Source organism: Lissotriton vulgaris, chromosome 5 (assembly GCF_964263255.1).
Source record: "Lissotriton vulgaris chromosome 5, aLisVul1.2, whole genome shotgun sequence".
Classification (NCBI taxonomy): domain Eukaryota; kingdom Metazoa; phylum Chordata; class Amphibia; order Caudata; family Salamandridae; genus Lissotriton; species Lissotriton vulgaris.
This window is the reverse complement of record NC_141693.1, coordinates 1,517,196,850-1,517,485,207: the sequence shown is the minus strand read 5'-3', so window position 1 is coordinate 1,517,485,207 and position 288,358 is coordinate 1,517,196,850. Positions and strand designations below refer to the sequence as shown.

Sequence of the window (288,358 nt, the reverse complement as noted above, 5' to 3'; positions counted from 1 at the left end):
CCTGCTTGGTGGAGTCTCCAGTACCTTCTCGCCAGCGATCTCTTTTTGGCCCATGGTTGCTGGCAGGCCCCGCCCCACACGTGCTATGTGTTTCGGATGGGCGGGACCATCGAACTGTTACATTGGAGGACTTCCGGAGTGAGCATAACACGTTTTGTATTTTTCCTATCAGTAAAGTTTGTTTTAGAGAGTTCTACTAGTTATTCTATTTACTGTTGGTTGTGTGTTTTACCGTAATTAAATCCTAAGTTATATAATAGACGCTTGGCTTTCTTGAATCTTTTCTCTAACGGGGGGGTTGTTTACACTGACCTGCAGTTGTGTTTGTTTTTCAGAGTGGGGGAGCAACAGAGAGCAATCAGTCCCAGAACTCTAACATGTCGTTAAAATTGGCCTGACGAAATCTGTGCCACCGAGCATAATCAAACGGGGTGGTCCTGTCTGTTCTGTCTGTACTAGTCTGATTGGTTTTTATCTCACGTCTTTTTCCTTTCTGTCGGTCCGTCCTTTCTGTCAACCCTCCATTCTTACCTATGCTTTGCAGAGTCGGGCATTGGGCTTTCCAGTGTCCAAGACATTTACAGAAAGCACATTGGTTTGGTTTTAAATCTGTCCGTCCTGTGCGTAATGTCGGGGGGTTACCTTTGGGTCGTTGTGTTCCGGGGTTGGCTTGTCGGCACATCCCCTTACACCATTCGCTTTTCATGTCTACTCCTCGGGGCTGTGCCATCGCTGGCCCTTCCCTTTGCCTACTAGACGTTTGGAGGTTTGTCCGTCGTGTCCCTTCACCTTTTCTAAATTCGTCGTTTTCCCTTCGTTGCGTGGCTTCTTTGCGCCACATACCGAGACTATCGAGCATAATAGGTGTTGTTTCATTCCTACGAAGGGCTAGTTCTACTGTTTCTATTTTGTCGAGATCAAAGGATCCTCTCAGTGGCCACTGTCTTTCTCGATCCCTTTTTGTATATTTATGCCACAGCTCACTATAGGCTATAGCGACTAATCCATGCTTTGTGAACATGTCCTTATTAGGGGTGCCTTCCAGCGGAGCCGGATGGTTCATCTCTAATAAGCGGTCCGGGTTAAACAGGCTATTGACCAGTGGGGAGAAGACAGGCATGACGGATCACAATGGGATAATAATCAGCACTACCTATCTTATCACTGCGCGCAAAGACTAGACAGAATATTTCTATTCTACGTTGTTTGCACGTAGTGAATACCTCATGAACCAATTCTGAGCAATCAATCAACGTTAGGTCAAAAATAAAAAATCAATATGGTCAATGGGGAGAATAAGTAGGCTCGCAAAGGTTCGCGTCACCTACCCTTTCACTATCTGTAAAGAGGGGACCTAATCTTCCCTGTTTTCAGACAGAGAATCTCCAGAAAACAATCTATAACCGTTAATCAATGGGGCAAAGGGGCAATTGTTCAGTGGGGGAGAAAAATAGGTCCGACGGGTGCGTACCTATCCTTCGCTGTTTATAAAGGGAGAGCCTGTTGTTTCTCCGTTTGTAGACAGTGAATCTCCAATAAATTAACAAAGAGTAATACTAGTATTTTCACAACAATTATCAATTTCTTTCAATTATCTATCACTTTCGCAATTTGTCGTGTTTACACGACCTTACCCGGACCGCATGGACAGTTTCTCGTCTTCCGAATCCAGCGCCCGATCGTCCTCTTCTCTTCGTACTTCTCGTGGCACTCCTGATGGTTCCCAGTCAGGACCGCAGATCACTCGAGAGAGGTCTGTTCGGAACCAGTGAAGTTCGGATGATCGGCTGTCAGACGAGGGTCTATCGGACAGGGTACCTTCCGATCGTTGCAGTCGTTCACTCTGTCGTCAGGACCTCTCCCACTGGATCCACGAGTCGCTGATGGGCCCCACGTTTGGGACGCCAATTGTTAAAAAGGGTTCCAAAGACAACCGGTAACCAAAGACCCTTTTATGTTGCCCGGCGGTATCGCCTCTATGACCCACCAATATTAATCAACGAAGAAGCAGGCGCTGGAGACTGGAAGGCGGGAAACGAGGATTTTATTCTCTCCGGAGGAGAACACATCAATTCAGACAGCAAGTATCGTCACGAGGTGCTCTAACCACATCTCTGAGGCCGGGCCTCTTATACTAGAGTTTACAACCTTTATTGCACATAACACATTCTCGTAATATTTTAATACTTGAAAGAACATCCTCGGAATCTCCCCTCCAGACCCGTTCCCACATACATTTACAGTTGGATTCCCCACCCCGGTCACAACAGGTGATGGTGGTCGCACAGCAGGGCATTCCGCCGATTCACGGAATGCGTGGGGTTGATCGGATCTCATGGGGTGGGGGCTTTGGTCGGTTCGGGGGTCTTTTGATGGGGAGGGGAAGCTTCCTACTGTACGGGGTAATAAACAGTATCCGCAGGGTCAGGTGGCAGCCTGGGAACGAGGAAGACAAACGGGGACACAGGAAAAGGGGGTTTGCATCAAAAGGGTTTGAGGCCATGAAAGGAATGAAGGGAGGTGTCGCGCTGGGAACAGGATGGGGTCCCGTGGTGAAGCTGCGCTGGAGAGGGGTTATGACCCAAGGCATGAGAGAGCGGGGGGTTGTCAGCGTGCGGGGGAATGCTTGCGAGGTTAAGAGAGAGAGAGAGACGCGCTGGCTATTAGTGAGGGGCAGGGAGGCCATGGTGCTCAAAATGGCTGCCGCTTACGCGCACGAATGGGCTCGAAAAGGGGCAAGATGGCGCAGATAATGTTCACCAAGATTGTATTCATTTTTCACAATATCTTTAGTAAATATTGACTATAATTTTTTTCACAAAGCTTTGGCCTTGAAGTTGGAATCCTATCTTCCTAACTTACTCGGCAGAGAACAATCTGGTTTTGTTAAGGGATCTTCATTACAGATAACACTAATTTATTGACACATTATCCAAAACCTCTCATAAATTTGACTCTATCACTGCAATCGCACTAGATGCAGAAATTCGCCATATTTATAGACCCGGTCATTTGTAGGCTAGAAACCAACCTAGCCATAACACCAATGAGGACTCCCAACGGAGAAACCCAAACCCTGGCATATGCGGATGACATCGCAATAGTCACAACCAACCTAAATGAAGCAGTGAACTTAATGGAAGAAGAAGCAAATAACTTTGGAGAAATCTCTGGTTACAAATTAAATCAAAACAAAACCCAGATCATAACTAACAACCGAAGCAGCTATTGCAATGTTAGGGTAGTTGAAAACACAGTATATTTAGGAGTTAATATCACCTCAAATTTAAATAATTTGGTTACAAATTAAATCAAAACAAAACCCAGATCATAACCAACAACCGAAGCAGCTATTGCAATGTTAGGGTAGTTGAAAACACAGTATAATTAGGAGTTAATATCACCTCAAATTTAAATAATTTGGTTAAACTTAATTTGAGCCCACTTTTGAAACAAACAGAAAAAAGTTTGCAAACAAACAGAGATTGCATAATCTACACTTAACAACCGAAGCAGCTATTGCAATGTTAGGGTAGTTGAAAACACAGTATAATTAGGAGTTAATATCACCTCAAATTTAAATAATTTGGTTAAACTTAATTTGAACCCACTTTTGAAACAAACAGAAAAAAGCTTGCAAACAAACAGAGATTGCATAATCTACACTTAACTATCATCGGAAGATGCAATCTAATCAAAATGCTATATTTTCCAAAATTCTTATACTTTTTCCGAACTATTTGTTTAAATTTTGACCCACAGATCTTCAAAGAAATTGATGGTATTCTTTCTCGTTTTATCTGGGGTATAGCAGATCACGTAGAGCTATTAGATTCATCACGTTACCAAAAGATAGAGGAGGTCTCGCCTTACCTAATTTTAAAGCTTACTGGTGGGCTACAATACTCAAATATAGCAGAGCACTTTTAACTCCAAGCCTGGATTCCGATCAAGAGAGGGGGTCCCAACTCCACAGGAACCTATTCTCGGTAAAGAAACGGGAGAACATCTGTGGCGATTGACTTAGGATTGTCATTTTAAAAAAGTTTGCTTCAAAACCCTTAAAGGAATCTATACTGCATGGAGCCATATACGTAAACTTCTTGGGATTGGAAGGTTCTCCTATTACACGACCCTCCATAGAAACAACAACCTCCCAGAGATTTTTACTGACACATGTATGATGCGGTGGGTTAGGTCGGGTATCACTCAATTTGGTTAATTCTATAATTCAACAGGTTTTAGTTCATTTGAAATTTTAAAAAATAAATTTGGTCTAGAATACCGAGATTTCTTCAAATACCTACAAACTAGAGATTTTATAATGAAAAAGGGGGGTGGCAGCGCCGCTTTCCAGAAGATCCAGATAATCGAAACAATAGTTCAAAATAATAGAGTCAAAATTGGGGGAATTTATAATAACTTATTAGCCAGTTTACCCGATGATCTGGACAAATATACCCATAAATGGCAACCCAACTAGAAATACCAGAGACTTCAGTCCAGAGGGCATTCAAATTTTCCCAATCGTTATTGATGTCAACCAAACTGCAAGCTCAACTTTATAAAACCTTCTTTCAACTGTATTATACCCCCAATAGAATAGCCAAATGGATCACTGGTATGGGGACACAATGTCCTAGATGTGCGATGCCTGAAGTAGATCTAATTCATATGTTCGCCACATGCAGGACACTTAGTAACATCAGACTGGAAATCTCTATCTTTCTTTCAGGAATCCTTGAAACAAGTATAGAGATATCAACTGCTGAAATAATACTGGGGGCAGACGGGGATTCTCGACCGGACATAATGAAGGGACTTCTGTTTGTTTCAATGGTAGTGCTTAGAATATGTCAGCAATTTCAGCAATGGCGAGCACGATTGTTAGCAACATATAGCCTGGAGATTGCTATCTACAGCAGGAAGGGTAGGAGCAAGAAAAAGAAAGGATTGGAAATATGGGACCCCCTCACACAATCGATAGAATATCCTGATTAAATCAAGTCTTTAAAAATGTCCCGATATAATTTCTACTGTATTAAATACGAACCTGTATCTCATTATGTTTGCATCCACCAATGCATGTGTATATCAATTAAAATGTCTGTATGGGAGTGGGGAGGGGGGCGGCGGGGTGGGTTGGTCAAAAATGTACAATTTCAATAAAGAACAGTTTAAAAAAAAAAGATGCAGAAAAAGCGTTTCATAGGGTATATAGGTCTTTTATTTTTCAAACACTCAAATGGTTTGGTTGTGGCACAAAAATTATAAATTTAATTTCTCTTCTTTACTCAAATCCTAGAGCGGCAATTTTTGCTAATGGCCTTACCTCGCCACATTTTAATCTAGGAAGAGGTGTACTACAAGGATGCCCCCGTCTCCTTTTCTTTTTAATTTAGCTTTGGAACCCTTCTTATCTTAAATACATCAGAACTCAGACATTTAAGGTTTTACATCTTATAATATACACATTAAATTGGCAGCTTATGCAGACAATATTCTATTATTTCTCCCGAAACCACACTCCTCCCTTCCTGCAATCCTACAAGAAGTGACTGTGTACTCCTTTGTTTCCGGGTATAAGTTAAACAATGACAAATGCGAGATATTACCGTTAACCAAATTTATGTTTAAGGATGATTTTGCTATATCCAAGTTGCTATGGAATTCTCAACATATAATATGTGGGCTTATATTTTACCTCATCAATTAAAACATCAATTTCCATTAATATACACAAATGTTTATTAAAACTGTCCACTTTAACAGATAAGTGGCATCCTTTTTATCTTTCCTGGTGGGGATGTCTAGATACTATCAAGATGATGTTATCCCCCAAAATGCTTTATACTATCTCCAACACACCAACTACTCTACATCTTAAGTTTCTTAAGAAAATTAATTCTATACTATCTTCCTTTCTCTGGAATAATAAAAGAGCTTGCATGTCAATGTCAAAACTCATATGTCCGAGGAGTTAACGTTCCTGATTTCCCTAGCTATCACAAAGCGTTCCTGTTTTGTCAATCTTCTAAGTGGATTTCAGAGTCTTTATTAGATTCTCCACTTTGAATCAAGCTTGAACAATCTTACCTTCACCCCTTCTCCTTCCAAGAATATTTGTCATTCATTTGAAAACCCCAACATTCATCCACTCCCATTTTTAAACACTCAAGTAAAATATTAGATGCAATTATGCCACGTCTGCCTACACATTTTGAAACATTTCTGAATTCCACTATATGGCATAACAAATGTATACTGCTTAAGGGCAAGCCCGTTTACTGGAAAACATGTAGATAAAAAGGCTTAATTTGGGTAAATCAGTTATTCAATAATAACAAGGTTATACCTTTCTCTCATGCCTGTTCTCCGTTTTGCTTCCCCCTTTCCTTCCAAAACAAATACAAATTATTACAAAACACTTTATGTCTTGCTTTCGCCCAATTTAGTTCAGCCACTCTCTCTTCTCCTACAATTACTAGTCAAACTCGTAATTTCCTTACCACATGTCCTAAAGTTTCCACCATATACTATTACTTGCAAATGTCCAGTATAGCTAGGGATACAACTAATGTAGACCTAACCTGGGAACAAGATGTAGGCGCTGATTGGTCCATTCTTATATGGAACAAAATCTGGACTAAAATCAGGAGAATGTCTAGAGCGGTGAACACAACACAGGCACTTTTTTAAATATATAACAGACTTTTTCTCTCTCCCACAACTTTACATAGGATGAATGTTGATGCATCGGATGCTTGCTGGTCTTGTTCCCTACTACATGCTGACTTAAAATGTTTACTTTTTACCTGTCCTATTGTTCATGAGTTCTGGAAACCTGTTTGTAATCAGATCACCCTAATATTTGACTTTACAAGGCCCTGCTCTATTACCAATATTTTCCTAGGCACTTTATCAGATGACTGGAACAATTGTCTATCAAATGTACGAATTTTGGATTTACTTATACCAATAGTATTTCAACAAATTACTAATCACTGGAAAGACTCGTCTAAGGTATTCTTTCAAGCTTGGTGGTACGCAGTTTGCCATAACCACAGACTTGATACAGCTTAAGTGTATCCTACTTCTCTTGCTACGAAACGTCTACAGTTATGGTCTCCAGTTACACAGTTTATTGACCTTCATGCAAGACATTCTGCTACACATACTCCCATGGAACAAGACATTTTAAAGCCTCCTTGCCATTCCATACTATATACTTATGACTATTTAAGCATGTTAAACAGGAATATATTGATATAATTTTATATATGTTGCCAGAATTTTTACATATCCTTATATATCTTCTTTTTCTCTTCCTTGTTGTTATAACCACAATTTTACGGATTGGTGTCGTTACAACGCAGGCTATTACAACGCCTGCTGTTACAACGCGGTTTTTACATCGCATACCACTACAACGCATAGTGCTTTTAAGCGCTGGATAGTGATTTATTTAATTTACTATTCCAACTCCAGTCCCCGTGGATAGTAGGGAAGGTGTTGGATAGTAAATTAAATATTTTCCCTATCCTAGAGCGCCCCCCAGCGCAATGCGTTGTAATGGTTTGCATTGTAATGGTTGCGTTGTAAAGGTAGTGCGTTGTAATAAATGCGTTGTAAGTGATGTTTCCCCAATTTTATGTATAATATTATGTTACATTGTTTAATAATATCTTAATGTTCTTTTTGAATAAACGTACTTTTTGAAACAAAAATTTTGACTCGTCTCTGTCAGAACTTATTGTGGACTAGTATGAGTGTGAGAGCGAAAGGGTGTGTCCTACAACCGCAATTCCTGAGAGGGTCAGGAGTGTTGTGTTCTGGGGTGTCTAATCACTTGTTCCTCTGTGAGAGAGTAGGAGGGCTATTGAGACACTATTGGCAGTCGGTCTCACGCTTATGGGTACTCAAGTGGTAGGATGACTCAGTCCCTGCCTACTAAGGTTCCTTGATCTCAGGCATAGTTCTGTGACTCTGCAGAATCCCTGCAACATTAGAATTTAGCTGGATGAGAGTGGTTTATATGAACACTCTGGTTATAAAACAGCAGATGGCAGTACAATGCTACGAATTTTAAGCTTGGCTATAATCTTCTGATGTGGGTGAAGTTTTTACACCTGTTCATAATTTATTTCATGTAAGTCCAGAGGTACCCAAGTTTGCAGTACTGTCTGATGCTTGCTCGTGTTGTAGTTTTGTTCTGTGATTTAGAAGAACAGTGATATATGGTCCCAAATCACAGTGTTAATTTGAATGTGCATGTAGTGATTAGCAGGAGTTTAGATATGAACCACTGTTCCTTATTGCCTTGCCTTATCTGTTCTTTCCATATTTTTTGCTATCTTAACTTCCCTTTTTGGAGCATGACCGGCTCCTCGGCTCCTGTATGCAGATGACGCAGTTCTCATCTCTAGAACAGCAAATTTATGTATTTATTTATAAAGTTTTATATAGCGCGAACATGACCACCGAGGGCATCAGAGCGCTTTACAGATTATGCAGCCAGGAGGTTATAGGTAAACATACAGAGTAAAAAAATCGAAAAGTACAACATTTTAAGAAATGGATTACAAACACTGATTCAAGCGTTCGTCTCATACATGGAGCAGAGAGACCTAAAACTAAATCTGACCAAAATGTTTGTGATGGTCTGTGGTCGAAGCAGGGCCAAGAAAAAACAAAATTATGTAAGGAACTAACATTGGTGTAAAGATGGACCAAAGTTTACAAGAGATAAAATTAGGGATTGCTTATCTTTGGAACATACTAACAAAATCCCATGGCTAACATGTATGGATAAACTAATAAAGAATATTGACAAAGAGCTATCGGTTAAAAAAAACCCATACATTTTACAGTTTAGTACTAAAAAAAAATGTATATGGAGAAATTAAGTCAAGAGAGGGCTAGGAGGGTTGAGGAAAAAATAAGCATATCGAGATACATGGGCCATATTGAGTCGACTGGTTTACCCAATTATTTTATAAAAATGGTAAACACTCAGGGTAGATTTTATATGATAAGTCTGCTTCTGGGTACAGTTCATGAATTGGTAGCTTTCCCAAAACATGAACAATGGCAGAAAATTGTTTATAAATGCCCATGTGATCGGAAAGCACATCGGTCCACTACGCACTTTATGTTGTTTTGTAAATTGTACCGCAACATTAGAAAAACGTTTTTACGGCCAACTTTTACTGCACAGAAATTATTTTTTTAATAAGGATGCCACGAAACGTATTTGTACTCTTGAAAATGAACTAGACTATTGCGCCGTTGCTGGTTTTATCAGCAGGGCTGAACATAGAAGGAAATCCCTTGCCCACCTAGACAATCTAGTCTACAAACTTGATTGAAGTATGCCTCTTGATTGAGAAGTAAAATTTAATAGACGGGACAACATGGTGATCTGTTCGAATGAAGTCTTAACAGCAATTTTATCTATATATATATATATATAAAAACGAAAGTATGTCTGTTTGTCCTTTATGCATTTCTACACCATTCATCCGATCGCCATGAAACTTTGGGAAGTTGTTGAGTACACTCCCGCGAAGGTTTCTGGAAAAAAAAACATTAAAAAAATATTTTAAAGTTGTTCAGTACACTCCCGTGAAGGTTTCCGGCAAAAAAAAAAAATAATAATAATTTTTAAATATCGGCCCCCCGGCCCCCCAGGGCCCTCATAATCTTTCCAATACTGAACGTTTACAGTTTCCGATGCGACTCGCTTTTGCAATGACCATCAACAAAGCACAAGGACAATCGCTGCAAGTGTGTTGACTAGATTTGGAGAATCCATGCTTCTCACATGGACAACTGTATGTGGCCAGCTCACGCGTCGGAAAACCTTCTGATTTATTCGTGTATGCACAGACAGAAAAACAAAAAATACCGTGAATCCACAAGCACTCAAATAAATAAACAGAATTAAAACAACACTTTAAAATGTTTTCCATATTAAAATGAATAGGTTTCAATAAAAATGACTCAATGTAAATTGAATGTTACATAACAAGTTTCCTAAAATTTCCTTTCTTCTGAGATCGCAGCAACAGGCGACGGGTAAGCTAGTGTAATATATAACATTTTATTGATAGTGAGTTTTAAATGTATGTACATTTATGGATCAAAAAAAGATTCAAATTAAGTTTTATGATGATGATGACGATGACCAGCAACATTATGCAAATTTGTGTTTATGTAGATTATTAAGTGGTTTGGGAAATCCTGATTTACAATGACTTCTATGAAATTAGATTTTTAGTTTTTCTTCAATATTTGTAAATAAACTCTTATGAATCAAATGTTAGATTCAATATAGGCTGAAGATCAAACAATCTGTTATAAAGGGACTGAGATTCACTTAGCCATATAGGAGATTGATGTTTTCTTTTGGTTTATGACAAGTGGAATATATGTTGTGCAATCAATACAAACATGTGTTGCACTCTTTAAAAGTATTAATAATACCCTATTCCTGGAGAGATGAGGCCTTGTAGATTTTTGATTAACTGAATGTAAATACATTCCATTATAGTACCCCTGAACTGATGGGTCTCCATCAAGTCCTAAGGATGGTCTCCTTCAATCACTAATAAAGGACTGAAACATCAACATTTTTAGAAGGAAGTGGTTCAATTGTCCCACCCAAAAGGAGTCATGAATGGAGTATTAGTCCTCTAAAACGTTGTACTCTATAAAGTATTGAATAATTGAAGTCTTTCTCTCTTTTGTAAGTTGTATTGCATGAAATCCAAAATTAATTGATTTATTTGATGCACAAGGGTAACCCCGGGCGGAGACCTCCGCTCCTCCCGCGGAGTGTGCAGAGATTTGCCTTCTCCGCATTCCGCAGAGAACACGAAGAAGGCAAATCTCGGCAAACTATGCAGGCGGAGTGGAGTTAGCCAGTCCCCGCCTTTACCCCCACTAATAAAAACTAAGTAAACAATAATTAAATTCGCAGTTTTTACAAGGATTACCTATACGGTGAGGAAGAGGAGGAGGGCAGCCTGGGGACGCCGCAGTGCGGAGGTAAGTGGTTTTAAAACTTTTACATTTATTTTTAATTAATGTTTACTTAGTTGTTCATAGGGGATTGGAGGCGGGAGGCGTAGCGGAGCTCCACAGAGTTTGTTTGCAACTTCGTGGACCTCAGCATAGCCCCGCTATGCCCACTACGCCCAGAGTTACACAAGGGGCACTTTTATTGGTTTTGATAGTGTGCTGGTTACCCCAGCACCTTGTGAGGATATCGTTCAGGGTAAAACCCATTGGTGAGCTATGTGTCCTGAAAAGGACAGGTGCTGCCTTTAAAAAATGTTTCCAGGCAAGGTAAACATCAAGTGTTGCAGTTAGTGATGCATGAACCACCTGATGCTATCACCGAAGGTCACCCACGACAATTTCCAAAGGTAATCTGTCTTCTCCTTTGCAAATCATTCACCACCCCAACTCGGGGGGTCAGTAATTGATGAATATAGCAGTTGCAAACAATCAGTACATGACTTTGGGGGGCTCAAATGGAGGGATGCCATTAGATTTTGGATTTGGAAAGAGTAGCAAAAGTCATTGTACAAGTTAGAAAGACGTTTTTGATTCACAAATTAGCATTTGTGTTTCATAAAGGTATTTTGTGGTTGCAAAACCTGTGATTTCACGAATCACAGGCTTTGTGACAGCAAAATATCTTTGCACATCTGGCCTTATATTACATACGCAAGAGCAGACTATCACAAAAACATCTTTGTGAAGTGGCACTAAATAAAAATAAAACCTCAAGAAAGTCCTGACAAAATGTGTATATTTGTATTTGCATTTGCGTTTGTATTTGATATTTGTAAAGCGCAACATTCACCCTGACTAGAGTACTTTGGCACTAATAACCCAAAGCCATTCAATAGTACAGATAGCAACAAAACAGCCAGCAGGCTGAAAACATAACAAGAAATTCAGACTTGAGAAGCAGGAAACAGTCTAGTCTTCAAATGTTTCCTTAATTTCAGCAAATCAGGTTCCTGGCATAGATATAGTGGTAAAGAGTTCCATCTAGTTGCAGCCAAAGCGGAGAAGGACCTACCACCTAAGGTAATCAGATGACATTTTGGAATACCTAAAAGAAACATATTCTTGGATCTTAGCAGGCAGGCTGGAAAGAACCACTTAAATATAGGGTGAAGCGGCAACCTGTCATGGGTGAAGCCTTGTGCACCTAGTGCATGGATATGAACCACACCCACTCTTTTACAGGCAAGCAATGCAAGTAGGCTAAATCTGGGGTATTATGGTCTCTCTGATGTATGCCAAAGGCTAATCCAGCAGCATCATTTTGGCTCAATTACAATGTTTGCATAAAACATGATGGAAAACCGTAATAGCTCGAGTTGCAGTAGTATAGTCAATTCAATTCAATTCAAAGAATCTTTATTCGGTGATTAAAAAACACCATAAAAGCACACACATATATACACAGTAAAAAGTCATTAAACATTGCAAGGTTCTTTGTACAGAAAATTAACAAATCATTCATACAACAAAATAGCTGTGTATGACACTTAAAAAGTTGGTATTAAAAAAGAATTTAATCTTCTCCTCTAGTGAGCCTTAAACGAAGAGCTACCTTAATAAAGTTAATGATGCTACACAATGTTAAGGGTTCTGCAGCTTTCTGTAAAAATACTAGCGCCTCCCTAGCCTGGACCACATTGGCTTTTTTCAAAAGATTTACAAGGTATCTGCGTCTGGGAATTGAATAAAATGGGCAGAGTAAAACAAAATGAAGGGAGTCCTGCGGAGACCTGTTGTCGCAGCCGCAGGGCCCCTTCTGTTCCAGTGATGTAGCAAATCCTGCTGGTGATGCCAATATAAATGGGAGTAGGTTCAATCTGAAGCGACACATCAAGAACCTATCCTGTGCATTGTACATGAGGTACAGGTATGGCTCCATACCCTCCACACTCTTCACTAGGTGGTGGGCCCTCACCGTCTTTTTACAACCTTCAACCTCTTCTCTGCGTAGGTTTTTCCGCTCTAGAAAAATTCTCCCTACTTGCAGTTTGTCCTGGGCTACAATAGTTTCAGGATGAGTAAAGAGGTTCCCAAGACCTAGCTCATCTAGGGTGTTCTTCACATAAAGGAGCCAGGGGATACGCATACACTTGTCCCTCCCTAGGCAGTCTAGTAGGATTTCCCTACTAAGCGTCGCCTCAGGGTTGACCCAAATTTTTATCCAAGCAATGATGGGCCTCAGTTTTATCAGATCTTCTATGTATGGTCTCCCTAACTCCCTATGGGCATTCAAACCAGCAGTGCTTTGGGGTACCCTCAAGAGTGATTTCAAGTGTTTATTTTCCTCTTGTTGGATATTTGTGGTATTAACAAAGCCCCATACTTCTGCCCCATAGATTACTTTGGAGCATGATACAGAGCTGTACAGGTTTATCACCTGTTCCGGGGACCATCTTCCTAGCCTCCTGCCATTGCTGGCGATTGCCCCGTTAGATGCAATCATTTTACCACGACGTTCTTCCACCAGTGTATCAAACCGCAAGGCACCATCAAATGTTACACCAAGGTACGGTAACGTTCTAACCTCTTCTACAATATGACTCCCTATTGTATATGTAAATTTGGAGGTAGGTTTTTTCCCTGCCAGCAGCACATAAGATTTGCTCAGATTAACAGAAAGGTCCAAGGCACCCATGAACCCAACAAATCCATCAATCAGGATTTGTAAACTCCTTGGTGTGCGTGCGATCAGTACCGCATCATCTGCATAAAGCAGGACAGGAATATGACGCGGCCCCACCCTTGGGCAATCTGCCTTCAGACCCAACAAAAACTGCTCCAGGTTATTAATATAGAGGGAAAACAAAAAGGGGGCGAGAATGCAGCCTTGTCGGACTCCACTCATACAGGGAAAAGAGCTAGTCAGCCCCCCCTCCCTATTAAATCGAACCTTGGCAGAAGTTTCACTATGAAGTTCCCTTAAGATGTTAATCAGGCCACTCTCTATCCCCATGCCAGACATCATACCCCACAATTTCTCCCTATTGACGTGGTCGAATGCCGCTGCCAAGTCCATGAAACCCATGTAAACGGATTCATCACTAGCCATGGTATACTTGGCAGTCAGCATATAGAGGTTCAGGCATTGGTCACTAGTGGATCTCCCTGACCTAAAACCGTATTGAGTGTCCGAGAAGATGTTGTTTTCCTCGGTCCACTCAGACAGTCTATTAAGAATTGCCCTCCCCAAAAGTTTTAATGACACGTCAATCAGGGAGATCGGGCGGTAGCACTTTGGGTCATCCCTATTGCCCTTTTTAAAAATCGGCACAATTACCGCCGTGGACCAAGACGGGGGCAAGCCACAGTTAATGGCAGTATTGATAACCCTTGTCATGAGGGGGGCCCAGAGTTCAATGTTACTCAGAAACAGGTCTGGGGGGATTCCGTCAGGCCCGGGAGCTTTGTTTTTGGTCAGGCCCTCCATCCCTGCAGTAATCTCTTTAATAGAAAATTCTACCAATGTTGCCTCACCTGGAATAGCCAATGGCTCTACAATAGAACCAGGCTCGTGATTATAGAGGCTCCTAAAGTGAGTAACCCACTGCTCTGGGAGAATGTTAGCCCCTATATCCGGGGTATCTTTTTCCTGGAAAGTTGGGTTATTAATTATTTTCCAGAAACCGGCTAAATCCTTTCTTTCCCCCGCTTCTCGTAAGTCTGCCCATGCTTCCGCCTGCAAGGCGAGTTTCCTCCTCTTAGTCTCCTTCTTGTAATTGTGTCTGCACACCTTAACTTCATTGGGAACCCGTGGTTTTGTTTTGAGACAATTTTTCAGCTCCCTCAAAGCTTTGGAGCAGTCTTTATCGAACCAACGAGGGTTCCCGTGGTTCTTAAGTGGCACTCTGGTTTTTAATAAACCATCGACCAGATTAGCAATCTGGTCGAAAGCTTCCAATATCCTAGCTCCGTGGACATCTGTATCTAAACAGTCATTAATGGCAGTCCTTCCTGCTTCCACCAGGTCCTTATAGAACTTTTCCCCATCTATTTTAGCCCATTTCAGTCTCCTGCTCTGGACTGTTGCCCTCTCTATAGCGGTACTTTGTGTTCTGATATTTGGGCCCACCCTGTACAACAGCTCCAATACTAGGGGGTTGTGGTCACTAAAGCCACTCCATTCAATCCCTGCACTTATTGTCTTATTTATTAGGGATCTAGAGACCAGTATGTAATCTATGAAGGATGAGCATCCCCTACCCTTAAATGTTGGGGGGAGTGTGCCATCCTTCTGGGTCCCCACCATATTAATGGTGTGTTCAAGGTCATGCTTAAGCCGTAACATTTTGAGAGCCGAACCTAACGGTGTGTGAGAGAAGTGTGGTCCCTCCTCAATGGGGCATCGGGACCAATCTATGTATGTTTGGACCACCGCCGGGCACAGGTGACAATTAAAATCTCCCATGACCACCAACCCATAGGGCTGCCCCTTTTGGTCTACTATAACCTGACCCAGCCTGTTATCTAATTCAGTAACCAGGGAAATATTGGAGCCCCCTATCTCATTGTTATAAATGTTTACGGCAACAAATCTGAGCCCTTTCCCGGAGAACCTGACTGCCTGGATCCTGTTGGAATTACAATCAAGACAAGTGTAGCTTCCTGGGAGACATAGATCTATATAGATAGCTAGACCTCCCATGGCTCTCCCTGATCGTGATTTTTGGGCGGGTACAAAGAAACACTTGTACCCTTGCAGATGAAAATTGTTCTCCTGGGCCCAGGTCTCCTGTAGACAAATAATATGGAACTTCCTGATATAGGCGAGCCACTCTTTATTATTAGATTTTCCGGCCAGGCCAGCTATGTTCCATGAAATGATTCTTAGTACTTCACCCCTCCTTCCTGGGACCCTCCAGGTAGCTCATGCCCTTGTTTCTCCATTTCCGGTCCCTGTGCCCCTCCTATACATACAATATCTGCAGACCTTAATTCGCCCTGCACCTGTATCCTGACACAACTTGAGGATATTTGCTTTGCCTCCAGGCCGTGCTCCCACCATTCCCCATTCAAATCACCTATACCCCTTGCTCCCCATGTACATTTATCTATTTGTCAATCTACCCCCTCTAGACCAGCCAGGCAGTGAAATCGATTTTGTGTGTAGAAAGGTGGGTCTGGGCGGCTAAATAAAGGCCTGGGGTTGAACTCGTGATGGACACCCCTCCGACCCGCCCTTTCCCAGTTGTCATGTGATCGGGTACCGTTTACAGGGACCGGGATGGGAGGAAAGAAAAAGGACTCACGAAGTGTATGAATTGTTGATACCTGTGATCTGTTCTTTCCCTGGCATATGTGAGCGACAGTTCTCACATCCCAGAAGTTGACCAATATGCAATCCCCTAAGATGGATTTACGTGTTCTCCCTACCCAAGGCACCCTTCTAACCATTATGATTTCATTACTTAAGTGTACTGGTAGGGGTCTATTCAAGTTTAACCACTTAATCACCTTGCTTTTTAAGGCACAAAAATCCTCAGCTTCACCCGCCTCTAACGGTGGGACGCCCGCCATGACTACAGTAAAGTCATTCGCCTCTGGTGGTAGATTGGGTCTGCGTGGCCTAGAGGGGGGCTTCATTAGTGGGGTTGATGGAATGCTATCTATGGGTTGTGCTGGGGGAGCAAGGTGTGCCGGGGGAATAGATCCTATGGGGTTAGGCGGCTTGTTTGGGGCAGGATTATTCCTCTGGGTCTGAGTTGGGGCGGCCGCAGTTGCGACCTGTGAGGGAGCTAGATGCGTAGTACTGTTGGGGGGCTGTTTCGGGGCTAATGGGGTGACACTAGGCTGGGCTGCACTTTCATGATAATTGGCCGAATTTTTCATGCTGCCCAGTGTAGCCTCAAGGAGGGTTAATCTAATTTCTACTTTTTTGATGCTTTCAGTAATTGGAAGCAAAAGTGACCTGAGCAGGAATTCCAAATTGCCAAGCGGGGTGACAGAGAGGGGGGCACTAAGAATATTACTGGCAGTCTCTTTGAGCGGGGCAGGGACCGCACCATCCTGCACAACGGGTTTAGGGTGTAAATCAACCACTGGTGGCACGATCGGTATGGAGGGTTTAACTGACTTCCCGAAGTCAGAATGGAGGCTCTTTGGTTTATTTTTTCCCTGGACACACTTTGACTTCCTCCTACGTTTGTTAGGTGGAGGCCCAAATATCCCTTGCGCTGCAGCTGGTTTTGGTTTAGCTTTCCTAGACTTAGATGCTAGGGGAAGTTGGGAGATTAAATCAATCGTCCCCCTGCTTGGGCTTGTGATACTCACTGGGGTTGAGCTCATGGGTAGCCCTGGGGGCGTTTTTGTGCCATCCCTGAGTAGGATCGGGACATCTTCAATTATTGTCAAGTTTTCGCTAGGTGTGGCGGGATTATCGCCTAGGGGTCTACCTTTCAAATTATCTACAGAGCGTCTCCGCTCGGCCCTGAGCCTATTTAGTGTACACTCCTTATCTGAGTCTCCCCCCGCCCGGTGAAAGTAATTCTCTAGGGTCATGTTTTTTGCTCCTCCCTGCCTTATGGGGGTACTTTCCCTTGCCGGGGACGGCATGGTGACTTAAATTGTAGGTACACTGGGGGCCAAATAGCAACCGGCTTAACCAAGAGAGTAGGCCCAGCCCAGCCTACTCCGGCCTATGACGGCCACAGACGGTCCCGCCCTTGTCCCGGGCTTCTCCCGGCGCCCTCCCGCGCAGCGGGATCGTAGTACACTACTAAGGAGGAAAGGGTGGGGTAGGGGGCGTGGCAGTCAGGGAGAGCGACCCAGGTGTTGAGGGTTGACCGCACGCAGGGACTCCTGGTAGTTAGAGTCCCTGCGGGTCCGCTCGCAGCCCTGTGCCTGCCTGTTCTTACTTCCCCAGTCCAAAATCCAGTCTCAGTAACACTGCGCCCCTTTCAGCACACAGCGCCTCGCACCACACGGCGAAGCGGGACCCGCGGAGCGGGTCCGGCGAGGAGCTGCTTTAGCAGGGAAGGGTCCAGGTGCAGAAGAAAGACCACGGCAACAACCGGTCCAACAGGGAATCCCACGACGATCTAGGCGGAGGCTGCTTTCACTGCTGGGGCAGGGGGCGTGGCGGTCAGGGAGAGCGACCCAGGTGTTGAGGGTTGACCGCACGCAGGGACTCCTGGTAGTTAGAGTCCCTGCGGGTCCGCTCGCAGCCCTGTGCCTGCCTGTTCTTACTTCCCCAGTCCAAAATCCAGTCTCAGTAACACTGCGCCCCTTTCAGCACACAGCGCCTCGCACCACACGGCGAGGAGCTGCTTTAGCAGGGAAGGGTCCAGGTGCAGAAGAAAGACCACGGCAACAACCAGTCCAACAGGGAATCCCACGACGATCTAGGCGGAGGCTGCTTTCACTGCTGGGGCAGGGGGCGTGGCGGTCAGGGAGCGCGACCCAGGTGTTGAGGGTTGACCGCACGCAGGGACTCCTGGTAGTTAGAGTCCCTGCGGGTCCGCTCGCAGCCCTGTGCCTGCCTGTTCTTACTTCCCCAGTCCAAAATCCAGTCTCAGTAACACTGCGCCCCTTTCAGCACACAGCGCCTCGCACCACACGGCGAGGAGCTGCTTTAGCAGGGAAGGGTCCAGGTGCAGAAGAAAGACCACGGCAACAACCGGTCCAACAGGGAATCCCACGACGATCTAGGCGGAGGCTGCTTTCACTGCTGGGGCAGGGGGCGTCAGTAGTATAGTCATGTGGATGTACAAATGGGCTAAAAATTTGCATCCTACATGCCTTATCATGCACACCTGAAAGAGGCAGCATTTCATCATGGATGAGACCTGAACGACTAAAGTAAAAGATGAGTGAATCTTAAACACAAGGGGCCTCATTTATGAGAAGTGACGCATCGGTGCGTGAAAGCAGCGATGCGTCACTTCTCAGTGCGCCCTCCTTTCGACATGATTAGTGCGTCATAATTACTGTATGATGCATCATGTCGCATGGAGTTACAGATACGTCAGTATTTCTGACGTATCTGTAGGTGCAAAAGTGATGCATTGCTGGAGTGTGTTATAAAAGTGATGCAACTCCAGCAATGTGTCCTTTCACATTGGGCAAGCCCCATGTGAAAGGGCCTGCGTCAGTCTTACGCCTGCTGTGAGGCAGGCGTAAGATATTGACGCATTTGCGTCCTAGAAGTGCGCAGTGAAATCTCATAGATTTCACTGCGTCACTTCAACGATCCTTTCTTGCGTCAATACGCCCCCCTTGCATACATTATACCTGGCGCAGGTATAATGTGGCGCAGGAGTTTACAAAGTGACGCATCTACCTAGATGCGTCACTTTGTAAATATGGTGCAACAAGGCGCATTGTTTACGCCACTGGTGCATCACAAAAAGTGGCGCAACGGCGGCGCAAAAGTGACGCACAGCCTCAAAAATGAGGCCCAAGATCTTTCACAACTCTTACAGGAGCAGGCACAGGAACTAGGAGCAGCGGCCCATCCTTAAGGGCAAAGGGGCCATGCCCCTCCTCCTTTTTCCAATAATAAAGAGTGTCTGTCAGACGGAGGAAAGTTAAATCTGATAGACACACTTCATGTTGAGGTCAGGTTGCCAGGGGCTGTACATGTGCTAAATGATCAGGCACCTGGCTGCCTGGGCCGAACTTTGCTGTGTTGAAGATGTCACAGCTCTTGGGGTAGTGACTTCTTCAGGCTGGCAAAGTGCCTCAAAGCCTCATGACGAGGGGGGGGCATCCCTAATAGCCTCAGACCTGGGTGCTTAAGTTTTAAACTCAGAAGTGCTCAGAGCCGAGAGTCTATCACTGACATTTCTTCACAGAGTGTGGCGCGGTCAGCAACTTTCACTGATCTCATCCTGTTCTGTCATCAGGTAGGGACTGCCGCCTCCTCTCATTGTAGGTGGCATTCCCTACCCTCTTGGAACCTTTAAGACTTCCCTCCAAGGATGCTGCAGAAGGTAAGTGTTATGTTTTTCTTTAATATTTGGTGGGTGCGCGCGTGCATAAATGTATGAATGTATGAATGTGAGTGTGTGATGTGAATGGGTGTGTGTGTGAAAGCATGCATGTGAGTGTGAATATGTGTGGTGCGCCCTTCCCCCTGACCCCTCTATCCTCTAATTACTGCCTGCTACTGGGAACCAGGGTGTTCGATCAAAACGGTAGCTTCCAAAACATGGATGGTTGCTTGATTGGGCAGACAACTTCTGTTTTCTCACCATTGAGTTGTACATGGTTATTACTCATCCAAAGATGGAAGTTGGAGAAGTAGTCATGCAGGTGGACGTCTCAAAACAGCAGTTCTCCCTCTAGATTTACAATGATATGGACGTCTTCAACAGTCAGAAAGAGATATATGGACTTTTGGGAGATTCATAATGTGAAAGTGAGAACGGGAAAGACCTGTATGAGAGAACATCTGAAAGCTAAGGCCCTTAATCCCTGGATTGGAGAGCCTGAACAGCAGAACGTAATGACTCATGGTATAAAAAGCAACTGAAATATCTAAGACAGTCATAGCATCTGGAAATTAGAACTAAACATGGGATTATTTTTCTAATAAATTCCTCAAAAAATACATTTTGCAAACAGATGTTTCCCAATAAAATTAGATTTTATATACGCCCTCACCCTGGCGTCTTCAACGGTTTTCCTTACAATTTTCTTTTCTACACACACAAGCCAGAACTAGTTCATGCATTCTCTCCCACATCATCCAAAAGTCGTCTTTCTTTCCACCATCAACACACACATCAACACCATTCTAGGTGCTTCTACAGCAGTGCTCCCAGACTGTGGGTCGATTGTAAACCAATTTTTGGTGAGCTGAGAAAGTCCAAACAAGAAATAAACATGCCTTTAAATTCTGCATTTATCTTGTAACATTTGCTGGGCTTCAAAGACAGAGGTCAAATGTCAGGCTATGTCTTCAGACAAAATGCTGCTTCTTTAACAAGGAGATGGGTGTTTAGAAACACTTTGCAGTCAGAAAAATAAAAGTAAAGTGAATTATGTTACAATCCTGCTGGGGTACAGGGAGTGTGAAAGGCAAGGGTGTAGAATGTCATTTTTTTGTAACACATAACAAACTCTAAATACCTGTGAATGAACTCTCACCATTCAGCACTTACTAAAAATGAAGCACTTTTTTGGGTAATTCTGAAGTGTGATTGAGAAAAAGATTTTAATAGAATCAAAATAAGTCGACATTTTACTTGCTGATGTACCAATGATAAATATTCACTGAAACCCGAGTCACACAAATTATCATTTGTGTGCAATACAGTTTTATCAATAAAACTGTATCTCTGATTAGACGTAGTGACCAATCATTTCAATGCAAAATGTGCTGAATGTAAATGACAATGCCCTACGACACAAAGTTTTAGTTTCGAAAAAAAATTGCCCGCCTCATGTCCATTAAAGCTAGGTGGCTCGTAAACGTTTGTCATTCTAAATCTGGTAGATTCTGGGTTCTGGTTTCTCATTCCACTCACCTCATGCTGTCATTCCTCCTGCCAACCCTCTCCCTCTGGGTGTCCGCAGTCAGCCAGGCTATATCCATCAAACCCCTTTAGCTTTTTAATTTGTTTGGTTTCACCTACCTTTAGTTATCATCGTTTGAGTATTTGTCTTCCCTACTTATCTTCCAAGCAGCGGCATCTCCTCCATGGCGGACGATTGTCGCCCCACTACTTTAAAGCAGGGCAGTGGCAAAAATAAAATGATAATATCAAAAGTTGTTATCATTTTATTTTTTGTATTTCTGTTGCTGCCAGGTTAGTGCAGGGCGGGGCTGGGGTCCTGTGACACTGGGGAGGAGGAGTGGCTGCTGCTGCACCTAAAGGGCTCATGACTGTTTGGCCGGCCATCTCAGGACAGCCAAACAGTCATGCACACTTTACATGTTCTCCACCCAGTCTGCATTACAGCCTGGGTGGAGAACATTTCCAGGCTCCCTTTCCCTCTCTGAGTGCAGATCCACAGTACTCAGACCAATCACAACACTGCTATCAACCAGCAGGAGCAGTGCCATGAGGGGAACGGCCTGCCGCTACTCTACCCGTGACAGCCATGAGGGGAACGGCTTGGCTGACCAATCCACGCGCCGTGAGGGGAACGGCTTGAACTAATCTACCCAGCAGGTTTGGGCGCCTGCTGCTGATGCTGCACTACACGCCGGGCAAAGCCCGGGCCAAGGGCGGGCCCGTCCTTGTCAGGGAGAGGCAGGGCAGGGCTACCCCCCTTGAGTTCCTTTTTCCAGGAGGCAGAGGGTCGAGTACCAGGACACTGCTGGTGGAAGCTTAGTGATTGAATCCTCCTCCCTTTGCTCATCTCTAACAGTAACCCTACTTCCTTCCCTTTGGTGGCTAAACACATCTGTTGAACCATGGGGAAGCGCAATTGTGTGGACAGGAGACAAATTGTACCCTCAAAATCGATGCCTAATGCCCAACCTACCTCGATTGACAGAATGTTACAAAGAGCAATAGGGGTAGTGTTAAATGAAATCGAACTGACCGAGAGACGGTTATCGTTAACCCCAAACATGAATTTTCCCCTGATAAACTTTAATGTGATGCAGCGCTCAGGAATTTTGGTCTCAGAAACATCTTTGCCATAGTTAACTGTAGATGACTCTCCCAATGATGACCCGCCAGGGGGGCCGGGTTAACATGGCAAGTTAAAAGGGGAAAGCCCAAACCTACAGTAAAAGCGGAGGTCAAAACGTAAGAAGGGAACGGATGAAGTTACAACATACCAAGCCATGGGAGTAGACGGCACCTAGGTCTCTCAGCTACGGCCCCCGACCAACCAATTTGGATTACAAATTTAGTGGTGGACTTGCAAATACAAGTCAGGAATATTGTAAAAGACGAGCTGGAACAGTTGTCTGAAAGGGTAGAAAAGTTGGGCGTGATGCTTGAGGCCTATATTGGTAACTGTGGGGTAACAAATGGGGTAGCAACAAAGGGCAGAACCCAAGAGGGACAGGCCACACCCAGTTTAACCAAGGATGACCCCCCACCAGTATCGAATGGCCGTATTGTTAGTAATGCTGGGAATCAAGACACTTTATCTACCACTAACATAACTAAGAGAAATTCTACAGTTCCACCAGTGCCCAACATTCGATCAGAACAAGAAATAAGACCTGGGGGGAGGTGGGGTAGTGTAACTTGCGGGGTAGGAAAAGGCAGGAGACGTGTCTTTGTTAGGGCAGGCTTTATTTGATGGTATAACAAGTCAGTACAGGTTTTCCGGGTTACGGCTCTCCGAGGGGATCTGCTCCTTTCATTTCGGCACTTTCGTAGGATACCTTCCTCCTTTCTTCGAGTTGGACTCCTCCTCTGCTTTCCTTCTTCAGACTCTGTAGTGGAACAGGCTCCGCCGGTAGGGAGAAACACAAGAGAGGGGGGTGTCAGTCCACACACTGTACTCAATTATCAGTGATCGGAAGGGGAGTGAGGGAAACTAAAGTGCTCCGGCTTAATAGGGAAGTGAAGGGTAGTGGTTACCAGGGGACTAGGGAGGATTCACGAGTGCCTCTACCCTTCCTTCCAACCCAACCTGAGATACGTTTACGCACCTCTGTTAGCCACACACTTCCTGGCGTGCGGCTGGGTGACCCGTAGTGTCGTTGGCCTCCTGGCTCCTGCGCCTCCAACGGGTCCCTTCTGTCCTCCGCCTCCGATGTTCCTTGCCTCGCCTCAGATGTTCCTCGCGTCTCCTCCGCCTCCGATGTTCCTTGCGTCTCCTCCGCCTCCAGTGATCCTCGCGTTTCCTCCGCCTCCGATGTTCCTCGCGTCTCTTCCACCTCCAGTGATCCTCGAGTTTCCTTCGCCTCCGATATCGTTCTCTCGAGTCCGCCCTTTTCTTCTCTCCTGCTCCACGCCACTCCTCTCCACACGCTGTCCACTCCTCCGGTGTATAAACACACCTGGTCTCTCTCGCTGATGACATTTAAGGCGGGACTGGACTCCTCCTCCTCTGTGCACATGCTTGTCCAATTAAAGGGCCCGGTACCTTCTTCTTCCTCGTCGCAACTGTACTGTTCATCATGTCGTTAATTTCCTGTCGAATATCCCGTCGACGAGATTCTGGTATACGATACGGTCGTATCTTGACTATCTTCCCTGGTCGGGTCTGTATCCGGTGTTCCGTGAGGGTGGTTCTTCCTGGTTGGTCCGAGAAAACCGTGGCGTGTCCCTGTAGGGTTTCCTTTCCAGCAGCTCTTGTTTCTCCTTGGCCAGTAGGTCCTCGTTGATCACGAGCCGGTCAGTGGCGGTCGATGATTCCGGGGACTTGGCTGTTGTAAGATGGACCCCCAGGGGCGGAGGACCCAGACACTTCTTTAACATGTGGATATGATATACTTGGGTCTTTCGGGGGTGGATTTGCAGCTTATCACTGGTGTTACCTATGGTTGAAACTATCCGATCGGGGCCACCCCATTCTGCTTTGAACTTCTGAGTAGAGGAGGGTAGCAGAACTAAGGCCCAATCGTCCTTCTGTAGCCTTCTCCATTTCTTTCCTTTGTCGTATATGGTTTTCTGCTTCCGTTGGCTAAGTTCCAGATTGGTGTATGCCAGGTCTCTCCATTTTCCTAACTTGGATCGTAGGTTCCGGGCATACTCTAGGGTTTTCATGGTTTCTTCCGGTGTCTCGTTCTCCCAGGCTTCTTTTGTCATGTCCAGGAGCGAGCGGGGTTGTCTCCCGTATAACAACTCGAACGGCGAGAAACCTAGGCTCATCTGTTTTTGTCCTCGGATAACATACAATGCCAACGGTAGGACCTGGTCCCATTCGGCTCCGTTAATCTCCAACATCTTCCGGAGAGTGGTCTTTAGGGTCCGATTGTATCTCTCCACGAGTCCATAAGTCTGGGGTGGTATACCGCGGTTCTTATCTGATGGATGTTCAAGAGCTGGCAAACCTCCTTCATCAGCCTTGATACGAATGGGGTTCCCTGGTCCGCGAGGACCTCCTTGGGGAATCCCACCCTGGAAAAGAGCTCCAGCATCTTGTCAGCCACTTGTTTAGTCGTGGAGGTGGTCAACGGAAAGGCCTCTGGAAACCTCGTAGAATAGTCCACGATCACAAGGACGTGTTGGTGCCCTTTTCTGGTCTTCGGTAGGGGTCCAATGAGATCCATCCCTATTCTCTCAAATAGAACCCCAATTATGGGTAGGGGTTGTAGAGGGACAGCTGGGGGTTGGGTCATGTTCCGCTTCTGGCACACCTCACATTCCTGACAGTACGCCATGGTGTCTTTATAGATCCCTGGCCAATAAAAATGCCTCAGGATGTTTTGGGTAGTTTTTTATGCTCCGGTGTGTCCGACTACCAAGTGTGCATGGGAGTAGAAGAGTACTTGTTCACAAAACGGGGCTGGAACCAGGAGCTGTTCCGGATCGTCCTTCTGTCCCTGTCTATAAAGAAGGTCGTTTTTCACGAAGAAGCGTGGGTATAGCTAGGGAACTTGGTCTTGATTCTGCTGCACGCTCTCCCAGGCGTTGAACAGAGTGGCGTCGTTTGCCTGAGAGAAACGGAAATTACGGTGCAATACCCACGGATCAGGGGACACAAAAGCCGGTATCGGCCGGTTGTTCTTACATTCTTTTGCTAGCGTTCTGTTGGGCCCCAGGCTCTGGCTAAACATTTCCAAAAATGCCGGATTATCGGTCCCTATTATGAGGTCCTCAGGGAGAGATGACAGCACCCTTACTCTGATTGTATGTGGGGCTCCCTTCAGAGGGACTATGGGAAGGTCAGCCACCGGATACGGCTTGACGTCTCCGTGTACACACCTGTTATTCACTCTTTCGCGGGGGAGAATTTGGGTGGGCCTCAAGTGTTGGGTTTCTACCACCGACTGTCGGCAGCCTGAGTCTAAGAGGGCTTGGATGGGGGACCCGTTTACCCTTACACTCACTCTGTATGCGTATCCCATTTCAGCTGAATATAAGACAGTCCTTGGAAGGTATCCGACCTCCATCGGTTCTTCGGCCGACTTCCTTCTGGGGCACATCCAGGCTACGTGGCCCCAGTTACCACATTCGAAGCATTGCGGGCCACTGTGTGCAGGGGGTTCAGGTCTCCAAGGCTTGGTTTTTACCGGCTCTAGGGCTTTCAAGGGTTTTTTCTCGGGTTTGCTGGCTGTTCTCTGCCTCTCTGTCTCCCAGGTGGGGGGTCGTGGTTGAACACGGGAGAATGTTGTTGCCATGTCTACTGCTTTTGAGGTGGTGAGATTATGGTGCTGTCTCAGCCACCTTTGTGTAGCAAAAGGAAGGGCCTCCAGGAATTGTTCCAGGTAAACCCGGTCCATTATTTCTTCCTTGGTACATAGGTTAGGGGTTAGCCACTTGTCGGCTGCCATTTTTAGCCTTACGAATAGTGTTTTGGGGGTCTACCCTGGGACGCCTCTTTCTTTTCTGAACCTGAGGCGGTAGGCTTCCTGATCCAGTCCCAGGTGGTCCAGAATGATTCTCTTAATGTCTGCGTAGGAGGTGTCGCCCGTAGGGTTAGCCACTTGATAAGCGGCCTGGGCCTCACCTACAAGTAATGGTGTGAGGAAGAAAGGCCACTCTCAAAATTCAATAGAAAAGAATCGGGGTCCTCCCCAGGCTGATACTTCTGAAGGGAGACCCCGCTGATGCTCTGAGGTGCCCCTCCTACAGTCACAGGCCCACTCACTAGCGGAGGGTCGAGGGTACGAGCTGTCACGGCAGCCTTCATTATCTCCCTGTCTGCCTCTGCCGCTAGGATCTGCTGCTCCATTACCCATTCCAGCCGCTCCTGGCCTTTTACCAATTGTCGCACGACTTCGTCCATCTTTGTCAAGCAGATGGAGGGGTTGCCCGCATTCTCCACCACTGTAACTTGCGGGGTAGGAAAAGGCAGGAGACGTGCCTTTGTTAGGGCAGGCTTTATTTGATGGTAGAACAAGTCAGTACAGGTTTTCCGGGGTACGGCTCTCCGAGGGGATCTGCTCCTTTCAGTTCTGCACTTTCTTAGGATTCCTTCCTCCTTTCTTCGAGTCGGACTCCTCCTCCGCTTTCCTTCTTCAGACTCCGTAGTGGAACAATCTCCGCCGGTAGGGGGAAACACAAGAGAGGGGGTTGTCAGTCCACACACTGTACTCAATTATCAGTGATCAGAAGGGGAGTGAGGGAAACCAAAGTGCTCTGGCTTAACAGGGAGGTGAAGGGTAGTGGTTACCAGGGGACTAGGTAGGATTCACGCTTGCCTCTACCCTTCCTTCCAACCCAACTCGAAATACGTTTACGCACCTCTGTTAGCCACACACCTACTGGCGTGCGGCTGGGTGACCCGTAGTGTCGTTGGCCTCCTGGCTCCTGCGCCTCCAACGGGTCCCTTCTGTCCTCCGCCTCGGATGTCCCTCGCCTCGCCTCAGATGTTCCTCGCGTCTCTTCCGCCTCCGATGTTCCTCGCGTCTCCTCCGCCTTCAGTGATCCTCGCGTTTCCTACGCCTCCGATGTTCCTCGCGTCTCCTCCGCCTCCAGTGATCCTCACGTTTTCTCCGCCTTCGATATCGTTCTCTCGAGTCTGCTCTTTTCTTCTCTCCTGCTCCATGCCGCTCCTCTCCACACGCTGTCCACTCCTCCGGTGTATAGACACACCTGGGGCCTTATTTATGAAGGCCTTGCGCCACCGGTGCGTGTCTTTTTCCCATTTTAAAAGTCACGTAAAAGTGGCGCAAGTCCTTCATAAATAAGGCCCCTGGTCTCTCTCGCTGACGACATTTAAGGCGGGACTGGACTCCTCCTCCTCTGTGCACATGCTTGTCCAATTAAAGGGCCCGGTACCTTCTTCTTCCACGTCGCAACTGTACCGTTCCTCGGGCATGTTCCAAACAGGGGGCATTGGTGGCTGTGGAAACAAGAGGGAGGAGTCACAGGTTGAATGCTCACACCGGGGTTCAGGGTGCGGGGGCAACCCGTCCCCGTTACAGGTAGGTTGTAGCAAGTGCCCAGAAAATAATGCACCCTTGCCATGCATTCATTTACCACCTGCCTCAACACCATATGTCATTGTTCTCTCTGGAGTCAAGGAGTTCGAAGGGGGTGCTCTGAATCGCACCAGGAATTAAAAAACAAATGTATGTTTTGGCTAAATATGCCAAAAGCAATTCCCTTATGAGGAAGCAGGAGAGATCTTAATGAATCAAAGAGTTAACTGGCAGGGCTGGAGACCTAAGGATAGACAGGTGGACTGTATTGTTATACATTTTAGAAACCCACAGGTAGCAAGAGCCATTTTAAACAGAAAAAGCTGGAGACAGGAGGGGCCTATAGTGGCCTTACCGCTAGGCTACTTCTATCCTATAGGGGGTCCTTGTCAAACAAGAAGGTTAAATGGATGGGACGAGGACAAACCTCATCAGTCCAACCAGCCAATTTACCCAGTTCTCAACTGGTTTAGGCATCAACATTACAACTCCCACACAACCCACAGGTTCAGCGTGTTAGAGGGTGTAGATTGACTTGAATCTGCAAATCATAGACTGGAGGAATTACATCACAAGGGCAGGTCACTGCCAGAAAATACTCAAATAAGGGAAGTTCAAAATTGGAGTGTGTGCCCAGTAGGGGATGAGACAAGTATGCAAAAGAATGCAGCTAGGATGGGAGCAACTGATAGGGGAACTAGTGACTCAAACACTAGCCATCTAGGTGATACAACAAAAGAAATCCCACAGTTAATCAATAAGGTTAATAGTGTGACTAGGTATTCGCCCTGACCATACTGGTAGAACCAGCTAACAAACCGGATTCAGTTAGGCTAAGGGTCTTATCATGGAACTTAGCCGGTATAGCCTCTAAGTTAGAGAACCCTGATTGGAGCATTTTTATTGAACAGCATGAGATCTGCATGCTACAAGAAATGCTGCAAGGGAGCATACACTCAAATCTGGATATGCATTGTACAGTTTAGCTGCAACTTCGAGGGGTAAGGGTTGACCCTCAGGGGGGCTCTTTATCTGGGTGGGCATCCATTTGGGTGGGCATCCATATATCAATTGGATACATTATCAAAAGACATCCAAGGTATTCTTCTTATTTTCCCCACAAAGTTTACAATTGCCCTAATTAATGTAGACTCACGACCCGTAAGTCGCAGCCAAGAGTCCAAAACCCTGGATGAGCTTACGACATTCTTAGCTACCATCCCTGACCACTGCACTGTGATCCTTGGAGGGGATTGCCAATACGAGCCTTTAGTCGGCAAGTATGAAGATAGCCCCTGTGAAGAGGATCAACATTGGTCCATCCCCGAGACGTCATGTGCACCAGTACAAGTCTGGACTCCTTTGGTGCTACAAATGAACAGACACTCCATGAGGGCATGCAATGGAAGATCACAGTTGGATACACCGGGTGGACATACCTATACCAGAATCGGGCACTCCTCTATATTAAACTGTATCCTGATAGATACTTAATCTTGGTGCAGTGTAGTGGATTTTAAGATTGAACCGCGCTGTGATAGCGATCACAATGCATTAATTTTAGAACTATCAGTGCCATGCTCGGGGAGTGCACCTGGTCTGGAAGTACCAATTGATGACAGACTAACTCTCACTAGCTGCAGGAGGCGAGTTAGATGGACAGACTTAAGTCAGTCCCAAGAAAAACTAGCACTCCTATACCATACCGCTATTCCCATCCTCGAAAACTCAATGCAATCTGTGCAAGAAGATGGCATAACAATTGACCTTGAGAGGGTCTCCACTAACCATTCCAGTCTGACTTTCACTATGAAAGATTTTATTTTCCCGAACAAAAAATCTAGGGCTAAAGGTGAACCCAAACATCCCTGGAATAGCGGGGAATGTCAAAAATCTAAAACTGACCTGATTGATTGCTATTAAGGCCAAGGATAGATCCATGATTAAAACTAGCAGAGAGGCCTATTGTAAAACCATAGATGAGGCAAAAAAGGGCGGGAGAGTGCAGAGAGGGACACCCTGAGAAGTGGTTTAGGTGCTCATGACATGAGGACTTTTTTGGTCAACAGTTCATACTGGTAGTGCCAATGGTTATTCAGCTGTAGCTCCAAACTTAGGGGCGGATGTGTGGATGGACCATTTTGAGTCCCTCTACTCGAAAGTTGAAACAGAGGTTGGTAGCCAAGATAACGACCATCCCCCCTCACAGGGCAGCACTTCTATTGGTAATATGACACTTCCTGGGGGTAATCGAGACAGTCCAATGATTATCCTTTAAGAGGTAATTGGTGCTCTGAGCAAAATAGCCCCAGCTAAAACCCCTGGGTTAGACAAAATACCCGGGGATCTTTACTGCAGCGAACCAACCATTTGGGCTCCATATTTATGGATTCTATTCAATGCACTATTACAAGGCATGGACATCCCTGCAACATGGGTTGGTGCGGAAATCACTCCTGCCTTCAAAAAAAGTTCTCCACTGTTCCCTTCCAATTACAAGCCAATCAGCCTCATCGATATCAGCCAAATAAATGTGCATGAGTGCTGCTTGGCCGCCTCCAAAGCTGGATGGAGGAGCATAATGTCTTGAGCCCGCTACAAGCAGGGTTTAGGGAAAAAATGTCTACTCTGGATCAGATTCTCAGGCTACAACTATTACACTGGAAGAGCGTGTGTATTGAGGGTGGCAGCCTCTACTTAATATTTGTAGACCTGAGATCTGCATTCGACTTGGTACAGAGAGACAAACTGTGGGGTATCCTTCATGAGTTAGGGGGTTCCGGTATATCTGTGCCAAATGTTGAGGCGGCTACATAAGGGAAACTTTGCCCAAATACGGTTCGGTAAACATGGGGCACTCACCACACCGCTCCCAGTAGCAAAAGGAGTTTGACAGGGATACATGCATCCTAGCCCCATCACGTTTCTGTCTTTTTATAAATGGGTTGCCAGAATTTTTACATTAAGAGCAAGATTTAGATGCACCAAAACTAGTGAATTGTAAAATTCTGGCAATGATGTTTGCCAATGACACCTTGCTAATCTCCAAATCCCCCATGGGCATACAGAGTATTCTCAATCAATTTGTCATTTTCTGTAAGATTAACTCACAAAAGACGAAGTACATGGGGGCATATTTACAATAACTGGTGCATCCCTGCAAATCAGCAGCGATGCACCAGTTATTGTGCGCCACAACTCCGCCATCATGGATGTGCCGCATTTACAATGCGGCTCACCATGGTGCAAAAACGGCACAGATGCGTGACGCATCTGTGCCGTAAAAGTGACGCATTGCTGAAGTTGCGTCGCAAGCGCAACACAGCTCCAGCAATGCTCTGGGGGCCCTATCTAGTTAATGCTGCGTCAATCCTTACGCCTGCTTTAGGCAGGCGCAGGGTTTTGACGCAGCATGGGCCTAAAAGTGACTGAGTGAAATCTTGTAGATTTCACTCAGGCACTTTTAGGAGGCGTTCATGCGCCGGAACGCCCCCGCCCGCACAGGAACGCCTACATGTGGCGCAGGGCATTACAACGTGACGCATCTCCCAGATGCGTCACGTTGTAAGTACCCACGCACCATGTAGCAGTTGCGTCCCAAAAGTGACTAGATTTGGCGGTCAGACCAATTGCAGATGTTGTTGCCCTTAGGCCCCTTTTATTCTGGCATCGTCTTTGGGCCTCCCCAGAACCGGCTAAAGGAGGTGATCAGTCTACCCGGTGCAGGAAAAATACCATGGTTGTCCTCCATTCGAAATATACTTGTATCCATGGGAATAGGTAATATGTGGACTAGTCCAGAAACAAGTTGCCCTATTGTGTCAAAGAAGATGTTAAAGGATCTCTACTGGGAGCATAAATTGACATTGATACAGGGGAGTTATACAAGCGGCAGACTCACTATAGAGTTCCTAGAAATTAAAGACCAGTATAGATTTGAGCCAGCTCTGGATGACATCAAGCCGGCAGTGGCTAGGAAGCAATACTTAGCAATTCAGGCATGCGGTACTCCCCTTGCGTGCCTTTACGTCCAAATGGGCTGGCTCACAATGCACGGACTGCCCAGCATGCAATAATGGAGTTGAAACTGAACAACACGTACTATTTTCCTTCCCTGGGTATAAGAAAGCAAGAAAACAATGGTTTATACAGATCTGCAGAAATCTGGGAACCAGGCATTGCGTAGAGGCTTACAGGATTCTGAAATACAATGCCAGCCTACACATAGTTTTTTAGGTCGCAGGTTTCCTGTTTTCCATGTGGCGCACATAAAGAGTTTATTTAAGATGTCCCCCACTGCATTGTGATAACTAAACAGTCACATTTTAATAAGCAATATATTTTATTCATTTTATGCATTTTTTCTTTTTCTTATTATATAAAGATAATCTGCTGACGTTGTTGTCAGAAATAGGTTGTACAGCATAAGTATGTGCAGGTTAACCCACACGTTGATTCCTTGTTGCCCGGCATATGACAACTCGGCTCGCATGGGTGTAGGTCAATGTGTACAGTTAATGATACACTCTTGCTATCTTTCATTAAACATCCTGAACGGTTGCTATTCATTAAATATGATGGTCCTGCTGTAACTTTATTGGCACATGCACAAAGCACTTTAATACAACTTATGAGTCTTATGTACTGTATTAACTTTATTTGCTGATAGATCTACAATCAACGTGGTTGACTAAAATGTATTTTTAGTGTTTCAATCTGTAGATGAAACTACGAAATAGACGGTGAGACATGTCCGCATTTATGTTTCAAGCAGTCTAGTTGCCTTAGGAGTTTGATGGACTTGGACAGACATAAAATGATCTTGGTTGTTTTTATCTAATGTTCTAATCATGATCGTATCTGTATATCGGGACCTGTATAATTGCTTTTGTGGCCATTTGGCCGAAATAAAGTTTTATTAAAAAGTTAAAAGTTAAAAAAAGTTGTTATCATTTTATCTTTTGTATTTCTGTTGCTGCCAGGTTAGTGCAGGGCGGGGCTGGGATCCCGTGACACTGGGGAGGAGGAGTGGCTGCTGCTGCACCTAAAGTGCTCATGACTGTTTGTATGACTTCATTGACATCCAAACTGTCACATTTGATTATTGCCCTTCTAACCTTCCTTTCTGCCCTCTCAGCCTTCTGTCCTCTTGTCGCTGTATTTTTAACTGTGCCAATTGACATGTCTTCAATATGCCTCTCTATTTGTGAATGTCTCTTCATCTTGTATCTCTATTTGTTCGATTTCTTGCAGTTCTATAATCAATATTCTTGCCGTCAGTTGTTTACATGGCATTGTCCACCCTCTCCCACTGATACGTCCTCGTTCATCCCATGTTATGTTCCTACTTGCAATTCTTGCTATTTTTCTCAAGTCTTCAACTCTTCTTTGTGTCATCTTCATCGTCCTCGATCCCATTGCTGTTCATTTTCTCTGAAAGTTGTAATACAATAAGGCTGGCTTTTTGTATAGCACCTTATGCTGCGTCTACAGGGTGCAAATATCAGGAGCTGCTATTACCCAATACTCAATCTGGCAACCCCAGGCACACACATGGTGATATTTATGTATTTATGTATTCATTTATATGTTTGTTTGTTTGATTATATGTTTATTCATTTATTCATTCATACCTTTATTAGGAAATTCTATAAAGCACTGCGTGTTTCCTTTCAAATACTTCAGAGATCTTTGCAAAGAAATAATGAGATACAGCTGATGATATAAATGGGAAGAGTTTGCGAAGTGGGCATCATGTCCAAGAATCTTCTTTCCCCTCCCCTGTTCCGTGCAGTGTTCTGTTGAAAGCAAATCTTGAGAGTTCAGTTTTCAAGAGTTTCTTAAACCACTGATAGTTTGATTGGCTAATCTCTTTAAACAAAATGTGGTATTGCACTTATTTTTCACAGTTTTGTTACTGTTTGCAGCATTTAAGTGAAATACTAAGCTAATAAAAATTAATTGACATCAGCCATTTTAAATAACACAGTTGCGATCTTAAAGGATAACTGTACTCCTACAAAGTTCATTATAAATGATATGTGTATGTTAAACGTAAATTCCTCTTTGATAATGAAACTTTAAGGCTCCTCCTCGGTGTTCACGAGGAACAAAATCATTTTGCGATGCTAATATTTTGTTGACAAGTGCATGAAGATGTGGAGCATCATCTGATTAGGTAAAATTTAAGATTTACAAGATCATGGCACAATGTATGCTAAGAGTAGAATATCACCCGACAAGTCGTAAAATAAGATATCATTAGAATTCATGGATTGAATTGCTGAGTCTACATTATCCATGTAAAAATTCTGGCCAAATGATTGGTGTCAAATTCTACTAAAGTGGAATTCAGGCTTAGGAGGAGAGAAAAGAGCAGGTAGGTAGAAAGAGGGCTTTAAATGGGCTGGCTCCTGCCAGTGCTGAGCATTGTCAATGCAATAGGTCTCGCATTTGCCAGAGTTTGAGCTATTGGCATTGTAAATGACAATGCTTTTTAGGTCTCGGCCTGCGTAGGCTGCACTTGTGCAGTCTCACAGGGGAGATCTTATGTCTTAGAATGTGGGTCTTGAACCCGCCCCTCTTCTCCATTGGCTGGCTTCCTAAACAGAGGCCAGCCATTGGAGGAGAGGGGCGTCACTCCGTTTAAGCCCCGTCTTTTTTGGATTCGGGGGGGTGTTTTTTTGCTTCTTTCTGTTTTCTTTCTCTCCTCTTCCCATTGGCTGAAATTTTACATTCCAGACAATGGGAAGAGGAGAGAAAGAACATGACGGAACGTTTTGGAGATCCATTTCTTGTCTGCAGGCGGAGAGAGCGGTGCAGAGACTGCTGACTCCGACTTTCCCCGGCTCGTGAACGTCTCTCCACCCTCACATCCCCGGACCCGCCATGGAGCGCTTGCATTTTTTATAATTGACTTCCCTCACCGCTGCCGTCAGCCCCCGAGGCCCGGGACTCGTCCTTGGCCTCTGCAGTGTTGCATGTGTAATGTAGCGCATCCCAGGGCTTTCAGCGCTCCCTCGCCGCCTCTAGACGTGCATGCTTCACCCATTCCTCGGTGCCCGCCGAGAACCCTGCCCGCCCCCTGTGCTCGGCACGCACTGGCTTCAGAGCGGGGGCCACCCGCCCATTGTGCCGCTCCGAGCCGTATTAAGGTCAGCGCTCCCCCCGCCGAGTGCTCCGAGTTGGGGCCGTCAGGGACCAGCGCACACTAGCGGAATCCTGCGGGGGGCGTCTGAGGGCTCCAAACAGAACTGCAGTCATTAAGTGAGCGTTTTCTTTCGTTTTAGTCAGGTTTGCGGTGTCTCCGTGTGCGCTTCATTTTTCTTTCCCCACAGATGGCTCACCTACCCTTATTTTTACCATATTTAGTGCTGTGCTTGTATTGCAGTCATTGGCTTCAAAAAGTTGCCTCCCGCCAGGCCGGTGGTCACCGAGAGACATCGGTCGCAGTATCGGTTGCAGTTACGCCGAAGCTGCCGAGTTACGTGAGCCTTTGGTTTGCCCGAATTATGCATTTTTATTTTGGGATTAAGGACAGGCCTCCTCTGACTGGCGATCGTGTGGTTTGGGGATCCCATACAAGGCACTTAGGTATTATATTTTTGAAGGGGGTGGGGTAATCATCCTATGAAAGTCAATGTGAGCTGTTTATTTACAGGTTGAAGATGAGGCCTAGGAGGATGACCGGTGGGGGATGGCGGGTAAGGTGGAGGAGACGGGTGTCTGAGGGCCAGCTGACTCCGCTGTGTGCGAGGAAAAGCGCTGCTCACCCTAGCACGCCTCCAAGCCGCCCTCCCCTCCACTGGCGCCTGGAGGCGAGAGGCTGCGGGGCTGGAGTGTGCGAGGTGCACCGCAACAACGGGGTCTGTCACAGGCAGGGCTCTGCTGCACTCCCGTGAACACCTGTCTTGCAAGTGACGCGCTTGGACCTAGTGTGGGTGCTGTGCGGAGTTTCCTGTGAGCAGGAGGACAGAGGGGCGCTCTGGATCCGTGACTAGCTCTACCAGGATGCTGCTTGTGTTCAACACCCGGGGGCACCGTCAATAACTTGCGCTCTCTCTTTGCCCAGATCTTCCAATGGCGACAGCTAGAAAACCTCTACTTCAGGGAGATGTTTTCGGTGGAAGTTCATGACTCGCGCAGGTAAGAGGTGCTGGAATTCCCATGCTGTGCGATGTTTGGAGGGCTGGGGGAGGGAGGGATGGGGAGGGGGTGCTGTGAGAGGTGAAGGGGTGCTGTGTGGGGTGAGGGGTGCTGTGTGAGGTGAGGGGGTGCTGTGTGGGGTGAGGTGAGGGGGTGCTGTGTGGGGTGGGGTGAGGTGAGGGGGTGCTGTGTGGGGTGAGGGGGTGCTGTGTGGGGTGGGGTGGGGTGAGGTGAGGGGGTGCTATGTGGGGTGAGGGGGTGCTGTGTGAGGTGAGTCTGTCTGTTTCCTGGTTGATGTGTTCTGCACTGTGCGCTTCTGCGAGAGAGCGTGGAGGACAAACCACCTCCGCCATTCATCCTTCTGGTGAGGATACTGAGTGTAGAGTGGACAGTAATTACATTCCTCAAGTCCATTCTTCCTCGTTAATTCATGGCTGGAAGAATGGAGCGAGGAAGTGAAGTTAGCATTTCCCACTTTTCACGAGCCACTGATGGATGGTCCCACGGCTCCCAGAGCTGGCCAGGCGTCCTGCTGTCTCTTTAGTGGGGCACTATGCTAAAGTGAGGAGAAGGCAGCCTGTCACGAGGGTTCAAACAGTGCTGCATGGTCGGATGTTTACAACGCTGGAGCTGCTGCTGCCCTGCGAGCTGCGTTGAGCCCCTCTCTGCCCCCCCTCTCTCCAAAAGACCCTCTCTTCCTTCTGGCATCACATGTCTCCGGGCATCGCATGTCTCCGTGTCTCGGGTGTCTGTCTCGTGAGGCTGATGAATGGCTGGGCCTTGTCAGCGCCTGAGCGCCGCGGGCTGCTGACACGTCTTCTGACGACCACCCGATGGTTAGCGTCAGGACAAGGAGAGATACAAGGGTTCTTCCAGGCTGGGCTGGCGACATGTGATGTAGTGTTTACTAATAATGGCCATGAGTCATTTCTTTCGCGGTCTGGCATTACAATGATGTATTTTTGTTAACAAAATAAATGAAGATATTTCACTAAAATGGTCACGAAATATGTAATTGCATTGACTAAAGTTACAACAACTTTTCCCAGCGCAGAAACTTCAGAGTGAAGCTGTAGACATGGCCCCAAAAGGGCTTGTGGAAAGTCACTTACTCCTATCTAATAGAAATTGACAGCGCTTAAAAGCAGACTAGTGGGTGCTATGTAGAAAACAAATTAGCGCTTTAGCTCTAATCCTGTAAACCCCTGCAGACTGCAGACATTTCTTGCATCATGTCAGCATCATTGCGAATATGCTTGATATTACCTTGCTTCATCCGAAAGGTGACTCTTTTTTTTTTTCTTGTTCTTGACTCTGTTCCCTGCTGGTCATCGTGTTTTCTTGCCTCTGTTCCCTGGCTGTCCTCGTGTAGATCTTGCCTCTGTTCCCTGGCTGTGCTCGTGTTTTTTTTGCCTCTGTTCCCTGGCTGTGCTCGTGTTTTTCTTGCCTCTGTTTCCTGGCTGTGCTCATGTTTTTCTTGCCTCTGTTCCCTAGCTGTCGTCGTGTTTTTCTTACCTCTGTTCCCTGGCTGTCCTTGTGTTTTTCTTGCCTCTGTTTCCTGGCTGTCCTTGTGTTTTTCTTGCCTCTGTTTCCTGGCTGTCCTCGTGTTTTTCTTGCCTCTGCTCCCTGGTCGTCCTCGTGCTGATCTTGCCTCTGTTCCCTGGCTGTGCTCGTGTTGATCTTGCCTCTGTTCCCTGGCTGTGCTTGTGTTGATCTTGCCTCTGTTCCCAGGCTGTCCTCATGTTTTTCTTGCCTCTGTTCCCTGGTTGTGCTCGTGTTGATCTTGCCTCTGTTCCCTGGCTGTCCTTGTGTTTTTCTTGCTTCTGTTCCCTGACTGTGCTCGTGTTGATCTTGCCTCTGTTAACTGGCTGTTCCCTCGTTTTTCTGCCCTCTGTTCCCTCGGTTTTCTTCCCTCTGTTCCCTTGTTTTTCTGCCCTCTGTTCCCTTGTTTTTCTGCCCTCTGTTCCCTCGTTTTTCTGCTCTCTGTTCCTAGTTTTCTGCCCTCTGTTTCCTGCTTGTGCTCGATTGCCTCTGTTCCCTCGTTGTGATTGTTTTTCTGCCCTCTGGTACCTCGTTTTTCTGCCCTCTGTTCCCTCGTTGTGATGGTTTTCTGCCCTCTGTTCCCTCATTTTTCTGCCCTCTGTTCCCTCGTTGTGATGGTTTTTCTGCCGTCTGTTCCCTAGTTTTTCTGCCGTCTGTTCCCTGCTTGTGCTCGATTGCCTCTGTTCCCTCGTTGCGATTGTTTTTCTGCCTTCTGTTCCCTTGTTGTGATTGTTTTTCTGCCCTCTGTTCCCTTGTTTTTCTGCCCTCTGTTCCCTCGTTGTGATGGTTTTTCCTCCCTCTGTTCCCCCGTTTTTCTGCCCTCTGTTACCTGCTTGTGCTCGATTGCCTCTGTTCCCTCGTTGTGATTGTTTTTCTGCCCTCTGTTCCCTCGTTTTTCTGCTCTCTGTTCCTAGTTTTTCTGCCCTCTGTTTCCTGCTTGTGCTCGATTGCCTCTGTTCCCTCGTTGTGATTGTTTTTCTGCCCTCTGTTCCCTTGTTTTTCTGCCCTCTGTTCCCTCGTTGTGATGTTTTTTCTGCCCTCTGTTCCCTCGTTTTTCTGCCCTCTGTTCCCTCGTTGTGATGGTTTTTCTGCCGTCTGTTCCCTAGTTTTTCTGCCCTCTGTTCCCTGCTTGTGCTCGATTGCCTCTGTTCCCTCGTTGCGATTTTTTTTCTGCCCTCTGTTCCCTCATTTTTCTGCCCTCTGTTCCCTTGTTGTGATTGTTTTTCTGCCCTCTGTTCCCTTGTTTTTCTGCCCTCTGTTACCTGCTTGTGCTCGATTGCCTCTGTTCCCTCGTTGTGATTGTTTTTCTGCCCTCTGTTCCCTTGTTTTTCTGCCCTCTGTTCCCTTGTTTTTCTGCCCACTGTTCCCTTGTTGTGATTGTTTTTCTGTCCTCTGTTGCCTTGTTTTTCTGCCCTCTGTCCCCTCGGTGTGATTGTTCTTCTGACCTCTGTTCCCTCGTTTTTCTGCCCTCTGTTCCCTTGTTTTTCTGCCCTCTGTTCCCTCATTTTCCTGCCCTCTGTTCCCTCATTTTTCTGCCCTCTGTTCTCTCGCTTTTCTTGCCTCTGTGCCCTCGTTTTTCTGCCCTCTGTTCCCTTGTTTTTCTTGCCTCTGTTCCCTCGTTGTGATCTGTTTTTCTGTTCCCTCGTTGTGATCTGTTTTTCTGCCCTCTGTTCCCTCATTGTGATCTGTTTTTCTGTGTCCTCGTTGTGATCTGTTTTTCTGTTCCCTCGTTGTGATCTGTTTTTCTGTTACCTCGTGGGGATCTGTTTTTCTGTTCCCTCACTGTGATCTGTTTTACTGTTACCTCGTGGCGATCTGTTTTTCTGTTACCTCGTGGGGATCTGTTCTCTGTTCCCTCGTTGTGATCTGTTTTTCTGCACGCTGTTCCCTCATTGTGATCTGTTTTTCTGCCCTCTGTTCCCTTGTTTTTCTGCCCTCTGCTCCCTTGTTTTTCTGCCCTCTGTTTCCTAGTTTCTCTGTCCTCTGTTCCCTCATTCTGATCTGTTTTTTTTTTACTCTGTTTCCTCGTTGTGATCTGTTTTTCTTGCCTCTGTTCCCTGTGTGTGTCTCTCTGTGTATGTGTGTGGGGCTGTGTGTGTGTGTGTGTGGCTCTATGTGTGTGTGTGTGTGTGGCTCTGTGTGTGTGGGGGGCTCTGTGTGTGTGTGGCTCTGTGTGTGTGTGTGGCTCTGTGTGTGTGTGGGGGGGGCTCTGTGTGTGTGTGGCTCTGTGTGGGTAGCTTTTTTTGTAAGTGGCTCTACGTGTGGGTGGCTCTGTGTGAGGGTGGCTCTGTGTGTGTGTGTACGTTGCTCTGTGTGGGTGGCTCTGTGTGTGTGTGGGTGGCTCTATGTGAATGACTGTGCGGGTGGCTCTGTGTGGGTGGCTCTGTGTGGGTGGCTCTGAATGTGTGTGGGTGGCTTTGTGTGTATGGCTCTGTGTGTGGGTGCAAATGCAATAGGTCTGGCATTTGCGAGAGATTAAGCGATTGGCATTGTAAATGGCAATGCCATCTATTTATATGTTTTAAAAACAAAAACATAAATAAAAATAATGTCATGAGCAATGCCAATAGCTCTAACTTTAACAATGCCGAGACCATTGCATTGTAAATGCTTGTTATTTATGTGTTGTTTTTCAAAACCGATAAATAAAATAGCATTATTTATAATGCCAATCACTTAAACTCTTGCAAATACGAAACCTATTGCATTGTGGGATTGGAAATTTGCAAAATTAATGTTACTTCAAACATGTAAATAAATAAAACTCATGTCAATGCTAGTTGCTTAAAACATTTTTTTCTAAAGGGTCATATTTTTTCAGCATGGAGTTATTTATTATAGTGAAAGTTACTGTTAGCGCACACTCTTGAGAAAACATTTACTCTTTGTTTTGAACTTCATCTACATGTTAAACCTGAGCACTTGAAATAAATTATTCCACATCTATACGTTGCTATAGCATTTTAACTTTATATATATCTATGCGATCTGGTTCAGGCCACAGCACGCCACAAACCAGATGTTGTTGCAAAAAAAGAAGAAATGAGCAGAGACAAGTACGGATGTGGGTTATACAGAACCAACACCTGCATCGGTTTCACAGCCTAATCTGCTGCCATGAACCCGGAGGAGTATGCAGTGACATGGCTCATTTCTTTGGGAGTCCTGAACTTCTCCCTAAAAAAATATGCGATCCAGAGTAATTCCTGAAGTCATCACTCAGAAACGGAGTAGTGTTGTGCAAGCTCGTCAATAGATAGGTTCCGGGATTGGGGGAAAAGGAAAACAAACGGCAAAGCACAAGTTTTCATTCTAACATGGCTAATCGGGCTGTATAGGGTAGGGGTCGTCTGTCCTGGGGCAGCTCGGGCAGACAGAGATGGACGCTGTTCTAAGTAGATTAACTTTATACCGCTAGCTAAGAAATGAGTGGCTACGTAGGAAACGAGGACGCAAGAGGGCCTCTTCTCGGGGCTGTTTTTTTTTAATATTCCAATATAAGAGCGGTCTGGCTAGGCGTTGAACTTATCAGTTTTCTCAATAAAAAAGCTAGCTAGTTTGTTGATTGTTGTGTTTCTCTGTATTTGCGTGAATGCAGCTTTGCCGAACGCCTGCCCTTAGACATTTTAAACAAGGGAGGAATTCAAAATTTGCAAACATTCGTGACAAGAATTTTCAATTCTATTAAGGACTAGGAGGCGAGGATTATGCTAGTCTCATTTCTTTATTGAAATGCCCAGCAGCCAAGTAAAAAACCACATTACCCAGAAACACTTGGGTGATAACCATAGAGTCTGCACTATAAATAGACATGTAGACAATCCCACTTCCTCTTTCTTTGATGAGGAGTAAATCCAGGAAACAGCAAACAGTTCAAGAAAGTCAATGCAACAGCAAACCCCAGTCCAGGGAAACTGACGGAAAGGTCCAAAACCGTAACAGCCGTAGGCAGAAAACAGGAACCATCTTCAAAGAAGAAAACAGGAGCTTCTACGTCGCACCGTAGGCACATCACTTGGGATCAGAGCCTGAAAAAAAGACACAAAGCCGTAATACACGTCCAGTATATACAGGAACATGTCGAAACAAGGGTGGGAAAGAAGACAAGGCAATAGATACTGTTGCAACAGAATAATGCATAAACATTTGTCAGTAAACACAATGTATAAACCACGGGTGGGATAATCCTCGCCTCTTAGTCCTTAATAGAATTGAAAATTCTTGTCACGAATGTTTGCACATTTTGAATTCTATTTCAGGACAGGAGGCTCCGATTATGCTTGTTTAAAGCTCCTCCAACACCACAGAAGCAACAGTAACAACAGGCCTAAAGTAAAAAGTCTTAAATACAGAATCTGTTGACCAATCAGCAGCTTTCATAATGTCCCCCAAGGTGACTCCCAATGAAAAAGCTTTAGAGGCCATGGCCCCACGTGTAGAATGAGCACCAAATACAGAAACATCAATGCCCGCCTCCCCCATAAGCCACCGTACCCAGCGAGCTAATGTAGCAGGAGTAACGGGGCGGAAGGGCTTTTGCAATGCAATCAACAATTGACCTTGCATATCAGATCGAAGAAGCGAAGTACTCACCTCATAATCTTTAAGGCATTGGACAACACAAAGGTTGGGACGAGCCGGAAAAGAAGGATAAGAAATAATCTCAGTATTAGTTTTGGTGCGCCTGGAAAGGCGAAATGTAACCCCTTCCGGAGTAAAACTGCGTCCGGCAAGGTCTAATGCACGAACATCTGAAATCCGTTTGCAGGAAAGCAAACATAGCAACATAGTAAGTTTGGCCGAGAGTTGTTTACGAGATAACAGAGAATTGACCGGCCAGTCTTCCAAAAAACGTAAGACAACCGAAACGTCCCATAACAAAACATATTTGGGACGTGGAGGAACAGCCATTCGAATACCCTTAAGGATCTTAGACACCAGAGGATGTTCTCCCACAGGTTTTCCATCAATAGGAAGATGGCCCGCCGAAATTGCGGAACGGAAATTGTTGACTGTACGGTACGCCAAACCAGAAGCTGAAGACAAAGAAGCCAAAAAATTGACAATCAAAGAGACATCAGCTGATGTCGGATCAACTTGCCGTTGAGCACACCAATCACTCCAACGTTTCCATGAACCTCTGTAACGTTTGTGAGTAGCTGGGGCCCAGGCGCTGCTGAGGAATCTGGTAGCATCCGCAGAAAGGCCTGACACCGCCCAACGTTCCCCGAAATCCGCCACGCCAGGAGAAGGAGAGAGCCTGACTGAACCAGGGGATGCGGATTCTGAAGTGGATCTACCAGGAGATTCCGTTTCTGAGGCAGAAGAAATGGCAATGCGCAAGCCATTTCCAGGAGAACAGGGAACCACGGTTGAGCCCGCCACAGAGGAGTAATCAGAATTAACTCCGCCTGAAAGTGTGTCGCATAGGACAGAACCCTGGGGATCATCATAAACGGGGGAAACGCATAACATAGGGAGGACGGCCACGGTTGAAGGAAAGCATCCGTTGCCAGAGCCTCCGGATCCGGTCTCCAACTGAAAAACCGGGGAAGTTGGGTGTTGAGGCGGGACGCAAAGAGGTGGATCTGACAAGGGCCCCAAGCCCGGGGAAGTTGTCTAAACACCCGCGGATGGAGTCTCCAGTCGCTGAAATCCCTCAGATACCTGGAGTTCCAATCCGCCACAATATTGCGACAACCCGGAAGGTATTCCGCAATAACTGTGATCTTGTTGTGAAGACAATAATGCCAAAACTCTTTGGCAATCCCCGCCAACAACCTCGAATGAGTCCCTCCCAGCTTGTTGATGTATCGGACTGCTGATACATTGTCCATCCGGAGAAGTATGCAGCAGCGGGACTGAAGAGGAGACAGACACTTGATCGCGAACGATCCCGCCAGTAACTCCAAACAATTTATGTGGAGTGAAAGTTCCTGCGGGGACCATCGTCCCCCTGTCGTGATCGGGCCGCAGCGGGCCCCCCAGCCCCAATGACTGGCATCCGACTCGATCACAATCTCTGGAGAGGATCCGAAAAGAGCCCTGCCGTTCCAGGCCTCCATGTGACCAACCACCACTTCATTTCCGACTTCGCTTCCTCCGATAGAGGAATGTGGTCGGAATAACGAAGGCCCTTCTGAAGATGCTGAATCTTCAGACGCTGCAATGCTCGGTAATGCAGTGGAGCCGGAAATATCGCCTGCAGGGAAGACGCTAAAAGACCGAAAACTCGTGCTAATGATCTCAATGACACTGTCGGACTCGAGATAACGGAATTCAATTCCCGCTTGATGTATCGAATCTTCTGTCGAGGTAACAGAAGTTGGCAAGAGAGGGAATTGATCTGGAACCCCAAGAAATCTATCACCTGAGTAGGATGAAGTACAGATTTGGGAACATTCACTAAAAACCCGAGAGACTGAATAAGGTCGACAGTCCATGACAGATGAGTCATCAGCTTGACCGGACAATCCGCCAGCAGGAGGATGTCGTCCAAATAGATGATCAAGCGTACTCCGCGACTGCGGAGGGACTCCACTACCGGACGTAACAGTTTCGTGAAGCACCATGGTGCTGACGAAAGGCCGAAGGGTAGAACCTGATATTGATACCAAGTCCCCAGCCACTGAAACTGAAGAAAGCGGCAATGGGGCGGAAACATTGGAACAGAGAGGTAAGGATCTTTGAGGTCCAGACGGACCATCCAATCCCGTTCCCTCAGGAGATCCCTCAACAGATGGATGCCCTCCATCTTGAAGTGGTGGTAAACCACTCCCGCATTGAACTCCTTCAGATTGAGAACTAACCTCGATCCCCCTCCCTTCCTCTCCACCAGGAAGACTGAGCTGGCAAAACCCTGAGGGTGGCGCACTGTCGGCACAATTGCCCCCTTCAGTTCCAGAGACCTGAGTTCCTCTGTGATGAACTCTTGACTTTGTTTTGAGAAATGGAGGGGAAAGGGAGGATGGGACTGACGGACAGGCTGATAGAACTCTAGTTTGAAACCCTGAACCGTCTCCAGCACCCATGCATCGCTGGAGATTGATCTCCAGTTCTCTAGAAAAAGGCGAATCCTGCCCCCCAGAACAACACTGCATGCAGGAAGAATTCTCACCTGAAGTGGCGGAATCGTGATATCCGCCGGAGGAGCCACCAGAACGTCCTTTTTTATACTGGCCACGGCCTTTTCTTGATGGATAGAAGTTGGAGCGCTGGGTATAGCCCGAATACTGTTGGCCTCCACGTTGGGACTGATACCCCCTCTGGGAGGGCTGTTGATGACCACGGCCGGAGGAACGTCCCCTACTTCTTCCGGCCCTGTTGAAAAACGGACGAAAGGTCCGGCGCAGAGCTGCTTGGGCCTTATCCAGGCCACTGAAAGTATTGACGAAGTTGGTCAACTCCTTTAAGAATGGGTGTCCGAAAAGCAGACCCTGGGCCGCAGGGCCCAACTCAGATGTCGCCAATTCCGCCAGTTTAGGGTCTAGCTTAAGCAAGATTGAGCGGCGCCGCTCGCTACAGAGCGCACAGTTGGCATTACCCAACTGGCAAATGGCGCGTTGAGCCCATTCAATGAGTTCATCAGGGTCAACCATCCTGTTAGTACTCTTCGCCAGAAAGCCAAGATCTAACATCTTGGTGAGGCGCCCCAAGAGATCTAAAACCTTGTCTTGGCAAGCCCGCCAAGATCTGTCGAGACCCTTTTTCGGATCCTTCGCAAATTTGCGCAAATATGTCGTCATGGTGGGGTCCACCTCAGGAGTCTCTGCCAGGTGGTCTGCCAAATCGGGTCGTGGGCATTCGGAACGGAGGCGGGCACGTACCTCCTTTTCGAATGGCTGACGTATGTGTTGTTGGACGTACTCTGTCACTGCTGGGGACGGTAGCCATGCCGTGGACTGGGAATGGACAATGTCCGCAGGCTCGAAAGTAAGCACCGGAGGGTGTGATGATGCGTCAACAAAATGCTCCTTACATTTTTTCTTCTTTGGAGGGGGTGGAGCGGGGTCCGAGGACGAAGCGGATTGCTGTTCATCGCTCTCGTCATCCTCCACAATAGTGGCAGGCTTGGCAGAGGACAAAGACTGCGCCAACTTCCTGAAGTCCGAAGCATGCGGATTACCAGGAGAAGAGGAAGAAGACTTCTTGGCCGCAGGGACCCAACCCTGCTGTTGGGCATATTTGGTCAAGTGCCGTTTCAGAGGTGTTATAGCACGTACAAGGGCTTTATTCATGGAGTGTTGGACCCCTCGGTCTAAAGCCTCAACAAGATCCTGCTCCATGGTGTCAGGAGTCTCTTCATCAAATTCCCCTTCCTCCTCATAATAGTATTCACTCATGATGCACGAGGTTCGTGAAATTAAGCCCACAAATGAGGAAGGTAAATAAATGTAATGCCAAAGGCAAAATTCACAGGGGAGTGAAAAAACCCTCACAGTAAGCCAAACTGTAGAAAAACCACAGGTGAATAACAATAAAGAGTGGAGGGAGGGCTCACTGCCACACAAAAAACGTCACTCTAGGCAAAGCCTATGCAAATTATTACAGCCAGAGCCTTTTTGCAGAAACTGGCGTCAAAAGGGTCAATCCCGGAGGCTGTGGGCGTTAACGTCGCGAGGGACGTCCTTCTGAGAGGCTCCGGTGAAGGAAGAGACACGGAGCGCCGGAAACAATAAAACGCGCATGCGCGTTAACCGGCCGCCTACCAGGAAGCAGGACAGCTTGCGCGAGCTGGGACAGGCTGCCCGGACCCCTAAACTCCACTCCACGAACTGCAAGGAATACGGGCACAAAGCGCCCGACCTCAGGGTGGAGATGCCTCGCACCCGACCGCGCCGCACCAAAAACGGAGAACGGAGAAAGTAAAGCCGAACGCGGCGAGAAAGCTCAAGCAGAGCGCAATTTAAGGCACAAACAATGCGGCAAGTCAAGCAGCAATACAAGCGCAATATCAACAATAATAACAGTAAGGTAAGAAAACACTTAACTGGCTGCGGAGCAGCAAAGAAAGAGGAAGTGGGATTGTCTACATGTCTATTTATAGTGCAGACTCTATGGTTATCACCCAAGTGTTTCTGGGTAATGTGGTTTTTTACTTGGCTGCTGAGCATTTCCATAAAGAAATGAGACTAGCATAATCGGAGCCTCCTGTCCTGAAATAGAATTTTCTTTTAATAAGTTGCAACAAGGGAATCCCCCCATTAAACGCGGCTACCCCAGTCCGTGCTTAGTCGCCATCTGCTTAAGGTAAACCTGGTGTTTGAGCTGGGAGGGTGGAGGGAGGGCGGAAGCACCGATGACAAAAATGCAACCTTTAAAAACAAGGAGCGAGGGGCGGGTGGTGGTGGGGAGTGACAACACCGAGGAAAGCGGCCATGCAACACTGAGGAAACAACTAAGTAGTCCCTGCATTAAAAGATACCATCCTGCAGCGTAAGTTAACTGTAGTTGGTCGATGCTGCTTCCTCCAGATATGGAAGGGAACGGAAGTGACATCTCGGACCACTAGCCAACAATGTGCAAGATAAGAAAAGCAATGCCAGATTTACCAATTGCAAGCAACAAAACAAAAAGAAACACAATGGGTGGAGTTTCACTAGTAATACTGATGCCCCGGAGAGGCAGCGCATGGCCTACCTATGTGAGAATTAAAAAGGGGCATAGAAACGGGCCCCTATAAGGTTCTGTTTTTATGCCCTTGCATTTTTGTGTTATGCCCTGTCAAATCGTAGTGAGTCACAGTAACACTTTCTCTGCTCAATTTGAGAAATGCAGCAGGAGCCATTTTGGAACCTGCTGCAGCTATCCTGCGTGAATTTGTGTGGATCCGACCTCTCCTGCTATATACCATGACCCAGCCGTGCAACACTCATTGGACTGATCGAGCTACAGCCTTTTCGCCCAACCACTCACCCCAATGCCCACCCCCCCTTCAGTCAGCTGCTTTGTTTGTGCAAAGGGGGTTCCATTCTTTCTCTTTTCAGGTACCCGCTTTTTACTCTCCCTGCTCTGCCAAAGTGATGCTTAATGGGTCCATGGAGGAGGTGTGAAAGCAGAAGCCAGAATTAAAGGTACTGTTGCAAGATTCTGCCCCATCTCCAAATACACAACAGGGGTGCAATAAAATGAAAAATTAATTTGTAGAGCGCATAGAATCCGAGGGTATTTAAGGGTAATGGCCAAAAACAGAGCTCCTAACTCTCAACATTGCAATAAAAGCTACATAATATGTGCCCATCATAGGGCAATTTTGACACAAAAGCCATAATTAAAAGTGCTGTTACAAGATTCTGCCCCATCCCCAAAATACACAACAGGGGTGCAATAAAATGAAAAATGAATTTGTATAGCGCATAGAATCCGAGGGTATTTAAGCGCTATGGCCAAAAAACAGAGCTCCTAACTCTCAACATTGCAATAAAAGCTACATAATATGTCCCCATCATAGGGCAATTTTGACACAGACAGTGATATGCCTGAAGGATAATCCGTTTGGGAAGAAAACCTGCAGGAAATTATAATTGTGCATGACATTAAAACATTAATACTTGCAGTAGTTTGTTTTATTTTTCTTAGTGGTGTGAGGTGAAGTAAAAATATATTCATATATAGCATCCTGACAAAAGGAATCTGGGGTGCTATCTAAATGCAATGAGAAAAAATGCCAAAATATGTATTTTAATATAGATGCTTTTTATCTAGATGTGGTCGAACCAGCACATCAACAGGGAGACTTGAGCTCAGCCAAGGGTGCGGTTTGGCTCTAAGAGCACATGCACAAGCCATGCAAAGAAAATATTTGACATTTAAATTGTGCAGCAAAACATCACACAAAAATATGATCAAGCCGTCCAAAATTCAAAATAGTGCAATTCTTTAAAATGCAGAAATGCATCCGATCATATTACTGCATTGAGTAGTATGTATTGCAGTGATAGTTTTCATGAACAACTTAGAAAACATTCATGGCCCATCCACCCTAACACAATATCATTAGTAAACTAAGAATCAAGATCAGTTGTCATATGCATCCTAAATTTGGCCTAGATTCTTATTATACATGTAGAAGCGTTACAGGCTATTACATCAAATGTGAGATGTTTTGTACAAAACACATTTCGAACTCACATATTTTAAGGTGCTGTCATGTGCAATAATGAAATAAAAGAAGGTATAGTGAAATTAAATATTGCCTAAGATCACACCATTTAGTCAAGAGGGGAAGCCGGGATGGATCTCTGTTCTCTGGTTTCACATTGGAAATTTCAGCCATTAGGTGGCTATCACTTTCTCCAGTTTTACATCACAGGTTAATGCTTTGTTTTAAATTCTTGCTGCATGAGCTTAGATTGTGTGTGGCAGTGGGAACCCCCAAGCGAGCTTTGCTTGTTTTGAGCATTAGAGTCTAAGAGAACCTCAAACTAAGCCACAGGAAGGCAGCTGGCTCGATCCTGGCTTGGACCTTCAGTCTCTCAACCAACTCTACTTTTACAGAAAGCTAAAGCCCACCGCACATGGATTTGAATTTGAATCCAACAAGGGCAGCTTACCATTTCATCCTTTTGGGTTTGATAAAATGGCAAACAACTCAGAACATTTCCAATCCTGCAAAACTATAAAATATTGTGTAGGCTGTTTAAAGTAGAACCCAAATTATCTATTTAAATTGAACAGTTTTCTAGAAATAGTAAGGTTACAAAAACTTGTGTACTTTAGCCCCAATAAATAAGTCTCAAAAGTACAGAAGGGCATCAGTTGTATTGCTTTTTTAAATCACAGCACTTGACAGATATCTTAATTATGTCATGTGCTATGGAGTATTGGTAGTCATTTAGAATTAGTTACGGCTTCAAAAGGACCATCATTGATGCATTTCAAAATCTTTTGAGATATTTTTTGTATGTGTTGCAGGTTGCAGTGCACACCTTTGTATCATGCTTTCAACTTTCAGTTATGTTAACTTAAGTGGTTTGGCCCAATTAATTTCAAACAGTATGGTAACACCTGATATAGCAAATTTCAGAATCGCAAGCCCCACAACCTCAAATGGTTTTCCCAGGGAAATTTCAACAGGTTTCCCTCACCAAAACCTACCTGGGAAAAACGTTTAATGGGGGATAAGGCCCTTGTAAATACCAGGGCATGCAGACTTTGGTGCACAAAGCACTAAAATCTGTATCGTATGTCTATTTTTTAAAATAAATAATAATTGATACTATTTATCACACCTGATACATTCAGTTCTCCTTAGTATCTAATCTAACATGTGAAATAGATATTGCACTCTCCTCCAGGGCATTTGTATTTGGGATCTAATTAAAATTACATAATGCACAGTACAAAATTGTGCAGTCCCAATGAGCATAATTTTCAATGTTTGTTTGGGAAAAGTTACACTTATATGCATGCAATATTGTTTTCCTTGAATGACCATTGCCTCTTCATATCCTGCTCACTTCGTACTTCTTTAGTTTCCCCATACATTTGTGATGCTGTGCCAGTATTTTCCAAAAGTGTATTTTACCTGGAATGGAGATTCACTGATCTAAATGTTTGTTCTTTGATGCAATTGTATTGCCATAGGTTCAAATCACATGGCCGTTCTTTTGAATTGATCTACATTTACCTTTCCTCATGTACATTAGTTTGAGGAAACACATATTCAATTATATTCAGTTTGACAAGTAATGGATACATTGCATTGCATTCTGACACCAAGTGCTTCTTTGTGGACGGTTTCCAAGCTATTCAGTTGGATGTGCTTTGTTGGAAAATTGTTGGCTTATAGTGTGAACTGAATGGATGCTCCTGCTGTGATGCATCTTATATGTATGTGGAGTGAAGCAAAGATCAGTAAGACATCTAGTTGGCAATGCTTATAGATAAAAGTGTTAGGCATTTTGGTGTGGGGCCATGATGGCCAGAGGCTTGCTAAAATACAAGCAAAAATTCAGATGCACTTAAGTTTGGAATGGAGTCAAGCGAAGGGAGGTGTGACTACCTAGGTGACTGACTCAATTTTGTGGGATAGTTGGGCTCTAGGTCTGCTTTGCAGTAGGGGTGTTATCTTTTATCAAATAGCTAAGTCATTAGTGCATCTCTTGATCTAAGATGGTTTTGGATGTTTCTTATATTTGCTGAGAGTGAGTTTTCTTCTGTTTGTGGACAGAGAAGGAGGTTCTATCAGTGTGTATCTTTGTGAAGGAAAGGACAGAGGACTGAAATGCCAGTTTTGAGGCCGGGTTTCTAGTCTGTGTGCATTACTGAAAGTTTGTTTATATTCTCCTGCGGATAACGAAAAGGGCTTTGAAAGAGGTGCATCTGACCAAGTATTTTGAGAGCAGGAGCAAAGTGGTCTCTGAGGTAGAGGTGAAGTAATTCCCTTGCTGTTGTTTTTATGGAGTCTTATGAGTAGTAGAATGGTTCATCCATTTTCTACCTGTAAGTATCTTGGTTTCAAATAAGATTTTTAATTTAATGTATTAGCATTCAATGGTCCACAGCTTATAGGCGATGGTCTGTGACAGGTCTCTCTAGGTCTTCCAGATTGACGATTATCTGGATCTCATCTGTGTAGCTGTAATAGTTTACATTAAATTAAAGGACTTGATTAGGCCTTTTAATGGGCTTAGGTATTCCTTCGAGAGGAGTTGCAAGATTATTGAACCTTGTGGCATTCCAGAGTTAGAGGGGAATACATTTACTGAGTATAGCAGGTGTAAGATTATAGCCTTATAGCCCGCCGTATCGGGCTATACCGGCTATTAAAGGCCCGCTGAGTCGTTAAAGGCCCGAGCCGAAGGCGAGGGACTTTAACAAAACAGCGGGACTTTAATAGCCGTATAGCCCTGCTACGAAGGGCTATAAGGCTATTAGGACATTCTGCCACTAGAGGGCAGAATGTTCTAACAAAATAAACAAAGGTTTTTCAAAGCTCGAGGGGATATAAATCCCCTCAAACTTCGAGAAGCCTTTGTAGAACATTGGAATGTTGCTCTGCGGGCCTTTACCGGCAGTAGAAGCAGTCTGCAATGGAGCTACCAACATTCCAATGTTCTAATATGATTTATCTGCTAGAAAGGTAGGCGGATGTTCAGTTTAAAAGGATTACTTGGAAGATCTCTTAGTCCTTTAGTACAATGGAGCGGCAGACTATACCAAAGATGGCAGATAGGCCCAGTGGCAGTATGTGGCAACTCCATTCATATTAGCCGTGATTTTTTGGTGGATATAGGATTGTGTTGGATTCCCCGTCAAAATGGAAGTCAGTGTGACAATAAGAGAGAGAGGAAGATGGAAATGTAAGTGAAAGCAGCTCTTTCTTCCAGTTTGCACAGTAGTGCATTATTGGAGTTTCATTAGTAGCTGGCTACATCAAGTAGATTAAGGTTCATCTTGTGTATAGTGGGCTTTGTGTTAGAGGTATTAGGAGGAAGATGTCTGAGTTTAGGAGTAATGTTTCAGGCCCGGGTAGGAGTGTTAGTGGAAAGTTGGATGTCTTCTAGAGGTGCACAAGTGCATGATGGGGGAGATATCTGGGTGGCTGGTATTGAGGAGTTCCCAGAACTGGTTGGGGAGGAGTTGTTGTCCACCAGCACAGATGTTCTTGTGCTTTGTGGACTGAGGATGGAGGTTACTGGGTCACTTATGTCTGAGGCATTGTTCCAGGATATTGGTTATCATGACCAGGTCTGCAAGCACATCGCAAAGCTATGGTAGAGCGTGATCTTGGTAACCGTGAAGGCTAGGTTGTGGAATTTGGCATAGAGGTAATTTGGTTTCCTTCAATTCAATATTGTTTTCCTTGTTTTACATTTCTTAAATTTGTACTATGCAGCATTATCTTTAGTTTGTGTTTCAGGAAATGAGTAAACAATTTAACCAAATAAAGAGAAATGTATGAATATATTTAAAAAACGTCCTAAAACCTAAACAAAGAGTCAACTTAAAATCGCGGGAAAAAATATATGAGGCAATAAAAAGAAAAAATCTGCAGTTAGCCTATCATGGTTTTTCTTGCCTGAATAGCTGATTTAAGGAAGACACAGACATAATAATACATTTCAGGTGATCTTAAAAACTGTAAACATAGCAAAGCTACTCTACACCATTGGAATCCTAATTTAAATAACTAGGGTTTCAAAAAGTGCTTACATGGCAAACTGTGCAACATAAAGTGCAATAATGTTTGTGCAGATTGATTGTCACATGGACAAGATGATACTATGTTACCCTCTAAGTCTGGGACACTTTTAAAACACAGAATCATTATTCATTATCTTTGGTGATCCTTGATGATTATTGACATCTGAACCTTTGATTCAGACTGCTTAGAAGGTGTGTATGCCACAAAGAGCTCTTAAAAAGTGACAGGGTCATGAAAAGTGCATTGTGCAATGCAACTACAACTATTAATGCACTGTGTTACTAATCAAATACTTGTATAAATGATGAGTAGGATTACAATTTTCTAAATACTGTGGGTTTATCCTCCTTTGAACTCATACATTTAGACTCCAAATTAACTGCTAATTTGGTTACTACTTTGTTCATCTCATCTTAGAGTGCCTCACATATATTTTTGGGTGTTTGCATTAATTTACTAGTGCCTGAGAAGTAACTGACACAATGACGTGAACCTAGCAGCCGGCATATAAAACTTCCATAATGCCTCTATTTTCTGAAATAAAGGTAGTTTCTGTTTATATAAACTACTGGTGAAATTTGATGCAGTTTGAGAAATTTGTACTTTGAGAAAATGTTACTACAGTTGTGCAGAGGAACTTTATATGATATGCTGTTTATTGGTATTTGTCTAGGTAATCACTGAGAGAGGGGGTCTTGAAAAAGAAAAATGGAGAAAGAAAAGACTGATGAACTGAAGAAGCCTTTTGGAAAGAGCAGGACTTCTTCAGAACACTGGCATCTCAAATTGGCTGTTCAACAATGTTTTTCATATAACCTAACATGGGCATCTCGCCAAAAGCTATAGAGCAAAGGAAAGGTAAGAATCGATAAGAGGAGACAGAATTGGAAGAGGAAAAGAGGTTTATTTTTAAAGTAAAGGATGAAGGTCAGAGGAATGGTTCTTGCACAGTTAGAAAATCAAGGTGGACTGTTCAAGAGAAATATGCTAGAACAAGAAGAGTCCCTTGGAAGCAGGAGCTAGCCTCCAGCAGGAGGAAACGTGGAAGAGAGGGATGGCTTATTTGAGAACAGAGGCCAGCATGGTTAGATATGTCTTGCCTTCAGCAATGGTTTATAAGGTTGAAGGCTATGTTAGCAGGAGGAGCAGTGCTTAAAGTGGTTAATACTAAGGGGAGGAATTTTCTGTCTCTTCTGTAATTGCTTCCTGCTCAGATATGCCAATGTGAGTGCACAGACAAAATATCGAGATTTAAATTTCGATATACAATTATATCGAAGTTTAAATATCGAAGGGATACAATATCGAAGGTAAGTAATATCGACACTCTGAATATCGATATTAGTAATATCGAAGTTTTAAATATCGATGTCAGTAATATCGATGTAAATAATTTCGATCTTACTAATATCGGATTTTTAATCATTCGTGTGTATACTTTATTATATTTGTTATGTATTTTAATTTTTTTCATGTAATTTAATTAAATTGTGTTTTTTAGTACTGTAACGGGTTGTGGGTTTATAGGGGAATAGGGTGGGAAGTAATTTAATTATGTTAAATTATTTATTAATTAGTAGGAATAATTAATTAAATGTAATTAACTAGTAATTATTTATAATAATTTTAATTAATTGATTAATAGATAAATATGTTCTGTAGCGGGTTATGGGTTTATAGGGGAATAAGGTGGGAAGTAATTTAATTATTTAAAACTAATTATTAATTAGTAGTTATTACTAATTTATTTTAAATAATTGGTAATTAAATTTAATTAATTGGTAAATCAATTTAATTAATTGATAAATTGATAATTATGTTCTGTAGTGGGTTATGGGTTTATAGGGGAGTAGGGTATGAAGTAATTTAATTATGTAAAATTAATTATTAATTAGTAGGAATTTTTAAATTAATTATAATTAATTGCTAATTAATTTTAATTAATTGGTAATTAATGTTGATTAAATCATTAATTGATAAATGCGTTCTGTTGTGGGATGTGGGTTTATAGGGGAATATGGTAGGAAGTAATTTAAATGTAATTAAGTAATAATGTATTTAAAAGAATTGATTTGTTAATTATATAATTGTTAATTAATTATTAATTAGTAAATAAATATTTTAAAATGGTATTTTCTAATAATTTTTTTAAGTTGAATATATTTTGCTAATCATGTTTTCAATCATTATGTATATGTATTGTAAATGGTTTATATTTATTTAATAGTTTATATTTTTATTTAAAAAAATAAACATTTATTTATAAGTATATCATTTTAACCTCTACGCTATCCAACAGTTTCCCTACTGTTGCACTCTTTGGAGTTGGAATAGTAATTTTTACCCCTACGCTATCCAACACTTTCCCTACTGTTGCACTCTCTAGAGTTGGAATAGTAATTTTTACCCCTACGCTATCCAAAACTTTCCCTACTGTTGCACTCGTTGGAGTTGGACTAGTAATTGTTACCCCTACGCTAGCCAACACTTTCCCTACTGTTGCACTCTCTGGAGTTGGAATAGTAATTTTTACCCCTACGCTATCCAACACTTTCCCTACTGTTGCACTCTTTGGAGTTGGAATAGTAATTTTTACCCCTACGCTATCCAACACTTTCCCTACTGTTGCACTTGCTGGAGTGGGATAAGTAATTGTTACCCCTACACTATCCAACACTTTCCCTACTGTTGCACTCTCTGGAGTGGGAATAGTAATTGTTACCCCTACGCTATCCAACACTTTCCCTACTGTTGCACTTTCTGGAGTGGGAATATTAATTGTTACTCCTACGCTATCCAACATTTTCCCTACTGTTGCACTCTCTGGAGTGGGAATAGTAATTGTTACCCCTACGCTATCCAACACTATCCCTACTGTTGCACTCTCTGGAGTTGGAATAGTAATTGTTACCCCAACGCTATCCAACACTTTCCCTACTGTTGCAGTCTCTGGAGTTGGAATAGTAATTGTTACCCCTACGCTATCCAACACTTTCCCTACTGTTGCACTCTCTGGAGTGGGAATAGTAATTCTTACCCCTACGCTATCCAACACTTTCCCTACTGTTGTACTCTCTGGAGTTGGAATAGTAATTTTTACCCCTACGCTATCCAACACTTTCCCTAATGTTGCACTCTTTGGAGTTGGAATAGTAATTTTTACCCTTACGGTATCCAACACTTTTCCTACTGTTGCACTTGCTGGAGTGGGAATAGTAATTGTTACCCCTACACTATCCAACACTTTCCCTACTGTTGCACTCTCTGGAGTGGGAATAGTAGTTTTTACTCATACACTATCAAAAATGTATTTATTTATTTTTATTAGTTTTATGTTGTTATTAATTGTTATTTATATTATTATTTTATGTATATAAATGTATTTGTAATTTATTATATATTTATTTATTTATAAGTTATTAAAATATGTAATGTAGAGGTATTTTGTAATGAAAAATATACTATGTATTATATCTTAATTATTATTAATTTGCATTACATTATGTATTATTTTTAAATATAATATAATTTTAAATATATTTATTACATTTATAAGTATTATTTTGTTAATATTACAATTTTATTTTAATAAAACAAAACGATATTTTACAAAAAACGATATTTTTGACATTCTATATTATTTTTTTGATATTTTTGTGCTTACCTTCTTAGGTATAGGATCCCGATATGTTTGCCATCGATATTTTCATTGCGATAATTGTGTATGTCGATATTAGTGTATTCGATATTTTGTCATAGATTCGCCAATGTCGCCAAAATAAGATTTGCATTAGGTTTGCAGGTCCTATCGATTGTGTCTCAATTCCTGCTTGCCACAACAAAGTAGAGACTAGGGGCCCCATTAGGATGACGGGCGGACATTGTCCGCCCGCCACCCTATCGTAGAACGGGACTGCCCGCCATAAGGGCGGGGGTCCCGTGGGGGGAATTAGGATGTGCCCGCCACAGTGGCGGGCACATCCTGTAGTTTTTGCATTGTGGCGGGCGGTGCACTCTGCACCGCCCGCCACAATATAAAAAATGCTGTTTTGCATATGCAAAGCGGCAGGCACCGCGCGGTGCCTGCCGCTTTGCATATGCAAATGTGGGGGGGTACCATAGGTACCCCCCATGTGCCCCCCAGACAATGGCGCCAACCTGGGGGCCCTGCAGGGGGCCCCCGCAGCAATCACTGTATGCCTTTCCGTGGTGGCATTGCTGCCGCGGAAAGGCCTCTGCTTATTGCCATTGTAATATGGCTGGCGGTGTCCAATATTAATCTATTACCACCGCGGTCGCAAGCCGACCGCGGGGGTAAAGTGGCGGACGGTCTTTCCGTCCGCCGCTGTCCCCTCTGCCATCCTAATCAGGCGGAGGGGAACACGAGAGTGGTTGTCAGGCGGATTGCCTCCGCCTGGGTGGCGGTGGCCACGCCACCCAGGCGGAGGCAATCCGCCCGATATCGCAATGGGGCCCTAGATTGTCTGCTGCTCAGTTGTTTTCTCACACTATGATTATTCCTAAATGTTTTTCAAATGTTCTAATTTAGCCCCATAATTCTTATTAGAAAAAAGTCAAATGGATCCAAATTTCTTTCTGGGAATACTTCGTCATTCTTCTTCTAAGCTTCCACCCCAAAAAGTCTTATTTCTTATGTCATTTGCTTCACACAAGTATTCAATGAAAAAATGCAAATATTGTTACCAGCAAACACATTGTGACTCTTAAAGCACTGTTGCAAATTATTTTCAAGAATCTTATTGCTATTTAATAATTTGCTCCCATTTGAGTTCAGGGGTACGTTGCAGGTTTGAATGTCAGCCCTGAGTTGCTGTGGCATTTATTCACAAAAATGTCAGCAACAGTTGAAGTGGCATCACAGGTTGATCACTTAACCCATGCTTAGCGCCACAACTGCAATTTGTTAGCTGCCCAGTGGCCAGGTAGATCAATTGGAATGTAATTTAAAGAAAATAAATAAGACTTTTAAAGCACTGTTTATTTTCTGATCCTTCCACTGAGACATGGGGTACGGAGTGCAGTGTGTTGAGTACCCAATGGAAAACTAGGTCAATATTTCTTACCCTTGGTAATCCCAAATGACTGTGTTTTATATGCTGGATCCCCCCATGCAAGTAATTTTGATTCAGCTCTTATGACGTCTCCTCCTCCACTAATCGACGTGTTAGCCCCCCCCCCTCCACAAATTTTTAGTCTAATTTTGCCCCTGCGTGACCTTCGCATTGCTGCTGGAGGTTGGTCTTGTTGGCAATCAGAGCAGATTCATGCCTTGTGCTGTTACCGCATCAGAATAAGAAGAGCCACTGGTGGCACTTCGCTGAGACTTTGCTAGTATATGAAATGTTTTCACAAATACAAAACCGCCACACCGTGGGCACGGAAAAGTTGTGTGCGTTCTGTAAGCAAAATGGGAAACCCAAGAGCCTGTTCAGCACACATGCCCTGAAGGAGGCATACAAACCTGAGCAAATGAGCAGTGTTCTGTTTGCCACAGTCTGTGTGCCCTCAGTGCCAGGACACTGGAGAGAATGCCAGCCCCCCGGGAGAAGTAAGGTCACAGACCAGTCTTCCCCCGGTTGTTCGCTCAAGGGGCAGAAGGACAAGATGTAGGGGGTCAAGGGGCTGGTCAGTGGGGGGATTAGGGTGTGGATTATAAAGGTGCAGGGGAAGAGGGATCTTCCTCTTCCTGCACATGGCACCATCAGGGAGGGTTTGTCAGAAGTTAGAGGAGAGTCAAGTTAGTGAGGCCTAAGTAGTGGGTTCTGCAGGGAAATGAACAGGTCAGGCGATCCACATTAGAGAGGTCTCCACTTACCGTGCTCGAGTTGCAGAAATGGCGGAGCCCGATATGGAGGCCATCCGGGCCGCGCTGCGGGTACTGGGCCAGGCGGGTTTTGAGGACTTTCTGCGGCCTATCATGCTGGACAAGGTGTGGGTCAGCATGGTCCGTACCCCGCGGTCGTCGTCTGCGGAAGTCGTTGCTGCAGTAGTGGCGTGTCTCGAGGAGCCACCACCGGGTGCAAGAGGTATGTGCGGCAGGGGGCTGGCCAAGTAAAAAAATAGGCGGCGAAGCACAGAGGCCGGCGCCAGAGCCTGCCTGTGCGTCTGACCCCTGAAGTCGCTAGCAGGTTAATGAGCCGAGAGGAGGGGCTGAGCAGGAGCCTCCCGGCCCAGCAACGCCCTGCTGCCAGGGCGAAGCGAGGCATGCGAGTGAGCCAGGATAGGGGGTGGAGTAGTGAGGAGAAGGCCCAGCAACATGCTGATGCCGGTGAGCAGCCCGCTGAGTTTATGCAACAGGGGGGAGGGGGCCCGAGCCGGCCCAGCAGCATAAGGGAGCAGGCACAGGAATGAGGAACCCTGACAATGGGAGGAGACTCCCATGGACCTCACTTGGAGGCCATCTATACATAAAGCAGAGCAGTCAGGTGGCAGTGGGGTCCCCAGCTCCTCATCAATAAAGCGGAAAAGAGGGTGCCCTGGGGGCCATACACCAGCATTGGGAGCAGGTGGGGACAGGGAAAACAGGGATCAAAGCCCCCCGCCCATATTACCTAGATGGGCAGGTTTGGACTTAGAAGCGAAGAGCCGCGACCAACGCCGGGTCATACAGCAGGCAGAACAGAGGTGGGAGGCCATGTGTGCAGCCAGGGAGGGTGTGGAATTAGGACCCCTGGGACGAGGGGCTGCCCACTCCCACATGGTAGGAGGAAGCGAGGGCCGAGCAAGGTGACAGGGTGCGGGGAGGCAAGGGCAAGTGGGTATGGGTAGATGAGGCATGTCCCATTGGAAAAGGGTCTGGGACAGCCGGGACGTCAGAGAGACCTGATGGTGCCAGGGCCTCCTCTGCAGATTGGAGGAGCCTGGGGGGAGTGGCACAAACCGGAGGTGGAGGCCGGTAGAAGCAGGGGGGTGGTGGGGCACAAAACTGCCCAAGACGCTGACAAGAAGCAGCAGGGGGGTCCGCGGCGGCTAACCCTCCATCGAGGGATCGGGCCCCGAAGCTTTGTATGTAGATGGCGGTAGTGTGCCTGTAAAGAAGGGAAAGGGCAGAAGAGAGCAGTGCATGAAGTGATGTGGGCGCCTGCAAAGGTTGAGTCAAAGTTACAACCGGACTATGGGGATAAGAGTGACAAACTTGAAGAAAGGGTGATGATGATGAGCTGGCGTTTGAGGCTACAGGGGCTCTGAGGAAGGCAACAGGAAGTTTGGTGTTTTGCAGGAGCCAAGTGCAGCCAAAGGCAAGACTAAGGCAGGGGGCAGAAAAAGACCTGCAGCAAGGGCAAGGACAAAGAGTGTGGTTCCGTGGTTTCGAATTAGGTTCGATAGTTCCGAACCCGATTTATAAAGATCGTCGGAAATGGACGATTTTGGTGTCAGCAGACCGCAAATGGCGAGTGCAACGTGTCTGAGTGTTTTAGTATGAATCGATATAGGAGAACACTCTATATTCAAGGGTTTAGTCTGAACCTTCGGGCTCCATTTTGTATACGGCAGCCATTTTGTGTGGTTGCCCTAACATAGGCCCGATGACTGCGGCCGAAGAAATCCTTGAGACACGTACGCCTTAGCTGACTTCTGGTTGACCTGGCCGAACTGACTCCTTGCCTGGGGCGAATCCCGCTGAGCCAGTTCCTCGTTCAGCAGCTGGTCTGATAAAGATCAAAGGGCAGGACATGCCCGAGTTTATGGTACACCAATCCCACTTCTCTATCTCCTTTCTATCTGTTTCTGCGTTTCCTTTACGACTTGATCATCGATCTGGGTTGAAGGGTTTACGATGGGTTTGTCCGGTCTGATCAAACAGGAAACCGAGCATGTGCGTGATCGCTTCTGGTGGGCTGGACAACGGAAAATGGGATTGTCTTTGACTGTCGTCATTTGCTACTTTTGAAATGCTACATTGTCATTGGTCAGTTTGTATGCACCAAATGTAAATTGTAATGCTGCCTGAGGCATGATTTTCGGCATAAAAGACTGAGCTCCGTTTATCTAAAGTATCTGGATCTCCCCTTGACCCTTTGCCTCCGAAAATTTGGAAAGCATGTGGACACGAATTATTCCATACTCTCCGGATGATTTGTAATCAATCCCTCAGCTGTGGCTTCGTCCCCACCTCCTGGAAGCAAGCGCTCATCACCCCGCTTCTGAAGAAACCCACGCTCAATCCAGAATGCTTGTCCAATTTCCGCCCCATATCACTTCTGCCATTCCCGGTGAAGGTGCTGGAACGTTGGGTCAGTAACTGCCTCTCAGCCCACCTCGAGCAGCACCACATTCTGGACGAATTCCAATTTGGTTTTCGCCCAGCCCATGGCACCGAAACCGCTGTGCTCACCACCATGGAGGAGCTTCGAATGCGTGCAGACAGGGGCCAAGCTGTGGCCTTGATCCTATTAGACCTGTCTGCCGCATTCGATACTGTCAACCATGGGATTCTGCTCGAGCGGCTGAGAGAGGCAGGGATTGACGGCACGGCCCTGATCTGGTTCCACTCTTACCGCAGTGACAGAAAACAGGCTGTATCCCTTCCCCCTTTCCAATCGGCCTTCTCCCCTGTCCCTCACGGTGTTCCCCAGGGCTCCTCCATCAGCCCGATTTTTTTTAATGTTTACTTGAAACCTCTGGTCACTCTAATCAAATCACACAACATGACCACAGTAAACTACGCGGGCGACACTCAGCTCCTTCTCTCTTGGGAGGGCGAAGATTCCATCCCCTTAGAAGCTTTCCACAACTGTCTAAGAGACACCGCAAGCTGGCTGCACAGAAACTCCCTCCAGTTTAATTCCTCGAAAACCGAGGTTCTGTTCTGCCCTGCGAGCCGTATACCGCGCCCTCTGCCTGCTGAGTTTTGGCCCCCGGAAAACTCTAGCAACCCGCCACCGGTCACTAGTGTTCGCAACCTGGGCGTCATGCTTAACCACCAACTAAGCATGGAAACGCAGGTTTCAAGAACAGTTGCCACCTGCTCAGGCCTTATGCGCTCACTGCGCAAAGTCCTGCCTCTATTACCACCTGCTGCCCGAGCATTGATAGTCAGGTGCACTATTCTTAGTCGCCTAGACTATTGTAATGCGCTGCTGTTTGAATCCCCTGCGACACTATTGGACAGACTCCAACGAGTTCAGTCGGCAGCAGCCAAACTGGCGCTTGGCTGGACCAGGAGATCCTCGGCCACCGCAGCACTGGCCGAGCTGCACTGGCTGCCGTTGAAGCAACGCATTGCCTTTAAAGCCCTCTGCCTGGTCTTTAAGGCACTACACGGTGCCGGACCCAGGCCTCTCCAACGTCTGTTTTCGTGGTATACTCCCACCAGAACACTTAGGTCTACAACTGCTTGCCTTGTGAAAGTGCCCAGATGTAAGAAGGCCAGGACTGGGGGAAGATCGTTCAGAGTAGCTGCTGCCAAGCTGTGGAACAGTCTGCCTGTCGATATTCGCCAAATCCCTCATCTCCTTTCCTTCAGAAAACGAATTAAAACCTGGCTCTTTCCTCCATCCCTTTAAACTCCCAACCATAGTTCATCCCCCGTCTAAGAACCTCTAGGAGTAGCCAACAGCGCCAGGATACCTGCCAGGTGACAGTCGCGCTTTATAAATATTTTAAATAAATAAATAAATAAAAAGTGTGCAGTCTCTGACGAACTACCTGTGTGTACTTCGTAGATCTCTGTCCCTGGTTGCAACCAATAAACTTTGGTCTTTGACGTCATCAAGAAGTATCCTGTGTCTCTGTTTGCCAAGACAGGGGAACCCGAGGTCTTTGGGTGTTGCCCTGACACCGCTGGGTTACCGGAATAGTACCGGTTCTGAAAAACCCAGTACCTCAATTGGCGCCCAACGTGGCGCGACTTCAGCGGTACTGGTCCAAGCCAGAGGTTCGTGAGAAGCTTCGTGTGAAAATTCTGGAGGAAGGCCAGCCACTTCATCGACCCCTGTATGTCGTCGTGGTCCGAAAGTCTTTGCTGCGAGGTTTCCCGCTTTCTGACGGCTACGAAGGACTGCTGCCCTGACTGTCGCCCTGTTTTGGAGCCTTAGACGTTTGTAGAGCGAGACGATTGACGGGTCTTCTGGTGACGCCATCGACAACTCAGTTAAGTATAAACGGAGCGTCTCCTAGTTCTTAGTTTGTTTATATCCTTTAGTGGATAGCTTTGATTTGGTACCTGCAGGCCCCAAAGCCAAGGTATTCGTGTATTCACGAGACTATTGATTTCAGATTCCCCTTGTTGTTTGAAGCTAGACTAGTGTGCAAGATGCCTGGTTTTAGCAGTCTTAGGAAATGGTTTAGTTGTGGTACTTTGAGGGACTCCCGGTTAGAGGATTCGTGTCTGGTTCCTCCGATTGGAACTCCTACCTACGAACTATATGTGAAGCATGGCGTGGGTCCTATTAGTTATAATGAGATTTGGGTTAAATACACGAAGAATGACGGTGTCCTACAGTGGCCCCGTTGCGGTAGTTTTGAGACAGAAATCTTGGATAACCTCGAAGTGAAGTTGTTCAAGAAGAAAGCCCGGCCGGCGATGTTTGACTCTTTCCGCATATGGCGTAAAGAAGCCAAACAGAAAGAAATAAAGTTAGCGAAGAAGAATAAGAAGGGTATGTCTATGGTGCAAGCTGCCATTGCATACAGAGATAATGAAGAAGAGCAGGAAAGCGAACAGATGCTTAGAGTGAGGAAGTTAGTGGTAGACCGATGCTACCCAGTACTGCCGTCTTAAGAGCAGAAAGACGAGAAGGATCTTGCGAAAGATCCCTTAATGTCGCATTTGTTAAATTCACCGCCAACTTATGTGCAGAATGCTACGGCACCACCGCCACCAGTCGTGGCTGTGCAACTGCCAGTTGTTTTGCCTCCTGTAATTCCTCCACAGCCAGCTCCTTCGTTGGCTTCTGTCCCTTTGGCGCTGCCTCCTCAGGGGACGCCAACTTTGTCTCTTCCTGCTACTACTGTCTCTATGCCTGTTCCGACTATGGATTGTCCTACTACTGTCTCGTCTCCTCTTGTCCTTCCGACTACTCCTTCTCCTAGACAGCGGATGACCGCTGCTTTTTCTGGTTTCCTGACTCCTTGGTTGGGACAATTAGGTATGTCTCCTGTGAGTGAGCGTAGACAGCTGCATAGTCAGTTGCCTGATACAGATGAGCGAGTGGTTTTGGATCATATGGCACGTAGATGGGTGACGTACAAGTCCCAGTACGATCTTGAGGGTATTATGGATGTTTTCTGGCAATGGGAAGCACCGAAGCAACGTTATGTTTTCGAGCTTATGTGTGCGTTCCTCCATGAACAATGGACGGACGAAGTGGGTAAAGTGCCTGAAGAATTGTTTCGATTGCGTTCCGACTTTGCAAAAGGAACGATTGTGAGTCTACACGACATCGAGAGAGCGGTGTCGACGTTATTGTTATTTCGAAGCAATGTCCCTACTGAACGGCTGTTTGAGCCAGATTCGTCACTTAGGAGACATGCGCGTCAGTATCCGATGCAAAAGGTTCCTCCGGTTTGGAGGCCTCAAGATGGAGCTGTTGCTGCGCACTTTCAACGAGTGTGGGTACATGTTCCATGGAAGCGTGCAGAAGTCTTAGCGCTTAAGCAGACTTTACCTGATCCGCGGAAGAATCCGGCGGGATATTATAAAGAGCTTACGCAGACTGTGAGTTCGTGCGTCATGAATTTGGCGGACATAGACATGCTGTTTGGGAATGTTGTTCCACAGCCCATCTGGAATGTCATTCGACATACGAATCATGATAATGAATTGGGTGATACGTGGGTGAATCTTGTTGCTGCAAATGATAGACAAGTTGGAGGTGCTAAGCCTGACAATGTTATTACTGAACTTCACGGTAGAATTATTACTTTTATGAAGACTTTGATGCCTGAAGTACGTGTGAATTGGGAGAAGTTGTCTGCGTGTAAGCAGAAAAAAGATGAGTCTGTGTCGGACTTCTTCTCGCGTTTCGAGGAAACTTTTGTTGATCATAGTGGTCAGGATATGGCTACCGAGGGTGGCCAGAGAGTATTCGTTGATAAATTTGTGCACAATCTTCTTCCTGAGTTGTGTACCAAGTTGAAAGATTCCGAGAGTGCTTGGCCTGTCTCTACATCGGCGCAGATTCTAGCTACGGCTCAGTACTATGAGAATAGGCGTAAGGATGAGTTAGAGAAAGAGGATAAGAAGACTAAGGAATTGAAGACTAAAGTTCTTCTACAACAAGCTTATCCACCCCGTGTTAATAATCAGCATGATTATCAACAATCACCACAATATTCGAGGAACTCGCAAAGAGACGAGACTCCTCAACAGCGTATTCCGTATGGGCCTAATCAGTGTGCGTATTGTAGAGAAGAGGGTCATTATAAGAATAGTTGTCCGGTTCTGTTGCAACGTGCAAATAATGCTCCTGGTGTTAGAGGTAGAGGTGCTCAGCAAGCGCCTAGAGGTAGAGGTCGCGGACAGACTGGGCGCCCTTTGCCTCCGCAGAATTCAATGAACAGTTTTGACCAACAGCAGAATTTGTCTGGTAGGACTACACAATACTACGTGGATGATTACTATGTTGAAGGCGACGAAGAACACGGTAATGATTGTTAGGACAGCCATCGACAAAGAGAGGGAGTTGTTTCAGTTCCAGTGGATCAGAGTGGACCCTACGTTGAAGTGATTGCATCAGGTGTGTCAGAGCCTTTTCTGCTAGACACTGGTGCTACGAAGAGTTCTATTATGCGTTCTAAACTCCCTGGCGCACCTTTGTCTGGCTTTAATAATGTTTCTATAGGTTTTTCTGGCGCCCCGTTACGAATCCGATATCCGTTCCATTGCCTCTTTCTGTTGGTCCTCGTAGGTTTGAAGCACCCCTTCTTTTGACTACAGGTTGTAATGAGAACTTGCTAGGTCTGGACTTGTTGAAGAGATTGTATGCGACTTTGTACTGTTCTCCGTCAGGAGTACATCTTACTTTGGGTAAGAATGTGATCTCTCCAATATATATCTCGAAAGATTGTCTTCCATTGGAATTGTCTTCGCTACCTGACTCATTGTGGGCTACAGGTCCAAATGATGTGGGCCTGTTGGAAATTCCCCCATATGTTGTGACACTGAAGGCGAATGCTAAGTTACCGCGCATTCCACAATATTGTATTTCAAGTGATGGTGAACAAGCACTTTTAGCGATCATTTATGATCTGATTGACAAGGGCGTTATTGAAGAGACACGAGGTAATGTGTGTAATAGTCCTGTTTTGCCTGTCTTAAAGAGAACTGATTCTTCACAGCCTCCTGTATATAGGTTTGTTATCGACCTCCCTGAAGTGAACAAGATTGTTGTTCCGCAATTCCCTGTTGTACCTGACATTACTGCATTATTGATGTTGATTCCGGCTTCTGCCACCTGGTTTTCGGTGATTGACTTGAAGAATGCTTTCTTCAGCATTCCGATTGCCATGGAGAGTAGAGATATCTTTGGATTCTCTTTAGGAGGACGAAGTTTCCGCTTTAAGCGTGCTCCTCGAGGCTATTGCGAGAGTCCATCCATTTATAGTCAAGCTCTGAAGACGCAACTTGACTTGTTAGCTTTTCCTGATGGTGCAGCCCTTATTCAGTATGTCGACGATTTGTTGGTCGCTGCTGATACCGAAGACATCTGTAAGGATGCCACTGTGTCCTTGTTGTCCCATTTATCTGATTGCCATCATAAAGTTTCTCTTTCGAAATTGCAATTTTGTCGACAAGAAGTTACCTACCTAGGTCACCTCTTATCGAAGGAGGGAAGGAAACTGACCCCAGAAAGAATTCAAGCAATTGCGAAAATGAGTGTCCCTACGACACAGAGAGAAGTACGTGCGTTTTTGGGTATTACGTCGTACCGTAGACACTGGATCCCTAATTTTTCTAGGACTGACGAATGTCAAAAGAGTTTCTCTGAATTACGAAATGCGTTGTGTTCGGCTCCTGTGTTGGGTACTCCCGACTACAGTAAGCCTTTCACATTGTATGTCCATGAGAGAGAGGGATGTGCATTATCGGTTTTGACTTAGCAGTTTGGCGAGAAGCAACGCCCATGTGCGTACTTTTCGTCAACTTTAGATCCTGTAGCCAGAGCGTTGCCAAGTTGCTTGAGAGCTACAGCGGCAGCGGCTGTTTCGATTCGACAATCTGCGGGTTTGGTTATGGACAATACGTTAGTGGTCATGGTTCCACATGCAGTGGATACCTTGTTAAATCATACGAAGACACAGCACTTAACTAGTGCTCGGTTGTCAGGGTATGAACTTACATTGTTAGCGAGCCATGTGCACATCAAGAGGTGTAATACCTTGAACCCGGCTACGTTGTTGCCGATTTCGCTTGAGACAGATGAGGATAGTGAAGAGCAACACGATTGTTTTCTAAGAACAAAAGAAGAGACGAAAGGGAGAATAGACTTGAGGGACACTCCTCTTCCTGACTGTGATGATGCTTTGTGGGTTGATGGTTCGTGTTTTAAATTACCGAATGGTGATACGACTGCAGCATATGCAGTGAGGACTTTGCATACGGTCGTTGAAGCTGCACATATCCCACATAACTCTGCATAAGCAGCCGAATTGATTGCACTTACGAGAGCGTGTGTGTTAGCGAAAGGGAAACGAGTGAATGTGTATATGGATAGTCAGTATGCGTTTGGTGTGGCTCATAGTTTTGGACGATTGTGGCGTGAACGTGGATTTTTGACATCGCATGGGACGAAGATCCAACATGGACAATTGGTGAATGAACTCCTTGAATCTCTTACGTTACCTTTGCAAGTAGCGATCGTGAAATGCAGTGTAAATAAAAAGGTTACGGATGACGTTGGTCGTGGTAATGCGTTTGCGGATGAAGTTGCGAAAGAAACCGCTAGAAACCTGATGAGTCGAATGTATGTTGCGGGTCCGGCGAGATGGGTTCCAGAGAAGAGTATGTGTGAAGATACCATTGAGAGCATGAAAACTATTCAGAGTGAGGCTACAGAGAAAGAGTTAGATGAATGGAGAGAGAGTATGGGTAGATTGGACTCGAATGGGTGTTGGACTGATCTGTCTGAACATCAGAGATGGTTGCTGCCTAACGCGTATGTGCTTCCAGTTGTTACAATGGCTCATGGAATGGCACACATTAGTGTGAAAGGGATTTGCAAGCTGTTGGCTCCGGTTTGGCAGAATGTAGTAATCCCCAGATGCGCAGAGAATTTAGTTAAGAACTGTATGGTGTGTTTGGTGCATAATCCTGGTAAGGGAACCCCAACACCAGCTGGTCATTTTGCTCCTCCTACGTATCCGTTCGAGGCTTTGCAGCTAGATTTTATCCATATGGAGAGATGCAACAACTTGAAATATGTGTTAGTGGTTGTTTGCTCCTTTTCTAGATGGGTAGAAGCTTAAGGACAATACTGCTTTGTCCACAGCGAAAGTTTTGATAAAAGAATTTCTCCCGAGGTTCGGAATGCCGAGAATTATTTGGAGTGATAACGGAAGTGAATTTGTGGGTCAAGTTATGAAGAGAGTGTGTGAGGGCCTCGGGATTAGGCAGAAGTTCCACGCTGCAAATCACCCCCAATCAGCTGGTTTAGTCGAGTGCTATAATGGCACCCTTAAGTTGAAATTAGCCAAAATTCAAGAAAGCACTGGTTTGCAATGGCCAGATGCCCTGCCATTAGCACTTTTGTCCACCCATATGACTGTGCACTCACGAATGGGTTTGAGTCCGTATGAGGTTGTGTTTGGTCGCCCGGCAAATATTTGGGGCGTACCAAGACCGACGAGGTTTAGTTACCTCGAGTACCCTGTTTTGCTTGATTATTTGCGTGAATTGACAACTAAAATGAGTGTTTTACGCCAACAGGTACATGACAGTCTTCCACAAGCTACAGAGGATCCCGGGCACTCCCTCGAACCTGGTTCCTGGGTCTTTGTCCGGAATTTTCAGCGGGTGAAGAACGAGCAACCCCGCTGGACTGGGCCCTACCAGGTGCTTTTGTCTACAAGATCTGCGGTCCGAGTGCGAGAGAAAAGAAACTGGATCCACGGCTCCCACACCAAAAAGGCACCTTTGCCTTACGACAAGTGGGTCCAGGAAGGTCTTGCAGACTCTGAGACAGAAGTAGTGCCACGATTTTTGCCGTTCAGTGATGCTCGGTTGATTGGAACTAGCTCAGAGGAAGAGAGCGATAAAATTTTACAGGCATCAGTACCTCCTGCAGAGCGATTGGACACTACAGAGCCTCACCTCTTGTTTACTGATCAAGAACAATCTGGAAAAGATCGCTACAATCTGAGATCGAGAATTATGGACAAATAAAATATTAATAAAGTCGATTTTTTTATTGTTTGCAGGTTAACTATCCACCAAGGATCTACTCATTTTTGTTTTTCTTGAACTGCCATCCGGTTCTCGATGCTAGGGTCGCGGTTGCTACCAGTCTTGGGAGTGCAAGCCTGAGACACTAGTTCGAGGGTTCTGTTGGCCCGAGGCAGCCTTCCTGGGTTCAGCAGAGGCACTCTCAAGCAGAATCAACCAACCACCGCGGGCAGCACATTTAGTTTAGGATGGATTTCTTTGAGTTGGAGAGACCTGTACAGACATTGACTTTCAGAAAAAGAATATGCAAAATAATGTCGAAGAAATGCTTTTTGATACCATGTTTGTTTTTGCTATTGAGTTTCGTGATATTCATAGCTGGTTATGTAGCATTTGTTTTTAAAATGACGTCTAATTTCACTGTGCAACCTACACCTTCACCTACTATTTCTTCTCATTCTTTTCATCCTTTGCCCGAATATGAGGTAGTCAGACGTTTGGAATTTTCTAATCATTCCTTCATACAACTTTTGCACCAGCATCAGTTAGTGATTAATACAACGAACTGCTGGATTTGTGGTTTGATGCCTCATACAACCGATAAAGGTATTCCTTATCTAGTTTTGCCCTTCAGTTTAAATGGTTCGATTCGAGCTTACAGAACCATGTTTATCTATGCCCATAGTGTCCACCCCTACGTTCACCGAAAGACAATCCGAAGAATAGTGCTTTAGCTAAAGGCATAGTCGATATGATTAAAGGGACTAATGCAGTTGAGACTATTCCGAAAGGTGAGAGGCAACCATATAGTGGTTGGAACGTCACTGGATATGGAGTTAGTCTGAGTATTAACTAGCGAGCGAAAAGTCCTCTACCGATCTGGATAGTGCCCCATAAGGGCTACTATTGTCTGCAGGGCAACGGTAAGAATCCCAAGGTTCAGTTAGGGAAGAGTGTTTGCGCTGAGACTTACGTGTTTCCGTCTCAGTCTTCCCCAGCGTTCTTAGCTGATAAGGGTACCTACTTTGTTTGCTGTGACAAAGCGTATAAATGGTTGCCCCCTGACTTCTCGGGCACATGTTTTGTTTCCTTTCTGTTACCTCCCACTTTTACAGCTGCGGCAGATTACCACAAGACTAGAGTTGCTAGAGGTGTCTTTAGCCGAGAAGACACTGCAGGACAAGAATTGGGAGATTTCGTTGAGGGATTTCTGCCGTTTTGGGGACCTATGACCAACAGTAGGAATATTCGTCAGCTTACGAGAGTGGTTGAGTCCACCATAGTTGAAACTGCCGGTGCCCTTGGTAACTTGACTGCTGAGCTCCAGTCGGATAGACTTATGACACTTCAGAATAGAGTTGCCCTAGACGTTATTCTAGCAGATCGAGGTGGAGTTTGTAGATTGATTCAAACAAGCTGCTGCGTTTTTATTCCAGACAACGCTCCATTGGGCTTTCAGGCCATTTCCAAATTGAACAAAATCTCCGATTCTGTCCATCTGGACAAAGGAGATTGGTCTTTGATGGGATGGTTATGGGGATCGATATCCACTTGGGGTTGGAAGATTTTGATGGTTATTGGGATGGTCTTAGCAATCCTGTTCATGTTCTGTCTCTGTGTACAGTGTGCTCCTGCTATTTGTGGCCTTTGTGCTACTTTGTGTGTACGGAGACCTGTCCAGAGAGAGAGTAGCACATCGATTACCTGATGAATATAGATCCGGATTCGGATTAAAATGGGTTTGGTTTCGTTGCCTATGATAGGGCAAAAGGAGGGTCTGTGGTTCCGTGGTTTCGAATTAGGTTCGATAGTTACGAACCCGATTTATAAAGATCGTCGGAAATGGACGATTTTGGTGTCAGCAGACCGCAAATGGCGAGTGTAACGTGTCTGAGTGTTTTCGTATGAATCGATATAGGAGAACACTCTATATTCAAGGGTTTAGTCTGAACCTTCGGGTTCCATTTTGTATACGGCAGCCATTTTGTGTGGTTGCCCTAACATAGGCCCGATGACTGCGGCCGAAGAAATCCTTGAGACACGTACGCCTTAGCTGACTTCTGGTTGACCTGGCCGAACTGACTCCTTGCCTGGGGCGAATCCCGCTGAGCCAGTTCCTCGTTCAGCAGCTGGTCTGATAAAGATCAAATGGCAGGACGTACCCGAGTTTATGGTCCAGCGTTCCCACTTCTCTATCTCCTTTCCATCTGTTTCTGCCTTTCCTTTACGACTTGATCATCGATCTGGGTTGAAGGGTTTACGATGGGTTTGTCCGGCCTGATCGAACAGGAAACCGAGCATGTGCGTGATCGCTTCTGGTGGGCTGGACAACAGAAAATGGGATTGTCTTTGACTGTCGTCATTTGCTACTTTTGAAATGCTACATTGTCATTGGTCAGTTTGTATGCACCAAATGTAAATTGTAATGCTGTCTGAGTCATGATTTTCAGCATAAAAGACCGAGCTCCGTTTATCTAAAGTGTGCAGTCTCTGACGAACTACCCGTGTGTACTTCGTAGATCTCTGTCCCTGGTTGCAACCAATAAACTTTGGTCTTTGACGTCATCAAGAAGTATCCCGTGTCTCTGTTTGCCAAGACAGGGGAACCCGAGGTCTTTGGGTGTTGCCCTGACACCGCTGGGTTACCGGATTAGTACCGGTTCTGAAAAACCCAGTACCTCAAGAGGCACAAGCAAGTTTATCAGGTGAGGGTGAATGGTGGGCTGCTTGGGATGATGGTCCAAAAGTGGGACAAAAAAAAGCCTGTAGTTCGGTGGGTGTTGGAGATGGGTGGATAAGGGACATAAAGGTTTCAGCAGGTATTATAGCAGCTCCAGCAGCGGGGGCAGAGGTGAGAGATAAAAATCAAATGGTTGGCGCAAATGTCCACCGGACAAATTGGAGGGGAGTGAAGGGAAGGAAGAAAAAGGGAAGACAAATATCACAAGAAACTTCCATTCATTGGTTTGGTGGTGCCTTTAGGGTCACACTTATCTGATAAAACGAGAAACAGGATATGGAGGTATGAATATGTGGATGTCTTCAAGCTACTGCATAGAAAGATCCAGGCTAAAGAGGGGTCAAAAGAAGAAGAGTGGGAGCTCCCACAGAGCCCCAGGGTGCCCATTCACATGGAGAACTGGACGTCTGCTTTTCTTATTTATGCCAATATTTATTGTGAAAAGGACCTGGACAGGGCTATTGCATTGCTAAAATACAGAGACATCATTCGAAAAGCAAAGATGCATTTTGGAAGGTTTGCTTGGTTGAGCTATGATGAGGAGTTTAGGGTGAGAATTAGCATCAATCATAATATGCCATGGGGTAAGTGGACTAAGAATTGTGAATGCGATGGATATCATCCACCCAGACTTCTGCATCTACACATACGGCTAGCAGCCTGCTGGTGATGTTCCGGTCCTTTCCAGTGCGTCCCGCCCAGGCAGGGGCAGGAGCGGCTCATGTTGATGTAGGAGGTGTGGGTCCACCACCAAAGCAAGGGAGCAACACCACAGGAGCCTGTTGGAATTTCAACAAGGGTTTCTGTTCAAGACACCCCTATAAATTTAAGCACAGGTGTTCCAAGTGCTGGGGCGGCACCCGCTCACGCAGTACTTTAAACTGCCTCAATGGGGGGCCACAAAAGACAAGGGACAGTCTGGGCCAAAGGGCTCATACTCCAGCTAGGATCGAGGCCATGGGCTGGTGGATCTCGATATACCCTGACAGAGATTCACTGGGGATTTACCGAAGGTTTTCGGGTGGGATAGTAAGGTCCCACAGATAGGAGGTGGGCAGAGAACTTTAAGTCAGCCAGAGAGTTGCCAGAAGTAGTAGCAGCAAAATTGAGAAAAGAAGTCAAGGAAGGAAGGATAACGGGCCCATTTGAAGGTTGGCCGGTAGATGACCTGATCATATCACCACTAGGGATGGTTCCTAAGAAAGAACTAGGAGAGTACAGGATGATACATCATTTATCCTGCCCTGAAGGGAGGTCAGTTAATGACTTCATTGTGGAGGAGGACTCGAGGGTGCTGTATGCATCAGTGGACGATACGATCTGCCTAGTGAGGTTTTGTGGGCAGGGAACAGAAATGGCCAAATATGACGTGAAGTCGGCTTTTCGCTTATTGCCTATACATTCCGTGGATTTTTTGTTGCTGGGGATGCTTTTTGAGTGAGCTATCTTTGTAGACAAGGTCTTACCAATGGGCTCTGCACTTTCTTGTGCACTGTTTGAGATGTTCAGCATGTTCCTACAGTGGGTTTTCACGAAGAGTAGTGGTCACCGGGAAGTGTCACATTACCTGGATGACTTTTTATTCATAGGAAAAGGAAACTCCAGGCACTGTGGGAGAGCGTTACAGTGCTTTGGGGTCCCCCTAGCGCAGTGCTTTGGGGTCCCCCTAGCACTGGAGAAAACAGCTGGGCCCAGCTGTAAACTGACCTTCTTGGGTATCGAATTGGACTCTATCCAGTGGGTGGCCAGGTTACCCGCAGAGAAAGTGACGGGTTTTCAGGCTTTCCTGATTTGGCTAATCAGGGAGAAAAGGATTGACTTAAGGATGGTTCAACAACTGATGGGTTTTCAGAATTTTGCGTGCAGGGTGGTGAGAGCTGGGAGAAAATGTTGCTGACGTCTAGGCATGTAGGTAACGTTACAGTGGTTTTGTGGGGGAAAAAACAATTACTTTGCAAATGACAATGAATCTTGTTACCAATATTTTATATGACTCACTGCTTAAGCAATATGCCAAAGCGTAAAAGTGGGCTAAATCACAGCACGCAACAAGGTGAATATAATGGAACACAACAGTACAACAAAAAACTCCAAAATTATTATTATTGGATATTTTTTAGTTTTTCACAAAACATATTGAAAATACATCTTGCAAGAGCTGTCAAGGTGAGGCATAATTTTAAAGTGACAAGTATTTCAAAGTGAGGTTCAAATTTTTTTTTATGATGCAGCAAGGGCCTCAGGGTTTTGAAGTTTTCTGGGATGGGCAGTAGTGCGCAGAGCAATGGCCGGGCCACTGGTTAAAACAAGGGAGGAGCATAGCGTTCCTTGAATTTTTCCCATTGCTGGTGGCATTGGCAGTGTGGGGCCCAGAATTTTGGAATAAGACGGTTCTGTTCCATGTAGACAAAACAACGGTGGTGGAGCTAGTGAATAAACAGAAAGCAAAGGATTTGAGGGTTCTGCATCTGCTGTGGAGTTAGTTTCATGTTATTATGTTTGCATTTGAATGTAGTATTTCGGGCAAAGTAAATTCCAGGGAGCACTAATGACATTGTGGATGCTTTGTCTCGTTTGCAGTGGCGGCGATTTCAACGACTGCCACCTGGAGCAGAGGCATGCAAGGCAGAGCTGCCGGACGGCATCTGGGCCTGGGGGAGTGAGAGTGATAGACCTGGTCTAAAATTAATTAGCGGAATCAACGAGGCGCAGCCACAGGCTAGCGTGTACTAAATTGTGAGCTTTTATGGGATGGACCATAGATGCATGGAACTTGTCAAGACCGGACACTGAACAGGGAGTTATCTGTTTTGTTTTAAGTTGCTTTGGTAAGAATTTCTTACAGACAGCAATAGCGGGGAAGTTGGCAAGGATTTCATTTTACAGTAAATTATATCTACTGTTCTGGTGCTCAGGTGGTGTTGTACCGGTGCTTAGGTGGTGCTGAGTGGTGCTGAATTGATGCTGTGCTGATGCTGAGGTGGTGCTGCGCTGATGTTGAAGTGAAGCTGCGTTGGTGCTGAATTGCTGCTGAGGTGAGGTTGCACTGGTACTGAGGTGGGGCTGCGCTGGTATTGAGGTGGGGCTGCCCTGATAGTGATGCACTGATGCTGAGATGATGTTCAGCTGATCCTGAGATGGTGCTGTGCTGGTGCTGCGATGGTGCTCCACTGATGCTGAGTTGATGCTGAACTGGTGGTGGTGCAGCGATGAGGAGGTGGTGCTGTTGTGATGCTGAGATGGTGCTGATGCTGAGGGGGTGCTGTGATGCTGCTCAGGAGGTGGAAGGGTGGTGCTGAGGTGGTACTATGCTGATGCTGAGGTGATGCTCTGCTGATGCTGTACTGAGGTGGTTCTCCACTGGTGTTGAAGTGGTGTTGACTGATACTGAGGTGGTGCTGTGCTTGTGCAGAGGTTGTGCTCAGGTGTTGCTGAGTGATACTGAGGTGGTGCTGCGTGATGCCGATGTGGTGCTGAGTGATGCGGAAGTGGTGCTGAGGTGGTGCTGTGACAGTGCTGAGGTGGAGCTGTGCTAATGCTGAAGTGGTGCTGTATTGTGCTGCGGTGGTGCTGCACTGGTGCTTAGATGGTGCTGAGATGGTGCTGTGCTAATGCTGTAGTGATGCTGCATTGCTGCTCAGGCAGTGCTGCGCTGGTGCTGAGGTGGTGCACCGCTGAGCCTGAGTTGGTGCTGAACTGGTGGTGGTGCACTGATGAGGAGATGGTGCTGTGGTGGTGCTTGGGAGGTACTGAGGTGGTGCTGCACTGATGCTGAGGTGGTGCTGTGCTGATGCTGTGCTGGTGCTGAGGTGGTGCTCCACTAGTGCTAAGGTGGTTCTATGATGATGGTGTGCTTGTGCATAGGTGGTGCTTAGGTGGTGCTGAGTGATAATGAGGTGGTGCTGAGTGATGCTGAGGTGGTGTTAAGTGATGCTGAGGTGCTGCTCAGGTGGTGCTGTGCTGGTGCTCAGGTGACATTGAGTGATGCTGAGTTAGTACTGCCTTGGTACTGAGGCAAGGCTACGCTGGTACTGAGTTGACGCTGTGCTTTTGGTGGTGCACTGATGCACAGGTGGTGCTGTGCTGATGTCAAGGTGGTGCTGTGATGCTGTTGGGTGGTGCTGAGGTGGTGCTGCACTGATACTGAGGTGGTGCTGTGCTGATGCTGAGGCTGTGCTCCACTGGTGGTAAGGTGGTGCTAAGGTAATGGTGTGCTTGTGCAGAGGAGGTGCTCATGTGGTGCTGAGTAACACTGAGGTGGCCCAAAGTGATGCTGAGGAACTATTTGGTGGTGCTTAGGTAATGCTCTGGTGGTGCTGTGCTGGTGCTCAGGTGACGTTGAGTGATGCTGAGTTAGTGCTGCATTGGTGCTCAGGTGAGCCTGCGCTGGTGTTGAATTAGTGCTGCACTTTTGGTGGTGCACTGATGTGCAGGTGGTGCTGTGCTGGTGGTGCTGTGGTGCTGTAGAGTGATGATGAGTAGATGCTGCACTGGTGCTGAGGTGATGCTAAGTGATGCTGTGGTGAGGCTGAGTGATGCTGTGCTGATGCTCAGTGATGCTGTGGTGATGCTGAGGAGGTCATGCTGCGTTGGTGCTCAGGTGGTGTTGATCCTGTGCCCAGGTGGTGCTGAGTGATGCTGAGTTGGTTCTGTGCTGAGGTGATGCTTTACTGATGCTGAGGGGGTGCTGCCCTGATGCTGAAGTGGTGCTGCATTGGTGCTGAATTGCTGCTGAGGTGGGTTTGTGCTGGTGCTGAGGTGAGGCTGCCCCGGTTGTGGTGCAATGATGTGGAGGTGGTGTTGGGCTGATGCTGAGGTCGTGCTGTGCTGATGTTGCGGAGGTGCTGTGCTGCTGCTGCAGTGCTACCCTGCTGATGCTGAGTTGGTGTGAACTAGTGCTGGGGCACTGATGAGGAGGTGGCGCTGTGCTGATGCTGAGATGGTGCTGTGCTGATGTTGAGGTAGTGCTGTGGTGGTGCTATGCTGAGCTGGTGCTGAGGTGGTGTTGAGGTGGTGGTGTGCTTGTATGTAGATGATGCTCAGGTGGTGCTGAGTGATACTGAGTTGGTGCAGAGTGATGCTGAGGTGGTACTGAATGGTGCTGCATTGGTGCTGAGGTGGTACTGCAGAGGTGCTGAGCTGGTGCTCTGCTGGTGCTGAGTTGGTGCTGAACTGATGGTGGTGCACTGATGAGTGGGTGGTGCTGTGATGATGCTGAGATGGTGCTGTGCTGATACTGAGGTGGTCCTGTGGTGGTGCTCAGGTTGTGCTGTGATGGTGCTCAGTCGGTACTGCTCTGATGCTGAGGTGGTGCTGTGCTGATGCTGAAGTTGTGCTGTACTGGTGATGAGGTGCCACTGTGTGAATTCTGAAGTGGTGTTGCATTGGTGCTGCATCGGTGTTGAGCTGGTGCTCTTCTGATGCTGAGTTGTTGTTGAACTGGTGGTGATGCACTGATGAGGAGGTGGTGCTGTGCTGATGCTGAGATGGTGCTGTACTGGTGCTTAGGTGGTGTTGAGCTGTTGCTGAGGTGGTGTTGACTGATGCTGAGTTGGTTCTGTGCTGAGGTAATGCTTCACTGATGCTGAGGTGGTTGCTGCACTGATGCTGGAGTGGGGCTGCATTTGGTACTGAGTTGCTGCTGAGGTGGGGCTTTGCACGGGCTGAGTTGGTGCTGCACTAGTGGTGGTGCACTGATGTGGAGGTGGTGCTGTGCTAATGCTGAGATGGTGTTGTGCTGATGCTGCGGTGGTGCTGTGGTGGTGCTTGGGTGGTGCTGTGATGGTGCTGAGTTGGTGCTGCCTGATGCTGAGGTGGTTCTGTGCTGATGCTGAAGTAGGGCTGTACTGGTGTTGAGGTGCTAGTGTGTGAATGCTGAAGTGGTGTGCATTGGTGCTGAGGTGGTGCTGCACCAGCGTTGAGATGGTGCTCTACTGATGGTGAGTTGTTGCTGAACTGGTGGTGGTGCACTGATGGGTAGGCGGTGCTATGCTGATGCTGAGATAGTGCTGTGCTGGTACTGAGGTGGTGCACGGGTGGTGTTGTGATGGTGCTCAGTTGGTGCTGCTCTGATGCTGAGGTGGTGCTGTGCTGATGCTGAAGTGGTGCTGGGCTGATGCTGTGCTGGTTCTGAGTTGGGGCTCCATTGGTGCTGAAGGGGTGCTGAGTGATACTGAGGTGGTGGCGTGCATGTGCGAAGGTGGTGCTGATTGAAACTGAGGTGGTGCTGAGTGATGCTGGGGTGGTGCTGAATAATGCTGAGGTGAAGCTCAGCTGGTGCTGTGATGGTGCTCAAGTGGTGCTGAGGGATGCTGAGTTGGTGCTGCATTGGTGCTGACATGATGTTCACTGGTGCTGAGGTTGTGCTGTGTTAATGCTGAAGTGATGTTGCATTGGTGCTTAGGTGATGCTGTGCTGATGTTGAGGTGGTGGTGCGCTGGTGCTGAGATGGTGCTGCACTAGTGGTGGTGAACTAATGCGGAGGTGGGGCTCAGGTCATACTGATGTAGTACTGAGTGATGCTGAGGGAGTGGTAAGGCCCTAGTGCTCGGATGGTGCTGTGCCTGTGCTTAGGTGGGCTTAGGTGGTGCTGAGTGATGCAGAGGTTGTCGTACTGTTCTGGTGCTCGGGTGGTGCTGTACCGGTGCTTAGGTGGTGCTGAGTGATGCTGAGTTGATGCTGTGCTGATGCTGAGGTGGTGCTGCGCAGATGTTGAAGTGAAGCTGCGTTGGTGCTGAATTTCTGCTGAGGTGAGGTTGCACTGGTGCTGAGGTGGGGCTGCGCTGGTATTGAGGTGGCGCTGCCCTGATAGTGGTGCACTGATGCTGAGATGGTGTTGGGCTGATCCTGAGAAGGTGGTGTGCTGGTGCTGCAATGGTGCTCCACTGATGCTGAGTTGATGTTGAACTGGTGGTGGTGCACCGATGAGGAAGTGATGCTGTCTTGATGCTGAGATGGTGCTGTTGCTGAGGTGGTGCTGTGATGCTGCTCAGGAGGTGGTAGGGTGGTGCTGAGGTGGTACTATGCTAATGCTGAGGTGGTGCTCTGCTGGTGCTGTGCTGAGGTGGTTCTCCACTGGTGCTGAGGAGGGTTTGAGTGCTACTGAGAAAGTGTTGAGGTGGTGTTGACTGATACTGAGGTGGTTCTGTGCTTGTGCAGAGGTGGTGCTCAGGTGGTGCTGAGTGACACTGAGGTGGTGCTGTGGGATGCTGATGTGGTGCTGAGTGATGTGGAAGTGGTGCTGAGCTGGTGCTGTGACTTGCTGAGGTGGTGCTGTGCTAATGCTGAAGTGGTGCTGTATTGTGCTGAGGTGGTGCTGCACTGGTGCTGAGATGGTGCTGTGTTAATGCTGTAGTGATGCTGTGTTGCTGCTCAGGTGGTGCTGCACTGGTGTTGAGGTGGTGATTCGCTGAGGCTGAGTTGGTGCTGAACTGGTGGTGGTGCACTGATGAAGAGGTGGTGCTGTGGTGGTGCTTGGGTGGTGCTGAGGTGGTGCTGCACTGATGCTGAGGTGGTGCTCTGCTGATGCTGTGCTGCTGCTGAGGTGGTGCTCTGCTAGTGCTAAGTGGTGCTGAGGTGATGGTGTGCTTGTGCAGAGGTTGTGCTTAGGTGGTGCTGAGTTATACTGAGGTGGTGTTAAGTGATGCTGAGGTGCTGCTCAGGTAGTGCTGTGCTGGTGCTCAGGTGACATTGAGTGATGTTGAGTTAGTGCTGCCTTGGTGCTGAGGCAAGGCTGCGCTGGTGCTGAGTTGATGCTGTGCTTTTGGTGGTGCACTGATGCACAGGTGGTGCTGTGCTGATGTTGAGATGGTGCTGTGATGCTGTTGGGTGGTGCTGAGGTGGTGCTGCACTGATACTGAGGCGGTGCTGTGCTGATGCTGAGGCGGTGCTCCACTGGTGCTAAGGTGGTGCTAAGGTGATGGTGTGCTTGTGCGGAGGAGGTGCTCAGGTGGCTCGGAGTATTACTGAGGTGGTGTAGAGTGATGCTAAGGTGGTGTTTGGTGATGCTGAGGTAGTGCCCAGGTGGTGCTGTGCTGGTGCTCAGGTGATGTTTAGTGATGCTGAGTTAGTGTTGCATTGGTGCGCAGGTGAGGCTGCGCTGGTGTTGAATTGGTGCTGCACTTTTGGTGGTGCACTGATGTGCAGGTGGTGCTGTGCTGATGCTGAGGCGGTGCTGTGGTGCTGTAGAGTGATGCTGAGTAGATGATGCACTGGTGCTGAGGTGATGCTAATGATGCTGTGGTGGGGCTGAGTGATGCTGTGCTGGTGCTCAGTGATGCTGTGGTGATGCTGAGGAGGTCATGCTGCGCTGGTGCTCAGGTGGTGGTGAGCTTGTGCCCAGGTGGTGCTGAGTGATGCTGAGTTGGTTTTGTGCTGAGGTGATGCTTCACTGATGCTGAGGGGGTGCTTCCCTGATGCTGAAGTGGTGCTGCATTGGTGCTGAATTGCTGCTGAGGTTGGGTTGTGCTGGTGCTGAGGTGAGGCTGCGCTGGTGGTGGTGCACTGATGCAGTGGTGGTGTTGGGCTTATGCAAAGATGGCGCTGTGCTGATGTTGTGGAGGTGCTGTGCTGGTGCTGCCCTGCTGATGCTGAGTTGGTGTGAGCTAGTGGTGGGGCACTGATGAGGAGGTGGCTCTGTGCTGATGCTGAGATGGTGCTGTGCTGATGCTGAGATAGTGCTGTGGTGATGCTATGCTGATGCTGTGTTGAGGTGGTGTTGGGGTGGTGGTGTACTTGTATGTAGATGGTGCTCAAGTGGTGCTGAGTGCTACTGAGATGGTGCTGAGTGGTGCTGAGGTGGTACTGAATGGTGCTGCATTGGTGCTGAGGTCTTACTGTGCTGGTGCTGAGCTGGTGCTCTGCTGATGCTACGTTGGTGCTGAACTAGTGGTGGGGCACTGATGAGGGGTGGTGCTTTGGTGGCGCTCAGGTGGTGCTGTGATGGTGCTCAATTGGTACTGCTCTGATGCTGAGGTGGTGCTGTGCTGATGCTGAAGTGGTGCTGTACTGGTGCTGAGGTGCAACTATTTCAATGCTGAAGTGGTGTTGCGTTGGTGCTGCGAGATGGTGATTTACTGGTGCTTAGGTGGTGTTGAGCGGTTGCCGAGGTGGTGTTGAGTGATGCTGAGTTGGTTCTGTGCTGATGTAATGCTTCGCTGATGCTGAGGTGGTTGCTGCGCTGATGCTGGAGTGGGGCTGCATTTGGTACTAAGTTGCTGCTGAGGTGGGGCTTTGCTGGTGCTGAGTTGGTGCTGCACTGGTGGTGGCGCACTGATGTGGAGGTGGTGCTGTGCTAATGCTGAGATTGTACTGATGCTGAGGGGGTGCTGTTGTGATGCTGAGGTGGTGCTGTGCTGATGCTGATTGCTGTGCTTATGCTGAGGTGTTGCTGCGCTGATGCTGAGGTGGTGATGCGCTGATGCTGAGGTGGTACTGCGCTGAGGCTGAGGAGGTGCTGAGTGATACAGAGGTGGTGCTGAGGTGATGGGGTGCTGGTGCTAAGTGGGTGTTCAGCTGATCTTTGAGTGATACTGAGGTGGTGCTGAGGGGGTGCTGAGGGATGATGATGTGGTCTGAGGGATGCTGAGTTGGTGCTGGGTTGGTGCAGAGTTGCTGCTGCACAGGTACTGAGGTGGTCCTGCGCTAATGCTGAACTGGTGTAGCATTGTTGCTGCGATGCTGCTGAGGTGGTGCTGCACTGGTGCTGAGGTGGTGATGCTGTGGTGGGGTTGTGCTGGCGCTGAATTGGTGGTGGACTGGTGGTGGTGCACTGATGTAGAGTTGGTGCTGTGGTAATAATGTGGTAATAATAAGGTGGTGTTGTGATGGTGTTGAGTGATGCTGAGGAGATGCCACACTGGTTCTGAGGTAGTGCTGAGTGAAGCTGTGATGGCGCTGAGTGATGCTGTGCTGGTGCTGGACTGATGCTGAGGTGTGCTCGTAGTGAGGTGGTGCTGCGCTGATACAGAGGTGGTGCTGTGCTGATGCTGAGGTGGCACGCTGGTGTTGCACCTGTGCTGAGGTAGTGGTGCTCTGGGGCTGATTGTTGGTGTGGTGGTGTTGTGGTGGTGCTCAGTTGCTGCTGAGTGATGCTCAGGTGGTGCTGTGGTGGTGCTGCTGAAGTGGTGCTGAGTGACACTGAATGGTGCTGAAGTGATGCTGCGCTGATGCTGAGGTGGTGCTGCGGTGGTCCGGGGTGGTGCTGTCTACTTGCAGAATATATAGTTAAGTAACCTCACATTACATGCCACATTTGATATTGGTTTTATTTCACCAATTGTTGAAACCTTAAAGAAAGCATCAAATGCTGAATGCGCACAACTTAAAGCTGCTTCCATTTTCATACAACAGAGCCATAACAGCAGCTTACCTATTTAGTCCAAATAATCACGCTGTCAAAAGCACAATGTAAATAGGTTGATCCTACTGCCGGTCGGTCCTCTTCTTAAACTGCACTTTCATTTAGTAAAAGATGTGGACATATGAGCTAATGAAACCAAAAATGTTATAGGATGAGAAACAACACCTCCAGCTGAGAAAGCACTTGTGAAACCAAAGACAGTGGAAACAAGATAAGGACATGATTTGCAGTCCTCAGCTCAGCGTGTTCGGAAAGCCAACCAAAACTACCATATATGGCCAATAAGGAAGTGATCCATGTAACAGGGCCAGTCTCCAGGACGTGACCAAAACAGCAAAAGGAGGAACAAATGTAAACTATTCACCAACGAAAACAAAGGAATTTTTAAAGGCACATGAAGGAACGAACGAAAGAGAACGGATGGGCATGTTGAAAGCCCATACAGTAGATACAATATGTCTCGAGAAACAGCGCATGTGCTACCTAGACGAGACCTAAAAATAGCTTATGGGTTTAAAAGCAGCTGCAGATGAATTCCCTGTGTGTCCTGCAGTTTTATGACAACAATAAAAATTTCAAGATAACTCTGATGAATAATGTTCCTGCTGTGTAAAGTTTTGCCTCAGGCCAGTCTGACTCATCATAAAGTAGAGCAGAGGGTTAATGTGCCTGCTGCATAGAACGTATATTATGCAGATCACAGAAACTAGTTTAAGTGAACTATGAGTACACCTATAAAAAATGTATGGGAGTGAGGGGCTATGGGGAGATAAGGGACACTGCTGGGGGTGGTAGTGGGGAATGCTTGAAAAAAAAAGGCAGTTGGATCCCAAAAAAGATTGTCATATCCAAGTGCCACTAGCACTAAAGCCGGGCCTGTCCTCCCTAGTTCAGTACATAGGAATGAGGAGTATTGTGGTACTACTGCATGCTTTATCCCATTAGTGGCTCCAAAGCTCAGAATATTTGTATTTTATCATGCCTAAGTTCTGTTAATATCATGCTGCCCCTTACACAGCAAAAAACACAACAGTGATTTGTCAGGGGGTACTAAGTGCTAAATAATGCAATTACAATACAATATATAACCCACAAGAAAATGAATATCAGAACACTCTGCAGCCGAGCAGTCAATTGAACTTCATACAGGCTGCTAAAAAAATCTCTTTTTTTGCTTGACACTCTGAAGCCAAGATTATCAAAGGTTTAGCATTGGGTTAGAGTTACTTTTTAATGCACAGCCAACCCTAAACCTGTTTGGGGATTAACAACCCAACGCAAATTTGTATTTTCTTTGGTTTGTATATAAAAGTAATGCAAAGAAGCTTAAAACTATGCTTTGCATTACTTTGCGTCAAGGGGGCGTTACATGGGTGGCACATGGTTGTGTCCATGCAATCATCCATGGTTTTAGATGCACTTTATTATCTACTAACATTAGTAAATGTGGTTTAGTGTGAAAAACGTGTGCTGCTGGAAAGCAGGCGTTAAAAGGAGAAATGCTTTCATTTCTCTTTGCTTTTCCGACTTTACATCTGTGCTGCACTGTGCAGCACACATACAAAGTAGGAAAAGCTTAAAGTGTGTCTAAGCATAGCATTTTGGTGACCTTCCAGTACAAAATCTATGGTAGACTCAGGCACGCAACCTAGCACTATGACGCTAATGTGGGTGCCTGGCGCACGGCAGCTAAAATCAGCACCAGTGTTAAGGAGAGGGGAGGAGAGAGCAATATCTCTGTAGATTTGGGGCCAGATGTAGGTCGGTCGGTAACGGCCGAAAATCTGTATTTTCGTCCGTTACCGATCGGTAAATAGGTGATGGGTATGTAGGGGGCATTATTTTACCGAATCGGTAAAATTACTGATTCGGTAATTTTACCGATTCGGTAAAATAAAAAATCGGTAAATTTACCGAATCTGAGCCACCCAGATGTAGGTGGGACTCTTCTGAATCCCAGAGGCCTTACCCAATCGGTATTTTACCATCAAATCCAATTTGATGGTAAAATACCGATTCCGGTGTGTATGCACATGTGTGCATGCACACCTATGCCATGTGACAGGCAGACCTGCCCTTAGGGCATGTATGCCTGCCACATGGCACCCAAGCCTGTTTAGGGGGTGCCAGAGGGTGTCAAAGTGACACCCCCTGCACCCTTGTGAAATTCGGTATTTACCGATTCGGTAAATACCGAATCGCTAATGCCCATTCATTCCTATGGGCTTCAAAGCCCATAGGAATGAATGGGCATTACGGATTCGGTATTTACCGAATCGGTAAATACCGAAATCTTCCGATTCGGTATTCCAGCACATCTGGAATACCTACATCTCCACCCCTTGGATTTACCGATTTTTAATTACCGAATCGGTAAAATTCGGTAATTAAAAATCGGTAAATCTATTCTACCTACATCTGGCCCTTGGTGCTTTCCTGCTCCCTTCCTGTCACGCAATGCAGCCCAGCATTTTTGGCTACTGCGCTGAGTTCATTGATTCTTTTGAGAATCTGGGCCAAATGAAACAAAACTGCTAAGGGTCCTATCCATTATCCAGTACTGTAGCAGTCCACAGCAATAAACCATCCATTACCATATAGACTTTTAAAACACACACAAGAGAGGTGTTTGTACAGCCCACAACCTGAACTTGTGTATTTGTGTGCAAAAGGGAGGCTCGGTAAAATAGAATATATGCTTAGGCTCCAATTGAGCCTAAAGTTAGCCCTCTTTGTAACTCTCTCTTAATTTCATCTAAGGTTATTGTTTTTTCCTTTCGTCTTGAAGGGTGAGATTAGAGTGTGGGTAGGGTAGGATTGGGACGAAAAATAGGCCAGATGCCAGAAATGCAACCCAATAGAGAATCAGCCAGCCAAAAAAGTTGCCCATATTTGCAGATTGGGCAGTTTTGAGCTTGCATGCTATAGGGGTGTTTTCAAAAGTCTGGAAGGCTTCATGGATTTCAACTAGCTGCAGCCGATGTTCATTTAAATATCACAGAACTTAACACTAAAATCAGCCCACCAGACGGCCAAAGGCCATCCCTTGACATGGCCTGGTAGATAGGCGCTCTAGGCCCTTCCTGTAACAGAATTCTAAGTAATGCAAATCATTTTTATATGCTTTTTTAAGTGTTTGTTGTTTTTATTGTTTATGGTATATAAATATAACTTCTTTGTTATGTATTATCTTTTGTTGAATTAGATGTTATGAATTTCTTGAGCACATGATTCTAGTTCTAATGAATTAGGCTACAACCCCAATTGTGTTGGGCATACCCCTTTGCCGGGTTTACCATAACCCTTCCAGTATTTTCATCCCACTGTGTGATGAAAAGAAAGCTAATTATTGACAACACATCTAGACGTCACTGAAAAATATCCCTTTTCAATCTTAACCCTCATGACATGTACATAAGGGTTTGCAGTATTCGCTAATGAGCAAGATTTCTGTTGAAATCAGGAGAAGATTTGAGATTTTATTTATAGAAGTGTTAGGCCATGTTTTACCTCTCTATATATTTTTATTTAATTAAAGGGGATGTGTACGAGTAATTAACCTCAACAGTCAGACAAACCCAGATTTCATTGTTGGTTTTGTTCGTCATTGACAACCTCCTATGATGCCATACAGAGACAGACAGATGCTCGCAAACTATGTGTGGCTCGGCTGCAGTACCAGAGGCACCTAAACGATCAGGAAGAGAATAAAATCACAACTACTGTGCAGGTTGCGTACCAAATGCACGTTGACACACCAGTTTGGTCTCTTTCTAGGCGCCCTAGAGATTAGAAATTTCCAAAAACTGTGCCGAATCCCATAAACAGGAAGATGGCAGGCAAGTAGAGGTTAGTCAGCCTGCACATTCCCTTCCCTCTCCCCAGTGTTGTACAGCTCCAACAGAACCCACAGCACACCTGGAGCACCTACAAAAGGATAAACACCATAGCAAATAGGAGTAGGGATAGGCGGCATGGCCATCAACTTCATACAGGCTGATGCTTTCTGGGACAGACAAAAACATTTAGGCTGATGCAGCGCTACTCCGGAAATGTTTTCTAAAACCATATCACCTTTCCCTGAAGTACCAAATCATACATTACTCATCAGTGGGGCCCATAACACTGTGAGTTAATCACAAAACATTTTCATCCTACTTCATGGATCGGTGTGATTCAAAGGAGAGCTGCTGGATCATAGCGGAGTGTCTAAACCAAAACTAAATATTTATATTATATATACCTGCAATTTAAAGGAATTTTACCATGGTTTTATTAACAAGTCATTTTATTCAGACACACCACCATTATGGTAAAAGGATCTGCTAGTACAAATTAGGCTAAGGAAAATACAAGACCAGCTTAATTCTCCATTTATCTAATTTTTATTCAAAGCAAAGTTTAGCATGTCTAACAGTTTATTCGCTTTATTTATTTCTTTATTCATAAATAACTTTAAAGAGTAAAAGTTGTATCTCAACAGTTATATTCATTTATTTCAGAGATTCAGAAATAGACATTATTATTTAGGTTTCAGGATACAAGTATTAGCAAAAGTCAGATAGTTCCCAAAATGCATCTCTCCTAACTTCCCTAACTAATAAACCTCAAGTAAAACTCAGTTCTCATTCAAAGAAAATAAACATTTATTCAAGAATCTTACACTTCAGGAAAATCAGCATACCGACAGCATCCCAGGAGGAAATCGAAAAGAGAGTTTTTCTTAAGAAAATTCACGTCTTTTTATACCCTATTTCACTAACTTTATCTATCTACAAAAGTAACTATCAGTACAAACTCAAGTCCTGATTGGACAATTTGAGGGTGGATGAGCATCACCTCATTATTCTAATATTCAATTTCTGTAGCAGCAGCGGAAATTAAAGAGTTCATTGTTTGAGAAAGTCTTTAGCCTAGTCACATCCTCAACTAGTTACTACAGGTTCCTTTCCCACGATCAGTAACGCAAATGTTCATTCTGTTGGCAGTCATCTGGACTTCCAGGGCAAACCGTCCTTGAACCGCTCTCGCTCAAGCACAAGGCACAAGCAGCTCAAATTCAATCTCGGTCTTGGGCTGCGCATGCTCAGTTTATCTTCCATTCACAGTTAATAAAGCAGCCATCTTTTTTATACTAGGCCTTACGGGCCATAACGGGAACTATCATAGAATCAAGCACACATAAATGTTAATTATTGAAATATAGCCCTTCTGTTTACCTCCTCCATGCTAAGGTTTTCCCTGTAAGTTGTTACCTAGCAAATAAGCAACACATATGCATGATATACTCACCTAACTCCATGTTTTTGCAACAAAATACATAAACAGAAAGCACATTTATGCCGCTTTTTGATTAATTTAAAGCTTTGCATTGACATTACTAAATTAGTCAGTTATAGTTTTCCATGCAAGCAGATTAATATTCCCACATGTATTTGTGTATTCATTCTATACTACGTTGATTAGTTTTTCAAACCACACAATTAATAAAGGTTACAGTTATGAGGAAATGACTTCACAAGGGGTATACAAAATGTTGTTTCTCCACCTCGACAGGGAGGATGCGGATTCTCTACTGAAGAACCAAATGGTTCTTGAGATGATACATCTAGTCCTCACTAAAAATTACTTTTTGCATGATGGCGGATGGTTTCACCAAAAGAGGGGTACTGCGTTGGGGACAAAATTTGCCCCATCGTATGCATGCCTATTTATGGGACAATTCGAGAAAAGACATGCCTGGAACAGTTATGCCTCCCCCTGGACCAATTCCATCGTTTTCTGGGGGAGGTATATTCATGATATCATATGTCTCTGGTCTGGGACTGAAGAACACCTACTCCAGTACCATAAGTACCTGAATGAAAATGCCTTCAATGTCAAACTCTCATACAGTATAACAAAGAAAAGATCACTTTTTTAGATCTAGAACTCTACATCAAAAATGGACGAATTGAAAGCACTTTGTTTAGAAAAGAAACAGCTTGCAATGCGGTCCTGCATGCGGATAGCGCACATGCCAATGCAACCATCAATAATATCCCCTATGGGGAAATGGTACGCATGAGACTCAATTGCAGTGAGGAGTCACTGTTTAATGCTAATATGGATAACCTCAGGAATAGATTTCTGGCACGAGGTTACAAAGAAGAAACCCTTTCTTTTTCCCTTCTCTACACTACCCCACTTGTACCCCACCTGTACCCTACCCATTCACCTTTCTTGTCTTTTTTGTTTAACTCTGTTTTTCACCTTCTTTTTTCATTTCTGCCTCTTTAGACTCTTACCTAAATTGGCATATGGTACATGGTCCTGGTGTATCTTTTTTAATGAAAATGTCTTTTAATGAAATGATTTTCTTGTGTGATAATTTTTCTATGCGCCGTTTTTTGTCTGTTTAAAATTGTTTAAAATGTTTAAAGTGCACACGATTCAATAAGTTTATGTATAAAAACTGCAACTCATATACATCTCTGTTATGTTTAAATCTCAGCCCTGAGGAAGCTCCCAGTGAGGGAGAGAAACGCGTTGGCTGATGTATATTGATAAATGTGGAATCTTTTGAAAAACAAAAAAAATTTGGAATAAACAAGACACTTTTTTGCATACAAATACTACTTCTTTTGGACTCTTTTCTTATTACGTGCACCCCCAACCAAACTTGAAAATATCTAAGTGATCTGAAGCTCTGTTGTGTCACTCAGCAGCTGACGCAGGGGTTTTGTGCACGAAACTCTCTCACTTATCTTTTGAACTGGGACTAAGGTGCGGCATCTGAAGGCCCGCTGCTGTTCTGTTGCTCTTTGTAGTTCTGATATTACAATTATTGGCAGCGCTGGCAGAGGCAATATGTGGTGCATGTTGCAGTAGCCTCCTGACAAGAGCCATGGAACTGAATTTTTTACAAATTAAGCACTGCCCAACACTCTCTTCTAAGGAATCCTAGGTGGGCTCTGGGGTAAGAAAACTGTTAGATTTGGAGGTCTCTAGTTGGCAGATGTAGGTACCTTTGACCAAATAGGGACCCTTGTGTCTAGTCAGGGTAATGGGGTACACTCCTAAAATAACCGCTGCTCTCCCCCTTGGTAGCTTGGCACAGGCAGACGGGCTTATCTCAGAGGCAGTGTGTAAAGCATTTGTGAACACATACAGTATCCCAGTTACTTACAACACTACAGATGGACACCACACAAGTTGTAGTCTAAAAATAAGTATTTATATATAGACTTAACATAAGACACAAATGACAAAATCCACAATACTGTACTTTAGAATGGTAGAAATAGCTTAGTTCTCTTTAAACGGTAAAGGCAACACTTTATGTTCAATGTACCTTTGGATGCGTAACGCTATACAACAAAAGAGTTGCAGGGAAGGTGATGCATCGATTCCTTACACGCAAGAAGGGTGATGCGTTGGTTACCTACTGCTGCGTTGGGGACGGTGATGCGTCGGTTCTTCTCCACGTGGGGAGGTGATGCATCGGTTTCTTACTGCGCTTCCGTGGCGATGCGACCCGTAACGCCATGATGCAATGAAGATTCGATGCAATGAAACAAAATGGCGTCTTCTTCTTAATGCGACAATGATGAGGCGATGCGTGCACGCCAGTCAGCCGTGCAGCGACTCAGCAAATCTTCTGAGCCGCGCCAGGCCCTACGACACGCTTCTCTGGTGAAGCGATGGCGTCTGCTGCGACTGCGACACTCTTCTCCAGAGATGCGAGGCGCTTTGGAGATGCGATGATGCAGCGGCGACACCCTTCTTCAGTGATGCGACGAAAGGGGGCTGCGGTGGCGACATGCTTCTCCAGTGATGCGATGGCGGCACTCTTCTCCTGTGATGCAAGGCGCTTTGGTGATGCGATGCGGCAGCGGCGACACCCTTCTGCAGTGATGCGATGACAGCAGCTGCGGCGGCATCACGCTTCTTCTCTGTGAGTCGCACTTCCAGCTTCCAGCTCCCTGCGATACGCAGTCTATCAGAAGACCCAGCACAACAGTAGGCACTTCAAATTCCCAGCAAGGGAATTCAGGGGAGCCGGTTGATGAAGTCTGTTGTCCCTGAGACTTCAGCCGGAGGCAAGCTCAATTTCCAAACCCTTGTAGATCCTTTACAAGTTGATGAAAGTAGCACAAATTTCCTTTCTCCATTCTTTGGCGGTCAGGCAACCACTGCAGGCCAATCTCCCAAACAGCACTCAGCTTAGGGATAGTCTCCTCCTTCAGTTTCTCTCTGGTTCCTCTCCTCAGCATGTGTTCTTCTTGTTTCCCAAAAGTGATCTAGCTTTCTGGGGTCTGGGTCCTCCCTTTTATACACCTATTCTCTGTGTCTCTGAAGACAGAGAGTGTCTGTACCTAGTCCAAACCAGTTCTGGTCAGTCCTGGAGCACTTTGTTGACAAGACTCCTTCTTTCCTTTGACAGTGTGGGCCAGGGACATCAGACGCACCACAGGGGGTGGAGCCAGCATTGTGGAAGGCAGGCACAGCCCTATTCAGGTCCCAGGTGCTCCCCTCACTCTACATGCAGATGGGTGTATTCAGCTCTGTGTTGACTCACCCTGTCTCCTGGAATCCCCCAGCCCCTGTCACTCAAACTCCAGACAAGGAATAGACAACCTAGCAGAGGCAGGCTTGGATAGTTAGGCAAGAAAATACCTACTTCCTAAAAGTGGTATTTTCAAACACAGAATGTTAATACCAACTTCACTAAAAGATGTATTTTATCATTCTGAGTTGAGGCATACTAAATTCGAATTTCTACCTAGTTCCCTGAGTCAATTAGGATTATAAGATGTTATAATCAAACTGCCTGTTCTGGCCTATGGGAACAGGTAGCCTTGCAATAGTGAAAACCAAAAATGGCTGTAATTTACTATCAGGACATGCTGCCACACACATCAGGGCATGTCCTACCTTTTACCTACAAAGCACCCTGCCCTTGGGCCTACCTTAAGGGTGACTAATATGCAGAAAAGGGAAGGTTTGGGGACTGGCAAGTGGGTGCACCTGCCCAGTCAACATGGCAGTACCGGACTGCACACAGGCTCTGCAATGGCAGGCCTGAGACACACTTTACAGGTTGCTTCTGTGGGTGGCACAACCAGTGCTGCAAGCCCACTAGCAGCATTTGATTTACAAGCCCAAAGCATCTATAACCAGCAAAAACGGGGAACAGCGTTTACAACGCAACTTTTACCACGCACTACCTTTACCATGCAACTTTTACAACGCAAGTCTTTACAACGACTTGCGCTGGGGGGCGCTGTAGGATATGGAATGGTTTAATTTACTATCCAAAACCTTCCCTACTATCCACGGGGACTGGAGTTGGAATAGTAAATTAAACTATTCACTATCCCGTGCCCCCCAACGCAAGTCGTTATAACGACTTGTGTTGTAAAAGTTGCGTGGTAAAGGCATGCGTTGTAAAAGCATGCGTAGTAACAACATACATCCAGAAAAAACACAAGAGGCAACAGCAAAGAAAATAAAGGGAGACCCACGCCAATGGTGCCAAGCCTAACAAAGACCATGACCTTAGGGAGGTGAATACCTTCCACATGCTAGACTTCGTGGTTAACTGAACAGGGGCACTGACGTGCGTCGAGCAGTTCTCTGCTCGTCTGATCTCTTTAAAGATGGCACATGGGCTATTTACCTATTTGTTCCCTGAGGGTGGTCAGACGTGTTCACCAGCCCGTTTCCATCTGTACCAGAGAACAAATGACGCTCCAGAGGCCCCACAAGCGATGTTGCTCTCGGTCAACACCTAGTGTTAAAGTTTCTGTGCCTTTATATTTTGGTGCATCATTAACCATGTAGAATGTGGTTTTACGGTCGGTTTTACATGAGCACTAAAATTGTGCTATTGCCTTTAAAAGGAATTTCCTATGAGATGTAAACGTGTGTTTTCTTGATTGTTGTTAAATAGGCCTCAATTTGGGCCTGACAGCCATCTTATCCAAAATGGATGCTTCGCTCTGCACATCTCACTGTTCGTTATTTTTGCAACACACAGTTAAGCAGAGTCATGTTTGTTTATTCCCATTGACGTTTTTCTTGTTCCTGTTAATCTCACTAGCTTGGTCACAATATTGTACCTTTCCCAAGGACTTCCCGATAGTTTACTGTACCCTATTTATTCATAGTAGTTTGCTGTTGCTCATGAGACTAGTTTGTCCTGACAACTCTGGACGACACAATCATAAAGTGGGCAGAATCAAAATTCATGTAGTGTGCTAATGCTAAGCGGCTAAGGCAATATAAAGTTTAAAGGACTCGGATTTGCTGAGAATGTAACACTTTTAATCATACCACGATGATTTTGCACTTTTAGTGAATTTATAGATGCTGCTAGGGATTCTATCCATTTCTCTTTTAATTTTGAAAATGTCTGATTTTGCACAACTCTAAAATGCTCTGTTTATTTAGAGTCATTTGGCAATGACTTTATGAACTCACATTTACAAATTCTGTACTGCCATCTTTTATATTCTTGTAATAAAACGTTTAAATGATTCCTGTGATCCCAATCATTGGCGGGCCCTTCCTTAATTTACTATATTTTGAAGTGTTGTGCAGTGCCTTACCTTGGGGACATATTGTCTCATTAAATTTAGGTTTAACACTGTCTCCAACTCATCAACCCGTGGGCGTTCTGTAAAGGTAAAGTTTTGGGGTGTAGAATTTTTAGGGCTCCATGTGCCCAAACCAGCAGTTAGTAGGTTGCCAATGGGGGTTCCTAGTGACCGCATTCTGACCATTGTAACTCTTTTTTGGACGCCACTTCCTCACATGCATCGGGTCCCGTTGCTACTCTCCTGTTTTTCCTCAGGACCTATGTTCCATGTTAAGTGACGTCTCCCAGCCTCTCTGGCACTCCCTACACCTCCCTCTTGATGCCTTGATCAAAGTCTGAAGTGCATTGCGTTTCACCTCAGCGACTGCAACACGACATGGTTTATGGATGATGCATTTATATAATTAGTTAAAAGGTACAGATACTGGAACGCAGTGGAAAAGCAGCTGCTGCCGGAATTCAAGATTGAGGGGACTTAGAAGAGCCCAGCGTGGGAGCATAGGGAAAGCGGAAGTGACGTCAAGGGAGCAATGTACTTGGACGTGGGTAGGGCCTGGGTTTTCTGTGGAACACACATTATCAGAATAGCAGCGCATTGTTTGCGTTTAATGTGCAGGCTGATTACGCAGGATTAAGGCGCTCTGACAAAGTTGTACGAGTGTGAATACTGCAGTATGTATGGTTCCAGCAGCCCCAGGTAGTGGTGCATTAGCAGAGCTGTCCATGGCGCAGTAGTGGTGCATTAGCAGAGCTGTCCATGGCGCAGTACTGGAAGAGTGGGGCTTTCAGGAGGCCAGTCAATCAGGAAAAAATCCCAATTCACACTAAAAAGAAAATATTACTCCACACTCCAAATAAAACTTGTTCAAAGTTGTTCAAACACACAAATTACATTAAGCACGTGATGTGAATCAATATACACTCTGTATAGTCTCTGGGTAAAGTAAGACGATAGTCCTTGATGAAATATATAAACAGTTATTTTATTAATTTTCTTCTCATGCAAAATCCATTCAAATGTAGCCACAGGAGATATCCAAAAACAGAAAGCCAACTCGTTTCATCCCCTTGGGACTTCTTCAGGGCTAAAAAACCATACATAAATACATATTCAAAACATATACATACAGATAAAAGCATTATATACATTATTTAAAAACATAGTCAACCTTAGCTAGCAAAATCGCCAGATAACAAAGAAACATGCCTCATTAAGCACAAAAGTGAGCTCTATTATAGACATAGTATCCCATTTCCATAACAAAGACTTCCAATTTGATGAGCAGTGACAAATGACCCATATGGACCCCATCATGTTTAACTAATCCAAGTACATTTTAAAAGAAAAAAAAGCAAGAATTCTATTCAACCATATAAAAAAACACATGAATCACAAGAACCCAACCCCGCATGTATACCTCATAAATATATTAAAATCTAGGATGAAGACATACCTATAAATTGTGAATAGGAAATTTAGCGACTTTTGAGAAGACCGACGATGAAGCTCATGAGCTCCACCCTGGTCTCTGATGTGCCCCCGGGTGGGTCAGGTCCCGGGCGCTGCACCCAGTTCAAGCAAAGTTGAGAAGTGCCGTTGAGTTCCCTGTGAAGTGGACCCGAAGCAAAGTCCCTGGGCCCCCAAGAAGCAGAGGAAGTCGGGGAGTGCCATCACACTCCCCATGAAGCTTCCTGGGATGAGAGGGGAGGGGAGGAGAGAGAGCAGTGCCCAGTGGTTGAAGTGGGGAAAAAAAAGTAGGGGAACTGTGGGTGGAGAATCAGGGGGAGGGAATAACCAAAGATTGGATCAGTGGGCGGAGTCAGAGGTATGACTAGAAATAGTAAAACATACCATTTTTAGTATGTTTAGCATTTCACTGACCAGTTACAGCTTGTAACGTTATTTAATTCAAACAATGGATAAACATGTTTATTTGAGGTTTAATTCAGGAAAAAGCAAACACTCATAGGGAATACAGGTTTATGTAAAAGCGTGCGAAATATAAGCAGGAACAACATGTTATCTTTATGCTTTTACTCTCATTGTTCAGAAATCCATGAGTATTTTTTGTCTCAAACATTGAGGACATGAATACAGGGCTCCTCATGTACACATGTGTTAAGCAGGGCTCAGAAGAGAAAGGGACTCTTCAGGAGAATCTAGACTCACGGAAACCCACAAAAGCTCCTTCATATTCATGTCAGCCAGCTAGCTGCTCAATCGTAATATAGCAAACAGAACAACTGGTGGACAGAATGCATAACAATGTCACACATTCACCCCAGTACAGAGATCTGGGCCTAAATCCACCCAGCAAAACACACAAGATGATGGACGGAATGTTACACAATGGCAAAACATTCACCCCCAGTCACAGATCCGGGTTTAATCCATCGTTATTTTGCTCACCAAGCCACCCCAGTTCAGACATGGCCATATGCAAATCAGTCTTGACCCTGTGCCTCATGGGAACAGTCCAGCCTGAAATGCCAAGCCATGTCTTTCCTGGACCGGAATCAAGCATCCTATGACCGGTTTCTGGCTATCAGTCACCTTCAGCCAAGATAGCTTAACTCCAGTGGCTTAGGGAGCAAGGGACCCACGTCTGGCATACCCTTCCCACATAGGTTGAACACCAAAACACACAAGATGATTGACGGAATGTTGCACAATGGCAAAACATTGACCCCCAGTCACAGATCTGGGTTTAATCCATCGTTCAAACTGGAATGGCATGGTAAGCAAAAAAACGATGGATTTAGTCCCAGATCTCTGCACTGGGGTAAATGAATGACATTGTTCTGCATTCTGTCCATCAACTGTTGTTTTTGCATTTGTCACCCCGAGTTAGACGGGTATGCTCAGACGTGAGTCCTGTGCTCTCCATGGCACTGGAATCAAGCTATCCAGTCTGATGAGGGCTGAAAGCCCGAAACGGGTCCTTGGAAGCTTGTTTCCAGTCCAGGGAGGACCTTGCTTGGCAGTTCGGGCTGGACGGTTCCCATGGGGCACAGGGTCAAGACTGATTTGCATATGGCTGGGTTCAAACTGGAATTGCATGGTGAGCAAAAAAACAATAGATTTAGGCCCAGATCTCTTCACTCAGGTGAATGTATGACATTGTTCTGCATTCTGTCCATCAACTGTTGTTTTTGCATTTGTCACCCCGAGTGGAAGGGCTATGCTCAAACGTGAGTCCTGTGCTCTCCATGCCACTGGAGTCAAGCTTTCCTGGCTGAAGACAGCTGAGTGCCAGAAACCGGTCCTAGGCAGTGCTTTAAATGGAGAAAAAAAAGTGCAGGTACTCATGAACTGGGGGCGGGGCAAGGAGGCGGGGCTAGAGGCAGGACTATGTGCGGGGCTAATGAAAAACATTCTATGGGCTCAAGAATTTTTTGGGGTGTATATGACAAATTGCTTGAATCTGTAATGTATGTGTGGTGCCATGGCATGTATTATGTCGTACTAGTTGAGTACTAGCCCCTGCTGCAGCACTCTACATCGAGTGGAAGCCTGGAAGGTAGTGCACCGTGGTGAAGCGCTGCATCTGGCCCTGCAGTGCACACAGGCACATTCATTTTTTTTAGGCACAAGGACATTGGGGGGCGTGCAGGGCACTTACCTCCAGAGTGGCAGAAAGTTGCTTGTCTCTGGGTTCTCAATCACACTGGCACTGGAGCTTATGGGAAATCTGCTTTTTGCTCACTGGTGGTATTTTATGGCAGTTTCCCTTTCTCCTGTGCTCGCAAAGAAGAAAAGGAAAGCCAGAGCAAACTGTGCTTTTTAAAGGGCTTCCCTGGCTTCGTCTTTCTTCCCGCTGCACAGTTACCTGAGGGGATGACGTCACACGTTGATCTGCCGTGGGGAGTCACTGTCACCCTCTGTGAAATTAAAATCATGTGAGCATGCCGCAGTGTAGAAATGCAATGCATGCTCACATAACTATTTGCCGCCTTGTTACAGTGAGTACCGGTACTCTCGTTAGTAATGGAGAAGTGCCGGTACTCTAGAGGGGGAAAAAAAGAAGTGCCGGTACTCAGTACCGGTGAGTACCGGCCCATTTAAAGCACTGGTCCTAGGATGCTTGATTCTGGTCCAGGGAAGACATGGCTTGGCAGTTCGAGCTGGACTGTTCCCATGAGGCACAGGGTCAAGACTGATTTGCATATGGCCATGTCTGAACTAGAGTGGCTTGGTGAGCAAAATAAAGATGGATTAAACCCAGATCTATGACTATGGGTGAATGTTTTGCCATTGTGCAACATTCCGTCCATCATCTTGTGTGTTTTGCTTTTAGATATAAACGTCATGGATCACTGTTTTTCTAGTTTAGGGCGCACAGGTACCCCAATCAGTGAAGTCAGTTTGTTAAAATAAACTAGTTTGTGTGCCTCCCTGCACCACAGCATCCTCTACACAGAGGATTTTACTCTCCTTGTTTTGGAATCCACTGCTAATCAAGGGCCGATATTGCATTGTCAACAATCTGCTCTGCTCTGTTGTGTTACCAGTTAATTCACAGTTGTCTGATGGCCCTTACAGTGTTGCTTTGCAGGCCCCTAGATAGAAGGAAAGGGGGGAGGAGGTTGTGGGCACTGCAGAGTAGGGTGGCCAACTGGCATGGGCGCAAATTCAATATGGTGAGTGTAAAATTTCAGGCAAGGAGTCAAAATTCACAACAAGAATTCAGGACAGTAGGCCAAAATTCAGGACAAAAATTCAGGGCAACAGGTATGCTTTGCAGACACATCAGTGGATGTCATGCAATAGTATATAAATAAATAGGCAAGGAACATAAGTACAAATCACTTCTCCTGCCCTATCACTTTCTGCTGCCCGGTCACTTCTCCTACACCATCACTGCTCCTTCTTGTCATTTCCCCTGCCCCGTCACTGCTGCTTCCCATTTGCTGCTCCTACCCCGTCACTGCTCCTGCCCATTCACTACTCCTGCTCGTTCACTACTCCTGCCTGTTATCTGCTCCTGCCCGTTATCTGCTCCTGCCCGTTATCTACTCCTACCTGTTATCTGCTCCTACCCATACACCGCTCCTGCTCATGCCTAATCTTTTCTCCTGCCCGTCACTTCTCCTGCACCCTCACTTCTACCTGCCCGTCACTGCTCCTGCCCTTTCCCTTCTCCTGCCCTTTCACGGCTCCTGTCCAGTCAGTACTCCTGCTCATGCACGATCAACGCTCCTGCCTCGTCAATTCCCCTGCCCCTTTCCTTCTCCTGGCCCGTCACTTCTCCTGCCCTGTTCACTTCGTCTGCCCTGTTCACTTCGCCTGCACTATTCACTTCGCCCGCCCTATTCACGTTGCCTGCCCGGTCACTGCTCCTGCCCGGTCACCGCTCCTGTTCATGGCTAATCACTGCTTCTGCCCCATCCCCTCTCCTGCCCCATCACCACTCCTGCCCCATCCCCACTCCTGCCCGTCTGCCGCTCCTGCCCTGTCGCCTCTCCTGCCCCGTTCACTGCTCCTGCCCCGTTCACTGTTCCTACCCCGTTCACTGCTCCTGCCCCGTTCAGTGCTCCTGTCCATTCACTGCTCCTGCCCAGTTACTGTTCCTGCCTAATCATCGCTCCTGCCCCATCACTTCTCCTGCTTCATCACTTCTAGGGGTGGCTGGTGACATTTGAAAGTGGTGAGGAGTAAAGTTTTGGGGCAAGCACTGTGGCGAGCAAGCACCTTTTTGAAAAAAGAGTGGGTAAATGGTGCATTTTCAAGCAAATTCCAGAAGCAAGAAGGTTAATAATGCAATTGTAAAAGTGCTGTTATTACATTAATAAAGGGATGTCATACACCAACAACATGGTAGCTGCCTATTCAGGATACCCACAGAGCTTCATAGCAGACTTCAAGATACAATGGTGAGAACCTCACAGATTTTTTTAAATTTAAACTGCACACAACTAAACAAATAACTAAACAGGTCACAGATTAGCAACATTCAAGAAGAAATGTTATGCTTAACATAATTGTGATATGGAATCAGTCTCAAAAACATTATATTCAATCAGAAAGGTATTTCTGGGCTGCCAAGAGTTTTTGTACAGCCTAAACGAATCAATCGATCACGAAAACCTGTAAACAAACGTTTTAACACATTAGAGGTGTTGTACTGGATGCACACTTGTGAAGCACAAACCTGGTTACACAAAGCAAAGGAGCACTGTACAGAAGCACTGGGCCTGGGCCTGACTGCACCAGTCTGCGTTCTCGCTCTAAAAAACACTAGCACTCTTTGAAGTGCAGAGTGAGTCACTCTGCACTTCAAAGAGTGTTAGTGTTTATAGAGTGGGAACGCGGCCCAAAGGCAATTGAAGAACTGCTTTTGATGAAGCGAGCGAGTCTGCTTCACTGTGAAGAAAAGAAAGTGCAATAAATCAGACAATTACCGCAAGTCAGTGTAAGCTCATTAACAGCTAAACACAGGCATCATTGAATATGGCTTGTCAGCACGCGACGGAACACTCTTAAAGGCACAGTAGTGCTTCAGTAAGCTTCTGACTCAAGAGTTCCAATGGGTTAATGCATCTGTTGCAAGGCTGTGAGATGCATTCACAAATGTATCTCCATCCATAAATACATTTGGTTTTTCATTGTTCCAGTTGAGCATACACGTGCATGCTCTCTTTGCACTGGCATTTTCTAGCCTGTGATGTTTTATTGATTTTTGGCAAATATATGCTGTAGTCCTTAAAAGTGTAAATGTAATAAGAAGTACTAATGCTGCTGTGTAAAGGAGAGGGGTGCCAATAAAAGACCTCAGATTTGTTGTCTGTAATGTTTCATCTCGGTCTGTGGAGGGAGCTGTCGTTGTCCCTTTTCTATGTCTATGACAGCTGTCAAATAATCCTACTTTTATGTTGATGGTTGCTGCAAACCGTAGTCCTACTTCTATGTCTATGACCTGTCCCCGTTTTTTGTTTTGAGAATCTGGTCACCCTAACTAGGGGGTCATTTTGGAAGCAGTATATAATGGCATTAATGGGAATTGCATTCCGGTGCGGAGAAGGAGGATGTGGGTGAAATCCCTGTACACTGGTAATTATGGAAGACGACGAAGCCTTTACGCCACTGCTGTCGATTTTTCAACAGGCACCCAGGTTGGAGTCACAGCGTTGGGGGCTGAACACCGCGTGTGATTCTGGGCAAATCGCTCAATCTCTCCGTGCCAGAAATAAAAGGAATGCGACCTTATGAGATGTAACTGGTGCTCAGGTAAAGCGCTCTTATTCCTCTGTAACGGGTTCGCGCTACATACAAATAAAAATGTGATAAATGAGTGGGCAAGGAGAGTGCACGCAACGCGAGTAGTTACTCAGTAGTAGTGTAACTTTCGAAACGCCCTCACCCCTACTACTGGCATGGCATGGCATTCGCTAAGCACTGTCTGCTTGGCACGAAGCGCAGGGGCAGGAAGCGCTGTAGAAACACTCGTACCATGCCATAGTTTTTTAAGACAAAGGTTTGTTTTTAAAAAAAACACGATATTCTGAGCTGGGACATTGTGCATACTTATCGGTCAGCGTGCTCACGGGAGGGAGGAGGGGGTGGGGGGCATAGGAAATTAAAAGTTTACCATACCTTACTGCCGGTTACTGAGCTGCCTCTTTCCTGGCTGGCCGGATCGGGTCAGGGTGATGTTGGGGAAGTCGCTTGCCGCCTTCACGATTCCAACGGCACTGGGGAGGAGTTGACTGGCAGGTGGGTGGCACTGGCAACCCCTCTCAGCCTATCATGGCGCTGCCAGCAGCGCCCGGATTGGCTATGGGCATGGTTACTACTCGCCCGCCTGCCCATTAGGAGACCCATGTTTGAGCCTTTGCTCAACCCTCGCTCTCCGAATGGGCATGCGCAAGCAGAGCAGACAGTAGTGCGCATGAGTGAACAGGGTGCCCTCCGTCCCCACTCATGCGCACTTTTGCTGCTGCTTGTTGCTCCTTGTTTGACCATCATGTTAGTCAACATGACGCCGGACCGGTGGGCGGTCCGACGTCATGCTGACTGACATGATCGTCAGTTCGTTCTCCCTCGGGCTGATTCAGTTTACTTACGTTGAAAGACCCCAGCGCTGCGGTGAGGGGGGCGGGGGCTATGCCCCCACGCCCCAATGGATGCACCGCGCCTGGTCACTTCTCCTGCCCCGTCACCTCTCCTGCCCTGTCGCCTTTCCTGTCGCCTCTCCTGTCGCCTCTCCTGCCGCCTCTCCTGCCCTGTCACCTCTCCTGCCCCATCACTGCTCCTGCCCTGTCGCTTCTCCTGCCCCATTACTGCTCCTGCCCATCGCTTGTCCTGCCACGTCGCTTCTCCTGCCTCGTCGCTTCTCCTGCCTCGTCGCTTCTCCTGCCCCATTCACCGCTCCTGCCTGTTCACCGCTCCTGCCCCGTTCCCCGCTCCCGCCCCGTTCACCTCTCCTGTCCCATCACTTCTCCTGTCCCATCACTTCTCCTGCCCCGTTCACTGCTCCTATCCGTTCACTGCCCCTATCCGTTCACTGATCCTGCCCAGTTACCGCTCCTGCTCATGCCTAATCACCGCTCCTGCCCCATCACTCCTCCTGCCCAGTCACCTCTCCTTTCCTATCACCTCTCCTGTCCCGTCACTGCTCCTGACCCGTCACCTCTACTGCCCCATAACTTCCCCTCCCCCATCACTTCTCCTACGCTGTCACTTCTCCTGCCCCGTCACTTCTCCTGCGGTGTCACTTCTCCTGCCCGGTCACTTCTCCCGCCCATTACTTCTTCTGCCCTGTCACCTCTCCTGCCCCATTACCTCTCCATTCCTGTCGCCTCTTCTGTCCCGTCATTGCTCTTGCCCAGTTCACTCTGTGTACAACATTGACAAATTACACAAGGGGGCAAATTTCCCACAGTACTCGGAGTGGGGGGCGGGGGGGGGGGGGAAACTCCTCTGTAATCATTAACACTGATCTCACTGGCAGATGACATGCTAAAGGCAGAGGGTGGGCGCATTGTTATTCGAAAGGTGATAATCAGCCTCAATCGGAATGACAATGGGCCTGCCCACAGCCTGTGTGAGCTCAGGGAGGGGCTGGTACAGCCTCTGGAGTTCAAGAGAAGTGCGAGCAACCCCAGAAGCAGAATGAAAAAGTTATTGTTTTTAAGTTGGACTATTCTTGCCGTCCCGGGACGATTTTTTTTAAGAAAGCTGTAGGGGAACGGACTGAAATAATTTTTAAAAGTAGGGGCACGTCGTGCCCTTCTGATCCCGCCCACTTTTACCACTGGCACTGCCATACTCTACCCAGTGGCCACTGGCCCGATTGTCCGGTGTGCGTCTGTCCGCAGGAGTGGAAAGACCAGAAGAGGAGGCGCTGGCTCATGCGGCAGTACACGGAGAGCTGGTGAGAGCACCACTGTAATTAAGCAACAAACTAATTCAAGTGAAAACCAGAGAAAACATTCTCATCATTGGAATCACCATTCTGAAAATTTACAATCCTGGTGATGCCATTAAGAGTGTTCTGAGCACTTCACAAAGAGTAAAAATAAAACATAATGTATAACATACTCGAAAGAGAAATCGCAGACATAAATCAGAAATAATACACAACTTGGAAGGGAAAGTTTAATCGAATCACAAAAATTATGAAATTCGCTATTTGTATTGAGATTGTTTTTTACTGTCTCAAGTTTCCATATCTATTGTGCTTTTATCTGTTTGAATGACCTCTCCCTGACACCCCGTTCTCTGTTCTTTACATGCTCCAAAGCATGAAACCATATTTTTGAAGTAACAGTATGATGATCTTTAATATTGATAGCTCCTGGATAGATTTCATTAAAAAAAAAAATCTTACATACTCCTGTATTTGTAGTTTCAGTGGGCGGGTGCTGCTACCAAAATAAATCTTTCCACAGTCACATCCTGAGACATATACAGTACTTGTGGTGCAATTAATATAGCCATTTATAACATGGCTCTTGCCGGTATTATAACTGAACCTCTTTGTCTTATTTCTACCCAACTTGCAAACACAGCAAAGCCCACATACATAGAAGACATTAGGGGGTTCAGGTACCCAATTTGTAGTTCCAACAACTGGATCTTTATTCCTCACACAGCTGGAGGCGGCAAAGCGGCATAGCATCATACCTCTACGATATTTAACCTTGGGTTTGCATGGTGCAATTCACTATGGCCTGAAGAGCATGCCAACGCTTCCTTCTGGGCATTCTACATTTCTGTACTCTAGTTTCTATTTTGTGTTAGATCCTCATCCTTCTCCCTTTTCTTTGCCAATCTGTGCGGTGCTTGTCACAGGATATCCTTCTCTGCAAACACTGGGGCATATTATCAAGCACAGCGTTAAAATTATCGCCGGTTTAGCAGCAGAAAACTGCTGCTAAAGCAGTGATAATGGGCTTGATAATATGCCCTGGAGAATTCCAATAGAAGCCCAGGTTCACACCAGAACATGCACTTCCATTGGAATTCTCAAGGGCATATTATCAAGCAAATTATCGCCGCTTTAGCGGCAGTTTCCTGCCGCTAAACTGGCGATAATTTTTAACGCTGTTCTTGATAAAATGCCCCTTAGGCCCTTGCCTCACCTCTTTCAAACAGTGCAGTTTGCGGCTGCTCTAGGACCAGCTCATGATCAGTCGAGGGTGCCCTGTCTCAGGGGTTTGAGTGGGGCGGGTCATATCCTCAGGCACATCTGTAATTGAAAACTAGCCTTCCAACAGCGCTATAGCCAAACCTAACTTTACAGGCAAAACATGGATCGATTTCTAAACGATTACTGTAAAAACCTGTACGGTAATCCATGTCAGGGGCGCAGTCCATATTTACATTTCACTTGTACTTAATCTTGTGTTCCCTATCACTGTTTGCTTCTTACAGGATATTGTGTTTCAGTGTTTTTTTTCATGCAGCGTATTTCCTTTGTTTATTCTGTACTGTGAGCTGATTAGCTTCTAAATGTCTATGTAAGTTCAGGTTGCTTGTAGGTGGCGTTTTATGAGGAGCTTTGTGTTTTTTGAGCAGAGACAAAAAGTGTGTGAGTTTCTCACAGTGCCTCTCAATCGGTCATACAAATGTTCAGAATACATGCTCATCCAATCCTTGGCCTCACTAAACAGCGCACAGAGCAGTTGTCAAGTGTGCCATTTATAAATGTGATCCTGGCCAAAAGTATGTAAAGGACATACACAGCTTTCAAAATATTGATAGGGCGAAAGTAAAAGAAAATGCCTGATTGACAGTCTCCTGTTGTCAGCAAGCTCACAGAGGCATCACAATGCTGGTCGGTGGCATGCTTTGGGCAGCAAAGGATTATAGTTTACATATTTTAAACACCGCCCTTAATTACATAACCGGCATCTCTTGAAAATGATTCTTAGTTAAGCTTCTTAGCCCATGCCTGTTTTAAAAATCCCCTTCCACTTTTGTCATCCTAGTTAAGTCCCTTGTTTGCACCCAATGCACCTAGACAAAGGTCATCGTTGCGCAAACAGGGAGAGTACCCCCTTACTGTATCCAGCCCCTAGTGTTAAGGGTCAGTTCTCACTTGAGTAGTAAATGTGGCTAAACAGCCAGAGCTGCAGACTTTGGACCTAGAGAATCAGAATCGATTCCTGACCTAGCTCAACATCCTGTGATTCTAGGCAAATCGCTTAATCGTCCAGATCATAAAAAGGCAGATTTGTGATGTAATGTGGTGCTCTGGTGTCCTTCGGCTAAGTTCACGCTCTATAAAACTGCAAAGGTACATCCACTTGATCAAAAGCCCCTCGAAGCTTCCTCTCTACGATCGAGTGGCAGTCTAAGTCTTATATGTATAAGTGGAATAAGATAATCGCCATCTCTGCGTCCATGGATCTACGTCATGGAGCGATGACGTAGATCTAGGGGCGCAGAGATGGCGACCAAAGGCTGCAGGGCGTGACCGGCGAGCGCTAATGACAGCAGATAACAGCCAAGGGCCATAAATGCTGGGCAGAGGACCAAAGCACCCGGAACACTGGGATGAAATGCCTCCGGGCTCCCTCCAGGCCTGGCAGGGGGCGGGCCCTCGCGGCTGCCAGGTGAGAGCGGCACGAGGAGGGAGAAGCCTTCGTCATTGGTGGACTTTGGCTCCTCCATGCTTGGCTTCCCTGTTCACATCCCATGGGCTGCGCTTCGAGGAGACGGATCCTCCTGCGAGCAGGACCACACTGAGACCATCCGGAGGGCGGACAGAGGTGAGCAAACCAACCCCGACCCTAGACCCTCAGGGATGACTAACCCAAAGCCCCGGGAGCAAAGGGCCCGGCGGGCTCTACCCACTGACCCTGGGCCCAGGCGCAAGCAAGAGCAATGGCCCATTGGCTGCTGCTGGGACGGTAAAGAACAGCACTGGCCAAGGTTCATTGTGCCGCTCTGTGCTCCGGTGCAGCCGCACCTGCTGCATCAATGGCTACCCCCTGGCTCTGCCATCAGTAGTAACACCCCAGGGAACTGAGGACGGGCCGACTCTACCATCAGTAGTAACCCCGTCGGGTTCGGGTAACTAAGGGCAGGCGGATTCTACCATTTATATAACACGGGGGGAAGTCAGTACCAGGCAGACTCTCACGTCTGGTCTGTAGCAACATCAGAAACAGGCTAGACTCTAAATCTCAATACTAACATAGAGTAACTGAGGGCCAGCTCTAACCCTCCCAGAGAACTGTGGGCCATGCTCTACCCTCAACAGGAAGACTGCCGGCTGCTGAGGCCTGAGGGTAAGACTCAACCCTGAGTACTAACCAGTGTTTAATTTGAGCGGTGGTTTCCGGTGCTCGGCACCAGCACTTAATTGTCAAGGCCGGCACTTGCGAGGGCTGCTAGGTGTTTGTGTAATTTGGAGATGAGTAGGGCAACAGTTGTTGATAACTGAAAATAACTAATACATGACGCCGATAGCATTCTAAGAGGTTTGGGGCCTCTAACAGTCTGAATTGCCTCAGTTGAAGAAGTGTGATGGTTAGCAGGTGTGTAGGTTCCGCCATTGGCAGGTGTTGTGGGTGGTGCGAGCTGCAGCATCCTCCTGACAAGCCCCGGGCACTTATTTTTTACATATTAAGCACTGGTACTAACACCGAGCGACTGAGGACTAGACTCTAACCCTCAATACTAACACCCCGACGGAACTGAGGGCCAGGCTCTCACCCTCAGTACTGATATTCCTGAGAACTGTGGGCCAAGCTCTGCCCTCTGTTCCTCAATGCTCATTATTTATTTATTTATTTATTTAATTGCTTGTATCGCGCAGGAATCGACCAGAAGTTATCTCCGCGCTTTGCTCGCAAAAAGTTCTGAAGTATGTTGTTTCTGTGGAAGCCATATGAAGAATTATGCCATCTGAAACAGGAGAGTTTTTAGGGTCTTCCTAAAACACAGGTGGTTGTCATTCCCAGGAAATGTGGAATCTCAATACTCCCTGGAACTGAGTGACAGACTCCTACCCACAATACTGCTCTCTTTCTCCCAGGAGATGTGGAATCAAATACTCTTACGCAAATGAGAAACGGAGGCCCTTATGCTAGGCCTCAGTACTCACCACGCACCCCCCCCTTGCTTCAAGAAACACAGAACCTAGTTATTGTAACTCTTATGAAGCTGCTAACCCCTACGAAATATGGATTCTACATATTGTCTCACTGTCAGCCTCATACTGAACACCTTCACGCCTCAGAAAACGAGTTCCAAAACTTGACTTATTAAAGCTGACCTCTCCCACCCTCAAGAACTGACCAGCAGTCTCTAAACCTCAATACTGATTCTCCATTGCTCAAGAAAGCAAGGAAAATTGATTTTCCCTGACGGCAAAATTAGAGATTTGTGATCTCCTTACAGTGATCTTTATTACTACCCTTTTGTCGTCCGTCCGTAATTGTGACGGCTATGGTAGTTTGGCTGGTGCAAGGACTTTTGGTTCTTCCACCAGGTATACTGAGTGACATGTTGGTTGTTAGTGCACCTTCAGAATCAGGCGCATCAGTAGAGAGTGACTGTCAGAGAATTAAGAACCATGGGGCTGGTTTGGACATAAAAGCCCGGTGAGTCCAATGGGCGTTGCGCGCCTGCTTGGTCCCATCCCTGCATGTCAGTGTAAACATCACTGCCCTTGAGCTAAAGCTAGCTGTTGCTAAAGGTATATGAGGCCAATTCATCACAGCGGAGATAGTGTGAGTGCAGTCAGTTCTAAATTAAGAAGAGCGTGGAGGCAGTCGAGGCAGGGAGAGGGCAAGTGTTGAGCAAACAGAGAACACAAGAAGCTGAAAGAAAGAAAAGATCACATACAATGTATAACTGTGTAGAGTCTTTATCAAGTGGTATATTCTGAGGAACGAAGGTTGGATGTGTAACACAATGGAATGATGATGCTCTTAAGAAGGGTTTAGTGGACTGAAAAATCAGCATATCTTTTTTTTTGTTGTTGTTGTACAAGCTTTATTCGAGATTATTTCTCATAAAAGCACAGCATAAAATTGAACATTACAGAATAAAAACATAACATTTACAGATATAAATTCATATAGGCATTCTGTGCAGCTCATACAATATTAGCGTAAAAAATTTACATGTGAAAAAGTAGTTTTACATTTTTAGACAATAAAAATAAAAGGAAAACCTGATTAACTGACCCCCCCCCCCCAGAAATCGTCGCCTGATTGCCCAGGCCCATCCCAAGTATTTAGCTACCCCAATAACTATCGATTCCTGAGTTGTTGTACACAAAATTCTTAAAGCCACTGCACTGTCACGTGTCCCCAGGTTTTTGCATACAGGTGTGAGCCATAATCTCCTGGGTGATGAGTAGGCTTTACATACAAATAGAAAGTGGCCTACACTCTCCACAGCATTTTCACAAACTGGGCATAACCTATTGGTCGACCTATGCCAACCTGCCGTTAGTTTTTTTAGGGGAATAGATCCAGATCTTAGCTGGAAGACTAGCTTCCTATCCATTGGTACCGTAATAGTATCCCAATAATTTTCTAGGATAGGAAAAATTTTTGTCTCCAGGAAGCGACCAGCCATAGAGTCAGACCTAACGTCTTTCAGCAGATTACCACCCACCCAATCCCAATATTGTGATTTGAGGGCTTCTTTGCTTGGGAAGTCCTCTTCCACTGGGTTATTCCAAAGATTGGAAAACCCCAGGTTAATTAGCATGGCCCTTAGATTTTTAAGCCATTTTATCTTGTGGAAGATGTCTTCCTTAATTATCCAAAGAAAACCCTCTGCATATTGTCTGATCTCTGGAGTTGTCCAAAGACGTCTCCAGTAGAGAACAGGGCGCAATCGCGCTCTATCGGTAATTGGGCGTCTACCCAGCTCCAGGAACAGTGGTATTAGGGGGGTGCTCTGTGGAAGTCCTGTAATCCCTCTGAGGAACTTGTTCTCAGATGTCTGTAGGGCCGCAAGATTGTCCCAAGCCCATAACTCCGCACCATATAAGGTGGCACCTAAGACCTTTGCATCATACACTATAAGTGCGGGTTTAATCGGTTTTGTCTTGGATTTGCGGTGTTCTCCCCTCAAAGCACCTGAAAGCTGTTGATGTTTTATGGCCACTTTTTCCAAATGATGCGACCAGCCAGCGCCCTCTGCTATCTGTACCCCTAAATATGTGAACTCCTTAACAGTATCTAACTTGCTATTATTTAGGGTTACCTTGGGATAGATTCTACGGCGTGGGGTAAAGGCCATTAGTTTCGTTTTCCCCACGTTTACTTCAAGCCCGTGCTCTGTGCAAAAAATATCAAAAATATTTAATGCACGTTGCAGCCCTGCAGGGGTTTTAGACAAGATAAGGGTATCGTCAGCGAACATCAGGATCGGGACCCTGACGTCCGCTAACGAAGGAGCGTCTACGCTTGCTTCCAACATTCGCTTGACAATCCCATTAATAAATAATGAGAAGAGTAAGGGAGCCATGGAACAGCCTTGTCGGACACCCCTTTCCACGGGGAAGTCCGAAGTTGACTCGCCATTCCCACCCCACTGAACTCTTGCGAAATTGGATTCATGTAGACGCATAATTAGTGTGAGCAAATCAACAGGAATCCCAGCTTTTGCAAGACCAACCATAGCTTAAACCTGGGGACTAGATCAAATGCCGCCCGCAGGTCGACAAACGCGACATACAGGCAGCCTCTTCCTAGTAAAACCGTCTACCACCGCAGTATGGTAAAGCGGAAGACCTGGTCAATGGTGCTGGTTGCTCGCCTAAATCCAGCTTGATATGGGGAAAGGGCGTTGTTGTCGTCGACCCAGTCCATAAACTGGTTTGCAACCATTCTCCCCACTACTTTTTGCATGGTTGCTATTAGGCTTATGAGCCTATAGTTGGCAGGCAGTGAGCGATCTCCCTTCTTGTGAATGGGAATAATAATTGCACCTTTCCAAAGGTCGGGACCACCCCCCCCCCCTTGGCTAGGGCGTTTGCTACTAAAAAGATATACCTCACCCATCTCGTCATATCATACTTGAAGATATCCGGGGGTATCCCATCTAACCCTGGTGCTCTCCCACATTTCACGGAACTAATCGCGATTTCTACTTCTTTGGGGGAGAACAAATTGTCAATAGCATAGACTGGCGTTATGCCCTCACCTACCCCGGGGTGCATGACTTCGGCATATTGTAGTCTGAAGTAGTCAACCCAGGCATCTTCAGCTACATTATTATCAGGCTTTGCTGGGCCACCTCCTCTACCCCACTTAATAATTTTCCAAAAGGTCCTGGAGTCCTGTTTACTAGAAGCCTCTTTTAGCTCGGCCCAGTGGTCTTCGTCCCATTTCCTTTTGGCTTGAAAAATGGCCAATTTGTACAGTTTCCTTGTCTCTTTTATTGCAGCACGGTCCCTGTTCCTAATAGCTTGTCCCAATTCTAGTCGTGCAGATCTACATTGGCGATTGAACCACCTTCCAACATCCTGGGTTTTCCTCCCTTTCTTACTCTTGGTCAAAAAACATGGTTTGAGGAGGGAAAATAACTTGTTGTGGATATCGGTGGTGTCCCTAGCCCCAGGAACTATTGGATCTGCCGCCTCCATTGCGGAAATTGCACTATCAACCTCATGGTTGATATAGGTCATGGTTTCCTCATTAGCCAATACCCTTGGCCATTTTAGCCTACGTTCGTCGTTGCTCATGACTGGAATCTGATCATTCCTTAGGTGCAAGTTTCCCACTCCAACATTCCACCACCTATGGGTCACACAAAGGGGGTTATGATCACTTTCTACTCTAGGCCTAATGGCCATATCAATAACCCCCTGCCACAGCTGGAGACTACATATTATATAATCAATTCTGCTCCTGCTGTTACCGTTGTCAAAGGTACAACTACCCTCCTTATCCCCTGGGGTTCTCCCGTTCAGTGCTCTTAGACCATGTTCCATACAAATAGCATTTAGTAATAGGATGTCTTTTGTCCACCGTGGGACGGGGTTTAAACATAAAGATGGTACTCCCCAAAGATTGTCCTCATCCTTCCCTAAGGGATCATTTGTGCAGTCTAAAGGTTCAAAAGTCCTGTTAAGATCCCCGGCTATTATTACCCTGCTATCTTGGGACTTGGTCTCTAAGGAGGGAGACAACAGCTCTAAGGTGGAAGAATTTGTTGTATTACTGCCTCTTACATAAACGTTGTACAAATCCATTGACAAACCCTTATCTGTGGAGATTCTTAGCAGTTGTAAATCGCTAGTTCCCAGGTCCAACATTTTGATGGTAATGTCCAAGTCCTGTTTTATCCATACAGTAAGGCCTCCCATAGGCCGACCCCTTCCACCTTTCGATGCTGGTATGGAAAAGTTTAAATAACCAAAACAAAAGAGGGGGTCACAAGCCCAGGTTTCTTGGAAACAACAAACATCAAACCCACTGATATATTCCACCCAAGATTGGGAGTCTAACTTACTACCCAACCCTGCAACATTCCAAGATAGAAGCGTACCTAAGCTAGACTCAGTCCCATCATGATTGTTAATGTTGGAGCACACTTGGGAAATCATTGGGCTTTCGATGTTGTTGGCGACCTTCCCAGGATCATCAATGGGGTCAACAATCATGTTAGCTGTTGTTAAGGGTAATTTCACAGCACTAGCATTTATATTTTCCATCCCAGTACCTCCCTCTGCAACAAAACTCCCCTTCTCTGTGTAACCAACAGTTAAGATTGTAACAGTAGTACCAACGTGATCTTCACAGGCCCCCTTAGACTCATTATTGTTCCCTCCATTACTACTGTTCAGCTCTCTGGTGATTTGTCAACATCCCCATCCCGGGTCCTGCCATCCAGCATGAGGATTATAGTTTGTGCATGTGGTATAGTTTTGACCAAATAGTGGAGCTGGTGTGGAAGTGATTGGCCATGGTACAGTGGGGGGGTTTAGGGGTTCATTAAGCAGGCTAGTCAGTACACTGGTTGGGCGGGGGTAAAAAAAGGTAAGATCTACAAATCCAATACCTCCCTTGTTTGTACCCCTTCCCTGCCTAGTTATCCATCCCGCCACCCTTGGATCTTGGAAGTTGACCACAATACAGTCCCCACCCAGACTTTTCGGTGTATACCCTATCCAGTCTATTCTCCTTACCCCTATGATTAACCCATCGATGTCTCCTGGGAGAGGTCGATTCTCCCTTAACCAGTGCATGATCTTATTTTTGAGCATCTGGAAGGTTTCTCTCTGCCCTATAGGTAGTGGTGGAACATTTATAAGGACTGCTACATAGGGGAAGGAATCCGGAGTAAGATTCACTGGGGGTTTTCTGTGTGGTGGCTTTGTCAAGGGAGGTGGGATCGATTTGGAAACTGTAGGAACAGGGCGGGGTGCAGGTTTCAACACCAACTGGTTATTAGTTGGTTGGGTTGGTACTAAAGCTTTAACCGCTGGAGGACATACATTAGCCCCTTTCCCGACCACAGGATTGTTTGGAACTATCTGCTTGTTGGTTACTTTTGTAGGTACTGGAGCTTTACCCGCTGGGGGACATACGGTAACCCCTACACCAGCAACAGGAGATGGATTTTGTGACTGGAGAACCATAGACTGAGGTGGATTTGTAGTGTTAGGCTGAAGTTGAACAGGGCCTGAGTGTACCAAATCAGTAGATTTGGTAGTTGTGTTGACAGTGGTGTTACTTGACTTAGAAGGTAAAGGGGGGTTGTTTTGAGGCCTTCTTCCCTTATCTTGAGTAACAATGTTAATATTGCCCTGGGGCTTTGTACTTACATCCACCCTAGCATTAACTTTAATCAAAGATTTTGTGGAATAAAAGTTATCTAATGTTGCCTGCTCAAAGTGGTTTAACCTATCAGAAAGCTTGGCAATTCTATCCTCTATCGGGGTAAGTATTAGTCTAAGTAATTTTTCTAGCTCAGGGAGCAGATTTGCAAGTGATAACAACTTATCGTTAATTGGTAAGGCAGACTCAGGGCAAATATTCTCTTCAGAGTCTGGGCTATCCAAAGGAGCAAGGTTTGCGTTCGGAACACTTTCTATGCTATGGTTTTCTTCAATAACAGCCTCTCTAATATTCACAGTTTTGTGTAGCTTCCTATGCTTTTGAGGGGGTTTGGCCACAATTTTACATTTTCTCAGTGGGGCTGTTCTTTTCCTTTTGGACCCATGCTTGGGTTGAGCCAGGATAACCTGGGCACCAGAGTCAGGGAGCAATGTAGGGTGAATATAACTCCCACTGGAATTGTTCAATTCTGTAACAATTTCCTTATTTGTTATTTGTGCCTGTCCTTCGGGTTGTTCGTTGGCAACTGGAAGATTTACAGAAGATAATGGAGTTACCAGGGCGGGATACGTTAGAGTTAGGTGCTTGTCCGTAGAATTTTTAAGTAGTTCAATTGATAGTCTGCGCTCTGCGCGCCTCTCGGCCAAGGATAACTCTTTGTCAATTGAAGATGAACGATTAAAAAAGAATTTATCCAAAGTGCCAATTGCCAGTGGACCAGTCTCAACCGGTGGAGTAGTCGAACGGGCGCTGGCAGTACTTGTTGAGGCAGACATTGCCCTACTTCACACCAATAGGATACAGTATATCAGATATCACTTACTGAAGAAGGAACCGTGGAGTACTTGTCAGGGGGATGGCCCAGCCCGGCCTCCTTTGGCCCCTGACGGCCACAGACGGTCCCGCCCTTGTCCCGGGCTTCTCCCGGCGCCCTCCCGCGCAGCGGGAACTATGGTCTGTGTTATACGCTGGAAGTACCTATCATTGGTCGGTGGACAGGGGGGTGTGGCCAGCGGGGAGAGCAGCCCAGGTGTGTGGAATGGGCGCGCAGGGGCTCCTGGAGACTGGAGTCCCTGCCTGTGCTCACAGCCCCGCCGGCTCTTCTTCCTGCCCGCTCCTCCGCTGATAGCTTCACACAACAAACAGCAGCCTTAGGTCTCAAGGCGCTGCGGGACCCGCGAAGCGGGTCCGGCGAGGTCGGAAAAGCCTTTGGAGGTAGAAAGTAAAAACAGAATCCCTCTGGGAGGTCGCACGTCCAGCCAGCGACTCGGAAACAAAACGAGCAGTTCAGGTGATCAGCATATCATTTCTGGATGACTGGGTGTTGTTCTGACTCGCTCTGTCAGCCCACCGCGCAAACTATCACTGAGAGAAGGCCCCCGAGTGAGGGTAAGCCCTCTAGCTGCAGGGTCCTTACTACAGGTGAAGCCGTAAAGACGCCTCTAATGCAGACATCAAAAGATGCCTGCCTTGTCACAGGGGGCCTGACCTATAGGATGGGGACAGGGTGATGGACATGGGAAGCCTGCCAGAGTCAGAGACATTGGATCTGATGGAGGATGGCGAAGAGGCGAGTTTGTACCACACTCTCAAAGAACTGTGCAGTTGTAGCACTTTTGAACCTATGTTGGGGCGCATCATCCATGCTCCCCAAATCCACACGTGAAAGGAGGCATGGGCCCCCCCTGAGGCCTGCCACACCGGAGGCGAGACCCAAGGGAGTAACGCTCTCCACATATAGGACATGAGTCCAGCAGGAAGAATGCTGGACAGGACTTTGGCAACTCTCATGCCTATTTTCATTGACCACAGGATTGATGCCTGTGGGTCTGTGCAGAACTTGCAAGCTGACAGACAGGGACAGTCCAGCAGAGACGAAAAGGTGCCGAGAGGCTTTATGTGAACTTCATAGAGTGAGCCCTGTCGCTTTAGCCATTGTAGTTCCTAAGGCAGGGACAGTTAGCATGCATTTTGTTTACAGACTGTAGTGGCCTGAATGACATAAGTAATTCCAACGTCCACCCCTGCTGCTGGAAATGAAAACAACGTTTTCCACACCACTGAGTTAAAGAACGCCCTTGTCATCTTCCAAAGGTCGATACATAGTGTCATTCTTGTACTGGAAAACTTCTTTGAAGCCTAACCTAACTACATGGTCTATTTATTTATAAAGTGCAACTTACACTTGTGGGCATCATGGTGATAGTATGGCCAGGGACAAAGAAAAGCGAGGAAAAGAGCAGGTTAGCTGAAACAAAAAAGTTGAAACATGGCATCTGAAACAACCTTGCACCATTGCTGTGCAGGTTATTCAAAAGAGAAAGATCCCCCAGGACATTAAAAGATATTCCAACCAACATGTTATCAGCAGTATCCGGAAATGCTCAAAATGGAGCTTTATGAGCGACAGATCTGACTTGAGTCTACTGTGCCACTAACAGCGACATGCGTCCAGGCCCAGGGCATCGGGCATAGCACCTTGAATTGAATTCTCTGTTTTATTGGAAGCCAATGGAGAGGACACAGAGAGTCCCAAACATGGCTGAATTTATGTAGCCCCGTAGCACGTCGGACACCATGTTTTGAATTGGGTGCAGCTCTGCAGTAATACCTTCTGCTAAGCCAAATGTAAAGGCAGGGCCACCAAACCCCAGGGGCCACCACGCCAATATATATCCTTAATATAATAATCCTCTGAGGATGGATACATGTTTGCGTGGCGACCCCTGGCAGGGATTTGGCGGCCTCTGGCTCTGTTCCACTTCCAAACACCCTGACCCCCTATCTACACTGGCCTCCACGCTCCGCCCCGCCTGGACCCCCTCTTCTGGGGCCCCCTACCAACGCTCCCTGCCCAGGGCCACCATGAGCCTAGAGCCGCCCCTGGTAAAGGGCAAGTGAGACCGGACGGTAGCACTACTGACAGGAGACCAGTTGTCTTGCAGAAGATGTGCAAAGATTTCCTTCAAGGTTGAAAGCAAAACCACACAAATGGCCCAGACCTTCTGTATTTGAGTGTTTAGTGGCAGCAGGGCTGGCTGTAGGCGGTGCGACCGGTGCCATCACACCAGCTGCTGACTTCAGGGGGCGCCCTGTTTGCAAGTTTATTTTGGCTTTAAAAGCACCTCCTTCCGCGTTCCTCGCCTCCAGTAGTCTCCAGGCAACAATAAAAATATCAAGATAACTCTGATGATTAATGTTCTTCCTGGAGGTAGATCGGACTTTTGTCTAGTTGAAGTTTTGACTGATCATAAATTAGCACAGAGGATTATTATGCCTGCTGCAAAGAACGTGTCCCATGCAGATCACAAAGTGCATATCATGTAAATAAGTCAGTGGGTTACTGCTTTTCTAAGATACATAATTTTGTTAATTGCAATTTATAAGTTAAAATCATACTATAGAACAGGGAATTATTAACTGTCATAAAAGAACTGCATGCACACTGCAAAGTATTAATTACAGCGTAGCTTAATGTTGCAAAAAGGGTTGATTTGGGTAGAAATCGATTTTTGTTATTAAAGAGAACTCCCTACACAGGTGTTCCATTTTCAATTCTGAGTTTGTGCTTTTCCAGACCAAGCACTTTCAAACCATACTGCCTACCAGTATGGATGACGTGACTCCTACACCTTGTAACATTTCCTGCACCTGATATACACACGTACGATTGTTTGTCTCTGTGTAATCTGTATGTGATACAAAGTGCTCTGTCTGACACCCTACAATGTTATGAGTGGCGCTATATACCTAATTAAATGCATCTGAAAGACTGGTTATGGAGACTCGAGGGGCACTGTTAAAAGGTGGGGTGAGGGAATCCGTGGTGGGGTGGTCACCACCTCCACAATGGATGGGGCGGCGCCAACAAACATTGTCGCACTGGGCGCAACCTGAGTGACAGGTGTTGGTCAAGCAAACAACCTCGGGTTTTCAGGGAGCTGCATGGGGCAGGCATGTCACCTAAAAAGCATTACCCGGAGGAATCTGGCTATACTAGAGAATCACTGTCAAAACCAAAGTTTCAGTCTTGTTTTTGTTGAACATTTTCAGTTCCATTTGGGAAGGCCAGTGGCCACAACCATAGATAGATACTGGTTTCCACAACCCAGTATGTCACTTCTCCTTTGACTTCTAAAATCAATCTCTGGATTTTCATTGATGAAACTGATACAAACTACTGAACCGTGCCTTATTGTGACCATTGAGGTCTTCTTGATACCTAGGACTGTGAATCTGCCCAGCTGTAGCATACTGTGAGCAAGGATAATAAGTGGAATTCCTTGAATGAAAAAGACCAGCCTTTGACTTTGCAAACTAGAACTGAGACCTAAGTGTCAAGGCCTGCTATCAATTAAGAACAGTCTACCCAAAATCCGAGGGTTGTGGACCCACCCACCCAGTGCAACTCTGCAAGAAGAACACTAGCCATTAGTTTCGAGGACACTGTGCGCCCCTCCTCTGTCTGCTTCTACATTCTCCTCTTTCAGTCTAGCGTTTGGCAGACCGTTTGTGTCATGGTGGCATGCAGGCATGTTGCTGGAGCTTGCTTGTATCTGCGTCTTTTAGCATGGACTGTAGGAAACAGGATTCTCTATTTAGTCCCTGGTGACAGGAATATTGTCTGTCTACCTCATAACAGCCACCACGTACCTGATTCTTTTTGGGTGTTATTGTGTGGGTCTGGTTTGCTGTTTTATGGACTGTTGTTTGCACTTGGCTAGCCCTACAGATATACAAGACATCGTGGTTATATATTGCAGTCTCCCCCTAACTCTACAACCTGCCCTGTTAGATCCACTAGCCTATGTCCAAAAACCTTGACCACTAATAATGTATTTATAAATGCAGGTCCCTGATGTTTATAAACATACAGATTTCATTTAAAGCTCTGGCTTTAAAACAACTTTCTCTTCTCCAAATCACTGTGTCGCCTTAGCAGCCACAAAGGATGTACGTTCACTGCTTTCTTTGTGTAGTGGGATTGTTTATGTTATCTGAAGTGTTAACAAACATCAGGCCCCATAGACTCTGGCTCCTAAGCTACCTCCCTGCGTTTTGGCTGGGGACTGGCAGATAACAGTTTTGTTGTAATTCCCATTCACAGTAACAATTGGCAAGAAACCTGATCTCTGTGTTAGAGGTCCCGTGCACTGCGAGTGAAAGCAGATCTGTAAGAAGTCTATGCAGGGCTTGGGCACAAATGTTATGTGCCCCCTACCTTCTGGTTTTCTGGTAGCATAAGCACTTGTTCAAAATAAAAAACAGTGTCTACAGCATAAGACACCTAGTAGCCAGTGCTTAATTTGAGCATGTGGTTTCCAATGCTGGGCACCGGAACGTAATTGTCAACACCAGCACTTATGATGGTGCTGTTTGTCTAATTTAGAGACGATCACACCAAAAGTTGTTTACTAATTCAATATACATTAAAAATAACTAGTATCTTCCACCCAACCCATTCTCACAGCTTTTGGGGCCTGGAATATTCTGAATTCCGACACTTGTATGTGTGTAATTGTTGGTTGTTTTGGTACTGTAATTGGCGGTGCTGGTAGGGGCACGGGGTGGTGCATGCTGCAGTGGCCTCCTGACCAGGGTCCTGGCACTTATTGGTTTACAAATTAAGCATTTTGCCCCGAAAACAGCAAAACCTGGAAGAAACAATCCCTGCTACCTACCTCCTGAGGAATCTATTACAAAAACAAACAAACCCTTTTTTAAGAGTTATAAAATCAATTACCAGTGGTAGCACTTGCTGCCAAAAACAGCAAAAGCAGGGGCAAACAATTGCGATTCTCCTATTACCATGACTAGAGAATCTGGATTTCATTAAAGACACGAAGGCTAACATTATGCATATTTCTTTTAATGCAGTCCAAGCAGCCGCATACATCACAAAGTAAAAATGTTCCAGAACAGAATATTAGGAACAAATAATAGGCATAAGCCAACAACAAACTGCCTCTTTTAAATGTGGAGAAGAGAATAAGTCCACAAATATTAATCTTCTAAACGATTCTCAGATGGTCAACAAGAAGGAGAATGACTAAAAAAGGAGGATTCAAAGGTCAGACACCTCGAAATTATGAAAGGTTACCTGAAAAGAAAGAGAAGTAAATACCTCCAGAAAAGAATTCACACCATAAATCTTAACAAGATATTAAATGAATAATAAGACATTTCAAACAGAGGTAATAGACATGAGCATTAATTCACTGTAAGCCCCAGCCATCCAAGGGGAGGGAAGGGTGGGATAATGTTAGCATCCGTGTCTTTAATGAAATCCAGCTTCTCTAGTCATGGTAATAGGAGAATCGCAATTTCATTACAAGAACGGAGGCTACCATTATGCATGTTGGTAGGTCTGTAAGACTACATCAGACATGTGTTCAATAGGTTTGCAATAGTGTCGTGCAAAAGTGCTAGCATTTGACCAATCAGCCGCTTTGAGAATATCATCCAACTTACCTCCAGACCAGCGAGATTTACTGGCCATAGCACCTCTAAGTGAGTGCGCTTGACATTTTTTTAAGTCCATACCTGCTAAATTCATGACAGTTTTAACCCATTTGGCACTAGAGTTCGAGGTTATACCCTTATGGGGTTTAACAAAGGATATAAGTAACTGGTTCAAACCCTGGGCACGAAGATCAAACATTCTGTGATCATACTCTCTCATGCAATCCACTACACAAAGTTTTGGGCATAAATCAAGACATAGGTAAAAGATTGAATCAGACTCTTGACCCTGCCCTCAGGTTAGGCTGCTCCCTACGCCGCACAGCACCACCTGTGTGTCTGTTCCCCCAGACCCGCTGCCACAGCTGCTGTGAGTTCGCTGCTCCTGTATCAGTGCCTGCTCTCATTTTATAGCTGTTTCTTTTGCTGCATTTCTGTCTAATTTACTGTTTGTCTTACACCATTTCTGTTGTTTTTTCTCCGTTTTTCTTGTATTCTTTCTTTCCACTCTTCCCGCTCCCCTTTTGCATTCTGTCTCCCCGTTTTCCTGTCGCTGCCTCCCTGTGGCCCGCCCCCGCTCGACGATTTGCCGCCCCACTACCGTGGAGAAGTGTGGCTCAATGATTATGAGAGCGGCAGACCTTGATGCAGAGGTCTAGCCCAGGACCAGGGTTCAATTCCCCGCCTCGGCGGGTCTTGGGCTCAAAATTCCACGGACCTGATAATTCTCGTCTCGGTGCCTATTCCAATCATGGAGTCCCACTCTGCAACTCTGGGCAATAGCTCGCTTAATCTCCACAACGGCCCCCACAACGCTAAGGATGCCTGGCCTCCACCTTGGGGGTGCCCAGGAGTGGACGCCTCACAGGGAAAGCCAGGCTGGGTTCCACAGCGGTATTCGTACAAGCGCCTTGAGACCCTTGCGGGTGAGTAGTGCCCTATACAAGTATCAATTTATATTTACATATACATTTACTCCCGCCTCCCAACTGTTCCTCCCTCCCACCGCCCCTTATATGGTGGCCGTTGTGCAGCCACACAGCTGGCACGCCGAAGGCGTGCCTAAGGCAAGTCCGTCTGTGCCCGTCCGTGCCTGGACCGTGCCTAGTGCCAGAACCCCTGGTCCCTGCGTACACACGACAACCGCCTCCGCTGTGATGCCAGCACCCTCCACGCACTCCGCACCGGATGATCACACACCTGCTTCCAGGCCTCCCCGAAGCGTACCTAAGGACCCTTCTCCTGGCGAACTGCAGCTTCACCAGCACCTGTTCCGCCAACCCACCCACCAAGATAGATCGCAACCACCTCAGGATGCATTCTACTCAACACCTGCTCCGGCCGCAAACAAGCCGTCGAACTCTGGGACCTACTTGACTCCACCTCCCCAGACGTCGCCTTCCTGACAGGGACCTGGATGAACCCCTCCTCGGCACCCAAGATCGCCATTGCCATCCCTGATGACTACAAGATCACCCACAGGGTCCGCACCAACGGTACAGGAGGAGGAATCGCCATTGTCCACACGAACATTCTCAGAATCTCAAGCAGCACCGACGACACCCTAAGCACCCCCGAACACCTGCACTTCCTGATCCACACCGATCCCAACACCACCCTTAGAGGAAACCTCATCTATAGACCCCCGGACCCTGGCCACAGTTCAGCGACTCCATTGCCGACTTCGTCAGTACACACGCCCTCACATCCACAGACTACATCCTCCTCAGGGACCTGAACTTCCACCTCGAGAACAACAACAACACCTACTCCACCACCCTGATTGACAACCCCCCAACCTCGGACTCAGACAGCTCATCACAACACCCACCCACTCTGCCGGCCACGCTCTTGACCCCATCTTCTCTGCAAGCTCCCACATCTCCTTTAGCCACACCACTGAATTCCATTGGACCGACCATCGCTGCATCCACTTCACCTTCCGGAAAGCCACCACGCATCACCGCACCCAACAGATCCCTCACCGCTGCTGGAGCAAAGTCACCGAAGACCAGCTGAACCCCACCCTGGCCCGCAGCCCACCCGCCGACCCTACCGACCCTGACACTGCCGCCTGCAACCTCAGACAGTGGATCGACGACTGCGCCAACATTCTCACCCGATCGAGAAACCCTCCAACAGACACACCAACAAGAAAGGACCTCCAGGTCTCCAAGCAAAACTGTCGAAAACTCGAGAAGAAATGGCACCGCGATCAGACACCGGACAGCTACGCAGCCCACAAGAACGCCACCCGCAGACACCATCACCTCATCAGATCCGCCAATAGAGCCTCCTTCAAAGACCGCCTGGACAACAATGCACACAACAGCAAAGAGCTCTTCAACATTGTGAAGGAACTCTCCAACCCCAGCTCCAACACCAGCGACATCCCACCCTCACAAGACCTGTGCGACTCCCTCACCACCTTCTTCTACCGCAAGATCGCAGACATCCACGACAGCTTCAACACCATGACCGCCCAACAATCACCGAGACCTCCGACCTCACGGCCACCATCCACACCGATCCCCTTCTCACCTGGACCAACATAAACGACGACGACACCATCACAATCATGAATACCATCCACTCCAGCTCGTCATCAGACCCATGCCTACACCACATCTTCAACAAAGACAGTGCCACCATCGCACCCAATCTCCGCAAGGCCATCAACATCTCCTTCAAGACCGCAACCTTCCCAGAGAGCTGGAAGCACGCAGAGATTAACGCCCTACTCAAAAAACCCAAGGCTGATCCAAAGGACCTCAAGAACTTCCAACCCATCTCCCTGCTCCCTTTCCCGGCGAAGGTCATTGAGAAGACCGTCAGCAGACAACTGACCCGCTACCTCGAGGAGAACAGCATTTTGGACTCGTCCCAGTCCGGGTTCCGCAGCAACCACAGCACCGAAACTGCGCTCATCGCCGCCACCTGTGACATCAGGGCCCTGCTGGACAACGGCGAAACCACGGCCCTCATCCTCTTAGACCTGTCATCCGCCTTCAACACTGTCTGCCACCGCACCCTACGCACACGCCTCCACGACGCTGGGATCCTAGACATGGCTCTGGAATAGACCACCTCCTTCCTCTCTGCCAGAACCCAAAGCGTCCGCCTACCCCCTTTCCTTTCCCAAGCCACCAAGATCATCTGCGGCATACCCCAGGGGTCATCCCTCAGCCTGACATTGTTTAACATCTACATGACACCGCTCACCCGCGTCGCCCGACTGCACGACCTCAACATCATCTTCTATGCCGATGACACCCAGCTGATCCTCTCCCTCACCAGGGACCCTCTCACTGCCAAAGCCAACCTCCACAAAGGAATGAAAGCCATCGGCGCGTGGATGAAGAACAGCCATCTGAAGCTGAACTCGGACAAGACAGAAGTCCACATCTTCTGCTCCACCCCCTCAGCCTGGGACAACTCCTGGTAGCCGATCGCACTGGGAACTGCACCAACACCCACCGACCATGCACGGAGCCTGGGGTTCAGCCTCAACTCTACTCTCTGCATGACAAAGCAGGTCAACGCTGTCGCGTCCACCTGCTTCTACTCCCTCCACATGCTCCGTAAGATCTGCAGGTGGATCCCCACAGAAACAAGAAGAACAGTCACCCAGGCCCTCGTCAGCAGCTGGCTGGACTACGGAAACACCCTCTACGCAGGAGCCTCGGGCAAACTACCGAAACGACTTCAACGCATACAGAACGCCTCTGCACGCTTGATACTCGACATTCCTTGCCGCAGCCACATCACACCCCACCTGAGAGACCTGCACTGCCTCCCCATCAACAAGAGCATCACCTTCAAGCTCCTCACCCACACACACAATGCACTCCACAACACCGGATCTGCATACCTCAACAGACGTCTCACCTCCTACACCCCCAACTGCCAGCTCCACTCAGCTGACCTCAGCCTCGCCACTGTGCCCTGCATCTGAAAAGCGACCTACGGCAGCAGATCATTCTCCCACATCGCTGCCAAGATCTGGAACACACTCTCCATCCTCCTACGACAGACCCCTTACTCTACTGACCTTCAGGAGACTACTCAAGACCTGGCTGTTCGAGCAGTAGCAGCACCCCCCCCCCCCAGACCCTCACGGGTGAGTAGTGTGCTTTACACATTTTCTGATTGATTGACATTGTCTTAGTTCTTCTATATAACTTGAATTTGACATCAAACATGGTATAGGATCTATTTGTGAATTAAAGGGCTTTGACGTCAGAAGCTCTTCGGCAGAAGATTAGGCAAAGCAGAGTGGCGAGCTTGATGGACATATTTTTTCTATTCAGGGAAGTATTATCCGGCCAGTTAGTAAAAAGATCTAGAATTAACTTAACATACCAGAGACTCTGGTATTTGGATTTAGAAGGCCTTCTTAAACAAAAACCGTTCATTACTTTGCAAACAATGACATTTTTACCTACCGTTTTACCGTTGACAAGGACATGGCCAGCAGAGATAGCCGATCTATAGCAGTTGATAGTTCTATAGCTGAGAACCCTTTCAAACTGTTCAACAAGGAAGCTTACTATGTCAACAATAGATGCCTCTAAGGAATTCAAGTTCCTTTACAGGCACCAATGTACCCAGCTTCTCCATATGTTATTATATATGTAGTGAGTGCCTGGGGCCCATGACTCTTCGGTCTAACAGGAATCTTGAGTTTCAGTCCGCAGAGATGGCGTTTTTCCTGCAAGGTATTCCGCTCTGAGAGCGATCTTGTGTTCCAGAAAGAACATCCACATTTTTTTGTCTAAATTCGAGAGGTCTGCAGATTTGGTACCTCCCAGACGATTTATATAGGCTACCGCGGACATGTTGTCATCTTTAAGATGACTGATCTGCCCTGGAGAGAGTGTCTGAAGCTCATCCAAGCGAAAAGACCAGCTGTAAGTTCCAAGTACTTTATGTGGTGAGAGGACTCCTCTTGCGACCAGATACTACTAAGTGTTCTGATCGAGAAGGCAAGCTCCCCAGCCATGAAGGCTCGCATCTGAGTCTAAAACAAACTCTGGTATTGAACCAAAAATCGCTTTGCCACTCCACACGTCTAGGTTCCTGAGCCACCAGGCTAGTTCCTATCTGGCTTTCTGATCTAGGGAAATGCGATCTCCGTACCAAAGGCCAGATCTTAGGGCTCTCCCTTTTACCCTTTGGATGGCCCGATAGTTTAAGGGGCCCAGGAGGAGGAAAGGAGACCCAGTAGTCTGGCTAGCTCCCTCAGATATAGGTTTTCTTGTTTCAGGACGTGTCTTATTTTCTTCCTGATTTTGGGTATTTTCTTTTAGGGGAGTAAAAGGAGACATCTCGTTGTATCTATGGTGAAGCCTAGGAACACCAGAGTTCTGGAAGGAGTCAAAATCGTTTTTTCTTTGTTTATGATGAACCCTAAGCTTTCTAGAAGGTTCATTACAGTCTTCAGATCTTGGACTGTTTGTGCTTGAAATTGGTATAAGTGGATTTACCAGATGAGTTGGAGAAAGGGTTTGGTGGACTTTGGCCATTGGGATGGTGAAGTAAGCATCTTTTAGGTCCAGTCTGTAGCTAGTCTCCCACTAGTAATAGATCCCTCAGGAGGTGGATGCCCTCCATTTTGAAGTGCCTGTAAACCAAATATTTGTTTAGTTGTCTTAAATTTATCACAGGTCTCCAACCCTTGTCCTTTTTTTTTACGAGAAAGAGTGTGCTTATGAATCGCAAAGCTTCCAGAGGGACCTCTATTATCGCTCCTTCCTGAAGCATAGAGGAGATTTCCTCCTCTACTATTCTCTGTTGATCTAGAGAGAGAGGGATGTCTCTCGAGAAAGAGGTTTGTATAGGAGTTTCTGTAAAGTCTATCATAAATCCCATGATGGTGTTTAATACCCATGGGTCTTGAGTAATTAATTTCCAATTCTGATAGAATAATTTGAATCTGCCGCCCACCTTTTGGGGGAAAGAAGGGGAAGGGAGAGGGGAAGAGTACTCACTTGGTGGGTTGTTGTTGTTGGTGGATCCACGTGATCTAAACCCTCTGTTGTGAGGTCCTCTCCCTCTCTGGGGGTAGAATTGAGGAGGGTTGTTGGAATGATAACCTCTTCCATAGCCTCGGGATCTTGAGTAGGGAGTTTGATTGAAGCGACCGGAAGAGAGGCCCCTTCTTCCGGTCCGGACAAAAAGGTTAGGGTGAGGGGTGGTGTTAAGCCAGGTAAAGTACCTAAAATAGAAAAGTAAAGACAGTTATAAGAAAGTAATAAAGTCAACGTATCTGCTCGGAGCCGCATTTAAAAGAGGCAGATTTGTGGCCATGCCTATTATTTGTTTCTAATGTTCTGTTCTGGAACCTTTCAACTTTGTGATGTATGAAGCTGCTTGGACTGCATTAAAAGAAATATGCATAATGGTAGCCTCAGTTCTTGTAATGAAATCCCAGTTATCCACATCCCCCGCTTGCAACAGCCCTGAGTAAAAACCGTCTAGATAGATAACACCTCAGCAAACCGAGGCAATACTGAGTTCAATATTTCCCATGGTTAACGTGATCCTTAGAGCTAGCTCAACATTTTAACCAGGGTAGTGCCTGAGAGTGGGAATACTATTTTAAAATTGGTCAAGCCTTTCTCAGTCTTAAAAGGTGCTTGGCCCTTCTAGTTTGATTAGTTGATCTTAATTTTATTGTTTGTATTAATCCGTAATGTAAAGAAAAAGCAATATTTTACTAAACAGTAGCAGATCATTTATTGAGGGTTATTTGAATGAATCCTATTGTATTTGAGTTACTAACCCACAACTACCACTAAAATGAAGCCTTCAGCACTCGGCCTCGCTATCCCAAGAGAGCCATGTCACAAATAGGAGCTGCTGGTACTTCTTTGCAAATCAGTAGTGCCTAAGGCACTGAGACACAAGCAGTGTGAACAATAAAATGGCAATGAAAATTATTTCAGTGCCATTTTATCATTCACAAAGAATGCCGAAGGCTTCAGCCTACCCAGGAGCTGGGATGAAGGAGGGGCGTGTCCTCTGCTGCATGGAGGACTGGTGACGAGGCTGGCCGGGCACTGCAAAAGTGTGCAAGTCAGTTTGACAAGCTGTCTTGAGCCAGCCAAAGTGACATCTGAACTTTGAAGGTCTCCACCCAGTTCTCTTGGACAGATGGGTGGAGACCAAGCACAGGCCTACAGGACCTGAATGAGCATCTAGCAAGCCAGCTCCACCCAATCCAGGCGCTGCTCTCATACAGCATGAGAGCAGCCTCTGGACTGGTTAGGGAAGTTTCCTCTTCCACTGGTGCCCGTCAGAGCCATAGAATGCAAGGACACATAGGATGCAGCCCTGGTATGTGCATTTATTCTATTTTTAATGTAATTGTAATGCATGTGTGTGCTTTTATTTTGTATTCTTTTTTAATGTAAATGTGTTTTGGGATGCAGTGGGCACTTCGTTCACCGCTTCGCTTTTATATGTTACAGGTACCAGCAGCTTCTGGTAAAGTAATAAGTATAAAGGAGCAAATTGTTAACCTGGTCGGTGAGTATGAAATGAGAGATTCGCAGGAGGTCTTGTCAGACATAAACCTAACTCGAAATTGGTCAATAGTGCTAGTGATAACTGAATTTGTGTTTCTTTTCTCACTATGTCAGTGGGGAAGGAGGAAAAAATGAACGTTTCCTGCTCTTGCAGACTGTTCTAGGCTTCTGTCCCTTCGCTGCATTCTAGGGAAATTGGGACACTTCCTGTTCCTGTTTTATTTGCCAGTCACTTGAACTCGAGCCTCACTTTCAGTAAAAGCCCATGGGACAGCTGAGCTAACACAAGGGTCTGGAATCAACAAGCTATAGGAAAAGAAAAGGTAGGGATAGTTAAGGCTCACTTAACCAGAAACTACTAATGTGACCACTGATCATCAATGCAGAAGATCAGATGGCGAGAGGTCTGGTGACACACAAAGGTGGGAACTCAGAGGCCATCAGGGAGGGAAAATCTTTTTGACCATAGCTCACCCTCAGTCTGATTTAATCTCCAAACAGCGGCCCTCCGAGCATTGAAAGGCCAACCGATAGACCTGAGATAATACTTCACTATACCTAATATACACCTGCCCCAGAATCAGCTTCATATGCATGTTCTGTTTCCAGGCAGGTCGCTCCCCACGCCGTACAGCTCCACCTGACTGTGCCCGTGTTCCCACTCTTGCTGCTGCCGCGAATTCGTGCCGTCAGTATTCTGTCTCTGCTTTCTCTGTTTCCCTATTTGCCTGTTTTCTACTTGCCTGCTGTTTTTTATTCTATTTGCCTATTTCTGCTCTTTATTTTTCTCTGTAGCTCTCTGTTTTTTACCTTTAGCCTTTTTTGTCACTTCCCCTTCCTGCTGCTGTGTTCCCTGTGGCCCTGCCCCCGTCGCTCACCATTAGTTCCCGCACCTGCCTGCCAGCTGCTCCTCCCTCCCACCTCCCCTTCTAAATGGCGGCCATCTGCGCCAGTCCACGCCTGGACCACACCCAGTTCCAAACCCCCCGGCCCGCGAGCTCACGATGCTAGACACTGATACGACGCCAACATCCTCCACGAACTCAACACTGGCCAATCATCCACCTGCTTCCAGGCCACCCTGAAGCTCACCCATAGACCCTTTGCTGCCGGAGCTGCTGCTTCACCAGCCACCAGACACCTGCACGTCCTGCCACTCCAACCATGGCAGGTCGCAACCATCTCAGATGCATACTGCTCAACACCCACTCCATCCACAAGCATGCCATCGAACTCTGGGACCTACTCGACTCTTCTTTACCGGACAACTCCTTCCTGACGGAGAACTGGATGAACCCCTCCTCGGCATCCGACAGTGCCATAGCCATCCCAGACGGCTACAAGATCACACGCAGGAACCGCACCAACAGACCAGGAGGAGAAATCGCCATCGTCCACAGGAATACCCTCAGAATTTTGACCAGCACCGAAGACACCCTCAGCGCCGCTGAACACCTGCACTTCCAGATCCACATCGAACCAAACATGTCCCTCAGAGGAATCCTTGTCTACAGACCCCCTGACCCTGGCCGCACCGACTCCATCACTGACGTTGTCAGCACGCACGCCCTTGCATCCACAGACTACGTCCTCCTCAGAGACCTGAACTTCCACCTCAAGAACGCCAACAACAATTACTCCACCACCCTGATTGACAACCTTTCCAACCTCGGACTCAAACAACTCATCACGACACCCACCCACTATGCCGGACACACACTCGACCTCATTGTCTCCGCCAGCAACCACGTCACCTTCAGCCACACCACCGAACTCTGGACCGACCACCGCTGCATCCACTTCTCCTTCGAGAAGCACAACCACCCGCAATGGATCCCCCAAAGCAGCTGGAACAAGGTCACTGAAGACCAGCTAATCACCACCCTCGCCCGTGACCCACCAACCGACCCCACAGACACAGACACAGCCACCAGCAACCTCAGGCAATGGAGCAACGACTGTGCCAACACTCTTGCCCGATCAAGAAACCCTTAAACAAACGCACCGTCAGAAAGACCACCTAGTTCACCACCGACCTCCAGGCATCCAAGCAGACTTGCCGTAAACTCGAGAAGAAGTGGCACCACAAACAGACACCGGACTACCACGCATCCCTCAAGAACGCCAGCTGCAAGCACCACCAACTCATTTGAACCGCCATTTTATGACACATAGAGAGATAGTGGTATTGTTATAGGATACTGGTACCCAAAGGGTGTATTCACTAGGTGTATTTTGCCTGGTCTGTATTGGTATGGTGCTACAAGGTGGAGAGAACCACCCACCTCCCCAAGTCCTGTGCCAAAGCTGCAGCTCTAGTACGTTCTGATCCCTAGCAGAAGTTAGATTTAAGTTCAAACAGAAAATGACAGCAATAGCACAGGTATGTCAGCATTAATGTATACACAGATCATAGTAATGTCTTCATTCTTTTATTCATATTTGTAGAATGTTCAAGACAGCCAACACTTGTTTCGTCGCTTCAGTATTATCTATACATGCAACTTTTTCAAGGCTTCACTGTCTTCAATTAGACTTATTGTCGTGTGGAAATAATTCATGGGGAATTTGTAAATTGCAGGGTCCAAAATCACAACGCTCTCTCTTTTCTGCATATGAGTAATTCACTTTCAAATCTTGTGTTCTATGTCCATAGTCCTCACGCCGTCTCCTCGTGTACGCCAAAAGGACCTCCTTCAAGGAACGCATCAACAACAATGTGCACAACAGCAAAGAGCTATTCAACATCTTGAAGAAACTCGCCAACCCCAGCTCCAGCTCTAACAACATCCCACCGTCGCAAGACCTCTGCGACTCCCTCACCGCCTTTTTTCACCACAAGATCATAGACATCCACAACAGCTTCAACACCCAGACCCCCGACAGCCGCCTCAGACTCACCGCCACCCAGCCACACCGGCCTCCTCCTCTCTTGGAATCACGTCAACGATGACAACACCATCAAAATCATCAACACCATCCATTCCGGCTCACAATCCGACCTCTGCCCTCACCACATCTTCAACAAAGCAAGCTCCATCATCGCACCACAACTTTGGTAAATCCTCAACAGCTCCTTCGAAACCGCCACCTTCCCGGAGAGCTGGAAACACGCCCAGATCAACGCCCTACTCTAGAAACCCAAGGCAGTCCCAAAGGACCTCAAGAACTTCCGGACCATCTCCCTGCTCCCGTTCCCGGGCGGAAGTCATCGAAAAGATTGTCAACAGACAACTGACCTACTTCATTTAGGAGAACAACACCCTGGACTCATCCCAATCCAGTTTCCGCAGCAACCACAGAACTGAAACCGCCCTCAGTGCCACCACCGACGACATCAGGACCTGCTTGACAACTGCAAAACCATGGCCCTCATCCTCCTGGACCTCTCAGCTGCCTTTGATGCCATCTGCCACCACACCCTACGCACTCGCCTCCATGACGCAGGAATTTGTGACAAAGCCCTGGACTAGATAACCTCCTTCCTCACCGGCAGAACCCAGAGAATCCTCCTCCCTCCCGATCCGAAGCCACCAAGATCACCTGTGGCATACCCCAAGGATCATCTTTCATCCCGACATTTTTTAACATCTACATGGCACCGCTCTCCAACATCCTCCGATCGCACAACCTCAACATCATCTCATACGCCGACGACACCCAGCTGATCCTTTCCCTCACCGCCAAAACCAACCTCCATGAAGGAATGAAGGCGTCAGCGAATGGATGAAGAACAATCGCCTAAATCTGAACTCGGACAAGACGGAGGTCCTCACCCTCGGCTCCACCCCCTCCGCCTGGGACGACTCCTGGTGGCCGGCCACGCTGGGAGCTGCATGACACCCACCGACCACGCACGCAACCTGGGGTTCATCCAGGACTCATCACTATCAATGACCCAACAAGTCAACGCCGTCTCCTCCTCCTGCCTCAACACTTCAACACCCTCCGCATGCTTCGCAAGATCTTCAGATGGATCCCCACCGGAACCAAAAGGATGGTCACCCAGGCCCTCGTCAGCAGCAGACCGGACTACGGCAACGCCCTCCACGTGGGATCCACTCACTGATAAACTCCAGAAAAGACTTCAAAGCATACAGAACGCCTCCGCACGCCTCATTCTCGACATCCCCTGCCACAGCCACAGCCACAGCCACATCACAGCCCACCTGAGAGACCTGCACTAGCTCCCCATCAACAAGAGGATCACCTTCAAGCTCCTCATCCATGCTCACAAAGCACTCCACAATGCCGTACCAGCATACCTCAACAAACAACTCACCTTCTACACCCCAAACCACCAGCATTGCTCCGCTGACCTCACCCTCGCCACCGTTTCATGCATCCACAGAACAACCACTAGCGGCAGATCATTCTCCCACCTCGCCGCCAAGACATGGAACACCCTCCCCATCCACCTGCGACAGACCCAGGACCTGCTGACCTTCAGGAGACTACTTAAGACCTGGCTATTGGAGCAGTAGCAGCACCATCCACCCCCCTTGAGACCCTCACCGTTGAGTAGTGCACTCTACAAATGCTCTGATTGATTGATTATACAGTCATTCGCCTTGTGTCACGAGATCCCAGGAGGGAAACTGTACAGGATTCAGGGAGACACATAGGAGAATACAGAGCGGAGGTATTCCAGGACGTCTGAGTCCACTACATTGCGAATGAGATCCGTTTCCACATTCCTCACAGAGATATCATGTACCTATACTGTTTTAGGAGATGGCTGCCAGTAAACCAAGTATCAAGCTCAAAAATCTGAAAAATTGTTAAACTGGAAGGGGTCTCTAAAACGTACCCTTGTCACTGCATCCTTTCCACTGACATTTTACTTTAGGTCTCTCTTAAAATGTCTCATTATGACTGAGTATATAAATCCTGGCTGTCAGAAATCAGTCTTTTCTGCATGGTCACCCTGGAGTTTTGGCCTTTTGCTGGATCCTATATTTTTGCTGCCTTTAAAACTCGGTGCTTTTTTCCTGCTTACCAGTAGTAAAGTGCCTGTTCCCCCCCTCATACATGGTTAATTTGGTCCATTCTTCATTGAAACATGTAACTTGCCTATATGTCGCTAGTATATGGAGTAGGAAGTGCACCCTGGACCTGGAAATGACAAGACCCGAAAAGGCATTTTCACTGTTGCAGGGCTACCTGACCTATGTAGAAAATCAAAGTGTAAAATAAATAAAACTAACTGTTGTACTGCTAATTTGGGAAAGGGACTGGCTAGAAAAACAATTAAACAACACATTTTTTATTAGCTATTAAAAATCCTATTCAGTGGTGAAAACAGATTTTTAAAAATAAACATTACGGAAAGGTAACTTTCAAAAAGTTACCCTTTACCTGCCTGAACTGTGCTAAAGCTAATTAGCATAAATGTCTGGAGTTCCCAGCCAGGGATTAGCCTTGAATAGGTGTGAAAATGGTGTTAAATACCTCCTGGAGGAAACAATAGGCTGACCTGAATGGTCAGTGAAGACTTCTCTGAGTTCAACAGAATATGCAGGGTGGGGGCTGTATGGCTCCTTTTCACAAATCCTGCTTGACAGGTCTTTTGAGTCACATGTTGCACTTGGGGTATAGTTGAAAGGGAGAAAACAGGATTCTAAGACAATTTTTGTGTCTTTCCACTCTGGTTGCTGAAAGACCCTGACTTTGGCCTACCAGACTTCTGTCTCTGGGTTTGATGTGAGTACAGTGCCAGCTTCAAACTGGATTTTAGTGTCAGATGTGGGAGGACAATGGAATTACTATAGTACTCTCCCGACTCACACCCCAATCCTCAGAAGCCAAGTTTAGTGTGACCAAAGACCTTCACCATCTTGGATGTGCCCTGACACATTGCATTTTTGGCCTATTTGCAGTAAAGCAAAAAGGAACTGCTGTAAAACAGGTAGGTTAGGGCCTGGGAACTGTTACCCATTTGGTTAGAGAGAGGCTAGGAGACACCTGCACCCACTATCTAGTGGCAGGTATAAATGGGGCACCTGAAGGCATCCATTGCAAAACACTATCTGTACCTGCAGAAGATCAGAAGACAGCTGGACCCACTGCCTGTGACCAGAAAGGAACTACTCTCTCTTGTACCCAGGTCAAAGACGTGGACTTTTATAAGGGGCAGTTGGCTGACCTTTTGTGTGGCTACAGAAAGACAGCAAGCTGCAAGAGGTCTTTACCTGGAAGTGCCCAACCGACCAGTAGCAACTAGACCTGGACTGGACCCTGTTATTGGCCTCTCTGCCTGATAGTCTGTGAATCTCCAAGTGCCTCTCCTGAGGTTCTGGAGGCCTTAGAAGTGCACTCATGTGGTTGGTTGGAACTTAGAAGACTTGGGGCCAAATGTAGGTGTTCCATTACCGGTCGGTAAACCCGAAATTCTGTCAATTTCAGGCTTACCGACCGGTATTGGGTCTTTTCCTATGTAGGGGATGATTTGGTAAATACTGAATCGGTATTTACCGATTCGGTATTTAACGAATCATTTTTTACTGATTCGGTATTTCCCGAATCGGTAACTGGCATGTAGGAAGCACATTTAAGAGTGCTCATGTGCTTTAAGGATTCGTTATTTACCACCAACTATTAGTTGGTGGTAAATAACGAATACCTTTGAAAATGCAAATCTGTGCATTTACAACAGTGCCATGTGGCAGACATACATGCCCTTAGGGCATGTATGTGTGCCACATGTGCACACAAGCACTATTCAGGGGTGCAACAGAGTGTCAACGTGACAACCTGTCACCCTTGAATGTTTCCATATTTTACTTAATCAGTATTTACCGATTCGGTAATTCCCATTCATTCCTATGGGCCTACAGGCCTATAGGAATGAATGGGAATTACCGAATCGCTAAATACCGATTCGGTAAATATCGAACTACATTGCATTTACTGATTCTAAAATACTGAATAGGTAAAATTAGGTATTTTACTTTACCTACATCTAGCCCTAAGTCTGAAGGTGCAATCTTTGACCAGAATGAACTTACTTGGTTATCTGACCTGCGCATCATTGTGGTCGGCCTGAAATCACATTCAACCGCGACCTTTGAGTATTATTAGCACTTTCGATTTTGGTGTTGTTTTTTTACTTAAAAATGTAAAAATTAATGTTTCTGGGTTTATTAAATTGTACTGTATTTTTCTAATTTGGTTTGGGATTTTTATTGTTTCTCCTGCTTTTACTTCATTTCTGTTTTGGTACTGCATTAATACTTTACACCTTGGCTTAAGCATGTCTACCCTCTACCATAGATACCAGGTGGTTAAGCTCAAGTTGATTTAGTGACCTTAATGGTTCACCCTCACAGAGTTGTGATTATTCATTATGGTGGCCATGTGCTCATCCCAAATAATAGTCCAATTTCTTGCACTGGTGTTTTATGGTTGTGGACTATCCATGACAAGTGAATGGCACATTGAAGAGAATATGAAAAAATGGCAGAAACTGCAGTGCGGTTGGGGCGGGTGCTCTAACGCAGGATGTGGGAGGTTCTTTGGGTGAGCGAACTGTACAATCCTGGGGATCTAACGTATGATATTTTCAGTTCCAAGGTATCGAAGAAAATGAATCAGTACGGTAGATACAGAGACAGCACCATGTATGAGTAAGTATACCTCTGAGAGTGTATTACACTAAGCTACCATATGCCAGCTGTTGTATCTGTTGAATGTCATATATGTGTATCTAGCAGGGTATTTATTGAGAGCTCACTGCAAGCTGAGCAGCCTCTGCACATTTTCTCCATGTCTGCTGTTCCACTCCATGACGTCACTGGACAACATGAAGTGCTCCAGTAAGGCAAAGCAGAGTGTCTGCAGTGTTGCATATAAAACATAAGTATTTTACTGTTATTGTCAGAATAGTAAAAGGCTGGTGACAAAATGCAAATAGTGATCAGGGAGTTGCAGCAATGTGACGGCAAAGAAGGGCCTACTCTGGATGTCTAGCGGGCCTGAGTTGCACATTTCAGGCAGTGTGGTGATTGGTATGCATCTGTTTTACCCTGTAAGCAGGAATATTGCTTCCTGTTGGAAACCTTAGGTATCAGAGACTAGCTATTCACATCATCATGTCACCAGCAGGAACCATGATTATGGGGTTATCAGTTCTTAAGTTCTTTTAATGTTTGAGCAAGCATATTGTTGATGTTAGAGTTGATTGCATAATCAAGTCAGGTAATGATTGTGGTAGTTTATTGTAGAACATAGTTGCTGTTACCACATTATCAATATAATCTACTGTTTAACTCCTCCCTCTTGTCACCCTTACATGGCCTCAGCAAGCATCCACATGCTCATTTCCCTCCTGTAAAAGATGCATTGTACAAAGAATGATAGTTACTTAGAGCAAGTGGTTGATTGCTGCTGCTCTTCGAATGATAGTTAGAGCAAGTGGTTGATGGCTGCTGCTCTGCAAATGATAGTTACTTAGAGCAAGTGGTTGATTGCTGCTGTTCTGCGAATGATAGTTAGAGCAAGCGGTTGATTGCTGCTGCTCTTCGAATGATAGTTACTTAGAGCAAGTGGTTGATTGCTGCTGCTCTGTGAATGATAGTTAGAGCAAGCGGTTGATTGCTGCTGCTCTGCGTATGATAGTTACTTAGAGCAAGTGGTTGATTGCTGCTGCTCTTCGAATGATAGTTACTTAGAGCAAGTGGTTGATTGCTGCTGCTCTGTGAATGATAGTTAGAGCAAGCGGTTGATTGCTGCTGCTCTGCGTATGATAGTTACTTAGAGCAAGTGGTTGATTGCTGCTGCTCTTCGAATGATAGTTACTTAGAGCAAGTGGTTGATTGCTGCTGCTCTGTGAATGATAGTTAGAGCAAGTGGTTAATTGCTGCTGCTCTGCAAATGATAGTTACTTAGAGCAAGCGGTTGTCTGGTGCTGCTACTCTGAGAATGATAGGGGGCATATTATCAAGGACAGGCGATACATTATCGCCGCTTTTATCGGCAGGAAACGGCCAATAAAGCGGCGATAATGGCCTTGATAATATGCTCTATGAATTCCAATCGAAGCCCATGTTAGATGTGAACACTTTTAACATGGGCTTCGATTGGAATTCATAGAGCATATTATCAAGGCCATTATTGCAGCATTATCGGCCGTTTCCTGCCGATAAAAGCGGCGATAATGTATCGCCTGTCCTTGATAATATGCCCCCTTAGTTACTTAGAGCAAGTGGTTGACTGGTGCTGCTTTTCTGAGCATGATAGTTACTTAGAGTAAGTGGTTGATTGTGGCTGCTCTGCAAATGAAAGTTAGAGCAAGTGGCTGATTGCTGCTGCTCTGCGAATGATGGTTACTTAGAGCAAGCAGTTGTCTGGTGGTGTTACTCTGAAAATGATAGTTAATTAGAGCAAGTGGTTGACTGGTGCTGCTGTCTGAGAATGATAGTTACTTAGAGCAAGTGGTTGATTGCTGCCGCTCTGGGAGTAATAGTTACTTAAAGCAAGTGGATGATTGCTGCTGCTCTGCGAATTATAGTTACTTAGAGCAATTGGTTGACTGGTGCTGCACTACAAATGATAGTTAGAGCAAGTGGTTGATTGCTGCTGCTTTGCGAATTATAGTTACTTAGAGCAATTAGTTGACTGGTTCTGCATGGAAATGCCCCAATCTCTCCAAGGGCAAAGAGTTCAGGAATCAACGAAATGCTGAAGTAAAGGGAATAGAGCTACCAAGGATGTTTATTTTTATTTTGCTGTTTTAAAGAGCACACACTTTGACCAAAGCGAAAGTAGTATAAGTACGGCTCAGAGCATAGAGACAAGGCCTAGGGCCTGTAGAACCACTCGGGCGATCAGGAACCACCCAAGGTAGGGACGCATGAGACCCACGGGGGATGTGTGCAGTGTCTAAACACAGCCCGAAGCACCATTGACTTCTATGGAGAAGGTTACAGTTAGGTTTTTAAGGAATAAGGACACTTAGGAGTGGACTACGGTAAAACCCCTTCATTACTGGACACTTCGAGAGTCAAGACCCACGGGAGCACCAAAGTACTCATGTTACCTCACCCAGGGAAGCTGGGTGCATAATGTGACTTTTCAGGTCGAGTTTCGTCGCCGTTTCCTATGGAGAGCTGCAAAGAAGTGCTGCAGGCGACCAGGTCAAAAGTGTCCAATTGGATTCAAGGATGGATCGGAGATCTGAAGAACCTGAAAGCAGAGAGGACAGAGTCTGGGTCACTAACCAGTGACCAGGAAGGCGACAATAAGATGCCAGCCGATGTCGGGTGATTTCAGGTGATGTAGGTGAAGCTTGACTCTTCAGCCATGAGGTCCAGGAGGCGCTGATGACAACCAGCAGCTGATTTCAGCTGTCCCATGTCAGGTGTCGAGTGCTGCAGCATCGGTATCCGGATTGGACCCAACAAGCCTTGGCAACAGCAACCCACACAAGATGCAAAGATTGGCTTCAGAGCAGACCAGCAAAGTCTGAGGGACTTACCCTTTGGACGGGAGTCAGGGCACAACCATGGAAGCCCAAGAAACAAAAGAGATTCCTTTGTGGGGACCCACCAGTCGATGGGCCAGGGGTCACAAAGGGGAATCAAGCAGAAATGTCGGAAATGGGCCCACGGAACACTCGTGGAGTGTATGCCCGACAAGCTTTGGTACAAAAGGTGCTCAGGGCTTGAACTACAAGTAGCCCAATGCACAACTTCGTGAAAGCTCAGGAAGTTGATGCACTAGCAAATGTGCTGGATGTCCAGGAGTTCTGGTCCCACGTCTCTCGTGATGGCTACAGGTCTCAGCTTTGCAGGGGACTGGTGTCGGCCTCGGAGATGTCTGGAAGTCTGTGTCCTGTGTCGCAGAGTTTTCAGGATCCAGCGGGAGCCTCGAAAATGCAGACCGGCAAGATGCTACTTTGGTGCCTGTTTGAACAGGGGAGTCACTCCTTGACCCCTAGGGAGATTTCTTCCATCTTCCAGTCGAAATGGAATGTCGAAGGTCCAAGATATATGTTGTAGAGTTTCGTCCAGGGTAATCTAAAGTCCTAGGGACTGGGTTCCTATACTTATACTAAGTTTAGGGGTTGGACTAACTTTAAGGTCCCACCTATGGGAGGACCTGGGGAGAGGGTGGTTACACCCCTTCCCCTATTTCCAGTTTCACACCAGAGCTGGGGCTGAGTGCCCCAACAAGAGGTTTGAACTGGAGTATGTACAGGGACACGCCTGGCAGTGTCTGAAAAGCATTCTGTGAATGCACCCACCCTGCCCCAATACACTAAAGCCTGTCTGGGGAGGTGCTAGCAAGTCCCTGGACAGGAAACCTATTGGTCAGGCCTCCCCTGCCAGAGTTTCGTCCAGCAGCAGAAGGTCAGACTTGTGTCTGTTCCAGCAGCATCCATTTTGTGATATTGGGGCTCCGTTTAACTTTTACTGGTTAGACCAGTGCGTACATGTCTTCTCCCTCTAGAAGGGAGGAATGCTACCTCCACCGCCAGAACTGGTGGGGGTGGTAGTATTCCAAAGTGTTTGACACCAAACACAACATGTTTTGATGCAGCCATTCCAAAGTTGGCATTAACCGCAAGGTTATAATGCACTTCAGAGTATATGGTATGGCTGTAACATAGAACAGCTATAATAAAGGGATTCCGAAAGCTGCAGAGGGGCTCAGCTCATGCTTGGGCACCCTCTCACACAAAACCAAGCACTCTGCCTTCAGGATTGTCTAGGCCTGTCATAGGAGTGACTTATAGGTTTATATGTGTCCATATGTATAGGTAGATATAGGTATAAAATATCTGAGTACGGGATGCTTACACCACCTTGCCCAGGCTGCAAGAGCAGACCTGTGGTGCCATTTTTGAAGGCTTCCTAGGGGTGGCATAGTACATGCTTCAGCCCCTGGTAGGCATCTAGGGTACCTACGCCCTTGGTACCTAAGGTACCATATACTAGGAACTCACAAGGGTAACCCAGTAGCCAATTTGGAGTGTACCTAATATACATGCAATCAGTTTAGAGAGGAAGCAGCTAGGCTGGGGTCCTGGTTAGCAGGGCCCCAGCCAGACTAAAGTCGATAAATCAGTGAAACACAGCAAGAAGTGGGGGTCACCATAGAGGCGGCAGACCCGGAAGCTGAGATCGGCCGTGGACCAGGGTTCGATTCCCCGCCTCGGCGGGTCTCGGGCTCAAAAATTCCATGGAGTCGACAATTCTCGCTCTGGTGCCTACTCGACTCACGGGGTCACACTCTGCGACTCTGGGCAATAGCTTGCTTAATCTCCACTACGGCCCCTCGCGGCGGGATGCCTGGCTTTCGCCTTGTGGATACCTGGCCGGGATATCTCACAGGGGAATACCAGGACGGGTTCCCTAAGCAAGCGCCTTGGGACCCCTGGGTTAAAGTGCGCTATATAAATCGAAACACATTTACATTTACATTTACACATCACAGAAGTTTTTTGGACACCAAATATCCTTACACAAGGTCAGATTTTTAATAAGAGGGACAGAGAGATTTAATGGCTTGCCCAGAATCAAAGGATGTTGAATCGATGAGGTGACTCGAACCTGGTTGCCCATTTTCAGGTTCATTAAGCAGCTTTGTCGTTAGGCCACACCTCCTACTTGAGTGATGCTCAGGCTAATTCCTCACTTTGCATGGGGCAGTGGGAAGCAGGCTGGTAGCAACCACGTCCTGTCGCCCTGGCCCAGGTGCCCTGCTCACTTAATGTTAGTACAGATAAATAGAATAATTAATTGTGATATTAATTTTTGGAAACCAATCTCTGAAAACATGCATGAAAGAAATCAAATATTAGTGTAAAAATAATTCACTCAAATATTTTATTTATATATAAAATATTTTAACCTCAACTTTCCCCAAGTTATCAGAATGTTCAAGTAAAACAACATAGTTCACTCTACAGACAAATCACATGACATCATTCATACATTCAATCATAGGCTGTCATGAATGCGCTCTCTGAATGCTACAAAAGGAAGTTAGCAAAATGCACTACTTCAATTATAAAGCGTTGCTATCTCCATGATTCTTAAGTTCTGCAGGATTTAATGATGCTCAGTGATCTACCAGCAGAAAAAAACTGACATCAACTAATAGTTGTTTCGACTCTCCAAGTGAAGAGTCAAGGAGTAACCTTCATCCGGACGTGTTGAATCTGTGTCACTGAACATTTGTAAATTATCCTGCGCTTCAAGTGGTATTGTTCTATGTAGATGTGCTGTCAACAGGCCACCACCTTCATTTTTGGTCTTTGAGAAGGCAAATATCATCAGAAATTGCAACTTAATTAAAAGTCAAACGTAGTTTTGTGGGCAGACAGTAAGTACGCTAAAAAAGTGCACTAAAATTTTAGAAATGGCTTGCACTTAATGTGCTCTTCATAACGCGAGAGGTTGGTAGTGTTGTCTCTTTTGAGGTGAAGTCATTTTAGCATCTTCTTTTCGAAAGGAATGATGGACATCCATGAGAATACTCACTCTCTGATATCACAACAACCTGCTGAGACTGTACCACGGCATGTACATAATCCATCTGGACAAAGTGATGTTGCAATTATCAGATGTAGCCAAAAAAAGAGTCAATAAGTATCCACGAGGTGCACGAATGGGATCACTGACATAATATCGAGGGACATAATATCGACTATCAAAAATATCGTTGACAAAATATCGACAGACAGAATATCGAGTTTGTATCTACAAACAGGTAACTACAAAAATATTGAGTTAAAAAATCGTTTACAAAAATATAGTTTATAAAAATATCGACTTTATTAAAAACAATGTTAAATTAAATTAATATAAAAATTAATTACTAAAATATACTTAAAAATACTTAAACTAACTTATAATAATCAAATAATTAATGAAAGTTATAAAAAAAATGTTAAATCATATTTGTTAAAACATATATATATATAGTAACTTAATATAATTAAATAATATCCAATATTATTACCGTACAATAGCGGAAGTGTAAAAACTTACTATTCCCACTAAAGAGAGTGCAACAGTAGGGAAAGCGTTGGATAGCGTAGGGGTAAAAATTACTATTCCCACTCCAGTGGGTGCAACAGTAGGGAAAGCATTGGACAGCGTAGGGGTAAAAATTACTATTCCCACTCCAAAGAGTGCAACAGTAGGGAAAGCGTTGGATAGCGTAGGGGTTAAAATTACTATTCCCACTCCAGTGGGTGCAACAGTAGGGAAAGCGTTGGATAGCGTAGGGGTAAAAATTACTATTCCCACTCCAAATAGTGCAACAGTAGGGAAAGCGTTGGATAGCGTAGGGGTAAAAATAACTATTCCCACTCCAAAGAGTGCAACAGTAGGGAAAGCGTTGGATAGCGTAGGGGTAAGAATTACTATTCCCACTCCAGTGGGTGCAACAGTAGGGAAAGCGTTGGACAGCGTAGGGGTAAAAATTACTATTCCAACTCCAGTGAGTGCAACAGTAGGGAAAGCGTTGGATAGCGTAGAGGAAAAAATTACTATTCCCACTCCAGTGAGTGCAACAGTAGGGAAAGCGTTGGATAGCGTAGGGGTAAAAATTACTATTCCCACTCCAGTGAGTGCAAAAGTAGGGAAAGCGTTGGATAGCGTAGGGGTAAAAATTACTATATTCCACTCCAAAGAGTGCAACAGTAGGGAAAGCGTTGGATAGCGTAGGGGTAAAAATTACTATTCGACCTCCGGCTGGGGGGGGCGAAGCATCGGCTATGGCACGGCAAAGCTATGGATTACGTTTCTTATGCATGTCAGGTAAACAAGTTCCTTAGTCTCATTTAGAAAGAGTCTGAAGACATGGCTATTTCTTAATTAATGCAAGAGTTTCTAGGGCTTACTGTAGTTCCTAAGTGCCAAGACACCTCCAGGTATTCGTGCGCTCAATAAGTTATATTAACATAACATAATATAACCCGGATTGTCTGTGCTACTAAGTATATTGTTTTACCTTTATACTCTGATGATACTTGTGATGGAAATTCGGTTCCTTATCATTTATATTTTAATGAAAGATATAGTGTTCTTTAGAAATGAAATATTTGTAGATGAATCTTGAATCAAAATGTATTTTGACTTCTGTTTCGTATGTTTTGTTACACTTGTGCATTAAGGCAAAAAGACAGAAGGTAGTGGACATTTACTTACAGTGGATGCACCCTTACTGGGATCCCAAACAATGTGTGGGCCCCCTTCCCAGTAGAGCTGGGCAAGCAACAGGAACTAAAACAAGTATTTGCAGTTAAGTAGGTCACGCGTTCACGCGAGTTTGAGCTATTGGCATTGTAAATAACAATGCCTTTTATTTAGGTTTTAGGTTTTAAAACATGAATAAAAGGCATTGTCATTTACAATACTAATAGCTTAAACTGTCACAAATGCGAGACCTATTGCATTGCAATAAAGGGCCTTCTCGACCCCTTGCTAGATTGTAAATTTCAGAGGAATAGACCGGCCTGCGACGTCTTAAAAAGTAGTGATGAATAGTGCAGTGAAGATGTGTAAGAGTTGAAAATTACACAGACACAAAAGGGCCTGATTCCGATCCTGGATTTTTTTTCTCATACAAATAGGATTTGTAGTTTTTTTCCATACAAATTGTACAAGTCCCTTCCAAACCGTGTAGTACGATAGTTAGAGCAAGTGGTTGATTGCTGCTGCTTTGCGAATTATAGTTACTTAGAGCAATTAGTTGACTGGTTCTGCATGGAAATGCCCCAAACTCTCCAAGGGCAAAGAGTTCAGGAATCAACGAAATGCTGAAGTAAAGGGAATAGAGCTACCAAGGATGTTTATTTTTATTTTGCTGTTTTAAAGAGCACACACTTTGACCAAAGCGAAAGTAGTATAAGTACGGCTCAGAGCATAGAGACAAGGCCTAGGGCCTGTAGAACCACTCGGGCGATCAGGAACCACCCAAGGTAGGGACGCATGAGACCCACGGGGGATGTGTGCAGTGTCTAAACACAGCCCGAAGCACCATTGACTTCTATGGAGAAGGTTACAGTTAGGTTTTTAAGGAATAAGGACACTTAGGAGTGGACTACGGTAAAACCCCTTCATTACTGGACACTTCGAGAGTCAAGACCCACGGGAGCACCAAAGTACTCATGTTACCTCACCCAGGGAAGCTGGGTGCATAATGTGACTTTTCAGGTCGAGTTTCGTCGTCGTTTCCTATGGAGAGCTGCAAAGAAGTGCTGCAGGCGACCAGGTCAAAAGTGTCCAATTGGATTCAAGGATGGATCGGAGATCTGAAGAACCTGAAAGCAGAGAGGACAGAGTCTGGGTCACTAACCAGTGACCAGGAAGGCGACAAGAAGATGCCAGCCGATGTCGGGTGATATCAGGTGATGTAGGTGAATCTTGACTCTTCAGCCATGAGGACCAGGAGGCGCTGATGACAACCAGCAGCTGATTTCAGCTGTCCCATGTCAGGTGTCGAGTGCTGCAGCATCGGTATCCGGATTGGACCCAACAAGCCTTGGCAACAGCAACCCACACAAGATGCAAAGATTGGCTTCAGAGCAGACCAGCAAAGTCTGAGGGACTTACCCTTTGGACGGGAGTCAGGGCACAACCAGGGAAGCCCAAGAAACAAAAGAGAATCCTTTGTGGGGACCCACCAGTCGATGGGCCAGGGGTCACAAAGCGGAATCAAGCAGAAATGTCGGAAATGGGCCCATGGAACACTCCTGGAGTGTATGCCCGACAAGCTTTGGTACAAAAGGTGCTCAGGGCTTGAACTACAAGGAGCCCAATGCACAACTTCGTGAAAGCTCAGGAAGTTGATGCACTAGCAAATGTGCTGGATGTCCAGGAGTTCTGGTCCCACGTCTCTCGTGATGGCTACAGGTCTCAGCTTTGCAGGGGACTGGTGTCGGCCTCGGAGATGTCTGGAAGTCTGTGTCCTTCTCGCAGAGTTTTCAGGATCCAGCGGGAGCCTCGAAAATGCAGACCGGCAAGATGCTACTTTGGTGCCTGTTTGAACAGGGGAGTCACTCCTTGACCCCTAGGGAGATTTCTTCCATCTTCCAGTCGAAATGGAATGTCGAAGGTCCAAGATATATGTTGCAGAGTTTCGTCCAGGGTAATCTAAAGTCCTAGGGACTGGGTTCCTATACTAATACTAAGTTTAGGGGTTGGACTAACTTTAAGGTCCCACCTATGGGAGGACCTGGGGAGAGGGTGGTTACACCCCTTCCCCTATGTCCAGTTTCACACCAGAGCTGGGGCTGAGTGCCCCAACAAGAGGTTTGAACTGGAGTATGCACAGGGACACGCCAGGCAGTGTCTGAAAAGCATTCTGTGAATGCACCCACCCTGCCCCAATACACTAAAGCCTGTCTGGGGAGGTGCCGGCAAGTCCCTGGGCAGGAAACCTATTGGTCAGGCCTCCCCTGCCAGAGTTTCGTCCAGCAGCAGAAGGTCAGACTTGTGTCTGTTCTAGCAGCATCCATTTTGTGATGCTGGGGCTCTGTTTAACTTTTACTGGTTAGACCAGTGCGTACATGTCTTCTCCCTCTAGAAGGGAGGAATGCTACCTCCACCGCCAGAACTGGTGGGGGTGGTAGTATTCCAAAGTGTTTGACACCAAACACAACATGTTTTGATGCAGCCATTCCAAAGTTGGCATTAACCGCAAGGTTATAATGCACTTAAGAGTATATGGTATGGCTGAAACATAGAACAGCTATTAGGAAGGGATTCCGAAAGCTGCAGAGGGGCTCAGCTCATGCTTGGGCACCCTCTCACACAAAACCAAGCACTCTGCCTTCAGGATTGTCTAGGCCTGTCATAGGAGTGACTTATAGGTTTATATGTGTCCATATGTATAGGTAGATATAGGTATAAAATATCTGAGTACGGGATGCTTACACCACCTTGCCCAGGCTGCAAGAGCAGACCTGTGGTGCCATTTTTGAAGGCTTCCTAGGGGTGGCATAGTACATGCTTCAGCCCCTGGTAGGCATCTAGGGTACCTACGCCCTTGGTACCTAAGGTACCATATACTAGGAACTCACAAGGGTAACCCAGTAGCCAATTTGGAGTGTACCTAATGTACATGCAATCAGTTTAGAGAGGAAGCAGCTAGGCTGGGGTCCTGGTTAGCAGGGCCACAGCCAGACTAAAGTTGATAAATCAGTGAAACACAGCAAGAAGTGGGGGTCACCATAGTAAGCAGATCCTACTCTCCTACACATCACAGAAGTTTTTTTGGACACCACATTTCCTTACACAAGGTCAGATTTTCAATAAGAGGGACAGAGAGATTTAATGGCTTGCCCAGAATCAAAGGATGTTGAATCGATGAGGTGACTCGAACCTGGTTGCCCATATTCAGGTTCAGTAAGCAGCTTTGTCGTTAGGCCACACCTCCTACTTGTGTGATGCTCAGGCTCATTCCTCACTTTGCATGGGGCAGTGGGAAGCAGGCTGGTAGCAACCACGTCCTGTCGCCCTGGCCCAGGTGCCCTGCTCACTTAATGTTAGTACAGATAAATAGAATAATTAATTGTGATATTAATTTTTGGAAACCAATCTCTGAAAACATGCATGAAAGAAATCAAATATTAGTGTAAAAATAATTCACTCAAATATTTTATTTATATATAAAATATTTGAACCTCAACTTTCCCCAAGTTATCAGAATGTTCAAGTAAAACAACATAGTTCACTCTACAGACAAATCACATGACATCATTCATACATTCAATCATAGGCTGTCATGAATGCGCTCTCTGAATGCTACAAAAGGAAATTAGCAAAATGCACTACTTCAATTATAAAGCGTTGCTATCTCCATGATTCTTAAGTTCTGCAGGATGTAATGATGCTCAGTGATCTACCAGCAGAAAAAAACTGACATCAACTAATAGTTGTTTCGACTCTCCAAGTGAAGAGTCAAGGAGTAACCTTCATCCTGACGTGTTGAATCTGTGTCACTGAACATTTGTAAATTATCCTGCGCTTCAAGTGGTATTGTTCTATGTAGATGTGCTGTCAACAGGCCACCACCTTCATTTTTGGACTTTGAGAAGGCAAATATCATCAGAAATTGCAACTTAATTAAAAGTCAAACGTAGTTTTGTGGGCAGACAGTAAGTACGCTAAAAAAGTGCACTAAAATTTTAGAAATGGCTTGCACTTAATGTGCTCTTCATAACGCGAGAGGTTGGTAGTGTTGTCTCTTTTGAGGTGAAGTCTTTGCAGCATCTTCTTTTCGAAAGGAATGATGGACATCCATGAGAATACTCACTCTCTGATATCACAACAACCTGCTGAGACTGTACCACGGCATGTACATAATCCATCTGGACAAAGTGATGTTGCAATTATCAGATGTAGCCAAAAAAAGAGTCAATAAGTATCCACGAGGTGCACGAATGGGATCACTGACATAATATCGAGGGACATAATATCGACTATCAAAAATATCGTTGACAAAATATCGACAGACAGAATATCGAGTTTGTATCTACAAACAGGTAACTACAAAAATATTGAGTTAAAAAATCGTTTACAAAAATATAGTTTATAAAAATATCGACTTTATTAAAAACAATGTTAAATTAAATTAATATAAAAATTAATTACTAAAATATACTTAAAAATACTTAAACTAACTTATAATAATCAAATAATTAATGAAAGTTATAAAAAAATGTTAAATCATATTTGTTAAAACATATATATATATAGTAACTTAATATAATTAAATAATATCCAATATTATTACCGTACAATAGCGGAAGTGTAAAAACTTACTATTCCCACTAAAGAGAGTGCAACAGTAGGGAAAGCGTTGGATAGCGTAGGGGTAAAAATTACTATTCCCACTCCAGTGGGTGCAACAGTAGGGAAAGCATTGGACAGCGTAGGGGTAAAAATTACTATTCCCACTCCAGTGGGTGCAACAGTAGGGAAAGCATTGGACAGCGTAGGGGTAAAAATTACTATTCCCACTCCAAAGAGTGCAACAGTAGGGAAAGCGTTGGATAGCTTAGGGGTTAAAATTACTATTCCCACTCCAGTGGGTGCAACAGTAGGGAAAGCGTTGGATAGCGTAGGGGTAAAAATTACTATTCCCACTCCAAATAGTGCAACAGTAGGGAAAGCGTTGGATAGCGTAGGGGTAAAAATAACTATTCCCACTCCAAAGAGTGCAACAGTAGGGAAAGCGTTGGATAGCGTAGGGGTAAGAATTACTATTCCCACTCCAGTGGGTGCAACAGTAGGGAAAGCGTTGGACAGCGTAGGGGTAAAAATTACTATTCCAACTCCAGTGAGTGCAACAGTAGGGAAAGCGTTGGATAGCGTAGAGGAAAAAATTACTATTCCCACTCCAGTGGGTGCAACAGTAGGGAAAGCGTTGGATAGCGTAGGGGTAAAAATTACTATTCCCACTCCAGTGAGTGCAAAAGTAGGGAAAGCGTTGGATAGCGTAGGGGTAAAAATTACTATATTCCACTCCAAAGAGTGCAACAGTAGAGAAAGCGTTGGATAGCGTAGGGGTAAAAATTACTATTCGACCTCCGGCTGGGGGGGGCGAAGCATCGGCTATGGCACGGCAAAGCTATGGATTACGTTTCTTATGCATGTCAGGTAAACAAGTTCCTTAGTCTCATTTAGAAAGAGTCTGAAGACATGGCTATTTCTTAATTGATGCAAGAGTTTCTAGGGCTTACTGTAGTTCCTAAGTGCGAAGACACCTCCAGGTATTCGTGCGCTCAATAAGTTATATTAACATAACATAATATAACCCGGATTGTCTGTGCTACTAAGTATATTGTTTTACCTTTATACTCTGATGATACTTGTGATGGAAATTCGGTTCCTTATCATTTATATTTTAATGAAAGATATGGTGTTCTTTAGAAATGAAATATTTGTAGATGAATCTTGAATCAAAATGTATTTTGACTTCTGTTTCGTATGTTTTGTTACACTTGTGCATTAAGGCAAAAAGACAGAAGGTAGTGGACATTTACTTACAGTGGATGCACCCTTACTGGGATCCCAAACAATGTGTGGGCCCCCTTCCCAGTAGAGCTGGGCAAGCAACAGGAACTAAAACAAGTATTTGCAGTTAAGTAGGTCACGCGTTCACGCGAGTTTGAGCTATTGGCATTGTAAATAACAATGCCTTTTATTTAGGTTTTAGGTTTTAAAACATGAATAAAAGGCATTGTCATTTACAATACTAATAGCTTAAACTCTCACAAATGCGAGACCTATTGCATTGCAATAAAGGGCCTTCTCGACCCCTTGCTAGATTGTAAATTTCAGAGGAATAGACCGGCCTGCGACGTCTTAAAAAGTAGTGATGAATAGGGCAGTGAAGATGTGTAAGAGTTGAAAATTACACAGACACAAAAGGGCCTGATTCCGATCCTGGATTTTTTTTCTCATACAAATAGGATTTGTAGTTTTTTTCCATACAAATTGTACAAGTCCCTTCCAAACCGTGTAGTACGATAGTTAGAGCAAGTGGTTGATTGCTGCTGCTTTGCGAATTATAGTTACTTAGAGCAATTAGTTGACTGGTTCTGCATGGAAATGCCCCAAACTCTCCAAGGGCAATGAGTTCAGGAATCAACGAAATGCTGAAGTAAAGGGAATAGAGCTACCAAGGATGTTTATTTTTATTTTGCTGTTTTAAAGAGCACAAACTTTGACCAGAGCGAAAGTAGTATAAGTACGGCTCAGAGCATAGAGACAAGGCCTAGGGCCTGTAGAACCACTCGGGCGATCAGGAACCACCCAAGGTAGGGACGCATGAGACCCACGGGGGATGTGTGCAGTGTCTAAACACAGCCCGAAGCACCATTGACTTCTATGGAGAAGGTTACAGTTAGGTTTTTAAGGAATAAGGACACTTAGGAGTGGACTACGGTAAAACCCCTTCATTACTGGACACTTCGAGAGTCAAGACCCACGGGAGCACCAAAGTACTCATGTTACCTCACCCAGGGAAGCTGGGTGCATAATGTGACTTTTCAGGTCGAGTTTCGTCGTCGTTTCCTATGGAGAGCTGCAAAGAAGTGCTGCAGGCGACCAGGTCAAAAGTGTCCAATTGGATTCAAGGATGGATCGGAGATCTGAAGAACCTGAAAGCAGAGAGGACAGAGTCTGGGTCACTAACCAGTGACCAGGAAAGCGACAAGAAGATGCCAGCCGATGTCGGGTGATTTCAGGTGATGTAGGTGAATCTTGACTCTTCAGCCATGAGGACCAGGAGGCGCTGATGACAACCAGCAGCTGATTTCAGCTGTCCCATGTCAGGTGTCGAGTGCTGCAGCATCGGTATCCGGATTGGACCCAACAAGCCTTGGCAACAGCAACCCACACAAGATGCAAAGATTGGCTTCAGAGCAGACCAGCAAAGTCTGAGGGACTTACCCTTTGGACGGGAGTCAGGGCACAACCAGGGAAGCCCAAGAAACAAAAGAGAATCCTTTGTGGGGACCCACCAGTCGATGGGCCAGGGGTCACAAAGCGGAATCAAGCAGAAATGTCGGAAATGGGCCCATGGAACACTCGTGGAGTGTATGCCCGACAAGCTTTGGTACAAAAGGTGCTCAGGGCTTGAACTACAAGTAGCCCAATGCACAACTTCGTGAAAGCTCAGGAAGTTGATGCACTAGCAAATGTGCTGGATGTCCAGGAGTTCTGGTCCCACGTCTCTCGTGATGGCTACAGGTCTCAGCTTTGCAGGGGACTGGTGTCGGCCTCGGAGATGTCTGGAAGTCTGTGTCCTGTGTCGCAGAGTTTTCAGGATCCAGCGGGAGCCTCGAAAATGCAGACCGGCAAGATGCTACTTTGGTGCCTGTTTGAACAGGGGAGTCACTCCTTGACCCCTAGGGAGATTTCTTCCATCTTCCAGTCGAAATGGAATGTCGAAGGTCCAAGATATATGTTGCAGAGTTTCGTCCAGGGTAATCTAAAGTCCTAGGGACTGGGTTCCTATACTTATACTAAGTTTAGGGGTTGGACTAACTTTAAGGTCCCACCTATGGGAGGACCTGGGGAGCGGGTGGTTACACCCCTTCCCCTATGTCCAGTTTCACACCAGAGCTGGGGCTGAGTGCCCCAACAAGAGGTTTGAACTGGAGTATGCACAGGGACACGCCAGGCAGTGTCTGAAAAGCATTCTGTGAATGCACCCACCCTGCCCCAATACACTAAAGCCTGTCTGGGGAGGTGCTGGCAAGTCCCTGGACAGGAAACCTATTGGTCAGGCCTCCCCTGCCAGAGTTTCGTCCAGCAGCAGAAGGTCAGACTTGTGTCTGTTCCAGCAGCATCCATTTTGTGATGCTGGGGCTCTGTTTAACTTTTACTGGTTAGACCAGTGCGTACATGTCTTCTCCCTCTAGAAAGGAGGAATGCTACCTCCACCGCCAGAACTGGTGGGGGTGGTAGTATTCCAAAGTGTTTGACACCAAACACAACATGTTTTGATGCAGCCATTCCAAAGTTGGCATTAACCGCAAGGTTATAATGCACTTCAGAGTATATGGTATGGCTGTAACATAGAACAGCTATAATAAAGGGATTCCGAAAGCTGCAGAGGGGCTCAGCTCATGCTTGGGCACCCTCTCACACAAAACCAAGCACTCTGCCTTCAGGATTGTCTAGGCCTGTCATAGGAGTGACTTATAGGTTTATATGTGTCCATATGTATAGGTAGATATAGGTATAAAATATCTGAGTACGGGATGCTTACACCACCTTGCCCAGGCTGCAAGAGCAGACCTGTGGTGCCATTTTTGAAGGCTTCCTAGGGGTGGCATAGTACATGCTTCAGCCCCTGGTAGGCATCTAGGGTACCTACGCCCTTGGTACCTAAGGTACCATATACTAGGAACTCACAAGGGTAACCCAGTAGCCAATTTGGAGTGTACCTAATGTACATGCAATCAGTTTAGAGAGGAAGCAGCTAGGCTGGGGTCCTGGTTAGCAGGGCCCCAGCCAGACTAAAGTCGATAAATCAGTGAAACACAGCAAGAAGTGGGGGTCACCATAGTAAGCAGATCCTACTCTCCTACACATCACAGAAGTTTTTTTGGACACCACATTTCCTTACACAAGGTCAGATTTTCAATAAGAGGGACAGAGTGATTTAATGGCTTGCCCAGAATCAAAGGATGTTGAATCGATGAGGTGACTCGAACCTGGTTGCCCATATTCAGGTTCAGTAAGCAGCTTTGTCGTTAGGCCACACCTCCTACTTGTGTGATGCTCAGGCTCATTCCTCACTTTGCATGGGGCAGTGGGAAGCAGGCTGGTAGCAACCACGTCCTGTCGCCCTGGCCCAGGTGCCCTGCTCACTTAATGTTAGTACAGATAAATAGAATAATTAATTGTGATATTAATTTTTGGAAACCAATCTCTGAAAACATGCATGAAAGAAATCAAATATTAGTGTAAAAATAATTCACTCAAATATTTTATTTATATATAAAATATTTGAACCTCAACTTTCCCCAAGTTATCAGAATGTTCAAGTAAAACAACATAGTTCACTCTACAGACAAATCACATGACATCATTCATACATTCAATCATAGGCTGTCATGAATGCGCTCTCTGAATGCTACAAAAGGAAATTAGCAAAATGCACTACTTCAATTATAAAGCGTTGCTATCTCCATGATTCTTAAGTTCTGCAGGATGTAATGATGCTCAGTGATCTACCAGCAGAAAAAAACTGACATCAACTAATAGTTGTTTCGACTCTCCAAGTGAAGAGTCAAGGAGTAACCTTCATCCGGACGTGTTGAATCTGTGTCACTGAACATTTGTAAATTATCCTGCGCTTCAAGTGGTATTTTTCTATGTAGATGTGCTGTCAACAGGCCACCACCTTCATTTTTGGACTTTGAGAAGGCAAATATCTTCAGAAATTGCAACTTAATTAAAAGTCAAACGTAGTTTTGTGGGCAGACAGTAAGTACGCTAAAAAAGTGCACTAAAATTTTAGAAATGGCTTGCACTTAATGTGCTCTTCATAACGCGAGAGGTTGGTAGTGTTGTCTCTTTTGAGGTGAAGTCATTGCAGCATCTTCTTTTCGAAAGGAATGATGGACATCCATGAGAATACTCACTCTCTGATATCACAACAACCTGCTGAGACTGTACCACGGCATGTACATAATCCATCTGGACAAAGTGATGTTGCAATTATCAGATGTAGCCAAAAAAAGAGTCAATAAGTATCCACGAGGTGCACGAATGGGATCACTGACATAATATCGAGGGACATAATATCGACTATCAAAAATATCGTTGACAAAATATCGACAGACAGAATATCGCGTTTGTGTCTACAAACAGGTAACTACAAAAATATTGAGTTAAAAATATCGTTTACAAAAATATAGTTTATAAAAATATCGACTTTATTAAAAACAATGTTAAATTAAATTAATATAAAAAATGAATTACTAAAATATACTTAAAAATACTTAAACTAACTTATAATATTTAAATAATTAATGAAAGTTATAAAAAACATTTTTTAAATCATATTTGTTAAAACATATATATATATAGTAACTTAATATAATTAAATAATATCCAATATTATTACCGTACAATAGCAGAAGTGTAAAAACTTACTATTCCCACTAAAGAGAGTGCAACAGTAGGGAAAGCGTTGGATAGCGTAGGGGTAAAAATTACTATTCCCACTCCAGTGGGTGCAACAGTAGGGAAAGCATTGGACAGCGTAGGGGTAAAAATTACTATTCCCACTCCAAAGAGTGCAACAGTAGGGAAAGCGTTGGATAGCGTAGGGGTTAAAATTACTATTCCCACTCCAGTGGGTGCAACAGTAGGGAAAGCGTTGGATAGCGTAGGGGTAAAAATTACTATTCCCACTCCAAATAGTGCAACAGTAGGGAAAGCGTTGGATAGCGTAGGGGTTAAAATAACTATTCCCACTCCAAAGAGTGCAACAGTAGGGAAAGCGTTGGATAGCGTAGGGGTAAAAATTACTATTCCCACTCCAGTGGGTGCAACAGTAGGGAAAGCGTTGGACAGCGTAGGGGTAAAAATTACTATTCCAACTCCAGTGAGTGCAACAGTAGGGAAAGCGTTGGATAGCGTAGAGAAAAAAATTACTATTCCTACTCCAGTGGGTGCAACAGTAGGGAAAGCGTTGGATAGCGTAGGGGTAAAAATTACTATTCCCACTCCAGTGAGTGCAAAAGTAGGGAAAGCATTGGATAGCGTAGGGGTAAAAATTACTATTTCCACTCCAAAGAGTGCAACAGTAGGGAAAGCGTTGGATAGCGTAGGGGTAACAATTACTATTCGACCTCCAGCTGGGGGGGGACGAAGCATCGGCTATGGCACGGCAAAGCTATGGATTACGTTTCTTATGCATGTCAGGTAAACAAGTTCCTTAGTCTCATTTAGAGTCTGAAGACATGGCTATTTCTTAATTAATGCAAGAGTTTCTAGGGCTTACTGTAGTTCCTAAGTGCCAAGACACCTCCAGGTATTCGTGCGCTCAATAAGTTATATTAACATAACATAATATAACCCGGATTGTCTGTGCTACTAAGTATATTGTTTTACCTTTATACTCTGATGATACTTGTGATGGAAATTCGGTTCCTTATCATTTATATTTTAATGAAAGATATGGTGTTCTTTAGAAATGAAATATTTGTAGATGAATCTTGAATCAAAATGTATTTTGACTTCTGTTTCGTATGTTTTGTTACACTTGTGCATTAAGGCAAAAAGACAGAAGGTAGTGGACATTTACTTACAGTGGATGCACCCTTACTGGGATCCCAAACAATGTGTGGGCCCCCTTCCCGGTAGAGCTGGGCAAGCAACAGGAACTAAAACAAGTATTTGCAGTTAAGTAGGTCACGCGTTCACGCGAGTTTGAGCTATTGGCATTGTAAATAACAATGCCTTTTATTTAGGTTTTAGGTTTTAAAACATAAATAAAAGGCATTGTCATTTACAATACTAATAGCTTAAACTCTCACAAATGCGAGACCTATTGCATTGCAATAAAGGGCCTTCTCGACCCCTTGCTAGATTGTAAATTTCAGAGGAATAGACCGGCCTGCGACGTCTTAAAAAGCAGTGATGAATAGTGCAGTGAAGATGTGTAAGAGTTGAAAATTACACAGACACAAAGGGCCTGATTCCGATCCTGGATTTTTTTTCCCATACAAATAGGATTTGTAGTTTTTTTCCATACAAATTGTACAAGTCCCTTCCAAACCGTGTAGTACGATTCGTACGGGAAAAATACATACAGATCGGCCCAATCCTTACAAATCGGATCGGGAAAAGCTGTACTACACAGACTTGTAAAAAAGACCATAAAAATTGTAAAAAGGCTGTCCAACCCGTCCAGTACGATTCGTACCAGTTTGTCAGCATACGATTTGTATGGAAAATGGCCTATATACGGGGAATGACTCGTACCGTGAAACGAAGAGAACCCCTATACGGCTCATACCCTAGTATGACTCGTTCTGGGGGTACGACTCATACCGGGGTACGGGTCGTATAGAGGTATGAGGCGTACAGGGGTCCCCCCACATGCGAGGCATGTGTATGGTGCGTACACCAAAATCGCATATGTGCGCACCGTACCCCAAAATCGCCCGTGTACGCACTGTACCCCAAAATCACATATGTATGCACCGTACCCCAAAATCGCGTATGTATGCACCGTACCCCAAAATCGCCCATGTACGCACCGTACCCCAAAATCGCCTGTGTACGCACTGTACCCCAACATCGCGCATTTACACACCGTACATACGCGATTTTGTGGTACGATGCGTACATACGCGATTTTGGGGTACGGTTCGTACACGGCCGATTTTGGGGTACGGTGCGTACATACGCGATTTTGGGGTACCGTGCGTACACGGCCAATTTTGGGGTACATTGCGTACATACGCGATTTTGGGGTACGGTGCGTACACAGGTGATTTTGGGGTACGGTGCTTGTACGGTGCATACACAACCAGTACCCCTTCATCCCGTATGTACGCACCGTACCCCACTTTCCGTGTCATCCGTACGCACTGTGCATATGCACCATACCCCTGTATTCATGGGGTGTACGACGTGTACATGGGGGGGGACTGTCTCGTACTGTTTTAGGGGTGTACAAGGCTTTTCCCGCACTTTTTGGCTCTTGTAAAAAAAGAGCCGTACCGCATGCCGTTTGTACGAATCCTACTTGCCGGGTTGTAAACTGCTGCCGGGAATACATGGGAACGTCGCGTACAGAGCAATCCGAATCAGAATCGCTTGTATATACGAGTTGTATGGTCTTTTTTACAATTTGTATGGAGTGCGTCTATTTGTACGAATCGTACTTCCTAGGTTGTAGGGGCCTCCTTACAAGTACGAGTTGTATGGAGAAAACGCTCCATACCACGGTTTGTACAGCGTTTTTCCAGGATCGGAATCAGCCCCAAAGTGTGAAGTGAGAGTTACATATGATCCGAGCTATAAACACTAACAAAGCACTCCAACACCTTTCGCTTTATCATTACCCTGTTGCGGCTCAGGGGGAAGAGCGGGAGTGGGGACTACTTCCTGCCCTCTTCGTGATTTGAGTGTGCAGTGTTGCATTGCGTAATGTTATTGCTATCTTTTGCCTAATGAAAAACACTCCAGCTGTAGTAGGGTCCTGGCTTCACCTCCTGGTGCAGGGCAGGCTATGCTGTAAGGCAGGCATGAAGGGAGGGAGGGATGGTCTCGGCTGCAGCACTGGCCTCGTACAGTGCCCTTGCCATTACTAGTGAGCAAGAGGCACTAAGGTGGTATTGGAGGTGGTGGTTTTGGTATAGGTGGTGGTGGTATTCGTGGCAGTGGTATTGGTTGTAGTGGTATTGGTATTGGTGGTTATGGTGGTGGTGGTATTTGTGGTGGTATTTGTGGCGGTGGTGGTGGTATTTTTGGTAGTGGTGGTGGTTTTGGTATTGTTTGTGGTAGTGGGGGTGGTACTGGTATTTGTGTTGGTATTTGTATTGGTGGTTTTGGGGTGGTGGTATTGGTGGTGGTGGTGGTATTGGTGGTTGTGGTGGTATTGGTGTTGGTGGGGGTATTGGTGATATTGGTGGTGGTGGTATTGGTGGTTGAGGTATTGGTGGTGGTGGAAGTGTTGGTGGTGGTGGTGGTATTGGTGGTGGTGGTATTGGTATTGGTGGTGGTATTTGTGTTGGTGGTGATATTGGTGGTGGTATTGGTATTGTTGGTGGTGGTGACGGTATTGGTGGTGGTGGTATTGGTGGTGGTGGTGGTGGTGGTATTGGTGGTGGTGGTATTGGTGGTGGTATTGATGGTGGTATTGATGGTGGTATTGGTGGTGGTATGTGTGGTGGTGGTATTTTTGGTAGTATTGGTGGTTGTGGCTCTGTTGTTGATGGTGAAAATGGTGGTGGTATAAGTGGTGGTGGTATTGGTGGTGGTGGCATTGGTGGTGGTGGCATTGGTGGTGGTGGAGGTATTGGTGGTGGTATTGTTGTTGGTATTGATGGTGGTGGTATTGGTGGGGATACTGGTGGTATTGGTGGTGGTGGTTTTGGTATTGGCGGTGGTATTGGAATTGGTGGTGGTGGTATTAGATTGGTGGTGGTGGTATTGGTGGTGATGGTGGTAATGGTGGTATTGGTGGTGGTATCAGTGGTGATATTATTGGTGTTGCTATTGGTTGGTGTGGTATTGGTGGTGGTGGTATTGGTGGTGGTAGTGGTGGTGGTGGTATTGGTGGAGGCATTGGTGGTGGTGGTGGAATTGGTGGTAGTGGTATTGGTGGTGGAGGCATTGGTGGTGTTGGTATTGGTCGTGGTGAAGGTATTGGTGGTGGCATTGGTGGTGGTGGTAATAATGGTGGTATTAGTGGTGGTGGTATTGGTGGTGGTGGTGGTAATGGTGGCGGTGTTGTTGGTGGTATTGGGGATGGTATTGATGGTGTTGGTGGTATTTGTGGGATTGGTGGTGGTGTCTGGGTGGTGGTGGTGGTGGTATTGGTGGTGGTATTGGTATTGATGGTGGTATTTGTGGTGGTGGTATTGGCATTGATGGTGGTTTTGGTGGTGGTGGTGGTATTGGTGGTAGAATTGGTGGTGGTATTGGTGGTGATATTGGTGGTGGTATTGCTGGTGGTGCTATTGGTGGTGGTGGTATTAGTGGTGGTATTGGTGGTAATATTTGTGGTGGTATTGGTATTGGTATTGGTATTATTGTTGTTGGTGGTGGTGGTGGCGGTGATATTGGTGGTGGTATTTGTCGTGGTGATGGTATTGGTGGTATTGTTGGTGGTGATGGTCTGTGGTGGTGGTGGTATTGGTGGTGGGGGTATTGGTGGTGGTAGTATTGGTGTTGGTGTTGGTGGTATTGGTATTGGTGGTGGTATTGGTGATGGTGATATTGGTGGTGGTGTTATTGGTGGTGGGGATGGTATTGGTGGTGGTGGTGGTATTGGTGGTGGGAGTGGTATTGGTGGTATTGGTGGTGGTGGTATTGGTGGTGGAGGTATTGGTAGTGGTATTGGTATTGATGCTGGTATTGGTATCGGTGGTGGTGGTATTGGTGGTGGTATAGGTGGTGATGGTAGTGGTGGTATTTGTGGTGGTGGTAGTCGTGGTGGTGTTGGTTGTGGTGGTGGTTGTTTTGGTGGTGTTGTTGTTGGTAATAAAACAGGCTTTTGAAAACAACCCTGGCAGGTGGCTTAAGTGCAGATGACATGTAACACAGATGTGCTGTTGTCATCTTCAGTTAAACTAACAACACAACTGCCAGTACTGGGCTAACTTGATTTCTATTGACCAAAGATCTGTTATGACCAAAACATATCAGTCTGTTGTAACTTTCGTTACTGGTTTATTTTAATCATTTTTTATAACTAATCAGCATATTTTTCATTTTTTGAAAGAAAATTCTTATGCATATACAAAATATATACAAAATATGTACAAATAGATACAAATTCTACAATGATAGACAACTTCTATGTGACTATACAACACATCCACACTAAACACACTAACGCTACTCTTAAAGGGAAACACGCCGTTGTGTCGTTTCCCAACCATATTTATGGTCCCGTTAGACGGACCTGTTGTGAATTCGACCGATCGGTGGACAGGGCTACATGATGGTTATCTTAAGTCGGAATGCTTCCATGCTTTGTGAGTGAAGCCTCAGTGTTCTTAAAATGAATGGTCCTATTTACAGGGACTGTTACCCGCGCAAAGCATTATGGTCGTGGTAGTACCCAATTCGTTTTATTGGTTGGATATAACGGTGTTAGTGTACAATGGACGTCGTGTCTTTATACACGCAAATCCCACAGGAACAAGCTTTAGAAACCTTGTTGTTCTTCTTGGACCAAAGGGAGCAACCTACTAGAGTCCCGACTAATTTCATCATAAGACTGGCCAAATTTGTGTTGCAAAAAAATTACTTTCAATTTGATACTGAATTATTTTACCAAATTAAGGGGGTAGCAATGGGCTGCCCCTTCGCACCAGAACTAGCAGTCCTGTTTATGGGTTTATATGAAAATAGATTCATATATTACAACAACCCATTTGCTGAATATATCACAAAATACATGCGATATATTGACGACATATTTTTCATCTGGTCGGGAACACAGGACAGATTAAAAGAATTTGTCACATGGCTCAGTATGAGAACAGAGGACATCAAATTCAGTCACACTGTATCTAACAAGAACATCACTTTTCTGGATGTCCAAGTATATGCAACAAAAGGCACACTGGGCACAACTTTATTTCGGAAGCCAACGGATAGAAACATAGCATTACATTACACCAGTCACCACCCTAGGAGCCTCAAACAAAACTTGCCTTTTGGACAGTTTTTAAGAGCACGGAGAAATTGTTCCAGTAAGGAGGAATATTTCATACATACAAATGGCCTAATGGAACGGTTACTCGAAAGAGGCTACCATAACAATTTTTTAAAACACTCTCTAAGAAGGGCATGGTGGGTACCGAGGGAAACATTGTTATAAAAGAAAACACGACCGGAACTGAAAAGGACCGTCTGTGTCACCACTTTTGGCCCCAACACACACCAACTACGCAGGCTGGTTCTGCAAAATTGTATAGCATATATTAGGTGTGCTATATTTGAAGGAATAGTGTGTCATATGTGTGTCATTTTCTGTCTTCAATGTTTAGACCACTTGAACAACTCCACACCCGTACTTTGAGACGCTTCGCACAAGATTATTAAGGTAGCCGGTGCTAAGCCGGATGGTGGCTGTGTTAAAACGTGAATACGTTCCCAGATAGACTAGGTTTGTAATTTGCTATAATTGTTTTTGTCTTGTAGAAATCGTTTTGGTCCTGAGGAGAACCCCGCAATAGGGGGTTCGAAACGCGTCAAAATCAAAAGAACTTAGTCAAGACATAATACGATCCATTCTGACTGAATTTTGTTTTTTCAAACCTATAAACCATAGAATAAAATGTAGGCTATACCAAATCATTTGGTTTAACAAAATACTTATGTTGACACTGGCCTAAACCTCAGAGGTATATGTTGTTTGTTTCTTGAATGTGAGTTGTACGTATGTAGTGAGAAAGGTTTAGTGTGGATGTGTTGTATAGTCACATAGAATTTGTCTATCATTGTAGAATTTGTATCTATTTCTCTATGGATGTATGACGTTACAACGCGAACTTTTACATCGCATACCATTACAACGCGATTTTTACAACGCAGGATCCATTACAATGCATGCCTTTACAACGCATGTCATTACATAGCAGATGCTATTACAACGCATGCCATTACAACGTAAGTATAGGTAAGTATATTTTTTTAATTTTTTTAATTAATTTAATTTAATTAATTTAATTTAAATAATTTAATATAATTAATTTTTAAATTGTATTTATTTTAATTTAATTAATTTAATTTAATTAATATAATTAAATTAATATAATTTATTTACCCTAAAAATACCCCTGTACCCCATAACCCAAACCTAGCCCTGAACCCTAAAAATACCCCTGTACCCCATAACCCAAACCTAGCCCTGAACCCTAAGAATACCCCTGTACCCCAGATTTAATTTAATTAATTTTTAAATTTGATTTATTTTAATTTAATTAATTTAATTTAATTAATATAATTAAATTAATGTAAATTGTTTATTTACAACGTAAGTATAGGTAAGTATATATATATTTTTAATTGTAATTAATGTAATTTAATTAATTTAATTTAATTAATTAATTTTTAAATGTTATTTCTTTTAATTTAATTAATTTAATTTAATTAATATGATTAAATTATTGTAATTTATTTACCCTAAAAATACCCCTGTTCCCCAAAACCCAAACCTACCCCTGAACCCTAAAATACCCCTGTACCCCTTAACCCAAACCTAGCCCTGAACCCTAAAAATACCCCTGTACCCCATAACCCAAACCTAGCCCTGAACCCTAAAAATACCCCTGTACCCCAAAACACAAACCTAGCCCTGAACCCTAAAAATACCCCTGTACCCCAAAACCCAAACCTAGCCCTGAACCCTAAAAATACCCCTGTACCCCATAACCCAAACCTAGCCCTGAACCCTAAAAATACCCAAACACCTCAAAACATATACCTCAGTACCCCAAAACATATACTCCTATACTCATACTTATTTTTTTAAATTACTTAAATTAATATATTTAATTTATTATTTAAAAATACATAAAATAATATATTTATTTATTTTTAATATTAATTAAATTAATTATATAATGTAAAATAAAATATAAAATAAAATTATATACTTACCTATACTTACGTTGTAATGGCATGCGTTGTAATAGCATCTGCTATGTAATGTCATGCGTTGTAAAGGCATGCATTGTAATGGATCCTGCGTTGTAAAAGTTGCGATGTAATGGTAGTGTGTTGTAAAAGTTGCGTTGTAACGGGTGTTTCCCTCTATGGGTACATATTTTGTATATATTTTGTATATGCACAAGAATTTTCTTTCAAAAAATGAAAAATATGCTGATTAGTTATAAGAAATGATTAAAATAAACCAGTAACGAAAGTTACAACAGACTGATATGTTTTGTTCATAACAGATCTTTGGTCAATAGAAATCAAGTTAGCCCAGTACTGGCAGTTGTGTTGTTAGTTTAGTTGATTTGGCTTAGCCTTGCTGGTTAAGAGTCAAGACCCAGTTTTGTTCTCATCGTTGTCAACTTCAGGCCATTAGCGCACGATTTTGTGCCACCTGTAATTCACATGACTTAATTTGCGAATCATTTCTCAATCCATTTTACTTGTGGGGCTGAAACAGACATAAGATAATGCTGGGTTAGAGTGATTGAAAGCAGGCTTCTGTGTTAAGGGGGCGGCCGTGCTGCTTAAAGAAACACAAGCGGTTTCAGCTGAAGCTGAAGCAGCGCATATCTGGCCTGCAGTAAGAGAAACTCAATAAAGTAAATAGTACTTACAGACTAAATAAAAGGTCCCGTGTAACAACCAATGTAAAGAGGCCAGGAGCCATGGGAGGTTACAAATGAAACAAGGCCGTACTAAGGAGGGACTAACAAGCCTATTAAGGAATCCGAAGGCAGCATTTACGAAAGACAATGACACAAGCAAATGGAAAATATGATCGGAAAGTGCCCGCTGGCTCTCCCATACTCTACTACAGCAGTCTTGCAGAGTGAGCAGCGCATGCGCTCTGCCAATAGGCTCGACCTAAAAATATAAGCAAGCAAACTCAGATAGTAGTGGTGTGTTTGCAGGAGAAACCTCAACTCCTATTAATCCTCCATCCTTTTATAAAATTCTTCAGCGTGGAGTCTCTCCCCACTGGGAAGAGGTCCGCCCCATCCACCTCCGTAGTGGGCTGGTGGGTGGCCAGAGACAAAGGGGGGGGGGCCCTCTTGTTGCATATCTTAAACCTTCAAAGACATCAACATAGACTGTGGTCTCACTGAGACAAAGCAGCACAGAAGATGTGGAGATGTGGAGTAACAGCCAGAGCTGCTGACTTTGGAACTGGGAAACCAGGTTCGAGCCTTGGCTTCGGTTCAACATCCTGTGATTCTGGGCAAATACCTTCGGGTCTGCCTTCAGTGAGGACCCATTGCTTTGTGGTAAATGTAGCACTTCCATTTTTATTTTTTTTCAATCTTTACTTAAGCAGTTAACTACTGATCGACCTTTCATTTAAGCAGGTAGTATACTCCCTTTTCACTGAGAACGTTTCCTTAACATCCTTACATTTCACTTACGTTAAATGTGTCCAGAGGTGCTCCACCCTGTAAGGCTACGTTGACGTTGAACACTGCAGAGCATTTCAAATGGTAAACTACCCGTCACCAGCTCCTAGCCAATGCAGCAGCAGCCACCGTTGCTGACCCCTAACCCCAGAATATTCGAGTCTCAAAATGCCTCATCTTTGGTTGTGTTGAAGATGAGTAAAGAGAGAATATGCGAGAAAGGAGAGGGCGTAGCCTGAGAGGTACCGAGGGAACGGGAGAGAGCCAATGAGGAGAGTGGAGAGTGTAGGGTCTGGATTAAGTGTGCCCTAGAAACTTTGATGCTCTTTATTGCACCCTGTGAATTCCAGCATCTTAGGGTTTGGAATTCACCAGGTGTCATTACTAGATCTAATCGCAGGTGGAACCCTAGAATGGGGCATAACATGCAGATTCTGCGCCAACGTCCGCATGTCCAGTATTTCCTTGGAATTTTTCTCCTGATAGATTTCGTCAGGTTTGTTAGGTCAATTTAAAGAGGGGGAAATCTGAAGAGTTACACATTTTTCATTACTACTTGTAATTGTGACCATTGCGCAAAATGGAGTTTATGTCAGGGCCACAACTTAAGGGGTGCAACTAAGGAAGGCCTAAATGGAAGAATATAGAAGAGGATGAAATCAGGATCAGCTAAAAGAAGGGGGTCATATAATGGGAGGAGGGAAAGAGGGTGGAATAAACGATAACATAATATGCTGTCTTGTTGGTTATTTGTGAGTCACTTGTGTTGCCCTAGGGTTGTTCTGAAGCGCTGAAGGTAGCACACAATGAGAAAGGACAGATCTGGAAAAGGGAGTAGTGAGGGAACTGGCCTGATGAAAGGATGGAATAGGAGTAAGAGAAGTGAAAGATCTGAGTGGCAACAAAATAACAAGAGAGGGGGGAGTGGTAATAAAGGTGAAAAGGCAGGCGAGAACAGGAGTCACGGAAGTAACATGCAAGGGAGTAAAAGGACAGGTGAAGCAAGGAGAGGCCAAGGCAAACAACAAGAGAACAGTGTTGAAGGGATGTGAGTATTTTTTATTTTAGGATTGAGCATCACCCTCAAAGGAGTGAAAAATGACTCTGTACCGGGGGTTCTAAGAGTGGTCTGATGTAAATATTGAAGATGATATTCCCAAATCAAAGATATCATAGTTGAGTTTTACTCTTTGTCTGTTGTTTTCCAAAAATAATGTACATCACATTCTGGTGGGATTAAAAACTATATTAACTGCATCTGTTGATTATGACTGAATGGTCACCATTATTGAAAACCTCTAGAGGACTATCAGACATCACAAAGTGAAAGTGTCTTCTTCAACATTTTCAACTGTGTGCCCCCATATACTTCAGAGGGCATGGGCACAATCCCAAGTGAATCAAGTCAATTAGATTAATACTTCCGTTGTGGTGGTGAAATCAAGTGACTACTGCTTTGCTAAGGACTTTGTCCAATATTTAGTTGATTGGCAATGTTTTGAAATTTTGCTGGATGGCATTTAACCAAATGGCTGCTGGCCATTTCCCCCCCCCCTGTGCTGGAAAATGCCATTTTAGTGGCACCATGACGAGCTCAGCTCGTCATCAGCACACGACACCCGTGGGTGATGACGAGCTGAGCTCGTCATCAGCATCGAAAGGGTTAAATAATAGATGTAGGTTGCAGATGTGTGGATTCCCATATGTATGACTGTTATTGCATGGCTAGGAAAGTGGCAGCACATTGGTGGATCCTATTTCTTAACGGTTGATCTCTGACACAATGTGATCTTTATCCTCTGTGTAGTAGTGGTCTTTCATCTGGAGAAGCTGACTTGAAGACATCACCCAGCATGTCCAGGCCCAGTGGCAAAAGCATATACCGTAAGATTCAAGCTCCACTTTTCTTATATTCACATTCCTCAACACCTCTCACGAAGTTCAGACTATTTACTTTTGCTGTCCATGGTACTTTTGGTTAGACGCTATCTTCTACTATCAGCTCATGGGAATCATGCACGAGCTTGTGGCGGCACTGGAAAAATTGCCATCTGCTTCCTTGCATGTACCCAACCTTCACTGTGCATACTCCCACCCAACATTTTTTGGTTACCTGTGCACCCAACCTTAAGTTCTGAAATTGAAAGCTGCCTCACATGGACTTTAATGTCTACTAAACTTGATCTTAAAGAAATCTGCTGAGTAGCACAACAAAGGAATAAATATGATCAAAGATTGGGATTGAAAATGGGAAAAATGAAAAGAGTACATTTTCCTCAGTAAACACTGTCTCCGTACCTTCCCATCTATTCAGCACAGCTGGCAAAGCAAAACATACTGCAAGGAAGAGGCGCTGTGAGCAACACTGGCCTTCGAGGGTCACAAGTACGCAAGGTTTCCTAGATAAACGCTAACTATCTAAGCGATTCCTATATTGCTTATGTGAAATTATCTCCTACGGCTATCGTATCTTGAGAATCTCTATGAACAAAAAATCATGTCTGCCTCCTTGTGGCGATTGTCAATGACATACCTCTAAGTGCTGGATCAGAAAAAGAAAAATAGAGCTGCAGGTAGCTCTCCACTCTTTCCAGTCATTATTCCACCTTAAGTGTGTCAGGAAATAATTTTCAACAAAGTCAATGTAGAGATGGTAGTTTATGGTACACCAGACCACTATTTGAGGAGACCATCTTTTGAGAAGAACCAAATATATAAAGCACCTTGTTTGGATGTAAAGCGGAATACAAATGGAGATTACCTTTTCACTCCAACGCATCGTGTTTCACTGTACGCCATGCAAGATCGGTTGAATTGGAACACACACCTGTTTCGCCCCTTCTCGACTTCATGTTCATTTTCTAGAGATTATTCCAGAACAGTCTTGGAGAACGTTATGGAGGATACCTTGTGGCTGATAGAAGAAGCAAGATTGTTGGTAAGATCTCAGGTTACTAGATGCAAGGATCCTCACCAAATGATAAACCGCGAGATACAAGAGCTTAGTAAGGAGTAGACCATCTTTTCTGATGGGCCAGACTTATCAGTCTCCAGGTACAGAACTTTCAGCCTCGATTAATTTCGAATATCAAGCTATATACTTCAAATAAGACCCCATGCTTTCGTTGATGTTAGATTGCAATGTCTATTTACATATTTCTGATTCACAGGGAGAGTTGACTTCTGTCAGAACCCCTTTCACAGGGCCCCATAGCCGTTTCAGAGGGCTACAGGGCAAGCACCTTGAAAACCGTGGGGTTTGAGGCATTTTAATCCTGATGTCGGACATCAGGATTAAAATGCCGGACTGGAGCAATTGGGCCAAGTACCCTTTCAGCATTTGACTCTTAGTGATAGCTTCGAGTCGAGCAGTCCAAGGCTTCTCATCGGTAGGTCGATACAGGGGGGGTAAACACAGGCTCACAACTCAAAGTACTTTCAATAGCAGTAATAAGGTTTGTCCAGTTCAGTATAGTCTTTTATGACAAAAGTAGTGTTTATATACGAACACAAATACAGCATTCACAAACAATACACATAGCCCCCTAAGGTCAAGGATCTAGTGCTCAATAGGCAGGTACCTGAGTCCCATTCACCTCTAACTAGCGACAGTGGCTATTCCCCATTCACTATAGGTGACATCTAGGTTAGATCTCACTAGCAGTCCAAGTGTCATTGGATGCCACTCCAACTCTTAGAAAAGTCAAAAGTGTTCCAGTGCCAAAGCGATATCTGGCAAACAAGTTCCCCTTGAGCCTTCTGGCCTTTTGATCAGTTTTAACTGCACGAGCAGGGGATTGCACGACCAGAGTCTATAAGAGCATCTACCTTGCAGCCACAGAGGCTGCAGTGGTGGCCTTTGGTAAGTGAAACTTGCTGCATTGCAGGGGCAGCAGCTGGGTGTTCTCTGCACTCCTCCGGTGTGACAGTATGTTTCCTTTGTTCCTTCCCAAAGATTGAGGAGGGCTTAGACAGCTTCTGCTTCCGATCCTCATTCAGGGCTTGGGCCTGTGGCGGCCTCTCCTCTTGACCATATTATCAACTAGGCTATGATCCTTGCCCTTCCTTCTGGCATTCAGGGTCACTACTCTTATTCTGCATGCAGGCAATGGCCCATTCGGCACAGCAGTAAGTTTCTCTTCATGGCCACACACAATCGTTGGCCAATCAGCATGGCTAACTTCATGGCGGTCCACTCTGGTATATGGGGTCGCTGACTTATACACTGCACACAGGCACTGGCCCGATTGGAACAGTTAGTTTCAGTCAACACAGATAATTTCAAGGTGGCCACTGCTGGTATACAGAGACACAGACTTACACATCGCACACTGGCAATAGTCAGATTGGTACAGCAGTATTCTCTCCTCTCACATCACTAGAGGGGTCCGCTCACCAGGATCCCTTACTGGACCTCGATCCTTCCAGCGATCTCCTTTTCCTCACAGGGCACAATGGTCTTCGCAAGCAGGCAGGCACTGGCTCTCCATGTTCCAGGTGCAGGTGGTCTTGGATTTTCAACCAGTAAGTTAGGCACAAAACCTGCTGGAGCTGACTGGGTGGCAGCATCTCAGACACAGGAAAAATGCTTATTGATGATCAATCACAGACATCGATATTCAGAGTTGTATGCATTTACCATGCATGCCTTTACACCACAATCAGCACCCCTATTGCGACGTTAGCAGACATTACCTTTACCTCTCAAATTGTTTCAACGACTTGCCTTAGGGGGGCACTGGAATTTAGAATAGTATAAATTACTATTACAACTTCATTCAGTGTATCAGTAGGGAAGGTGTTGGACTTAAAATTCAACACTAGTCCAACAACGCTTTCCCTGAAGCAAGTCATTGAATTGCTCGGTAAATGAACGCATGGTAACGTTGCAGTGTGGGAACTCACTTCGTATAAAGGCAGATCATGGTATTGGCGGCGGCGTACATTTCCCATATTCAGTCTTATATGTCAGACCTTTGAGGAGTGTACTAGACCACAAATCGGCTTAAAGTAGAACACACTACGAAAAACTGAAACATGGAAAATTGCCCGGGGCATAGCAAGTTTTCAGTTGTCATATGCTGAAGGAAATGGAGTATATGAAAGGTGAGAAAGATTCAAGCTGGTCAGGGAGAACTTGAGATGAAAGAGTTGCACAGCCCTTGGATTCAAACATTTTGAAACTTGTGAGGAATTGTTTCTGGTCCCTTCATATGTGTTTCTATTGGGAGAAAGCAAGAAATTTGAATACATAGTCTGTTTCTTCCCTTCTCATTGCTTTCTTTCCCTTTCTGCTAAATAAGTGGCCCTTTCTCCTAACATAACCCATCCTTTCTATCTAGGATACTTCACCATGATCCCCATTAATTATTCCAATGTCCCTATATCTTTTACACTTTACTTGTTCATTGTTTATTCTCTTCATGTCTTGCTTTGTCTGCTAATGCGCTTGCTTTATTGTCCCATGTGCCCTTATCTTACTTGTGTTCGACTTTATGTCTCTAAATCATTCACTATCTATAGGCTTACCGATTCTCCCTGCATCCTATTCTGCCACTGGTGGTGCCCAGAGCTCCTCTCCATATTTCTAAAAAGTCTACGAGACCTGCCTTAAACTTCTGCCCTTAACATGTTTCAACTATTTTTACTCAGGGCTCCTCTTCCTATGTCACGTTCTTACACAATTCTTAAACTAGATAACATCCACTCCTTTAGTGCTAAATTTCTTTACCTGTCTCACATTTATTGTTTGTTCCCCCTGCAGAGCATGATTTTGTCTCTTGTGTTCTTCTGTATTACATTTTTTTGTCACATTACACCTGATTTTGCCTTGTTCCCTCAGAGCAGCGGAAGCAGTACTCACAGGCTGTTGGGAGTTTACAGGACAAGTTTCAGCAGCGAGTGGAGGTAAGAAAGGTCCACAGGAATCCTTGCTCATTACTATGATCAGTTTTGTAAGATAAAAAGCCAATAAGAAGTTTGTGTTAATTGTCCATGGTCTTACACTCCCTAACAAATAAGTAGCTCACACTACATGAACCACAACCCCAGAAGATAGAGGACACAATTCACCTCACCAGAAGACAACCACACTCATTACACATCACACCCACCAACAAGAAGCTGGATCCACTCTTAAATCAAAAATCAGTTCATTGTATGGATGCTACCAAAGACACAGAGAAGCCACCAACAATAACACTGTCACAGCATTGCAAGAACCAGATCGCTGGCATTCAGAACACGTTCACAGCCACTGAAAACACAGACCTTTCAACCAACCAGAGTGCAAATCTCTGTCAACTTGTGAGCACTCATGGTCCATGAAGACACAGGCTCCTGTCAACAAGAGCATACTCCTACCTACTCAAGACAGAGAGCTCATTCCAACACGGAATATTCACTTTTCCTGTTGTGACACAGGCTGGTTCTTTTTGCAGGTATGGGATATGAAAACCCGATCTTGCATGAGATAGGATTATATTATCTCACATGCCCTATTCTCCTCCTCAACTATGTTCTCTCATAGCCTTGCATTCCTATCTTTGTTTCTCCCCTCAGCACCTTCTCACCTGTGAAGTGGACTCCAAGCAGATTCGTACTGTTGAGGATGCTATGGCTCGGCTAAAGATGCTGGATTCCCAGGGCAGAGTCTGGGGACAAGACGTCATTTTACAAGTCAAGGATGAAGAATTGTCACTGACCGATATTGAGACCAGGGTAAGATGTGGAAACAAACAGTGAGCCAATGAGGGGAGGATATTTAGATTGGTATGAAAAGAGACAAGTTGTGTTCATAGCAAAAGTCTGCATTTTGGAAAAGAGGGAATGAGAATCCCAATACATACATGAGAAACATTTTCCTTGTCATAAGGGCATTCAGATCCATAGGAACACGAAACATTCTAGATTCTTACGAAGAAGGTTCATCTCTGCCCTTAGAGTGAGAGACAATGGATTTTTTTTAATTGTGGAGATTGTCATGTAATGCATTCACACAACATAGAGATGGACCAACCCTACTCGTGGAGAGAGATGTTCCTTACCTATAAGGTGAGATGCCAAATTCACACATAAGCAAGGAGACCATACCTGCACTTAGGAAACAGACCAGTCCTGCTCTTTAGGCAAGGAATCCTCCAAATAGACCTTTCCTGCCGAAGGGAAAAAACAGAACTGAACACAAAGAAAGAGGCGGACCAACAAATGTCATAGAGCAGGAGGCCTTCCCTAGTCTGGAGAAGCAAGACCTTGCTTACTATAGCAACTGAGCCCGCTAATGATGTAAGTGATGTCTTGAAGTGGATCAGGCTTTCACTTAATACAGGAACCAACAGACTGGACAGGTGAAAATTAACTTGTGTGTACAAGGGGAGCACATCATAGACATGCGATGAAGAGCCTAAGGGACACATGCATCATTGCACCCGTTTGCGATTCCCAAATTGCAAAAATTAAGGAATCGCAATTTAGAAATCGCAAACGGCAATGCATGATTAATTCGCAAATATTTTTGCGATTTCTTAATTTTCCTTAATTGCGATTCACATTTTGCGAATCGCAATTAAGGAAAACCTTTCCATTGATTCCTATGGGCCAAAAGGCCCATAGGAATCAATGGGAAGGCATTAACATTTTGCGATTTTCATTTTGCGAATCGCAATTTGTTAATGCATTTCAAGGGTGCTGAGGGGGGTCCAAAGGACCCCCCCTGCACCTTTGAAATGTTATTTTAAGTGCAAGTTTCACACACATATGTCCAAAGGAACATGTGTGTAACATGACACTTTCAAAAATGCTTTTTTGAGCATTTTTGAAAGGTTTCGCAAATTAACACGAGGTTCACCCTCATGTTAATTTGCTCCCCCTATTTGCGAATTCGCATTTTTTTTCAACATTCATGCATTGCATTTAAGGAATCGCAAAAATGCGATTCCTTAAATGCAATGGCATTTTTAGAAATCGCAAAAAATTGCGATTTCTAAAAAATTGTTTAATGCATCCCAAAAAGTGATTTTGGAATCGCAAACGGCCTAATTTTGCGATTCGCACCATTTGCGACTCCAAAATCGCTTGATGCATGTGCCCCAAAGAATGTGAGTAGGTCACAAGCAATGGATTCTCATTCTAGCAACAACATCGAGGCACTGAGGTCCTTGAGGAAGGGTGAATGTACGCACAGGTATGTGTACAAGGGGAGTGATTTATAGATGTGCTTATGGTGGCTTCCATGCCAGAAGTGTTGTCTGCCCTCACTTGTAGACAAATGAGATTGTGAGGTTTTGTAATTCTCGAGTCTGACTCCATTTTCTTCTGTGCCACCATTTTGTGTTGCCCTCACGTAGGCCTGTGAAGGTAGCCTGGCAAACAAAGATGCTTGGCCTTCTTAATTCATGTATACATTAACTAGGTTTCTTTTTGACTCTGAAATGAACTGTAAGAAACTGACCTCTTCACCTGAAACTGACCTCGCAAAGCCAATTTCCCTGATCGATCTTTGTCTGAGATTGCCAATCAATGTTCAGGACATCGTTAACTTTTAGTTTCCTTGCACATGCCTTATCTTGTTCAGCATCTGTTACCGTTTCTTTTTTATGTTTCTTCATTACATGGGTTATGCTTTCAATTATAGATTTGTCCGGCTTGTGGAGATTGAATTTGGGACATTCCTAATAATTAACTTTTGGGTTGGGATACTGCAAATTGAGTTTTTTTTATGTGATACTTTGTTTGAAAATGTACCTTATTGGCTAGAATTTTATGCAGTGGGTGTACATTTATAATGTGAATATTGGGTATAAAAGGAGACGTCTCGCCTTAGTAAAATGAGCAGTCTCCTGAGAATTTACACCGTGATGTATTTCTAGGATCACTGTTACTAGCTGCAGCTAATAAACTTGGTCTCTGATGCCATCCAGAAGTATTCCGTGTCTCTGTATACCAAGACAGGTGAACTCGAAGATCTTAGGCGTGTCCCTGACGCCGCTGGGTTAAACCCGGGTTCTTCAATGGAAGGAAAGGAGACCAGGACTGGGATGCAGGAAATGTAGAAACATTGCTGGGTTCTCTGATGACCCAATAATCCCCACCTTTCGCAATAACACAATCCCATCCATAGGATGGGGAGCACCCACAGTGAGAGAGAATCATACCAAGGCATCACCCCAATAACAAGCAACAGCACAACCCACCCAGAATGAAAGGAGCAAGTGGGACACAAAGAAAAGCCTAAGAGCATTGATATAAATATGGATCAACCTTTTGTAGTCATGGCATGCACACAGGAGAAAGACAGCACTCGTTTTTCTTTTGATTGACCTGTGTCCCTACAGTATGAACCCATTTTTTGTGTCTATTCCCCTGCAGGAGGAGCTGGACTGCTTCAACATGGACAGCGTGCTAAGCTGTAGCTCCATCTTAAACAGCGGTGTGCACAACTCGGTCCTGGCGCTGACCATCAGAGAACTGCAGGCCCGAAGAACCTCCATCTTCCTCTTCCAGTGCGAAGAGACCGGGGTAAGCAGTGGACTTTAAGACTCACCAAGGCATGGCTGTCATGAGTGGGAATCGGTGTGAGTACTCGGGAGAGGACTGATGGGGTTTAACTGCTGTAAAGAGTATAGAGGCACAGATGACAGAAGTGGTAATGCTCTGTATAAGCAGTGAAGAAGTTAGTGATGTGTAGTAACTATCTGCATGCACAATGGTAATGGCAATAGTAGGTTATACCCTTCTGTGTGAGTAGTGGAATGGTCACTAATGGTTGGTAACTAGTATTAGTGCTGTCGGGGATTGTGGTAAGTGGTAATGTGCATGAGTGATACGTTTTAAGCTGGTGTGGTAAACAGTGGTAAACACCTCTCTGAAGGTGGTGGTGGTCCATGTTGACCGTCTCTGGGAATATGGTGGCAGGTGTCAGCTATGCTCTTCAACCACTGTGAACCGTAGCCACCAACAATTAAAGTGAACAGTGTAATGGCCAGAAATGGATGGTTACATCTAGTATGCGCAGTTCATGGGTTATTACATGGGTCTCTCAGAGTGGCACGGGGCATCACCACTCTCTGTCATCCTGACTGGTGCATGATAGTAGCTGAGACGGACCCAATATGAACACTCCAATGGCACTCACAGTAGGTTTACTTGTGTCCTGCTTTCACTCAAACAGGCCGATCAGCTGCAGACTAACATAGAAAAATCCATGGAGGTGGGAAAAAGAAGAGAAGAGGATCACAACCAGCAGGCCCTCAGGTACCAGCTGCAAGCTCCCAGTATGCAAGCACACCTGCCTACACAACTCCTTGCCTGATAGGAATCCAATGATCATCTACAACACCTACTTAAGACTGTCTTTACCAGAAAACGTACAAACCTACATTAAAAGACACCCACTGTCATTTTACCTTACTAGAAATCCCAACAACCACTGGTCATGTCAAAGCACTCATGGAACACTGCACACACCAGAAACCACTCACCTACCAGAACGTCCACTGAAAAACACCCTCACCAAGACACTCCCTGAACATTGATCTGACAAAGATGCCCACAAATCTCTGGACCCGATTCACAGAACTAACTTAAGACAAAATCCTAAACTTACTACCATTTTGGTATTCACATAAGGCACTTACTCATTTTGGTATTCACAGAAGGCACTTACTCATTTTGGTATTCACAGAAGTTAGGAGTCCTAACTTTAGGACTCCTAAATGCATTCTGTGAATACCGAAAGTCTTAAAGTTAGGATTTTTCTCAGTTTAGGAGAAGTAAAGTTAGGACTCCTAACTTTAGGACTCCTAAACTGAGAAAAATCCTAACTTTAAGACTTTTGGTACTCACAGAAGGCATGTAAGAGTTCTAAAGTTAGGACTCCTAACTTTACTACTCCCAAACTGAGAAAATTCCTAACTTTAAGACTTTCGGTATTCACAGAAGGCCTTTAGGAGTCCTAAAGTTAGGACTCCTAACTTCTGTGAATACCGAAATGAGTAAGTGCCTTCTGTGAATACCAAAATGAGTAAGTGCCTTCTGTGAATACCAAAATGAGTAATTGCCTTCTGTGAATACCAAAATGGTGGTAAGTTTAGGATTTTGTCTTCAGTTCGTTCTGTGAATCAGGCCCACTATCCCTAAGGAGACCACTTCCAACTTACCTGCACCACCACTTGCTATTTCTACTTCTTGGGCACTGATTGATAGTTGCCACTTCAAGGACACCCACGTAGCTTACAGGACACTGAATGACGACACTCCTTACTATTGTTCGGCCTCTACAGCCATGTGATGCAAAAGGCAGCAAGGTGCGCTGTTCCTCCGGAATCAATGGATCACGAGGACTTCTTATGGAATAGTTACATCTTAAATCAATACTCTGCAACCTGTACCAACTCGATATGAATCCAAGTTCAAGCCATAAAAGTTCAGTGGGATTTGGCATTACACGTCCCAACTAAAGATGCCATCAAGTACTCCCCGTCTGCAGTGTTAAAGCTTAACAATGAATGAATGATGGGTGAATGCTCAGCCCTCACCTGTGCTCCTCCCCTGACAATATACTTTCTCTAGACAATAGCACGTATTTGTGACTCTCCATCTGGAGTATCGTTGTCCTCAGTATCCCACTCCCCCAAGTGCTGGCCGTTCCAGGTGTCAACAGCTGGGTATTAAGTGCATAATGAGCTACTCATCTGCACAGCGCCCCTCGAGGGCTGCAGGCACTCTGCAGGTCTCCTGCTGTAGCACGAGGAACACTTTCAGAGTATCTCCCGCTGCACTTTGTCAAATGCCGCAGAGAAGTCCATCTCACCAATGCACCTGCAGCCATGATAACAAGTACTGCTTGCAGACTATCTTCACAATGTCGGATAGGGTAATCGATTCCTGATCATTAACTCCACATCCCCAGTTTAGTCATTTGTTAGTAAAAGAGTAAATGTCTATCTTTCGGGCAACTTACTCATTGTTGCAAGAACAGCCCCCAACATCTTGCAGAAAAGAGGTGTTCAGCATCTAAAAGCAACACTTGGATAGCTGCAGAGATCTGTAGCACCGAGGGCTTAGCTGTCTGCTACACTTACTGGAACACCAGGCAGCCTCGAACTAACCTACCAGATGACTTACAGACCACCAACATTTCCAGTGACCTTTGCCCTTACCAGGGCGCTCAATTATCTCTAAGCGCAACAATGTAGCCAAATGGCCGAAGGCTACCTTCTGACCACTGCTACTAGAAGGACACCTATTCACCACTGCCACTACAACAACCCATGCTGCCCACTGCCTCCCCTGACCCAGGACTGAGCACTGCCACTACCCACATAAACACTGACCACTGTCCTTCCGGGACACAAGCACTGACCACTTCCAGGGCAAATACCAATCACTGCTCCCGCCAGCACGAACCACAGACCATTACCACTGCCAGGCCCCACACTGATCCCTTCTCCTTTAAGTATTCTCACTGACCATTGCCCCTAGCGGAATGCCCGCTAGAACTACTGCCGCTGCGTCATATACTGACCACTGCTTTGCATGGAATGATAGGAACGACTGACACTACCAGTACACCAACTGACCACTGTTCCTCCAAGAGCTCCCTCAGACCATCGTAACTACCAGGAAATCCACTGAGTTCTGCTCCTATAAACACATACTTCACTGCCCCGTATCAGGCTACTCTCTGACTACTGCTACTATTAAATCACACCCTGGCCATCACTCCTATCATGGCACACACAGGCCACTGCTACTACTAAGTCACACAAACGACTGCTCCTACAAGGACACTCATTGGCCACTGCCACTGCGCAGATAACCCGGAAAAATACACTGCCCATTGTTCTTATCTGTGCACAGAGCAACCTGTGCCCTTACCCGGATGTGGTCCTTCTAACTGCTGCCTCAGCCAGAGCACAGATTGGCCACTGCTTCTTCTGAGCCTGCCACTTACCGCTCCCAAAACACTCACTGACGAATACTAAACTTCCAAAACCCAGTTTTAAAAGTGCCACTTCCAATACACATACTGATCAGTGCCTCTTCCACTACACAAGGTGAACATTACCACTACCATCGCAGCCACTGACCACTGTTCCTATCAAAATATACAATGAGCATTGCTTTCTATGGCCGCCACCCTCACTACACTTCGGTCGTGATACTGGTAGTATTGTGGAATCCGCGTGCCATCATACCCTTCTCACCCTTGGCACTCATGTCGCTCTTCTCACATCTCCTCTCATGCCGTGCTGCTACTTCCCCTCGATTCTTGTTTTATGAAATGTATTGCATTGGTGTCCTTTAGTGACGTGATACTGATGTTACCCCCTTATCTACTATTCCTCATGCTGATGCTTTGTGCTTCTTGCCATATGCAGCAATATTGTAAAAAATGTATCTATCGTTATGTTGCATCCTTGTATCATGACACGGCTCTTGCTCCTCTGCCATTATGTCCTCAAGTTGCTTATATCACAATGTCTCACACTCATACTGTGTGTCTGCACTGTAGTCGCGGTCTGGATATTGTGGCCTTGATATTGTCCCTAAGTTGTTATGTTATGATCAGGGCCACTGGAATTATGCGGCAGAAGAGGGACCAATTATGTGGTAGGGTCCAGTAAAATCAGCAGCAAGAAAAGGCAAATTATGCAGCATAATGCGGCACATTTTGTAATAGTATTACTTCATTTTTTGTCATTTTTAAATTTGGTAATACTGTTTGGGCATTGGTTGCACCCCATTAGTACCAAGTTAACACCCATGTTTTGCAATAAGCAACAGAAAGTTGATCAGTCCAGCTTTGCCAAGCGCCTTCCACCGCGCGGCAACACATGTTGCTGCATTTTTTGTAACTTTTGAACCGTTCGAGCTAGAACAAATTATTTTTTCAATAAATCTGCAGATTATATGGCAGAGGATGGATTATGTGGAACACGCGGCAAATGTATAATTATGTGGAAATCACAGCAGCTGCACAACCGCATATTTCCAGTGTCCCTGGTTATGATACCATATCATTAATATATCTATATGTCATTATGCAAAAATCATTCTTCCATGCTACTACCATTCCTCCGTCTATATCACGATACTGCTATCACCCCCTTTTAATGTGTCACAAAATTGATATTGGTCCTCTTTCCATACATTATGAGACAGTTATTGTCATTCTATTCCTATGCCATGAAACTGTTTCTCTTACCTCTTTATCCATATACAATGGCACTGCTTTAGTTTCCCTAACAGTTCAAAACACCTTCATTACACTGCTTTTGCTACTGTGGTATTGTTTAATTTACCTCTGTTATGGTAACATAATACTGCTAGTTGGTGTCCCCCAGAATGCTGTTACTGTCTTTATTTGGCAATGCAGCCATTGTCCCAGTGTCCTTGCAGCATGATGTTGCTGTTGTCCCTGATATGTTGTTTCATTCTACAAGTAGTTTTTCTCTATTTTTGGATTATGGTATTGCTTTTGCCTCTTTATACCTAGGTCTTGATGCTGCTTTGGTACATGTAGCCTTCACCGTCACACAGTTATTGTGCCTCTGCCCCTTTACCATAGCACTGGTACTGTCCCGCTAACTGGATGTCACAATACTGACTTTATAATTTGTGTATATCACTATGCTAACGGTAACCTCCTTCCCTTATGACATGATACATATATTTCACCTTTTACGTCTTGATATTGAGCCCTGGCAGCTATAGCACAAGCAGCAGGCAGTCCCCAGAGAGGTGAATTTTAAATTCAACCACTTCCAACAATAAAAGAATGCAACACAATTAAAGTATCAGAACCAAAGTAGAAAATTAGAGAAACGTACAATGAAATAACAACTCAAAGGTCATTAAAACACGTCAATGTGGCCCAGAGATATGCATTGTAAATGTTTTAGGGCAATAAGCACTAGGAAAAAGGAAAGGGTCAATCAAAAGTCACTGTTCGCTGTTGACAGGGTCAGACTGGCATATAAGGCAATCGGGCAGTGCCGAAGGGCTAGTCTTACAGAACAGTATAAGGGCCGGTTGTTGGTTGTTCGAGGGTCTGATTTATGGTCTGGTGGGCCAGTTTTAACTACTGATTTCCATGATATTACAGAAAACATTGCCTGCAGCAAGCACACATACATACAGTTTCCCACGCTGTTGGACCTGGCTCTTTTTTGCAGGGCTATCCCCAAACATTTTGCCTTCTCCCTCCTATTTTTTCTTACCTGTTCTGTTTTGTTGGCGCTAGGACTCTGAGCACTTTACCTCTGCTGATCAGTGCTAAAGTGCATATGCTCCCTATCTTAATTGTATTGGTAACTGGTTATCCATGATTGGCATATTTTATTTTGCTGGTAAGTCTCTAGTAAAGTGCACTGTGTGTGCCCAGGACCTGTAAATCAAATGCTGCTAGTGGTCCTGCAGCACTGATTGTGCTGCCCACATGAGAAGCCCTGCAAACATGTCTCAGATCTGCCACTGCATTGTCTGCAATTGCATTTTTAAAGTCCCATGTCGACCTGGCCAGTCCACCCACTTGCCAGGCCCAAACCTTCCCTTTTACTACGTGTAAAGCACCCCTAAGGTAGGCCCAAGTTAGCCTCATGGGGAGGATGCAGTGTATGAGAAAGGTAGGACTTGTGTTGTTGTGTTTTACATGCATTGATAGTGAATTATTGCTACTTTCATTTTTCTCTATTTTAAGGACTATCTCTCCTATAGGTTATCTTTGGAGCTGCCTTTTAACTTTCAACTGGGAATAGATAGAGATTTGGAGTTTGAGTTCCCTGAATTCAGGATTTTAAAACATCTTTCTGTGAAGGTGGTTTTTAAATTGAGTTCTTGAAAACGCCACTTTTAGAAAGTGGCCATTTTCTTGCTTTGCCATTCTGTGACTCTGCCTGCCTGTAAAATCCACATCTGGTTTGGACTGACAGCTGGGCTCTTTGTGCTTTCACACTAGACAGTCACACAAAGGGAGCTGAGGTGTGCTCTGCTTATCCTGATTGCCCATCACCTGGTGACGGGCCTCCTTGAGTTAGAGTAGTGGGAGGATTTGTCACTGACACCTGAATAGGGCTGTCTATGTCCTCTCACAATGCTGTCTCCAACCCACTGCAGAGTGTCTGGAGCCAGGTCAGGGCAACGCACGACTATCCTTTGAAGTATGCCTACTTCAAAGGCAAAAAGGAGTGAAAGTATTGGACCTGTGTTTGGGGCAGAGATTAAACAAAAATCTTCATTCAGGATCTGCCTTTTAGACCCTCCTCCCCCACTCTAGCTCAATGGTGGTGGGGAGTGGATGAAACTGGTCCTCTATTTAACTCTCTATAGTTTTTAAGCATCACCTGCTGCACAGTGCATGTGCTCTCTGTTGTGAGACATACTGTTAACTTACAGTAGGTTTATAGCCCGCCCATTGTTTACCATTGGTTGGCTTGACTGCCACTCTCATTTACTTGCTTCTCACTAGCTAGATTTTGTGGGCTTCCCTTCCTCTTTGCACTTTTGTCACTTCCCTGGAGCATGAACACATTACTTATGTACTTCACTGCTCAATTGTCAAGTGCTACTTTTTTCTTTTTGTTTAATATCTCCAGAAGAGTGCATGTGTTTTCTAGTTGTCTCTCTAGTGTAATGTTCTCCCCTTCTTCACTGCACTCTGCTTATGTTAGGACATGTATGCACTCCCCACTATATCCCTACATTACAATGTTGTGTTGTAACCCTCTTGCCCTATATAAAGATTTAGGTGCCCTCTCCTATGTTATATCAAGATTTTGACTGTACATTAAGATGTGATTATTAAGATATGTTGCTGTCCCTTCTCTAGCCTTAATTATGATACGTATGGTATTTTTCTCTAGCCCCTTATTGTTACATGTGTGTCATTTTTCTTTAGCCCTATACTTTAATGATTTATTCCTCCTCACTACCCTATTCACACTCTCTATCACAATATTTAGTTTCCTATTTTTCTTCCTATTTTTCTTCTCTTTCCCTCTTTGTGTGCTCGCTGGTCCCCATCCTGCTATTATATCTGTATTAGCTCTCTTGTTTAATATCTCCAGAAGAGTGAATGTGTTTTCTAGTTGTCTCTCTAGTGTAATGTTCTCCAATTCTTCACTGCACTCTGCTTATGTTAGGACATGTATGCACTCCCCACTATATCCCTACATTACAATGTTGTGTTGTAACCCTCTTGCCCTATATAAAGATTTAGGTGCCCTCTCCTATGTTATATCAAGATTTTGACTGTACATTAAGATGTGATTATTAAGATATTTTGCTGTCCCTTCTCTAGCCTTAATTATGATAAGTATGGTATTTTTCTCTAGCCCCTTATTGTTACATGTGTGTCATTTTTCTTTAGCCCTATGCTTTAATGATTTATTCCTCCTCACTACCCTATTCTCACTCTCTATCTCAATATGTATTTTCCTATTTTTCTTCTCTTTCCCTCTTTGTGTGCTCGCTGGTCCCCATCCTACTATTATATCTGTATTAGCTCTCTAGTTTTATATTATGGTTCAGTTTATTCCTATGTTGAAGTATTTGTGCTATTCCTATTTCTCGACCTCTGCTGTTTCACTTCCAGACCCTTGCCACTATATATGTTATGGTGTCCTTCAAATCCCCCCATACAGAGAGCTGTACTTGTGAGTTGTATGAACTGCAAATGGAGTAAGGTCTCCTTTACCTTTATCTGATCATTTATATTCATTTTATTCTCATTCTGCTTTTCTGATCTTTTTTCCAGAAATAATTTAGAGAACGTGCTGTCCCAGCAAGTCTCGTCTCCTCTGAGAGGAAGGTCCAACGCTTCCCCACGGAGCAGCTGGAGGCAGCCGGAAGAGTCACAACTGAATCCGCGCCCACTGGCACAGGGGCCACGGGAGAAGCATCCACGGAACCCAGCAGCTTATGGTACAGGGCAGACGTGGGGCGTGGGTGTGCCTGGGGGGGGCATGGAAAGAGTGACAGAGCATGGGGTGTGGGGGGCACCGGTAGAGTGAGCTTCTGATGCACACAGAGGAGGAATAGTAGTGTCAGTCTGGAATACAAAGATGGAGGATCTGTTCGGCGGAGCGTCAACAACCTGGATGCAGAGGAGGAAGAGGGAAGTAGTGGGAGAGTTGGGCACAGAGCATGAAAGGAACCAGCAGCAGTCGCAGGGCAGTTGTAGAGAGGGAAAATGCGTGGCAGCAGTGAGGGCCTGTGGCTCAGTGAAATGGAGAACGTGTGAGTGCAAGAGGCAGAGAGCCTGAGTCCAGCAGCGGTGAGACTGTAGGGTGCAGACAGCTGAAGAGCATGGCAGTAGTACCAGCCCTGCAGCTGTAGGGAGAATAACTATGACAGAAGTGAAAATGTGGGGTGCATCCAGACTAATGGTACCAGTGCACAGCAGTGAGAGTATGTGGTGCAGCGAGTAGACCGCTGTGGCAGTAGTGACATGGACCTGGATGTAGACAGAGCTGTGGTAAGAGAGGTGATGGAGGAGCGCTCTGGCAGCAGTGGGAGCCCATGGTGTAGAGTGAGTAGAGTATGGTAGCAGTGTGACTGTGGGGGGCACAGGATAAGGTGGGGTACTGTGAGAGAGTAGTAGCACAAGGAAAAGCGTATGATGGCAGTGAGAGTAAGGGATGTAAAAGCCCTGAACCTGAGAGGTGCAGAGAGAAGATTATAGCAGTACTGAGAGCCCATGCCTAAATGGCTGCAGTAGGGGGCCCACCGGCACTTCTCTTTGGGGATTAGCACTAATTTTTCATCGTCAGACTTTTACCCAGATTAAGAGAGAGAAAAACACACAAGGGAGAAAGAAGGAGGAAGAGAAACATGGAAAAACTGTTATAAAGGTAGGGACATCTTAAGGACTACAGGGGCCCGGGCAAAATTACATTTTAGGTCCCTTGCTCAGAACAACAGGGAATTTTGTATCCATTTTCAGTTGTCCCTTGCTCAGAATGACTGAAGATTTTTGCATCAATTTTACGCCCTTGGCCCCTTTGAAAGGCTCATGCACAATGTTCTTCCTTGGTCAGCCTACATGTGGACTCAATCTTGTTGCAAACCATCTCTCTCTCTGGCTGACCGGCACCGGAGAAACAGAAAGACTATCAGCCTGAATAAGCTTGAAGTGGGCTGTTGTCTCAACTTTTGGGCCTGTGCATAGAGATGGTGCTTGTTTGATTACTGCACTCCAATTCCTTTTCTTTGAGAAACAGGGACTCTGAGTCAATAGGCACTAGCCTGTGATTGCTTAGGCCCAGCAGTGGCTCCACATGGATGGTGCTTTCATGGAGGAGGGAGCATATGATACTCTGCACTGCACATTGAAACATGGCCTACATGCTAGAAAAGCAGAAAGACTAGTTGTCTGACCAAGCTTTCTACCCACAATGGTTATTTTATAGCTCTAGGCAGTGTGGAATTGTCCAAAAAGGTTAATAAGGGCGCCATGACAGGTGTGGTCTCTAAGCCAGAGCCCACTTTGTCCATGCTTTAAAAAGTATCTCGATAAAGGGAGAGTGCAGGGATGAACAGGAACAATAAAGAGTGAGATAAAAAGGAAGAAAGAGAACCTGGTGGTGAAATAATGACGGTGAATCAGGACTATTTGACCTTGTTATTTGGGATCCCTGATATTCATAGTGCCAGCAGCGGGTTTCTGAACAAACTTTAGGGACCGGCAAAAACTATTACAGAAATTAAGCACTGGCGAGCATAAAGTGGGGGAAGGGATGTTTATGTCAGCACTGAGCAAGAGGAAAGCATAGTCAGCAGTGAGAGATTAGGGGCGCAGGAATAAGAGTGCTGTCGCAGGCAGTGAGTGTGAGGGGTGTACAAGAGGAATATTGGGAGAGGGAGGTGTATAAGAAGATTTTGGCAGTAGTGAGAGCAGAAGGTGCAAGCAGGGAATCACATTGAAACAGTGAGTTAGTAAGGGCTTGAGCAAATGAGTATGGCATAGTGTTATACCCTACTTATTTGTGTAACATGTATTCCAGCCCTTTTGTCTCTAGCTGCTCAGCCAGAGTGTGAGTTGGTCATTGAAATTTTGGTGTGCCTTGATGTTAAATCTGTTGGCGTGGGATGTTGGTACAAATGACAGCCCTTCGTCAGTGGATGCCTCTGCAAACGGACTCTGCATACGTTAATCAGCTTTTATTGGTGGTTAGCTCCAGTGGCGGGCTTCAGAAAGCAGCAAACATAAAATAGTGCACATAAAGTAATGTAAATAAACAGAAGTGAAAGCATACATGTAACAGGTCCAATTGCTATGGACAGCAACGAAAATACAAAAATGGCGGGACAATTGTGATGATTTCACCACCCAAAAGAGATGGATTTTACAAGACACACAAAGGCACCAATACAAAGTGAGGGGCGTGATGAATGCCCACAGAAAAGATAGGCCACTGGAGCTAACCACCAATAACAGCTGATTAGCGTATGCAGAGTCAGTTTGCAGAGGCAGCCCAGCTAGTGCCAGCCTGAGTGTCGCAAGAACCTAACAACGCTCCTGCAGATAGCTTTAAACACAGTTGTCTTGCTGTTTTTATTACAGCTTTTGCTGATGGAATATTCTTTACTTACATTTTATTGGTAATATCATTATGTTGGTTTGTCCTATATGTTTGATTAGTTATTTAAGTCTAGGCGTAACATATCCATGATGTGCCAATGTAAACCAAACATTTACGAAGAAGAAATGCACGTTGTATCATCAAATTTATTAGAGCGAAATATATTTTACCTTTCCTTTTGTTTCTATTTTAAGTACAATTATTTCCAAGTTTCAGCATACAGAGTAACACAGGCCTGTCAACGTGAATCCTTTATATGTGCATGCACCCAAGGTTGTGTGGTTCTTTGGGGCATTTATTGCTGTTCTGGGACTCTGGAAAGAAATTTGCACGGTCTACATTAGCTAATTGATTGTAAGACCCCTTATGACCTTACAACCTTTGATTTTATATAGTACACAGGCGGCGCCACGGTAATCCGAACGCTCCCAAGAAATAGTGCCCTCTCGAGCTACATTGGCCAGTCTCGTGTGATATTGCTTAATCTCTTCTCTTTTTATAAGTGATCTGTCCATTCCATCTTATGACTGATTACATATCATAGAAAATCAGCAGCTGCATTCATCATCATTGAATGTAATAATCCATGACATGTCAACAAAATAAAACGTAAATATGCAAATAAGGACTTATTACCATTTGCATGAGCTCTTTGAATAATCACGGTGTTGACAATGCTGTAATTAACTGAAATTGATGCTGAATTCACGTTGGGATAATTTGGGATTCCTCAACATTTTATCGTTCTATTTCTACCTTGCAACAGCTGGGATGTGATGGGACATGCCAGGAAGCAGAGGCTTCAAGGAGCCCTTAACTCGTCTGCGACGTGCACTTCAAAACGCTTTGTTTCCTTTCTTTTATTTTTAATGACGCATATTTCCTTTTTACAAGCTGTGTAGAGAGGAGTGAGAAATTGACACATAAATTATTTTGGGGTATATTATCAAGGAACAGTGTTAAACATATCGCTGCTTTAGCGGCAGGAAACTGACATCTAAAGCGGCAAGAATGGTCTTGATAATATGCCTTTGAGAATTCCAATAGAAGCCCAGGTTCACACCAGAACATGGGCTTCTATTGGAATTCTCAAATGCATATTATCAAGCCCATTAACGCCACTTTAGCAGCAGTTTCCTGCCGCTAAAGCGGTGATAATTTTAACGCCGTACCTTGATAATATGCCCCTTTATTTGTCTACTGTGCTTCACGATAAACTGAGCATGCATACTAATGGGGAGTTGTTTTTATAAGGCCCTTCTCCTGTCGAGTACAATTCCTCTTGCATCATCATCATCTAACAGAAAACGCTTTCGCAATAACTGGCTACCAGTCAATCGTGGTGCCTTTTCCCCCCATTTCTACAATTCTCAGTGTTAGCCTACAGAAATGTGTGTGTCACTCTGCGATTGCCCACGCCATATATGTATGAGCTGCATGGCTAAACACTTATAACGACCCAAATGTGAAACTTATTTATTTGCTATGCCACTGCTTGTTAGACCTTTTCTCAGATATCTCAAAAGTGAAAACCCAAAGGGCTTAACATTTGAATATGAGGCGGAATACCCCAAACATGTTCAAAGTGTGTCTGTTGGGCCAAAAATGAAACTCAATATAATACTGTTAGGATGTAAAGACTGTGGGTTGAGTCGTACTGTTGTCACGTTTTCCTGAATATAGTACCCTATGAACTAGCCAAAGTTGCTAAGTACAACAGTCTCAACCTCTTTTTAGATTAGCACAGGTCTGCAGCATTAGGTTCCTTCTGCTGATCATTGATAGTGAGACCAGTTAGGTCTCTCTGATAAAGTAAAAAAGTGTCACTGGATAATGTTTTTCAAAACACCACAGGTACCCGGAGGGTGCCTGAACTTCTGGGTTATAGTGTAGCTCCTATATTCCCAATAGGCTCTGCCCATTGGAATAATATATCCTTTAGATTTGACGTAGGACTTAGGTCAATAGGTCTCTATCGAATATACTAAACTTAATAGTGAGTGCCAGCTAGCTCAGAGGTTACTAGAAACTTTCTCGAATTCACAAGAAGGGATTAGTTTCTGACAACCGCATAAACATGACAACTTTGTTTCCCAAGAATAAGAATATATCTCTCAGAGTCGTGGAAACAATAGATAACTAGTTCACTCAGTCAGTCGTGCATGCTTAATTTCTGCAGAGTTACAGAGAAATAGAGAGACAGGCGTTTTCAATAAAAGGTTTATTGAACAGTCTTCTTTCTCATGCAAGAGAGGTGAACTGCTACAATCGTTAGACAGAATGCAAAGTATAATGCGTACAGCAAGAATAGTATTATAAAATAATACTGTAATGGCATTGTATGGTTTCTAAGCCATTTAAAAATACATACATAAATAACACAGGCTAAAATATTCAACTGGTGCTTCTAAAATACGCCTACCCAAATGTACCTAACCTAGGTCTAGTACGAGGGAAGAAGTAAGTATGGTCTTTAGCATAGGTTTAGTTTTTGCCAAGAATCTACCAAAGGTTTCTCTAGTTTCTAATAAGCTCCATACCATGTTAGAATGAAGGAGGTCTGGTATCTCTGTCTCGGGACTCGATTTCCCAACACCCCGCAAGGGGAGTCAGAAACACTAGAGCTGGAATCTCGGCAGAGAAGGGCAGCTCATGATCAGTGCATCAACTGGAGAGTCGGCTTCCTTCGGCACTTCCTTTAACGAGCTGCGTCGGGCAAGTAGGTCTTCGAACTGCTCCGAACCACTGTGCTTTGCTATAGCAAGTGAAAGTATATTTATACTGTGAAGGTGTTTAGGAATGCCATGTTTGATGTTAAGTCGGCATATGAACGTCATGAATGAACCACTGGGGAATAGTTGTTCATTGTAAGTAACTGAGTTCTTGGAGAAATCAATATTCAAGCAAGGGGAAGTCCCTAACAGCTTAAGCTGGTTTTCCAAGAAATCGTTGTGACGTTTGGTGAATGGATGGAAGTAGCCATGCCTGTATTTAGGTAGCATGGGCTATGCCTAAATAAGGGCTTGATTTCTATGCCTATGTAAGGGCAATGTGAATTGTACCTATATAAGGGCATGAATCGGGAAAATCCATTCGGAATCTAAAACGCCATACAACAGGGTAACTAACTATCAGATGCCAGTACACAATACTTGACAGCCAGTACAGTTGTAATTTTGTAGTACCTGTAGGAAAACTTGTTCTTAGTCAACCCGTATCTCAAAATCTTTTAAAAACACAAGAAACTCATGAAGGATTAAATTGACTACAGTAATATAGTCAAATCTAATAGTTGCTAGCAGATTAATCCAACTCCAACTTCAAATAAAGAAAAGAGAACATGGCTGTAACATCAAGGGTGTAATGTTGCATACTCAATGTAAGATAGCATCCAGTGAGAAAGTATTGATTATGATAAATAGTTTTTTTAATTCTAAATCATTTATATCGAATCCTAGGGTCACAGTAAAGGCACACACACTGACATAGATCCACAGAAATATATGAAAGAGCCCATATCATCGTGGCCTTTGTTAGTGAAAAGTCCACCCAGTCACATCAAGTCCATTTAATAGTCCTTGTATTCCTTATGGGGGACGGATTGTGATTTGATGTGTGGAGCTGATGTGGACAGTTTGTCAATTCTTAGGTCTCCTTGGTCAACGAGTATATGAGAGCATCTTTAGGACTAGGTTTTGAAAAAACATAAATATTCAACCCTTGTGAGTCTCACTGGGGTTCATGACTAGAGTCAGCTCAGTCAGATAGAAGGATCTTTCGGTTCAATCTGTGGGCTACCTCCGCTTCCTGTATCAATGAACTGCTTGCAGAAAAGGGGCTCCACCGGGACAGTGGAGGGAGGAAGTGATTAACAGACTGCTTGGTTAATTTTAACTGCCAACTCTGTCAGAAGGAGTGCAACATCCCAGTAAAATTATAGACATATGGAGCATGCAATTAATATCACACCAGGTGTGCCTGTCTGTGTTTCACAGTAAGAGAAAGACATGATGCTAGAATAATCATTAGATTTTACAAAAAATAGCTTATAATTTATAGAAGTACGTTGGCACTTATACCTCCCTGAGGATATACACAACTACTGCCCACAGGTTGATCCTTGCACTCAGTAACTAGTGATGGTAGTTGCACCAGTGATATTCGAGAGAGGAAGTCGCACAGTCATATGCCTAAAATGTTGAAAGTCATCCACTGTGAGAAGGCACCTGGGCTCCTGCCTGCCAGTTGCCTGCTTCAGGTGCCAGCACCAGCTTCTCTCTGCCTTTCTCTTGCTCTTAGCAGCTCGTTGCAGCCTAGTTTCACTGCCGCTGCCAGGTTTCCCGTTCTCCCGTTCCTGCCTCTGTCGACGCCACGCCCACCCATGGACCTACTTATTACAAGCCACTGCACGACCGCATGTAGAAGGCACCTGGGCGCCTGCTTTATAGTTGCTTGGTTCTGTTACCAGTACCAGCTTCTCTCTGCCTTTCTCTCGCTGTTGACAGCTCATTGCTGCCTAGTTTCACCGCACTGACAATTTTCCCGCTCTCCCGTTCCTGCCTCCACTGAAGCATCGCCCACCCTAGGACCTACTTAATTAAGGCTGCTGTGCAACCGCATTTAAGAAGGCACCTATGCTCCTACCTACCAGCTGTTTGCTCCTTTTGCCAGTGCCAGCTTCTCTCTGTCTTTCTCTTGCACTTGGCAGTTCGTTGCTGCCTAATTTCACTGCTGCTGCCTGGTTTCTCGCTCTTCTGTTCCCACCTCCATCAAAGACCTTCCCACCCTAGGCTAGGACCTACTCAGTGAGGGACTCTGCTTGACTGCATTGAGAAGACTCCTGGGCTTCTGCCTGTTAGTTGCCTGCTCCAGGTGCCAGCTCCAGCTTCACTCTGCCTTTCTCTCGTTCTTGACAGCTCATTGCTGCCTAGTTTCACCTCCACGGCCAGGTTACCCGCTCTCCCTTTCCAACCTCCATGGAAGCCCTGCCCGCCCCAGGACCTACTCAATGCTGGACGCTGCTTGACTACATTGAGAAGGCATCTGGGCTCCTGCCTGCTAGTTGCCTGCTCCAGGTGCCAGCACCAGGTTTTCTCTGCCTTTCTCTCGCTCTTGGCAACTCAATGCTGCCTAGTTTCACTGCTGCTTCCAGGTTTCCTGCTCTCCCGTTCCCGCCTCTTCCAAAAGCCCGTCCAGACCAAGACCTACCTAATGCAGGCCCCAGTGCAACCGCATCACTGGCGCGCCAAAGGCAAGCCCATTTGTCCCCATCTGCACCTGGACTGCGTTCAGCTCCAAGATCCCTTAGCCCACGCACCTTTCAGTGCAGGACCACTATCACAGCCGCTGGAGACACTGTAGCCAACGAACACCGCCTCTACTCCACTGCCATCCTTAAAGCACTCAACACCACACACACGCCTTCATGCTGCTACTGTGCATTTCCTTGCACCACAGTAGGTCCTTTCGCCTGCACCCACTGCAATTTCAGCTGCGATACTGCATGCACTGACACAACCGCCACCAAGCAACCAAATCATGCCACCAAACAAGAGATGCTCCACACCACCACCACAACATCTGTCTGCTATGCACTTTAACGTCCGCTCACTCAGGAAACACTCCATGGGAATTAGGGATCTCCTAATCAGCAATGCATCTGACCTTCTCTTCCTGACAGTTACTTAGCTAAACCCAGAATCCAACCTGGATATCGCAGCAGCCATCCCGCCGGTCTACAAAATCATACACCAAGAGCTTACCTACAAATAGGGGTGGGAGGACATCTCCGTTCCGCCCACAGAATGTGTGGAGATTTGCCTCTTCCGCCTTTCGCAATGTAGGCGGAGAAACAAGGCAAATCTCCGCACACTCGGGCGTAACGGAAGTTGACCTCCCGCCCGCCGCCCACCTCCCGCCTCCCGCCCGCAGTATTAAATAACATTAAAAAATCTTAATTAACATTTAAAATAAAACAGTGCAATCGTAGGTAAAGTGTTGGATAGCGAATTGGTAAAAATTACTATTCCCACTCTAGTGAGAGCAACTGTAGGGAAAGTGTGGGATAGTGGAGGGATAAAATTTACTATTTCCACTCCAGTGAGAGCAACAGTAGGAAAAGTAGGGAAAGTGTTGGATAGCGGGGGGGCAAAACTTATTATTCCCACTCCAAAGAGTACAACAGTAGGAAAAATGTTGGATAGCGGAAGGGTAAAAATTAGCATTCCGACTCCACTGAATGCAACAGTAGGATAAGTGCTGGATAGCGGAGGGGTAAATAAATGTATTCCCACTCCAGTGATTGCAACAGTAGGGCAAGGGTTGGATAGCAGAGGGGTAAAAATTACTATTCCCACTCGAGAGAGTGCAACAGTAGGGAAAGTGTTGGATAGTGGAGGGATAAAAATTACTATTCCCACTCCACTGAGTGCAATAGTAGGGAAAGTGCTGGATAGCGGAGGTGTAAAAATTACTATTCCAACTCCAGTGAGTGTAACAGTTCAGAAATTGTTGAATAGCAAAGGGGTAAAAATTACGACTCCCACTCCAGTGAGTGCAACAGTAGGGAAAGTGCTGGATAGCAGAGTGGTTAAAATTACTATTCCCACTCCAGTGAGTGCAACATTAGGGAAAGTTGGATAGCGAAGAGACATAAATTACTATTCACACTCAAACAGTTAAAACAAAAACAAAAAACATAACATTTCAAAAAAATCTAAACAATATTTAGAAATGGAAAAGTGTTGGATAGCATAGGTGTTACATTTACTATTCCAACACCAGTGAGTGCAACAGTAGGGAAAGTGTTTGATAGCGGAGGGGTAAAAATTACTATTCCCACTACATTGAGAGCAACAGAAGGGAAAGTGTTGGTTAGCAGAGGGGAAAAATTACTATTCCCACTCCAAAGAATGCAACAGTAGGGAGAGTGTTGGATAGCGGAGGGGTGAAAATTACTATTCCTGCTCCAGTGAGTGCAACAGTAGAGAAAGTGTTAGATAGCAGAGGGGTAAAAATTACTACTCCCACTCCGCTGAGTGCAACAGTAGGGAAAGTGCTGGATAGCGAAGGGGAAAAAAATTACTATTCCAACTCCAGTGAGTGAAACGGTAGGGAAAGTGTTGGATAGCGGAGAGGTAAAAATTACTATTCCCACTCCAGAGAGTGCAACAGTAGGTAAAGTGTTGGATAGCAGAGAGGTGAAAATTAGAATTCCAACTCCATTGAGTGCAACAGTAGGGAAAGTGCTGGATAGCAGAGGGGTAAAAATGACTATTTCCACTCAGTTGGGAAAGTGTTGGATACCAGGTAAATAAAAATGTACTATTCACACTGAAACACTTTAGGAAAAAACAAAAAATGTATAATCAATAATTAAAAAGTAAAAATAAAAAATATTAAACGTATACAAATTACACATATTTTAATATTAATTACATATAACAAAAACCTACAAATATTATATACAATTAAATATTAAATACGTTTACAATTAAATAATTATTTTAAACTAGAAAATATTCACAAACAATTTTTTTTATTAAAACATAAATGTATTTATTTTATTTCCTACCCTATAAAACAGCACCAATACCAACATACTTCAACATTTTTAATTACATTTATTTACATAATTAACATGATTAATAATCAATTAAAAATATTATTAATAAAAAACTAATATACATTAAATAACTACAGACACTTTAACACTATAAAATCCAAAACACACACCTAAATTAAACTATAAAATAATAAAACATAATTAAAACTTAGCTTAAAATTAAAAACTATTACTATTAACAACTAATAATGAAACAATTAAAATGAATTTAATAACCACCCTTTGCCCCTTTAGTAAAAACAACACACACAAAATAATAACCCAAAATAAATATCACATAATTCACATTAATTAACTATATATTAAGTAAACACAAATTAATACCCACCCTTTACTCCTACAAACACCACAACACACAATTAAAATTAATTACACAAATACCATAATTAATTACCAATTAATTAATTAAAATTAATTAACAACCAATTGTTAATTCATCAATTAAAGATAAATTACTTCCCACCCTTCCCACCTATAAAAACGACAACACACACCTACAATTATTACACAATTACCAAATTTAATTACAAATGAATTAATTAAAATTAATTAACAACCAATTATTAATTCAAAAATAAAAAATAAATTACTTCCCACCCTTTACACCTATAAACACCACAACACACACCTGAAATTAATTACAAAATCACCAAAATTAATAACCAATTAATAATTAAAATTAAATAGCACCCAAATATTATTTAATAAATTAAAAATAAATTACTTCCCACCCTTTACACCTTTAAACACCACAACACACACCAAAAATTAATTACAAAATTACGAAACTGAATAACCAATAAATTAAAATTAACAACCAATTATTAGTTAATTAATTAAAAAAAATACTTTACACTTTTAACACTATACCATCTCAATTAAACAAATATTAATAAGTAAAATAATAAAATACAATTACTTCCCACCTTATTCCCCTATAAACCCACAACCTACTATGGAATTAAAAAACGCAAAATTCTAATTAAAACCAATTAAAAAATGTAATATAATTAAATTACTACCCACTCTGTTCCCCTATAAACCCACAACCTGATACGGAAATAAAAGTGCAAAATTCTAGGAAAGTGTGTTTAAGGGATTGGGTAGAGTGGTCGACCTGAGTCTTACGCTGGACCCACTGATGGCGCTTTTGCGATATACAAAGGCGCTACCTAAGGCGGCGCGCAGATTGGTTGATATGGGGTTGCTTATCACCAAGAGACGAGTGGCTTTGTGTTGGATGAGGGGTCCACCACCTACGCTGCAACAATGGTCCCGGGACATGATTTACTGCTCCACACAGACGGAGGTATACAGTGAGCTTCTGCCTCCCAGAAGCAGACCAAAAAACTTTTGGGGCTTGTATGTCACTTACATGCAGCGTGAGGAACGAAGCGCAGATGATGAAGTAGATGGTCCAAATGCTGAAAGGTCGGAGAGTGTGAACGAGCCAGCGGGGATTGGCTGAGGTCTTGACGATCTCGTAAGGAGGTGTTGAAGTGTGACGGAGTGGTGGCGGGAATGTGTTGGCCGTATGTATGACCTATTGGGGGAGAAACTAGGACCCTGGGGTGTGTGGGGGAGGCATTGGCTGCGGACATGTTGCTGTTGGGTAGTTCGGCGAACTGCTCTTACGAGGGTCTCCCTCCTAACATGGCGCCGGGTAGTTAGAACTGTCCCCTCACCTGTGTGGTTCCCCGGTCTATTTTATTCCCCTGCTTTGAGGATTGACGCCGCCTGCCCATGAAGGGATGTTGGCTAAATGGCTGTCTATACTAAATCATTACGTCTACTGCATCTATTCAGTATTGATAGCTTGAATTTGGGATGAGGTGCTGTGTTACTGTCAACCATTGAAATTACAATAATAAAAACATATTTAAAAAAAGTGCAAAATGAAGAAAAAAAAAATGTAATAAGTACTAAAAATGTAATACACATTAAAAAAAAAAAAATACATCACATAGGTATCAAATATATACTAAAATACATAACAATAATAAAAAATAATATTGTTAACAACTATATTTCTGCAAATTATATTAAACACTTTCATTTTTAAAATCGATATTACTTACCTTATGTCGATATTCTTGACAACGATATTCTTGCTGTCGATATTTCTGACTCATGGTATTAATGACTCAATAATTGTGCAACTCGATATTTTGTGCTTGATATTCTGTCTCTGCACCAAACATGATGCAATGCCGTTTTGCTACAAGGATGATTCGTGGAAACAGTAATGATGTAAAACGGCAGAGTTAAAATAGGGTTCCGGTACTCCTCGATAATATTTCTCCTGGTGTTTTTAGCACTAAATATCAATGTACCTTTTTGCTCGCCTCAGTTCTGCAGACCTCATAGTTGTGGCCTCTGAACATGTATTTTACATCTTGATGGGTACTCTTTTGAAATATACGTTCACCGTGCGGGGTGGATGCTCGGTTGCGTGCCTGGAGATTTATTGGCCTGGTGGCTTTTGAAAATAACAGTTATGAATTATGGCAGAGAGATAAAGCTTCAAAAGCAGTGGGAAAATGTTTTGCCATGAAGCAGTCACATATTCCTTTCTAAAACTGTATTTATCTGTAGACATAGAAAGCTCTTTAAATCTTTATGGGCGGTTATTGCCTTGTCATCTTTACTTATATGAAGTGGAAGTAACCTGAAGCACCTTAGCTTGGACTGTTAGAAACAGAGCTGCTTATCTATAAAAAGGTACATGTAAACAGACCCGTCCCAGACCTTTGCACGTTTTGTTCCTTGTGTTTCAGGCAGATGAGGTTAAGATTAGCACGTGGAAGGTCCGCCCACTCACCAATATGTTGATCCTGGTAAACACACTGAGCCTCTAATCATGAATTATTGGTCGAGGATGAGTCAGGCCTACAGCTGGCCTTATGAACCATCTCAGCTAACACCACACAAACTTACACTTCACAGACCATGTACAGGATTCATTTTAAATCAGTTATATAGAACATCTGAAAAGAGGGCTTTTGGAGTTCTAGTTTTGTGAGCATTGGATTCAGCAATCCAGGCAAATACTTTTTTGGGATGAAAAAATAAGCAGCCGTGGTGCAGCAACTGGCATTCAATACTTTGCAACCACTTGGGCTCTTGAGGGATTCAAGCACTGCTGCCCAGGTATGCAGACCAGCTCTTTTATCACATTAATGATACTTTGCGACTCTCCTGGGTGATGCTAGCAAATTCATATTCTATCTTTACAGAAACCATCTCAAGGTAGACCTTTGCTCTGCTAGCCTGTGTGACCGATATACACACTGCACGCGCGCTAAGGGGAACAAGCATTGGAATTCAAAGAAGCTCGTGAACCAGGTACAGAGATCGCTGTATTACATGGGACCCATTATATTCAAGGATAAGTACAGAGAAGCAGACACAGAATGATGAACAATGCTGATATTTCACCTTAGTTGAAACATTAGGATGTAGAGGTTTCATTTTCCAAGGGACAACCATTGCTACAGTAACATTTCCACTGTCCTGAAGACTGGGCTGGCCTAAGGAGGAGGCCCAAGGATCAGCAGGCCGCGGCACCAGCGGCATAGCTAAGATGCCAGGGGCCCTGGTGCAAGCAAGGAAATGGCTCCTTTGACTGGTGTTGGGCTAGTAAAATGCATCATTGTCAGGGTTTAATGGGCCCCTCAGGGCTCTTCCTGGTGCCACTGCATCTGCTGTACGAATGGTAGCTACGCACCTGCACTGCACCACAACAGGCCCAGTGTCAAGAGCAGTAAGTCATAAGAAGCTGAGGAACACACTTGGTCATTTCCCGACAGATTCAAAGTTCAAGTCATCCAGCGTGCCGCAGGGACATCAGCAGCAAACTTCCTCCTCGCTTCAGCAGATCCTGACCTTCTTTTAGAGAGGTGTGGGCCATGCTTTCTCTCTTCCCAGAAACCCTCATGTGCAGTGCTTAACTTGAGCTAGTGATTGCTGGTGGGGGCCACCAGCACTTATTTTTGGGGACCGATGCTTATCCCTCCTCTTCAAACATTTCAGGAGAGCAAAAGATGGAAAAACACAGAAAACTGAAAGACGGAGGAAGAGAAAGGCAAAAACATCTGTCACCAACAATGAGGAAAAGAGAAACCTATATCAATGAGATAACAGAGCAGGGAGTGCCTGGCAGCGAATTAAAGAGGTCTGAGGTGTATTCAGGACTATGCAGCCTTGGTACTCGGCACGCTGACATCTTATAGTGCCAGTAGTGGGTGTCTGAGCAGAGCTTTGGGTACCAGCACTTATTAATATACAAATAAAGCACTGCTCAGGAGTCTAAGTCAAGATGTGCCAACCGTTACAGAACGAATGAGTCCTGAGCAGAGGCGGGCGAACCAACAACGTAACAGGGAGAGTCGAGTCAGAGCTGAGTCAAGGGCCTGGTTCGGCTGAAAGATCCCATGCACGAGCCGAGCTCTGAAAATATTTGGCAAGTAAATCAAGCAATAAATATTATATACAAATATGATAAAGTGTCATCAAATGAAAAAAAAAGAGTAATTCTTTGACATGCAGAAGCATTACACCTTAGTAGATCAGTTTTCATCACTGCATTCAGAGGCAGCTATTAAAAGTAATCGTTTTTTACCAAGAGCTTAGAAACATTCATGCCCTATCCCCGCCATGATGACAATAGAACTAATTTACCAAGAAGCAAATCAGTTGTCACTCTTAAGATGTATTTGGCCTAGATTCTGCTTATACATAGAACAATATTATAGACTTTTTGAATCATGCATGACCTGCATTAGAGCGCACATCATGACCTCACATGGTTGTGATGGAATTAGGTACTTCCTGCGTAGTAGTCAACTTCTATACTGCTTCAATCAGTACCTAAAACTAAAAACATCCATGGCTAAAAGTTCTCTCCTAATCACTACACCAAAACATAATGGGGTCTATTATAATGGCGGGCGAATCGCCACTGCCCGTATGGCGGTGGCGATCTGCTCGCCATTATTTACCTCCTGTCGTGTTCATGCTGTTGGCTGGGCGGCGCACCAAAACACTGGACACAGGTTAGTCGGGTATTTCCTTTATTTTCATATTGTACAGCATCCCGTCAGCACGTCCTTACTCGTCCCTGTCCTGGTCATTGTCTGTCCCCTTTCCTGTCTCGTCACCGGATCTCGTGTCCGGTGTCCTGGTCACTCTGCCTGAGGACCCACAGGGTCCTAACGCCCTACTGTCCGTCGCCCACACTGTCAGGTCACGACATCTCCCCCCTTGTGCAAACAAATGTTCGTGACACATTTACCATAGTCCTCATTCACAGTTATATTGATAGAGGTGAACGAACGAGAGAGAGAGAGATATAGAGATAGAGAGAGAGAGAGAGAGAGAGAGAGAGAGAGAGAGAGAGAGAGACAGGGAGAGAGAGAGTATTTGTCATTCTACATTTCTTCATTTACACCTCTTCAATTAGTCTCTTTGGTTCCATCTTTTTCCTTCTTAATTTGATCGCTGTTTTCTGACATCCGCTTGATTTTCTTCCTTTTGTGTGTCTTTCTAAAGTTCTTGCTTTGACCTTTCCGCTTCTCTTGCTGCTGCCTTGCTGACATGCGAAAGGTGCCCTGTGATGTGACACTGGCCAAACTGCCGCCTTTGCCATTCGTTCTTTTGCTTTTGTCCTCCTCCACTTGCCTCCAGGGATCTCGTTGCCACATTTCCTTGCTTGTCCTTCTTTGACCATCGCGATTCCTCCTTTCTTTCTTTTTCCGTTTTGTCGCCTGTCTTGTTCCACTTTTTTTTTTTTTTTTTTTTTTTTTGTGTGTGATAGTCTCATTCTTCTTGATTCCTTCATCGCCGTTCCATTTCTGATTTCTTCTGTCACCACCTGTCTTCGGTGATCTTTTCCTTGTTGGTGTTGTGTCACCTTTGCTACGAGTTCCATTTCGTTGCCATCTGATTTTGGCTCTCTGTGCAGCCTCCGGTCAGCATGTGCTAGGTCGTCCTTGGTCGTCATATCAAATCTGATCTCTCTCAATTCTTTGTGGTGTTCTTCAGTCCATGTGAAACGTTTTCTTTTACTTGTTAGCCCCCTCAGTGGGGTGCTTGTGGCAGCATCATATTCTTCCAGCGTCACTAGTAAGTCCTCAATGTCATCGCCTGCAAAATTTATTAATAGACCCAGTTTCTTTGCTTCTGTCTCATCAATCGTTTCCATGTATCTCTCCAGATGTTTGATCCAATTCTCCCACCTTGTTCCTACTTGTAGCTCCGACAAGTTGAATGGTGGTGGTTTTCTGTGTTGTGCAATTTCCTTTCCTTGCTTGGGGTCTGTCATTTCTTCTTTTCTGTGCTCTTCTTGACACTCTTTTGTTGTTTCTACCATTATCTTTTCCTTTTGTCCTCTGTTCTTTATTGCTTCTGCTTTATTAGTGCTCATTAGTGCTCACCTCAGCACTTTCTGCTCCTTTTCTTCTTTCTGTGCTCTTCTTGGCACTCTTTTGTTATTTCTTCTGTTATCTTTTTCCTTTGACTCTGCACTTTCTGCTCCTTTTCTTCTTTTCTGTGCTCTTCTTGACACTCTTTTGTTATTTCCCGTGCTCTTTCTGGCACTCTTCTATTCTCTGTGCTCTTCCTGGCACTCTTTTGTTATTTCTTCTGTTATCTTTCCTTTTGTCCTCTTCTCTTCATCGCCTGTGCTAGTCAGCACTTTATCCTCTTTATTTTTCTTATGCGTCTTTATTTTTCTTTCCTTTCTTTCTTTACTATCTCTTTATCTTTTCTTTCCTCTTTATTCTTTCTTCTTTTCTTCTTCTTTTCTGTTTTCCTTTTGTCCTGTCTCTTTATCCTCTTTTCTCTTTTTACTTTATTTTCCTCTTTTCTTTCTTCCTTTCTCTTTCTCTTTTCTCTTTTCTCTTTATTTTCTTCTTATCTCTTTATCTTCTTTCTTCTTTTCTACTCTTTTCTCTTTATTTTCTTCTTATCTCTTTATCTTCTTTCTTCTTTTCTCTTTATTTTCTTCTTATCTCTTTATCTTCTTTCTTCTTTTCTACTTTTTTCTTTTTATCCAGCTTTTTCTTGCTTTCTTTGTCTTTTCTTGTGTTGTTCTGCCCTTTTTCTGCACTTTTTCTTCTGTATCCCGCTGTGCCTGGGCTTTCCTGGTCTTTTCTTCTTTATTTCCTTCTTTCCTCAGCTCAAAATTTCCTTTAATTGTCTCTTTTTAGCGTTCTTTCAATTGATTTCCTCTTCGCCTGGCCTTGAAATGGTTGCCTCTATTGTTTCTTATGGCCTCTTTTGTCAATGTCTCATTTAAAATGGCCGCCGCCGTCATTCTCGCGAGATTTCGCGATCGAAGTTTCGCCTGCCTGTCCCCAAAATGGCCGCCACTCCAGTTCTCTCTTCTGATTGGCCCAGCCGCCTGACTCTTTAATGGCCGCTGAGACTCTCGCGAGAGCTCGCGCCAATAGTTTCTAATCGCGCTCTTGTTTTCAGCGCTTACCGTGGTCGGCTGGATCTGCTCTCGGGGGCTGTCGAGGTGAACTCCCATGTTCCTTCTTCTTCTCCATCTAAATCTCACTATTTGCGCATCCAGGGGTGCTCCTTGATTTCCGATGGCGCCTCGGTGGACACGCGTCGATCCGTCTCGTCGCCAGTTGTCGTGTTCATGCTGTTGGCTGGGCGGCACACCAAAACACTGGACACAGGTTAGTCGGGTATTTCCTTTATTTTCATATTATACAGCATCCCGTCAGCACGTCCTTACTCGTCCCTGTCCTGGTCATTGTCTGTCCCCTTTCCTGTCTCGTCACCGGATCTCGTGTCCGGTGTCCTGGTCACTCTGCCTGAGGACCCACAGGGTCCTAACGCCCTACTGTCCGTCGCCCACACTGTCAGGTCACGACACCTCCCGCCTCCCATTTCCCCCCACCATATTACGATGGCTGGGGGACCCCGGTGGAGGGAAAGATCGTCCGCTGTTGCCGCCATGGAAAGGCAAGCGGTGCCTGAATGTGGGGGCCCTTTGCGGGGTCTGCCACGTTGTACATGCAAATGCACAAATGCCTTTTTTACATTGCGGCGGGTGCTGCTGAAAGCACCGTCCGCTGCAATGTAAAAAATGCTTTCTGCGCCCGCCTGTGTGGCGGGCGCATCCTAAACAGCATCACGGGACTGCCGCACATATGGTGGGCGGTCCCATTGGCTGTTGCGTAATAGACCCCAATATCCCATTGCCTGCTTGTTGAACGTGTATGCGAGGCTTTAATGTCATCATCTTACCCGATGCAGCTTATGACGGCCTTCGTTTGATTTAAGTCTATTTTGATGTAACTCATTTTTAAAGCAATCCATTTTAAAGGGCCCTCTCCCCCTCATCATCAAAGCATTTTTTCCGATAAAAATGGTACGAACGAAGTGCATGTTTGTGGTCATACGTGGTGTGAGCTGAAGGTACGGTACTCAGTGCTATGTCTGCTGTAAGGTGTGCTTTGAATTGGCTGTAGTTGTGTGTGACTGTGCAAGGAGTGTGCTGTATTTCTTTGTTGTTTGCTGTGTGTAGAGAGACGTTTAGTTCTGTGTGATGTGCAATGGAGGAGCTGCAAATTTTAGTGTTGTAAGGTATGTGTGAAATTACCTAAAGGATCTCTATGTGTCTTTATGGTGGAAGATGCTTGCAGGAGCAGCTCCTCTGATAAGGTGGAGGAGCATCACCCCTCTGCTCTCAGAGCTGTGAAAAAGGGAAAAAAATGATAATAACGTTATTATCACTTTATTTCTCTTTGCTGCCGGACTTGGTTACGGCGGTTGTGGAGTTGGTGGCACACGGAGGAGTTCAAGTTCAAGTTCAAGTTCAGAAATTTATATAGCGCACTACTCACCCAGAGGGTCTCAAGGCGCTTGGGGAGGCGGGTGCATTTACTTATCGAATATCCAAGTTTTTAGTTGCTTTCTGAAGGAGAGGTGGTTCTGAGTAAGGCGGAGGTGGGTGGGGAGAGAATTCCAGGTCTTGCCCGCTAAGTAGGAGAAGGATCTTCCCCCATGGTGGATCTGTGGATGCGCGGAATTGCGGCGAGGGCTTGATTGGGTGATCGTAGTTGGCGGGTGGGGGTGTAGAAGGACAGTCTCGTGTTGAGGCATTCGGGTCCTAGGTCATAGAGGGCTTTGTGTGCGTGGGTGAGGAGACGGAATGTTATTCTCTTGTTGACGGGGAGCCAGTGGAGATCTTTCAGGTGACCGGAAATGTGAGCTTGATGAGGGATGTCCAATATGAGTCTGGCTGATGCGTTTTGGATGCATTGAAGTTTTTTCTGTAGTTTGGCTGTGGTTCCGGCGTAAAGGGTGTTTCCGTAATCCAGTCGGCTGGTGACCAGTGCGTGGGTGACCGTCTTTCTTGTTTCAGTGGGGATCCAACGAAAGACTTTTTTGAGCATGCGTAGGATGTTGAAGCAGGATGATGAGACGGCAATAGCTTGTCTGGTCATCGAGAGGGAGGAGTCCAGGATGAAGCCCAGGTTACGTGCGTGGTCCGTTGGTGTGGGTACGGTTCCCAGGGTTGGTGGCTACCAAGAGTCATCCCAGGCCGAGGGTGATGAGCCTAAGATGAGGACTTCCGTTTTGTCTGAGTTCAGTTTTAAACGGCTGTTCTTCATCCACTCGGCTACTTCTTTCATTCCTTCGTGTAGGTTGGTTTTGGCGGTATTTGGGTCTTTAGTGAGGGAGAGGATCAGCTGGGTGTCGTCTGCGTAGGAGATGATGTTGAGGTTGTGTTGTTGCGCGATGGAAGCGAGGGGACCCATGTATACATTGAAGAGGGTGGGACTGAGTGATGATCCTTGTGGTACGCCGCAGATGACTTCGGTGGCCTCTGCTTTGAAGGGGGGGAGGCGGACTCTCTGGGTTCTTCCGGCAAGGAACGATGTGATCCATTCCAATGCTTTTCCTTGTATTCCGACGTTGCTGAGTCGTTGTATGAGGGTGCTATGACAGACTGTGTCGAAGGCTGTTGAGAGGTCAAGTAAGATGAGGGCAACTGTTTCTCCGTTGTCCAGTAGTGTTCGGATGTCGTCTGTTGCTGCGATGAGGGCGGTTTCGGTGCTGTGTTTGGCTCGGAAGTCGGATTGTGAAGGGTCGAGGGATTTGTTGGATTCGAGGAAGGCGGCGAGCTGACTATTGACGGCTTTCTCGATGACTTTGGCGGGGAATGGGAGGAGCGAGATGGGGCGGTAGTTCTTAAGTTCGGTGGGGTCTGCTGTGGGTTTCTTCAGAAGAGCGCTGAGTTCGGCATGTTTCCAGATTTCCGGGAAGGTAGCGGCGTTGAAGGAACAGTTGATGACATCGCGGAGATGGGGTGCGATGATGGAGCCTGCTTTGTTGAAAATGTGGTGGGGACATGGGTCGGTTGGCGATCCTGAGTGGATGGAGTTCATCAGGCGAATGGTGTCTTCAGTGGTGATTGGGTTCCAGGCGCAAAGGTTGTTAGAGGGCGGTGTTGGATCAGAAATGGGTGGAGTGGACGTGTCTTCGGACTGGTTATCAAAGCTGTTATGTATTTCGGCGATTTTGTTGTGGAAGAATGAGGATAGAGAGTCGCAGAGGTCTTGGGAGGGAGAAATGTCGTTGGTGCCGGCGGTGGGGTTAGTAAATTCTTTGACGATGTTGAATACTTCCTTGCTGTTTTGGGCATTGTTGTCAAGTCGATCCTTGAATGCTGATTTCTTGGTGGATCGGATTAGTTGGTGGTGTTTGCGGGTGGCGTTCTTGAAGTTGGCCAGGTTGGGTGGCGTTCTTGAAGTTGGCCAGGTTATCAGTGGTTGGGTTTTTTCTCCAGGTTTTCTCGAGAGTACGACAGAACTTCTTGGATTTCTTAAGGTCATCGTTGAACCAGGGGGCTTTTTTGCTACCTTGCTTGATTAGATGGTTTTTCAAGGGTGCAAGTTCGTCGGCGCTATGGGTGATCCGTTGGGTGAGGTTAGTGGCTGCTTGGTTTGGGTCCAATGATTTGGTGGGGGGGTTTTGGTGAAGCGATATGAAGAGTTGTTCTGTGGTGATTTTGTTCCAATTTCTTCAAGGAATAGGTTGTGGGGGGTTGTGGGTCGTGGACTCTTTGTAGTTGAAGTGAACGCAGCGGTGGTCCGTCCAATGGAGAGCTGTGGTGTGATCGAAGGAGATATGCTTGCTGGAGGTGAAGATAGGGTCGAGCGTGTGTCCGGCGAAGTGGGTGGGGGTGTCTACAAGTTGTTTGAGTCCTAGATTGGCCAGGTTATCCAGAAGGGTGGTGGTGTTGTTGTTGTTTTTCTTTTCCAGTTGGAAGTTGAGGTCTCCCAGTAGAATGTAGTTCTCGGAGGGGAGGGCATGTGGGCTGATGAAGTCAGCGATGTCTTCGCTGAATTGTGTGCGGGGTCCTGGTGGTATGTAGATGAGGGTGCCTCTGAGTATGGTTTTGTGGTCGGTGTGAATCTGGAAGTGAAGGTGTTCGGCGGAAGCGAGGTTATCATCGGTACTGGTAGTGATGCGGATGGTGTTCTTATGGACGATGGCGATGCCTCCTCCTGTTTGGTTGGTGCGATCTTTTCGGATGATCTTGTAGGCTTCTGGGATGGCTATGGCGATGTCGGGCGCTGATGAGGCGTTCATCCATGTTTCTGTGAGGAAGGTGACGTCCGGTGATGTGGTGTCAAGTAGGTTCCAAAGTTCAATGGAGTGTCTGTGGACTGAGCGGGTGTTGAGCAGGATGCACTTTAGGCGGTTAGTGTCGGAGCTCTGTTTGGAGTTTGTGGATTTAGTGTGGGTCCTGATGCAGTCAAACTTGCAGGAGTGGCAGGCGAGGGGTCCATGGGTGTGACCTGGGGCGGCTTGGTAGCAGTTTGGGAGTCGGTCGGAGTGGTTCATGTGCATATGGTGTGATCTATTTTTAGAGATGCATTTAGTTGTGTCATTTGTGCATAGAGGGAGCCACAATTGTTCTGCACATTGGGTGGTTGATGGTTCTGTTCTATGAGTACTCAGCAGGGATCGGTAGCTGTGTGAGGAGTGTGATTTGCATGGAGCAAGTTGCCTTTGTGACATTGGGATAAGGAGACACCTGGGCAGGGTGGATTTCACATAAAGCAGGCACATCAATTCCAGACATTCATCATGATAACATTACTATAAAACCAGCTTGTAACTTGATGATATATTCACTTAGTTTATTTGTTTCCATTTTTTTAAAATATAATCTATTTTTTTAATTACAAAAATATATATTCCAGTATTAAAAAATGTTCTAAAGAAACACAGAAGGTACTTATTTTTTTTCCTCTTTCATTTGGTACATATATTTGTTTGCATTCTGTTAACCAATTATCAGAAAATCACAGTTGTCCTATTTTTCAATGTGTTATTGTAGTTCAAAACTTCTGCACAATAACTGTAATCAAATCATCAGTATTTTAAAACCACTGATCAGAATAAATGATGTGAGGAGACAGGAAGCTTGTTGACAACTATGCGCGTCTCGGCATAGGCCTTCGTCAGGACTCCGTCACAGTGGTGTTGTGTTCGATTTTAGATTCCGAATGAATTTCCAGATTCATACCCTTACAGAGGTACAATTCGCATTGCCCTTATATAGGCATAGAAATCCAGTCCTTATTTAGGCCTAGTCCATGCTACTCAAATACAGGCATGGCTACTTCCATCCGTTCATCTACGTCACAATGATTTCTTGGAAAACCAGACTCTTAAGCGGATAGGGACTTCCCCTTGCCTGGATATTGATTTCTCCAAGAAATCATTTATTATGCATGAACATCTATTCCTTAGGGGTTCATTCATGACGTTCATATGCCCGACTTTTACATCAATACTGGCATTCCTAAACACCTTCAAGATATAAATATACCTTCACTTGCTATGGCAAAGCACGGTGTGGTTCAGTGCTGTTCGCCTACCTACTTGCACGATGCAGCTCGCTACAGCAAGTGCCGAAAGAAGCCAACTCTCCAGCTGACGCACTGACCAGAAGCTGTCATCCTCCTGCCGAGAATCCAGCTCCAGTATTTCTGACTCCCCTTGCGGGGAGTTGGGAAATCGAGTCCCGAAACAGAGATACCAATCTCTATCATTCTAAGGTATAGAGCTGATTAGAACCTAGAGAAACCTTTGGCAATTCTTGGCAAAAACTAAACCTATGCTAAAGACAATACCTACTTCTTCCCTCGTACTAGACCTAGGTTAGGTACACTGGGGTAGGCGTATTTTAGAAGCACCAGTTGAGTATTTTAGCCTGTGTTACTTATGTATGTATTTTTATATTTGTCATAGCAACAGACAATGCTATTACAGTATTATTTTATATTGCTGTTTATGCTGTACGCATTATACTTTGCAGTCTGTCTAACGATTGTAGCAGTTCAAATCTCTTGAATGAGAAATAAGACTGTTCAATAAACCCTTTTATTGAAACACCCGTCTCTCTATTTCTATGCAACTCTGTATAAACTATGCATGCACGATTGACTGATGAAATAGTTATCTATTGTTTCCACAACTCTGAAGATATTGTTCCGGTTCTAGGGGAAACAAAGTTGTCATGTTTATGCGGTTGTCAGAGACGAACCCCTTCTTGTTTATTCGAGAAAGTTTCTAGTGACCTCTGAGTTAGCTGGCACACACACAATTAATTTTAATATACTCGATAGAGACATACTGACCTCAGTCCTATGTCAAATATATAGTGTATATTATTCCAATCCGCAGAGCCTATTGGGAATATAGGAACTACAATACAGTGGTTGCTAAATAGAATATAGACAACAATATAGTCTGGGATTAATATGCCTTCTTGGATGATTATGCTGATATACTGAACTAACAGGTATTAAAATGTATTTTTATATAATTATTGTCGTAGGTGTATCACGATGAGCCAGTGTTGAAGAATATATAAAAAAGCAGTGCTCTGAAAGTTAAAAGTGATGGCCAATCAAATGACCCAGGAATAGCCCAAAGATCCCAGTGTTGGCATTTTAAATGGATTATTTATGTGCGAGTTATTTGTGTCTACATCAGGCATGCATTCTTAAAAGAGTGATCTGTCTGTTAGCTTAAAGAAAAGAGAATAGTACTCTATAGACACCCTGACAATCCATTACCTGAGGAGGTTAGTATCTCTGAATTTGTTCACAGTCGTACTGTGCATACCTAATAGGTGTATATGGTCGTAGACAATCCAAATCATCATTGTCAGGTCATGTTTCTGCTACTATGATATATTTGATGGTAAAAACGCAGGAAACAGTATGTTAAGGCATGATTATTTATATTTATATCTATGGTGGCTTGTTATCATAATAAATGATGGACCTTTTTATTTTGATAGTACCTTCCAATTTCTAATTTCCTCACAAAGGCGAATGACCATCCAAGCGGTCTTTCTTATGCTAACCTTGTAACTTTATACCCGGTTGTCAGGCAAGTTGCCTTTGTGTGCAGTGTGAACTGGCATATATGTTTGTGTGAAATGAGATGTACATGTGGGTAATCTGTGGATGCATGAGGTTTGAGTGTAAGAGTTACTTCCTCTGTGTAATAATATTATGATTTTGTGTGCATCACAGAACTTGCTTCACCACAGCGAACAAGTTGGCAGGAATCCAACCCCGTGGACTCTAGAAATGGAATGCAGCTGCAAGAGATGGATATAGAGAGAGATGCAGTAAGTGCGTTCATGTTACCTTAAGTTACTCTTCTTTTATTTTGCATAAAATCCACTTTTTTAATGGACCTTTACTGCTGTTTGGTGTTTACAACCACAAAGTAAAGGGTTCCATCTACTATGTGACCTTTAACTGCAGCCAAGTGTGAGTGCTTGTGCCCCTAGTAAATTGTCCTTCCTGATCCTAAGCATTTGTGGACATTTCAGTGTGGGGGAAGCAATGACACACTCTTGTTGCCAGTGTTTGCCCGGTAATAATTCTTTCTCTTGGTCTCCCTTTGCTTGTTGCTTGTTGCCCTCGGGCTGCTATTTTCCATTTGAGGGCATCACCAAAGAAGACTCAGGTCCTCATTTGTGAGGTTTTGTCGTAGGGAAGGTCTGCTGTGCATCCCTACGGCAAAAGAAAAGGGCAGGAATGCGCTGTGTCTATAAGATACGGCGCATTCCTGTCCTTTTCCCCTGCGCCGGCACCCAATGGGCTGCCTGCGGTGCAAGGGTGCCTGCCTTGCGGGGATGATTAAAATAATCACAAGAGGCTTTTCCTCTTTCTATGTGTGCTGTAGATTGCAGCACACATAGAAAAAGGAAAAACAAGGAGAAATAAAGATATTTCTCACCTTTGCGCCTCCCTTACTCCTCCCATGGGGACTTTTCCTGGGCCCAAAAGGCAGCTGCTCAATGAACTTTTGGCCCTCACAGACCCCCCCATAGCCTTTGTCCTCATTTACAAGAGGCTGCAGAGGGACACAGGACACATGGGTGCGGCTCCCACTGATCCTCACACTCCCTAGCAGGGACAGCTTGTCCTCAATATATCCGGATTTTAAAAAAACGCACCATTCAAGCGCAAAACTCAGGAACTTTGCACTGCTCCCTTGCTGTATAATCCACACACCATACACGGAGAGTTAACCACCCTGAATCAACACTCCACACCAACGTCACATGAAGAAAACTGACCTGCTACCCACTTTGTTGTACACGAAGGTGTCCACTCACTGCACATAATAATAGAAACCGCTTTTCGCTGTGCATGATGATATTCTTTAACACAACCAATGTAATAGGTCTCGCATTTACGCAAGCTTAAGCTATTAGCATTCAAAATGACAATTCCAGTAGCTTACACTCGCACAAATGAGAGACATATTGCATTGCAAATGCTTGCTTAACTGTAAAACTGAGTGTGTCGCCACTTCAAGGACACCAAGCGTGGTTTTTTTTTTTTTACTATGTCCTTAACGCAGGCGCCGCGCTCAGTGTTGAAGTAGAGAAAATAAAGAAAGAAACCGAGCGCGGTGTTCATGAAGCCGCGCTCAGTTTTAAAGTAATATGTGAAGATATCGGCTGTTGCTATCCCGCCACAATAGGTGGATTGTGTACATGTTCGCAGCGTGACTCACGTAGCCCCGCCGCCCCTTAAGAAGTTAGAAAGAAGTGTGTGGATTTGTGCAAACCACGATTAGGGGATATCATAGGGGTAAGTCTGCAGCTTGTATAAGATCCGCTGTAGTGAGACCATCTTGAAGATGGCAGACTGCCCAAATAGGGGAGGGGGACCAGGCCCGCACCTCATCCCTGATCTTGGGTATTAGTGGAAGTATGTTGCGTGTCCAAGATGTCGTTTGATCAGGTGATACGAAGACGCCAATGTATGTGAAACCGGCTGAAACCTGTGTCAGCTGTAATGCCCATGTGCCACACCCCTGATCACTGCAGACTGGGAATGGTATGGATTTAGTCTGGTTTGTGCAGAGACCCGATGTTTCCCCGAACACTTTGAGGATTTGTAGTATCCGTGGGCCCGTAAACCCCAGATCTGTAAGAATGAGGAGGACGTTGTCGGCATAAGCGCGATCCTGTCCGACACCTCTGGGGACCATTTAAAGCCCCAAACTAATGGATCTCGGGACAAACCCAGCTTGCCAGTGGCTCTATAGCAAGTGCAAAGAAGAGCGGGGGTAGGGGGCACCCTTGTCGCGTACCTCGCCCAATGAGAAAGGGGGCCAAAACGGCGCCAGCAACTCGCTCCGAGGCAGAAAAGGTCAGTCCATAGGATACGTATATAGGATATGAATCTTGGGCCGAAATTATCGCTTGTAATAGAAGGAAGAGATACTCCCAGTCTAATGAGTCAAAGGCTTTGCCTATGTCGGCGAGTAAGACCGCCGCAGGATGTTCAAGTTTTGGTACCATGGCAAGGGCTTTGTGTACCCGTCTAATATTATGGCGTGTGGACCGTCGCAGCATAAAGCCCGACTGGTCTGGGTGAACTAATTCTGTGATGTGTGGTAAGAGACGATTGGCAAGGATTTTACTCAAGAGTTTGGCTTCTAGATCTAACAATGAAATGAGGCAAAAGGAAGCTGGGTCTTCTGCGGGGGCGTCCTTGTTTAATAAATATCACAATTTCAGCATGCCGCCAATCTGGTGGAAGAAACCTCAGCTCAAGAGACTCCTGTATTGCCCCCAAGAGATGTGGACCCTCTTGGATATGTTTCTTCTCAAGAATTCACCAGGGAACCAATTGGGACTCTGGCCTGTCCAGGGCGCATGGGCTGGAGAGCGGCGGTGAGCTCCTCTAGGGTGATGGGGGAATCCAATTGGTTCTGCACGTCATCCGGGATCTGTTTCGGCTGGGTATTCTGTAGGAATTCCCTAATTAACTCTGGGGATATAAGTTCCCTTTTCCTATACAATTCTATGTAATGCATCGCAAATGCTTGAGCCACGGTTAGGGGGGAAGTACACCGGGTACCATCAACTCCTCGAAGTTTCGGTGTTGGGCCATGGGTCTGTGTGGCTTGACAGAAGAGGTGTAATGTCTTGCTGTACTTATCCCCCCACTGGTATATTCTATGTTGCATCGCTTGCCATACCTGTTGCGCTTCGTTTGTGAGTAGTTAGTTGGTCCATTGCTCGGAGAATAGGAGCCAGCGACAGGCCTGGTCCCCACCCCCTGCCCGCACCTCATTTCCCAAGGTGCGTTGGTTAGACCCCAAATCAACAATCTGTGTAAGGCGACACTGCTTTGCCCCCGCACAGTAGCTAATATCAATTCCGCATATAGTGGGTTTTAATTCCTCTCATAGTGCTATACGTGAAGGCCTAGACTTGGTGTTAAGTGCAAAATAATCTACGACAGCGCTAATTTTATTCTTTAGCAGACTATGTACTTCTGTTTCGAACATTTCCTGCGGAGACCCTCCAAATGATCCCCTCAGTCCAAAGCATGTTGATACTAGTGAAAGTGGACGAGTATTTTAATATCTAAGAAGAGAACCCTCCTTAAATCTTTGACCCATTGAGAGTTATGAAGCAGTCGGCGACTAGTGTGAGGAGGATTAGGGGTGATGATCTGGAGTGGGCTGTTTGCTTACTCATGGAGCTGCTGCTGGGGTGGCTGAACAAGTGCATTGGGTGGTGGTTCTGCTTTCTGCTGAAATGTATACTGCAAAGAACTTTGTAGTATACAAGTGTCTTGAATTGATATCTGGCTTAATTAAGGTTGCATTATGTATGTTAAATAAACCACTTGTTGATTTCCTCGTACATGTGCTTGTGTGTATTGTTTGTGGATGTTCACGTGGATGGGTGGGGGGTGTAACTCAGCATATTTAAGCATCTTAACTTTGTCCAGACATGAATTTATTTCCAGATATGACCCTTTTACTTTGTATTCCCGGAAACAGGAAATCCTGAACCACGTCCTGGGTGACATTGAACTCTTTTTGATGAATCTAAAGCAAGCGAACTCCACCATTGGCATAAAGAAAGCTAAGAAAAAGAAGAAAAATGGTAAAGATGTGACATCTCAGCTCTCTTGAAGTGTTAGAGGCATGCATACAAATACATTTGGTGCTCCAGAGTTGGCAGAAATCATGAGGGGAATTGGTCAGCTATTAAGGAAGAGCTGGATGCGATGGTCCGAGAAGTATAAAGTGGAAGCCTGAAAGCATACCTCCCCTTTGTCTTCCTCTTCCCACCCCAAGCTATCCTTTCTTTGATGACAGCTCTATCAGTCGTTTTCACAACTTGGAAACGACTTGTGTTATTTTAATTGCTTGCCTTTAACGCCACCCTCCTGTGTTGAAGTTCCTGTTTAGCTCCATTTTTGTTCTCCCTCCGCCCCCTAAGCACCCATCTCTCTCTCTCTCTCTAGCTCTTTCTTTACAATATAAATGGAGAAGTTCCTTGTAACGTTACTCCCTAAACACACAATTGATGCATGCACGCTCGGCCATCTACATTGCAACATTGGTCTGTGGTTAAAAATTCAAAGATAGATGATGATGTGGCGTAATGTGCCAGAGTTGCAAACGATGGAGCTAGGGAAGTAGGTTTGAGTCTCGGTGTCGGCTCAACACCCTGTGATTCAGGGCAAATCACTTTATCTCTCCTTGCTTTAAAAAAATGAATGCGTCTTTGTGTAATATAACTGGTGCTCATGTAAAGCCTTTCAATACTATAGGGTCCAGGTCAAGCTATAGATAAAAATCCAAAAAGAAAAAAGAGGTTCCACTGCAAAGTACTCGCTAAATCCTAAATACGTTTTCGGACTCTGGGCCCAGACCCGGTGGTACAGTTGTATAAGCCATGGTCTTGTAATTCACCAGGAGCTGTGCCAAAGTGTAACTGTTGTAAAATTTACAGGAGTGTAACCCAAATACCAATTCAGGACTGGGTAAGTAAGGTGCATGAAGAAACAATGTCAGTTAGAGGCAGCACTGCATAAATTAAATTGGTGACAACCATATAATACTTGGTGCAAAAAAGTGATTGTGGTGAAAGTGGCGAAGTAAGTGAAGAAGTGGACAGCAAGAACGGCGCACTGTGAACAATGTGCAAATAATTTACAGTGAGTGGCTCAAACGCATGTGACAGCGTGATATCACAATAAACAAGGTTCTTTCAATTGCTGTCCACAATCACTTTTTTGCACCAAGTATTATATGGTTGCCACCAATTTAATTTATGCAGTGCTGCCTCTAACTGTATAATTTCCAACCATGAACTTATGTCACAACATAAAGATGATTAACTATCTTTTTTCATATGAATGAGTATTCTCCTTCTTTCCTTGCGAGTAATGCTGTATGCATGCATAATTAATTGCCTACACATCCTTACCTATCAGGACATCGTTTCTTCATGCAAAGTGTATCTGTAGCACAATCAGATGCATTCAAGTTGGTAGGGAGTCAATGACAGGTAGCAAACGGGAAATGTGTCCTGATTATAGAATTTACCATTTTACCTGATGTAAACAGTTTGTTTTGTTCCTTTTCGTTTTATAGCACCACTGCCTCCGGACTATGAATATACTGACACCTTCCAGAAAATCAAATATGCCTTCAACCTGTTGGTATGTGCAGCAGAAGGGATCTGGGGTCGGCAAGGAAGGGAGTGGGGGCAGAGGGGCAAAGATACCCTGGCAGTTACCGGTGGCAGATGTGCGTTATGGATGAGTGTGGTAATGAAGTTCAGGTAGCCGAAGTGTAGTTTAAGATGATTTATAAAGTCTTAGGTTGGTAAATCCATGTACAGCAGCCCCACCAGGAGCAGCCTGCCTGCTGCTCAGCCCATACTCCGACTGTCACGCCTCATCTCCCAGGCACCCAAACATTCCATGCATCATTCCGCACCAACATTCCATGCAGCACATGCACACTGGCTGAACAGCTAGGGAGAAAGCAACAGAAGAGAAGGATGAATGAATATATGACGATATGACGCAAACAATTACAACACATGCCTTTACTACAATGTTTTTACATCACAACTACGATTACAACGCATGCCATTACAAGGCATCTTTAGAAACTACTATTACAACGCATACCATTACAACACATAATACTTTCGGGCAACAGTGGGGTAATTGTTGGATAGTGTAGGAGTAAAAATTACTATTCCGACTCAAGTGAGTGCAACAGTAGGGTAAGTGTTGGGTAAAAATACTATCCCCATGTACCCCAAAACCCATGCCCACCCTAAAACTAAAAAATCCCCATTACTTACCTTATAATGCCTTGTAATGGCATGCGTTGTAATGGTATGCATTGTAATGGCATGCGTTGTAGTGACATGCGTTTTAATGGCATGCATTGAAATGGCATGTGATGTAAAGGCAGTTGCGTTGTAACAGCTGCATTGTAAAGGTAGTGCGATGTAATGACTGTGTTGTAAGGGTTGTTTCCCGGATAAATACATAAACAGGAATACTGAAATGAACCTATTCATAGTCAGAGGAATCATAGGCCAGAGGGGCAGCAAGAGTGCTGCTCTGGTGCCACGCCCTTAGAGTGCCAGGCACAAGGAAAGGTTGGAAGTGTTGACCATTGGCTGTCAGTAAGTGGGCCACTGCTGAATTGAAGGTGAAGGCCTCAGGCTGTTAGTTTATGTCTGAGCCATAGATGTGTGACCTCAGGGGACGTGAGGTGAGCAATGCTATAACTGTTTTCTAATTGCTGTTTTGTGAGGAAAGCAGATGAGCTGTTTAGTTTTCTTTAGCACTTAGGGCTGTTTCTTCGTCTGACACACTTTGCTGCAAGTATCAGTTAAAACCATGTAGTACTGGAGGAGTGCAGGTGTGAAAGAGGTGGTAACTAAGACACTATGTGAAGTGAGGGGATCTTGAAATCAACTGCAGGTTCCACAGGGACACAGAGTTGATGGGTTCCATAATTATATGTGTAGTTCAATGACCATGTGTGTGGGTAAGTGCTGATTCCAGTAAATGGTTGTTGATGCAGGGTTGTATACATGAAGTTCTGTATTGGAATATATGGGTGCGGGTAGGTGTTGATCCCACGCAGGCGGAGGGGGAAGGTTTGTGTGCATGTGTGCAAACACAAAATGGGTCCAGGGAGGTATTGGTTCTCATACATATATGTGGGATTTCATTCCTATGGATGTGGTGGGTCCCACAGATGTAATACATGCTGTGATGCAAGTATGGGTCTTTCAGGGGCAAGTGTAGCCTTTATTAGATAGGTATCGGTTCCCAAATGTGTGGGCAGGGCAGGCTTTAGCGTTGGTGGCACCCTGTACGATAGTGATTGTTTACATCCCCTATGACCACTTCCGTCAGGGATTCCCATCACTGCCACCCTTTAATAATGCCCCTCAAGTCTCCATACCCACTCTCTCTCAGATGCATTTAATGAATGTTATAGTGCTACCGCCACGCACTTCAGATCACACACACGCACTACACATAAACAATCATAGGTGTGTAAATTAGCGTATAGGAAATGTTATATACGACCGAGGACTACAAGGTGTAGGCATCACCCGTCACCCATCCCGGTAGACAGTACAGTTTAAAAGCGCACTGTTCTATGCTAAGATTATAAGTATAACCTGCACGTGACAAAAGGATCTCTCAGGCAAAAGCAGTAACCCACTGTCCAATTTACATTATATGCACTTTGTGATCTGATTGGCACACATTCTTTGCAGCAGGCAAATTAACCCTCTGCGCTATCTTACTACCTCCGATCTCTCCTTAGGAAAAACATGAATCACCCCAGTTATCTTGAGATTTATATTGCTGCTTGACAATTTCTGGAGGCCAGGAACTCGGCAGCAGGTGCTTTTAAAGCCATAAAATGCTTGCAAACAGGACACCCCACCCGGAGTCAGCGCCCGGTGCGGTGGCACTGATTGCACCGCCTTAGAGGTGGCCCTGTGTGTGGGTGTTTATGGATCACATGGGGTCATATAGGTCTTTGGTCCTGTGGATGCAGGTGGGTCTTAGTTCCATGGGTGCAAGTGGGTGTCATGATAGTGGTCTCAAAGATGTCTGTGTATGTATGTTGTGCAGTTGGATACCTGGCCAGATGGTTGCTAGGTTTGATACGTTTGTGTTTGTGTTGAGCCGCATTGGCACAGGTGGGTACTAGGTGAGTGCTATGTAACACCTTGTATGAGGCCTGTGGCTTTGTGTCCTGGGTCCTGTTTGTGATGGTGGCTCCTTGGTTATATGGGCGTTGCTGTATGGGTGTAGGCATAATCTCACAAGTGTAGGTTGGAGCTGGGTCTCATGGCTTCAGGAGGGTGCTTGATAAGATGGGTGCTGAGACACGTGTCTGGGTCCATTTGAGGTCTCACCTTGGTCAGTGGTCGACAGCTCTAACAGGTTCCAGGGGGGTGCTTGGTTACTTGAGTGATGAGGGTGTGTGCTGGGTCCCGCAGGTGGCGCACAATGCAGGTCAGATGGCTTCTTTGTTGAATACTACATGTGGGATATTGCTGGGCCGCATGGGTTGATAAAATTGTAGCATCCCATAAGCACAGCTGTCCACTGTCCCATAAGTGTGTTTTGAACACAAACGCTGGTGGGTTTTACTTTTCATGGGCGCGAGCTGGTGTCGTTACGCAGAGAGCTCCTGATGCTAACCCTTTGTGTTCTACCTTGCAGGGTAGAATTGACACTGGAATCCAGCAGCCGAGCGCCCCAGACTTGGTGCACATCATCTTCTCCACGCTGACCTTGGTGAGTAGCAGCATTCATTGCTCATTTATTTATTTAGTTGATGGCATCGTTTTTGAATGCTTATTTACCGGATCAGTGGGAGCCAGGATTTCGCCCAGATCTGGGATGGAAACCACCTTGATGAGACACAGACTATCCTAGATGAATGAATGAATGAATAAAGTATTTAATAGAGCGCACGGTGGCCGAGCGGCTTCCTGGCGCTGGGGACCTGATCAGAACTAGATGAAGATGATAGAGCAGGAGTGGTGCTCTCAGATCTCTCTGCCACATGCCACACCGCTGACCCTGTACTGTCTATTGTTGCAAAGCCTCAAAAAGATTCAAGTAAAGGGACTAGCGATGGATTGGTTCATCTCCTTCTTAATATCAGTATGTAAGCCTTCCCTCATTCAGATCAGGCAGCCTGGACTGGAGGTCCAGGGGCCCTCATGACTCTCCTCTTTCCCTAATATTTTGGCCAACTATATGCAGCGCCTTCTAGCTTTCATTAGATCTTTTGCCTGTCAGGCACAGCCCTATGCCAGACAACATGCAGCTAATGGTTAGACTGGGCATTCAAGCCCCTGCTTCTGCTGCTCGTGTTGTCCCTTTTCAGACTACATCCAACCAATGGGTGCATTTCCCCCACCTAAAGCTGAATGCAAATAAAACCAAAATATCTGAGTCACTGCGAGCCCGGCCTATGGCCAGAGTGCATAGGCTCTCCGTCAGTCGCGGCCAATTATGGGACATGGCTTGGAAAATTCCTTGACCATGAGATCTCAATGAAACAGCAGGTGAGCCCTGCTCCTGCCTCTTGCTGTGTCACTACGAGAATTCTGAGAGCAATGCTACAGTTTCTGCCATAGGATGTCCATCAACAGGGGTTGCAGCAGGTACTCTTTTCGTAATAGTCTGGGGAGAGGATAGGGGATACTAATTTATTCCTCAGTGCATGAGTCACCGCCCAGGGAAGATTTCTTCTTGTGTACAGCATCTATGCTCCACTGGGTAAATGGATAGATTTACCTCCTTTACACCTTAACAGACCACACACCGGCAATGTTGAAGCTCACACCCACCATGGGGCGTGCAGCGTCTTGCCCTGTGGAGATTTCCCTCTTTTGCATTGGAGGAGGCTGCGTTTAGGGCAGAACTGGCTAATTCTTTACGCAAATAATTCACTTTAAATGTGAATATGGTAGACAAGCACTCCCTAGTATGCATACTCCAAGTATTACATCTGTAACACGAGGTTCATGCATAGCCACACAGGCCGGCATACTGAAGCTGATACTCCCCAGCGTATATGATCTGGAGAAAAAGCTTAAAATATTGGAAACCAAGATTATTGTTATCACAGCCCCGCAGTGAAAGCTCAAATGAAGCTACACCCACCTGCATTTCGTGACACAATCTTGTAGATCACCTCCTGCCCGATCCTGTAATATATATATACAGCGCTCTGTTGCTTCGCAGCTAGGTTTGCGCTATATAAACAAACACCAAAACATGCATACCACACTAATCCCTTGAAGACAGATGAGATCTGTGATGCTATCATGAGAAGGCCTGTGAAAATATCCCTAGCTCCAACATCCTCACAGCAGGACTTAAAGAATCATTCAAACAAATAGTGAGTCCATATTTACTGAAGGCCTATTATGAGGTGTTTCACATAAATAAGCGACCTCGACATCATGAGAAGCCATAATTATTACATTACTGAAACCCTCAAAGATCTGCAGCTTACCAAATCCTACTGTCTTTCTCCCTTCTAAATGTAGGTAGTAAACTGATGGCTGACCTGATTGCTATAGACTGACAAGTGTAATAAGGCAAGTGGCCCTGCCGGATCAAACAGGGTCTTTACCCCCAGATTTTCTGCGCTTAACATGTTTACTATATTCGCAATAATGCTCCACATAGACCCTGATATTTCAGCTATTGTGGCCTTTCTATATGCAGAGGAGGTTTTGACTCGCTAAAATGGCATTTTATGTGCACAGTCATAAATGTCTTATGTGCAAATCGGTCTGCCTACGCAAAAATCAACAACTTGACATCAGAATCAATATATGTCACCATAGTTACTAGACAAGGATGTTCCCTATCACTGCTTCTATTTGCCATAGTGAAGGATTCATCGGCAACATCGTGCACAAAGCGGGCTGTCCTTCAACAGTAGATGATTGATACTTTCCATGTGTGCATACGAGATTGTGTTTTTCATTAAAAACCCAGGCCATATTATCAAAAACGGCGATAACATTATCGCCGCTTTAGCGGGAGGAAACTGCTGCTAAAGTGGTGATAATGGGCTTGATAATATGCCTTTGTGAATTCCCATATCAAGCCGAGGTTCTGGTGTGAACATGGGCTTCTATGGGAATTCACAAGGGCGTATTATCAAGCCCCTTATCGCCGCATTAGCGGCAGTTTCCTCCCGCTAAAGCGGCGATAATGTTATCGCCGTCCTTGATAATATGGCCCCCAGAGAGAAAACTTATGCCAGTGCTCTACGAAATCACGAAATTCGGGTTCTCTTCAGGGCTGTTTGTGAATTGGAGCAAATAAGGAATTTATTCGCTGACATCGGCCACTCAAACATTCACTTGAAACTAACTTCTACTCTGGAAAGAGGAAACCATAAGATAGTTGAGAATTATGATACATCGAGATATGGCAATTCAGTGAGGTTAATTATGGCCCTGTGGTTACTAAGCTTTGCATGCAAAGAGCCCGGTGGATACGGCTACCTCTGTCACTATCCAGCAGAATAGCAATATTAAAAAAAGTAGTTGTGTCCAAGTTTCTAAACTATCTATTCCAGCCCACTGTCTCAGGGCTTCTTTCGATCTCTGCATATTGAATTTCCTAGACTAGGATGAGCAGGTAGACAGGTGAGATTCTGCTGGGAAATCATTACACTACTACTTGTCAAGAGACGGTTGACTGGCCATACTGGGGGATGTGGTAGATGTACCTAAATCTGTGAGATGTTTAACTGCAATACTATTACTGCTTGCAATAGCTATACAATGGATGAAGGGGCTTCTCCCTACGCACATCAGGTGGCTCAGGTGAGGTACATTTCTCCACAATGCAACAAGCAGCATGAAGACCCAATGACATTTGTGCATATCTTAGGGTGTAGGGTGAGGGCCATTGGCGAGTGGCTGAATGTGAGCATCCTCAAACTGAACTCTAACAAAGCAGAGATACTCTTTTTTTGGAACTGACAGTCACCCAGACGCCTACAACTGGTGGCCCTCAGAACTAGGTAACTCCCCCAACCCCATTCCATCATCTGTGGTAAGAAATCCAGGAGTCAAATTTGACTTCAAATTGTGTTTCGAACCTCAGGTTCGAGTTGTATCAGCCAGTTGTTTCCTCATGCTGAAATAAATCAGGAAGATGATCCATTTGATTTCCGAGGGAAAGCGTAAATCTGTCATTCATTCCTTGGTTACCTCAAAACCTGTTTGTGCGATAAGCCTTTGCATGGGTTTACCATTGTATATGCTTTACCCCCTGCAGATTATTCAGAACACTGCAGCTTGGCTGATTCTGAAGATCCCAGCTTGCTCCTCCGTTGTGGCCTCCTGGCGCAGTCTACATTGGCTGCCCAGTGTCAGCTGCATTAAATTTAAAGCTCTAGCATTCGCTTTCAGAGCTTTTGTAGCATAAAGGCCACCCTCTACTAAAAAAGAAGACTGCATCCCTACCAACAGACGTGCTCTCTGGGCTCCAATGGTCCAAAATGTATATGTGTTCCTAGGGTCTACAAGTCAAGAAGAGGTGGTCGCTACTTTTCCTTCTTGACCGTCAAACTTTGGAACTGTTTGTATCTGACTCATTGCTTTTCACCCACCGAATCAGTGTATCAGGAACTTCTGAAGACCTATATTTTCAATATATAGGCCTCCCTCCTGTTCTTGGTTTGATAAATTGCCTGTTTCCCGTTTAAGCCACTGGCACTGGGATGCCTCTTCAGATGTAGCCTCATACTTTATAAATGTTATTGTATTGCATCCTTAACACTTGAAGGGCACTGGAGTAAGCCATAGAGGTGTTGGGGTGTCTTAATTATAAGTAGAACAATATGACATTGAAGGGGTGGAACACCTAAGTGCTGGGTGCTGTTGACTTCATGGTCTATACATAATTGACTTTGGATGAATGAAGTGCTCATTTCTTGGCATGTAGAAGATTGTGCTATATTTACTTGGAAGGTTATGCTCCATCTGTGTGCATAAACCTGGGGCCATGCATTATGTTCATTGTTAAAACAAATTATAAGTATTTAGGTCTGCCCTCATATATTTTGGCTACGCTACAAGGGGTTCCGAATGCAACAAGTAGGGCCATCTGCGGACTCAGAAAATGTGTTCATGTTTCTGAAGCACGGAAATGAATTGATTGGCTTCTGGTAAAATATTCACTGACCAAAGCACAGCTCATAGTGCCCTTTACTAGTGAGAGAAATCTGATATCTCCAAGTACCCACATCACTCCCCATCTGAGGCAGCTACACTGGCTCCAGCTCCCAGTTCAAGCTCCTCACAGAAGCATTCAAGGCTCTACACAACACCGGACCCTTCTACCTCAACCGCCACCATCACTCCCATCAACCCTCCAGACACCTTCACTCTGCCTCTCCCAAGCATCCCACATACTCAGCTGCAGAGCCAGAAGCTGATCCTTCTGCCACATCAAGGCGAAGTCGTGGAATGTCTTCCCTGACACCGCAGGAGGATCTCCACTTCGCTGTTGGAATTCCAAAAGAAGCTGAAGACCTGGCTCTTTGACTAGCACTCTGTCCCTCCACTGACCACTCGTATACTCAGTTTTCACCTGCCTAGCGCCTCGATACCCTCACGGGTGATAAGCGGCACAAATCCACTGAGATAACATAACTTACCATAACATAACATAACAAGTATCTCTATCTCTATATGCCAACTCCAGTGCCTAATTTGTAAAAGTGCAACTGCTCAAAGCTCTAGTCGGAAGCCTGCAGCCGGCGCTATTGAATACCAAGGCTGCACAATCTTCAATTCACCTCAGGCCTCATTACTCCACTACCACATAGTACCACACTTTAGCTAACTCTTGTCAGTCCCTTCGTTCTTCCTTTGTGGTGCTTTGTCTGTATTTCTCTTCCTCCTTCTTTCCGCTTTGTGTATTTTGCCTTCTCTTGCACTCTGTCAAAATCTGATGAGAAAAAAAAGCAGCAGTCCCAGAAATGTGTTCCAGTGGTCCCTACCGGCAAAACGGGCTCAAATTAAGCACTGGTCCTCCACACACCCTTTGCTCGACTAACCTATGCTTCTTAACCTCACACAAATTTGAGAGGCTGCACTCCCGTGGATTCTCTTTAAGATGCTTAGTTCTAGGCATTTAGAACTCTTCCTTTGGCACTTCACTCACTGGGACACTTCTCTATCTTCCACAAAAAACAGAATTCATAAATTTTCTGTTAGCAGGTATGCTGAAGATCGAGGGGCATATTACCAAGCTATAGCGATAATTATCGCTGAGCTTGGTTAGCGGGTATTAAAATATTCTCGCGTTCCGACGATTTTTACCGCTGAGATACCTTGATATTATCGAGGTTTATCTCAAAAGCGGTAAAAATCGTGGGAAATTCATGAATATCGCTGTAAAATCAGCGATATTCATGCATTATCGTGACAATGCTCTTAGCCATGTTATCCACCTTCCATTGGATAACATGGCTAAGAACTGCTCTGGGCAGGCATTAGCTTTTGGAGATAATCGCTCTTAGCGCGATTATTTCCAAAAGTTGGTAATAGGTGATAGCGATGTTAGCGACTGTTTCCAGTCGCTAACATCTTGGCACGCCCACTTTGCATGTCATTAGCGATAATTATCGCTGACATGAATAGTGGGCCCCTAAATACCCGCTATCGCCTATTAGCTGTCGCTAACTGGTGTTAGGGACAGCTAGGTAATAGGGCGATAAAATTATCACCGCTTTAGCGGGAAAAATTCCCGCTAAAGCGGCGATAAGGCCCTTGGTAATATGCCCCCCAGTTTTCTAGCTTTAACGTTCTCTCGTTCATTTATGCCTTACTTTTAGTTTGTCTCCTTCATTGGCTTTTTTCTACGATTTGTATTTTTTAGTGCCAAGTATCTTCGTAGTGGTAGTGTGTTGCACTAATAAAATCAATTATGTAATCAATCATTAGGTATTGCATTGCATAGGTGGCTCTAATCAGGGTTTCATCCTAACACAAACTATAACTAATTATAGGCGTCCCTCTGCACACATCAGCAGTCTATTACATTACCATTCACTCTCAGCATTCCAGACATAAGCAGAGAAATTCAGGAAATGTGGGTACAAATGGTACTACAACTGCGCTGCCGAAAGTAGGAGAACCTGTAGCAGGAATTATACCACAAAACTAGTGTTACTGGTAAGTAACGTTTCCTTTCTTCTTAGCAACGTAAAAGAAAATGGGAGTTGCTTTTATTGTATAAGCAGCATCTAATCAGCCCAACAGCAAGTATTATTGGCCACATTTTCAAATAAATCTTGCAATGCAGTGCAGCAAGTCGCTTCCCTGAGTTATGTGAACCAGAGAGAGCAGAAGGTTGCCATGTCTACAAAGAAGTGGTGTTGTTCTGCTCTGTCTCTGCACTAGCGCACTTTATGCTACTATGTACCAACGCAAACACCCTTGCACCATAGTGCAAGGGTGTCTATGTTGAGGTCAGCATAGTTTTTCTGTAGGAAGGTGTCCCTTCTTCATCAAAAACTATGCTGAAATGCAATTTCCTCTTTAGTAAATGTGCTGCAGAATGTAGCACAAATGTAGAGAGGGAAAAAAAGGACAAATAAAGTATCTCTTCTTTTAACGCCAGGCTCAGGGATGCACAATATTTTTGTGCAAGTCCATGTGTACAATCTTTGCAAATATAGATTAGCACCAAAATCCATGGGTGGATGCACATGAATGCCCATGTACCACCCATAGAACGCCTCCTTGATGCAAAGTAATGCAAGACTGTGAGGTTCATTACTTTGGATTACACTCCAACACATTGTAAATACTAACCCATTCTTTTAGTTAAGTCTGTGTTAAAAAAGTAACACAAATCCGATGCAAAGTGTTTGTAAATCTTGGCCTTCTTCCTGATGTATTTATGTGCTTCTGCTGAGGAGCAAACGTGTAAATATTAGCAAAGACCACTTTTTGTTGAGCTAGGCATTTCTAGTTGTGGATCCCTGCATTTTAGAGTCCTTTAATCTATCACTCTTTGACTTTCCCCAAATTCCAGATCTTGCCAAACTGTCCCCGAAAAGATATGGCGCCTTCTGTTATCTCCCCTCTACTGACGCAGAAGGCAATCAACCTGCTGAACTCCTGCGTGACTGAGCAAGAAAGAAATACGTGGAAGAGTCTGGGAGATGCTTGGATGGTAACTAGGTGAGAAATTATGTTATTGTGCATTTGTGCAGGAATTATTGGGGCTAAAGCATCAGCTAAATCTAAAATTCCAATATTTCATTAATACCTAAATCTATTGTTATACGCATCTTCCCAAATTCTCTTAATCTTAATGCGTAAGTCATCACATATAACAATGAAGAATAACCAAAATCCTTGGATGTACATCAGACATAAAAACATACTTGGCATCTGTTAGTTGGAGAAGTGTGGCTCAATGGTTAGAGGCGGCAGACCCGGAAGCTGAGATCGGCCTGGGACCAGGGTTCGATTCCCAACGCGGCAGGGTCTTGGGTCAAAATGTCTGGGGGCCTGATAATTCTCACCTCGGCGCCTACTCGAACATTGGGTTCCACTCTGCAACTCTGGGCAGTAGCTTGCTTAATCTTCACAATGGCCCCTTCAACGCCGGCGATGCCTGGTCGCACCTTGGGGGTGCCCAGAAGGGACCATCTCACAGGGAAAGCCAGGACGGGTTCCCCAGCGGTATACAGCGCCGGGACGCCCGCGGTGTGGGCAGCTGTGCGCTTTACAAGTATACAACATTTACATTTGATTTACATAAACATTTGTTTATTGTTCACAGATTAATTTCAACAAATGTTAAACACTCTACCATACTCATTATAAATGAGGAGAGGTTGCTCCAAGAAGCGGGTGCAAAAAGATAGTGCTCATGTGTGAAGTAAGTAAAAGTCAAAGGAGGGGAAATCAAAGTCAAAAGAATTCAAAACACAAACATCATTATAATCGTTCTAGGAGGTAACTGATTCTAACTGACAACAAAACCTGTTAGATAAAGCCTTTCCACCATGAATTAATTTCCATGTATTTATTTCAGGTAATTTCCAAAAAGCAGAGAGGTGTCATCTGTAGCTCGGGCGGGGTAATGGTGGTCGTGGTCGTGGCACAGGCCTGCTTGGGGGTAAGTGTCGACGTTTCGACCCGACTTGAAAGCATAGAGGGTAATTAGTTCCTCAGCTGGCGGGTCTTCCTCAGTCCAGAGGGACAAGGGGGAAGCCATCCTATTGCAGGTTTTGCAATCCCGGGAGCCCTGATCTACGAGCATCTTGAATAGGTTTTCTGCCCCTCGTCCCTTTGTCTTGAGGAAGACCTACCAGCTGAGGAAATAATTACCCTCTATGCTTTCAAGTCGGGTAGAAACATCGACGCTTACCCCCAAGCAGGCCTGTACCATGCGTCATCTTTACCCTGCCCGAGCTACAGATGAAACCTCTCAGTTTTTTGGGAAATTAACAAGGTGCTCTGGATGAAACCACAATGTTATGATACTCGAGAAATAACATTAGTCATACTGTGGCAACGGATCACCATTAAGGGACTGGGAAGACAAATCAAACCTTCATCATCAAAATACATTACAATGCATTATGGTTGTTGTAGTCCGCCCTCAATACATGCCAGGTGTATCATTACAGAGCTGGAGCCCACTCCAGACATGTTGGGGATGGTCATAATTGTTTTGTCCCACAGCTTTAGAGAGAGCTGAGGTGGAGAACTACAACCAGTTGCCATACTTAAGTGCTTTTGCTTGGCAACTCACTTAAGTGCCTAGGTTTTGATCTGGTGATTCAGTATTGATTTTGTCCATTATCTAAACCCACAAGCAGTTTTTTTTTTGGGTGGCATCTTCAGCATGAGACGGTCATGGTGGTTTACCACCTCTTTGGCCAAGACCTCCAGAATCAGTAAACATGTACTTCCTTTCTATCCCTGGGACCATGGTGGAAGAGTCTGGCAGGTTGCTGCTTGTGGTTACTGTGTAATAATATCAGAGGATGGCAGTAGATTCTGTTTGTCTTCTTTCAAGATGGTTTGCCACACAAAATGAATGCGTAGACTCCTACACAGGAAGGAGTTCATGGTGTACTTTTGGGATGTCCTAAGAATCATTAGAGTGTTGCACCGGTTGTTTCTGTGCTCGAAAGATTCATTTCCTCATTCTAGGAACTTCAAAAGCCTGAAACTGAGCACTCCTTTATGTTTTGTGCATGTGCTACTTATCAGGTACGGTGTTTACCACATACTGCTAAATAACACACACTCGGTATTTAACACATATGCCAAATATAAATTCTGTAGTACACGGTAAAAACTCATAATCATTGTTATTTAACACATTCGTTATTTACCAAACCCAGTGTAATCGGTATTTACCCCATGTGCAAGTTATGTGGTTTTTACCATCAAGCTTGTAAACTAAGCCATTCCGTATGTAACACGTTTTAAATAATGATTCCATTGTACACAGTAAAAACTCATACTCAGTGTTATTCAATATGTGGGTTTTCCCTATGTGCAAGTTTGGTGGTTTTTACCATCCATCTCATAATCGAGGCCTTTGTATGCAACCTGAAGGTGTCTTGATACTCATTTCCCTCAGAATTTCACAAGGAGATTTGACTGAGGATCTCACCATTCTTATGGGGACATTTATTCATGGTACCATCCCCATCGAAATTAGGAGTAAGTAAGTAATAAATGTATTGTGCAGTTAATTAAAACCATTACAATGATTAACCCACCATTATAAACAATAAAACCTCAATTTTCTTTATAAAAAAGCTGATAGCCATAGTTAAACAAAAACATGCGTTAAGATTGGGAAGAAAATCCACACCCCCGGCCTCGGTAGTCCATAATCTTGTTTCTTCACTTCGGCCGGCGAATATTAGTGGCAGTCGGTGAGATAAAAGTACCCCCCATATTAAAATCTTGACTTCAGAACGATGACAGACCGAGATGCGCCGATTTAAAGTGCATAGTGCTGCCTCGGCTTCCGTTGGTTTGTGCAAAGTATGTCGTATAGTTAGCCTTTCAATAGTTTCCTTTGAGCAGTGCTTTAAATGGGAAAAAATAAGTGCATGTACTCATTAATATGAGTTAGAGGTGTGGCAAGTGGGCATGGCTAAGGCCAAGATATGATGATACTTAACCAGTGATCCTACCTTTCATTAGTATTGGTACTCTCCTCAGCAGTAGAGAAGTGCTGGTAGTAACAGGGATAAAAATAATAAGAAGTGCTGGTACACAGTACCTGTGAGTACCAGCCCATTTAAAACAATTCCACTGCCTTTTTCCCTACGACCAGGCTCTTCCTGGTTCCATGCCTTTACATAGGCATGTCCTCTCCATTCGCCTCTCATCTTTACCCAGCCTCTAAGCTTATCTCTCTAGTTCTGCTCCTCTTCCTCCCACCTTTTTGCTTACTCTCGCCACAAGTCTTCAATTTCCTCATTGTTTTTTTTCCCCTACTTGTTGCCTGTTCTCCCCTCCATGCCGTATTCATCTCCTAAGTTTGCCATCTGGCCAGTATTTTGTTCTACAGTGTGTGTGTGCGTGTGTGTGTGTGTTTGTGTGTGTCTGTGTGCGTCTATCTGGGTGTGTGTGCAAGTGTCTAGGTGTGCGTGTGTCTGGGTGTGCGTGTGTGTGTGTCTGCATGTGGATGTCTGTGTGTGAGAGTGTGTGTCTGTCTGTCCTTGTGTGTGTCTGTCCTTGTGTGTGTCTGTATGTGTGTCAGTGTGTGTGTGTCTCTATGTGTGTCAGTGTGTGTGTCTAGGTGTGTGTGTGTGTCTAGGTGTGTATGTGTCTAGGTGTGTGCATGTCTGTATGTGTGTGTGTCAGTGTGTGTGTGTCTAGGTGTGTGCGTGTCTAGGTGTGTGTGTGTCTAGGTGAGCGTGTGTCTGGGTGTGCGTGTGCTTGGGTGTGTGTGTCTGTGTGTGTTTATGTCGGTCTGTGTGTCTGTCTGTGTGTATGGGCGTGTGTTTGTGTGTCTGTATGTGTGCCTGTGTGTGTGTCAGTGTATGTCTGTATGTGTGTCAGTGTGTGTGTGTCTGTATGTGTGTCAGTGTGTGTGTGTGTTTGTGCGTGTGGGGGGGTGTCAGTGTGTGTGGGTGTCTGTATGCGTGTCAGTGTGTGGGTGTGTGAATTATAAGAAATGTACGAGAGTTATGACTTTACAGAAATGTGTGTTTAAAAAAAAGACCATTTCTAAGACGATTCATGAATACAGAACTCAACAAATATCTGGTATTTTTATCAGAAAATGAGTGTCAATCCTAACTTCTTTACATTTATCCCACCTCTTTCCTGCTATGTTCACCTTATCTTTATCTCCAACCAAGCCATTGCCAGTTGTCATGTAGCTCATTCTTAGAGTGCTGCAGTGTTCCCTGCTATTCATTGCCCTATGGGCAGCACCCATAGAGCCAGTGCTCAGGTCAGTCACTGGCATCTTGTAAATACAGCGATTAGTGTTGGAGGCGCTCACAAAGAGGAGCAGCTTCAGTACTTAATTTGTAAAAAAAATAGTGCCTGGGCTCAAAGTTTTATTTCAGAACCTCATTGCCAGCGCTGTTGACATTTGTTTCATCTACCACCAGACACTCTCCCCCTCTTTATTTCCGTTTTGCAGGTAGTTTTCACTATTACTTTTTCCTGTTGTCTCGATTTTCCAGTTGTTGCCTTCTTGCATCTTTACCCATTTTTACCTTTCTCTCCCTTCTGGTCCCTAAAAATAAGTGCTGCTGGCCACCACCTGCAATCACAAACTCAAATGATGCACTGGAAATAGTATTTGTGATGGTAGTGTTGGCCTAGACTTTGGCTCTCCGAGCCTTACTTGATATTTTAAAGTAAGCAGCCCTCGACCATGAGAAAGCACGCACATATTTGTTTCCACAGCTAAGTTGACATTAGTTAGTCATTGAAAGGCTTCTCCCTTTCCGTGTAACCAAGCATGTTCGCCAAGGCCCAGTCTTTGATGGTTCTGGAGAAGTTAGAGAGGAGGTAAGCTTGAGGAGTCGCTTTACTATAAGATTGTATAGTTAGCCAACCATGCGAACGTTCAGTCAAGGCCGCTTTGTCCTGTAAGATTGACTCTTTTTTAACAGTGTTATTTACGATTTTCTTGAAGCTTGCCATGGTCCCAGGCGTTGCCCAGAGTTGCCGTAAGCCCAACTGGTCCAGTGCAGTGTCCAAGAACAGTCTGGCTGGGCAAGTTACTTTTGTTTCTACTTCTCTCCACAAATAGAAATTTAAAGTTTCTGGTTGCCCTTTTTTAATCTTAAACCTGGTTTTAACAAAGGCTCCTTTCCTGTCCAGCTCCTGTTTTTGTATACCAAATTCCAGCCTCATTTGCGCTGGAGATGTATATCCAGGCAGCCCGTATATAATTCTTAGCGCTCTGGCGATGGTACCATTTAATGTTTCCACATCCCTCCCTCTCATGGCTTCGCTTCCATAGGTGATAGATGGTATGAGTTTGGCCTGTATCACCTTGGTCAGAGGGAGGAAGCTCGGGCCCGCGGTTATGTTCTTCAGGTTTCTTAGTGCTACTGCTGTCATAAGCCCCCTCTTTTTTATTTCCTCAAATTGTACTTTGTAATTGCCTTTACTATCGATCATAACCCCCAGATATTTGTAGTCTTGTACGACTTCAAGCTTACATTTTGCCAAGTGCCAGTTGTGTTTTGTTTTTGTTTTCCGGTAATTTATACACATGACTTTTGTTTTGTCTTGGTTGATGCTTAGTTTGTTAGTATCCGAGTATTGCGATGTAATGTCCAGCAGACGTTGTAAACCTATGGGTGTCCGACTGATAAGTACTAAATCGTCTGCATATAGGAGATTAGATAGCTGGTGACCACCTAACTTTGGTGCATGCGCGTTGCTTCCATTGAGTTGAACTGAAAGCTCAGCCATAAATAGATTGAATAGTGTGGGGGCTAATACACACCCTTGTTTTAGTCCTGAGGTTATGTTAATCTTTTTCGATAGATGGTCACCTGCCCCCAGCTTTACTTGTATCCAGGTGTTACTGTGCAGAAGGGTTAGTTGTCTTAGGAGCAATGATGGAATACCTAATGTTTTTAATTTTTGCCACAGAATATTTCGGTTTATGTGGTCAAATGCTGAACTGTAGTCGATAAAGCAGATGTACAGAGGCTGTTTAATTGTAAGTGCTGCGGCTATCATTAGTGAGAGGGCAGAGATGTTAGTGGCAGTGCCCATGTCCCTACAGAAGCCAGTTTGACTGTAGGGTATTGCTTTGATTTCCGTGGCCCATGTTGTTAATTCTTGAAGAAGTACCCCGGCATAATATTTGGCCTCGTTATCCAAAAGAGCTACCAGCCGATAGCTCTTGGGATCGTTCCTGTTGCCTTTTTTGTACATAGGGGAGATTATTGAGCCTCTCCATGATGATGGTAATGTTGACGTCTGCAGGATTCTTTCAAATATTGGTTTTAGAACTGTAGCCCAATTTGCAGGATCTTGTTTGAATATTATGGGCGGAATCCCATTGGGGCCAGGAGCTCCTTCTCGTCTGCCTTTCAAGATTCTTTTGTGAACTTGGATGTTTGTGATTGTGATTGTGGAGTTCTGTCCAAGCCATGCATTGAGATTTTCATGGAGCGGTCGAAGTTCCATATTAGGCTCATGGATATTTACACCGATTTGGGGGGTCAGATCTTTGTTAAAATGGGATTCGAGGTGGGTTATCCATGCTTCTTCTGTAACATTGGAGCTGATGCGCTGACCTAGCGGATTTGATAGGGCATTTATCTTCTTCCAAAATTGTGCACTATTATTGTTCTTGACATCATACAGAAGTCTGGCCCACAGGGATTCTTCAGTTTCCTTTTTGTTTTGCCAAATCAGTTTTTTGCGAGTGGCTTTTAGCAACCTCAACTCTTGTAAGGCCGAGGGATCTTTCTTCAGCCTCCGCAGTGTAAGATTTATCCGAGTTTTTAGCTTTTTTAATTTGGCTCTGTTCCGTGGATTGGAGCCAGACTGTGGATTTTGCTGGGACGTTGTTCTCCGGTTTCCAGAGCGGATCTTTGTATCTCCGTAACTTTTACGTAGGGCGTTTGTAAATGCCTCCCAGCCTCCGATTATGTCGGGGGTAACTGCTTTCCCTTCTTCCCAGAGTTGTTTTGCTCGAGCTAGTAGTCCTTCAGGGTCGTTGGTGCTACATTTTACTCTTCTCTCGTTGTTGGTGTATTCTGAGCAGATTATATTTACTGGGGGCAGTTTGTGTAATGATGGCTCGTCTACCGTGATTTCCTGGGGTAAGTGGTCGCTGCATTCTTCGCTCCCAATGCAGTAGTTTTTTACTTTTGTGAACATGCAGCGAGAGCAGAAGGTGTAGTCAATTGTTGACCTCATTGCTGCATTATTAAATGTCGCTGTTTGCGGGCGGTCTCCGGGGAATCTGCCGTTTAATGCACGTGCACCCAGTTGCTCTAAGAATGACAGTAGACTTTTTGAGGTGTTTGTGAGTCTTCCGTCTGTATTAATGTCTTGGGGCGTCTCCTCCCATGCAAATGGGTCCTCCTCTGTGTTGATGTCATCAGTTTGTCTCCTCAGCATGTTTAAGTTGAAATCTCATGTAATTATCCAATTATTTGTTTCCTCATCTGTTATTATTTTCATCAACTCCTCCTTTAGTTGTTGACTCCCTTTATTTTTATCGCCTGGATGTAGATAGAGGTTTACCAGTATTATGTATTCCTTGCTTATCTTCCCCTGCAGGGTGATTCAGCATACTTGCATTTCGTTTGGTGGCGCTAAATTGTATGGTAAACGTTCTGTTGCGGATATGCTGCTTGTGGAGGTATATGTGACTAATCCTCCCTTGTTGTGGCCAAATTTGGAGCTTCTGATTGCAGGTAGGTAGAGCATGTTAAAGCCGTGCAGTGCCGTTGGTAGTACACTCCATGTTTCCTGGAGTGAAATTATATAAAATTTCTGCAGATAAGTTCGCAGTTCAGGGTCCGAGGTCTTATCTCCCAGTCCATTGATGTTCCAGGAACAGATTTTCAAAAAGGTCTTTTTTGGTGGTATGTTATGCTTAAAAGGTCATGGTATTCCACTTTTGATTTTTATTGTCCTGGTTACCCTGCTCCACTCCAGCATGGATCTACTTATCTCCACGTGAGCCCTAGGTGCGTTATATTCTCCGTTACCCCTATACTCTATGCTGTTACTACGAGCCCCTCGCAGTACCGAGAATAATCGCGGGCTCAGTTGTTCATGGCCACGTTTTTCTTCTTGGCGCTTTGACTCGACCAGTAGTGGGTCAGGATACCTTGGTTTTGCTATTGGCTGAAGTTTAATGCCCCATTCGTTGAACCTTTTCTGTTCTTTTAGGACTCTCTCGGCCAGGTCTAGTGTGGCCCATACTGTTTTCGTTAGCTCTAAGCCTGGGCAATCAGGTGAGTCTTTAAACTCAACTGACTCCAGGTCGGTGGTTTTGATATTTTTTAGCGTGTTAATAGACCTCAGTAAACGCAAGATGTTACCCCTGTTTAGAGTATCAGCCCGTCCCTTTGATATATACTATGGGTGAAACATGATTGCTGTTGTAGCGCCTGAGTACCCTGATTGTTGGTCCAGGGTGTCCTCTGTCGCTGTTGAGTTCTCCATTAATAATGATGGCGATGGGGAGGAGCTTCGCCGGCGATCAAGATGGCCGCGTGAGCTCGGAGCTCCGAAGACCTCCCGGTCCTCCGCAATAATCCTGCTATCTATCCTGTCCCACGACAGTGGGAATCGACTGCTGAGTGGGTCCTGATGCGGCGCCCGCTTTCGGAATGAAAATCGGACATTCCTGGACTTAGTTGGCTCGACGAAACCCGGAGGCTCCTTCCGCGTCATTGTACACCATTGAGGGGTACAGCGGTGCTTCCGCACGAGCGCCTCTTTGTCTGAGCTTAGTCCCACCGATGAGCAACTCTGATATCTGCACGCCCTGTTACTCGGCCTAAGTACCGGACCCTGGTTCTACCATCGTGTGTGTGGCGCGCCTACCAAGAGGCTCCCTACCCCCGCTGGCCGCCTGACCCGAGGGTACCAACATGGCGGGCAAAGGAGACCTGGACAGAGGCAAGTCCCAGCGGGTCAACAGAAGACCGTCCCAGTCCCAGTCTACTATCCCGGAACGCTTTTCCCAGTCAAGAAGCTCGCCGGTGCAGGCGGGCCGTACTAATGACTCGAAACGGGATGGATCACCGGACGATTCTGCCATAACGCTTCGGGACGTTCTGGGCGCGATCACGGGAGTACAGACGGAGATGCACGCACTCCGGGAGGAACTGTCCAGCAAGGTCGACTCCCTGAAGATCGAGATGAACCTCATCAGGACTGACCTCGGGAAAACCAACGACCGGGTGAAGTCGTTGGATCTCAAGACTACTAGCCTGGTCACTGATGTGTCTGATATCCAGACGGAGGTGCGTGACCTGAAATTGGCGAACGGAATGCTGGCGCGCCGACTGGACGAGTTTGAAGGCCGCGCGCGGCACCAGAACGTCCGTATTACTGGGGTACCGGAGAAGGCCGAAGAGGACTCGGCTGAACTTTTTGTGGAGGATCTGGTGCTTAAGAACTTGGCGCCGGGGGGCCTGAGTAAGTTCTTCTCGGTGGAACGGGCACACAGGATACCGGGGGGACCACCCAAGTCTGGCGCTTTCCCTCGCCCCATCATCGCACGGCTCTTTAACTTTAGGGACAGAGACGCTATCCTGCAGGCGTCAAGAGCCGCGGGTCCTTTGCGATTCCAGAACTCTGACGTGAACTTTTTTCCGGATTTCACTCAGGCTGTGCAGAAAAAGCGTCAGAGCTTTACCGGGGTGAAACGAAGACTGAGAGAAATGGGCCTGCGGTACTCCATGCTCTACCCTGCCAAGCTCCGCATCGAGCGGGACCACCGGACCCTGTTTTTTGACTTTCCAGACGAGGTGGGGCACTGGCTGGATACCCTGCCACAGGAGCGACGCGAACCGGCTGACCAGACGGAGGAGTCCACCGAGGGCGCGGAAGCGCAGGAATGAATACTTATTGTTTGACTTTCTGTGAGCTGGGTAGCCGTATGGGACTTTCACTTCAGACACTGCTGCTATGGTTTGACTCGTTTTGTCAATAATATGGGGGATGACGGGGGGTGATAGGATGTCTCCTTTCTCCTCTGTGGGCTTTCTGTAGGTTAGTTAAGGGGCGACAGGCACACTGCTAGTTGGGGTGGATTTTAGTCTTATGCAGGGGGGCAGGGTGGTGGGTAGTTGGGGTGTGTTTTTTCAACTTCTTTTCTTGTCTTATTCTTTGTCCTGGCTGAGGTCTTATTGCGCTGCTATGTTACTACTGTGGGCGCCATTGCGGGCACGGGTGGGGGGGAGGGGGCGGAACGTCCCTGATGATGGGGGGGTAGAACTCTTAACTTGTTAAGCTGGAATGTAAACGGGTTGGGGGACCATATCAAAAGGGGTGTGGTGTTGCAAATGCTCAAACGCTGTTCGCCAGATGTGGTTTTCCTGCAGGAGACCCACCTAGTGGGGCACACTTGTAAAGCCTTGACTAGACGTGGTTTCAAAATGGTGGCACACTCGGGGTTCTCCTCGGGATCACGAGGGGTGGGCATCATGGTGCGCATGTCCCTCCCGCTGGAGGTGGAGTCGGTGCTTGCGGATGAGAGAGGCAGATATGTTGCTGTGGTGGGCAAATGGGAGGGCCGCACGCTAGTTTTAGTTTCGGTTTATGTTCCCCCGGGGCTACAAGAGACTACTTTCAAGGATCTAGCTGGCGCCATTTTGGGTCTCCCTGAGGGGCTGCTGCTTGTGGGTGGTGACTTTAATTCTGTCGTTTCCGGGGACCTGGACCGCTTCCCATCCAGAGATCTGCGTCCTTCCCAGTCCTGGCTGTCTGATTTCCTAGATTCCATGGGGATGGTTGATTGCTGGCGTCTTTTGCACCCCTCCCAGAGACAGTACACGTTCCTCTCCGGCGCCCATGGTAGCCTTTCTAGACTAGACTACGTCCTCACCCCGGCCGCCCAGGCGCAGTCCGTGTCCACTGCGCGTCTCCTGGCTAGGGGCATTTCGGATCACTCCCCAGTTTGGGTCTCCTTTGACTTTCGAATCCCCGTGTCCTCGCGGGTGGCTCCCATCAACCCCTGGTACTTTTGCTACCCGAAGACCAGGTCGCTCCTGGCTAAGGCTATGGATCGGTACTTCGTCGAGAATACAGGTTCAGTTGACTCGTCCGTTTCCCTTTGGGAGGCCTTCAAAACTGTACTTCGCGGCGAGGCCTTCTCCTTGATTGCGGAGGTCCGCCGTCGGCGGGACGAGGACGTAGTTCGACTGGAATCTGACATTGCTGCATTAAACTCCCAGCTGGAGCTGGGCCCGTCTCCCGAGCTACTCCACGCTCTCTCCCTCAAACAGTCTGAGCTCCGGGTGACCGCCACTGACGCGGCGAAAGCCCTGAGCAGGGAGCAGCAAGGCAGAATCTATGACACGGGTGACAAGGCTGGCAAGCTCCTGGCGTGGCTGGATAGAAGGGAACTCGCGTCTCGGGTGGTCCCGGAGCTGACCAGTGCGGAGGGCCTATCCCTCACGGACCCGGCGGCCATAGTTGGGTCCTTCGCGGACTACTTTGGGGAGGTTTACGCTTCGGCGGACCCCCTCCCGGAGTCTGCGTCGGCGTCCTTCTTGGAGAACATTGAGCTTCCCTGCCTCTCGGACCTCGAGCGCGACGACATGGATCGGGACCTAACGGTGGATGAGACGGCCTTGGCTATTAAATCATTACGCTCGGGCAAAGCGCCGGGGCCAAACGGCATCCCGGTTGAGCTCTACAAACTCAGGGCCGACGCACTTGCGGCACCTCTGTTGAACATGTACCTTGAGGCCCGCGAGGTGGGAGAACTCCCCCCCGACCAGCGGCTGGCCACCATTGTGGTGATACATAAGGAGGGGAAGCCTCGCGATCTTTGTCGATCCTACCGACCCATCTCCCTCTTAAACGCCGAACCCAAGATTCTGGCCAAACTATTGGCTAATCGGTTGGTGGGAGTGATCTCGGACCTGGTGCACCCGGACCAGTCCGGCTTCATCCCGCATCGGAATACGGCGCTCAATCTGAGACGGCTTCACGCAGTAATGGCGCGTGTCCATCTGCTCCGTGAACCCACTGTCCTCGCCTCCCTCGACGCCACTATGGCATTTGACTCGTTGGAGTGGAACTACCTGTGGGCAGTTCTGGCCAAGTTGGGGTTTGGACCCGCTTTCATCGGCTGGGTCCGGCTGCTGTACTCCGCTCCAATGGCCAATGTGACGGTCAATGGTCGGTTGTCTGCCTCCTTCGCGCTGCACAGGGGCACTAGGCAAGGTTGCCCGCTTTCCCCGCTCCTATTTGCCCTAGCACTTGAGCCACTGGCGGCCTGGATCAGAACGCACCCCGAAATTTCTGGGATAACGTGGTCCCCGGGTTTCGAGGACCGGATATCGCTCTATGCGGACGACATCCTTCTGTATCTCTCCTCTCCATGCCACTCGCTCATAATGGCCTTTGAGCTCTTGGGAACCTTCGGGACCCACTCGGGCCTGGTAATCAATTGGTCTAAATCCTCGTTGTATGTACTGTCCGGAGACACGCCGCGCCTCCCCCGTGGGTGCTCAATTCAGGTGGCCCAGCAGGGCTTTCGGTATTTGGGCATCTACGTGTCGCGAGACTCCCGAGCCCGGTACTTGCACAACCTCCACCCGCCGTTGGAGCGATTGCGCCGGGACGTCGAAGGCTGGAAGAAGTTGCCGATCTCCCTGATGGGTAGAGCCGCACTTTTTAAGATGATGGCGTTGCCTCGCTTCCTGTATGCCCTGCAGAATACACAGGATCCCGTACCGGCGAAGTACTTTACGGATATCGAATCACTGCAGCGGGCGTTGCTGTGGGATGGTAGGCCGAGAATCTCGTTGACTAAGTTGACTATACCAAGTTATGATGGGGGCATTGCCCTGCCTGACGTGAGGCGCTACTATTGGGCGTCTCAGCTGGCGGCAATTAATCATGGCCTCTACGGCCCGGCGGTCAACCCGGGCTACGCTATGGATCGGTGGCTAGTGGGAGATGGGAATTACTACAGAGCGTTGTACTCCGGATCTCTGGATCGGAAACTGACAGGTCCCACTATGACGATGGTGCGTATATGGCGCACAATTACTAAAACTCTGGGCTGGCATGATAGGGTTACTATGGCCACTCCGCTGTTTGATTCGGATATACTGGGGAAGCTGTGGCATACTAAGGGCTTCGACAGGTGGGACACCATTGGGATTTCCAAGGTTGGGGACATGGTAGCCAGAGGACGGGTCAAGTCGTTTGAGGTGCTGCAGTCTGAATACCAACTGGCGGCGACGGAATACTTCCGACACGCCCAGCTTAGTCATGCCCTCTCTCCCTATGTAGCGGAAGGGGAGTCTATCCCTGAATCATCCCCCCTGGAAGATCGGGTGCTGGACGGCCATATGCCGGACAGCGCTATCTCTCTAACGTATAAAAAACTCATTAATGTAAGAGTGGATTTGCTGGTGCGACTGAGAGAGCTGTGGGTGCATGACGGCATAGAGGTGGATGACGAGGAGTGGCAGTCGGCGGTCTCCTCCCCTAGGGAGGTGGCCATATCAGCACAGCTCCGCCTGGTGCAGCTGAAGATACTGCACAGAGTGTATGTCACCGGCCCCAGACTTCTACGTATGGGGCTTTCTATGGATGGCGTGTGCCGGCGGGGGTGTGGTATGCTTGGGACCTTCCTGCACATCATATGGGAGTGTCCGGATGTGGCCCGCTATTGGAAGCGTGTGCATGAGGTTATGGAAGAAGTGACTGGTGTGGCCCTACCGGCAGAGGCCCGGAGATGCCTCCTCAACATCTGGGGCCCGACCGATTATAATGTTGCACAGACCCGTTGGATCACCCTGGGCAATATGGTGGCTAAGAGAGACATCGCCCAGAAATGGGGTGCGCCTGCTCCTCCCTCGCTCAGCCTATGGGAAACTAATATGGACTGGTGCATGCTGCGTGAAAAGACGGTGTATGTAGCCAGGGGTAAACCTAAAATGTGGAGATCTGTTTGGGGTGCCTGGAACTCTTATAGAGGCGATATTTGCGACCCCCCCGTTGAACTTGATCCCGAGATCCAGCTTTCCCCGTAGTGCCCCCTACCTGTGGTTCCAGACTGTCTATCCTGCGGCACTACTTCCCACATGCCTCATTGTTGCCATTATCAGTGTGTTACCTTGGGTGTGCAGCCCCCGACCTCCTACCGCCACGCAAGTCCGCTGTATCTGTATTGTCCTCAGCCTACCCTCTCTTCCCTCTTTTTCTCCCGTGCTTATTGCACACTTCTTTTTCTTGGCCTTCTGGGCCCTTCTACCTTATGGTTTACTTGTTTCAGATTTTGATGTTATTTAAAAATTAAACCGGATTGCTCCTGCTTCTGGTATGGTACATGACCTATCCTGCTGCCTTAATGCTGCCTGGCCTCCGGGATGTATGGCTGAATAGCGGTGTACTTTTTCCTACAAATAAAGGTTTTCCAAAAAAAAATAAAAAAATAAAAAAAAAATAATGATGGCGATGGTATAATCAAGCCAAGTAGCTGGCTGTTACTTACTGCAGCTTTCTCCATATTCGGCGCTAATGTTTTAGTTGTCTCCCCGACCATGCTGCTTTGTGAGATTATTTTTTCTCCTGCTCGCTCCCTCGACCCATTGATTAATGGGGTGGCAGGGCATGATTTTGCCTTATTAAGTGCCCAGACATTTGTTACTATCGGTGGTTCCCCAAAAGGGGTCCCGCTGTTGTTCCCCAGTTTCTGCTCCAGTCTATCCATAGTCAATTCTTTGGCGGTTGTTCGCACAATGATTTCTGGTCCTTTTTCCTGGGTCAGGCTCTTTTTCTCTCCCCGACCCGGGGCCATATCTTCTTCCTCCCTCCATGAGTAGACTAGTTGGTCATCCCTTGGATCATCCCTGGTTCTGTGGATTCCTTCCTTGTTGTATGGCGATGCCTGCAAGGTTTTTTGGTTTCGCCCCTTTCTCCTTTGTTTTCTCCGCTGTTTGGAGGATAATTGTGCCCCTTTAAGCGGAGCCTGATTTTCCAGGAGATTACTAGGTTTAGTGAAATTGCTCTTCAGGGCTACTGTTGCTCCTTCAATTAATACACTGATGTTTGGCCCTGATAGGGGTGAGCCCTCGTCATCGCAAGACTGTTTGTTCTCTGATGTCTGTGCCGCGCTTGCAGTTTGCTTAGCCTGTGCTTTGGGTCTTTCGACTTTACTTAGCTTAGTCGTTTGTTGTCCACTATTGCTGGAGTGGACCACGCCTAGCGTTGGTTGGGCTTGCACTGCTTTTCTTATGTCGACAAGGAGATTATCCAATGCTGATGGTAATGTTGCTAGCTTGTCCACAATTGTTATGCAGGTGCAGCTAGCCTGAGCGAGTTTTGTGTCTGACTGTGCCCTCTTGATCAAATTGTTGAGGTCGACCAGCTTGTCATCTATGCCGGAAACAAAAATGGAGAGTGAGTTGAGGACTGACAGCTGGAGGTCCATCTTGTCTGATTGATACTGCAATGCGTTCACAGACATTTGCATTGTGTGCAGTAAAGTGGACCAGATGTCGTCTTTGTCCTGTGATTTATCCTTTTCATTGTTTGGTTTTGGAGAGCTGTTATTTCTTCTATCTGACTCGCCTCCGGTGATGTTGGAATAGGACGCGACTAGTTCCTCCCATTCTTCAGGTGTAAGATACGATGTCTCCGGTTCGGTTTCTTTAGGCATTAGCAATTGTTTTGAATTACAGTCAGGTTGGGCTGTGACAAGGCTGAGGCTGTGTTGGGTGTTTGTTTTTGCCCGTCTTGGTTGAACTTGCTCATCTTGTGCTGTTGGAGGTTTTTTGTCCTCTGTGTTTTTTCTCATTGTTTTGGAGTTTGTGCTATCTGTTTTACTCATATTAGCTGTGCTCAGATTAACTGTGCGTGCCTCCGGATGCTTGCATGTCCCAGGTATCTCTGATGTATCCTGTCCAATAGTACCCATAATGGGAGGGATGTAATTGGGGTTGGGATTGTCTTCTTTTTTGGCCTGCAGCGGCGTGACTGGTTGCCGTATAGAATCAGGAGAACCCAAATTGAGAGGGTTATCTTTGGGGTTAGATTTGTCTTCTTTTTTGGCCTGCGGCGGCATGTCTAGTCGCTGTATGGAGCCATGAGAAGCTAGGCTAATCTTCTTAGTTTCAGAAGCCTCCACCTCTCCTCCCAGTTGCTGTGGAAACATTTGGATCAATGAACCATCCTTGATGTGCTCATAGGGGGTGCTGTTATTGGTGATTTCCCCCTTTTTTTCCTCCCCGCCTTCGATTCCTCCCTCTGTCGTTGTTGCTCTGCCACTCACCGCTAGGTCAGACGTATTGAGCCTACATTCATTGCCTTTTACTTTATTTGTAGGCTGGGGTTTCTCCAATTGATTCATGTCGTCGTACCCTAGTTGATTTTCTTCATTGAATCTCTGGGTCCTTGCCTCCTTAATTATGGTTGATGCATCTTTTCCCTCTTTAGGGCTTGCGCCGCCACTAACATAGTTTTTGCATCTTGCTGATAGGCTTCTACTGTCTGACCCCTGTTCCTGACCTTGCTGCCAATGCTGCTACTGCTGCTCGTGCTTATGCGCCAATTGATGTTGATATTCCGTTTGGTGTACATTAAGAGGTTGGAGCGGCTCCGGGAGGTTAGTTACTTTACTGCTGTTTAAGCACAGTACCGGCCCAGCATCTTTTAGAAATGAAAATTTTGTATAAGTTTTTGGTTGGTATGTTGGCTTAGGCATGTTAAGGCCGCCGCTTGAGCTGCTTGGACTACTTGTAATACATGCCATCCCGCTTGACGAGAGTTCAGGTCTAGTAAGAAGCGGAGAGATTAGGTTGTGGGCATCATCTTTCGCCCTCACTTGCATTTCGGGACTGTCTTTGTCTATTGACTTCTTATTTGCTCTCTTTGCTCTTTTGGCGGGGTTTGCTGATTCCTGTTGCCTTGTCTTTCCGGACCGCATTATTGCGAGCGGGCCGGTTTAGGTTAATGTGGCTGCCTAGGCTGTCTGCTGTCTGCTGTGGCCGCAAAATGTTCCTAATGTCACGTTTTTTTTCTTTCAAAATTGATGTCTAACTCCCGCTCTCAGTGAGCCTCTCTGGGCGCACCTCCTTGCAGGTCAAGAGAGGGGGAGGCGTTCCCGGGATGTAGTAGAGACTGGTGGACCAGGTAACAGTGACAGAAGGAAGTAAAGAGAAGCAGAAAGTCGTCCTCAAGACCGGAGGGGGCTATAGGTTTGTAGGGGCACACACAAAAATGACAATCAGTAAGTCAGTTAGTCAATTAATCAGTTGGTCAAGTGGCCTCACCTTACGCACCTTACGCCGTGAAGCCTGCTATGTCCTGAGTGCCGTCCTCCGATCAACTTTCCCCGTTCTCCGTTCTCTTCATTCACCAGCACCTCCTCTATTATCCTCTGCTATCCTCAGGTGTCCCCAAGTATCCGTGAGCGCACAGCCACTAATTGTTTTCAGAATATCCTCAGTAAATTAGGATTTGGTTTGCCAAGTTGAGGTTTCAGCAGCAGCAGGGGAGTTGCTCAGCTCTGCTCGATCTCACTGCCCTCAGATGCCGCTCTGCCGCGCCTTGGCTTGTGGCTCAATTGAGGCTCCTACCCCTGCCGTAACACAGAGGTGCAAGAAGTGCAGGGGGGCTGGCAGTCTCCAAGAGCTGAAGCCCCGATTGAAAGGGGGGGCCGGGGCAGGGAGGGCCAGGGAGGGCCAGGGGGGCCAGGGAGGGGTGAGGGCGTCCCTTCCTATGCGCGGCCGGTAATGGCGGCGTCCGGCCACAGCCTCTCCCTGCCAGTCACCCACTCGCCCTTCTCTGAACTCCTGGCCTGCTACAGATGCAGGCTGCTGCAGGCTGCTGCTCTCTGCTCGCGTCCTGTATATTTGCAGCGGTACTGTGCTGGGTAGAAGGATCGTGGTGCTCCAGAGATGGCCGCACCGCTTCTGCTGTTTTCCGCCGCCTGCCCGCCGCCACCTCAAACACCGTCGTGGAGTGTGGTATGTGCGCTGCGGACTGTAGATCGCGGGTCATAGAGCTCCTGCCGAACCGCCTCGCCGACTCTGCTGCCTGCTCTCCCGCGCCTGACACCCCCGCAGTTCAAAATTAGGAGGCGACTCATAATGAGGACCACAGAAACGAAAAAATTCCAAGCGGTGAAATCACAACACAGTCCTGAGAAGTGAATGCTGCAAGAAGGGCTTTGCTGGTGTCACAAACTAAAAAGATTAGTTTCGGAAAGAGGACAGAAAGCACCCTCTAACAGAATGCAAGGGACCAGCATTGAATACACGCTTCAGTCTAAATTCATGGGAATAACTCTGAACAACACATTTAAACATTAGCTCTAGATGTGCTCCCCATTACTGGTGCCTCATTGTTAGCTTTAGCTTCTAGATGCATGATTATAGTACCTGCTAAGCTGAATAGAGCTGATCCTGTTTTGGGTCTTCCGGTTGACCTCAACTTTGCACTATGCATAGCATAGTGCCGCTCTGAGTTAATGTTACCCAGCATCACATTATCAGGCACGAATTCTAGGTCTAGATTTTCCATAAGACTAAAGCAGTGTATTATTGAGAAGGTAAAGCTTTTGGCTCCATTGACATACAACAAGGCTTGTCACTACTAAGTGCTTCAGGAAAGTAACTGTGCTGGCTTCCGTCCAGAAACTCAGTCAGTCAGTCAAAGATAACTTTATTTGGTTTATCATAACCATAAAGCATATAAAACACAATTTATTACATGAAAATTTTTAAAGCAAAGCGTATTTTCACTCTTTTAAAATATTTACAATTTATGTAAAATAGGTCCTTTTCTGTCCCCGAGCCTTTAGTCTTTTCCAGCTTTTGTGAGTACATTTTCTACTAATATCATGAATTTTACCCCCATCCAGAAACTCAAAGCTGTAGCCTCCCATTGTGGCCACATGCACAATTCATACCACTGATTCAAAAGAGAGAGACTGTCTTGGGTTCATGAGGCACTGAACATACACAGACCTTGGCTGAAAACGAGGACATCATTATAATAAGAGTGTTGGGGACTCCAAATGACTACTTGAGAGGCAGCAGTGTGGCCTCAAACAGACCACCTGTACACCTGTTCCACACCTGGCTTTGTGACCCTGAGCCCATAAAAAGGCTGTGAGGACCTTAGTGGTTGTTTAAAACTCTTAATTCATTGTGTGTGTGTATCTCCTGTTTTATAGGCGAAGGATGCCCACATGCCCAGATTCCTTGGTGTACTTTCCATTGTGTGAACTGGATCATGCTGAATGCAGGAAAGTGATTACCATCTTGCAGTGTTCTCCAGTTAGCATAGTTACCATTTGGTAGCATGCTGACTCTAGACTGGAGACCACTGAGCATATTGGGTAACCCACAACACTGCCTATTTTGATAGTGAACGGGCATTTAATTATAGAGGCCCTGTAGTGCCTCCAGCTGGTGATATGCCTGCCATTTACCAGCTAAACCCTGACTGGGATAAGTAGCTGCCTTACTGGCCCTCCGTCACCCATGTCCAGTGCCTATACCTTGAATCTGAAGATCACTTGGTATTGTGACTGCCCGGTTGCATCATTAACAATACATTTTGCATTTAGTTTGGGTTCCCTTTGCAACACTATTGGTTGGTGTTTTTTCCACTGAGATACTTGAAGTGTTGAACCACACAGCCAGGCATATCACAACCCTAGGATACTGTGTACACATTTAATGAATGCAGTGATATTAATACACTCTCGTAGTGATCAGGATGACCCTCAAGGTCATATGAGGACAGAGTTGGACTAGAATTGTATACGCACTAGACAATGATTCGGTTCATATCTTGGCCACAAAAACATCTGAGAATCACATTTTGGCTGTTGAACATTATACTTTCTGTCCTAACTTTTTCTCCTCACAACGTAATTCATTTGATTTTACAATCTATAGTTCTATCTGGATATTGCTCTTTAATGTGTGTGATTAATGTGTTTTCGTATCCTTCTTCCAAACCTACTAGCTAGCACCTCCAGCAAATGAGCAATGGCTGCTGTCCAAGCTAAGGTTGGATAGTCAGGAGTGCAAAGCTTAATCCAATTAGAGTCCAAAACTGCCTAAAGGCTTGAAACACCAGATGTGAATAAAGACAATGGATTCTACCAAGTAGGCACTGACTACCCCTGGACCCATTGATCTCAGAGGGCCAGACGGTATCCTAGCAGAATCTGACCAATACATCTCCCAACTGAGTGTGTCCAAAAGATTTCCCACTAGAATGGATCTGTAAAGTCACTCAACTGGCTGTCTCCAGGAGCTGTTCAAACAAATTATAGTCAGCAGTTCTCTCAGCAGAGTGTTTCCAGATCTCAGAGTGTTCCCAGGAGATCTACTTGAAGGAAGCATACCGGAAATCTCCCAAAACAGTTGGTCCCAGAGATCTCCATCCAAGGTGTGTCCACATGATCTCCAAGAAAAATGCATCTAATAGAAGCTCCCAGCAAAATCTGCCCAGGAGACCTTGCAACAAAATATGTGCAGGAGATGTATTAGCAACGTACTACAATAAGATCTACTAGCAGAGTGTGTTTGCAAAGTATGAGATGGAGATCTCTCAGCAGAGTGTTCCCAGGAGATCCTTCAGTGGTGTGTGTTCAGTGGATCTCCCAACAAAGTGTGAATTCAAAAGAGCTTGATATATATAGATTGAATAATAAAGTGGCAAACAGAGCACTGCAGGACACTGATGATCTGAACAAGCCCTAGACCACTGCAATTTCATGTTTACGGTTCACCCGCAATCGTCTAAAAGAATGATTTAAACTATTAAAAACCAGTATTGCTACTCCTACTGGGCATGTCAAGAGCGATGAGCACTCCAACAATATTTGTAGACAGACATTGCATCTTGCAGTATCTGCAACACAACTGTGCATATAGAGAGCCATACAGAGAAGTAACTTTCTGTAACCTGGAAAGGAGTGGATCTCAACATTTAACAAGCATTTACAATGCAACGGTTTCGCCTTTGTGAAAGTTAGAGCTATTGTCATTGTAAATGACAATTTTTTTATTTATGTGTTGGTTTTGAAAACAGATAAATAAATGGCATTGTTTACAATGCCAATAGCTTAATCTCTCGCAAATGCGAGACCTATTGCATTTGCACACACACAGAGAGCCACCCACCCACACACACACAGAGCCACCCACACACACACAGAGCCACCCACACACACACAGAGCCACCCACACATAGAGCCACCTACAAAAAAAGCTAGCCAGACAGAGCCCCAACACAGACAGAGCCCCAACACACACAGAGCCCCAACACACACAGAGCCCCAACACACACAGAGCCCCAACACACACAGAGCCCCAACACACACAGAGCCCCATCACACACAGAGCCCCATCACACACAGAGCCCCAACACACACAGAGCCCCAACACACACAGAGCCCCAACACACACAGAGCCCCAACACACACAGAGCCCCAACACACACAGAGCCCCAACACACACAGTACAGAAAATAAGTTGAGGACTGTGCACCAACGCTCTGTAATGAGTACACATTTGCAGGCAGCTGCACACTGTAAAGAATGCATGCTTCCCGGGCGGGGGCGAGCTACCGGCCTCGGGATTGGACGGCGATGATCTCACGCTCACCGGAGCCTGCGATAGAGGCACCAAAAATAGCCTGATCCTGAAAAGGAAGAGAAGAGGAGATGTTGCAGTCAGCCGCCGCAGAGCGCAGGCACACACACCACACACACACACACACTTCTACTACCGTGCATTACAGCACGGGCACCGCCCAGGGGCTTCAGGTGCGCCCAGCGGCGGGGACCCCAGTACAGCTCACTGGACAAACGTGATGTTTGTATACTTACCGCGCAGCTGTAAGCAGGGGTAAGCAGGGTCAGGAAATAATACCCCGTAGAAATACATTTAGCACACTATCCTTGTATGGGAAAATAAGAAAACGCGTGCACGTGTTTTAGATCCGCTAGAAAATAGTGTATAATTATAGCTATTCTTAAAATTACATTTTAATGCAGTGCAAGAAATTAGCTCTTTTAAAATAGCACATTGATTTGGGCGTGTGTACACATAATATCTATTAAGAGCGTGTGCGGAGTGGGCTGTGGGTGGGATACATGGCGATCCATGGATAAGCAGCAGGGTGCCCGCTTCCTGATCAGTGTAGAAGCTTCCTGGGCTCAGCACCAATCCTACCCACCAGGCCTGGGCAGGGGCTTCCGCCACCGCTCGGCCTGGGACCGTGTGATAACTAGGCCAGCTGAAGGGACCGCTCCTGCCCTCGGGAAACAACCCTGCTGGCTGCAAGAACTGTGTCTAAAGGAATTATTTCATTTTTCGAAGGATTCCGTTTTTTTAAATATTGTAGCGCCAAACATTCTGCCCGCTAATGACAGCTTCATGGCGCACTCTTAACTAGATGTACGTGAAGGTTTAACCAGGGTCAAATTCAAAGTGGGGTTCATGCATTTCAGGCAAGCAGACTGTAAGAGAACAGTCACTGTACTTGGCACACACAGCTGGCATGAGGAGCACCAAGGTCAATGGGCACCAATGGCCAGAGAAGGGCTGGCGGGAGCTCCAGGAGTGAGGGCGGAGGGATGGAGGGAGAGAGCAGCGTGAATCTCTCCAAATCTAATGAAAGCCCTTCCTAAGCCTGATGTATTGCACCTGGCAGTCACTTGGTCTGCTCTAGCTATTGAATAATTGAAAGGGTCTGATCGGGGGGGGGGGGGGGGGGGGCTTCCCGGGAAGTGTCTCTACATATGTACATTTCCAGGCGGACCTGCTCGGCTCCCCCTCTCTGGAGCAGCTTTAAGTGTTCCACTCTTGGTTGCCGGTCTTTCCTTCCCTTGTTTATTCGTTTCCTGTCCCTTGCGCTCTTTCTATGGTGGGCGTTTTTGCGGCGGTGGGAGGCGCTGTCTCTTCTGGTGACCAGAGAGAGCAGACACGAGGGGCACAGATTGAGTGAGGAAAGAGGAGGGGTGAGAGGAAAAGAGACGGCAGGAGGGGAGAGAGAGTGAGAGAACGAGAGAAACCGAAACTGTAAGAGGGAAGAGAGAAAGCTGAGAGGGAAAGATGTGGAGAAAGCACAAGAGAGAGGGAGAGAGAGAGAGAGAGAGAGAGAAAGGGGACGGAGTAAAGGGGTAGCGGCGGGTCATGGAATGAGCCGAGAGGGCAAGAGGTAGATTTGGAAGAGGAAAGCAAAAGAAAGATAGGGCGAGTACAATGTATTAATGGAGGACGTGAGAGGATGGGAGGGAGAAAGGAAAGGAGGGGGCATCCGAAATGAAGAGGGGTGTGTGAGGACAACGGTGAGTGGGCAGGAAGGACGGCGAATGGAGGAGGTTGAGCTCGTCAGGGTGCGAGGAGAAGAAAGAGAGGGAAAGGCAGTGCGAGGAACCAACGAGGAAATAGAGGGGAAACGCGAGAGGGGACGGCTGGGGCAGAAGAGAGGGAAGGTAGGGGGACATTTAAAAAAAGTGTGAACGGGACTGATGAATGGGGAGGAGCTGGGGAGGGAGTCTTATGGGTGAAGAAGATGCGAGGGACAGATAGGAAAGAGGACGAGAGAAGAGAGCCAACGGCGGGCAGAGGATGGGGACGGAGTGAAGACAGGCAGGAAAGGATGAGATCACCAGGGAAAGAAGAGAGGACAGTAAAGGGAGGGGACGAATTAATGAACAGAGGCCACTGGGGTAAGAATAAACTGTTGGCGAAGTGTAAGCTTACAAGAGAGGCGGAAAGGATTGCGGGGGAGATGACGAGTTTTACTCCGCCCCACCAGGCAAAACATTCGTAAACCCCAACTCCACCTGGGTAGATCCAGTCAGAAGAGACACCAGCTTACTGGGTGCCGCAAAGGAAGTTACGGCGTGGAAGGGTGCAGAAAGAGGCGAGTGTATATTTCTGAAGATTTATCAATATGCAAACACACCATATGTAAAGCTGTCACCGTGCCTCTAAACGCTGTTAACAACAATGGCTACAATAAGCCGACTAATAAAACGCTAATTGTATTGTCTCCCGGACACACTTTCCCAGCGATTCGACCAAGTGATAAGCAGATCTCTCCAGGAAAACCTTAACCCGCTCAGCTACCTCATCAGCGCGCATTCAGGCTGCCCCGTGCCAGCCCCGGCCACCCATCCTCTCAGGCGCGAGGCCAGCGAAGGAAATCGAAAGCAATATGTCTTGTTTGGCGGGGAAGGGGGTGTTTAGTGTCCGCTTGAGGGGGACAGCGGGAGGGGGGGTCGGTAACGGTCACACGGACAGTGGGAGGGGGGCGGGGGAAGACAGGACAGCAAGCACACCAAACCGAAAAAATATATAAGCAAGAAAAAATAATTAAGGAAATCCACGCTGCCGTCTAACACAACAATCTATTGTTTAGACTCAACTATGTCCTCTTACAGACAGGGTTGTTTTTCAAAGGAGCTCAATTCTGACGGGAATCATCTGTGCCAGGATGAGGAGACTGGAGGAATACAAACCTCCCTCAACAAAAATGTACGCCGAGATTCCGAGCTTTAGTCTTGCAAACAGACAGCAAAGCTAAACCGGGGCCGTTAAGGGTGCGGTTAGCTCCCCCCATGTCGCAGGATAAAGTTTTAAGAAAGATGAAAAATACGCCCTGAATGGGAAGTAAAGCAAACATCGGCTATAAGCATATGTAGCTGCTGGTGACTAATCCTAAAAGCAAGCCAATCGGAAAGGAAAGCTGCCCGTCCGCGGTCACGTGACGCACTCATGGGAAGCGCCGGATGGCGCGTGGTGGCCTGCACAACAGCTTGTTCACGGTCCACGACCCTTCGGTGCACTCAGCTGCACTCAGGGACGTCTACTCGGGGCTGTCAACTATGCCCCAGAAGGCGGGTTTTAAATAAATACAGAACGTGCACTGCCCATTTATGAGCAGGCCACAGAGGTAAAATACTAAAATAACAGCATTCATTTACATATGCAATCACATAAATTAGATAATACTGTCCCATTCCACGTGTAGGATTTGTGCCCTTAGCTCCTAAAACTGAGACCCCACCAGACAGTGTTTTTTTTTTTTTAACATGCATAACTTAAAGTGCCATTAAACGGTGTGTCAACCCATTTCTAGTCCTGGGCTTTTCGGTCATGGGTCTATATTGTTATCAGTTGTTATGCTATATTTTTCTGTCGCTGCCCATAAAGACTACAGCTCCCAGAATACATTCGGTTGTGCAATGACAGCCAAGCAATCGAAAACGGTGTCCTTAATCTAGCACCGCGTGAGGTAGGTAAAAAACGTACCAATGAAATAAGCAATATTTACAAATAATACTCCACGATGCTATGAAGGTCAATGCCATGTTGGAGTGTACTTTATAAAAAAAATAACGCATTGCAGTATGTCACCCTTCAATCACAAAGCACCAAAATAATTAAATATTTGAACTGCCAACACACTTTCAAGGTGTGGTGAACGGAGAGGGATACCCCACCGAGACCCCGAATTTCCAATCATGGGCCTTCTTTTTACAAATGACTTCTCGCGTGGACTCACGCCAAACGGTTCAGTTATGCTAAACCTAGAGCCTTGCTCCAATAATGGACGGATCTGTTAATGAAAAGCACATGCGTGGAAAGATAGCGTCCGGATGAAAAATCAATCTGCCCGCTTTACTAGGAACCAGTGTTTTGTTGGGAATGAGAAATCACACCAAAAAATACATTAAAAAAAAAAAACTGTGGTCAGGGTCTTCCCAGCTGAGCCCGGCTTCATGGGAAAGAACCCGGACAGCTGGGCACGCGTCCGGCGTGGGAGGCCTCGGCGTAGACCGGTCGTTTGATCCCCAGCACTTAGGCCGAGGTTTGGCTCGCTGGGGCCCCGCCGAGGACGGTCACACCAGCTCTGCCCCAGGCCGGCCGGCGCTGCGTTTCCGCGGCTCATCACCGGGTCCAGCAACGGGACAGTGTTTCATTTCATTCGGTGACCAGCCGCATTGTAAGAATATAATGCTGTGCTGTTATATTACAGGTAAAAACACCAAGTTCAAAACGCATAAACTGCAAAGTAGTCCGTCACAATCTGCGACAACTGCTTTCAAGTTGCATGTTTTACATTAACAAGGATGATAAGTCTCTCGCACAGCAAGGCTCTCTGTCGACTCTTCCTTTAGCTTTGCCTCTTTGCCCAGTCTGTCACCAGCCCAGGAGTGGGCGCAGATCGAAAACAGACCACACAAGGCGGTCCATAAGAATGGGTGTGTGCCTTTGTTAATCCGCTGGAGTTGGTATTACACTGGGCATTGAGTAACGGTACAACTGTACGGAGTAGTAGGTCAATAGGTGATACAATGTGCAATACATCCGGGTATTTCTTGATGCCCGCACCCCTTTGCGGGTTAAACCTTACAGAACTACATCAATGTGTATGCATTTAAATGCTTAACAATAAAACTAAAGAAAAGTAAAGGGTGCAGAAAGTTTAGTAACGGGGTACTTCAGCAATCAGGCGTGAGCTCCCCAGCACCGTCTTCCTCCTCTAGTCCGGCGCCCCCATGGGAGACCGGCAGCTGACGGGTTCAAGGGCGACCCGATCCAGATGTCCCCTCATGTGTACCTAAGACATCCCAGCGGGAGGCCTTCTGCAGGGTACGATCGGCAAACAAGAAGTGTCACTCAGAGGAACATTATACCGCGCTCTGCCCCGGGAAGTAGAGACAAAGGACAGCCACACCCAAGGCAGGCAGGCACATCGCCACATGTCCGTTCCCAGAATCCCTCTTGCCAAAGGGGCAATAAGTAGTTAAATTATACAACTCCGGCCAAGAGATCTTCGAGTGGCTTTCAAAAGAGGAACAGAGGGGGAAACGATAGAGAAAGACTTAACAGCAGCCCCATCCATTTCTGAAAACGCAAGCCTTCTTCCTTTCTTGCATCACGCAGCTTTCCTAGTGCTGCCTGTAACGCCTCTCCGCACTGCGCTCAATATTATTTAATTGCACAGACATCTAACGCTAGCTCCCGAGAGCTGGGGCTAACCCCGTACTCCATTTAGGACAAAACCACGGTGCACCTGGGTACTCTTACCGATGTGCCCGGGCACTTCGCAGCCCCTCTGACGGCTCCCGGCACTCACCTCTTTTACCGGTGGGAGGCTTCCGGGTGTTGTGAATACCTCTCTCCTGAAGGGAGTGTCCGTGATTCACTCTTGCCCCGCCCAGTCCAATGCCGCCCGGTGCGGTGGACCTGCTCCGTTCACAGGGCAGGAGAGTGTGGGAGGAGCGCTCCGCGGAGAAAGGGTGCGATTAGGGCAGAAACACGAGCGCAGGACAGTGCCGCCTCTGCCCCGGGCTCACGACCTGGGACGGGCCCGTCCCTCCCCCTTCCTGTCTCTGATTCAAATGAACTTTATTGCCACGACAAGGCAAACGGGGTTGCCGAAGTTAACCGGAACGGCAAGTTAGCCCTTCCTTCAATATACAAAATTAGTTCGGCGGTCAGGGCTGTGCATTTTACAAGTTAGACAAGCTGTGGCAAAGAAAATTTGTACAATAGGCAAACCACCTACATCTGTTGCCAGGCGATGCTGTGCATTTCTCCACACCTTATCGCTTCTGGCCCATGTGATGAGGAGACAAATGTTACACAAGTCAGGTCCCGGGCCGGCAGCCAATCACAGCGCGGCCCGGGAATGACGTCAGGTGGGTGTCCCGGGCCGGCAGCCAATCACAGTGCGGCCCGGGAAATGACGTCAGGGGGTGTCCCGGGCCGGCAGCCAATCACAGCGCGGCCCGGGACAAAGGGGCGGGGCTTAAAAAAAGCACCAGAAACGCCCCCGAATCGCGTTTTCGAGAGAAAGCGCGATTGACAGCCTCTGTCTCCCAATGGCTAGCCTCCATTTATGGAGCTAGCCAATGAGAGGCAGAGGCGGTGCCGACATCCCTACTGTAGACAATAGTTTTCGATCTGGGAGTGGCACTGCGTGCCCCTCGCCAGGTCGAAACCTAAAAAAGGGAACCCTTAAGTCGCCCTCCCAGAGAACCTAAAATCAGCCATATCAGAGAACCAGACCCCATCGTACCACAGAACCATAAAACCACAAATATGGAGGACTTTAAAATGAACATATAGATAAAACAGATCCCTCATAAAATAGAAATGTAGATTAACAAAGCCAAACATAGCATTACAGAGAACCTCGACCAACCATGCTGGGGAAGTCTATTCAAATCATCCTAAATTATGCCAGGTTCTCCATACCAGCAAACCCTCTGCCCTCCATATCTAGGAAGCTTTAGAGCTACCGTGACAGGAAACCTAGACAGTACCAGAGAAACCTAGATCTGTAATACCAGGAAACCACAGACCCATCATAACAAGGATACTTTGATCCACTATATAAGTGAACCATAAGTTCTCCAAGCCTTGCCAGACTCCCTTAAATCAACCACACAAGGACACCATAGATCAGAAATAAAATTGTCCCCTACTCTCCACATACATGTGTACTTTGAAGGGGTGAAATCCTGACATCCATTTAAAAGAATCACTATGCCAGGCCTCCCAAACTCCATGCTCTAATGAATCCTCAGGCCTGTGATAGCTCAATATTCCCTGTCCAAAATCTCAATTATTTCAGAGAAAGCAATGACCACAACAGAGGAAATTATTCATGGTTGTATTAAGGATTCACTGTGAAACTTGGGTAGCCCTGCTCAAGGATTATTATGTGTATTTTCCTTGCAATGCTGGTAAATAAATGATGCACTTACTGGAATGATGTCTTTGGGCATTAACATCTATGTTCACTCCACACAGAGCAGACTGGCCCAACGGGAAGAATATCCCGCCATACACTCCAACATTTTCTGATGGATGGATGCCCAGAATGTCACCCAACAGCGAGTCGAAGCAACCAATGAGTCATGTAAGTGTCCAGGGACCAATAGCCAGGAAGCTGACACATTGTACAGTTTACAGATTGTGGCAGTCACTGTTTGCCCACTTACTCACCCCCAATCTGTCTATTCAGCCATTCATATTGTAGCTATCCAGACAACATTTCCCTGCTAGGATTTACTTGCAGCAACTCCTTTACTATTGAGTCCAGCCCACTTCATGCTATCCACCCAATTAAACCCTTCCCTACTATTGATATAAGCAGCCCTTCCTGTGTACTTTCTGACAATTGTCTCTTATGCTTCTTATGGAATCCATCCAGAAATCCTGTTCCAAGCTGTTTATCCCACCAGCTCCTGCTTCTAGTGCCTGCCGCTGGTTTTGGTATATGGGCAACAACCCCTCTCTAATGCTTCCTACCCCACCAGCCCTTCCAGTGCTATCCAGGCGCCTCCTTTTACAAGACCAACTATCTCACTTGCCCCTAATATAACATATGTTTCCCCTGGTCTCCTAATGTTATCTTCCACAACCCTCTCGTATACTGTTTATCCTCTGATGTCATCCCATGTTATCCATTTCAGCAGCCTCTGCTAGTCAATCTAACCATTAATTCATTCAATGCTATTTACCCTGACAGCCCCACCCATGCTACCTTTACCAGCCACCCTTTCTGTGTTAAGTATCAACTCCCTCCCATGCAATCCATCCAACAATCAGTGTTTAATTTGAACCGGTCGTTGCCGGTGGGGGCCACCAGCACTTAGTTTGGGGAGTGACACTTATTCTACATCAGATGTTTGCTGAGAGTGGGAGAGGGAAAAAACAGATAAATCGGCAAAACTGAAGATAAAGATGGCAAAACCGTCAAAAAGGGAGAGAACAGGAACCTCTGAGAATGAGTTAAAGGGGAAGACTGTGCCTGGTAGTAATAGGCATGACGTGGTTTAGGAGTACCAGCCGTGGCATTCTGCTTTCTGATATTTTAATGCACCAGGCGCTGGCTTTAGAGCAAAGTTTCGGGCACTAGCACTGCATTCCTTCCCATGCCACCCTCAAACTTGTTATCAACCTAGTAAATATTGTCCTTGCTCTCTCTCCAGCTACCCTCTCTCATGATGACTGTCCAAATTGCACTTCACAAGCTATCAATCCATAAATCCACATGAGCGCGCTATCCAATAAAAAATCTCCATGCTATCTAACCAGCATCCCCTCTCCAGTCTATTGCACCGGTTTTCACTTGGCTGTATACCCAATAATTAAGCCACATATATAATGAATAATACCCTCGTCTTCTAACTAGCCAATCACCCCACCCTTTGCTATCCATTGAATATTTCACTTCCTGTGTACCTTTCTTTTAGAGCCAATCAAGCAATTCCTTTCATTGGGATCTGTCCAACAATGTCCTCTAATGCTACATGCCCCATCCCCTTTCTAACAAGCACCTCATAAGATCCACCCAACTATCACATTCCAAGCTAACTATCCAACAACCCCACTACCACCCATGTTGCCTTCCTTCTCATGCTACCTAGGAACCCCATTGCTATCTAGGTTCCCCTATCTTTACATCAATCTTCTTCCAGATGTTTGTCCTTCATACACTTTCAGTGCTAGCCATCCAAAATACCCCTCTCGTGCTATCGCACTAACCCTTTGACATGGTCTATCTCTATGATACTCGCTCTTATTCGTTCCTCCCCCGGGCACATGTAGACCGACTCCTCGCGCTTTGTGCGGATGCTTGCTTTGATATTTTGCACTGTGTGAAACCTCTGTCTCTGAAGTGAACCTTTTTCCTCACTCTATTTTGCAGAATCAGGTAGCAGGCCGCAGCCCACACTCCACACCGAGGTATGTATCTCCAGCTCGGCTGGCCAGAGCAGCTTGGACTTAATTTACTTCCAACATACTGATAAGATGGAAGAAAACATAGTAGGCACCAAGCATGCCAAACACCCATTCCTGAACCCTCTCTTGCTCATCTCTCTCAGTTACTCAGCAGGGTGTTTCCTCACTGGTTAATACACATCAGTTTAGGTATTAATTCTCCATATAGCCACAGCTCACAATTTCAGCCAAACCATTCTGAAAACATGTTGAGTTCTTTAACGCTTAGAAAAGCTGTCAGGACACACCGTATAGACACTGCACCTCTAAAATGTCGAGCTATGTAGTTACAGTAAGCGCTTTCAGCCTCTACGGGGTAGGAAAGTGCCACATGAATGACAATATATTACAATAAAATACCATTCTCACTCCACTTCAAGCAGCTTACACTGAGAACCTGACATGCTCACACCAAAGGGTGAGACTATATGAAAGAGGAGCTAAAAGTACATACATAATATTGACTTTTAATGGATGTGATTGTGTGGTTTGCAGCCAGTAAGGGCATGGAAGTATAAATGTACTATTTTTAACTCCTCATCTATGTAACCTAAGATATATTTATATGTAACTGAGTGTCACCGTACACATATGTGAAGCTAAGTATAGTAAACCTATACTTACTGATATTTCCTTATCTTCACAGTATTTTTGTTCTCGATATTGTGGCCCCACAATAGTTAATCCACTGTAGAACCAGATGGGGGGTGAGCGCTTTGCTGTACAATGAAAACATAAACAAAGGAGAGTCAAGCAATACTATCACCAAAGGTTCAGCTCAGTCTGCTTCAAAGGGGGCTGCTGTTTCTTTTTTTTTATTTCAGTCATTTTTTTATTGAAAAAGATATTTACATGGAGCATAACATATACATGGGAGGAAGAAGAGAAAAAAGAAGGGAAAGGAAAGAGAAAAAATGTTGGGAGGGCCACAGCCAGTCTCAAAGACAACAAAGCACCGGGGCCAGATGACTTCACGGCCGGTTTCTACAAACAGTACCTCCACTTACTCAAGCCCGCAATGACGGAGGTCTTCATGAACTGCGTCCAGAGTGGTCGAATGACACCGTCAATGGCAGAGGCCAACATAATAGTGATCCCCAAAGAAGGCAAGGACACACAGCAGGCAAAAAACTACAGACCAATCTCACTCATAAACGTAGATTGTAAAATCTACGCTAAAATCCTCGCATCCAGCCTCAACGCACACCTACCCAAGCTCATACGCTGTTCACAAGTAGGCTACCTTAAAAACTGCATGTCCCACGACAACACAAGGCTGCTGTGCCACATAATGAACCACTCCTCTAAAAGCAGCAATGCAGCAGTCATGATAGCCCTAGATGCAGAGAAGGCATTCGACAGGGTATCCTGGCCATTCCTAGATCAGTGCATGCAGAAATTTGGGCTCGGCCCCAACTACAGGAAGATGGTCCCAGCCCTTTACAACAAACCCAAAGCACGAGTGGTAGTCAATGGCGGGACATCTGACCTACTCTACCTAGAGCGAGGGACCCGACAAGGGTGCCCGCTCTCCCCAGCCCTGTTCCTTCTAGCAATAGAACCACTGCTAAACATGATTAGAACCAACACAGACATAGCAGGGATACCAGTGGAGGGGGAAACCTTTAAACTAGCAGCCTATGCGGACGACGTCCTAATAATCACCGAAAATCCAGAGAAATCAATCAAGGCCCTGATGGAAACAATAGAACAATATGCCCAGGTCTCGGGATACAAACTAAACAGGGAAAAGTCAGAGTGTAAACCCTTAAACGTCCACACCACAAAGACAGTACTAGGCACATCCGGGCTGTTATGGCAGAAAAAAAACCATCAAATACCTAGGCCTCCTTTTCGAGGGGGCTGCTGTTTCAAGTTCTTGGGATCACATAGCTGAAGAATGCTAAAGTTATCACCCACCTTCCCTCAGCCAGGAGAAACCATAGTAGCTCTCAACTCCTCTGCAGGGCTGAGGCTTGTGTACCTGCCTCAAGCTTCCCACTGTTCCCTCGATCAGAAGCCTTTCTGGCCCTCCACATCTTCCACCGCAGTTTACCAGAAATGTCACTTAGATAGTTTGACACTAAACAGCACCCTGTATTCCATCTCCCCCTACCCTGATCAGTACAAAGACACTGTCCAGCTCCCCAGGGTTAGAGATGCCCTGCGGCAGGCATGGCATCCGAATGGGAAAGGCCTCTTGTGCCAGGCTCTTATGCGCACACAATGAAGCTGTGAGGGTTTCGTGTTCCACAGAGATGGACTAAGAGAGAGTCAACATGCAGACATAAATCACTGTGGAACTGAACTTGAGGGGGTTCACCTCGATGTACAATATCACCTTTGACACACTCCTCCTGCGCAGAAGGTTCAACAGGGCCACACAATCACACAGTGACGAATGTGGTCTCAGCTGCCCAGTGAAACAATCACTGTCTGCACAGTTCATCAATTAAGAACAAGCACACGCTATAAATTGAAGAGGAATGTAGTTTCTGAGCCAGTTATCAGTTATGGCTTTTTATGAGGGCATTTTGGGCTTCCCTCTACACATAACTCACACTTCAGACCTTAGGAGTGATGTTTCAATGCGCCAGAGTGCATGAAGCTTTACATTACTGCATATTTCATTATGCTGATTTGTAAACCCTTATTGTTCAAGCATCATTCAGACAGTATGCGTATGTGGGAAGCACTGCAGGGCTGCCTCTAAAATGTGTGCATATATAGATCATCAGCTGGGGTCGGAGCACAAGATCGAAGATTCAGCTGCAGCAGTCAAATGCCCCTACTGAGCTTTTTCAGGTTTCTAACCTTAACCCCCTAAGGTGTGCTGAGCCACAACAGAAGTTTTACACAAATTCCATATGTGCAGGACATAGCTAACCACTAATGGATTATGGCCGCTCTCAGGAATTGAAGGAACTCAAGTTGATCAATATAAATTGCTCAGATCAACGTTGTATGATCACGACCGACCCTAATATCTGTTAAGAACTTCCTTGATTTGTTGGATTTAGGTTCAGGCCAAACTGATAGTAAGAGCAAAAGACCATGATCTTCCGGCCACATTATTAATTAATATCTATATGCCTTCCTAGTTTTACACTGCTATCCCCTCCAGTTAAAACATGGGGAAATGCAAAGCACCTGACGATGAAGGAGCTAGTCCTCACCTGCAGACTGGCACTATGCATTCATTGGTATGGTACCGCAATAATGATTATAAACAAATATCAAATACAGTGATACCCACTTTTTAGAAATAATCTTTTTCACTTGAATGTGTACATAGTTTGTATTAGGCACAGAGATATCTCAATTTAAAGTAACAATCCAGTTTAGTTTGCTTCCCGGTTTCTCCACACCATCTCTACTAGCCGCCAACCCTCCTTCTCCTCCATTGCTCCTTTCCTCTCATCTCATCTCCCAGTCCCTTAGCCTTGCTTCGCCTCATATAGTCTCCTCATGGAGAAGGCCCAACTCCTTCCGTGCAGCTGCATCGTTTTTGCTCCTGTCTTCTTCTTGCCTTTTCTCCTTTTTTTGAGTGCCTTCCCCTTGCTTTTCCCTCATTTTCACCACTTTCTTATGGTCTTTTCCCATTTTTTGAGTGCCTTCTCCTTGCATTTTTCCCCAATTTGTGAGTGCCTTATCCTTGATTTCCCCCCAATTTTGTTAGGTCCTTCTCCTTGCTTTCCCCTTGTTTTCTTTGCTTTATCCTTGTTTTTCCACTGTTTTTTGAATGCCTTCTCCTTGCTTTCCCCTCATTTTCCTTGCTTTCTCCTTGTTCTTTATCTCATTGCCGCTCCTGCCTGCTGCCTTTTTCTGCTCACCACCTCCAGCGCCCCTGCCCCAGGCCACAGCACGACACCATTGGGAAGGCCTGAGGCCAAGCTCTTCCCGTGCTGCTGCATCGCTCTTGCTTTTGTCTGCTCCTTGCTTTTTCCCGTTTTTAAGTACTTTCTCCCTGATTTTCCCCCATTTTTTGAGTGCCTTCTCCTACCTTCTACTTCATTTTTATTGCTTCCCCCCTTTTTGAGTACCTACCCCTTGCTTTACCCTAGATTTTAAGAAAATGGGTAATTTGCCACACTTTATAAATCCTTGATTGATTGATTGATTGATGTATGAGCAGGTATCCCTACAGCCTCGCTTCCCTTCTAGGCTGTTTTCCAGAGCTCCGATGAAGAGGTGTGTGGCAGCATGATTTTAGGGCATGTCATTACCTCTTATAAAAATTGAGCTTTTTTACCACCTGCAGTCAGTGTACCTACTCCGGTGGTGGACAGTGCGCTGATATGATGCTTTTCTCTCCTCACAGGGAGTCCACTGAGAAGCAACCTCAGCCCCTGCTCATGCGGGCTATGTATGACTTCAGCGGCAGGAACAACAAGGAGCTGACCATAATGAAGGGGAATGTGGTAGAGGTGAGCGAAGGGGATTTTTGGGTCAAAGCACCAGGACAGACTGATACACACAGTTTTAGATGGAATCCCTCCTGACATGTGAGGGAGCAGAGGGACAAACTTACGGATGTGACCAGTGTGAGCATAGTGAGAAACATCCATAGCCACTCATCTCAGGTAACAGAGACCATAGCACTGAGCCAAGGGACGTACAATGAGGGACTTCCTGATATCCTCCATGGCAACAGACACCGCATGAAGGGACTGACCCAGTGATACCCTCCATCTTCGAGGCTGCAAAGGGCAGGAATAGTGGTACCCTACTCACCACCTAAGAATGAACCCACCCGGATGTCCCCGATCCTAACATGACCGAGGGTGACACGAAGGAAAAGGCGTGCAGCCTTCCTTGAATCTGACTGCTGCACATACTCGCACACCAAACCCACCATCCCAGGAGGTCACAGGGGATAGTATCACCGATATTCCATATGTGATGAAGATGAGAGGGTCACAGGAAGCGGTAGACATGACATAGAGGAGCAGAGACAGGCAGTCATATACAAGAATAGGAAGGCATTCAGATGCAATTAGACGGACCTGTGCCTATAAATACAGATAGAAAGATGTGTAGGCAGAGACAGACACAGGTGAGGAATCTCACAAGATTTAAATAAGCTCAGTGGGGAAGGTCTTAAGGCATGAAAGTTCGCAGGCACACAGTAAACTACAAGACGCATAAACATCACCCAGGCAAGGCTCTGGTCTACATTGTGGTTGCTGTTTGAGGACTCTGTCGACCGACAGAATAGGTGCCTTCCGAAGAACCTTGTATTTATGGGGTGGTGTGGTAAGGTGAAAGAGCTGCGGGGTAGGGGGCTCTGGGCTCTCTACATCTGGATGTGCTGTAGGGGCACTGGCACTGGCATGATGTAATTGAGGACCCTAGATGATGACGAAGAGGTATGTGGCAGCATATTTCTACGGCATGTGGTAGGAAGGCATGCTGCAGTGCAGTACTGAGAAACGTAGTAGCATGGGACAGAAATACATTGGAAGATGGTGTTCAATCCTGTGACAAGCGGATACCTAAGCATGTTGCACATTGGTACCGAGACATGTGGTATGATGGACCAGAGGTAAGAAGTCTGGTGGTAGTGAGGAATGTGACAATATAGCAGAGATACTTATGACAAGATAGTAATAAAGTTGAGTAAGTGGTCCGTACTGAGGTATGCTGCAGTATTTCAGGGGAGATGTGCTAAAATGGTAATAGGACTTATCTCAGAATGGTATTGATGAATTCGGTATTGTGATAGTGACTTGTGAAATATTATTGCGTGTGATAACAGTGCATGGCAGGCCGGTACTAAGACTCGTGGCAGGGTGGCACTGAGGTGCATGGCAGGACAGTAGTTGGACATGGCATGGCGGTACAGAGATAAATGGCACACTGCTATTGAGACACATTGTGGGGTATCAATAACACATGTAGCATGGCGCTATGAAGGTATGTCACTAGGTGATACTTAGCAACATGGGATGTTGCCAATGAGGCATTTGGCAGGCTGGCACTGAGACATGAAACAAGCTGTTCTACAGTCACCTGGACAGGTACTAACATATGGACAGGTGTAACCGGGGCACAAGACTAAGTTGTTCCAAGCCCTGGAGCACAGTGGTACAGAGACAATGATGGGATGATACCAAGGCATGTGATGGGTGGTCCTGAGAAATGTAGCAATGTGAGATCTGCCACACTGGAACTTTATTGTCCAGAGGTTTTTAGTACAGATCTTTTCATGCAAAGTCTACTTCTCATTTCAGGTCTTGGATCAGAGCAAGCAGTGGTGGATGGTCAAGAACTCTAACAATGAAAGTGGCTACATCCCAAATAATGTCCTGGAACCTCTTCAAGGGAACATGAGCAACAACAACAGTAAAGAGGTACCTGGCAAACGAATGTCCCAACTGGGACATCCCAACAGCAACCATAACTTACATAATGTATACTATCCACTTTGATACCCCCGCAAGGAATATAATGAGGCTATCCATCCCCCAGGAGAGATTCCAATAGCAACATTAGTCAGGTTCCGTACTAAGACCACTCTCATTTTGGGAAAGACAGCAGCATCAAGCAGGCGGATACCAAACATATCCCTTCACTCGGAGACCACCAAGTTTAATATTAAAATAGTAGCCATTTCATCCTGGTACCCAACAGACTGGGCCCATCTCTTACTGGGAGACCCACAAACCGCAACAACCAGAAACCTACATAATGTAACATCAGTCATACCATGAACTGAAAAACCTGCAACAGCAGCACGGACCAAATACCTACAATCAGGAATCAGAATGTTGGCTTCTGGGAAAAGAGACCAGAGTATTGATGTGAGCTGTGACTGAGCTCCCACAAGGTACAAACAGTTGGACCAACAGATTTATCCTGGCTTGTGTAAGAAATGCCTGGCACACCTTTGGTACATTGGTCTAAGCAAATTTTCCATAGAGAAGTTTACATGGCATGTATAGACTATCTAGTGAGACAGCAATGCAATAAAGAGCTAAGGAACTTAAAATCAATAAGGTAAAAAAGAAAAGGATGAAAATGTAATAAAAAACATAAAGTCACATACAAGGGGAAAATAGGGTTAAACTGCTGTAAAAATATCAAATTTCATCATAACAGAACATGGGCCAATAATTAGCTATAGTTAACATAGGTTAAAGTTCACTTTGAATGTATAGTTTGAATCAAATCAGTGGCTCACCTTTTGATGCGGTGCCAAACTCATGGCTAGCTGCTTGAAGATAAGGAATACAGCACTGGTGCTCTGATGGGAGGATCCAAGAAGGATTCTGTAGCTTGACCGGAAACTTTATCAAAGGCCTTCCATGATTGCTGAATCTCAGGACTGAAGTCCCTTGAATATGGTGAAGCTCTGGAGCAGAAGTGTTGAACATCAGGTCGAACTTTGAGAAGTAGTCAGTTGAAGTAAGATCATTCCTGGGATATTGCAGCTCCAGGCACTACTGCATGGCAGTTTCACACCGGGTGTAGATATTTATTAGAAATGCAGCACAATGTATTTTTGTCAGGGTCGTCTTACTACTGGTTTCGATGCATCAGATCTACGTAGATAATACATTTTAATTATAAAATATGAATCCACTATACAACATAGAGGTTTCTTCAGGCCCAAATAACCTGAACTATGGTCCTCACCCCTATCTAATGTTCCAATACACCGTGGCTCCCACCAGCATCAATCAGCCAGATAACCATGCACTTCTCAACTGAGAGATCCTACACCATTACTAGCACAGTCCCCGCCAAAGTTAACCCCTCCATGACAGTCAAAATTGCATCAACCCGATACCAACTAAATGTATCCCCTTAGTGGGGGAGGTTCCCAGCAGCACAAGTATCCACCTACCTAAGGCAGACCTCCACTGGGCGAACCCTGCAGAACCAGGAACCTTTAAAATGTTCTCTACCAGTGCCATCAACCAAATGTACCATTACTAGGAGATGCCAAATGCAGAATAAGGTAGCTTAGGATAAGGTTTGATGCTGCTCTTGGAACTGCTGTGTGAGGGATACTCTATAGATACATTATTGGGGGTTCTCCACTGGAGGTATTTCCACTGGAGAACCCCCAATAATGTAGCTATAGAGTACCCCTCAAACAGCAGATCCAAGAGCAGCATCAAACAGGTACCTGCATAAAAGAAACCCCAGTATACAGTCTTAACCCCACGGTCTTTACCCAGCAGGAAGTTACCATGCAGATAAGTACCATGCAGGCCCCTTTTTGGTACTTTACTCTGCGATACTTTATCTCGCAGATAAGTATTTTTTTTTTAAATGGCAAACATCATGATAGTTAAAAAACGGAAATTAAAATTTTAAGGGATGGGTAAAGGTAATGGAGGGTAAAGGAAAGTTAGCTGTTCTTAGGGGTTCAGACTTAACAATAGCATTGCAGGTCACTAACAAGCATTGTCAGCCCTGAGTGGTATTGCGATGCATTGTAAAGCCAGATATTCAAACTATACAGCAGCATTAATCACCTACCTATTGACTGTCTCTTTTCGGTTCAGTGTGCGTGAACATCAGAATTTATTTTCCCAGCACAGAATAGATGTAATGCAATATTTTACAATGACAGATTTCTTCTTTATGAATAACACAAGCAAATATTTACTGAGCCGCAAATTCCAGGCCATTGGTTTGTAATTCGACATGTTTCCAGGAGCAGGTGTAAATCTTTACTTGTTTTCCCCGCAGGATGCAGCAGCCCAGGTGGCGGTGGCGCTGAATCCAAACTCAAGCCAAAAAGAGGTTGCTGCATGGCTAAGAACGCATGGCTTTTCCAAACTGTACGTTCCGATTCATTTAGAAAACACTTTAAACTTGTAAAACTTTCTTGCAATTATCTGAGGAGCACAAGCTCTCTGGTAAAAAAAAATATTATATGTACAAGATTTCCCTACAACAGACTAACATGTGCAGTCCTTCTAACAATCTTGCATGCATAATATTTTCTTGTCAATTTCTAACAACTAACCAATCTTCTCCACAATCCTGACTTTCCCCCATTACCTGACAAAGAAAAGCCATCTGATTCTCTACCATGTCACAACAATTCCCCAAAACTGGCAATGACAGCCCTTTCATGCAATTAATATTGATAAATTCACTAACAACCACCTGACACAGACTCTCTAACAACCACCTGACAGTGAGTAATCTGTCTTTCAGCCACGTCTAACATTCCAGGAAACTTTCTTCCAGATACTACGGGTGTTAAAAAACCAATTTAGAACTGGGAAACCTTTGAACTAAAAAACTATGAGACTGAGGTGTCAACTACGCCCATTCAGGATAGCTATGTCACAAAAGTCAGCGTCCGGGGAGTTATCAAGGGCTACAGTTAATATTACACTATATTCACCACAGCTAGCGGTCAGCTTTTGAACAAGGATGACATCAATGGGAATGCCTCCGAGGCCGCCTTATGAATGATACAGTTACAACACATAAAATAGGTTGTATGCCGGACACTGTCAGTGGCAGGGCGCTCAGGTTATCTTTTTACGCTTCTCTCTACTATACCATGTATCAATTGCTTTAGACTATGTTTTAGGTTCAGTTGTAGTCTCTTACACTCTGTGACAGCTGCTTCAGGATGAACGTCTGCCATGGGGATTCACCAGAACTTGCAATCAATTGCAGTGTCTGCCCACCTATCTTGTTGTGTAACGTAAATCCGTCCGGGCGGGGTCACCTGCCTTCGGCTGCAGTTGGGTACGAGGTCGCAAATCCTCCTATTTAGCTCGCTAAAATGTTGCTCGAATCAGATTTTCTTAAAAACAGAACACAAGGCATTTGGCGAAACAGGAATTGTTTATTTAATTAAACAGTTCAGCCGGGAGAACAGTTACAGGCACTAGGTTGGAGGACTGTCTCAATTTACATCAGGTTTGTGATCTTATATTCAAAATTACAACAAGCAATAAAAGGTTTCCAGTTTACACTATATGAGGAATGTTGGTTGCTGCCGTTAGAGTCATAAATGAATGGTCAATGGTTACTATAGGTGGGTCTTGACCTCGCTTGGACACAGTGTGGCCAGTGGTGAATGTGTCAAGATGTCCAGCATAGTGAGGTGTGATCACTTCGTGGGCTAGGTCCTGATTGGCTATGTGGTCCTAAATCATGTGGCATCTGACTGTATGGTGTTTTTGGCAGCGTGCCTACCCCCTTTGGCCAGGTGTGCTTTATTGGGGCAATCTCCCCTGACCATTGTAATGTTGCTGCGCCTATCTGTGGAATTAACCAAGAGTTTCTTGACCGAGTGTTTGCCTCCCTGCTATGCACACTCCCACATGCAACCCATCAATCATTAATCCCTGGCCTAGGTCCAGGGCCTACCTGACTACATACTTGCATGTCGAGATAGATGTGGAGTTCAGAACAGGCGGTTCTATTAAAAAGGACAATAGTTAATTTTTATCGATAAACGCATGGATATCCATATTAACAGTTTACTACATCCATTTCCAACACTTTATAATACGAATCGAACATAAACCTTTTTTGAATCCCACTTGTGACAGAAGGGCATGTGCTATTTGTCCCCCCCCCCCCCCAAGTAGAACAGAAAGGGTTTTTTTCTTTGTAAACAAAATGCTGGCAATCGGATAACAACATCATGGAAGTTGGAACCGCTGAGTCCATCCACCTGTCGTAATATGGATAGGTAAAAGTAAGCTTTAATCACACACCGCTACATTGCAGCGAGTTATGGCTGAACTACAGAGTGGTGGAGTCTTTGGTATAGTTAATGGTCTCCCTACTACTTTCGCAGTCTCCTAATCTGGGTGGTGGATCAGGTGAGAAGCGAAAAACCTCTTTGCAATCATTTGAGTCCTTAAAAAAAGAGAATATTGAAAGAGACCTGTATGAAGCATTACCAGTTAGAATGAATTACTGCTGTACTTATCCTGTAAAACTCCTGGCTGCTTGCATCCATTTGTCCTGTGGCTGATTTAGTAAAGTGTATCCCGAAGATTAAATAATCAGGAAGTGCTCAACAAACCACACCCTTCCTCTACCTGTATTGGCTTGGCACCAGCATGCCTCAGTGTACCATTTTTGACGAGGTTGGATTAGCCATGCCGGCACTGCAACCTTTCCCCAGTGGGCTGCAGGCATGGGGCGTTCTTTAAGGTATGGATGGTTTGCTATAACCAACCCCTGCCCTCATAGCCTCATTCAAGTCGCGGCCCTTGCGGTGTTGGGTTGGTTGTGATGTTTCTGCCAGGACTGATTTTATTTGCCACTGCCATGGTTGTTTACTTTACTTCTAGATTGTCAACTATAGCAGCTTTATGGAAATCCTTTTAAAGAGCTAGTGTTCATAAGGAAACAAAGTAGCGGAGTATAAATGCAGTGAGGAGGTCGACGCATGAAGGTAGTATTTAAAGATGATTTATTCAAGTAGAGTACAAGTTGAATAGTTCAGAACAACAAGTAGTGAAGTTCTGAAGGAGAGCCCCACCAGGAGCAGCCTGTCTGCTGCTCAGCCCATGCTCAACTGTCACTTCACCTCTCTTGTGTCCCAACATTCCGAGGCACATCATGACTCCAACATTCTATTGGGCACAGAGCACAGGCATTGGCTGAGCAGGAGGTGTAAAATACATTTCATTACAAATGCAGGATACCACACATGCATACTGCATTGTTTACGCTTGACGGGAATAATATTTAGAAACAGCAACACAAAGTTATTTGCAAATGTACCCCTTTATTTTCCATGCTTACCACTCACCCCACTATGATGACGGTGAAACATGATGGGGTGTGTCCTTATCATAAGTACCGGAGATCAGTCTGCCAGCTAGACTTGGTGCATGACTCCAAAGACATGACAATGTCATAATCTAATACTCCTGTGCCTCTATTAGGCCTTTCCCATTCAGGAGATCATTAGAACTATGGAATTCAAGTTACCACAAAGCTTGCCTTGTGCCAAGATCAGGTCTTTATTACAGCTGCATCCCTGCTAAAGAGGAGGCCCAGTAGAAGCAGTCTTGCTGGCCACTGGGAGGTCAGGGTGTTTAGAAAGACATAACTACACACAGATCTAGCATTCTTTACCCCACTTAATACTGGCTTTTGTGGCCCTCTAACTCTGTAAAATGAGATTGGAGTCCATGGCTCATTAACTTTTGGAACAGGACTTCTTGGGAGACCTTTGGGGTTATCATGCCATCCCCAGTGATCAAATAGGAAAACTAACGAGGCATAGCAGAGGTTTTTGGGCAAGAGGTAGAGCTGAACCTCCAATTTATTTCAGGGTTCCATTGAGTTTGGGCTAGATTATTCTGCTTCTAAAGGATCTGTGGCCTGTTCTAGATAAGGCTCAATCCTTCATCTAGACAAGGTAGCACCGTCCCACCTGTACCCATTCTCACCTACCCAGATTGGTAGCCCTGTAGTGGTGCCCTGCCACTGCACTTCGACAGATCCTCCTCATCGCCAGTTAGGAGCTCTGCTGTACTGACAGTGTGGAGCCAGCAAGGCTCTGCGGAATCTCATCAGAGGCTTCAGCCGTCCTGCCCAGACCCTGGGCCGCACAGAATGCTGCCCTGTTTCCTGGGGAATCCCCTGCCATGTGTAGGTCATCCTGATAGAGCATAATTTCCTACCAGATCCGTCAGCCTACTTTAGGAAGTAAGACCTAAGCACAGCAGCCAGGGCCACCCTGCATGGTGACTGCTCGAAACAAAACCAACAAACCACATGAGCATTCTCTATTCAAACCTACTAAGTAACTTCTCTGCATTCTCAAAACCAATAAGTAACCACCAGTCACACCGGACCCTCCCCATACATACCACTGATCCTCCTGGTCATTCAGCAATTATGGGAACCTTCCCTTCCTCTTTTAGTTCCTTCTGGAAGATTGCAGCGCTGCAGGCACAGACACACACCAGACTTGAAGTAGAATCCCACTCACACATTCTACTACAGGGAAAGTTTCACACATAAAGATTCCAACCTTCCCTTCACAGTATTTCGACCTTCATGTGCCCTTGAATGTAACAGGCCTGTTCACAGTTCACCATCTTGTCTTTCTACCCGCATCCTTGCTGCTCACTGGCATCTTCTTTCCCCACCCCGACACTTTTCCCACGCTCCCAACAAATTGGGTCTCCCCCACCTCTCTCGTTTTCTCTTAATCTTTCATGATCCATATTTGTATTCCTCTCATTTTTATTTTTATCCATTTGTGTGCCAAAGGGACATACCAACACTAGATCTGATCTCCAGTCACTCTCTTCTACATGGAAAAGCTCCATACACAAAGATCTCCGACCTCCTCCTCATAGTGTCTTGACCTTCACGTGCCCTTGAAGGTATTAGGCCTGTTCACAGTTCACCATCTCGGTCTTTCTCCCTGCATTCTTGCTACCTACTGCTATCTTTTTTCGCAACCCCCCTCACTTTCCGGATTTTCCCAGCCCATAGGGTTCGGCCTCCCCGTCTCTCCTCTCGGGTTGCTCTTTTTCTCCCAGTCTTCCATGAATTAATTTGTACGCTTCTTATTTTGCCTGTTCTCCATTTTCCTTCCACAGCACAGTGACATGTCTGGGAGTTCTCACCGGAAAACAGCTGCTGGAACTGGGCCGAGATGAGCTGAAAACAGTGTGTCCAGAGGAGGGAGGTCGTGTTTTCCATCTGCTACACTAAGAAAACGTAACCCAAGGGTGAGCAATTCTTACTTTATCAGAGGTCATACTTAATACATGGCAAAAGAGTGTAATTTGAGAGCTGTCGAGTTGGACGCCTTAGATCCAGGCACAGCGTGCTAGGATCCCCAGCATCTTTGTGCCCATCCATCTCTCATGCCCTGGAACTATTTCTACATTTACTCATTCATTTATGTAGCTTTTGTTTAAAGTCTTGAAGTTAGGCATTACAAGCCAGAGAGCAGTGGATATTCCGGAGGGTTCTAGCATGTTCTAGAGTAAAACCTACATTTTATTTTCTCTACTTTTGTACAACAATATCCAAAGTTCAGTAGAAACTACTAGTTTAGTTATTAGTTTGTTCTCTGAATAGTCGCTTTACTAGAGTACGGGAAGTCCAAGGCCACCACATCCTTGGCATCCAGGATCATTACTGACAAAGTCAAACAAGATGGATTGCTGAAGCCCTTTCTTGGTATGTGTGTGTTTTTTTACCAGGTTGCCCACATTATATTACTTTGCACTTCCTACAAATTTCTAAAGTACGCAAATATCTACTATGGTGTTCTGGCCCTAGGATTTTCGGTAGGCACACAGGATTTCTAACTGAATAACTAGAGGAACACAACACTGAAGGCAAGGAGTTCCACGCTATCACAATCAGGAAGAAAAGGTGAACCAAGATGGACACATTTTTCTGATGTTTGGACAGTTGAGACTGAAGCAGAGAACAAAGCGTGAGTCAGCTAAAAGGAAAGGCATGTTGATTTGTTTAGTCCCTTGATATTGGAGGGCTTTTTGGCAAATACACCCACTCTTAAAAACTGATCACCTTGGTATTGAATGCCAACGAAACAGATTCAAATGCATAAGAGACTGGACTATAGAGTGTCAGTCCAAGCAAAGACAAAGAGCTGCATTCTGTAGTAGCTGAAGACAGTGAATCAAGTACAGAAGTTCAAGAAAGAGTGAGTTGCAATAGTCAAGGCAAGAGTCGACTATCTGTATGATGGATAAATGGGCCTAGACGGAAAGGATTCAGAAGATCATTTTTAGAACCTTTGCAAGGAAGAACAGATGGTTTAGACTTTAAAGACAATGAAAAATTAAAGCTCTTGATCAAACTTGTAGTTCAACAAGCCAAACATGCAACCTTTAAACTGCAGCACAACCTTCTTTAATTATTCTCTGCTCTAGCCATCTTTCCTTTAGTAACATGAAGTACACATTTTACAAAAAAACACACTGCTTTTACTCTGCCCTAAAACTGCTGTATTTTTTTTTCTTTTCCAAATGACATTCACTACTTCTTTTATGGAAGAAACGCGGTACACTTCTTTTTTTTATTTATTTCAAAAGTTTTTATTAAGAAAACATTTACAGTACAGAAAGTATTGCACGGGTGTTACTGTGGTTCTCGGCGCCTTCTTGGTTGCATTAGGCTTGCATCAGCTTCATAGGCTCGTATTGGAATGCTCTGTAACAGCCCGAAGAGGTGAAAAGAGGAAAGAAAGAAAGGAAGGGGGGAGGGATCTTGATAGTCCATTGGTCAGTATCGGTGGCTTGTTGCCATCTCTTATCCGCTGTGCTATGTGGTTTGGGTTGTTGACGCTGGGTCCTGTTTGAGCCTTTTTCTATGGAGGTTTGTATGACCCCAGATGTGCGTCTAAAGCTGCCCATATCCCAGTTTTGGCGGTGTGGTTGGGCAAGAGCTTTTCTGTGATGTTATCAGCTCCTCTGAGGAAGTTGACCCAGTTGACCCAGCCTTTGAATGTAGCCTTGGCTGTATTTTTCCAGTTGGCTAGGATGGTTTTAGCTGCCGCGGTGAGTAGGAGATCTACTAGGTCTCTGTCTTCCTTGCTTCCTAAATCTGGTGCCATGAATGCTGTCACTAGTCCTACGAACCCTGGCCTTAAATCCCTCCCTACTACCGTGTTTATGAGGCCGCTCGCTTTCTTCCAGAACGTTTTCACTTTAAAGCATTCGAAGATGAGGTGTTGTAGGTCCCCTTTCATCCTATGGCAGTTCCAGCATGTGTCGTCCTCCCTGATCCCCATGCCTGCTAGTCTTGCTGGGGTCCAGAAGGTTCAGTGTAGGAGCCAGAATTTTGTCTGTGCCAGCTGCGGTGTTATCTTGTTTTTTGTGGCCGACCCCCACAGTGTCTTTTTTTCCTCCTTACGGAGGCGTCTGTTATACAGTGTTTCCCAGAAGTCCATTGTTGTGGCGTTTAGGTTGGACGTGTTGGGGCGGAGGAGTTTGTATATCTGTGATGTTTGGTGTCCTATCCTGTTAGGTTGCCCATGTATTGTAAGATGGTGGGTGTAGCTTGGTTTAGGTTCGCCTTGGTTATGGCAGCTTTAATTTTAAGGAACGTGTATAGTTCTATCCCTGGCAGGTTAAGTGATTCTTTGAGGGTGTGGAACGTGAGTGGGGTGTTATTCTTTTCTAATTGTATGGGGTTTGTGATTCCTTTGTTGATCCAGACTGTGTCACAAAGCGTACGCCCTTTGTATTGTATCTTAGTGTTGTGCCAGATTGACTCCCATTTGGTGCCTCTGATGCTTTGTCCCAGCTGCTTGTCTACCCTTAGCAGTGCTGTTTTAGTGTGTTTGATGATGGGGTTGTGTGCTGCTGGGTGCTATGGAAGGAAAAGAAACCAAGGATAAGCCTACAGAAATTGGGACTCAACAAAGACTTGGAATGCTGTTGACTTCTAATTGATCAGATCTGACTGCAGCATTTGTTTAATATTACCCAAGTCATGATATTAAAGTCCGAATATTTGTCCTAATTGTAGACTTCTTTGCCTCCATAGAAGGTGCGCATATGTTTTATTCTGGGATTTCACATTGAATGGTAAAGTTTCTTATTTGATCAGGTCTGGTGAATATATCCGGGGTTAAAACTTTGGCTGGGTCATTGTGGTGTGCACAAAACTTTAAGCGCAAAGAAGCGCATTTATTATGCATGTTCGCCTATTTTCACCAAGTTGGTCTGTGTAAGGCTTGTAGTACCAATGTCTGTAATATACGAGGCAACGTAATGGCATATAAATACAAAGATAAGCATCCCTTTGATATGGTTCGGCGCCCGTTATTTTCCGCTCCCCACCCCATGTTACTTTTTACACAGCTGCAACTAACTTGATAGTCTTCCTTTCTGACTCTCCAGTCCGCCTGCTGTTATGTTTTATTTTTGTGTAACTGTATTTGTTTGACCTTTGCCTACACTTTTCAATGCCAATAAAGTAATTTTATCGGGTTGCATTAAAGCAGTTCACAACTCCATTCATTCAATCGCACAAAGTTCACCTCTAATGCGCATGAATATCTAAAATATGTCATTTACAGCACCAATAGCTCCAACTTTCACAAATGCGAAACCTATTGCATTGCAAATGCTTGTTTCTCCTCCAGCTGGGCCGAAGGTAAGGGGCCATCCGGCCTCCTTTTGTTTGTATATGCTGACTGGGGGCCGCCTGGAACCTTACATTTAAATGTAAATGCCAGAGATGGAAACAGGTACTTAAGAGAGGCATGCTTTTGCCTTTGTTCTGTCCCTATATATAAATGCAGACACTGTAAGACTGTCAGGTGGGTTAGTCTGTCCCAGCATTTACTCAAACATTTTAAATAGCACTATTTTATTTATTTTACAGCGCTACGTCGTGATGTCATGAGGTCATTTGCATATTGTCTTCCAAGGTCATTCTCCCCACTTCTTTTTATACGACTTGTGCCTTGTAAATAAGGTTCCAAATGAAGTTTGCACATAAAGGCCATACTTACTGTAACGAGAAGTTACTAAAATACCTGCGTGCGTTACGCAGCATTTGGAAAGTAAACATATCTTTCTTGTGTTTCAGCATGAACGTTAAAACTAGCAGTCTATCTCCTGAGAGGATCTATGCATTTCACGGCTGCTGCCAGTTATCACTCCAAGTTTGCGATTCTTTCACAACACGTCTTACTAGAGAATTGTTCACATCTGTCCATGTTTGAATAAATAAATAAATGTACTTGCAGTGTGTTGTTAATGAGTAATTGCCCAGAGTGCTCTGATTGGGAGGACCACAGCGTCAACCAGCGAGCAAGAGGAGAGCGGGCGTGTGACTGGACCAGAGGATTGCAATGAGGTCTCATATGACATGTATTCCCTTCTGTGAAATATTGCATACCTATGATTATTAAAAATTGATTTCAAATAAAAAGCTGTGCTGGATTTACTTTTAAGATGTGTCAGGATGCAGGATTATCTCACAAAACAAAGGCAGATTTGGCAGAATGGCAACTGAAACACCACATACCACCATCAAGACCAGACCTGAGACAATACAGTGTGAGCATCTGAACAGGAACCCTTCTCATTTAAAAACCATGCAACCTTCAGAGGAGAGGCTGTCATTTGTCTCTTTTCATAACCCGTTTTCAGATACCTTTGCTGTGATCGGGTGAAATGGCAACAGTCCTCTGAGCATTCTATGAAACGAATGGTTTTGTTTGAGGGATGACCCAGCACAAAAGGCACATCTGTAAGCAATAAAATTATTATGTAGTGATTCTCCCCACTTGGTGCTGGTGGCATTGCGACAGCGAATCTACCCACATGCATGTCTTGAGTGCTAGACTCCAGAGAACCTCGGAACGCTTTGACTAGCTGCAGTTTAAAACCACTGCTGTGACACATGGCAAAGGTGTATAATAAGAAATCCGCACCCATCCAGAAAGTACTGTCTTTATAGTCTCAAATGTCCATAGTACACATACAAATGCACAGTCTTGTAAAAAAAGGGATCCAAATTCTTGCAGACTTTCTTGTTCAAGTTCTTTATTATAGTATTTCAGCACAAGAAAAATCCAAGAACACAAAAGGATTTACTTCTTAGCCAGCCAACGCGTTTTGTCTCTTACAATGAGACTTCTTCAGGGCTTCAACGAGAAATGGTAATCACACATCAATACATCATGGTAAGTTTCTCAAAAACAGGATATTTAGGGTAATTTTCTGTTTTTGCTGTGCTTACTCTTAGTAGTCGGCGGTAGGACAGCAACAGTTGCTGTCCTACCGCCGATGTGGATACACTGCTGGTTACCATACCTTTCCAAGACTACTAAGACATTTTTTTTTATATCAGCTAAGTCACCCCTAAGTGCACCTTGGAAGTCTGCAGGGGTGGCTGCTTAACTTATAAAAGTGGGACATACTAAATATTAAGGAAACGTAAGTCCCCACAGTGAACAGTTGCAAAGAGCGGTTTGTCACTTGTGAGGCAAAACTACATCTTCCATGAACAGGCCAGATTGTGAATTAAAAGCAAATGTCATCATTCCGCTTGGGAAAACGATAGATAATAATTCAAAGTTTTTTCACGTTTTATTAAAAGTTGATTGGATTTTTCATAACTGTAGTAGAAAGGCAACTTTTAAACCCTGCCTTGGTTGAATCCAGTTTGTTCTGAAATGGCACAGTTAGAAATCCCACTCCTGGGATTTGAAATACACATCCCAGAGTGGGTGTCAATGACTGACCTCCTGGAGAACGATGAAAAAGCCTTATGGCAGAATGGCTAAAATGTTGTCAACAGTGACCAGCAGATATGAGTCACCTGAGGGACAGTAACAGACGAAAACACAGATGTCTGTCACATCAGCTCTTCCTTTGAAGTGTAGATTCAAAATTGGGGTCTCTGGACCTGAAAACATTAATTTCGTTAGCCAGGTCAGGAATTCATTCTCGGTTTCCAGGAGGGGGTAAAAACGGTTCTAGAAAAAGGAGCGGAAACCTCATTTCAGTTGGTATGTGTTTGAAGGGAATACCGTGCTCTTACAGAGGGGCGGCTCTGGAGGCCATCTAGATTTATGAACTCTGGTGAGGTTTGCATCAAGTTTGGAAAGTAAGAACTTTAAAAGGAGGAGGGATTTTTGTAGGAAAGTTACCAAGATAAGGTGGAGGGAATTTTCCAATCACAGAGTGCACAGAATAAGAGAGGTACTTCACCACCGACTGCTGGGAACCTTCCTGGACTCAGGAGGAATATCAATGAGAAGCAGCTCCCGATTCCTGAGAAAAGAAGACTGAGGACTCCTGCTTGCACCCAGGGGCGGGAGCTGCTCACCCGTTGCTGCTACAGGGAGACACATGGCAGAATTGCTGCCTGCTCTGATGAAGACCCAGCTGTCCACTTTGTACAGGACCTTAAAACACTCGGGGTTGAGGAGGGATCCAGTGCCTAGAAGACTTCACCAAGGACCAGAGGTATGCAAGAAGGACTAGGTGTAACTTTTCCAGCATGAAGATATTTTTTGCCACTTAACAGTTTATTTTACCAAGGCAAAGTGCTGAGGTTATTCTAGGGCGAGTACTCTCGACACAAAAGAGCTTTTAGCGTCAAAGAAAAGGGCTTCAGCAGGACCTCGTGGTGAAGATAATGAGACTTGAGGATCCCTGCCCAGCAACAGCATCTCGCCTTACCCTGCTGTAAGATTTTAAAAATCAAAAAACTGACTACGTCTGAAGGTAAAAGTGGGAGGTGGACAAGGTGGCAAGGTTACCTCAGCAGCAAAGCAACCTCATCAGCTATGAAATCCTACTTTGTCCTGCTCCAAGCTTTTTAGCACCAACCCCAACTGCTTTATTGGGAACCAAAAAATAATGTATCCAACTTCTTGGCACCCTGTCAATCTTCAACATGCAACTGCATCTGCTAGATGACGTTTAAGAAACAGAAAAGTCCCAAAGTAAAATGTGGTACCAATGGCTGCCTGTGATGAAGGTCCCACGGATGGATATGTAGGTCCCACTGACCTTCTGTTGGCATTTGTAGTTTCTGAATAGATTTGCAAGTTTTATTATGTTGTGGTCTTAACTTTAATGTTGGTTTGGTACATCTAAAACATAGCACACATTTCTCTGAGAAAATCGCCTGCTGTTTGCGCAATTTCTGCTGTCAGGGACACTAACATTGCTGGAGACAAGGTTATGTAACAAGGGCTGTATCAGGGATCCTGCTGAGCTAAGGACAAGGCGAGACAACAGAGGTGCTTCCTCTCTGCAGGGACCTAGAAATTGAAAAAAATGGGCTTAAACTTATCTCAAAGCTGAGAAGAAAATTAGAATAGAAGCTAAAAACTTTGGCTGTGATCATCGGACTGGACATGAACTGAAAACCCTCAAGTGAAACTAGAAAGATCGTAAGAAGGTACAAACCATGAAACTGTTCTAAAAGATTATTTGTATGCTACGAGGACATGATCTCTGTGAGGTGAATTAATCTTACAAGAAGGCCTGGAGCAAATGAATCCTGCAGATTTCGGGGGACACCCAGCAGCTCTTATGGAGAAAGAGCACTGGGTGGGTCTCTGTGCCAGTGGCATGAGCCTCCTAATCGAGCTGGCACCCTTGGTAGCAATGATAATCTAAATTGCTACACAAACACAGGAAAGTACAACAGGGAACATAGAAACAGGAACTGGCTCAGGGAAAAACAGGACTGGAATCAAGACAAAGAACAGGACTGGAATAAACAGAATTTAGAATAATTAAAATCTGCACGCCAACGAGGACAAGACAGGAATATGCATTCAGAGCAGGTACAGAACACAAGACAGGGAAGATGCTTATACAAGACAGGTCAAGACGTTTGCAGTCAGAAGTAGGAACACGGCAATGACAGGGACAGAGAGACAAAAAACAGATGCAAAGGACTAGCCAGAACAGGGAAATGGAGTCAAGTAACATTGGAAACAGAAATCAGAGGGGGCCTGGAAATTTAACAGCAGGGTCAGCACAATGGAGAAGGAGACTCAGCAGCATTGTCAGTTGGGAGCCAGTGCACCCAGAGCCCTCGGGCCACAAATAGGTGGAAGTTCAGTGGAGGAGCCCAGCTGCAGTGAGAGCCAAGTTCAGGGGAGGAGCCCAGCTGCAGTGAGAGCCAAGTTCAGGGGAGGAGCCCAGGTGCAGTGAGAGCCAAGTTCAGGGGAGGAGCCCAGGTGCAGTGAGAGCCAAGTGCAAGGAATAAACCAGGTGCAAGGAACCAAGAAAACGCAAATGAAAGGACAAGTGTATTGAGACTTTGCAAGGAAAAGACTGGGAAAACCAAGAGGCACCAGGCAGAAAAGATGAAAGCCTCAACTGGAGCGCAGAACTAAAAAGAGATACAGAGCAAAGACCCACCACCTGGACGTGATCTAGGCAGACATTGGTGACAGACAATTGCTAGTACTTCATAATTCTACTTCAAGGTGGTGGTGCGGAAGGCTGTAGTGTGATGTACAGCTAGGAATGAAAGGTGTAGGATACGAACTGGTATACACTGGTGTAAAAGCAGGATGCCAAAGAGCCCTCCTGAGCATCGCCAGGTGGCCAGATGGCAGAATTCTTACAGCCAATAGGGGGTTAAGCAGATACTTCTTGTTGTTTGTTGTATATTTGTACTTCATTCAATATGGCTACTTGGTGTCAGTAGTCCTTTCTTAGTGTTTCTATCTTATCAATCTCTTACAACATTGTTCCACTACCCGAGCCCTCTGATTAAAATAAAAAAATAAAACTTGAAGGAATTAGGAAATTTACAGTCATTCATACATCTGTCATACTTCCCATAGTTCCTTCTTTTGCAAGGCATTGGTGACTTTCAGACCTAAATATTAAGAATTATGTATGTAGTTTGCTTGTTATTCTCAAAATCCATTTTGCCAAATATTGAACAGTGCTTTTTTCTATGGGCTGAAGGCGCAGCCTGTAACAGGTAGCAAGAGGCCCTTAGTTCCAACATTTATTTATTAGGCTATGCAAATTTACCATCTTTGACCTTGCAGAAGTTCCTCTAGACATGGTGTCTGCAAATAACCAAATCTGTGCGATTCTAACGCACTGAATCTCCCTGGACTTCATTTTGTGAACATGCCTAATCTAAAATGATAATTTTACAGTACGCTGTGTAGTGTTGTTCCCATTACACATTTCTATTCCCCTTCTTCATCACATTTTGATTTTCGGAATTTGTTGTGGCCCAGAGTTGCTGCAGGCAGTTGTGTTCTATGTGTAGCGCCTCAGGTCTTAGATGCTCTTGCTGACATGTCTTCCACAGATCTGTTAATAACAGGACTACGTTTGTTTTCAGCAGTTGTGGGCGTCTGTGTTCAGAAAATACTGCAGAGTTTGTATAATACGGTCGGTCTCGGACCAACATCTAAGCCAGAAGAACTTTGCTATAGCATTTCTCTTTAACAAATCCTTTGGCGGGCAGAGTGTATATAAACAATGCATATGTATTGGAAAACCATAGGCAGATTGGCACAGACGCCACCCGAGCCACTTCTTTGCGTTTGCGCCATCGGCCTCCCTACACCGTAATTTGTGGTTTATCAAAGCGATTTTTTACTTCTTTCCAGCACTGTATATTGCAAATAATGATAATTTGCAGCCTTTGTTACATTTTCTGTCATTGAAAAGCATAAATGTGTTTAAACAATGTATTTGTCTGTTTGGGCATCATGTAAAGTGCATAAAATGCGATTATTGCCATAATGCAGCAGTGCGAATATAAAATGTATTTCTAAAAAGGCACTCATAGAAAAGCAAAATAGTATGTCGGGTTTATTTGTATTTACTCCAAAAAGGATAAATAGAAAGAATCGGGTGTACTTCAACGTAAGTAAACAGTTAGGCAAACCTTCTTTACAAATACAAACCCTTTCAACTACTATGACTGATGTATCAAGTGCATGTTGTGCTTTTAGCAGGCAGTGAATGACTGCGCTGACCCCCTCCACGAGCAGCCTCGCTTGCTAACGTGAGCAGAATTTACAATAGTTGCACCCTTGTCAGGCGGCACTGTGTTTCCTGGTCGCATTCCTAAACGACTCCTTCTAGGTAGACCTATATTCATTAAATCAGCTTATTCAAGCTAAATATACAGTTACAGTAATCCAGCACTTCCTGGTCACGAACAATCGTGCATACATGGTTTTATATATTTACTTGTATGTGTGACCAGCGCAAGCCCTTGATCGTCTGCTGTATGTTCTGAAATTAAATACTGTATCGAGTATCCTGTTGGTATGCTTCCTAACATAAAACTTACTTTAATTGTAACCTAATCTAAGCATATGAAAGTAGCTGCATTGTTCAAACATTTGATTAGTCCCTCACAATCCTTCCTTCTACAGTCTTGTTCCAGTTGAACCACACAAAACAATTGTTCTCTGTATAGTAGGCGTAATAACATAACATGTACCTGTAAAGCACATATTCACTGATAAGAGTGTCTTGGTGCTGAATAACAGGTTTATTGTTACCAAACTCACTAGTACTTATTTTATCGACCTCAGGCAGGTGAAAGGCTGAGTGGGGCTACTGGTATTTGAACCTGTGACCATGAGGTCAAACACTGGCCCCTAAAATGAAGTATCAGTTCACAAAGCCACCAGACCCGGCCTTCGCAATAAGTGTAGTCCCACACAGACTCACCAGCAGGCCACAATGGTGCATGTGTAATTGTGAAAATTCTTAGACGAAACCTCACCTTAGGGTTACCACCTCCATCCGCCTCGTTATAGGCCTGGTTTCCAGTCATGGACTTTTGTATGCATTCTGGGTGTTGTAGTCTTCGTTTGCATCCATGAACTAAACTAACATCTGAAAGAAATGGCTTGGGAGTAGCCACTCTCATAGAATATGTTTTCGTTTGGAAGATTCAGTCTGGTGGTGCTAAACGAAAGGTCGTAAGAGAAGTCCATATCCTTCATTGTGGAGTAGTGAATTCTGAGGGTAACCATAGCAGCCCATTCTACCTCAGTAGAGAAGAGGTATGCAAGATTGTTACACCCCTATTTAAATCCTTCTGGTTTTCTAGGTCTCGCCTAGTGACCACAGCGCATGCGCGGCTTTGCCTTGGTGAGACTATTGTTGTCTGTTTGGTGCGCAAAGGGAGACAAATCATGTGCGCGCATGGACAGGCGATGTTCACGCGCATTGCGTCTCCTCTCTGGCATCTCCTCTGAAGGGGAACAGGAGATGGCACATGTACGGACAGGAGATGTGCACTCCGTACGCTTGCACATCTCCTGTCCCTGCATGAACACCACGGACAAAAAACCTTAAGAATGTAAGCATACATCAATGAAATGGGGAAGTAGGCACAATTTCAACACTGACTTCACTGTGGAGCCACACGTTTTATCTCACACTGTGATTTCAAAGTTACTAATCCAATCTCCTGTACTGCGGAGCTTGGACAGTGGAAATGCCCAGATCATAGGTGCTCCCAATCTGCATCTAGCGCCCCTCCATGCATCTGGCAGGCTGGCGACGGGAGTGCAAAATTTGGATCACATCGTAACTTTTTGTACCCAATGGAGTGGCACCCGGCAGAAGCAAAGAGCATCTTTAACCCCTTCCATGCTGGTGACGAACCCCAGCCGTCACGCTCTGCGGCGCTCGTGTGCTGATGACGGCTGGGGTTCGTCACTGCCCCGCCCTGTTCTTTTGTTTACCGCACAGCGGCGGAAACGGCCCAGCATGGAAGGGGTTAAAACAGCCTGCATCATGCATAAAGCATCATTCTGGGAACCCTCCAAGAATCTGGCACAGACATTACTCCAGTCAAGAAGACACATGCTCCTTGAACCACCAGGACGTAAGAAACGAAAACTCTTAAATACTACAAGTCCACCCTATGCAGGTTAGAAACATGCCATGTTAGCACCAAGTCGAACTGTAAAAAAAGACCTATTAGTCTATTTTGTAGTTTAAGAATATAGTCCTGTATTGGTTTTTATTCGGTTTCAGGTATGTCACTCACCCTGCATATTCTATTCACAATTTTTATGTTACTGTCCTGTATTACTATGTACAGAGTCACCGGAATTATGAGATTTCGGGTGTGTGTCCTTTTCCTCATAATGATGGATTTGCCACATTTACCACATAATGCATCATCTGTTGCATAATATTCAATTTTAGGAAAAAAAATCTTTTTATCTCAAACTGATCAAAGGTTACTAAAAATACGACAACACATGTTCATGTGCAATGGCAGGCCCCTCTCTGTTGCTTATTTCTGTACCTGAATGTTAAACTGCCACTAATATGGTGAAACCATTGCCCAGACAAAGTTAACCTGTGCAAACGTTACACAAGAAAGTGATGCTCTCACAAAATGACGCTGCATAATTTGCATTTTCTTGTTGCATAATTTAGTCAACCCTCCTGGATAGTTTGGTCCTTTACTGTCAAATAATTTCAAACTCCTAACTAGTTATTATAAAATACAATATGCTGTTGTAATTTCTGTTGGTACACAAATGTTCTTATGCAAAGCACTCTGGCACTCGTGTGGGCTTTTTATGAACTATAAAAAATGCTATTATATAATTAAATATTTAATTTCCAGACTCCATCTGTATGCACTTAACAAGTATTTCCCAGTTTGGCAGTAAAAAGACTGAACAATCCAGTGAGATGTGCTAAGGAAAAGAAACCTTCAGTACCCTCCCACAGTAGCTTAATTTTTTTTAGCTAGTTCTTGTGATTTGGTGCCCTCGGGTGAGCATTTGTGGTGGCACCATAAGGCAGATGCCTATGGTGGTCATAACTTATCACCGGACGTGGCTAAAGAACAATTGTGGAAAGCAGGCTCAAATGCTAAAGGGCACTCGCAGTGCTTAATTTGTAAAACAATGGGTGTCAGGGCACTTGTCAGGAGGCCACTGCAGCTTGCGCCACCCACTGTCTCTGCCAGCGGTGCCAATGACAGTACCAACTACTGACCTTCACACTCCTACAAGTGGAACAATTGGCGTGGGCAGCAAGTATTAGTGCCTTAATGAATATTTAATTAATAAACAACTGTGGCAGACTCCTACCGGGGCTGGTGTTGACAACTGGCTCAATTATAGCACCTCCGCTCAAGAAACAAGCATTAAAAATGCAATAGGTCTCGCCTTTTATTAAGTTAAAGCCATTTGCTTTGCTATGTAATACCATTGGCAAAGCAAATGGCTTTAACTTAATCAAAGGCGAGACCTATTGCATTTTCAATGCTTGACTTAAGTGCTTTTGGTGTGTGTGAATTCGGGAATTTATAGATTTTGGGGCAATTTGAATGTATCATAATAAACTGGTAAATGAAAAATAAGAACATTGGAAGACCTAAGGAGTTTCTGCTTAGTAAGACACAGGCATAAAAGTCTATATTTTTCAAGGTTTGTACTGTGGCTGATTTATCAAGAATTTGTGCCTCCATAAAATGATGCAAGGCAGTACAAAGTTTGATAAAATATTTAATTGTACCGCATAACGTTTTTGGCGCTGGAAAGTAAACCTTAAAGTAGCACTTTCAATGGCTTCGTGCTACTTTCTGTCACAGGTGTATTTCAACGCTGGAGTTCCAACGCCAACACCCGTGGATTTTCACACAATGGCAGCTCGACAAAGATTGCTTGACATGACTTTGCGTAGAAAAAAAATAACGCCTCCTTGAGACAGGAGAAATGTTTTTTTTTTTTGTTTCACACATTGCATGTATGCAGCGCCCCCATCCATCGAGTAGGATTTAAATTTTGTTTAAGCATGGGATTGTGTGTGCTGGACCGCATACAGACACCTTTGTGCTATGGTGTGAAGGGGTTTGGAGCTGTTCAGCTGGTGCAGCAGCACCGGGGAAGACTGCAGCAGCAGCAGTCCTGCTTTTCATCAGCTTAATTGATACTCTGGAGACAGTCGACAAGACAATTTAAAATCATCTCTGGACCCAAGTACAAGCTACAATTGCATGAAAGGATATTTTTAGTGGCGTGCCAACAGCTATCCTCTCCGAAGTGTCAAGGCGCTAAAGAACAAGCAACTCGGAGGAAAGAGTTGAACAGATGAACATATACTGAGGAGGAAGTACACACGTGGTAGAAATGTCAAGGGTATGGCCGGAGATGAATTAATTAATCCAGGTTGAAGAGAATTTCATTTTTTCCCCAAAAATAGAAAGTGATGGCGCTAAACGCAGCCCCAAGGGTAGAAGATTCTAGTGTTTGGCTGCTAAACAGCGAAAGAAAGCCCGTAGCTTCTCACCCGATAGATCACTGTGTCCAAAGCGGTCAAGTTTCTATTTGGGGGTGGAAACCTTGCTGAAGCTGGTAAAAGGGACTATAGAAGGAACCAGCATAACTCACGGGGCAAGGAATGCTCTCACGGGTGCAGTCCCACACATTCAGAGGCCTTCCAACAGCATTGTGGGACATGGTGTCAGACGCGGCCGCGAAAATACTTTTTTTTTTTTTTTTAAACAATTTTATTCGAGATTGTATACAACACGCAGGTCTCTGTAACCCAGAGATAGCTGCAGGACATTTAGGCTTCAAAAAATAGAGTACAATCCAATTTTCTACTTAGATAAGTATCAAACAAATAAAGAAGCAAATACAATCAAAGCAACCCCAACCCTCCCACTTCCCCAACTCCCCCAGCCCCAACCGCCCCATCCCCCCCGAGCCCCCCCCGCCCCTGTCGCATGGTCACCATCCCTCGTCTCTACTTCATTACATAGAATCTGAACCAAGTGCATGCACCCGTCAACAGCATCTTAACCCACATCCTCCAGAGGGTCCTGATCAGCCGGAGGCCCGAGCCACAGCGCCTAAAGTCTGCCCAGCACTTCCAAATCTTAAAGTGTTTCCATGGGCAACCCCGGGCAACAAAAATCGACCATTCAAGCCCCATGCAGAAATCGAATCCCCTCTTCCATGCTACAACTGTAGGGGCTCGCGTATCCTTCCAAGCTCTGGCCACATCCCTCTTAGCTAGGGTAAGGTCCAACAAAAGTAAATGCCTCTTGTATATGTTCCCCCCTACCCCATCCAACACATGGAGGCCCAGCTGTGGCGTACGGGGGAGTTCCCACCCCAGAACTTCAGACAGACAGTCCCACACCCCCTTACAAAACCTGGACAGCAGAGGACAGATCCACACTGTATGCAAGAATGTCCCAATTCAAGCCCACATCGTAGACAGTCCGGGGACGCTATCAAGCCCGCCGGCCTTAAGCGTGGTCTAGTAAAATATACCCTATGGAGGTATTTCAACTGTATAAGCCAGAGGCGTATCGAGGTGGCGGCACCCTGAGGCCCGGCCAATGCCTCCCTCCAATCTTCCTCTTCTAACTCTCCAACATCCGCCTCCCAGGACTCCCGTAGCTTCTGTAGCAGGGGGAACAATGCGTTACTAGAGATTGGTATATGTGAGATATCTTTTTGGTCCCCAGGTCTCCCATGAACACCTTGGCCTCCAGAGGGCTAAACTCAGGGAGTGATTCCAACCCCTCCAGGCACGGGGCGAGGGCATGACGGCACTGGAGATACTTAAAGACCTGAGTTCGGGGCATGCCAAACTCCTGGCTCAGCTCCGCAGGAGGTGGAGCCAGCATTGTGGCAGGCAGGCACAGCCCAATTGAGAACCAGGTACTACTCCTCCCACCACTCTACGTGCAGATGGGTCTATTCAGCCTTGTGCTGACTCAGCCAGCCTCCTGGAGTCACCCTTGTCACTCACAAACCAGACAGTCAGTACACAACCAGGAAGAGGCACACAGAAAAGTTGAACAGGAAAATAGCCACTTTCTAAAAGTGCTATTTCTAAACTTAGAATTTAAAAATCATCTTCACTAAAGGATGTGTTATTAAATTCTGAGTTCAGGGATACCAGATTCCATATGTCTATCTTGCCGTTATGGGAAGATATGCAGGTAAACATGTTACACAGCATTCCTCATGTTATCCTATGGCAAGATAGACTTTCAATAGTGAAAAACGAAATTGGAAGTATTTCACTATCAAGACATGTTACCCACACTAGTAACACCAAACAAAAACCAGGACATCTGGTCACCCTACCTTTGACCTCTGAGGCCCGAAAATAGAGCCCCTGAAGCCCTCTTTTGAGGCCCCCTAAAAAAAATTGGGGGGCTCAGACCCCCCCCCCCCACAGATCCCCCCCCCCCCACCCCCCCCCCCCCCCCCCACTTAAAGCCCTGCTCGGAGGTAATCCTCCAATTTAGCATTCTCCAGTGCCAGGCATTTATTTCCATACAACTGGCGATTTTTGTTGACCAATCTGCATCACATGCTTTTTTCGTGGCATTAATGTCCAGACCATTTACTTTATAGTCGTTTCCCCATGCCTCCAGCTGCCTCTGTAGGTCTGCATTCAGAAATGACCGTCACATACAGTAAATCTACCTCCACACCATTTAACGTAGGAACTCATAGACCTCGGATTCTGGAGAATGTGTAAATGTGTTTCGATTTATATAGCGCACTTTAACCCAGGGGCCTCAAGGCGCTTGCTTAGGGAACCCGTCCTGGTATTCCCCTGTGAGATACCCCGGCCGGGAATCCACAAGGTGAAAGCCAGGCATCCCACCGCGAGGGGCCGTAGTGGAGATTAAGCAAGCTATTGCCCAGAGTCGCAGAGTGTGACCCAGTGAGTCTAGTAGGCACCAGAGCGAGAATTGTCAACTCCGTGGAATTTTTGAGCCCGAGACCCGCCGAGGCGGGGAATCGAACCCTGGTCCACGGCCGATCTCAGCTTCTGGGTCTGCCGCCTCTAACCACTGAGCCACGAGACAAGTCATGTTTGAGCAAAGAACAGCCAGGGAGCCAGCACACATCCCTGCTACAAGCCATTGTGCACTGGCACCCTGGCTTCAGTACTGTGCATATCATTGACCTGAACCTCATGGTTTCCTCTGCAGGGCCACCAAGAGCTTCAGGAGCTTGTCGGTCAAAGCCTTCTCAGCCAACTTAGACCAGAGCAATATATGGTCCACCACATCAAACGCAGAACCAAAGTATTTAAGTCTATTGTGTACATTGTTTTGCAATTAATATAATAAAACAAAAAACAGGCACAATTCTTTCTTGTTCCCTATGAATAGTCCATAGTAACAAGTCCACTCTTCAACTTCTCTCAATAAAAAGGAGCAAAAAGCATCAATGTTTGATGAGACTATGAGAAAAATGTAATTGTATGTCGCGGAGGCTTCAGCACGGTCTTTTTTAGAAATTGATATTCAAGGAGCCCTCCAGCTTGCTTGCTTATTAATATGAGTGGTAGTGTTGTAATTGTTTACCCTTTGTTTCTTGTTTTGTATTAGACAAGTTAGATTTGTTTGAGCTTATTTTACATATCATTTAAGATTGTCTTATGTCCGTATGCATCTTTCTACAGTCCACAGCCCAGGTTTTTTTTAATATGTAAATTTGGTAAAACTTGTGCATCATTGCAAGTGTAATAAAAAAAATGATGTTAACAGGTCGAAGTGCCCCAATCTCCCGTCACTTTTGTTAACTTTTTAACAATGGCTACAATGACAAGCTGAAACAATGCAGATCTAATAGACTCTAGCTCCCCCTCTCAACTTAACCCTAAGATAATATAGAGCATAAAAGACAAGAATCCTTTATCCGTATCGTTCATAACCCCACATACCTGGATACGCAGGGGGGTTATAATGTCATTGTACAATGGGAACTTAATTGTAGCTCCAAACCCAAAAAGATACAAGGTGACCAACCTGTTGGACAGCACCTCACTAGGATACTGCTAATTCATTTTTAGAAATCGCGCACACTGCTTCAGCACCGGTCACTCTTTGGTGCCACTGAGTACAGATTACAACACAAAGTAAACAAAAGAAGGTGCACCAAAGAAGATGAATCTAGTCTAGCAATCTACGATTCCTCTAAATTCTTTCTTTATTCCAAAATTCATTCATAAAAAAGACCAATGGGTTTCGTTCCTGAAGCAAAACCTGTGGAATTTCATCAGGGCTGTAACAAATAATATAAAAGACATATAAAATACAACTGACTGACGGACTTGATTAATAGTTTATACAATTATGACAGACATTAACATGACTTAACGTACATCCTTCCATTTTTTATGCAAATACTAAGAGTCGTACATAAAATGACACTACAAAGACAACTAATGTACACAGGTTTCACATAACAATTTCTATTACCACTATATTGGACATATGACTAATATTGTGAACTCTAATCAAACTCCAATATTGAGCTAACAGCGTGATTTTCATTATTATTCTCAGCAGTTACGTTTAACATTCAGAGACTTACTTCAATACCACGCGAGAGATTCAGGGAGAGGCTTAAAGGCTTTTAAAAAGATGGCGTCAGGATTGAGAAACCAATAGGATGGTGGTGTGATTTATTATTCTCAGCCGTTACATTGTCATTTAGAGATTAATTACAAACCTGTGCGAGAGATTCAGAAAACGAAAAACAGAAAATAAGTTTAAAACGTTCTTTCTTTAACAAGTTGTGTCTAGAGAGAAAGTCCAATCGGTTGGCGTCCCTCTATTTGGATGAAATTACAATTTAAGCCATGGAACGGCCACAAGGAGAGTCTCAACTCCGAGCGCCATTACTGATAAATCAAAGCCTCACTTTTTTAAAGTCGTAATCTATCGCGCCGTGACCATATATTTCGTAATGCAAGATCTCCTTATGGTAGAGGTGAGCTCCAAAGGGTAAAGCCTGACACCTAAATCAGGGAAGCAATTATACAATCTTGGAGCACGCCGGGGACGAGGTTCTCATTGACGAATACCACAAAGTCTTCACTGCAAAAGGCAAATGCACCCAAGATAAGGCCCTTCTTCATAAGCTATTCACAGAGAAACATCTTTGGCCCAACCCAATGACTAGTGTACCTTTCATCTGTGCTCCATTTAATTAAATATTCCAACACTCCTCAGAAGGTAAGTGTACTCCTCATTTACGATATACTAATCAGTATTTTTAGTATTCTCTTTCAATCCTTCAGACACACCTTTTACCACATTAGCACAAAGTATGATAGAGCTTTAAAAACACAGTTTAGACCCAGCGCCATTCGCTGGTTTTAATCTAAGATCTAAGACAACATAGCATGTACCAGATAGGTTTACCTTTATGCCAGTTTAACAAAGCCACAATGGCCTCGATTACCCACCTCAATCGCTGGTTTCAATATTAATGCCAGCATGTATAGTTGGTTCTTACCCTGCTAATTTTATAAAAGTATCAACTGCAGGGCCCCATATTCTCCATTGGATTCCAAGCTATAGAGTAGACCATAGTCACAGCGCCCAGCAGGCATCTTTACGTTTATCTTCCCTTTATGTTGGAAAAGCGGCACATTACCTCAATATTTCACAACATTCACTGGGTTCCAATTTAAAGTTCAGAGTGTAATAAAAAAAGAAGGTGTTTACAGGTGGCCGCAATGACAAGCGGAACCAATGCAGAACTAATACACTCTGCTCACCCTGAGGACTTAACCCTAATTAAATATAGAGCATAAATCACAAGAATCCCTTCATAAACCTACATACCTGGATATGAATCAAGACTCTCCTTCCGTGACACAGTGAGAGTAGCTTGAAACTCACGCCATTCCCACGTATTTAAATACCACTAATTGGCAACAGTTGATGGCGTGTAATGCCCCATCAAGTTCCATATCTACATGGATACACGTAAAAGTTAAACCGCAGCCGCCATCTTTAAAATGGGGGCATTGTCATTGACAAGCTAGAAGGTCGGACTAAAGGTCCAAGCTATGTCAAAAATAACCATTCAAATGTGTAATGTTTCAATACGACATAGTATAGCTGAAACGAGTTAAACCCAATGTTGGGCTCCAAATCTTCCAGCATCACGTCGATTTAACAGCGCATAATGCTTAGTAAACAATGCTAACAGCATTAGCCAAATCAGAACTGTGCCCCAGTAATGGGCCCAAAGCCCAGAGTTTAACAAGCATTTACAACGCAACGGTCCCGCCTTTGCAAAAGTTAGAGCTATTGGCATTGTAAATGACAAACATTTTATTTATGTGTTGGCTTTGAAAACCGATAAATAAATGGCATTGTCATTTACAATGCCAATAGCTTAATCTGTCGCAAATGCGAGACCCATTGCATTTGCACCCACACACACCCACACACACACACACACACACACACAGACACACAGAGCCAGACAGAGACACACACACACACACAGCCACACAAAGAGTAGAGTGAGTAGTAGAGAGTAGTAGACCGTGAGTAGTAGAGAGTAGTAGACCGTGAGTAGTAGAGCGAGAGAGAGTAGTAGATGGTAGAGTGTGTAGTAGAGAGAAGTAGAGAATGAGTAGTAGAGTAGTAGAGAGACTAGTAGAGAGGGAGTAGTAGAGGGTGAGTTGTAGAGCGTAGCAGAGAATCCCAGCCATGTGGAGGGCAAGCACATTTTTGTGGAAGCTCAAGTCTTCAGCCCAATCAAAAGATGTACTACTGATACCGAAAAGGTGGGTGGAGCCAAAGCCCCTCTCCTGGTGGTTCTCACATAATTGTCTGGCAACAGCTGCGCTGTCAAGCCAGACCATAAAAACAGCTGGCTTCTAAGAGCAAAGGATAACAGGCAGCGCAAGTTCTCGTCCGTTGACAGGCTTGTCCACCTTTAATATAGGTTATTAGGCACCAATATCCAAGAAGCAACTGGAACTAAGCATGGGCGGAAAATCCGTTACGCTCGCGGATTTTGTGGATTTTTGGGAAATTCGCAATCCGCGAGATTTGCGAATTTCCCGCAAAATCCGCAAATTCGCACGCAGCGGATTTTTTTTGCGGCTCGCATCATTGGTAATACAATTTTTGCGGCGCGCGGCGTTTATCATCGTTTGCCGAGTTGTTTTTCTCGATATTTTGCGAGTGCTGCGCCATTTTGGATCTTGCTGTGTGATCCCGCGGGAATTTGGCGAGCGCGATTACGTCATCGCGGCTTGCCAACTTGCACAGCGAGAGTTTGTCAACGAGAGTACGGCGAGATCACGTCTCGCGGTACTTCGCAATTGCGAGATTTGAGAAGCGGCGAGCAGCAACAATCTCGCACAAGCGAAAATATAAAATTTGCAATTCTGCACAAGAAATCCACCAGCAAGCAGCATAAACCTTCTTGAAATGATGATTTTTATCTGAATAACTCCTTAGGTTGACATTTGCCTGCACTTTTTTTAGCGAGGAGTCCATTTTGGGGAGGGGGGTGGGAGGAAGGAAGTGCCCCACAGTCTTCAACTTCCTGTTCCTGTCCAGCAGGCTCCTCCCAGTGCTTTGTCCATCTCCTGGTCACTTTTCATTTGGATCTGGAGCTGGAAGGATTACTTTTTGTGGATGCTGCTGGATATTTGGATTTGAGGCCTTTTTGACTTTCTTTGGATCACTGTTGGATTAGAAATTTTACAAGTAAGTTTGTTTGGGGCATTACAGTTGCTGCAACTAAAATTTTGGAATTTTTGATTTTTGGGCTGTTTTGGGGCCTTTTGCCCAGGGGTACTCAGTGGTGGGTGGACTGAGTCTTTCTGTGGGTTGTCTTGAACTTAAACATCATGGAGGCCATGGATGGAATGGGATTGTGCTGATTTTTCAGTGATTTTCGTTTTTTGGGGCTGTACTTGTGGCCTTTTCACCAGGGGTATTTGAGTCTAGCATGGGCCTAGTCTTTCTGTGGGCTATCTTGAACTTAACCCTTTTGATGCTCATGACGAGCTGAGCTCGTCATGATGCACAGTTGAGCTGTGCTGATGACGAGCTGAGCTCGTCATGACACCAGCAAAATGGCAATTTCCAGCACAGGAGGGGGAAAACGCCTAGCAGCCAAGGTGTTAAACATCATGGAGGGCATGGATGGAATGGGATTGTGCTGATTTTGCAGTGTTTTTCGATTTTTGGGGGTGTTCATGGGGAGGGACAGGCCATGTGGCTGGTGGCCATTTTGAGTGCTGCTACAGGCACTGGCCATGTGCTGGAAGGCAAGTGGCCATTTTGAATGCAGGCTTGGTTGTTAGGCCTGCAACCATTTTGCCTACTTTTCAACCTTTATGCCCAGGGGTAGTGAGTCTTGCATGGGCCTAGTCTTTCTGTGGGTTGTCTTGAATTTAAACATCATGGAGGGCATGGATGGATTGGGATTGTGCTGTTTTCAGTGATTTTCGTTTTTTGGGGCTGTACTTGTGACCTTTTCACCAGGGGTATTTGAGTCTAGCATGGGCCTAGTCTTTCTGTGGGCTGTCTTGAACTTAAACATCATGGAGGGCATGGATGGATTGGGATTGTGCTGATTTTTCAGTGATTTTCGTTTTTTGGGGCTGTACTTGTGGCCTTTTCACCAGGGGTATTTGAGTCTAGCATGGGCCTAGTCTTTCTGTGGGCTGTCTTGAACTTAAACATCATGGAGGGCATGGATGGATTGGGATTGTGCTGATTTTTCAGTGATTTTCGTTTTTTGGGGCTGTACTTGTGACCTTTTCACCAGGGGTATTTGAGTCTAGCATGGGCCTAGTCTTTCTGTGGGCTGTCTTGAACTTAAACATCATGGAGGGCATGGATGGAATGGGATTGTGCTGATTTTTCTGTTTTTTTCCGATTTTTTTTGTGGTGTATAACTGAACTGATGTTCCTCTGTCTTCCATTGTTTTTAGGTGCACAAGACTCAAGAGAACCACCAGTGCCAGGAAGAAGTCCTGCAGCGGTGTGTGCAGCATAACGTCACTCGACGTCACGTCTGGCCTCAGACAACTCTACAATTCGTGCAACTGCGGCCTGCTGTCTGACCTGCTCTGAAGAAGATGGCCCCAAAAAAAGTTCTCCGTAGCTCCTCTAGCAAGAAAGTTGCTAGTAAGGAGCAGAAGAAGCAAGTTACCAAGGAGGCTGGTGTGCCAACCGCCACGTTTTTTGGGAGCAAAAAAAAAAAAGTACGCCTGCAGCAGCAGGATCTGCTGGGGACCAAGCTGGGAGCAGCACCCCTGCTCCATTGGGTTCAGTGCCTCCACCACCACGCCAACTTAAGTCAAAGCCCTTGAGTGCTTCAGAGGCAGTCAGTGTACTTCTCCAATCACCATCGACCAGTGATGTTGGCTCATCGCAAGAAAGTAGCAGCAATGTCCCTGAATCAACACAGGTTGTTGTAACTCATCTGACAGGTGTTGAACAACCACAGCCGTAACAACAACACCATGTGCAAGTACACGCCCAAGTACATGTGGAAGGAGAGGCAGCAAAAGGAGATGCGCAAGCAGAGGTGCATGGAGGGTCACAAGTGCCCACAATAGTTGTTCCTCCCGAAGTAGGGGCACATCAGGAAATCGACAATGAAGCCGAGGTATCATTGGAAGACAATCCTCCTGATGATCATTCATTGTCTTCCACATCCCTAGCAAGGAAAAGATCAAGGGGGGTGTCTACATCTTCTTCAAGCCCACCTCCTTCTGATGAAACTGATCCAGCTTGGGAACCACCACTGCGGTCTGAGAGTGAGGCACACCATGATCTGACAAAGGTACCTAAGCGTAAAAGGAAGGTCGTCGAAAAACTCATAGCTATGGATTGTGAGGAGGCTCAACAAGAAGTGACAGATGCTGCTGGTGATGAAGCCTCTCACGATGACAACGAGCCAGTCATCACAAATGTCACTGCAGGCCCACCGGGTATGCAGCAAAGACATTTTGACCCTATCCCGAGAAGCTGCTGAGCGTGATGATGTCGACGAGGAGGCAATGGAGATGGAAACACAACAATCATTAGATTTGGAGTTAAGTAGTACACCAACACCTACCGCTTCCATATT

General features: G+C 45.4%; 1 protein-coding gene across 4 annotated transcripts; it reads left to right on the top strand.

Moving 5' to 3' along the window:
* Positions 1-104,855: 104,855 nt before the first annotated feature.
* EPS8L3 (EPS8 signaling adaptor L3) lies at positions 104,856-268,905 on the top strand. Of its 4 annotated transcripts, XM_086923582.1 has the most exons (21): positions 105,014-105,102; positions 126,078-126,131; positions 133,700-133,759; positions 163,223-163,299; positions 167,258-167,322; positions 167,977-168,135; positions 170,782-170,931; positions 171,584-171,666; positions 179,171-179,337; positions 204,204-204,301; positions 207,994-208,099; positions 209,599-209,666; positions 212,727-212,801; positions 220,095-220,243; positions 249,043-249,151; positions 250,946-250,983; positions 255,341-255,446; positions 257,253-257,372; positions 259,723-259,814; positions 264,582-264,713; positions 268,561-268,905. In XM_086923582.1, exons 3-20 carry the CDS (start codon positions 133,719-133,721, stop codon positions 264,694-264,696), a joined length of 1,818 nt encoding a protein of 605 aa, XP_086779708.1. In that variant the 5' UTR covers positions 105,014-105,102; positions 126,078-126,131; positions 133,700-133,718; the 3' UTR covers positions 264,697-264,713; positions 268,561-268,905. The 4 variants fall into 4 exon arrangements, with proteins under 4 accessions (XP_086779710.1, XP_086779709.1, XP_086779707.1 ...); XM_086923583.1 differs by lacking the exon at positions 126,078-126,131 and having other exon boundaries at positions 104,868-105,102; XM_086923581.1 differs by lacking the exon at positions 126,078-126,131 and having other exon boundaries at positions 104,883-105,102; positions 133,707-133,759.
* The last annotated feature ends 19,453 nt before the right edge of the window (positions 268,906-288,358 follow it).

Bases quoted from the DNA above. Each gene is read 5' to 3' on its own strand.
- EPS8L3 (XM_086923581.1), top strand. From the start codon at position 104,893: ATGCCTCCGGGCTCCCTCCAGGCCTGGCAGGGGGCGGGCCCTCGCGGC. The intron at 163,300-167,257 runs GTAAGATTCAAG...TTGTTCCCTCAG, and splicing joins CAGTGGCAAAAGCATATACC to AGCAGCGGAAGCAGTACTCA. The intron at 249,152-250,945 runs GTAAGTGTCCAG...TCTATTTTGCAG, and splicing joins CGAAGCAACCAATGAGTCAT to AATCAGGTAGCAGGCCGCAG.